We start from the raw sequence: 239584 nt of genomic DNA, 5'->3' as shown, positions 1-239584 counted from the left end.
GCTCAGAGGCAGCGCCAGGCGCCTGTCTGAGCTTTGTCATTGTCACAGTGACAGTGTCTGCCTCTGGGGAGCCCACACAAGTCTTCGGTGGAAACGATGGACGGGTCGGTGACATGGTGACAGAGCAAGGGGTCTTCAAAAAGTTCATGGAACACGTGTGTGTTGGGAAAAGCCATGCATGACATGTTTTCATTCTATTCCCCACCACCACCAACTTTCAAAGTCCCCACACGCAGTTACATTTCAGGGTACCCGTGAGGGTTCGGAGAGGAAGTGACAGCTCCAGCGCACAGAAACACAGGCAGCGTTCATGGTTGGGGACGGGAAGGGCGGGGGGTGCTGTAGGCTCTGGCAGCCAAGGTCAGGGGTGTGACAGTCACAGGGGAGGAGTTCGGAGAATGCAACAAGCAGAAGGCACGCCTGCCTGAAACCAGTCTGGTCAGATCCTGAACCACGGGATGCGGCTCCCTCCCCCATCCCCTCCCACCCCGGGATTCAACGGGCCCCCGGCCCTGCCCCTCACAGCCCCGCGATGAAATGTTGAAACTCAAGAGGGGCTGAACGAAGCCAGACATCCGGACTGAAACTCCGTGCCTGGGGTGACCCGAGGGGCTGTCCGAACGTGGGGAAAGGCAGGTTTCCCTGCTGTGAAAGACAGACAGACAGACTGGTCCCGGCGCCCTGTCTGCCCCACCTGCTCAGGGCGGGGGCCCACGGGTCCCTTGGCAGTGAACGCTGGCCACCTGAAAGGCCCTTTGTGGAGCCGTGCGCGGGCACAGTCAGGCCGAGGCACAAGCCTCTCCCCGCTCCTGCCTGCTCTTGCCTGGACAGACTCTTGCACAGACCAGGAGAGAGAACACGGCCAGTCACCTCTGAGGCCCAGCAGCCGCCGGGATGCATTGCTTTGTGTTCCCGTTTTAATCAGAGGACAACACCATTGCATCTTAACATTTAAGAGGGGCAAGCGTTGGGCCTAGTGGTGATGACACCTGCACCCCATGTTCAAGTGCTCGGGTTTGCGTCCCGGCTGCTGCTCCCAGTTCCGGCTTCCTGCTAATGGGCACCGTGGAGGCAGCACATGATGGTTCAAGTATCTGGGTCCCTGCCACCCGTGTGAGAGACCTGGATGGAGTTCCAGGCTCCTGGCTTCAGCGTGCTGCAGTCCTGGCTGTTGCAGCATCTGGGGAGTGAAGCAGCAGGTGAAAGACCTCTCTCTCTGCCTCTGCCTCTCCGTAACACTGCTTTTCAAATACATAAAACACGTTTTCAATAGATAAATAAGCTATATAAAAACCTTTATGTGACAATTGGAGAAATTTGAATACTAACTGGCTGTTTCATAATATTTAGGATTCAGTAGTTCTGATAATGATAATTGCATTACCTTTTTGAAAAGATTTCATTTGAAAGAGTTACAGAAAGAGAGGGGGAGAGAGAGGTTCTCCATCCAGTGGTTCACGCCCCAGATGGCCACAAGCACTTGGGCCACCTTCTGCTGCTTTTCCCAGACCATTAGCAGAGAGCTGGTTAGGAAGTGGAGCAGTCAGGACTTGAACCAGTGCCCATATGGGATGCTGTTATGCCACAACCCTGGCCCCTACTGCGTGGTTTTTTTAAAGGAGTCCTTATCCTTTAGAGATACATATTGTAATATTTATGGATGAAGTATATGACATCTGTGATTTGTTTCAAAATAATCTGGGGAGGAGAGAGTGGGTGGTGGTGGAAAAGAAATAAGAGTAGATGTTCGTTAAAGCTGGGAAATTTGAGATCCAATAATCTACCTTAGTGCATGGCTGGGAGTTAACACAGCAAGTGTTATATTTAAGCTACAATTGCAATAGTAATGAATGCATTCATTAAAGATCAAGACAGTGCCAAGAATGTGGTTCTGAAAACAATTGCAGGAGGTAGATTCAGCCACCTCAGTTTTTAAAAGGTGGGTTGGTGGGGAGGGAGACTCAGCCCACAAGTAGCGCAACTGGAATTCAACTCCGTATCTGAGTGAGTGCGAAGTGCAGACGCTTCGTGGCAGAAGGCTGCAGAGCAGGGGCAGGGTTGGCTGTCACGGAGAACCAGGCTGCAGTCTTCAGCTCGCTTTGGCCCGTGATGGCTTCTCCCCATGGCTGAGCTAAGTGTAGGGAGCTCAGGGGCCAGCGAACGCGCACCGGCCCTCGATGGCGCATGTATAAGAACTGCGTGGGTTTCCCAGTGCTTACGTACTTTATGTCTTTGACACCCCACATAGACATCCCCTAGCAGTCACGTGTTTTGAGCTTAATAAAGAATATTAAAGTGAGTCTAAAACACGACAGGTCTCTGAGCATTTACTCTGCCAACGAAGAGAATAATGATTTTCCTGAGCTTCTTGAAAATAGGGGTGGGCATTGTTGCATAGCGGGTGAAGCCGCCGCTTGGGGTACCCGAATCCCATATCTGAGTGCCTGGTGTGAGTCCCAGCTACTCTGCTTCTGATCCAGCTTGCTGCTAATGTGTCCTGGGAGGCAGTGGATGATTGCTCAAGTGCTTGGGTCCTTGCCACCCACCTGGGAGACCTGGATGGGGTTCTGGGCTCCTGGTTTCCACTTGGCCCAGCCCTAGCTGTTGCAGGCATTTGGGGAATGAATCAATTTATGGAAAATCTTTCTCTCTCTTGCTCTGCCTTTCAAGTAGACGAAAAAAATATAACGTTTTTAAGAAACAAATTTCAAGACAAATTTCTCTATGTCGAGAACTCCGAAAAGCTATGGGCGAGACATTAACGAAATATTGCAAGGGCAAAGGATTTCAAGGGAAAAAACTGGAGCGCGACGATGAAAAAGAATTGCGAGCGAAACGAGACGTGGAGGGACCATAAAGCAGCGTTACTCATAAAGAAGCGAGTTGCCCTCCTGCTGCACATTCAGAAACAGTTCCTTGTTCATGTCTTATTTTCAGTGCCCCTCAAGAATCTCAGGAACACAGGGCCGGTGTTGTGCTCAGTGGGTTAGTCACCACCAGCAACACTGGCATCTCATATCGGAACGCTGGTTTGTATCTCCGGCTGCTGTTTCTCATCCAGCTCCCTGCTAATGCTCCTGGGAAAAGCAGTGAAGATGGCCCAAGTATATGGGCCCCTGGACCCATGTGGGAGACGCAGCAGAAACTCTTGGCTCCTCCTGGCTTTGCCTGGCCCAGCCCTGGCCGTTGCGGCCATTTGAGAAATGAAGCGGCAAATGGGAGATTGAGCACTCTCTCTCTCTTTCCCTGTCAATCAGTCTCTTCCCCTCTCCCGGTAACTCTGCATTTCTAATCAAGTAAAATAGGCCTTAAAAAAATAAAGCATATTAGCTTAATTAGAAGGGAGACTGGAGAATGCTTCTGAAGGGAAATTATAACATAGTTGTTAGGGGAGTAACTCCAAAATGTCAGGGGTGGAAAGCGTGATTTAGTCTCCTCTTGTCCTTTTGGGAGTGAAAAATGCTGTGGAAATTCAATAAACATTGTACGAAGGAAACTGGTTAAATATGGTGCAATGGGACCAGCGCGGTGGTGTAGTGGCTAAAGCTGCCACCTGCAGTGCCAGCATCCCTTATGGGCACCAGTTCAAGTCGCGGCTGCTCCACTTCTGATCCAGCTCTGCTATTGGTTGGGAAAGCAGTAGAAGATGGCCCAAGTCCTTGGGCCCCTGTACTCATGTGGGAGACCTGGAGGAGGCTCCTGTCTCCTGGCTTAGAATCAGCCCAACTCCAGCCACTGTAGCCATTTGATGAGTGAACCAGCAGATGGAAGACCTCTCTCTCTCTCTCTGCCTCTCTGTAACTCTGCCTTTCAAATTAATAAATAAATCTTTAAAAAGAAAAAAAGTATGGTGCAAGACAACAGTGTGAGTACAATGTAGCCATCAAAACCCACAATTTAGAAGAATGTTTAAAAATTCAGAAATATGTTTATTAGCATATTAAGAGTCAAATGCATATTCTAGAACTCCATATCAAATATCCTTTTAATTTTATATTTATTTATATTTTATTTTAATTTATAACATATTTATATATATATCTATATTATATGTTATATTATGATATATTATATATAATAATTTATATATTTATATTATTATATTTAATTTATATATTTATATTTATTTTTATTTATATTTTAATTTTCCACTCAATGGCTTCTAAAATCTCCCAAATTGTCTACAACGAGTAAGTATCTTTATAAATAAAACAAAGCAAAACAAAAACTTAGATGCTGCTAAGAGACCAATGAACCTCAAAGCCCAGAGAATGAAATCAAAGCCATTTCTTTTTTTTTCTTCTAGATTTTATTTGTTAATTTGAGAGGTAGAGTTACAGAGAGTGAGAGCGAGAGACAGAGAGAAAGGTCTTCTTTCCATTGGTTCACTCTCCAGATGGCTACAATGACCTGAGCTACGTCGGTCTGAAGCCAGAGGCCAGGAGCTTCTTCCTGGTCTCCCTTATGGGTGCAGGGGCCCAAGCGCTTCATCTTCCACTGCTTTCCCAGGCCATAGCAGAGAGCTGGATCAGAAAAGGAGCAACTGGGACTTCAACCAGCGCTGCCCATATGGGATGCCGGCGCTGCAGGAGGATTAACCTACTGTGCCACAGCGCCGGCACCAAAATCAAAGCCATTTCATTGGACACTCCAGTTAGAAGGTAAGGGCCACCGCGTGGAGCTCGGTGTGGGAAAGGAAGGGTATTGGTTTGTTTTTTGTAATGCCAATATTGCGAAAAGAGGCTGGAGAAGGTGTGCTTAGAAACCTATATAACAAAATATGAATTTAAAATTAATTTATTATTTGACTGGCAAAAAGCCTTACATTTGAAGAACCAACACTCAAATGGATATGGCAACACAATATGTATATTCTTATATACCAGCTGTTCAGGTATGTACGCACACAGTCACGCATTGCATAGCAATGTCCTCATCAATGATGGTGGTCCTGAGAGATCGTAGAGGAGTGAGAAACTCCTGTTGCCCAGTGATGTGAGGGTTGTCCATAAGATGGTGGTGCAACATGGTATTCATGTCTGTGGGGGATGCAGGTGTAGAAAACCTACTATGTGCCAGCCATATAAAAGTACATCCTGGGCTAAACGACTGCCCGGAATGCCAGCATCCCACATGGGTCCTGGTTCGACTCCTGGTTGCTCCACTTTCGATCCAGCTCCTTGCTACCACACCTGGGAAAGCAGTGAAGGAATATAAACCAAGCACTTGGGCCCCTACCACCCATGTGGGAGACCCAGATGGAGTTCCTGGCTCCTGGCTTTGGTCTGGCCCAGCCCTGGCCACTGCATCCATTTGGGGAGTGAACCAGCAAACTGAAGATCTCTCTAACTCTACCTCTTAAATAAATGTTTTTTATTTTTTAAAAAAAGAAAATATATAAATACAGCACATACAATTATGCACAGCACTTGTTACAGTACTTGGTAATAAGGCCTATGACATTGGTTTAAGGTTTCTAGTCTTCTAGACTTTTTACTGTTATTCTAGAGTGTACTCTTTTTTTTTTTTTTTTTTTACTTTTTGTTTATTTGAAAGGCAGAGCTAAAGGGAGAGGGGGAGAGAGAGAGAGTAGGGAGGGAGAGAGAGAGGTATTTTCCATCTGTTAGTTCACTCCCCAAAGACCACGATGACTGGAGCTGCACCAGGTTGAAGCCGAGCAAGGAGCTTCCTCTGAGTCTCCCACATGGGTGCAGGGTCCAAGGCCCTTGGACCATCTTCTGCTGCTTTCCCAGGTGCATTAGCAGAGAGCTGGATCAGAAGTGGAGCAGCTGGAACTGGAACCAGTGCTCATAAGGAATACTGGCATTGCACGCAGCATCTTTTTTTTTTTTTTAAGATTTATTTTATTTATTTGAACATCAGAGTTATAGAGAGAGAGAGAGAGAGAGAGAGAGAGAGAGAGAGAGGTCATCCATCTGCTGGTTCACTCTCCAGTTGGCTGCAATGGCTGGAGCTGTGCTAATCCAAGGCCAGAAGACAGGAGTTCCTCCAGGTCTCCCATGTGGGTGCACTGCTTTCCCAGGCCATAGCAGAGAGCTGGATCAGAAGTAGAGCAGCTGGGACTCGAACTGGAGCCCAAATGGGATACCAGCACTGCAGGCAGTGGCTTTTTCACGCTACGCCACAGTTCCAGCCCCTTGTTTGTTTTTTATTTAATGAATGCAAATTTCATAGGTACCACTTTAGGAATACAGTGGGTCTTCCCCCCATACTCACCCTCTCACCTCCACTCCCATCCCACCTCCTACTCCCTCTCCCATCCCATTCTTAAGATTTACTTTTAATTAACTTTATATACAGAAGAACAACTCTATACTAAGTAAAGATTTCAATAGTTTGCACCCATACAGACACACAAAGAATAAATTACTGTTTGAGAACAAGTTTTACAGTTACTTCTCATAGCACAACTCATTAAGGACAGAGGTCCAACATGAGGAGCAAGTGCACAGTGACTTCTGTTGTTAATTTGACAATCGACACTCTTATTTATGACATCAGTGATCACCCGAGGCTCTTGTCATGAGCTGCCAAGGCTATGGAAGCCTTTTGTGAGCACAGACTGTCAGTATTTAGACAAGGCCATAAGCAAAGTGGAAGTTCTCCCCTCCCTTCAGAGAAAAGTGCATACAGGCAGCATCTTAACCCCTACACTGCAACACCTGCTCACAGAGAGCACTTCCATTTATTAAAACAAATTAAACAAATTGCTGCCAAACAATGTAGTGGGTGGGGCCGCTGCCTGTAATGCCAGCATCCACGCTGGCTTGAGTCCCGGCTGCTCCTCTTCCCATCCAGCTCTCTGCTGTGGCCTGGGAAAGCAGTGGAAGATGGCCCAAGTGCTTGGGGCCCTGCACCCGTGTGGGAGACCCGGAAGAAGCTCCTGCCTTCTGGCTTCAGCTCTGGCCGTTGTGGCCATCTGGGGAGTGAACCAGTGGGTGGAAGACCTCTCTCTCTCTCTCTGCGTCTCTGTACCTCTCCTTTAAAATAAATAAATATTTAAAAAAAACGAACAACAACAAACCAGTGTGCTGCGTTCCGGCAGCAGTCGCCCCCCCCCCACCTCGTGTTTACTGCATCTCTCGATTGCATCTTTTCCTCTTGTGCTCAATGTCATCTCGCTTTGCTCATGGTGGCCCCAGGAGCTGTAAGCCAGGAGACCCCTCACCTTGGCTACACCATTATACACCCTGCACAGTGATGAAATCGGCCAACAACGCCTTTCCCAGAATGCATCCCTGGAGTTAAGTGGGACGTGACTGCATGTTCTTGATGATGCATTTTAATACAACCCGTTTGGAAAGTAATTTAGCAATATGAAGAACTATAAAATGTGCACGTTCGAAGTGGCACAGCCACTGTGGCAAAGTGGCAGCTTCTTACAAAGCTTCACAGACAGCTGCCACACACCCCACCAACTGCACTCATGGGCAGTCATCCCAGAGAAATTAAAACCTGTCCCACGGCAGCCGGACATGCGTGTTCACAGCGGCTTTACTCTCCGTAACTCCAAACTGGAAACAGCCCAGATGTCTCTCCAAGGGCGAACGGTTAAACAAACTAAGGACACCCGGCAATAAAAAGGAATGAACTACAGATATACTCAGCCATTTGGACAATCTCCAAGAAACGATGCTGAGTGAAAAAAGCAATCCCACCAAGTCACACACTGTAGCATTCCGTTCACGAAACACTTTTGAAGTAACAGACTTACAGAAATGAGGAACAGATGAGGGGTGCGGGGAGGGGATGCGGAGGCGTGGATATAAAAGGGCAAGTAGCAGGGTCCTTGTGCTGAGGAAGATGCCTTACATGTTTTTTTTTTTTTTTTTTTTTTTTTTTTTGCATTTTTTTGACAGGCAGAGTGGACAGTGAGAGAGAGACAGAGAGAAAGGTCTTCCTTTGCCATTGGTTCATCCTCTGATGGCTGCTGCGGCCGGCGCACCGCACTGATCCGAAGCCAGGAGCCAGGTGCTTCCCTGGTCTTCCATGTGGGTGCAGGGCCCAAGCACTTGGGCCATCCTCCACTGCACTCCCGGGCCACAGCAGAGAGCTGGCCTGGAAGAGGAGCAACTGGGACAGAATCCGGTGCCTGACCGGGACTAGAACCCCGGTGTGCCGGTGCCGCAGGCGGAGGATTAGCCTAGTGAGCCGCGGCGCTGGCGGATGCCTTACATGTTAACTGCGCCAGACACAGCATTCTGGCTGTAACATTATAGTAGAGTTTTGCAAGATGTTATTAGTCTAGAAGGTGCACACAACTTAGGATCTTCCTGCATTGTTTCTTAGGACTGCACTTGTATCTACAATGATCTCAAGATAAAGTTTACTTTTAAGAAATGTACATCTTCCGGGCCGGCGCTGTGGCGTAGTGGGTAAAACCGCCACCTGCTGTGCCGGCATCCCATATGCACACCAGTTCAAGTCCTGGCTGCTCCACTTCCGATCCAACTCTCTGCTATGGCCTGGGAAAGCAGTAGAAGATGGCCCAAGTCCTTGAGCCCCTGCACCCATGTGGGAGACCTGGAACAAAATCCTGGCTCCTGGCTTCGGATCAGCTCAGCCCTGGCCATGGCGGCCAACTGTGGGGGTGAACCAATGGATGGAAGACATCTCTCTCTCTCCTTCTCTCTCTGTATTAACTCTTTCAAATAAATAAATGTCTTAAAAAAAAAAAAGAAAGAAAGAAATGTACATCTTCTTTCTGCTTGTTATCCGAAGTGGAAATCTCTCCCAGGGGAATAATTCAAAAGAAGAAAAAAGTTTAACACACCATATGTTCACTATGTATGTTGCTTAAAAAAAAAAAAAATCCAAATGTCCAAACAGGGAAACAGGTAAATCAAGATCCAGTCCCTGGGCTGGCATTCTGGCCCAGTGGGTAAAGGCGCTGCCTGCAGTGGGCGCCAGTTCAAGTCCCAGCTGCTCCACTTGTGATCCAGCTCCCTGCTAATGTGCCTGGGAAAGTGGTAGAAGATGGCCCAAATCCTTGGGCCCCTGCACCCACGTGGGAGATCCCAGCTTTGTGGCCAATTGGCAAGTGAACCAGCGGATGGAAGACTTCTCTAACTCTGCCTTACAAAAAAAAAAAAAAAAAAATTCCAGGCTGCTGCCTGTGATACCAGCATCCCACGAGGCCCAGGCTCCTTGCTTCTGCCTGGCCCAGCCCAGGGTGTTACAGTCATTTGGGATGGGAACCGAAGCCAGGAGCCGTAGGCAGGGCTCCCACGTGGGCGCAGGACCCCAGAACTCCGGCCATCCCCGAAGGACACTTTTCCCGTCAAATCACAAGGGCCAGAGTCACGACAGAAGCTGATCGGATCCGTCCCTCCCGCGGCAGAGCAGACTCGGTTTCCGTCTTCTCTCCAGGACCCGGGCGACCCTGAGCCCAGAACGGGGGACGGGGCAGCCGCTCCGGAGACGCCCCTGAGCCCACCCCGGACGCCCCGCCGCTGCCCCGCGGCAGTGACCGCCCCAAGGTCACCACACAGCGCCCGCAGCCGGGGCTGCCCGGGGCTGCAGCCGGGCCCCGCACTCCACCCCGACGCGCGACCCCACTGCTCCGAGCGGCTAAGTCGCGGCGAATTCCGCCCCCGTCCCCACTGCCCCGTGGGGTGGGGGTCGCCAAGGCGCTGCCTGGAGCTCGGCGCCCCCACCCCTGGCCCGAGGCCACGACCCACAAACGCCGCCCCGTAACGTAGCCCGGACCGGCCCCCCTCACCCCAGCTTTTTCGCCCTCTCAACCCAGCTTTTCCCGACTCCGGGAAGAACCGGGAAGAGAAGGCGGAGGGCAGCGAGACGCCGCCTCATAAATACTGTGGCCTAGCCCCGCCCCCAATCGTCACTTCCGCCCCGCGGCAAGATGGCGGCGCCCAGGCGCTGCCACGCAGACTTCCGCCCGGCGCGGAGACTAGGGGTCGGCGGCGAGTGGCGTCGGCTGTGAAGTGGGGACGCGCGGTTGCGGAGCCCCAGCGGCGTGTGCGTTCCTGCCTCGGGCCTGGCGGGGGGCTGGGAGGGCAGGTTAGAGCTAAGGGCTCCGGCCGGGGTGGTCCGGGGCGCCTCGCCACGTGGGAGGGGGAGGAGCCGAGACGCAGCCCGAGGGACGCGTCGGGGGCGGGTTGCAGGGGGAGCGGCCCGCCACGTGAGTGCGGTTCCGCCCCGGGTTCGCGGGTCCGTCTCCGCCGGTGACCGGGCGCCCGTTCTCTCTCTCAGGCAGCATGTCGGAAGGAAGCGCCGCGGGCGAGCCCGGCGCTCCGGGCACCCCCCGGCCCCTGCTCTCAGGGGCCCGGGGGCTCATCGGGCGGCGGCCTGCGCCCCCTCCCACGCCGGGCCGCCTTCCCTCCATCCGCTCCAGGGACCTCACTCTCGGGGGAGTCAAGAAGGTACCCGCCCGGCGCGTTTCTCAGGACACTCAGCTGTTTGGCACTCCAGGCTCCCAGATTCAGCAGATGCCCCTGTGTGGCTTGCTGTGTGCTGGGCGTGGTGTTGGGGCTCAGTCAAGTCTGGGTGCTGGCCACGAGCTGTTGAGGTGGTTTTCAGAGGATCGCGCCTGGTTCCAGACGTTCCAAAGAGCAGGGTTTACTTTCATTGTGCGTGCGTGTGTGTTGTAGAAAATGCTCTGTGTATTTGAAAGAGTGCTGGCATGCACCTGCTGGCTCACTCCCCAAATGGCCCCGATGGTCCGGACTGTTCCAGGCTGAAGTCAGGAGCCAGGAACTGCGTCTGGCCATCTTCTGGCTTCCCAGGTGCGTCAGAGGGAGCTGGATGGGAAGTGGAGCAGCCAGGACCCGAGCTGGCGCCCCAGTGTGATGCTGGCATTCCAGGCAGAGGCTTAACCCACTGCACCACAACACTGACCCGCTGACCCCTTAGTGTTTGTTTGGAGCCCCCTTTAAGAACCCTAAGATAGCCAGACAAGCACAAACGCCGCTGTCAGTTTTGAGAGGGTCCCAGAATCCTCTGGTAGATTCTGGGCATGGCATTGGGGCCCGGTGCCCTTTTCCACGTGACTGTGGCTGTGAGGAGCTCTCAGAGGGTTGGGGGTGACAGGGAATGAGACAGAGCAGACAGCAGCCAGTTTTGAAAGATTTACCTGTGTCTCGGGCCAGTCTGGTGCCAGTCTAACCATGTCCTCTGTGAGTGCTGGCAGATCTGTGTTCCCTGCCTGGGCCTTGAGCGAGAGCTGTGTGCCTGTGGTACTGATTGGCCCCCGTAGCAGACTGGAGATGAGAGACATCAGACAGGTTTCTTTGCATTTGGAGGTGCTGGTGGGGCTCTCAGAGGGCAGAAGCTGCTAGTTAGGATGGTGTCGGGTTCCCTGCTGCCCGTGTGACTGTGCTGCCGCCGTGGCAGGATGGCTCTCCTCGCCAGGCAGCTGTGTGTCTGTGTGAAGGTGTGATGACAGCGCAGTGTGTGCAGAGGGCCTCAGGGTGGGCTTGGTCCCCAGGAGATGCCCTTTGGGGGGTCAGAACGGATCAAGTCAGTGACTCTTGCATTTTGCTTTCAGAAAACTTTCACCCCAAATATCATCAGCCGGAAGATCAAGGAAGAGTAAGTAGCCAGGCCTGAATACTTGCCCCTTGTTTCTTTGCACAGGCTGGGGCTGTGGGGGAAGTAACTAGCTTATGGCTCAGAAGTGTAAAAATTTGTGTGTCCATTCTTTGCACTGGTGATTTTTTTTTTTTTAAGATTCATTTATTTTACTTGAAAGAGTTACACAGAGAGAGGAGAGGCAGAGAGAGAGAGAGAGGTCTTCCATCCGATGGTTCACTCCCCAGTTTGGCTGCAACGGCCGGAACTGCGCTGATCCGTGCCAGGAGCCAGGAGCTTCTTCCAGGTCTCCCACACAGGTGCAAGCACCCAAGGACTTGGGCCATCCTCCACTGCCATTCCAGGCCATAGCAGAGAGCTGGATGGGAAGTGGAGCAGCTGGGGCTAGAACTGGTGCCCATAAGGGATGCTGGCACTTCAGGCCAGGTGTTAACCCGCTGTGCCACAGCACCGGCCTTGCACTGGTGATTGTTAACCCTGGCTTGCAAATGATTTTTTTTTTTAAAGATTGATTTATTTGAAAGGCAGAGTTACAGAGAGGGGGGTGGGGGTGGGTCTTCCATCCGCTAGTTCATTTCCCTCTAAATGGCCTCAGTGGCCAGTGTTGGGTCGGGCGGAAGCCAAGAGCTTCTTCCGGGTCTCCCATGTGGGTACAGGGACGCAAGTACCTGGGCCATCTTCTACTGCTTTCCCAACAATAGCAGGGAGCTGGATTGGAAGAGGAGCAGCTGGGACTCAAACTGGCGCCCATGTAGGATGCCAGGTGATTCTTAAAGTGCAGGCCTTCAAAAAATACAGATCCCCAATGCTGCATCTCTAGAAATTGTGATTGGACTAGTTTGCAGTGAAACAGAGTGATGCTATCTTGCAGCCAGAGTTGAAAGGCAACAGTTTAAATTTGGGGTGAGGAGTGTCCGGCTTGCAGGACATCTGTGGCCCACGAAATCTGGTGTGACCCTGCCAAGGCAGCCGTGGGCAGAACTCCCAATTCAGTTAACTCTCCGGGCAGCTAATGTAAGTTGATGACTGTGTATGGCCTGAGAATGATGTTGTAACTATCAGAATAGCCCGTGGCAGGAAGGAGGTCAGACAGATGTGACCACGCTTGCCTTGACGTTCGTTTGTATTACAGCCTTGCTGCTTTCAGTCAGTGCCAAAAAAAAAAAAAAAAAAAAAAGTTTTTGGGCGAGCAGGTAGAGCCCAGCAAAGTGAAAGGCCTCATCCGGGCAGCGAGACGGGTGCTGGCCTCCGAGTGGGGCTCCACAAACTCTGCTCGGTTGGCGGAGTGGCGTGGCAAAGGCAGGCCAAGTGGTCCCCAGCATCCCCCGTCTCTTGCAGGCCCAAGGAGGAGGTCACAGTGAAGAAGGAGAAGCGGGAGAGGGACCGAGAGCGGCAGCGGGAGTGGCATGGGCGGGGCCGGGGCCGCCCGGAAGTCATCCAGTCCCACTCCATCTTTGAGCAAGGCCCCGCTGAGATGATGAAGAAGAAAGGTACAAGGAAGGGGTCAGGAATGGAGGCGGGGCCAGAGCCACGGAGGCAGGCCGGAGCCACGGAGCGCCCGCTGCCGGCTAGCTGCTGAACAGGGTGGTTTCCCGCAGGGAGCTGGGATAAGACCGTGGATGTGTCGGATATGGGTCCCTCTCACATCATCAACATCAAGAAGGAGAAGAGGGAGACGGACGAGGAGACCAAGCAGATCCTGCGCATGCTGGAGAAAGACGACGTGGGTGCCGGGGCGGGGAGGGGGTTCGCTATTGCGGGGGCTGCCGGGGTGGGAGGAGCGAGGGGCAGCGGCCCGTGACCCCGCAGCTCTGCCTTGGCAGTTCATCGATGACCCTGGGCTGCGGAACGACACCCGGAACATGCCTGTGCAGCTGCCGCTGGCGCACTCGGGCTGGCTGTTTAAGGAGGAGAGCGAGGATCAGGATGTGAAGCCTTGGCTGGCCGGCCCCAAGGAGGAGGACATGGAGGTGGACGTGCCCTCTGTGAAAGGTATTCCGGTATCCCTCAGGCCAGGCCTGAGCTGCTCCTGGGTAGGCCCTGCCCCGTTCCACCTGTCGTATGTGTGAGCTGGACACCCGTACTATAAATATATTACTGTATACAAACCCTCTCGGAGGATTCCCGCGTTGACCTGCCCGGGGGCCACGCCTCCGACAACCCTGCCTAGCTCTTAGAGCTGCGCGTGCTCTCTCTCGCCCCTCACCGTTGTCAGTCTCCCCGTGGCTCCTCGCTGAGCGGTAGTGGGGTGGACAGGGCAATAGGTGGCATGGAGGCGCCCACTTCGTATCTCCTCTGTGTTTGTTACCCTGGGCAGTAAAAGAGGAGCCACGAGACGACGAGGAGGAGGCTAAGATGAAGGCTCCTCCCAGAGCGGCTAGGAGGACGCCAGGCCTCCCGAAAGACGTGTCTGTGGCAGAGCTGCTGAGGGAGCTGAGCCTCACCAAGGAGGAAGAACTGCTGTTCCTCCAGCTGCCGGACACGCTCCCCGGCCAGCCGCCCACCCAGGACGTCAAGCCCATCAAGACAGAGGTGCAGGGCGAGGACGGGCAGATGGTGGTCATCAAACAGGAGAAGGACCGGGTAGGCGTCCCGGGGAGCCCTGGGGGAGCCCGAGGTGGTGGGGTGAAGGCGTGCAGGTGCAGGCATGCACTCTCAGCACCTGCCAGAGCCTGGGCTTTGCACTGCCAGCCCCAAATCCGTGTACGTGCGCCTGCTTCCTAGAATGAACAGTTTCAAACATGCAGGCGTACTTGGAAAAATCCGTGGAAAGTGCACATTATGAAAAGCTGCACGGCTTTCAGGCTGTTTTGCACCACAGGAAGCCTCATTTTCCAGAGGGTTTTTTTTTTTTTTTTAATTTATTTTATTTAGCTGAATGGCAGAGTTTTAGAGAGAGAGAGAGAGAGAGCGAGATCGAGATCTTCCATCTGCTGGTTCACTCCTCCAATGGCTGTGATGGTCAGGGCTGGGCCAGGCTGGAGTCATAAACTTCCTGCGGGTCTCCCACATGGGTGCAGGGGCCCAAGGGCTTGGGCCATCTTCTGCTGCTTTCCCAGGCCACAGCAGAGAGCTGGATCAGAAGTGGAGTAGCCGGGACTAGAACCAGCGCCCATGTGGGATGCCGTGGTTTCACCCACTGCACCGGAGCGCCAGCCTCTGCAGTCATTTTTACATCTTTTACAAGGGCAGAGACTCCTGTGTCCCATCCCTTAGCTGCAGCTGTTGTTGGTTTGTTTTAAAGATTTATTTATCTGAGAGAGTTGCAGAGAGAGAGAGAGAGAGAGAGAGAGAGATCTTTAGTCTGCTGGTTCATTCCCTAGGTGGCCACAGTGGCCACGGTTTGGCCTTGCTGAAGCCAGGAACTCCATCCAGGTCCCCATGTGGATGGCAGGGACCCAAGCACTTGGGCCACCTTCTACTGCTTTCCCGGGCCATTGGCAGGGAGCTGGATTGGAAGTGGAGCAGCCGGGACTTAAACTGGCGCCCCATGGGATGCCAGCATTGCAGGCAGCGGCTTTATGTACTATGCTACAGTGCCAGCCCCAGCTGTTGATGTTTTATACATTTGTTTTCTCTGTGTTTTGGCCATTTTTTTTTTTTATTTTTAAAGGTTTACTTATTTATTTGAAAAAATTAGAAGGAGACAGACAGAGATCGATCTTCTGTCTGTTGGTTCACTCCCCAGATGGCTGCAATGGCCTGGCCTGCGTTGGGCCAGGCCAAAGCCAGGAGCCAGGAAATTCATCTGGGTCTCCCATGTGAGTGCAGGGGCATAAGCACTTGGTCCGTCTTCCACTGCTTTCCCAGGGAGCTGGATTGGCAGTGGAGCAGCCAGGACTCAAACCGGCGCCCATATGGGATGCCAGCACCACATGCTGTGGCTTTACCCACTACGCCACAGTGCCGACCCCAGGTTTTGTCTTTTAACCGATGGCAGATTGCCCTTGGAAAAGGCCCTCTCTGGGGGCCTTACCCTGGTCTGGGCTGCCAGTGCCTTCCCCTGGGAGATTGGGGTTTGTTCCTGAAGGGTGGAGGAGAGAGCTCCTTGCCCAGTCTGCACCCCCTTCCTCTCTCCACAGGAAGCCAGGCAGGCAGAGAACACGTGTGCCCTGGCTGACCTCACGGAGGGGCAGGTTGGCAAATTGCTCATCCGCAGATCAGGGAAGGTGCAGCTCCTCCTGGGCAAGGTGACTCTGGACGTGACCATGGGGACCGCCTGCTCTTTCCTGCAGGTGAGCACCCTGTGCCGCAGGGAGAGGCGGGCAGGGCTCGAGCCCCGAGGAACGGGAGCCGCTGGCCAGGGACAGCTGGGGGTTCTCACCCCGTCTGTCGCTTGGCAGGAGCTGGTGTCCGTGGGCCTTGGAGACAGCAGGACGGGGGATCTGACGGTCCTGGGCCACGTGAAGCACAAGCTCGTCTGCTCCCCTGACTTCGAGTCCCTCTTGGATCACAAGCACCGCTGAGCAGCAGATGGAGGAAGCTGCGCCTGCCCACGGCTGCTGCCTGCCGCAGGCGTTTTGTTCTGGAGTCTGTGGCCCAGAGGGGGCTGTGTGGCCTGCCCACTCGGGCCTCTGGCAGCTGGCGCCCCACTTGCACCCCGGGGCCCCCGGGCTCCCTCCCGCAGTGTGGATGTGGCATATCCTTGCTGCTGGGGCCTAGTCCTTGCTATTTATTTTTGTATTTATATCTTAGCATCTGCAGCCAGCTGCGTCCCCGGTGAGGGTGTGGGGGAAGTACAGGCCCCTCCTCTCGATGCCTGCAGGGCCGGGGGAGGAGGGTGTGGAAAGGCCTGGCCTTTGCCCGTGCGCCCTCCCCCACGAGGCCGTGTGGGCGAGAGCAGAGGTGGAGTGTGGATGAGAGGACTCGTCCATTCCTAACCTTTCTGAACCTCACGTTCCTCATCGGACGGAAGTGGGGCTAGCACCTGCCTCGCGGGGTTGGCGTGAGGATCGAATGGAGCTCTCTAGGTGGCAGCTCCTTGCACACAGCCAGACGTGTACCTGGTGGGCGCTCAATAAATGTTTGTTTCCTCTTCCTTGCCTGAGTCTGTGTTTGTGCAACGTAGAGCTTGCCTGTCCCTCCAGTGACTAGAACCGCACACTCCCCACTTTTGTGCCTTCACTGTTTCTTTTAAAAATTTTTGCTTGTTTATGAGACAGACAGAGCTCCATCCGCTGTGTCACTCCCCAAATGCCCACAGCAGCTGGAGCTGAGCCGTGACCGCAGTCTGGGTCTCCCGCGCGTGTGGCAGGAACCTAATCACTTGAGCCATCCTGCCGCCTCTACCTCTCAGGGTGTGCGTTAGCAGGACGCGGAGTCAGGAGCCAGAGCCGGGGCCTGGACCTGGGCCCTGCGGTGCGGGATGCGAGGGTCTGGGCTGCTAGGCCGAACGCCTGCCCCTCTCTTCATCTTCCTCACCCTGGGTCCTGGCCCTTTTCCTGGTTACTCTTAGCCAAGTGCTTCCTGTGTGTTACCGGGCGAAGATGGCGTTGGAAGAATGGGAAGAAGTCCGGTTTCTCCCCACACCCTACACCTTGGGTGGGCCTAGGATTCATTCCCTGCAGGACCTAAGTAGCCATTTTCCTACAGCTTCTGTTGAAATATTCCTGGGCCCGCTCAGAGAGAGTGATTACCGCACTGTGTCAAATCCTGCTGATAAAAAGCGAACCTTTGGTAAGACAGAAGTTAGGGGGTTGCTGACACGTGACCTTCCACTCCAGCAGCCTGGAGTTTGGCAGGCATGTCCAGTTCCTGGCCAGCCTCACCGGGGGCGTCCCCTCAGGCCTGTCTCCAGTTGCCACACCAGCCGCTGAGTCGGTGGGACTGGGAGCTTGTTCAGCAGGTGTTGGGCCCTGCAGTCCCGGGTGGAGCAGCTTCTGTGCCTCTCCCTCATCAGCAGGACCAAGGGTTTCTCTGGTTTAGCTGGGCGGGCACAGCTGCCCTTAGCACGCTGCCTCTGGGCCAGGGAGGGACCACAGCTGCCGCCTCCTGCCTCCCTCCGGGCTTTTTCTGCTGCTACAACCTGTTATTTACTCGGGTTTTTCCTGCCGAGGCCCCAGCTCTGCACAGCTAGCAGTCCTGAGAGGGGATTGAATGCTTAGCGGCCTGGTTGCCCCTACTCAGGCCTCGGTTGCAGCGCGCTGTTCTGCTTCCTCTTCATGGTGAAGAGCGGGAGCAGGAAGTGTTCCTTGGAAACAGCTTGTGGGAGGCCCGTGTGCTCTGAGACTGAGCCCTTCAAGAAGTCGTCATCTGCAAGGCAGTGAGTGAGCGCCCATCTGCTCGCTGGTTCATTTCCCAGATGCCTGCAACGGCTGGGGCTGGGCTGGGCCAACTCCTGGAGCGGGAACTGCGCGCAGGTCTCCCGTGGTGGCAGGAATCCAGGCAGTGGAACTAGCACTGCCGCCCCCCTCCCCCTAGGGCGCACACTGGCAGGAAGCTGTACTCCGCAGCCAGAGCTGGGAATCGAACTCAGGTCCTCGATAGGGGATGTGGCCATCCTAACCACTACGAAACACCTGCTCCTGCTCCCCAAGACAGCTGTGGTTAGCCCCGGGTCCCAGCACACGTTGACTCCCCTTTAGTCCCTTCTGCTGTTTCTTTGGTTCAGAAATACCCTTTTGCCTTCCATGTTAACCCGGTGCCCCCTGTTGTTACGTGTCTGCTATTTCACAAGTCCTTCATCCTTTGACTCTTCCAAGAACGTCCGAGGAAGCGTGTTGACCCCTTACATGTTCGCTTCCCCATATCAAATATCTCTGGAATTGAAGCTCACGACCAAGTCCTTTCTCTAGATCCCTGATGCACAAATGAGACGTCATCAATAAAAGGGGGCGGGGGCGCATTCTTGGCTGTCTGAAGCATACATTTCCACCGTAAATGTGTGCACATAACAGGAGAAAAGCCCGAAGCAAAATTCTTATCTTGAGTGCAAATGGATGCAAATTTCTCACTACCTGCATCTGTGTGTACACTTTGTCAGGTGGGGAGAAGGGTGGGCTTGTTCATCTTTTAGCTCTGTGAGTAACTGACAGTCTCATCTTCAGAGTCAGAGTTTGAATCTAGCCTCAATGAGGTCACTTAGCCTCCCTAAGCTCATTGTATTTCTTGTATTTTGTTTAAGGGTGAAATAATAATAGCTTTAAAAAAATAGGGTTGCTTTTAAATTAGAGTGAACATGAAGCATTTATTTGGTGCCAGACAGATAAGTGCCTATAACAGGAAGTCACTGGCACTAATAACAGAAATTGACTGACAGTGGCTCACACAGTCAGGATCTTTATCTCGCGCAGCAAGAAGTCTGGAGAGAGAGATGGTTCCCGATTGGACGGTAGCCAAAGTGTTAATCAAGATTTTTTTTTTTTTAATCTGTTAGACATCTTCATTGGTTCAAATCAGAGCTACTACAGCTCTGAGCATCATTTTACCAAATAGCAGTGTCCAAAGCAGGAAGCAGAGTGGACAGTGATAAATATCTCTCCTTCTGTTCTGGTCAGGGAGGAATCTCCTTCACATACCCCAGCAGACCGGCAGCTGTAGCTGGGCCACTCTCCTGGGACCAGGCACTAGCAAGGGGGGTGGGTAGACTGGCGTACCCCTGCACCGGGCCTGGAAGAAGGTTTTTTTTTTTTTTTTTACCATTTTGAATTTTTTTTTTTTTTTTTTTTTTTTCAGTTTGAAAGGCAGACAGACAGAGAAAGATCCGTTTGCTGGATTTACTCCCAAATGCCTAGACCAGGCCAGATCCAGGAACTTCATCCTGGTCTCCCACTTGGTGGCAAGGACCCAAGTACTTAAAACCTGCCGCCTCCCAGGGCGCACATTAGCAGGAAGCTGGAGTCAGAAGTGGAGCAGGGGGCTCAAACCCAGGACCCTGATATGGGACGCAGGCATCCCAGGCACATCTCTCCCACTGCACCAAGCGCTCGCTGTCCTGTGTCCACTCGTGAGGGTATAGAGTTATTCCTTGGGGTCCTAGGGGGAACGGGTTCCAGGACACACCCCCCAACATAGGCAGATACCAACAGTTGAGTACGCTGAAGTCTTGTATCAAACGATGCAGTATCGCCTGGAAGCGACACATTCTGCGTGCTGCAGGTCATGTCTGGATCACTTGCAGTACCTAACACAATGAGAGTGCTGTGTGAATAGTTGTCGGGCTCCACTGTTTAGGGCATAAGGGCGAGGGGATAAAGCCTGCACGTGTCCAGTACTGCAGTGTGAGGGTGGTTGCGTCCAGGAATGCAGAGTCCACAGCCGGGAGCCCAGCTGTGCAGTTCTGCCGTGTGAACCTGCATCTCGTCTGTCAGATCCTTCCGCGCCAGCTGAGTCCTGTGACTCTCGGGATGGCCCACCCGGTCTCGTTGACTTGGGCTCTCAGAAGTAGAGAGAGCTTTCTGCAGGGCAAGTGGCTTATTCCTGAGGTCTGGTGCCCAGGGAGGAGAGGCCGCCAGTCTGCTCAGCCTGGGCTGCTGGGCCTCACTCGCCCCTTGCTCAGGGTGTGTCCACAGCCAGGCCTCCGCTCCTCGTGACACAGGAGGCGTTCGCAGCTCCTGTTAGCTTGCGGCTCAGCCGCACAGGTCCCTGCCTCTGGAGTTGGGAGCCTGAGTAGGGATGGCTCTCACAGGTGTCGCCTGAGGTGAGGGAGATGCATGCCCCAGGACAGCCAGCTTCTCCCCGAGCTCCTCGGAGGCCTGCCTCTGTCCCCTTGCACTGGCACGGTCGCTGGTTCATCTTCCGAAAAGCTGATGAGCAGGTGCACTTTTGCTTTGGCCCATTTATGCTTAAGACCCAGTCAGGAAAAAAAAAAAAACTACATAGGTGTGTCTTGACTTGCATGGGGTTATGTTTGCTAAACCCACCATGAGTGGAAGTGCATTGAATTCACCCCCACTGGGGGCTGCAGCCACTGCTGCTACCCGGTGTCACCAGTGAGGATCATGCTGTGTGCTTCTAGTCCAGGAGAAGCCTCAGGCTCAAAGCACAGCCCACCCACTGCTTCCACACCTGGGAAAGCCGGAAATTCCTGAGCTGGATCTGCGTAGGTTAATGGCCATCTGTATTGTATGGATCACCATTGGCCTGCGGACTTTATCTCGTGTGTTTTCCAGGGTTCTGTGGGAAAAGAGAAGCCATTCTGGGTACTCTGAGCAGACAGGTTTAATCCAGGAGCGAGTACAGACTCATCGGAAGGCCGGAGGAGTGAGCCGCGGAACGCGCCTCCAGGAGGCATGGCACCATGCACCAATGGCCTGGCGCTCTAGGGGAGCTGCCACTCCTCCACTCAGGAGCCCTCCGCATTCGGGGACGGAGGGCCCTGACTGCAGACCAGACAGCGGGGAAATCACACAGCTTCAGCTGTAAAGAGTGGGGCTTGCACACCTGCTGTGTGCTGGCTACAGTTGTAGGAGTTCAGGAGACAGTGGCCAGCTCCTGGTGGGGCATGCACGCCATTGAGGGGAAACAGGAAGCCCGAGTGAGAAAGTCACATAGGATATTAGAAGCTGACAAGTGTTGGGGAGTCTAAAAGGGGGAGCGGGTGGTGGAGGCGTGTTGTGGTCGGTAGGGCAGGCCTCATTAGGGGGTGTCCTTTGAGGGAGTGCATCAGGATGAGGAGGTGGGGAGAGTGTTCTGGGCAGAGGGTCCAGTGGGAAGGAGGTTGGGTTGGAGGGGAAAGAAAGGGGTGCATGTAAGGCACTGTAAGGACTTCAGCTTTATTCCAGTGCAAGGGAGCTGTGGCAGGTGCTACTGAGGTTTAGAGGGGACCCCTTGTTGGTGTGGAAAGGCACAGGTAGAAGCAGAGCCACCCACTCAGAGGCTGCCACACCACCCAGGCGAAGCTGAGAGTGTCTTGGATCTGAGTGGGATGCATGGAGGCAGTGGGAAGCAGCTGGATTGCAGACACTTGTTTTGAAGATAGCCAGCTTACTGTGCCGATAGGTTGGGTGCCGGATCCGAGAGATGGGACAGTCAAGCTCACACCATGGCCTTGGGTGCAGGAACCAACCAGTGGTAGAAAGATGGCCTGTACTTTGACCTTTCATGGCCGGCGACGCGGCTCACTAGGCTAATCCTCCACCTTGCGGCGCCGGCACACCGGGTTCTAGTCCTGGTCGGGGCACCGGATTCTGTCCCAGTTGCCCCTCTTCCAGGCCAGCTCTCTGCTGTGGCCAGGGAGTGCAGTGGAGGATGGCCCAGGTGCTTGGGCCCTGCACCCCATGGGAGACCAGGAAAAGCACCTGGCTCCTGGCTCCTGCCATCGGATCAGCGCGGTGCGCCGGCCGCAGCGCGCCGGCCGCGGCAGCCATTGGAGGGTGAACCAATGGCAAAAGGAAGACCTTTCTCTCTGTCTCTCTCTCTCACTGTCCACTCTGCCTGTCAAAAAAATAAAAATAAAAAAAAAATAAATTAAAAAAAAAAAGAAAAGAAAGATGGCCTGCACTTTGACCTTTCAAATCTCAGTTGATGAAATCCAATCCACACCCAGGACCTTGCACAAAAGATTTGGGGAAATGCCATTTGCTCCCCGACACAAAGAAATGATAAATGAGGTGGTGGGTGGGCCAGTGACCTTAATCTGATCATTATACGTTGCATACATGTATTGAAATGTCACTTGCCAGTGCCGCAGCTCAATAGGCTAATCCTCCGCCTTGCGGCGCCGGCACACTGGGTTCTAGTCCCAGTCGGGGCTCCGGATTCTGTCCCGGTTGCCCCTCTTCCAGGCCAGCTCTCTGCTGTGGCCCGGGAGTGCAGTGGAGGATGGCCCAAGTGCTTGGGCCCTGCACCCCATGGGAGACCAGGGGAAGCACCTGGCTCTTGCCATCAGATCAGCGCGGTGCGCCGGCCGCGGCGGCCATTGGAGGGTGAACCAACGGCAAAGGAAGACCTTTCTGTCTCTCTCTCTCACTGTCCACTCTGCCTGTTAAAAAAAAAAAAAAAGAAATGTCACACTGTACCCCATACATATGCCCAGTTACTATGTGTCAGTTAATATATGTGTATATATTTAAAAATGGCTGGTGTTGTGGCAATAGGAGCTCTGATGCCGGCAATCCTAGATGGGCGTTGGTTCGAGTCCCAGCTGCTCCACATCCAATCCAGCTCTCTGCTGATGCACCTAGGAAGGCAGTGGAAGATGGCTCAAGTGCTTGGGCTCCTGCTACCCAAGTGAGAGACCCAGAGGGAGCTCCTGGCTCCTGGTTTTGGCCTTGCTGGGCCAGGCCATTGTGGTCATTTGGGGAGTGGACCAGTGGGTGGCTGGGCCTCACTTCGATCCCAACTCAGAATCACAAAAATCTCACTCAGAGACTTGGCCGACCTTTCACATGCCTGCTGGCCACCTAGGGCCGGGTCCCTGGGACAACTCAGCCCCTTGGGAGTTCCCGTTTGGAAAACCTCAGGGCTGACCACTCGTTCCAGCTGGTACCTGACACGAGCCCTGTGAGTGTTTCTTAGGGTTGCAATTCCTTCCTGCGTGCTGAGAGGGGTCTGTGTCTCCTACAGTTCAGCAGTGTCTTCTACAGGGGCCTGAAACCCATGCCTTGGGAAAGACATTTTGAAGGACAGCGCCTGTGTCTCATCTCTGGCGGAGGATGGAATCCCAGTATAATAATGCATAATAATATCCTAGGACCCACAATTGCTGGTCTGATTGCCTCTGCACTGACCTGCCCTTCGTATTTTCCACTGGAGCCGCTCTCTGGTCATCTTCCCTGCTCCCTTGGTCTCCTTGAAGAAACCCATCACCCCTTCGCAGATCAGGATGGAGTTCAGCCCTCCCTCCCACTCTCAGTAGTTAACTACATGAAATGTTTTCACCGCTTTCGCTGATGTCCAACTATGTTTGTCTTCATCGATTCTAACAAACAAACAAACAAAAAAAAGTGAGACAGTCAGGGACATTTGTATGTTGACTACATATTTGATAACGTTGAATGATTATTCATTTTCTTTTGGTTGTGATAATAGTGTGGTGATTATACTTTCAAGATAATTTTTAAGGGGCCAGTGTGGTGGTGCAGCAGGTTAAGCCACCACCACCTGTGATGCCATATGGGCCCAGTTCGAGTTCTGGCTGCTCCATTTCCAGTCCAGCTCCCTGCTAATGTGCCTGGGAAAGCAGCAGAAGATGGCCCGAGTCCTTGGGCCTCTCTCTACACATGTGGGAGACCTGGAAGACGTTCTTGACTCCTAGCTTTTGCCTGGCCCAGCCCTGGTCATTGCTGCCATCTGGGGAGTGAACCAATGGATGGAAAATCTGTCTTTCTTCCTCTCTAATTCTGCCTTTCACGTAAATCAATCTTTAATAGTAATAATTTTTAAAAGTCCACCCAGGGGTTGGTATAGTGACAAAGCAGGTTAAGCCACCACTGCCTCTGATGCCAGCATCCCATATGGCCTCTATTTGAGTCCCAGCTGCTCCACTTATGATCCAGCTCCCTGCTGATGGCCTGGGAAAGCAGCAGAGGGTGGCCCAAGTGCTTGGGACCCTGCCACCCATGGGGAGACCCAAACGAAGCTCTGGCTTCAGGCTTGCCCAATCCTGACCATTGTGGCCATCTGGGGAGTGAACCAGTAGATGGAAGATCTGTTTCTGTCTCTTCTCTCTCTGAAACTGACTTTCAAATGAATAAATAAATCTTAAAAAAAAAAAAGTCCACTCAGTATATTAACACTTTTCCCCACTTCCAGAATTGTCACTCACTTGGACCACTCATATCCTGTCTTGTCAGATTTTTACATTTGTCTCTTAAGTGATCCGTCTGCATTTATACCACCACCCCACCTTACCTGCCCGGTCTGTTCTCAACAGAGCTGTTAGAGAAATCCCGGGAGCCACTCCCCATCTCATTCAGAGTGCAAGCCAGAGGCTGTCCCGTCTGGAAGATTGCATGGGACCCTCCCGTCCCCTGTGTGACTGCCTGTGCCTCTCTCTCCGGGCATCTAAAACCAGCCACCCGGGTCTTGCCACTGCATTCTGCAGCTGGCAGGCTCCAGCTTCGGGACTTTGCGTTCTGCCTCCTCTTGTCTAGGACCCGCTTTGCCCAGATTTCTGCACCCCTGTCCCCCAGGCCACTCCCTGGCCACCCTCCACGAATGGTGAGCTCCCACTCCTGCCACTCCTCATGCTCGCTTCTCAGCTCTCTCTCTTCATAGCATGGATTGCTGTCTGACAGACTCCGTTTGCTTTTTTGTCTGCTCGTCTCCTTGGATCACAAGCTGTAGAGTTGAGATGGTTTTGTTCCTGACCGTATCCCCAGGACTGAAAATAGTTACTTGCACATAGTAGACACCAGGTAAGTGCTGGTTGGGAGAACAAAGGCACGACAGGCCTCGCGTGGAGCTTGTATGTGTTCAGGAAGCAGAACCACACCTCTGAGCAAATGCCAGCAAGAAAATGGATCTGGGTAGAAAGTCTCCCCCGGGGGAAGAGTGCCTGGCCCTTTTCCCAGGAAAAGAAAGGTTTGGGCTGACCTTGTGGGTAGGGCTGTGAGCCAGTTCAAAGTCCTAGCCTTGCGGCTCCCTGTACAGCATAGAGTTGTCACTGGCGTTTGACACGAAGGTACTACAGATGCTTGTAGACACCGAAAGCGATTATACCAATCGGGAGTTGCTGTATGTAGAGGGGTGCGGCTGCCTTTGGGATCCCACAACTCTCACCACTCTTTTGAGCTGAAAGTCTCTCTGATGGGTCACTTTGCTGATTGGGGTGTGTGTCTAAGAGAGGTGACCCTACCCAGAGGTCCCCACCCCCGTGATGTGGCTAACAAGTGCACCCGTTTGGAGAAGCAGCTCCTGCCTTGGGTTCCCATCAAAACGGAACGCCTGGCACTCGGGCTGCACACACCCCATTGCAGAGCCCCAGGGTTTGAGACGTGCTCTGCTTCCCAAAGCAGCTTCCCTGATGAGCACCCCGAGGCTCAAGCCCTGGATCCCTGCCACCCATGTGGGAGATCTGGATGGAGTTCCAGGCTCCTGGCTTCAGCCTGGCCCAGTCCCAGCTGTTGCAAGCATTTGGGCAAGAAACCAATAGATGGGAGATTTCTCTCTCTCTCTTTTCTCTCTTCTGCCACCGAGCACTTGACAGATCAGAACACACGCCCCTCAAGGCCTCCTGACTGATTCTCCCGTTTTGAGGGGGGGTTTAACCTGGACTCGGTGACTAACAGAGGGTGAGAAGGCTTGGATGGAAATGGAGGTGCTGTCAACCTGTGTCCCTAGACTGATACGGGGTCCTGTTTGTGGAACCCAGCGATAGTAAACACCACTTTGCCCGCCGGGAGCACCACTGAGGCAGAATGCAAACAGGGCTCGGAGAATCAAACCCCTCACGAGCTAACACGGGTCCATGTCCAGCTGCAGGCCGCTCCACCCGGCTCCAAACCAATCAGGACCAAGCATCGTCCACACACGCCCTGCTGCGTGTGCGCATGCCCAGAGTACCCCAGTGCAGTTCACCTGACTTCCCTTGGGTGGCGGAAGTGATCCGGCCTGCCATTTTGTGTGTGTTGTAAATGAGAAGAAACAGCAGTGCCTGTGTAGCACACCAGGCCCGGCGTGGATCGAGATGTCCTGTGCCAAGAGGGTGAGCCGGAATACTGGGCCGGTGCGGACTGGAGTGCCGCGTGCCAACAGTGTGCCGCCACGCCTCCCTGCCCAAGCCCAGTTCCCAGTGTGGGGAACCTGTGGCTGCTGCAGCGTCAGCCCCCAGTAAACCTTCCCTGGGTTGCACATCGGCCTCTTGTCAGCTTCCATGGCAAGGCCGTCAAAGAATCACACACCGTGAGCACCTTTGGGGTGTGTGGAAGCCAGGCTTGGATTTGCCTCTGTCCCCACATCATGGTGACTGGCACCTTAGGGTGGGTGACAAGGAAACACCACCAGTGGATCTCGTGACCCTCCGACAAGGGCCACCTTAAGTACCTGGAGATAACAGGTTGTTGTTTGCATGCACTCTGTGGGGACTTACCCTTATGATGAGAGTCATCAAAGATGGCGTGGAATTTGTTCTTGCGTTTGAGTAAAGTGATCCACACACCACTCTGCCTCTAGACCCCTTATGCCTACTAAATCATGAGCTTTGGGGGCCAGCACCGTGGCGTGGTGGCTGCAGCTGCCATCCTGTAGGGGCACCGGTTTGAATCCTGGCTGCTCCATTTCCGGTCCAGCTCTGCTGGTGCACCTAGAGAAGCAGTGGAGGATGGCCCAAGTGTTGGGTTCCTGGGCCCATGTGGGAGACCATGAGGGAGCTCTTGGCTCCTGGCTTCAGGCTGGCCCAGCTCCGGCTGTTTTGGCCATTTGGGGAGTGAACCAATGGATGGAAGAGCTCTCTCTGTCTCTGACTCTCTCTTTGCCTGTAACTGTGCCTTTCAATAAATAAATAAATAAGCTTTGTATAAATATTTGTTAAATGAACACCAAGAACAGGAGAAAAACAATGAAGTAATTATCTGTTATTCAAATCTTGTTACATTACTGAATATTGCTTGCTCAATCAATGAATATGAGATTGTCATCTCCCATGTTGTTGGTCGATTTTTCTGCTTCCTCTTTGTGTTTGTCAGTTTCTGCTTTATATGTTTGATGCTGTGTTATTGAATGTGTGCAAATTTGCAATTTTTATAACTCTGAAACCCCTATCATTATTAACTGATCCTTTTGCTCTTTAATAAATCTTTTTGCTTTAAAGTTATTTTGCTTGATATGTATTCAGCAATGTGAGATTTCTTTCTTTTGGGAGTGCTAGTGCTTTCCTGTTTTTTATTTTTATCATCTGAATTTCAATCATTTTCTATCATAAACAAACACCGTATAGCTAAGTCTTAAAGAATCAAATCTGACAAAATTGGAAAGTTCTAATTACTAACACATTTCAATTTATCTCTGCTACTTTGGGCTTTCTTTTTGTCCAGATTTTCTGTGCCTTTTTGTTTTCAACCCTTTGTCTGGCTTGATTGGGTTTTTCTCATTTTATTGTTTTCCTCTACCGATGGGAGGTGCACACATTTGATTTCTTCGGCATGTGGATATGTGTAACATCATTTGCTGGCCAAGCCAAATGATCAACTTAAAAATGAGCCTGCATTCAATTTAGTGAATTTCGAGTCCTACCTGCTGTCGCCTTGGCAGGGCCAGACCGGATGATTTCACAGGCCTTATACAGCCTGCTGACCAGCCGGTCCCCACCCCTGCTAGGGACAGCATCAACAGGATCTGGACATAGAAATAGGAAAGGAAGCGAAAGGAAACGAGCATTGGCTCGTTTGACAGTGGCACCTGAGAAGTCCCATGAGGTCACCTGCAGGCCAGGGACCCTGTGCTGCCGCTGGTGTGGCCCACCAGGTCCCAAAGCCTCATAGCCAGGGCAGCCGATGGCGGGGCGCTCAGGGTGAGCCCAAGAGCCTGAGCACTGTGCCGACGCTACGGCAACCCCTTCTTTCTGGTTACCCACCTGGTCCATGGAGACACAAGCTGAGGGTACCCCAGGCTCGCCCTCTGCGTCTCCTGCCTCCTCCCCTGAGGCTTCTCCATTGGGCCAAGGCGTGGGCAGCCCGAGGACCTGCTGGTACACCCAGGAGCTGTGGGGGACGGTCACTCCTTGGGATGAAACTCTGATCAAAGGAGAGGGGCAGTCGACGGCTGCTCCTGCGGGACAGGAGGCTCCACCCGTGCTGCAGATGGTCCTGAGGGAGGCAGCAGCCAGCTTATGAAATCATCCCTGAGTGAGCACCCTCGTCCCTGCGCCACTCAGCCCCTGCCCGTCACTCCTGGTCCCTGGGGTGGTGCTGCTTAGTAGGATCCGATCCGTGTGCTGAAGTTTCGTCCCAGTCGCTGCCTTCAGAGGAACCCAGAGGAGTCACCCACCAGTGAGACATTATTACTGTCACTTTAGTCAGTCACCCGGGTCACTTGTGACTTTTACCTCTCCCCAGACTGTCCACCTGGGGCCATTTTTCTTCATCTTGATGTTCATCTTGGTGTTAATAAATGCCTTTAGAAAGGGTTTGTGGGAAGTAGACCTGTCAGTTTGTGTTTACCTGAAATGCTTTATTTTCCCCTTGATCTGGGAAGAAAACTTCACTGTATATGTGAGTATAATTTATAGGTTGACATTCTTCTTCCCTTAGGCTGTCAGGCCTGTGGATAACGTAGACCAATCCCTTCCAGGGTTTTTTATAGTTACTGAGTCTCCTTCTCATCCACTGTGCGTTTTCACTTTGTGCTCTCCTTTGTAGATGTTTTCTTTGACTTTCTTATCGGACAGTACAACTGTGATGTGCTGAATGCAGATTTCTTTTTTGTTTCTCTCTGAGATTTACTGGACTTCCTGAATCTAAAGATTTGACTCGTCAGATATGAAAAGTTTCTTGGTCATTAATGCTCTGAAGGTCGTCTTTGCTCTGTGTCACCTGGCTCTCACACTCTGGGACCTTCTGCCTCTGTGTTTTGTGTCCTCTCTCAGCCTCTCATATTTCCCTTCTCATGGTCTTTGTGTCTGTGCTCCGTTCTGGGTAAATACATCTGACTCACCTTCTAATTCACGAGGTCTCCCCTCAGCTATTTCTATTGTCTGATTTTCCTCTGAGTATGTAATTTCAGTTCTATTATTCATTCTTAGGAGTTCTATTTTTTCAAATATACCTTTTTTAATTTGGGGAGCAGATTATATATATATATATAGAGAGAGAGAGAGAGAGAGAGGGAAAGAAAGAAAGAAAGAAAGAGAGAACACACACTCCAGTTTGCTGATTCGCTCCCCAAATTCCAAATGCCTGAAACAGCTGTGACTTGGGCCCACGCCAATGCCAGGAGCCAGAAACCTTTTTTTTTTTTTGACAGGCAGAGTGGACAGTGAGAGAGAGAGACAGAGAGAAAGGTCTTCCTTTGCCGTTGGTTCACCCTCCAATGGCCGCCGTGGCCGGCGCGCTGCGGACAGCGCACCGCGCTGATCCGATGGCAGGAGCCAGGAGCCAGGTGCTTTTCCTGGTCTCCCATGGGGTGCAGGGCCCAAGCACCTGGGCCATCCTCCACTGCACTCCCTGGCCACAGCAGAGGGCTGGCCTGGAAGAGGGGCAACCGGGACAGAATCCGGCGCCCCGACCGGGACTAGAACCCGGTGTGCCGGCGCCGCTAGGCGGAGGATTAGCCTAGTGAGCCGCGGCGCCGGCCTTGGAGCCAGAAACTTGATCCATATCTCCCACATAAGTGACTGGAACCCAGTCACTTGAACCATCACCTGCTGCCTCCTAGCATCTGCATTAGCAGGAAGCTGGAATTGGGAGCAGCCCCAGCACCCGAAGCCAGGTGCCGCCAGGTCAGCTTTGAGAACCTTTGCTTTTTTTTTTTTTTTTTTTTTTAATTTTTCGACAGGCAGAGTGGACAGTGAGAGAGAGAGAGACAGAGAGAAAGGTCTTCCTTTGCCATTGGTTCACCCTCCAATGGCCGCCACGGCTAGTGCGCTGCAGCCGGCACACTGTGCTGATCCGAAGGCAGGAGCCAGGTGCTTTTCCTGGTCTCCCATGGGGTGCAGGGCCCAAGCACCTGGGCCATCCTCCACTGCACTCCCTGGCCACAGCAGAGAGCTGGCCTGGAAGAGGGGCAACCGGGACAGAATCCGGCGCCCCGACCGGGACTAGAACCCGGTGTGCCGGCGCCGCAAGACGGAGGATTAGCCTAGTGAGCCGCAGCGCCGGCAAGAACCTTTGCTCTTAATTGTTGTTTCGGTTGCCACATTTCTTTCTCGAGGTTCTTTATTTGTATTCTGTGTCAGGTGGTTCTATTTTTGGAAGTTTTTCTGGGTCTGGTTCTACGCTCATTGTAGCTTCTGCTTGTCTGCTAATGTGTTTGTAAAACACCTTTATTGAAGTATATTTTGTATGTTATAAAATGTATCTTATTTAATACTTTTTAAAAAAAGATGTATTTATTTTACTTGAAAGAGTTACAGAAAGGCAGAGGGAGAGGGAGAGAGAGAGGTCTTCCATCCGCTGTTTCACTCCCCAAATGGCCGCAACAGCTGGAGCTGCGCCAATCCAAAGCTAGGAGCCATGAGCTTCTTTCAGGTCTCCCACCTGGATGCAAGGGCCCAAGGCCTTGGGCTATCTGCTGCTGCTTTCCCAGGCCATAGCAGAGAGCTGGACTGGAAGAGGAGCAGCCAGGACACTTAACCGGCGCCCATATGGGATGCCGGCACTGCAGGCGGAGGCTTAGCCCACTGCACCACAGTGCCGGCCCCCTTATTTAATACTTTTTGATAAATTTAAGCAATGGTACAAACATTACCATACTTCTTTTTTTAAGTATATGTTCATCATCCTAATAAGTTCTCCTCTCCATGTCCAGTTCCAGTTCTTCTATTCCCAGCCCCAGGCAAGCACTGATCACCATTCTGTCTCTATAAACTTCCCCCTTGCAGACATTCCCCATAACGAGGTCATACGGTACGTGGCCTTTGTGTGTGGCTTGTTCACTTTAATATAATATTTTCATCCAAGCCATACATAGTGTGGTGCCATCATGTCCCATTCATTCAGTGACAGAGTGCATATACCACTGTGGGCTCAGATGATTACAATGGAGCTGAAAAATCCCTATTTCTTTGGGACATTGTAACCATGGTAACATCATAGCACAACCCATTACTGGTGATATTGGTGCAGACCGACCTCACTTGCAGTCATGTACAAGTCTAGCACATACATATATCACATGACATAATAATTGTTAAAAATGGTAACAAATGACCATGCTATTGTTTCATGTATTATGTTACTATATTTCTCTCTCTCTCTCTCTCTTGCTCTCTCTCTCTCTTTTTCATTGTATTTGAAAGGTTGAGACAGAGACAAATGGAGATCTTCGATCTACTTGTTTACTCCCCAAATGCCTGCAACAGCCAGGGTTGCACCAAGCCAAAGTTTGGAGCCCAGAGCTCAATCTGGATATCCCACCTGGGTGGCAGGGACCCAAGTATTTCAACCATCACCCACTGCCTCCAGGGGGCGCATTATCAGGAACGTAGATTCGAAGTGGAGCCAGAACTGGAACCAGGTACTCTGGGGGCATCTTAACTGCTGCCCAAATGCCCACCCCTACTCTATTTCTTATCCTTATTTTAGCACATACTACTCCTTGTCAGCAAAAAGCAAACAGGTACCATAAAATGATGCACCAGCCTCATCCACCTGTGTTTCCCAGGCCCCTTAAGCGCATCAAGAGGCCTTGTTGAGTGACTGACCTACCCCAGGCCCTCGCTGCCTTGTGCAGGTGCACTCTGTGATGCCTGTACAATGGGGAGGCCATCTGCACATGCATTTCTCAGAACAGGTCTCTGTCGTCAAGCACTGCATGACCCAGCTCTGTTCCAAGTGCTGTCGAATCCACCCGTCCTATGACTCTACCACATCTGGTTTAACCGTGGACATACAGGTTGTTTTCAGCTTTTGGCTGTTGTCAATTTGCACACACGCTTTATATGGACATGTGTTTTCATTTCTTGAAGCTAGTTCTCAATATGTAGAATTTTTGGTTATTATGGTAATTTTTCTCAAATGTGGAAAAATGTTGATTGTTTCTTACTCCCCAGGAACTGGGAATGCAATCCAGGTCTCCCACATGAGTGGGTCTGCATTACTGGGAAGATTCTCGGGAGTGAGAGATGGAATCAAATGCAGGCATTGCAATACAGGATGCAGACATTCTTTCTTTCTTTTTTTTTTTTTTTTTTAACAGGCAGAGTGGACAGTGAGAGAGAGAGACAGAGAGAAAGGTCTTCCTTTGCCGTTGGTTCACCCTCCAATGGCTGCCGCGGCCGGCGCATCGCGCCGATCCGAAGGCAGGAGCCAGGTGCTTCTCCTGGTCTCCCATGGGGTGCAGGGCCCAAGCACTTGGGCCATCCTCCACTGCACTCCCGGGCCACAACAGAGAGCTGGCCTGGAAGAGGAGCAACTGGGACAGACTTCGGAGCCCCAACTGGGACTAGAACCCGGTGTGCTGGTGCCGCAAGGTGGAGGATTAGCCTAGTGAGCCGTGGCGCCGGCCATGGATGCAGACATTCTAACCCACTGTTTTAACCATGAGGCTAAAACACTTGCCCTTAGGGTGTTTTTAAATAATTTTAAAAAATCTTTAAAAGTTTCAATAATTGGTCTTTGTGGTTCCTAGAGTAAGTGCGAATTACATTCTTACACACCCAGAAGACACAGAGTAGCAGGTGCATAATATAAACTACATAGCATGCATTATATTCTCAGGCAGGATTTCATTAAGTCCCAGTGGTTCTTAAACAGTGTTACTAAATCCCTATAAAAATCCCCAGTGCAGGCCAGTGCCGCGGCTCACTAGGCTAATCTTCCACCTGCGGTGCCAGTACCCCGGGTTCTAGTCCTGGTTGGGGCACCAGATTCTGTCCCGGTTGCTCCTCTTCCAGGCCAGCTCTCTGCTGTGGCCTGGGAAGGCAGTGGAGGATGGCCCAGGTGTTTGGGCCCTACACCTGCATGGGAGACCAGGAGGAAGCACCTGGCTCCTGGCTTCAGATCAGGGCAGTGCGCCAGCCGTAGTGGTCATTTGGGGGGTGAACCAATGGAAGGAAGACCTTTCTCTCTGTCTTTCTCTCTCACTGTCTAACTCCACCTGTAAAAAAAAAAAAAAAAACAAACCAGTGCAGCAAAGGTGAGCCATGCGCCCAGTGCACTTGCCCCGTACCCCCAGCTGGAGCTGCTCCTCTGCGTGTTTTCCCACTCCCATGAGAGATGGCAGAGTTTCCTCTCGTAACTTCAGAAAAAAATGGCTTTTATTTCTTCCCATAGTTCGCAGTTCTCAGGAGAGATCTGTTTTTGGAAATCCTCTAGCCCAGGGATGTCTTGAATACCAAGTTCTCTTTAGTAAACACAAATCTCTCAGTGCAAATGCAATCAATATACGTCTACGTCCTCGGCTATAGGCCTGGCCAGAATATTCTGGAACCAATGTAAGACGTTTTTGCTGTCCTCACAGTTCACTTACTGTTGTTATAAAAAGGCTAATCAGCGGCGCCGGCACACCGGGTTCTAGTCCCGGTCGGGGCGCCAGATTCTGTCCCGGTTGCCCCTCTTCCAGGCCAGCTCTCTGCTGTGGCCAGGGAGTGCAGTGGAGGATGGCCCAAGTGCTTGGGTCCTGCACCCCATGGGAGACCAGGATAAGTACCTGGCTCCTGCCATCGGATCAGTGCGGTGTGCCGGCTGCAGCACACCGGCTGTGGCGGCCATTGGAGGGTGAACCAACGGCAAAGGAAGACCTTTCTCTCTGTCTCTCTCTCTCACTGTCCACTCTGCCTGTAAAAAATAAATAAAAAAATTAAAAAATAAAAAGGTGGTGCTCGGAACGATCATCAAAAACAGAAATCGCAAGTGATGGACATACCCAGGTTGTAAGACTGCCTGAAGCCAGCTGAAACCGTATTACAGGTAACCAGGTAGGGAACGGAGTGAGGCAGAGGCTGGCCTTCCTCTGAGCTGGGGGGCACCAGCTTCTAAACAAGCTGCTTCTTCACGCATGTGCAGGGCTTTAAAACATTAGTGGGAAATGCAAATGAAAGACCAGTTCGTGGGGCCAGCGCTGTAGGGTAGTAGGTTAAGCTTCTGCTTGTGGCACTGGCATCCCATATGGGTGCCCGTTCATGTCCCGGCTGCTCCTCTTCCGATCCAGCTCTTTGCTTATGGCCTGGGAAAGCAGTGGAAGATGGCCCAAGTGCTTAAAATATAATAAAACAAAAGGTTTATTTTGGTGTAAAAGAATTTTGAAATCTTGCTGGTGCCTCGGCTCACTAGGCTAATCCTCCACCTGCGGCACCGGCACACCGGGTTCTAGTCCCGGTTGGGGCGCCGGATTCTGTCCCGGTTGTCCCTCTTCCAGGCCAGCTCTCTGCTGTGGCCCGGGAGTGCAGTGGAGGATGGCCCAAGTGCTTGGGCCCTGCACCCCATGGGAGACCAGGAGGAAGCACCTGGCTCCTGGCTTCGGATCGGCACAGCGTGCTGGCCGTAGCAGCCACTTGGGGGGTGAACCAACGGAAAAAGGAAGACCTTTCTCTCTGTCTCTCTCTCTCACTGTCCACTCTGCCTGTCCAAAAAAAAAATTTGAAATCTACACATAACAGGTTTTCCAAAAGTTCGAGGAAAATGCATATTATGAAAAACTATGCATGAATTTAAAAAATTTTTTGCAGCAAAATAAGCTTATCTTTTAATTCTATTAGTCCATGAACACTTAAAAAATTATTTGAGAGGCAGAGAGAAACAGAGGGAGAGAGCGAGACAAATAGAGATCTTCCACCACATCAAGGGAGGGCAGCCTACTTACTATCCCAGAAACACTCCTCCAGAGCAATGCTTGACCAAATATCCGGGCATCCTGTGGCCCAGTCAGGTTGACACATGAAACCGACCATCAGGGTTTTTATCTGGTTTATTACAGCCGTTCTAGTAGTTGTGAAATGATATACACTGGCTTCAGTTTGCATTTCTCCAACAGTTAGAGAATGCTGTCGAGTATCCTTTCTGTTGTTAGCCGTTTGTGTATCTTCTCTGGTGAAAGATATCCATATCTTCTGCCGTTGTTGTGAGTGAGTTGTCTTCTTATTAATCAGCCTGATCCTATTTTTGATTTAGATTTATTGACATTTTTAATGCGGGAGCCTTGGAATCCCAGTTAGAGGTGCATTTTCCCTGGGAGAACTTACATTTACTTCTGCCAGGAACGCAGAGGCACTATGAACATGAACTCACTTTATTTTTATTTTTTGACACGCAGAGTTAGACAGTGAGAGAGAGAGACAGAGAGAAAGGTCTTCCTTCCGTTGGTTCACCCCTAAATGGCCGCTATAGCTGGTGCTGCGCTGATCCGAAGCCGGGAGCCAGGTGCTTCCTCCTGGTCTCCCATGCAGGAGCCCAGGCACTTGGGCCATCCTCCACTGCACTCCCGGGCCACAGCAGAGAGCTGGACTGGTGCCCCAACCAGGACTAGAACCCGGGGTGCCGGCACCGCAGGTGGAGGATTAGCCTAGTGAGCCATGGTGCCGGCCATGGACTCACTTTAGATGAAATGCTCCCTGGAATGTCTAGGCCAAATTGGCAATGTAATTTCCTGTCTTTAGCTTTTTCTGGTTCTGGTGATCTTGTTTTTCTGAGCTCCACCACCACCAAATCAGAATACAGGGTCAGAACGGACGCACTTTTATGGAGACAAAGTGACGAGTACTCAAGGTCAGAGCTGCCTGCAAAGATCCAGGTTGTATACACTTGTGGGTTTTTTAAAATTAATTAATTAATTTATTTGAAAGTCAGAGGTGACACACAGAGAGAGAAGCGACAGAGAGAGACAGAGGTCTTTCATCTGCTAGTTCACTGGCTGCAACGGCTGGAGCTGCGCCAATCTGAAGCCAGGAGCCAGGAGCATCTTCTGGTCTCCCACGCGGGTGCAGGGGCCCAAGCACTTGGGCCATCTTCTACTGCTATCCCAGGCCACAGCAGAGAGTGGAGCAGTCGGATCTCGAATCGGCACCCAATATGGGATGCCGGCACTGCAAGTGGCAGCCTTATCTGCTACACCACAGCGCCGGCCCCCACATAGGGGTTCTTATGGTAGGGCCAGTTTGGACACAGTTTGGTGTTATGCCTTGAGTTAAAACAAACAGGGGCCAGCACTATGGCATAATGGGCTGAGGTTCCACCTGCAGTGCCAGCATCCCATATAGGCACTGGTTCTGGTCTCTGCTGCTCCACTTCTGATCCAGCTCTCTGCTGTGGCCTGGGAAAGCAGTGGAAAATGGCTCAAGTGCTTGGGCCCCTGCACTCATGTGGGAGACCTGGAAGAAGCTCCTGGCTTCCCAGTTCCTGCTGTTGTGGCCGTTTGAGGAGTGGACCAACGGATGGAAGACCTTCCTCTGTGTTTGTAACTCTCCCCCTCAAATAAATAAATAAAATCTTTAAAATATACAAAGAAACAAACAGGGGCTGACATTGTGGTGTAGCAAATAAAGCTGTCACCTGTGACCCCAGCATCCCGTATGGGCGCCAGTTCGAGATCTGGCTGTTCCACTTCTGATCCAGCTACCTGCTAATGTACCTGGGAAAGCAGTGGAGGATGGGCCAAGTACTTGGGCCCCTGCACCCAAGTGGGAGACCCCAAAAAAGTTCCTGACTCCTAACTTTGGCCTGGCACAACCCTGGCCTTTGTGGCCATCTGGGGAGTGAACAAGCAAGTGGAAGATCTCTCCCTGTCTGTTCTTCTCTTTGTGTAACTTTGACTTTCAAATAAATAAATAAATCCTAAAAAAATTCCATCTGTAATTTAACTCAAAAAGGTTTGTTATGTGTGTGTGTTATTTTTCCTTTTAATTGACAAATAACAATTTCTTATATTTGTAGGGTATAATGTTATGTTTTGGTATATACTTATATTGTGGAATGATTAAAGCGATCTAACAGATCCATCACCTCACATAACTTCTCTTTTTTGTATATGGCGAGAATGTGTGTGATATTTGTCATGAACACCCTAGGAATGGTTAATGAACAATTGAAGTACCTTGATGGAGTATATAATAGGACAAGTTGATTATTTTCGGAAAGCTTTAAACAGATGCCCGTGTTTCGTAGAGCTTCAACTATCTTTATCTCTAATCAATTCCAAAACTATATGGATTGCCCCTTTGGCAAAATAAGAAGTATCCCATGATAGATGGATCGGCTAGAACTGTTGTACCGAGGTCCTCTGATCTCTCACGAATAATATACAGAAATCCAGAGAACCCAGCCTGCACCATGGTGCTTCCAAAAGAGACGTGTGCAGAAAACTGAGAGTTGCCATTGCCCTATTTCAACCAGAAGGTTTGCCGAATCCCGCCCTTAAAATACCATTGTTTCATGTGTATGGAGTGACTTTTCCCGCAAGGTGTGGCGAGAGTTCCTAAAAGGACAGGAGCTGGTACTCCTGCATCAGGGTTGCAGGGGAGTGCGTGTCACTGGGAGTGCAGTTGTGCAGGAACTGGCTGTAACGTAAGGTGAACAGGGTGTGGGATTCAGGCAGGAGTGGGAGGCACAGGAACAGAGCGGAGAAACTGAAGCAGTTTGCAAAGTTGAGCTTGGCTTTCAGAGGATGTTCTGGGAATGCAACTCTGCAACACTGACTTTATTTGAAGAGGGCCAGACCACCAGGCACCCAGTTGGAGGCAAAGGGCCCTCTCGCTCCTCCTTTTCTACATCCTGAACATCCTTTGACCCTTGCTATAAAAGCCTGGCAAACTGCTTCTCAGGCAGTTTTTTTTCTTTTTAAAGATTTATTTTATTTATTTGAAAGGCGAGTTACAGAGAGAGAGGGAAGGACAGAGAGATCTTCCACCCACTGGTTCACTCCTCAAATGGCCACAATGGCCAGGTTGAAGCAAGGAGCCAGGAGCTCCATCCCACGTGGGTGCAGGGGCCCAAGCACTGGGGCCATCTTCTGCTGCTTTCCCAGGCGCATTGACAGGAAGCTGGATCAGAAGTGGAGCAGCTGGGGCTCGAACCAGCTCCCATGTGGGATGCTGGTGTCCCAGGTGGTGGCTTTACCTGCTGCGTGTGCCACAACACCAGCCCCAGCGAAGCAGTTTGCAAAGTGAATTTTACCTTTCTGCTGTCTCCTTTGCTTGTCACCAGTAAACAAAACTTTGAACAACTTTCACCTGAGGCTGATTATTCAGTGACACCCCCCCCCCCCAAACAAGCGCACGGACCCCTTTGTGTACATTAACAGTAGCATTGTCATGTAAGCTAGGGAGGCTGTGAGGTACAAACACTTGCATCTTTCCTTAATACTGTTGTGGGAGTGGAGAGTAGAAAGGCAAGGGCCAGGCACAGGTTCTTCTGAGCCTCAGCAGTGAGCTCATGAAGCTTGTAGAGATAATAACAGCAGAGGGTTTCTTATAGGAAAGGAAAGTACACTTTTTAAGAAAGAAAGAGGCCAAGAATCAAAGCTGCGGTTGAGGCAGGGACTTGAGGCCCTGAAGATAATTGGGGGCTGTGATTTTATAGTATTTTTTTAAAAAAAAGATTTATGTATTTGAAATGCAGAATTAGGGAGAGAAAGAGAGAGGTCTTCCATCTTTTGGTTCACTCCCCAAATGGTTGCAAAGGCTAGGGCTAGGCCCGGAAAAACCAGGAGCCTGGAACTCCATTCGAATCTCCCACGCAGGTGGCAGGGGCCCAAGCACTTGGGCCATCTTCCATTGCCTTCCAAGGTGCATTAGCAGGGAGCTGGATTGGAAATGGAGCAGCCAGGACTCAAACTGGCATTAGTTGGCCGGCGCCGCGGCTCACTAGGCTAATCCTCCGCCTTGCGGTGCTGGCACACTGGGTTCTAGTCCCGGTCGGGGCGCCGGATTCTGGCCCGGTTGCCCCTCTTCCAGGCCAGCTCTCTGCTGTGGCCAGGGAGTGCAGTGGAGGATGGCCCAAGTGCTTGGGCCCTGCACCCCATGGGAGACCAGGAGAAGTACCTGGCTCCTGCCATTGGATCAGCGCAGTGTGCCGGCCGCAGCGCGCCGGCCGAGGCGGCCATTGGAGGGTGAACCAACGGCAAAGGAAGACCTTTCTGTCTCTCTCTCTCACTATCCACTCTGCCTGTCAAAAACAAAACAAAACAAAACAAAAAACCAAAACTGGCATTAGTATGGGATGCCAGTGTCACAGGCGGAGGCTGAGCCTGCTGTGCCACTATGCCAGCCATAGATGTTGGCTTGGGTATGGGGGTCCCTTAGTGTGGTTTTGAGGTCGCAGGTGTGTATCTCATGGAGCTATTATAAGATCTATATATAGCTTCTATGTGAAAGTTTTTTAAGTTTACAATTTCTTATTCTCAGCTTCTCCAGTTAACCCTTTCTTTGTCTCCAGTCTCCAGGTTGTGGCTAAGAGGCAGAGACACAGAATATGGAGAAAGTTTTGGAACTCGCCTTTCTCTGCTTTCCCAGTGAATCCTCAGCTGTCTCCTGCCTCACTTGGTTAAACATGATGTCTACAAAGAGTGAAGGGGCATTTTTTTCCCTTAAATTTATTTGAAAGAGGGACAGCCAGAGCAAGAATCATTGAGAGGGAGAGAAAGAAAAAAAGAGATTTCCCATCTACCAGTTCACTCCCCAAAGCAGCCCAACAGTCAGGTCTGAGCCAGGCCAAAGCCAGGAGCCAGGAACTCCATTTGAGGTATCCCGTGTGGGTTGCAGGGGCCCAATTACACACCACTTTCCCAGGTGTGTTAGCAGGGAGGGAATCAGAAGCGCCGGAGCCAGGATTTGAACTGGCATTCGGATTCGGGCCGCTGGCATGGCAAGGGGTGTCACAGTGCCGGCCCCCATGCAGAGCATTTGAACGGCGGCACATCAGCAGCTCAAGCCTCAAGCTTGACGCTAATCATCTTGTTAAACCTGGGCGTGCTTACTGCCGAAACAGTTGGGACCGGAGGAGAACTGGCTACTTCCGTCCAGTTAGGGGAACACTCTTGTTTGATCAAATTCGGGTGAGGCTGACTGTGGGCCTTTGCACGCCTTGTCTCATCAGTGGGTGCACATGTCCACACAGGCCGATGAACGGGCGCTCTTAACCCTGTTTTGCACGCACGGGAAGTGGAGTGCACCGGTCAACGCCAGTAGGTGTTCGGACGTGCACTCAAGTTAACCGTGTCCCGCTTAGCACCTACGTCTCCACATCCTCTAACTGGGCGAGCTGGGGCACGTCCTGTTTACAGGGGTGACCCTGGAACACACGGCCAGGACATCCAACACTTGACACCACCAGCTCACACCTCCCAGCTCCCTTTGAGATGGACTCGGCCCGCATGACTCAAAAGGACGAGTCCCTTTTGCAAAGCAGCCAATGAGATGGTAGGATCTTGTGTGTGGCACTTTCTTCAGCCTATGGGCTCAGGCCCTGCCCACACCACGTGACCGGAACTTAGTATTTGGGGCCTGTGGCTCTTTCCGCGTGGCAGGTAGTTGAGCTTCCCGGTTCTCGTGAGGCTCCGTGGGGCCAGCTGAAGCGACAGGACTCAGCTCAGGTGCGGAAGCCCTGGAGGGCCGAGGTCGCGCGTGGGCAGCCTCACTGAGCGCATGGCGAGGCGCCTTCCCGCCCCAGGAGGCTGGAAGGGCCGCCATTCCTCGGCGGGGTGGGGGCGGGAAGTCGTTAACTCGAGGCTGCGGGTGCGTGGGCGGCCCGCGAGGCGCGGGGACCGGGCGGGGCTGTGGCCTGAGGATCTAGGGCGTCACCCCAGCACGGTTGTTGGTTTGGGGGAAAACGGGAAGAAAGGAGTTTGCCTCCCGGCGCTGGGCTTGGGGTCCGCGTGGCCCACAGGAAGGCTGAGAAGGTAGGCCCCGCGTGGCCCCTAAGGAAGCAGAGGAGGAAGTCCACGTTAAAGGAGGGCCTGGGAAGGGGGTGCTTGTGAAAGGCCGCACGCGGTGGTGGGGCTCGGGGACGCGTGGGGTAGGAGACTAAGCCGTGGCAGCGAGGGCGCCACCCACACAGGTTGTAGAACGAAGATTCCAGGCCAACCGAACAGGGGTGTTAGCGGCTAGAGGGGCGGCTTCTGTAGTAACCCCGGGAGGGAGGCGTGTCCTGCCTCCCAGTTGCAAGTAGAGCATTAAAGAAGGGAGTGTAGTTAATTTTTTTTGCAAGTTCCTGAATTACCTCCACCTGCCCTGTTGACTCAGGATTCGTGTGTCAGTCTTTGTATGCACGGGCCGATTTCTCCACAGCTAAGACTTAAGACAGGGTTTCCAGAGTCGGGAGAGGCTTGCTTTCCGCTTGAAGATTTCTTCAGCAATGAGGTCCAGGACAGGATTATGAGAGGTTCCCCCCGACGAGAGAGTCCCAGCATCTGTAGGCCACGAAGTGATTCGGGGGGAGGGGGCTGGGGGCCTCAGCTCTAGGGGGAGGGCCAGGGGAAGGCTCCAAGCCTAGTTACTTGGAGGAGAGAAAGGGTCGCTGTAAGCTATGTGAGAGTCGGCTCCGTATCCTGGGGACCTCAGTTCTGGTGGGGTTTGAAAGAAGAGTTTCATAGAAATGAATTGGAGAATAATTGAGAGAAGGAGCTAGGATCAAGGAGATGAGTTCAATGTGAATACAGGCTGGAGAGAAGCTGGGACCCCGGCGTAGGAAAGAGGCCGAAAACAAGGCGGAACCCATAAAGGTTGGTTGGTGGTGCTTAGGAACTATTAACTGATCAGCCCAAATCATTCCCATGCATACAAGCTGCTTTCCTGTGCAATGGGTAGTTGACTTAGAGCACTGAGTTTTCTGAGGACTGCTCAAGTTCATCGAGGGCTTGGGCCTAGAAGGGGTTTCAAATACTGTGCGCTCACAGAAAAGCTTAGTGCCCGCCTTGGAAGTCTAACTTGAAAATGCGTTGTTTCTCAAAGAGGAAAGAAACCAGCTGGGAATCTCTAACCTTTTCCGAATGCTGACAGGTAATTAACCAGAGAAGGCTCAACACAGCGTCCTCCTCCGCAGCGTTTGAATGGATCCCGTCCGGCCACCATTCAGGGGCCCTGCCCCGGTCCACCTGTCTCAGTGTGTCCGGATGCCAGGCTGTTGGCCACAAGCTCCAAAACCCCTGGAGCCCGCCCTGGGCAGGGCAGGACCTGTGGGCCGAGGCCACATGTTTGCAAAGCCGGAGGAAGCGGGCACACAGAGTGGACCGGCGCCGAGGGTAAGACCGCTCGAACGTGCAGTCGTAGTGTTTGTCTTTCCTGTGTGATGAGAGGAAGCAGTGGCTTTCAGGGCGCCTAGAGAGCCGCGAAGACTTACTCAAGGACAAGGGAGTTTGTTTTTCTTCACGAAGTTTTTGCACCTTCTAGGCATCGAGGTCAACGCTTAGAATTGCAAGTCTAGAGAAAGTGGCTGAGTGAATGCCGGGTGGGCTTGGGTAAGTGCCTTAGTCCTCCAGCCTCCGCCCTCCCCCACCTTCCTTCACGGCGGTTTTCAGGATAGAGCCTCTTGTTCTCCCCTTAGTTTTCATCCTGAGTCTGACTCCTGCCTCAGAGAGCATTACAGGAGGAATATTCCGTATTTGCATCTTGGATTGCAGTTTGATTTTTGTTTTTGATTTTGGAATACTTTCATGTACACAGTGTATCTTTTGGATATGGGACCCATGTCTAAGCACTAAATTCATTTATGTGTCATTTATACCTTATAGCCTGAGGGTCACTTTACATACTATTTTTAATATACCTGTTTTTTTAAAAAAATATTTAATTATTTATTTGAAAGGGAGAGTTATAGAGAGCGACAGAGATATATTCCATCTGCTTGTTCACTCCTCAGGTGGCCGCAACAGCCAGTGCCGGGCCAGGGCAAAGCCAGGAAGTGCATCTGGGTCTCTCACGTTAGTGGCAGCAGCCCAAACATTTGGGCCGCCTTCTGCTTTTCCTAGGCCATTAGCAGGGAGCTGGATCGGAAGTGGCGCAGCCAGGGTGTGAACTGGTGTCCATATGGCATGCCAGCATCGCAGGCAGTGGCTTCACCTGCTGTACCACAATGCTGGCCCCTACACCTGTGTTTTGACTGTAGCCTGTCACATGAATTCAGGTGTGAAATTTTCCAGTTGTGGCATGAAAAAGTTGAGCATTTTGTATTTTAGATTTTCAGATTAGGGATGCTCAACCTGTGAGTGTTAGATTTGTTTCTTTTGAAAGAGTATCCAGATCTTAGATCTTCAGCTGTTCCTACTGCCTTGTGAACATGTACATGTGTGTGCATTCTGATTTCCTAACTAGATGGTAGTTTTAGGAAAAGAAGAGTTAGAAGGAAGGAATTGGTTCTAGTGTCATGTTGTACAGTAAGGTAGTCAACAACAATTTATGATATATTTTAAAATAGCTAGAAGAGTAACAGTTCCCAACACAAAAAGATGAGAAATACTTGAGGAAATGAAAACGCTAATTATCCTGATTTGATCTTTATACATTGTGTACGTGTATGGAATTAACTATTGTATGTATCCCATAAATACATAGCAGTAGAGGGTAAATAGAAAATTTTAAAATGGACAGTATTTGTCTATAATTAATTTATGTCAAAGAAAAAGTTAGCAAATATAGGAAGAACTTGATGAAGCAGTTAGGTTAATTTTAAGTGGAATTTACAGTGTCAAATGTAATACTTCCTAAGAAGAAAAAATTAGGACAGTAATTATGGATGTTAAAAAAAACCCAAACCCCTCATACCCTTAAATCATGTAGATTTTTTTTTTTTTTTGACAGGCATAGTTAGAGAGAGACAGAGAGAAAGGTCTTCCTTTTTCCGTTGGTTCACCCCCCAAGTAGCTGCTACGGCCAGTGCGCTGCGCCCGAGCCAGGTGCTTCTCCTGGTCTCCCATGCAGGTGCAGGGCCCAAGGACCTGGGCCATCCTCCACTGCACTCCTGGGCCACAGCAGAGAGCTGGCCTGGAAGAGGGGCAACGGGACAGAATCCGGCGCCCCGACCGGGACTAGAACCCGGGGTGCTGGTGCCGCAGGTGGAGGATTAGCCTAGTGAGCCGTGGCACCGGCCTCATCTAGATGTTTTGGGCATTTATTAACCAGTATGCATGTTCTCTTTACTTGGGTATACAGGAAATAAACCAGAAGAATAGACAAGTTCGTTTTGTTCTGTTGTATTTTGTTTCATTATAGCTCAAGTCATGGACTTTAAAAAAAATATGTATTTGAAAGGCAGAGTGACAAAGAGAGGGAGAGACATACAGAGATCTGCTCTCCAAATGGCCAAACCCAGGAGCTTAGGACTCCATGTGGGTCTCCTGTGTGAGTAGCAGGGGGCTGAGTCTGGGCCAGCGTGACCTGCGCTCCCAGAGGCTTTATCAGGGAGCTGGTTGGAGGTGAGCAGAGCAGCCAGGACTTGAACAGGTGCTCTCAGTGGGCTTGATCCACTGTGCCACATCCCGGCCCTGAATCATGGACTTGAAAATGTAACTGGTCATGGTTGAAAACCTAGGATATGATTATAAGTGTTCAAGAAAAAAATAGTATTTTTTTCTTTTTATAACATTTATCAAATGTAAAGATTATGACTTACCAAAACCGTCTTAAAGGTATTATTTCTGTTTTTGAGGCTTGTTTGTTTTAATGAGGGTGGGGGAGAGAGAGAGAGATCTGCATCTGTTGGTTTACTTGCCCAAGTGACCAGGGCTGAGCTGGGCTGGGTGGGGTGGCAGCTGGGAGCCAGAATTCAGTCCAGTTCTCCCTTTGAGTCGTGAGGACCCAGTCACTTGAGCCATCACCGCTACCTATCAGGGTGTGCATGGGCAGGAAGCTGGAGTCGGGAGCTGGAGCCAAGTATTGAGCCTAGGTACTCCGATGTGGGCATTGTGACTGCCAGGCTGCATTTGTGCCTCATGGGATTTTAAACAACATCCTGGAAGAACTTCACTTTTTGGCTTTCCACAGGAGTCTGTGGGTTTAGTCTCCATGTTCCGTGGCCTGGGCCTTGACACCGCGTCCCGGACGTCTCCGAGACGGGAGCTGCCTCCTTCAGGTATGCGGGAGCTGGCTTGAGAAACTCTGCTGGTGTGTGTGTTGACTTTGTTCCTAAACCCATGCAGTGCATCTTCAGAAAAATTGCTGTGCTGTAAAGTGTGTTCAAGTCGCAGTTACACCTGGGGTTTGGTTCTTGCAGGAAGAGGCATTTTAGGTAGAGGCTTGTCTGCTAACTTGTTACGCAAGGAGAAAGAGGAACCCCGTCTGACCTTTCCGGATCCTTCAGTGTTGGCAGCTGGGGATAGCAAGATGGCAGAAGCTTCTGTTGGTTGGAATAGGTAGGTAAGGTTACCTTCGCATGCAATCATCACGTTCAGGTGGCATATCTAAGTCCAAAGAGAAAGCCCCAGGATTGTACTATCTCACGAGAGGTGATGTGTGGCTGTATATTAAAAAGTGACTGTTTTCCAAGAGCAGCCAGCAGTTGCGGATGCAGTCATTGGAGAGAGGGTCAAAGCAGCTCCCTAGGGGGCGTTTGCCCTCGTGACAAGTGAAGCTGATCACTGTGGTTCTTCCGTCTCACTGTGTCGCACTTCCCCTCGTGCTGTGGAAGGTGGCTCTGACGGTCGGTGTTCAGAGCAGCTGGTGACAGAGCCATGTTGGCGGGTTAGATTTCGAGGGGCTCCCAAGGCTGTGCTTGGCCCCTTTTGCTGTCTGCTGCAGATGAGAAGGTAGTGTGGAGAGTAACCCAGGTGGGGCATGGATGCATGATGGAGAAAGCCCTCGCCTGCCCCTCTGCTGCCTTTCAGAATGCTTGGAAGAGGGAGTTCGGACACGTCTTCATTACCCCTGGGAAGAGCGGCTGGTGGAATGGGCAGAGCAGTGGAAAAGCCTCCCCGTGTGTTCGGCCCAGCCTCCCGGAATCCCCCAAGGCTGTCCCCACCTTCACCCCTGCCCCAGTCTTCACTGCACTTTCCGGAACGCCCCCTGGGCCTGACTGCAGAACCCAAGGAAAAGTAAGTCCTGGGCACCCCTTTCCTGCCAGGAGCCTGAGGAGGGGGCCGCCTGTGGAATCCCCGCGTGGGGCTGCTGTGTGCTGTCTGTTGTGGGGGACGTCCTGGGGCGATGGGTGCTGCCAGTGGGGAGAGGGGCGGGTGGGGTGGCGGCTGCTGGAGCGAGGCGGGCTTCCTTGTGAGTATGCAGACTGTACCAGCGAGCGGACTGTGAAACCTGGTGGGCCTGTCCTGCCCAGGTCAGATCTTTGCCAAGTCAAAGATAAAGCAGTCAGTTATGAAAAACACTTGAATCCCTCACCTTCCTCTGTGCAGCTAATTCCTGGGTTCCTAGCTGGCCTAGCTACTGCAGTGCTGTTACTAGGCAGACAAAGTAGACACTGCTTGGAGCTTATCATCTGGCCTTCAGAGCGTGCTGTTATGTCTTGGTTCTTCATTTGTGTGTCTAAATAAAGTATGAGAAAACCTGTGGTGGTGGTGTGGGTTGGTGGATGTTTCATTTTTTGGCTTGGGTATAGGTGGTTACTTTTAAAAACTTTTTTATTTTTCAGAGAGATTTTTGTGAAGCAGGGATCAAAGGGAACTCCTCAGTCTTTGGGATTGAACCTCATCAAAATACAGTGTCATAACGAAGCAGTCTATCAGTATCATGTGACTTTCAGGTATGTATGGCAGTTTTCTTCGTATTATTTGTTTCTTGGATGGCAGTAATGGAAAAACTGGATATGGTTCTGTGTGATTCCCGATGAGCTTCCCCACGCAGTAGTGCATGCACTCAGATCCTGGCAGGAGGTTGAAGGTTGACGTTCTTGTGTATATATGTTGCCAATTCAATTTAACTTTTAAGGTTATTAATTTTTTATTTGTCTGGAAAGCAGAGAGAGAGAGAGAGAGACAAATGTGATCTCCCACATGTTTGGCAGGGACCCAAGTACTTGGGTATCCGCCTGCTGCCTCCCAGCTGCACACTGGTAGGAGTCTGCAGTTGAAAGCGGAGCCAGGACTCGATCCCAGGCGTCTGATATCTGATGCGGACGTCGCAAGCAACATCTCAACTGCTGCACCGAATGTTTTAATTTGACAGGTGCAGGTTTATGAGGCTAGCAGTGGATTTATTTATTTATTTATTTGACAGGCAGAGTTAGACAGTGAGAGAGAGACAGAGGGAAAGGTCTTCCTTCCGTTGGTTCACTCCCCTAATGGCTGCCACGGCCAGTGCTGCTCCAATCCGAAGCCAGGAGCCAGGTGCTTCTGGTCTCCCATGGGGTGCAGGGCCCAAGGACTTGAGCCATCCTCCACTGCCTTCCCAGGCCACAGCAGAGAGCTGGACTGGAAGAGGAGCAACCAGAACTAGAACCGGCGCCGATATAGGATGCTGGCGCTGCAGATGGAGGATTAACCAAGTGAGCCACGGCGCCGGCCCCAGCAGTGGATTTAATATGAAATTAGTTAAGGCTAAGTTTAGGGCCTTTCACTTGCAGGACATTTTTGAGACAGAGAGCTCTCAACCACTATTCATTACCAAAATGTTTCCAAAGGCTGGGTCCAGTTGGTCTGGTCTGGGCCCAAGCCAGATGCCAGGATTGCTAAAAAGTCTCTTGTGTTGGGGTGTCAGGAGCTCATCACTTGAGCTGTCACCGGCTGCCCCCCAGGGTCTGCATTAGCAGGATGCTGGAGCCAGGAGCCAGAGCTGGGTATCAAACCAAGGCACTCCAACATGGGACATGGGCATCATATGGCTAGGCTTACATGCCCGCCCCTGACTTGTTTTGTATGGGATTTGGTGTTCCTTTCATAAGGGGCTCCCCAGGTGGTCTAAGGTCCACATTCCATGGGGCTGGTGCTGTGGTACTGCAGATTAAGCAGCTACCTGCAATGCTGGTTGAGTCCCGGCTGCTCCACTTCTGATCCAGCTCCCTGCTAATGCTCCTGGGAAAGCAGCAGAAGATGGCTGTTTTTGCTTTCCAAATAAATAAATCTTTAAGAACATTTATTGAGAAAAGAAGAAAAGTCTGGATTTTTTGAAAAATGTATATATTTATGGGGTACAATGTGATGTCTTGAATATGTATATGTTGCAGTAAGATTAAGCTAAGCTAATTAGTGTATTTGTCACCTTACCTGCTTAGATTTTTTGGTGAGAATATTTAAAGTCTGTCTTAGTAAATTTTATTTTGATCTTATTTCAAAGATTGATTTATTTACTTAAAAAAGAGGGAAAGACAGAGACAGTGAGGTCTCCCTCTGCTGGTTCACTCACCAAGTGGCTATAATGGCCAGGGCGGAGCCAAGCCGAAGCCAGGAGCTTCATCGGGGTCTCTCACGCGGGTGCAGGGCCCAAGGACTTGGGCCATCTTCTACTGCTTTCCCAGGCCACAGCAGAGAGCTGGATTGGAAGAGGAGCAGCTGGGACCTGAACCGGCGCCCACATGTGATGCTGGCACTGCAGGCAGAGCCCTGACCTGCTAGGCCATAGTGCTGGTCCCCTAAACTTACCTTTTTGTATTTGTTTTTTAAAAGATTTATTCATTTTATTTGAAAGAGTTACAGAGAGGCTGAGACAGAGCAAGAGAGAGCGCGAGAGAGAGGTAGAGACAGAGAGAGGTCTTCCATCCACTGGTTTACTCCCCAGATGGTCAAAACAGCTGGAGCTGCACTGATCAGGAGACAGGAGCTTCTTCCACGGGTACAGGGGCCCAAGGACTTGGACCATCTTCTGCTGCTATTCCAGGCCAAAGCAGAGAGCTGGATCTGAAGTGGAACAGCTGGCACTTGAGCCAGTGCCCATATGGGATGCCAGCACTGCAGGCAGTGGCTTTACCCACTACGTCACAGTATCGGGCCCTAATCTTAGCTTTTAATTCCATTTTTCCACAGATATTTGAAGTCCCTTTCTATCGCCAGTGGTAGGATTACTAGGTAATGTGGTAGTTGTTGGAGTAGAGAGAAAGAAAAAGATCTTCCCTTCTGCTGATTTACTCCCCAAATGACTGCAACAGCCAGTTCTGGGCAGGGCTGAAACCAGTAACTCCATCTGGGTCTTCCATGTGGGTGGCAGGGTTTCAGGTAGCTGGGCCATTGTCCGCTGCCTTCTCAGGTGCATAGCAGGAGGCTGGATTGGAAGTGCAGCTTTGGTGTTCAGCTGGCACCGCAGGCTTCAGAAGTGACAGTTTAACCTGCTGCACCACCTTAAGTTTGTTCAGAATTTTCCATACTGTTTTTCAAAACATCTGTGCTAGAAAGTTTGAATTTTTAAAGTGTAGTTATTTGGGGTGGCTGGCGTTGTGGTGCAGTGGGTTAAAGCCCTGGCCGGAAGCGTGGGCGTCCCATATGGGTGCTGGTTCTAGTCCTGGCTGCTCCTCTTCCAATCCAGCTCTCTGCTATGGCCTTGGAAAGCAGAAGAAGATGGCCCACATCCTTGGGCCCCTGCACCCATGTGGGGGACCTATGGGAAACTCCAGGCTCCAGCCTTTGCAGCCATCGGAGGAGTGAACCAGCAGATGCAAGACTTCTGTCTCTCCGCCTGTGGTTCTCTGTCACTTTGCCTTTCAAATAAATAAACAAACCTTAAAAAAAAAGTTTGTAAAGAGACTATGGTACAGTGGGTTAAGGCACCGTCTGCAGCACTGGCATCCCATATGGGCACTGGTTCAAGTCCTAGCTGCTTCACTTCTGATCCAGCTCCCTGCTGATGTGCCTAGGAAAGCAGTGAAAGGTGGCTCAAGTGCTTGGGCCCTGCACCCATGTGGGAGACCCAAAAGAAGCTCCTGGCTCTGGACCAGCCTAGCTCTGGCCATTGTGGCTATTTGGAGAATGAACCACTAGATGTAAGATCTCTCTCTCTCTCTAATTCTGACTTCCAAGTAAAGCAATAAAGAAATAAAGAAAAGCTTTAGACAAATCAGAGTTTACTTGCTATACAAAAAAAAAGGGGGGGGAAGGGGAGCTGGTGCTGTGGCTTAGTGGGGAGTTAAGCCAGAGCCTGTGACACCAGTATCCCATTGCATGTAGGTTCGTGTCCCAGCTGCTCCACTTCTGATCCAGCTCCCTGCTAATGAGCCTGGGAAAGCAACAGTAGATGGCCTAAGTACTTGGGTCCCCAGATGAGGCTCCTGGCTCCTGGTTCTGGCCTGGCCCAGCCCTGGCTGTTATGGCCATTTGGGAAGTGAAACAGCGGATGGAGGATTTTCTCTGTCTTGCCCTCTCTCTAACTCTGCCTGTCAAATAAATAAATAAATCTTTAAAAGCTTGTAAAGAGGAATGAAATACCAGGATGATAATTAAAGAGGTTAGCAAGATTGCTTTACTGGGGAAGAAAGAGAGCTGAACATGTATGGTAGGTGAAGGGAAGGGGCTAAAAAGGAGGGCAGAATTGAGCCCTAGTAAAGCACAGGCCGTTGTGGAATGTCAAGGGAAGAGGTGAGCTTAATTACAGAGCGGGGAGAATCCTTTCTGCAAGGGTATTGGCAGATGTTTATGACGCAGGAAGCAGTAAGAACCTCACGAATCTATGCACTGAATGGCGTGCAGAAGACGTGGATTTCTAAGTATTCGGACTGCGGACCTGGACCTTTGAAACCATAAAGTGGAGGTGGTCCTGGTCGTTGAATTCGGTGAACTGGTCATCCTGAAGTATGTGAAGGCAGAGTAGGGAGACACGCTGAAGTGTTAGGTTGGGAGCACAGCTCTGTGTGCGTGTGACTTTTTCTTTCTTTAAGGAATGTATTCTTCGGGGCTGGTATTGTGGCCTAGTGGGTAAAGCTGCCGTCTGTGCTGCCAGCGACTCTTCAGGGCAGCAGTTGGTGTCCTGGCCACTCCGTTTCTGATCCAGCTCCCTGCTAATGGCCTGGGAAAGCAGCAGAAGATGGAAGAGGGTGCCACATGGGACACCTGGAAGGAGCTCCTGCCTCTGGCCTGGCCCAGCCCTGGTCCCTGTGCCACTTGGAGAGTGAACCAGTGGACGGAAGAGCTCTGTGTCTCTGCTCAACTTTCAAATAAATAAATAAATCTTGAAGAAAGAAATGTGTTGTTAGTATGCAGTGCTTAGTTTTGGGGATAACTATTAGATTGTCACTTGATTTTCTTTTCTTCATGTACTTTAACATGTTTGACCCTTTGTAGCCTAGAATTTGTTTAAACTTTCCTATGACCTGTTGGAACAATCATTGTATAAAGGAGCTGCTGGAATTTTTCAAAGCTGTAAGATTTATGACAGTGAGTGGATAAAAAGCTGAAATTGCCAGTAGTCAAAAATAGTCACATACTTCAGGATGACCAGTTCACCGAATTCAGCGACCAGGACCACCTCCACTTTATGGTTTCAAAGGTCCAGGTCCACAGTCCGAATACTTAGAAATCCATGTCTTCTGCACGCCATTCAACACATGCAAAAACACTCTTTCTAAAACCTGTGTGCCTCTGAAGACTCTAGAGCAAGGATTAGCAAACTGTGATTGGTTCAAAGGTCAGACCCGGCCCACTGACTGTGTAGTAGTAAAGTTTTATTGGCACATAGCCACACACATATTGTCTATGGCTGCTGTCGTGCAGTGACAGCAGAGCTGAACGTCCTGTGTAGCTTAAGGTATTTACTGTCTGGCCCTCTGTGTAAAACACTTTCAGATCCCTGGTCTAGAGTCTGGAAAAACACACCTCGACAGTCTAAGGCAGTTTTTCAGGAATGGAATTGTGAGTTTTTTCTATTCTAATGTTTCTGCCAAGGCTTTTAGTCAGAAATACAATTTTTAAATATGACCACTAGATGGGGCAGCAGTTACAAATGACTGCTTCCCTAACGTACCTGTTGGGTAGCTGTGGTAAGGATTGTTGCTTGAGTCAAATTGAGGTAAGCATCATCTTTATTTTTCCCTAGCCCCAATGTGGAGTGCAAAAGCATGAGGTTTGGCATGCTAAAGGACCACCAGGCTGTCACCGGGAACGTCACTGCTTTTGATGGATCCATTCTCTATTTGCCCGTTAAGCTTCAGCAGGTGAGACCACACAGGAAGTACACTGGGGATGGCACCGGAGACACTGCTGTCTGGAGTGCTGGGGATGATAGACTCGAGCTTCCCTAGCTACAGAGGGCAGGCAGAGGTCAGCAGAGCGTCACAGGACTGTTTGAATTCTTTAAGAAGTTCCTTCTCACTTAAGAGCAGTGGCTGGAAGCCTTTGACCTCAGCGATAAAGAATTCAAATTCAAACTATATTGGGTTCTCTTACCAAATCAGTTTTATTTATGTATTTTAAACATTTTTATTTAAGGTATATACATTTTATGTATACAGATTTAGGAACATAGTGATACTTATCCTACCCTCCCTCCTGCCCAAGCTCCCACACTTCCTTCTCTTTCCTTTGCTAATTTTGCTCATAATTTTTACAATAGTCTACTTTTCAGTTTATTTTATACTCATAAGATTAACCCTACACTAAATAAAAGAGTTCAACAAATAGAAGAAGAAGAAAAATACTGTTCAGGGCTGTAAACAGTCAACCTCAAAATGTCAATTCCACTCCTATCCATTACATTTTTGGTACTCTGTTAGTTACCACAGATCAGGGAAAACATACAGTATTTGTCTTTTTGGGACTGGCTTATTTCACAAAGTATGATGGTTTCCAGTTTCATCTATTTTGTTGCAGAAGACAGGATTTCATTCTTTTTTACGCCTGCGTAATGTACCATAGTGTATAGACCATAATTTCTTCACCCAGTCATCAGCTGGTGGACACCTGGGTTGATTCTGTTTCTTAGGTATTGTGACTCGAGCTGCAGTAAACATGGGGATACAGATAACTCTTTCATATGCTGATTTCATTTAGTTTGCATAAATTCTCAGGAGTGGGTTTGCTGGGTAATATTACAAATCTCTTTTCAGATTTCCAAGGTGTCTCCATACTGTCTTCCAATATGTAAACTGGATGAACCAATTTACATTCCCATCAACAGTGGATTAGGGGACCTTTTTCCCCACATCCTTGCCAGCATTTATTGTTGATTGATTGATTTTTGTATGAGGGCCATTCTGACTGGGCTGAGGTGAAACCTGTGTGGTTTCTATTTCTGGTTCCCTGATGGCTAATGATCCTGAGCATTTTTTCATGTGTCTGTTGGCCATTTGAATTTCCTATTTAGGAAAATGCCTGTCCAAGTCCTTTGCCTATTTCTTAACTGGATTGTTTGTTTCGTTGTTGAGATTCTTGAGCTCTTTATAGATTCTGGATATCAGTCCTTTATCAGTTGCATAGTCTACAGATAATTTCTCCATTCCAGTGGTTGCCTCTTCACTTTGCTGAGTGTGTCTTTTGCAGTGCAGAAGCTTCTCAGCTTGATGTAATCCCATTTGTCAATTTTGGCTTTGATTGCCTGTGCCTCTGGGGTCTTTCCCAAGAAGTCTTTGCCTGTGCCAATGTCTTGCAGAGTATTCCCAATGTTCTCCTCTAGTAATTTGATGGCTTCAGGTTGTAGATTTTGATCCTTGATCTATTTTGAGTTGATTTTTGTATAAAATAGGAGTCTTGTTTCACACTTCTGCACGCAGAGATCCAGTTCCAAGCACTATTTGTTGAGGAGATGTTCCTTTCTCCAGGGATTGATTTTAGCTCCTTATTCAAAGATTGGTTGTAGATGTGTGGATAAATTTCTGGAGTTTCTGTTCAGTTGGCTTGGTCTACATGTCTGTTTTTGGACCAGTACCATGCTGTTTTGATTATAACTGCCCTGCAGTATGTCTTGAAATCTGGTATTGTGATGCCTCTGACTTTGTTTTTGTTGTTTAAGATTGCTTTAGTTATTCAGGGTGTCTTGTGTTTCCATATGAATTTTTTTTTATTTAACAGGTAAAGTTGTAGACAGAGAGAGAGAGAGAGAGAGAGAAAGGTCTTCCTTCCGTTGGTTCACTCCCCAAACGGCCGCCATGGCTGGCGCTGCGCCAATCCAAAGCCAGAAGCCAGGTGCTTCTTCTTGGTCTCCCATGTGGGTTCAGGGGCCCAAGTTTTTCCAACTCTGCGAAGAATATTGTTGGTAATTTGATATCACATTTAATCTGTAAATTGCTTTTGATAGTATGGACATTTTGATATTCTTCTAATCCATGAATATGGGAGATTTTTCCATTTTTTTGCATCTTATATTTCTTTCTTTAGTATTTTGTAAGTTTCATAGTAAAAATCTTTCACCCCCTTAGTTAAATGTATTCCAGGGTATTTATTTTTTTCTGTAGTATTATGGATGGGGTTGATCTTAGAAGTTCTCTCTCAGGATGGCCCAAGTCCTTGGCCCTGCACCTGCATGGGAGACTAGGAGAAGCACTTGGCTCCTGGCTTCGGATCAGCGCAGTGCGCCGGCTGTAGTGTGCCGGCTGCAGTGGCCATTGGGGGGTGAACCTTCGGAAAAAGGAAGACCTTTCTCTCTGTCTCTCTCTCACTGTCCACTCTGCCTGTCAAAAAAAAAAAAAAAAAAAAAACTATTTCTCAGCCATGGCAATCTAAATGTATACAAAGGCTACTGATTTTTTAAAAAGTTTACATTGAAGTTTATTTTTTTTAAAGATTTTTACTTATTTATTTGAGAGGTAGAGTTACAGAGAGAAGAAGAGACAGAGAGAAAGGTCTTATCTAAAGCCACGATTTAGGAGCTTGTTTTGGGTTTCCTGTGTGGTTGCAGGGGCCCAAGCACTTGGGCGATCTTCTGCTTTCCCAGGCTGTAGCAGACAGCTGGATTGGGAGAGGAGCAGCCTGGACACGAACCTGCACCCGTATGGGATGCCAGTACCACAGGTGGAAGCTTAACCCACACACCACGGTACCAGCCCCACATCTTAGAATCTTTTCTTTATGGTTTTTTTTATTTATTTATTTATTTATTTATTTATTTTATTTTTTATTTTTTGACAGGCAGAGTGGACAGTGAGAGAGAGAGACAGAGAGAAAGGTCTTCCTTTGCCGTTGGTTCGCCCTCCAATGGCCGCTGCGGCCGGTGCGCTGCGGCCGGCGCACCACGCTGATCCGATGGCAGGAGCCAGGAGCCAGGTGCTTTTCCTGGTCTCCCATGGGGTGCAGGGCCCAAGCACTTGGGCCATCCTCCACTGCACTCCCTGGCCACAGCAGAGAGCTGGCCTGGAAGAGGGGCAACCGGGACGGAATCCGGCGCCCCGACCAGGACTAGAACCCCATGTGCCGGCGCTGCAAGGCGGAGGATTAGCCTAGTGAGCCGCAGCGCTGGCCTTTTCTTTATGTTTTACTGTTGAAAGTTTGACTACAGTGTGTTGTGGTGAAGGTCTTTTCTGGTCATGTCTGTTAGGAGTTCTGAGTGCCTTGGACGTCCCTTTCTTTCTTCATGTTAGGGAAACTTTGTGTAATTAATTCACTGATTAGGTCTTCTAATCTATGCTTTCTTTCCACTTTTCAGGAACTCTAAGACCCATATGTTGGGTTGTTTGATAGAATCCCATGAATCTCCAGTGCTGTTTTTAGTTCTTCTAATTTCTTTTTCTTCTTATTTTTTTTTTTTTTTTGGTCTGAGAAATTTCCAAAGAATTGTCTTCTAACTTGGATGTTCTTTGTTCCGCACCACCAAGTTTGTTGTTAAGGCCTTCCACTGTATTTTTTATTTGACATATTGAATTCTTCATCTCTAAAATTTTGGTTTGATTTCTCTTCAAAATCTCAATCTAATTGGAGAATTTTTCTATTGTCCTGTGTGGATGAATTTGCTTCTCATTGCTTCTGGGTAATTCTATGATCATTCTTTTGAATTCTTTTTCAGGCATTTCATCAATCTCTTCATCTTCACATTCTTTTTTTGAAAGGCAAGTGCTTTATTTGAAAGGCAGCAGTACAGGGAGGCAGAGAGAGAGAGAGATCGAGATCCATCTTCCATCTGCTGATTCACTCCCCAAATGGCCGCAACAGCAGGAGTCATGCCAGTGTGAAGCCAGGAGCTTCTTCCTGGTCTCCCATGCAGGTGCAGGGGCCCAAGCACTTGAGCCATCTTTACTGCTTTCCCAGGCCACAGCAGAGAGCTGGAGTGGAGGTGGAGCAGCCAGGACTCGAACCGGTGCCCATAAGGGATGCCAGCACTGCAGGTGGCAGCCTTACCCGCTATGCCACAGTGCCAGCCTCCATCTTCACAATAATCTAATATTGAAGTTTTGTTGTGTTCCTTTGGGGGTGCCATGTTGTCTTCCTTATTGTTATTTTTGCAGTTGTTTTTAGGCATTTGTGAGAATACTTGTTGGTTTTCTCTTACGGATTTTATCCTTGAACTGTTCTCTGTGGCTTAGTGGAGTACCTGTTCTTTCAGTGAATACCCAGAGGTGTGTGCTGGGCGTGACCGTGGAGCTCTGTTCAGTGCTCCAGGGCGGGGTGAGAATCCAAAGTGACACCCAGGTTTGGAGTGGTAGATCTTCTCTGTTGTCAGTAGGGAAGGGGCTATGCTCACCTCTGTTGTCATAACCACACGCTCACCTCCTCTCTTCCAGTTAGCCCACAGTGGGCACAGCACTCACCAGCACTGCCACATGAACCTCACAAAGGATCTGTGCAGCTCTCCTGTGAGCACAGATCCTGCTGTCGTGGCCAACCCCGGCAGTCAGCGAGCTCTGAGCCTTTGGTGCCACACACAGTGACTGCCCAGCTACTCTTTGCCCTTTCATGCAGTCAGAGTTCCTACCATCTCAGCACACAGGGCTCCCACAGTCATGGGGTTCAGAGATCCACCCTGTCCCGATAGCCTGCCCTGTCCATGGAGAGGCAGAGACGTTCCCAGAGCCAGCTGCTGGTGGGTGCCACACCTTGGTGATTTGAGCCCAGAGCCTGTGATATGTTGCAAGGTGGATGCATCTCACATTCCTACATGGGTGCCCATGCCCTGTCAATCCTCCCCGCCAGACTCAGTCGGTGGGGAACGTGGATTTTTCCCCATGGTAAAATCCCTGGTCACATGTGTGTACAAGAGTCCCTGCAGCCACTGCTGATTCCTAAATGGCACCTTCTCCCCACCTTGTGCCGGGTGCTCACCTGAGCTGCCCCAGCTGCTGCTCTTGTCAAGATGGCGTGCACACAAGAGCTGGCGCAGCTGCTGCTGCTGTCAGAATAGTGCTCTCTCCCAGCCAGCTGCCAGGCACTGGTGTAGGCTGGGGGGAGGAAGGGTCCCTTTTTTTCACTGGGTTAGGCCTGTACCCCCTCCCCCTTAGGGCTCCAGGCCAGACTCAAAGTGTATTCCCCCAGGCTCTGCCTCTGGCCGGCCGTCAGCAGTGGCAGAGGAGGTGCTGCAGTGTGGTCCACCTCGCTCTGGAGCTGGCGCTCCCTCCAGCTCTTGGCTGCAGTGGTCGTGGGCTGTGTCCACACCCTGTGCTGTGCATCTGCCCCTTTCAGGTCGCTCCGCGGCTCCCCTGTTCTGTAGCATTTCCACTGCAGCTATCTCTGCTGCTCTCCCCTGGGGTGCACTTGGGCCACGTTTTGCTGCTGTCTTCCCTTCGCCCCGAGCAGGGAGCCCTTGCCCTGTGCTGCCGTCTTGGAATATCCAGCAGATACATTTGACTCCATGTTGTTAGGCTGTGATTTTGCCGTTGTGGTCAGTAAAGTGAGGCGAAAGTAGAGAAAACTTTTGTTTAATTTGTTTATTTGAAAGGTGGGAGTAGGAGGAGAAAGGTATCTCCCACATACTGGCTCACACTACAGAAGCTGCAACAGCTAGGACTAGGCCAGGCCAAAGCCAGAGCTGGGAAGTCAGTCTTGAGCTGCTGTCCTCCAGGAAACACATTAGCAGGAAGTTGGAATTGGGAACGGAACTGGCCCTGGAGCCTTGGTACTCTGAAATTGGAAGTGGGTGTCCTGTGTGGCATCTTAACTGCGCCCGATACCCGCCCTGAAGGAATCTTTAAGATACTCCAGTGTTCTCTGGAACACCGTTGGGTTAAATTATCACTTGATGGTTTTATCTTTTGTCTTGTGTGTATTTATTTGTTAGGTTCTTGAATTAAAAAGCCAAAGGAAAACCGATGACGCCGAGATCAGCATTAAGATTCAGTTGACAAAGATCCTGGAGCCCTGCTCAGATCTGTGCATTCCTTTCTACAATGTTGTTTTCCGCCGGTGAGAAAATAGCTCGGTCTTACTCTCCTTTCATTTCACTCTTGGATTTGCAGTGACCTTCACGAAGCTTGCATGCAGTCCGGTGTGTAATTAGATGGGTTTGGAAACTTCTAATAAACAAGTGGGTGTCATTGGTGCTAACTTAGCTCAAAAATTATCTTACAAGTGATAGGCAGAGTCAGGTATGTGAAATCAGATGTGGAGATGGCTGATTAAGAGAATGGGGTTCCCTTGGATTCGTCCAGGAACTTTGAAAGCAATGTTTGTAGTGCATTTCTGATGGTGCAGTTAGCAAGGGGCTGCTTGGAGGTGGTGTGCAGAAGTATTTCCTGGAAGAGTTTTTCCAGTCCCGTCCATTTTTTGAATACAGATGGCTCATAATTCTTTAACTTATTTGAGAGTCTGGAATTTTCCTGTACCTGTCATTCCCTAACTGCCTCTTATTTAATGAACTAGAATCAGATCTCTCTGTAGTAAACAGAACTTCAGGAACAAACAGCTCGCTTTGTCATACTGCCGTTCACAGACTTAGAAGTGGCTCTCCTGTTCTTCTTGGTTAATGGTGGAGCGTGACGGAAGGAAGCCGGGAAACGAGCTCGTTGTTTGGTTGGCTGCTGCGCAGTTGCATGTACTCCAGGGCTAACACTGTGGGCAGTTTGCTTTCTCTCCCAGAGTGTTCTCAGCACAAACGCTGCACTGCCTAGAGAGCACAAGCACTTCTGACCCTTAGGCTTCCAGAGGAAAGTGCAGCAAGGGTATTAGCGCGTGGTTTGTTCTTCTGCTAGACAACCCATTCTTGCTCTTGGTTTCAGGGTCATGAAGCTTCTGGACATGAAGCTTGTAGGGAGGAACTTCTACGACCCCACGAGTGCCATGGTGCTGCAGCAGCACAGGTGGGTGGCGTTTTCTCCCGTTCTCACCTTGGCATGCTGTTGGTGGTAAGGCATCTCTGCAGTGTCTGTGGTAGTGAACAGAGTTACCAGGTAAACCTCATCTTCAGTTTGGCTTTTTTAAGCAAATGTACAGTGGCCTTTCCTAGGCCTCTGTCCCTGTTTTTAGGGAAGGGCAGTGTGGGGTCTGCCCTCTGCTTAGATCCTTGGGGTATAAAGACTGCCTGTCTCTGTTTAGGTTGCAGATCTGGCCAGGCTATGCAGCTAGCATCCGGAGGACGGATGGAGGCCTTTTCCTGCTGGCTGATGTCTCCCACAAGGTTATTCGGAATGACTCCGTGCTGGATGTCATGTGAGTGTCGATGGGATCTACCCTGAGCATGCTGGTAGTTCTCTGAAGGGTCTAGTAGTCGCCGGGGGTGATTCAGATCAGACATTGTTCTGTGTGGTCTTCTAACTGTAGAACGGCTTGAGAGAACGCAATGTCCCTAGGACCTGCTGAGATGGGCATCTGAGTATGTGTCTGCTATGTTCTGAAGAATTTTACTTAAATCTGTGCTTAAGAAGGCTTGGTTTGGGGTGGGTGTTGTGGTACAGCAGGGTAAGAGGCTACTTGGAATGCTCGTATTCCCGTATCAGAGTGCTGGTTAGAGTTGTGGCTCTTCCACTTCTGATCCTGCTTCCTGCCGATGCATTCGGGGAGGCAGCAGCTAATGGCTCAGGTACTTGGGTCCCTGCCACCGCCACCCATGTGGGAGACCCCAATGGAGTTTGGGCTCCTGGTGTCAGCCTGGCCCAGTCCTGGCTGTGGCGGGCATCAGCATTTGGGAAGTGACCTGGCAGGTGGAAGCCCTCTCTCTGTCTCTGTCTCTCTTAGTTTCTCTGCCTTTTAAGTGGATCAAGATAAGTAATGATTTTTTAAAAAAAGACTTGGTGTGATATTCACACACACTCTGAGTTTTTGTTTAATAATGTACAATGTATGTATGTATAACTATAGTAAATATAGATGTGTATAATTTTTTAAAAGATTTATTTATTTACTTGAAAGTCAGAGTTACACACACAGAGAGAAGGAGAGGCAGAGAGAGAGAAAGAGAAATCTTCCATCTGCTGGTTCACTCCCCAGATGGCTGCAACAGCCAGAGTTACGCCGATCCAAAGCCAGGAGCCAGGAGCTTCTTCTGGGTCTCCCATACAGGTGCAGGGGCCCAAGCACTTGGGCCATCCTCCACTGCTTTCCCAGGCCATAGCAGAGAGCTGGATCAGAAGTGGAGCAGTTGGGACTCAAACTGGCACCCATATGGGATGCCGGCTTTGCAGGTGCAGCCTTACCCACTATACCACAGCGCCAGCTCCGATGTGTATAATTTTTAATGCTTGTGTGAAATCTTAAGTGCATGTTCGCTTTTATTGGTTTTAACGACAGTATATTTGGTGAAAAAACTGAACATCTTAGAGGCTTTTAAATACACAGGGAGACTTCAGAAAGTTTGTGGAGGGTGGTGTATGGCACAGCAAAGATTTCCCTTGGGATGCCGGTATCCATTTTGGAGTGCAGTGCAGTTCAAGTCTCAGCGCACGTTCAGCTTTCTGCTGACGCCACCCCTGGTAAGCAGCAAGTGATGACCTAGGTAGTGGGTCCTTCCCATACACGTAGGAGGTCTCAGATTGGCTTCTTGACTTGGCTTTGACCTGGTCCAGCCCAGGCCATGGCTTCCATTTGGGGAATGAATGGGAAGATGGAAGATCTCTCCTTGTCTCTCTCTTCCAAATAAAAATAAATATTGGGAGCTGGTGCTGTGGTGTGGCGGGTAAAGCTACCATCTGCAGGGCCAGCATCCCATATGGGTGCTGATTCAAGTCCTGGCTACTTCACTTCCAATCCAGCTCTCTGCTGTGGGCTGGGAAAGCAGTGGAAGATGGCCCAAGTCCTTGGCTCCTGCAGCCACGTGGGAGACCTGGAAGAAGCTCCTGGCTTCAGATGGCCCAGCTTTGGCCGTTGTGGCCATTTGGAGAGTGAACCAGCAGATAGAAGACCTCTCTTTTTCTCCCTCTGTTACTCTGCCTTTCAAATAAAAAAAAATTAAAAATTTTTAAAACTTTTTGGGAAATGGAATTAAAAAATAAGTTTATTTTGGTGCAAATATTTAAAATCCATGCATATGAGAGGTCTTTAAAAAGTCCATGAGAAATAACTTACTATAAAAAAATAATGGATTTAAAAAATTGTTATGTTATAATAAATTTACCTTTTAATTTCCTTTGCAGTGAACTATCTGGAGGAGTTGCATGTTTATATGATAGTTAAATGTATTATGACAAATTACCCTGTATACGATTTATTCAGTTGATTTTCCCACCAGCTGTATTCAACCAGGCTTTGCTTCCCTGATAAATCCAGAGCAGTTATTTTCTTGAAGTTAAGAAAAGCTTTGTTTCGGGGTTGGCACTGTGGCACAGTGGGCTGAAGCCCCAGCCTGCTGCGCCAGCATCCCATCTGGGCACTGGTTCGAGTCCTGGCTGCTCCACTTCCCATCCAGCTCCTTGCTGTGGTCTGGGAAAGCCGCAGAGGATGCCCCAAGTCCTTGGGCCCCTGCACCCATGTGAGAGATCTGGAGGAAGCTCCTGGCTCTTGGCTTCAGATAGATTCAGTTCTGGCTGTTGTGGCCATTTGGAGAGGGAACCAGCAGATGGAAGACCTCTCTCTCTCTCTGCTTCTGCCTCTCTGTAACTCTGTCCCTCAAATAAATAAATAAATAAATAAATAAGTAGATAAATAAAGCTTTAAAAATGACTGATAGTATGTCCTACAGAGGGAATCTATTGTTGATAAATTTTTTCAGTTTATTTATTTATTTATTTTTAAAGATTTATTTATTACTTGAGAGGTAGTGTTACAGATGGAGAGATGGAGAAAGGTCTTCCATCTGCTGGTTCACTCCCCAAATGGCCAAAACAGCCGGAGCTGGGCTGATCTGAAGCAAGGAGCCAGAAGTTTCTTCCAGGCCTCCCATGTGGTTGCAGGGGCCCAGGTACTTGGACCATCTTCTCCTGCTTTCCTTGGCCATCATCAGGGAGCTGGATTGGAAGTGAAGCAGCCAGGACTCAATATGGGATGCCAGTACCACAGGTTGATGTTTAACCTACTAGGCCACAGCGTCAGCCCCTTCCTTTGGTTTTTATCTAAAACCATCTTTTTATCTTGTGTTTAATATAGCATTTGGGATTTGGCAGTTACTTTCTTTAAGCACTTTGAAAACTTTGTTATCTTCTGGTTTGTATTGTTTCCATTGACAAATCAGCTACCAGTGTTAATTGTTTTCTCTAATTTTCTTAAAAAGTTTATTTTTGGTTTTCAGAAATTTTGCTATTATAATGTATCTAGGTAGAGTTTCTGTTAAAGAATGGTCATGGCACATACTAAAGAAAAGTAAGGCAGACTTTCTTCAGGCACATTACTGTAGATGTCAGAACCATGGTAGGGGGGATGTGTAGTTGGGGAGAGGGATTAGACTTAGCTCCAAATACAGCCCCAAGGAGGAAGTGGTGCTGAGAGCCCAGAGGCAGAGTGGAGCTCAGCGGGTGGAGAGTTATCAGTGGGAAACTTGAGCAGGCAGGGGATTTCTGCTGAACTGACCTGACTGAATTCCTTGTACCTGCAGGCCAGGGTAATCACGTATCCCTGGGAGGGTGGTGGGGAATGAGGACTTGGACCAGATATGGAGAGCCATTCTTGCTAGATCAGTCAGTCGAGAGTTGTTCACAGAAGCCTGGTTGGCAAGGGGATTCAGAAGAGCCTGACTAGACCTGGGTCAAGGAGGGCGTCCTTGTTTCCCAGTACCTAACGTGGCCGCCTCTGTGTGATCCTCTTCCCTAGTGTGGAGGTTGGGACTTCAGTATGGTGTGCCCCTGCCGTGCTGTGTACTTGAGTACTCACCCTGGGGGAAGCCAGGTGCCAAAAACAAAACAAAACAAAAGAAACAAAACTGTGCACCAAGGTTCAAAACAGCATAAAATATTCAAAATAGCCAATATGTGGAGACAACCTGAAATTCTATCAGTTGATGAGTGGGTAAGCAAAAGGTGACAAATCCGTACAGCAGACTGCTGCTCAGTGCACTGAAGCGAGTCTAGAAACATCCTCGGTTGCTCCTGGAGATGCCTGCAGCTGTGTGAGACCAAACCAGGGGCACCCAGCTAAGCCTCCCATGTTCTGTCAGTCTCTTTTTAAAAGACTTATTAATTTATTTTATTTTTTTAAAGATTTATTTTAATTATTTGAAAGTCAGAGTTACACAGAGAGAGGAGAGGCAGAGAGAAAGAGGTCTTCCACCCTACGGTTCACTCCCCAGTTGGCTGCACTGGCCGAAGCTGCACTGATCAGGAGCCAGGAGCTTCTGGGTCTCCCACATGGGTGCAGGGATCCAAGGACTTGGACCATCTTCTACTGCTTTCCCAGGCCATAGCAGAGAGCTGGATCGGAAATGGAGCAGCTGGGACTCGAACTGGCGCCCATATGGGATGCTGGTGCTTCAGGACAGGGTGTTAACCCGCTGCGCCACAGCGCTAGCCCCAAATTTATTTTGAAAGTCAGAGTTAGAGAGGGAGAAGACAGAGAAAGAGAGAGATCTCCCACCTGGTGATGGCTGAACTGGCCAGTGCTGGGCCAGGCCAAAGCCAGGAGCGTCATCCAGGTCTTCCACATGTGTGCCGGGGGCCCAGACACTTGGGCCATCTCTGCTGCTTGTCCCAGGCATTAGCAGGGTGATGGATCAGAAGTGGAGCAGCCAGGATACTAACTGTTGCTTATATGAGATGCTGGCATCACAGGCAGTGGCTTAACCCACTACACCACAGCGCTGGCCCCTCTCCCTCAAGTCCTCAACCCATAGAAACTAAGGTGATGGATCTATTAATATAAATATATATGTAAGGTAATGTGAATATGCCTCATCTTTTTAATAGCTTTATTGAGATATACTTCACATACTGTACAGTCTGCCCATTTAAAGCTCAGTGGTTTTCAGATTCACAGAGTTGTACATCCATCACCATAGTCAATTTTAGAACATTTTTGTTATCTCAAAAAGAAACTTTGCAATTCTTAGCCATCACTTTCCAATTTCTTATCCTGCCCCCTTAGACCTCAGGAACCACTAATTTCATATTCCAAACATTTCAGATAAACCTGACATCATGTTTTCAAAATCCATTTGTGTAGTAATAGGTAAGAATATTTTATTCCTTTTTATCATGGAATACTAGTCTGCTGAATGGATATTACCATATTTTTAAAAAAGATTTATTTGTTTGAAAGAGTTGGAGGGGCTGGTGCTGTGGCACAGTGGGTTAATGCCCTGGCCTAAAGCGCTGGCATCCCATATGGGCACTGGTTCTAGTCCCGGCTGCTCCTCTTCTGATCCAGCTCCTTGCTATGGCCTGGGAAAGCAGAAGAAGATGGCCCAAGTCCTTGCCCCTGCACCCACGTGGGAGACCTGGAAGAAGCTCCGGATCGGCGCAGCTCTGGCCATTGCGGCCAACTGGGGAGTGAACCATCGGATGGAAGACCTATCTATCTGCTTCTCCTCTCTCTGTGTAACTCTTTCAAATAAATAAGTAAATCTTTAAAAAAAAGAGGGAGAGACAGAGACATTTTCCACCTACTCATTCATTCTGCAGACAGCCAGGAGCCAGGAGCTTCATCCAGGTCTCCTGCATAAGTGGCAGGGGCCAAACACTTAGCCCATCTTCCACTGCTTTTCCCAGACCATAGTAGGGAGTTGGATTGGAAGTGGAGCAGCCGGGACATGAACCATTGCCCATATGGGATGCCGAGCTGGCAGGCAGCGCCTTCACCTGCTTGCCACAGTGCCGACCCCAGGTATACTGACTTCTGTTTACCCATTCCATCAGTTGATGGAAATTTGGGTTGTTTTCACTTTTTTTTTTTTTTTTTTAAGATTTATTCATCTGTTTGAAAGGCAGTTACAGAGAGGCAGAGGCAGAGAGAGAGAGAGAAAGAGAGAGAGGTCTTCCATCCGCTGCTCCACTTCCCAGATGGCTGCAGTGGCCAGACTGTGCTGATCTGAAGCCGGGAGACAGGAGCTTCGTCTGGGCCTCCCATGAAGGTACAGGAGCCCAAGAACTTGGATCATCTTCTTCTTCCCCAGACCACAGCAGAGAGCCAGAATGGAAGTGGAGCAGCCGAGATTTGAACCAGCACCCATATGGATGCCAACACTGCAGGCGGTGGCCCCACCTGCTATACCACAGCTGGCCCTGTTTTCACCTTTTGACTATGATGATTAATGCTGTTATGAACCTTGGTGTGTGGTATTTTTGGGCTATATGTTTTTAGTTTTCTTGCATAGCTATCTAGGAACAGAAATGCTAGGAACAGATGATAGGGTGTATGTTTAACTTTTTAAGGAGTGGCCAGACCGTTGACCAGTTATTATACCAGGCTACATTCCCACTCAACAGTATATGAGGATTGTAGTTTGTCTGCCTTCTTGTCAACACTTGTTAATTATGCTAGTCATTGTGAGGTGCTTCCTTCTTGTGATTTGGGTTTGGATTTCCCTGGTGACCCTTGATACCATGTATTTTTCATATCCCTGTTGACAATCTGTGTATCTTCTTTGGAGAAATGTCTACTTAGATCCTCTGCCTATTTTTTAATCGGCTTGTGTGTTTATGATTGAGTTGTCAGAGTTCTTTATGCAGTGGAGGATGGCCCAAGTGCGTGGGCCCTGCAGCCGCATGGGAGACCAGGAAGAAGCACCTGGCTCCTGGCTTTGGATCGGCGCAGCGCACTGGCCATAGCAGCCATTTAGGGGGTGAACCAACGGAAGGAAGACCTTTCTTTCTGTCTCTCTCTCTAAATCTGCCTGTCAAAAAAAAAGAAATTTCCACACGGTTTTCCACAGTGTCTAAACTCATTTACATCCCATCAACAATGTATAAGGCAAACACCCAGTTCTATCACAGTGCTAAGTGATTTTTGTAAATCTCATGGAAAATATGTATTAGGAAAAACTCTGCATGGATTTGAAGAAGTCTGTACCAGGATAAACGTCAGTTTTTACTCCATTTTCCCACTGACTTTCCCGACTGCAACTGCGAGATTACCCCTTCCTACCTTCCTCTGCCTGGGCTGTTGCTCACTCCCCAGCCCCAGCCGGTCTGCTGGGCAGGTTCCTCCTCCAGCCATCAGCTGCCTCTGACACTCCTTGGCTCCCTGCGTGTCTTTCCGTGTGGTTTCTGTGAGTTCCTCCGTTGCCTGTTCATGGCACTCTCCGCAAGGTGTCTGTGTGGGCTATCTCGTTCTTCATCTTTAGCATCTTACCAAGTATGTTCTGATAGGTACAGGTTTGGTGCTTTCCTCCAGCAAATACAGTTAAAAAGAATACTGTCACTGTGCCTCCTGTAGCTGTATCCTAGTAATGATGAAAACCAGTGCTTGTTTTAATAAAAGTACCTTAAAGAAGACAGAGAATATTTTAATATGTGGTTGCTGCTCTTAATGATTTATTTCACTATTTTTGTTGACAGTTTTATGTTTAAAAAATAAAAGCATCAAGAAATCAAGAAGTCTATCAGAAAACACAGTTGGAGCTTTGTGGTGCCACAGGCTCACTGTGATTAGACCCCTAAATTATTATTTTTTAAGTTTCCATCCCGGTATTATTTCTTTGTGTAAACAAACATAACCCACAGGGCTTTCTTCCTTTTCAAAGGCATGCCATGTATCAGCAGAACAAGGAAAACTTCCAGGATGAGTGTAGTAAGCTGCTGGTGGGCAATATTGTTATCACCCGATACAACAATCGTACCTATCGCATTGATGATGTGGATTGGAATAAGACTCCCAAAGACAGCTTCACGATGTCTGACGGCAAGGAGATCACGTTCTTGGAGTACTACAGGTAGGAGAAGGGCGGGGGAGTCGGGCCCCATCCTTCAGCAGGGTGTTTGAGCTCTGTGACAGCACTCAGCCTGACACTTCCACAGCACTTGAATTAGTGATGTTGGATGTGTTCATTGGTGGGAATTGACCTGAATATATTACCCTTACAATTTTCTTTTAGTGCCTTTGAAAGTTACTGCATATAAATTGGTCTCAGGGTTTTGAATTGTCTTGTGCTGACTCTGTTAGGTGTCCGTTTGGAGAGACAAAATTCAAGTTATGTGTCTCATTTTACTTCTCCATTCCCTACACCCTGTAATTTAGCCTTATTGCTCTTCTGCTTAATTGGTGGTGTAATATGAGTCTGCTTTTCCCACTTACAAATATATTATGACCTTTCCCATGGATCCTGGACAGGGCTGTTATGTGGATGTGTACCTCAGTCCTGTTAAGAGACTTGGACTGTGTTGCTATGGTATGTCGCTTTTGAAATGTTTTCTTGCCTCCACCTTGCTTTAGCAAAAACTACGGGATCACGGTGAAGGAAGAGGACCAGCCACTGCTGATTCACAGGCCCAGTGAGAGACAGAATAACCATGGCATGGTGAGTGGGGTCAGCTTGCACTTCCCACCCCGGTCTTCATCTGTCCATCAGCTCTGTGAGAGCTGGAGAGCAGTGACTGCAGCACAGTTGGGGAAGGCTGTTCGTGGCTGTGCCATTCATTTGTCTCTCAGGTCCCTACAGGAGGAGCTCACTAGCCACCTGAGAGTTTGGATAGAAGGAACGGATAGCTTCCTGTGATTCAGGATTAAAGCTTTGGGTTCATTCGGGCGGGAGTATAGACATTTCTTTTGACAGGTACAGGCTGGGGGAAGTCTCTTGTCTCCTGTCTCCCCTGTGCTGAGCTACTAAGACTAAAGGAAGAGCGGAGTAAGATGAGGTAGAGACACACAACCTCATCAGCTGTATTCCTACCATTGTCTGGAGGTCTAAGAGAGACAATTTTTTTTCTAGTTTTCATTTCCTTTGGACAATTTCAATATATGCCCCTTTCCACAATTTGGCAGGCTATATGTATTCTCACTGAGCACAGGAAAATGCTTCTCGAATCCCCTGCCCTCATTTCCAGGGTTTTAGATTCCTCAGTGTACAAGTCGGGTCACTGAGGGCCAGCCCTGGGCTGTGGCACATCTCATATGGGTCAAGGAACCACGCATCCTCTCTCTACTCCTTTACTTTGCCCTCTCTTCTTTCCCCAAAGCTGCTGAAAGGTGAAATCCTGCTGCTGCCTGAGCTTTCCTTCATGACTGGAATCCCAGAGAAGATGAAGAAGGACTTCAGAGCCATGAAGGTTGGAGTCTGCTGTTCTCGGCAGGGAGCCCCTGCTCTGAGCAGCGGCGTTTTGGATGGCAGTTTGAGTTAGAGCCAGGCCAGTTCCGGCTGTGACACTGGCTTGAACTGTTACCTGGACACATCTGTTCTTCAGCTCCTACCCTTCCTCTCTGTGAAACGTCTTACCTGTCTCTTTCTACGCCAGTGTGTAAAGGCACATCGCAGCTCCCTTTGAGGGACTGAATTGTAAGGCAAGAGGAAACCAACAACTCTGTCTTCATCCTCACTGAGTAGATGGCTGATTGTAGACTGGTCATGGGACCATAGATGAGGTTCTTTGAGAGAGGGGCATTACTCTAACATTTCTCTAAACCTTCGGTTTATTTGAAGGTGTGGAAGAGATAATGGGGCACACCACCAACGAGTCAGGGGCCATGGATGGGGTGCTGAGGCTCTGGGGACGCTGCGTCAGCTCCCGTAGGACAGAGCCGAGAGCAGAGATGGGGAGGGGTGGTGGGCAGCGTGCAGCAGGTGGTGTGGGTGCTGGACCTCCACAAATGCTGTCTTCCTGTTCTGGAAGAGCCGCGCTCTGCTGCCTCGCTTTCCAGCCCTTGTCCGTCCTGGACCCTTATGCCACATAGATAGGATTTTTAACATCATAATGAGCCTGAAGTATGGCTCAAAGTTCGTGGAGGAGATTTCAGTCATGTTTGCTTTGCAGTCCTTCTGCTTTGACTGTGTGGGTCAAGTCCCCTTCCTTATGACTCCCAGTTGCCTAATAATTTTATGGTCACAGTGCTCTGTTTGTAACCTCGTGGACTTACTGAACCGTGGCCATACAGTTCATGGGTCCTAAAACAACAAAGAACTCACCATGTGATTCCAACTCTTCATGTACCTGTTAGATACTTCTCAGTTACACATGGAGCAGGCACCTGCTATACATCAAACACTGGCAAATCATGGTGGCACCGAATGGCTAGCATAGCATGACATAAAGCCTAAGAGTGAAGATAGTTGGGGCCAGTGCTATGGTTTAGTGGGTAAAGCTGCCGCCTGCAACACCGGCATCCCATATGGACTACTCCCATAGTCCTGGATACTCCTCTTCTGATCCAGCTCCCTACTGATGTGCCTGAGAATGCAGCAGAGGATAGCCCCAGTCCTAGTACCCCTGCACCCATATGGGAGACTGGAAGAAGCTCCTGGCTCCTCCCTTTGACCTGGCCAATGGAGAAGTAAACCAGTGGGTAGAAGCTTACTTTCACTCTCTTTCTTTGCCTCTACCTCTCCTTCTCTGTAACTTTTTTTTAAAAGATTTATTTACTTATTTGAAAGTCAGTGTTACACAGAGAGAAAGAGAGGCAGAGAGAGAGGTCTTACATCCACTGGTTCACTCTCCAATTGGCCTCAGTGGCCAAAGCTGCACTAATCTGAAGCCAGGAGCCAGGAGCTTCTCGGGGTCTCCCAAGTGGGTGCAGGGGCCCAAGGGCTTGGGCCATCTTCTACTACATTCCCAGGCCATAGCAGAGAGCTGGATCAAAAGTGGAACAGCTGGGACTCGAACCGGCACCCATATGGGATGCTGGCCCTGCAGGCAGCAGTTTTACCCTAGCTACACCACAGCACCAGCCTCTGTAACTCTTTCAGATAAATAAATAAATCTTTTTTAAAAAAGTGAAGATACTTTTCTGTTATGTAAAGCTGGATGACTGGCCTGTGATATTTCTCCTCGCAAATTTTAAACAGGTCTCTTTAATTTTAAATCAAGTCTCTTTTGCTCCTGTCTCATGGAATATCTTGGAATTTCAAATTCACTTTGAGAAAGATAGAAAGTTCAGATGTCACAAGGAAGCATCAATAATATTTAAAATTCTTTTATTAGTAAATTTTAACTTTTTACCTCATTTGTATTCCTGAGATATTTTCCTTGGCGATATTTAAAAGTTTCTGATGGTTTCAGTGGGAAGGAGATTCTTCTGGAAACAATTTTTTTTTTTTTATTGGAGAGACAAAGCTTCTGTCATGTGGTTTAATCCACAAATGCTCACCACAGCCCGGGCTGGACCAGGACTGGAGCCAGGAGCCAGGATCCCAATCTAGGTCTCCCACTTGGGTGACAGGAATCCAGTTCCTGGAGCCATCACTGCTGTCTCCCAGTGTGGGAAGCTGGGTCAGGAGCCAGTCCTGGGAATGGAAACCTGGCATTGAGATGTAGGACAGAACAGTCTAGACTGCAAGCCTGAGTGCTGCTTCCTGATAGCATCATAGTGACATTGGGGTTTGTTACCCTCAACTGGAGAAGTGAATACTTAAAACTTACTCTCCCCATTTGGATTCTGTTTAGGATTTGACCCAGCAGATCAACCTGAGCCCAAAGCAGCACCACAATGCATTAGAATGCTTGCTACAGAGAATTTCGAAGAATGAGACAGCCAACAGTGAGCTGACACGCTGGGGCCTCTGTCTTCAAAAGGATGTGCATAAGGTAAACCAGGCGATGGGTGGGGTAGCAGACAGTGTACCCAAAGGTTCAGAGCTTCGTGACACTGGATAATGACTTCCTGATGTACTCTGACTTTCGAAGCTTTGCTTTGTTCTTACATTCTAGTTTTGTTTTTTTGTTTCTCGATTCCAGTCATGGTTCTTAAATTGTCTTGACTTAATTTGCTAGTATCATTTCCCAAGAGAAGGAGGTACTCATTTCTGGCTAAATAGCAAAAGGAATTTTGACTAACATTTGCTTATTTTCAGGGTCCCAACCCTAATTATATCTTTTTTAAAAAAGATTTTTTTATTTATTTAAGAGATAGAGAGGAAGAGAGAGAAAGAGGCCTTCCATCTGCTGGTTCACTCCCCAACTGGCCTCAATGGCCGGAGCTGAACCCATCTGAAGCCAGGAGCCAGGAGCTTCTTCTGGGTCCCCAACCCGGGTGCAGGGGTCCAAGAACTTGGGCCATCTTCCCCTGCTTTCCCAACCCGTAGAAGAGAGTTGGATCAAAAGAGGAGCATCTGGGACACGAACTGGTGCCCATTTGGGATGCTGGTACTGCAGGTGGAGGCTTAGCCTACTAAGCCACAGGCACTGGTCCCTATACCTATTTTTTTTTTTTTTAGAGAGAGATTTCTTTGGAAGGCAGCATTAGAGAGAGGTAATATCTTCCATCACTGATTGATTCCCCCAAATGGCCTCAATGGCCAGGGTTGGTCCAGGCCAAATCCAGGAGCCTGGCATTCCATACAGGTCTCTTATGTGGGTGGTAGGGACCCAGGCACTTGGGCCACCCTCTGCTGCTTTCCCAAGTGCATTAGCAGGGAGCTGGCTTGGAAGTGGAGCAACCAGGACTTAAACCAGCTCTCATGTGGAATGTCGGTGCCGCAGGTGGAGGCTTATCCTGAAGGGCTACAATGCTGCTGGGCTCCCCAATTATTCTTTTATTTTATTTTTATTTTTATTTTTTTGACAGGCAGAGTTGAAAGTGAGAGACAGAAAGAAAGGTCTTCCTTTTGCCGTTGGTTCACCCTCCAATGGCTGCTGTGGCCTGCGCGCTGCGGCCGGCACACCGCACTGATCCAATGGCAGGAGCCAGGTGCTTATCCTGGTCTCCCATGGGGTGCAGGGCCCAAGCACTTGGGCCATCCTCCACTGCCTTCCCTGGCCACAGCAGAGGGCTGGCCTGGAAGAGGGGCAACCAGGACAGAATCCGGCGCCCCGACCGGGACTAGAACCTGGTGTGCCGGCGCCGCTAGGTGGAGGATTAGCCTATTGAGCCGCGGCGCCGGCCCCCAATTATTCTTAAGGTGCTATATGTCTTTCCTTTTTCTTTTCAAGTTTCCCCCCCAAATAATTACCCTGTGTTTCCTTGACTAAACTACTGTTGTTCTTTCCATAAGAATTTTGCATTTGTAAGATGTGATCATCTAGGGGCACTTTCTTCCTGAGGCTTGCCTGAGTGGGCTGTTGACTTGTGCTGATGTATTCCATAGGGCAGACAGCGGGGTTGGTGGAGAGGTATTGGGACTTCAAATTTTAATTCTACCATTTGCCACTTTGATTATAAGGATGTTTCATAAGGTTTATGGGAAAATGGAATTAAAAGATGAGTTTACTTGGGTGCAACAGTGTTTTGAAATCCACGTATAGGTTTTCTTAATGTGTATTTTCAGTGATTCCCATATGTTTAGACTTCAAAATAAACAAATAAGCTTATCTTTTTGAAGAGGATTAATGTATTTAGAGTGGGTAGTAGAGAGTGTTCCTGCCTGCTGGTTCACTCTCCAGAATCTTGGCTTGGCTGCTGGCCCCAAGCCAGGAACTGGGAATGCAACCCGAGTCTCCCAGGCGGGCAGTGGGAACCCGATTACTTGAGCCATCCCCACTGCCTCCAGGGTCTGCATTGGTAGGAAGCCAGAGTCAGGAGCCTGAGCGTAGAATTGAACCCAGAGAACTGCACTGTGGGATGTGGGTGTCTCAACTCCAGGCTGAACGCCTGTCCTTGAACTCACCTTTAATTTCACTTTCTATGAACTTTTCAGAGAACCCTCACTCTGAGCAAGTTATGTAGCACCTCTGCATTTCCATGTCTGTAAAGTAAGGGGGGGTTCCAAGATGGCGGAAAGGGAGGGAGCTTACTGCTCTAGTCTACGAGAAGGTGGTGCAGAGTGTAATCTTGGGGAAGGGTTAGCAGGAAAACTGCAGTGGAAACTCCATGGAAGTTAGAGAGATGCTGTGGGTCTGCGTGGAGGGTGCAGACGCGTAGCACGAGCACAGACACCACTGGCCCCAGCAGCCGAGAGCCCCAGCACCAGCTTCGGAGATGAGGTGAGTGCTGGCCTGCAGCAGCGGCCCAAGCCACTGGTGATAAAGCTGCGGGAAGAGCCTGGCATGAGTCCAGCCTGGACCCTGTGGGGGACAGTGTACCTGCCAACCTAGAGGGAGAAAAGGGGCACGTCTATCTCACCGCCCCCTTGGCAGCAGCGACCTGCAACTAGCAGAGATAGGGTGGGCGCCATCTTGGACACATGTAACAGCTGTGCAAGCTTCAGTCCGTGCGCCCAGCAACCAGCTGAGAGGAGACACCTGAGTCTGGCTGGGAGGATTGACAAGTCTGAGTGCTCACAGAGGACTGTGAGGTGCCCCCAGGCTCCCAGCACGTCACAGGCTCTGGTACTTAGGCTACCTGGACCGAGTACCCACAAGCGGCTGCATCTGGAAGAGTCTCTGCCTCTGTTTAACAGGCGGGGCTCCCTGATTGCCCGGAGTGGGTCAGTGCAATGGGATCTATGCTCATACTGAGGACTGCACAGATCCTTTGGGTGGTCCTTGTTGGAGTGCGTATGAATATCACACCCACTGAGGCTAGCATCCGGGCATTGGTCACCTTGGAGGCGGGGAGGTGATGATTAGACTGTACCAGTACAGCTGATCAAAACCTCCCCTCTGATGAAAACAGAGCTCTGCAGCACCCAACTTGAGTTTCACCTTGGACACTCCCCTCACCCTGGAGCACTAACCAGAGCTCCCTGGCCACACCCAGCACATGCCTTTGGGTATGCACAGAGAGAGCAGACACTCCACTAAGCCACAGAGGAATAGACCAAAGGTAAAAGTCATCAGAGTAACAAACAAACAGAAAAACCAAGTATCTCCACAAATCCCTAAAAATAAACCCAGAAATTCAAGAAACAAGAATAAGGACGACAACATGATGCACCCCTAAAGGAACACCACAACACTATAGTAGTGGAATGTGAAGATGAAGAGATTGATGAAATGCGAGAAACAGAATTCAAAAAATTAATCACAGGATTACTTGGAAGTAATGAGAAGCAAGTTCATGAATTTAAGAAATCCTTACATAACATGAATAAAAATTTTCCCATGAAATTGAGATTTTTAAAGAGAAATCAGATTGAAATATTAGAAATGAAGAATTCAGTAGATCAAATAAAAAATGTGGTGGAAAACCCTAACACCAGACTCAGTGAGGCAGAAGAAAGAATATCTGAGTTAGAAGGTGAATCTCTGGAAACTTTACAGTCAGACCAAAAAAAAAAAAATTAAAAACAGTTTTTGAGACTTATGGAATACTATCAAATGGCCCAATATCTGAATCTTAGAAATTCCGGAATGCATGGAAAGAGAATGGATTAGACGGCCTATTTTAGTGAAATAATTACATAAAACGTCTCCAATTTGGAGAAAGAAGGGGATATCCAAGTACAGGAAGCACATAGAACTCCAGATAGACATGACCAGAAAGGATCTTCCCCCTGACACTTTACAGTCAAGTTCTCCACAGGAAAAACCTAAAGGAAAGATTCTAAAATGTGCATGAGAAAAGCACCAAATTACTTCAGAGGACCTCCAGTCAGACCCACAGCCAGCTTCTCATCAGAAACCCTACAGGCTAGGAGAGAATGATGAGATATATTCTAAGTCTTGAGAGAAAAGGACTATCAGCCCAGAATACTGCACCCTGCAGAGTTCTCATTTATGAATGAAGGTGAAATAGACCTTCCATGATAAACGGAAATTGAAAGAAATTGTCCCACCCGCCAAGCCTTACAAAAGATGCTAAGGATGTGCTACACACAAAAATATGGCCATCACTATGAAAGAATGTGAAGGTAGAAAAATCTCCCGGTAAAAGTACAAAGGAAATTCAAAGTAAATAAAAGGAGTAACTATGCAAAAATGTTAGGACCAGTAGTAACTTTGAATGAAAATGGCCTCAACTTTCCATTTAAAAGATACAGACTGGCAGAATGGTTTGAAAAACAAGATCTATTTTTTCTGCCTACAGGAAACACTTCTTAACAACAAAGATATCCACAGACTGAGAGTGAAAGGATGGAAAAAGGGGCTGGCACTGTGGCGTAGCAGGTAAAGTCGTCGCTTGCACATGGACACAGGTTCTAGTCCAGGCAGCTGCACTTCCGATCCAGCTCTCTGCTATGGCCTGGGAAAGCAGTAGAAGATGGCCCAAGTCCTCGGGCCTCTGCACCCACTTGGGAGACCCAGAAGAAGCTCCTGACTCCTGGCTTCAGATCAGCCCAGCTCCAGCCATTGCAGCCATATGGGGAGTGAATCAGCAGATGGAAGATTTCTCTGTGCCTGTCTATGTGCCTCTCTCTGCCTCTATAACTCTACCTTCTGCATAAATACATAAATAAATCTTTGGGTTTTTTTTAAAAAAGGTGGAAAAAGATATTCCATGCTAATGGAAACCAAAAAAAAGGGAACTGATATAACCATCCTAATATCAGACAAAATAGGCTTTAACACAAAAAACTGTTAAAAGAGACAAAGAAGGGCACTATGTAGTGACAGGAAAATGTGATCATAATAAGCAGATATGCACCCAGTTATAGGGCACCTGGCTATTTAAAAGAAATGTTAATGTCTAAAGAGAGACATAGACTCCACACACACAGTAGTAATGGGGAACTTCAGTACCCAATTTGCAGCAATGGACAGATCAAACAGAAAAAAATCAGCAAAGAAACAACAGAATTAATCAACACTACAGACCAAATGGACCTAATGGATATATACAGAACTTTTCATTGTACAGTTGCGGAATACACATTCTTTCACCATCGCATGGAACTTTCTCTAGGATAGACCACATGCTAGGCCATAAAGCAAGTCAGCAAATTCAGAAAATTCAAAGTCATACCATGCATCTTCTCTGACTACAGTGCAATCTGGAAATGAACAACTCAAGTCTCTAGGACATATCAAACACATGGAGAATAAACAGCATGCTCTTGAATGAGTAGTGAGTTATAGAAGAAATCAGATGTCAACATATTTCTGGAAACAAATGAAGATAAGAATATGACATCAAAACTTACGGGATACAGCAAAAGCAATTTTAAGAGGGAAGTTTATAGCAGTTCGTGCCTACATCAGAAAATTGGAAAGGCACCAAATAAGCTATCAATGTATCTCAAGGGTCTAGAAAAACAGCAAACGAAACCCCACATTAGTAGGAGAAAGGAATAATTAAAATTAGAAGAGTCAGTGCTGTGGCATAGTGGGCTAAGCCTCGGCATGCAGCGCCAGTATCCCATGGAAGCCCTGGTTCATGTCCCGGCTGCTTCTCCTCTGATCAGTGTCTGTGCTGTGGCCTGGGAAGGCAGTAGAGGATGGTCCAAATGCCTGGGGCTCTGCACCCATGTGGGAGCCCCAGAGGAGGCTCCTGGCTTCAGATCGACTCAGCTCCGACTGTTGAAGCCATGTGGGGAGTGAGCCAGTATGTGGAAGACCTCTCTCTCTGTCTGTCTCTCTCTGTAACTCTGCTTCTCAAATTTTTTTAAAAATTAAGAAGTAAATAAAATTGTAACCTAAAACACAATCCAAAAAACCAGAGAAATGAAGAGCTGGTTTTTTGAAAAAATGAAATTGATACACAATTGGCCCAACTAACCAAAGAAAAGAAAAGTAGAAGACACAAATTAATAAAATCAGAGATGAGAAAGGAAATGTAATAACAGATACCAGAGAAATAAAAAGAATTATCAGGAATTACTACAGAGAGCTGTATGCCAACAAATTGGGAAACCTAGAAGAAATGAATAGATTCCTGGACACATACAATCTACCAAAATTGAGCCATGAAGACACAGAAAACCTAAACAGACCAATAACCAAGACAGAGATTGAATCAGTAATAAAGACCCTCCCAACAAAGAAAAACCCAGTCCTGGAGGCTTCACTACTGAATTCTTTTTTTTTTTTTAATGTAATTATTCATTTGAAAGAGTTACACAGAGAGAGGTCTTCCATCTGCTGGTCCACTCCCCAGTTGGTCTCAACAGCTGGAGCTGCGCCGATCCAAAGCCAGGAGCTTGGAGCTTCCTCCAGGTCTCCCATGTAAGTGCAGGGGCCCAAGGACTTGGGCCATCTTCTGCTGCTTTTCAAACCATAGCAGAGAGCTGGATTGGAAGTGGACCAGCTGGGACTCAAACCAGGTGCCCATAGGGGATGCCAGCACTGCAGGCGGCGGCTTTACCTGCCACGCCACAACACCAGCCCCTTCACTGCTGAATTCTACCAGACATTTAAAGAACTCCAATTCTTCTCAAGCTATACAAAACAATTGAAAGGGAGGGAATCTTCCACCTCCTACTGTGAAGCCAGCATCACCTTAATTCCTAAACCAGAAAAAATACAATTTTTTTTGGTTGGTTGGGCCAAGCAGATCTAGAAAAAATGATGCTGAAATTCATATGGAAACACAGGAGACCCTGAGTAGTTAAAGCAATCTTATACAACAAAAACAAAGCCAGAGGTATCATATTAGCAGATGTCAAGACATACTGCAGTGCTGTTATAATCGAAACAGCCTGGTGCTGGGGGAAAAAAAAAAGGTGGTTTGACCAATGGAATAGAGTAGAAACAACTAAAATCAGTCCAGTTATGTATAACCAGCTTATCTTCAACAGAGGAGCTAAAACCACTCCTTGGAGCAAGGACAGTCTCTTCAAGAGGTGGTGCTGGATCTCTGCCTGCAGAAGTATGCGTCAAGACCTCTACCTTGCACCTTACACAAAAACCCACTCGACATGGACGAAAGACCTAACTCTACTACCCAGAGAACACTGGGGAAACCCTGTAAGACATGGGCATAGGCAGATACCTCTTGGAAAAGACCCCAGAAGTGTGGGCAATCTAAGCCAAAATTGACAAATAGGATTACATCAACTTGAGAGGCTTCTGCACTGCAAAAGAAACACTTAACAAAGTGAAGAGGCAACCAACAGAATGGGAGAAAATATTTGCAAACTATGCAGCTGATAAAGGGTTAATATCCAGAATCTGTAAGGAGCTCAAGAAACTCAACAACGAAAAAATCCAGTTAAAAAATGGGGAGAGACTTGAACTGACATTTTTCAAAAGAGGAAATCTAAATGGCCAACAGACACATGAAAAAATGCTCAAGATCATTAGCTATCAGGGAAATGCAAATCAAACCACAATGAGGTTTCAGTTAGAATGTCTTTCTACAGAATTCAACAAAGAACAAATGCTGGCAAGGAGGTGGGGAAAAAGGTACCCTAATCTGCTGTTGGTGGGAATGTAGCCTGGTACAGCCACTGTGGAAGACAGTATGGAGATAAACCTCAGACATCTGAGCAGACCTACCACATGACCAGCCACCCCACTCCTGGGAATTTACCCAAGGGAAATGAAATCAGCCTGTTAAAGAGTTGTTTGCACCTCCATGTTGATTGCAGCACAATTCACAATAGCTAGGAGATGGGGTTAACCCAAATGTCCATCAGGTGAAGACTGGGTAAAGAAATTATGGTGTATGTACACCACGGAAAACTACACAGTGGCAAAAAAAATCCTGTCATTTCCAACAAAATGGATGCAACTAGAAAACATTTAGAAGTGAAATGAGCCAGTCCTAAAAGGACAAGCACCATGTGTTCTCCCTGACAACAAATACAGTGCCTAAAAGGTAATCTCTAGGAGTAAAATTGATACTTTGAGATGCAGTGACTTTGCACAGTCCTTGTCTTGACTGTTGAACAGTTTCGTTGTTGTTTCATACTATTTTTTGGATTCTTAGTGTAGAGTTAATCTTATATGTATAAAGTTAATTGAAAATAGATCTCAGTAGGAAGTAAGAATGGTGGGAGGGAGGGTGGGTTGGAAGAATCACTGTATTCCTAAATTTGTATATATGAAATGCATGAAGTTTGTATACTTTATACAAGGTTTCTAGGTTAAAAAAATTAAAGTTAATAATAAAGTAAGGGTAGTAGTTGAATTAAAATAATTAAATGGTAATATTTCAGTGTATTATCTGACATACAGCAAGTGTGTTTGATAAATTTTTGCTATTTCCCCTTTTCTTTTGAGGTTATACCAAAATAATTACTTCTTTCCTTACTGTGTAGTCCTCTTGCACTCTGTACTGACTCCTTGTTTCTTTTTTTTTTTTTTCTTCATTCAAAAAATAACACATAGTATGGTAGACACTGTGTTGCAACAGGTTGGGCTGCTGCCTGGGATGCCTGCAGGCCATATCCAAGTGCCTGAGATTAGATCCCACCTCCACTTCCTAATGCACACCCTGGGAGGCAGTTGGTGATGGCTCAAGTGCTTGGGTCCCTGCCACCCACAGGGGAGGCCTGGGTGGAGCTCCCAGCTCCTGGCTTCATCCTGACCCTGCTCTGACTGTTGCAGGCATTTGGGAATGTGAATCAGTGGGTGGGAGATCTCTCTCTTGCTCCTTCTCTTTCTTTTCTCTCAACCTTTCAAATAAATAATCTTTAAAGAGTAAATGTTAAAAAATAGTTCTAAAATTGCAGTCAATAAGGAAAATGTGGAGACATTGGAAAATGTACAGAAGAAAATACAGTATTGATGTATTAAATAATAAATAAAAATGATAAAACCCAATGATGCTATTGTTTGTTGAACTCAGTATAGAGTAAATCTGATGTGTATAAAGTTAATTGAAAATAGATCTTAGTAAAAAGTATGGATGGGAAGAGGAGAGGGAGGAAGAAGGTTAAGAGAGTGGGTAGGAGGGTGGGTACGGTGGGAGGAATCACTGTTCCTAAAGTTGTATTTATTAAGTGCATCAAAGTTTGCATACCTTAAATAAGTTTTCTGGGAAAAAATTTTTAAAAAATTAATATGAACACAGAAAAACCCAATGGTGCTATCTCAGAAAAATTTATTTTAGGCACATACAAAAAATATTTTCATTGTATTTACTTCCTCTAAAATTATTTTCTCTGAGAATAACTTTTTTGTAAAATTATGATTGTACTGCTTGTTTGCATCTTGTTTTTGAAGATTTATTTATATATTTGAGAAACAGAATGACAGTGGGAGGTCTTCCATCTGCTCAGTCACTCCTCAGATGGCCGCAACAGCAGGACTAGGCTCGGCTCCATTCTGGTCTAGGCTCCATTCAGCAACTCCATTCTGGTCTCCCGTGTAGGTGGCAGGGGCCCGACTACCTGTGGGCCATCGCCTGTTGCCTCCCAGGTGCAGTAGTAGGGAGCTGCATCAGAAATACAGAATAGCCAGGACTCTGTGTGACAGTGCCCTTCCTTGTGTCTTCTTTAATTTAGTATAACACCTTGGTTAAGTTTTCATATTGTTTAATATTATTCCAACATGCAAAAAAATAAGCCAAAGAAAAAAGTCTACCTGTGTTGCTTCTACATCAGGATTGCCACTGTTAACATTTCGGAAAATACCCGTCAGTCTCTCATGTGTGAGCATGCACATGGTATGTAGTCAAAGGTTTTCTTATTGATACACTCTGAATGGTTTTCCATGTTAACATTCTTCTAAAGATTGTTAATGACTGCCTTATGGATTTAAGCAACAATTCCCTATCCTTTTACATGCAAAGTGAGTTTAGTGTTTTCCTATTATAAATAGTGGGGCAGTGAACATATTTGTAACTAAATCTTTGCATATGTTATTACTTATTTTCTGAGGTCACTTTTATGAGACTAAAATAATTAAGGGACTTGTACTTTAGTGCTTTTATTTTCTACTGCCAGTTGCCCCCTAGAAGTTACTTTTAAGAATGTGAGTATGGTTCTTACACCCTTGTTAATATATTTTTCTATTTGTAGACAAATTAAGAAATAATTAAATTTTTTTATTGTAGATAAAGTGTTACATTAAGTGAGAAAAGCACACAGGGACTGATGTGGCTCAGGTGGACTAAGCTCTGGCAATGCTGGCATTCCGTATTGGAGTGCTGATTGAATCCTGGCTGCTCTGCTTCCCACACACCGCCACTGTGTTGCTTTCCCTGCACTTGGGAAAGCGGTGGATGATGACCCAAGTACTTGGGCTCCTGCTACCACATTGGAGAGCAGATGGAGTTCCTGGCTCCTGGCTTCAGTCTGCCACAGACCTGGCTATTGGCAGCCATTTTAGGGGTGAACCAGCAGATAGAAGATCTCTCTGTGTCTCTTTGTGCCTTTCCATATCTCCCTCTCTCTCTGTCTCTCTGCCTTTCAAGTAAATAAATAAATCATAAAAAAAAAGCAGACAGTAGAGGTCAGAACAAGTCAAAGTTCTCCGTAATTACACTTCCTGTAGAGATAATTACTGGTAAGCTTGGGCTCATTCGGTTTTTATGATCTATGCATTACTGTTTATTTTTGTAAGAACAGGATTGTATTATGTGCAGTTAAAAAGTGGATTTAGTGATCACAGAGTAAACCGTATATTCATGTATCAGCTTATTTCCTGTTTTTGGACATTTAGATCTAACTGATATATTTTCCCTGTTTTAATTTGTTCTTTCGTTATATATGTTTTTCTTTCTCTTTTTTTTTCCTGTGTAAAGTAAAATATTAGTCTGTGGTTAGCCTTATTAAAAAATCCTGCCTTGAATTTTCTGCTTTCAGTTTTTCCCTTAAATAGATGTTTTTCCCCTAAAATACTTTTCAGGGGCAGGGAGGGGTTTGTCCTAGCAATCAGGATGCTGACTGGGACACCCACTTGTCATATTAGGGTGCCTGGTTGTAGCCAGGGCTTCACTCTCCACTCCAGCTTCCTGGTAACGCACACCCTGGGAGGCAGCAGGTGATAGCTCAAGTATTTGAGTTCCTGCCACCCATGGAGGAGCTCCGGGACTGAATTCCTGGCTCCTGACTTTGACCTGACCCAGTACCAGCTGTTGCAGGCATTTGAGAATGAGCCAGTGAATGAGACTTCACTCTTTTCTCTGTCTCACGTGTCTGTCTTTCTGTTTCTCAAATAATTTTTTTAATGTATTGAAAAAAAAAAAACTTTGGAGGGATTGGTGCTGTGGCATAGTGGGTTAAGAAATTTGGCATCTGAAACCCACAATTTTAAAGAAGCAGAACTTTGGGGGCCAGTGTTGTGGCATAGTAGGTAAAGTGCCACCTGCTACACCATCATCCCGTTCTGGTGCTGGTTCCAGTCCCAGCTGTTCCACTTCTGATCCAGCTTCCTGCTATTGCTCCTGGGAAAGCAGTGGAGAATGGCCCAAGAATTTGGGTCCCTGCATGCATGTTGGAGACCCAGGAGAGGCTCCTGGCTCCTGGCTTTGGTCTGACCCAGCTCTGGTCATTGCAACCATTTGGGGAATGAACCAGTGGATGGATGGATGGATATCTCTCTCTCTCTCTCTCTCTCTCTGCAATTCTGCCTTTCAAATAAAGATGATAAAAAAAATCTTAGTCTTTTTGGAGCCAACATTTGATAAAGCAGTTAAGGTGCCACTTGTGTAAATAAAATCTTACAAAAATAATGAGGCTAGCCTTGTGGTGTAGTGGGCTAAGCCTCTGCCTGCAGTGCCGGCATCCTATATGGGTGCCGCTTAAGTGTCCTGGCTGCTCCTCTTCCAGTCCAGCTCTCTGCTATGGCCTGGAAAAGCAGCAGCAGATGGCCCAAGTGCTGGGGCCCCTGCACCTGTGTGGGAGACCCTGAAGAAGCTGCTGGCTCTAGCCTCAGATCGGTGTGCTCCAGCCGTTGTGGCCAGTCAGGGAGTGAACCAGAGATGGAAGATCTCTTTCCCTCCCCCCCCCCCCATACTACCACTACCTTTCAAATAAATAAAATCTTAAAGACGCCACTTGTGATGCACACCTCCTCTATCAGAATGCCGAGTTCTGCTTCTGATCCAGCTTCCTGCTAGTGCTCACCATGGGAGGAAGCAGGTGCTGGTTCAAGTAGTTGGATCCCTGCCACCCATATAGGAGACCTGGGGTGAGTTCTGGGCTTCTGGCTTTGGCCTGCCCCAGCCCTGGCAGTTGTGGGCATTTGGGGAATGACCCAGCAGATGGAATATATCTGTCTGGCTCTCAAACACAGTAGGAATAAGTAAGTGAAGATTTGAAAAGTTGTCAAAGGTTATTTCTCTGCATCCATGGTTCTAAGGAGACAATGTTTTTGAGTTCTTTCTTGTACATGCTGGAAGCTTCAATAGAGAAAGCAGTGCCTCTAAGATCTTGTCTGTATATGTGCAGGTTTTTACTGGAGTGGACTCCACTGCTAGGGGCTTCTTGCTGCTACTCTGAAAAGTTTTAATAGGGACGGGGTCTGTGGTGGAGATGACCAGACCCCAAGAGAACAGAAGCAGTGTTTTTCAAAATAGTAATTGTTTCATATCTTCTGTTTAGATTGAAGGGCGTGTTCTACCCATGGAAAGAATTAATTTAAGAAATACTTCATTTATCACATCCCAGGATCTAAACTGGATTAAGGAAGTAACCAGAGACCTTTCCATCTTGACCGTAAGTGACTTGGGTAGAGAGACCCAGTGTTCCTATAGATGTGGAAATTAGGGTGTCCTTGTTGAAAGTGCCCAGTAAAACCCCAGTGTGAATTACCACTGAGCAGTGCGGTTGGTAAGTGGTTAGCGCTAAGCCCTTTGCCTAACTTCAGACAGGAACAGGAAGTAGGTTGCTATGGTAACTCCTAAAATGCCAGCCTGTTACCCATTCTCCCTTTCTTCTTTCTCCCAAGAGTTCCTGGAGGGTGTTTTTATCCAGGAAAGAAGTCAAATTTGATTACAACAGTGCCCCACCAGGGCAACTAATATATTAGCTATTTGCATTAATATATGTGTATATAATAATAATATAATAATAAAGTGTAATTATTACTGAATGTTTTTCATGAACCTGGTATCTTTTTTCTTTTAATTTATACTGAAATACAATAAAAGATAGACTGACCAGTGTATAACTTGATGGATTTTCACAAACGTGTATAATAACAAGGTTAAGAAACAGCCTTCCCAGTCCCAGAGGCTTCCCCCTCCATGCTGCCAGTTGCTTCTTGCCACTCACCACACACACACACACACACACACACACAGAATAACCTCTCTCTGACTTCTAATTGCATAGATTGTTTTCAGCTATTTTTGTACTCCACATATGACATGGAGTCGAAGCGTATACTTTTGTGTCTGGCTTCTCCTTGTGCAGCCTTGTGTTGGGGATTTTTATCCAGACTGTGGACATGATTGTCAAGCTTTCATTCTCAGCGTCTGTGTGCTGGTTCATATTATGCCACAGTTTGCTCATCACCTGTGTCCCTGTTAATATACGAGTTAGATACGGCAGAACTCAAGCAGAGGGAGCGAAGAATGATTTATTCTTTAGAGTGAAATCTCCTGAGTGTAAGTTTAGAATGTCTTAAGTTGTGAGAAGTATTACAAATTAGCTTGTGGTTGTTCCTAGATCCCCATGCATTTCTGGGCACTTTTTTACCCAAAGAGAGCGACGGATCAGGCCCGAGAACTGGTTAACATGTTAGAGAAGATAGCCGGCCCCATTGGCATGCGCATGAGCCCTCCGGCTTGGGTTGAACTGAAGGATGACCGAATCGAGACCTATATCAGAACCATCCAGTCCATGCTGGGAGTCGAGGTAACTAATGGATCTGAGGATCCCTGCTGTCAAGTGCTTGGATAGTTGATTATAATTACTCAGTTATTTGTCTGTTATTGATGTCTAGGAACCTCTGTCTCACTCATGTACACATGAAATACTGGACTGAAAAAGTATTCTTTGTGCCTGTTGGTTACTTTTGCTTCTTTCATTCTATGTTGGCACTCTCTCCCACTCTAGCACTATTTTTCTCACAGAATTGGCTGTGAGAAAGGCTGACGTAACTTTAGTTCATTATCTGTAGAACATGTTGTACTCAGAAAGCAACTCCTTGGGCCAGGTGCCATCTTGCACGATTCAGTACTGAGCTGTCACAGTGAGGTCTGGCTCAAGAGTCCAGTTGCTTTGGTGATAAACTTGGCAGGTGGCCCATCAGTTGGGCCCTACTAACTGACGAGGGTGCTGGGGCTGAGCGGGTCATAGCACTCACAGCTCAGTAGCTGAGGTCTTTCTGTTCTTATCTGTTAGTAAATAAAAGTAAGACGATTATGGAGAGAACAAAGGCAGATGGAAAGTTCTGGGGAGTCACTCGCCCTTGAGTTACAGACTGGTGGAGAGAATTGTTCAGGAGAGCAGTGCTAGAATCTGATTGTGTTCTCTCTCTGCTCCGTTACTCTGGGTCTTTCATTCATAGCAGCGCTATTGTGTGCTTGCTTTCTCGGGTTCTGTTCTGTTTCCAGTTTCCTCCTTACCTCGCAGCCACACTGTGTCATAGCTTCCCTGGGGCCTGCTGGTTGATACTTTCTGGTCCGCTCTCAGAGGAATAACTCAGCTTGGTACATCAGCTCATTCCATTCATAACTTCTCATGTTTCCTTTATGAGAGCTACAGTCAGCAATTTTCATGTTGGTGGACATGGGTTTCATTCATAATGTCTACCAAACTTCTTGTATTGGTCTTGCTGTCTCTCTGCCACCTTCAGGGCATTCTGGTTTTAATATATATTCTGAGAGATCACAAATGCCGATGTCTACATCAGATAGAAGAGTAACATCAGTGGATGAAGCGGGCCTGTACGGGGCTACTGCAGTGAACCGGAGATGGAACCCAGCATCGTCAAGTCTGGATTTGCATATGTGTACAGCAGTGTGTGCTTACAGGTTGATTTAAACAAACAAATGTATTATCTTCGTAGGGCCTGAAACAAACACGCCTGTTTGCTGGGTCCCCCATCAGCTCCCAGTGCACAGCGGGCCACATGACTGTGATGTAATTCTGGGACATGTGTCCTCTGAGAAGTCTGACCTAACTCCAGTCTGGAGTTGGAGCCGTCGTTCCTGACTTCTCATTCACGCGTTTTGCAGCACCGAGGGCTGGCAGCTTGCCGAGCGCTGCGTCTCTTAGACTCCGGAAGGCCCTGTGTTTGGTCTTGAGCAGTGAGGGATGAGGAGGCTGGGTGACGGAGGCTGCTAGCAGTGGTAAACTCTCCTGACTAGAGTGAGGACTGCACACTGAGGGACTTGGCAGCAGCTTCCCTCCTGCACTGGGCGCGGAGCCCGTCCTGAGTGTTGCATCCCATTTTTTCTCAGTTGTGTGGAATGAATCTAACAAGTTGCCTAGTTAGAGTGCTAACAACTCTGGCGAGAACTGAAAGCAGTAAGTAATGTAAGCCTTGCATGCTTTGAAGCCTCCTCCTTTTCCAGACATCTCAGATCTACTAGTGAGTAAATCTTCAGTAATCACAGCCAGCTCTGGGTAGTCAATGGCAACACATTAGCTATCAGCACAGAGCAGCCCTGAGCCACACAAGTGCTACTTCAGACTGCAGGACCTTCTCCTGGGTCCGTGTCCCCCGTCTCCTAGACAGCCCCTGACTGGATTCCTGTGGAGTCCCCGAGAGCCCCCGAGCTTGACTCAGCTTGTGCTGTGCTTCATGCAGGGGAAGATCCAGATGGTCGTGTGCATCATCATGGGCACCCGCGATGACCTCTACGGGGCCATCAAGAAGCTGTGCTGTGTGCAGGCCCCCGTGCCCTCACAGGTGAGTGCCACTGGGGCGGGAGGAGCTGAAGTAGCTGGCAGAAGCCAGGCTGTGGAGAGCCTTCTGGCGAGAGGTTCAGCTGCTTAGAGGAGCCTGGAAAACTGCAGATCTCTCCTGATGAGTGTTGCCCTCACGCTCCCCAGGACCGACTTGCTTGTTGAGAGGCTGAGTCACCGGGTGGTTTCACGGGCTGGGTTCTGCGAGCAGTTTGTTCTGAAAGGGGAAAGCTGTTTCCCTAAGGGACTTACAGTTCCGCTATGCACATACCCTTTTGAAAGTTTTTATTTGTCAGCTGGCTGCTTGTTTGGGTTTGTGTTTTGTATGTGTGTGTGCACAGGCTGGAAGCCCTAGAATTAGACTTACTGACTTAAAAGCTATCGTCTGCTAACTTGCCTTTCTAAGAAAGTGTGGTATTTGCTTTAGACTTGTCTGCCTTCTCTGTGAGGTTACTCATGCCCTGCTTTTCCTCATGCCTTTTGGTCCCTTCATTGTAGGTCATCAATGTCCGGACCATCGGCCAGCCCACCAGACTCCGGAGTGTGGCCCAGAAAATTCTACTTCAGATTAACTGTAAATTGGGTGGTGAGCTGTGGGGAGTGGATATTCCTCTGGTGAGTGATGTTGGGATACGTCTTTTTTTTTTTTTAATAAAGATTTAATCATTTATTTGAAAGTCGGAGTTATACAGAGAGAGGAGAGGCAGAGAGAGAGAGAGAGAGAGAGGTCTTCCATCTGATGGTTCACTCCCCAATTGGCCGCCAACAGCCAGAGCTGCACCAATCTGAAGCCAGGAGCCAGGAGCTTCTTCCAGGTCTCCTACGTGGGTGCAGGGGCCCAAGGACTTGGGCCATCTTCCACTGCTTTCCCAGGCCGTAGCAGAGAGCTGGATTGGAAGTGGAGCAGCCGGGACTAGAACCGGCGCTCATATGGGATGCCGGCGCCTCAGGCCGGGGCATTAACCCGCTGTGCCACAGCGCCGGCCCCTGGGATGCGTCCTGATTCACCTCAGTTCCCCAGAGAGTTCTGCCAGCTCTTTCCTGGTCTTCCTCATCTGGTCACCCTTCCTTCCGTTCATCAGCGCTTACCCAGAAGTCTGGGTGGCTCCCTGCCTGTGTGTGATCCATGCCCAGGAACTAAAGTATTTCTACATTTTTAAATGCTGAAAAAAAAATTAAAATAAGACTAATGGCTCATGACATGTAAAAATTATGTGAAGCAAAGTTTTTAGTGTATTTCAGTGTCCTTAAACAGAGTTTCTTTGGAACACAGCTACCCTCATTTCTGTGCTGTCTGTGCTGCCGGGTGGAAGAGTGCCTGGAGACCTCAAGGCCCACAAGGCCCACAGGCACTGTGCGTCCTCTCTGCAGGAGACGTTAGCTGATCCCCGGGCAGAACTGTGACGTTTTATTGTGTTGAACAATTGTCAGATTGGGGCTGCCAGGTTAAGCTGCCACCTGTGACTCAGGCATCCCGTATGGGCTCCAGTTCAACTCCCAGCTGCTCTGTCTGTCCTTCTCTCTCTGTAATTCTGCCTTTCAAGTAAAAAAAATAAGCCTTAAAAAACTGTCAGATTGCTTGCAGTCTGTCTTTTCCTTTTCAGAACTTACGTTATGTGTGAACAGTAGGGAGAGTTTGCTTTGGGCTGTGGATAGTAATTAAGCATGGGGTGATGGAGTTGGGTTTGGAGGTTGCCTTTGTCTTGTCTCACCCCCAGAAACAGCTGATGGTGATTGGCATGGACGTCTACCACGACCCCAGCAGGGGCATGCGCTCCGTGGTGGGCTTCGTTGCGAGCATCAATCTGTAAGTGCTGCTGCCGTTCTGTTTCAGGTGTCTGTAGTGTGGTGTGAGGGGCTCTGGGTCCCTCGTGCCTCTCTTGTTGTGACTGCTGGTTACCAGACTGGCACGGGTGTAGGTTTGTTCCCAGCTGCAGTGCTGCCTCTTCCAAGGAGGGGGCTGTCCCTTAGAGTTGGCTCCCCCCCCCAGAAATGATTTTCTTTTGTTTTCTCTGATTATAAAAATAAAATATGCTCATTCCAAGTACCTGTGGAGATTGGAAAGTGAAACTTCTTTAGGATCCACCTTTTGTTAACCATCACCAAAGGGTCAATGCATGTATGCTTCAGATTCTCTGTGCGTACGTTAGCACGTTTGCTTGTATGTGTTATATATGCACCATACAGATGCATGTGTGTGTTTCCTGTCTACACAAATGGAATATTACTGTACATACTGTTCCCCAGCTTGTTTTATTCAGTTAAGTGATGATATGTTGGACGTTCTCTTGTCGATACAAATATATCTCAATCAGTTCTTTCTTAACTGCTGCATAGAATTTATTTTAGGCTATGTCACTAACTCCTCCTGTGTTGGTGGCTATCTAAGGTAGGTAGTTAAATTTAAAGTTTCTCTATGGGATGCAGTTTTGTAGCTAATATTTGCAGTCATATGTGCATTGTTGCATTCTAGAACATGGCTTAAATACACATAACCCCCATCACTGCATGTTTCTCGTGTAACATGAATGTGTTTATTGGATGTCTGTTGGTGGACTGACTCACAGAGAAACCTGTGTGTGCTGACACTCAGACACAGGCCTCCCCTGTGACTGCTTGTTCATCTTTGTCTCTCTCCACTCGCCTGCCCCAGCACCCTTACAAAGTGGTACTCGCGAGTGGTATTCCAGATGCCGCATCAGGAGATTGTCGACAGCCTGAAGCTGTGCCTGGTGGGCTCCTTAAAAAAGTTCTATGAGGTGAGAACGGAAGTCGTGTAGTTGCTGGGTCTTACAGAAAGGCCTGCCTGGGTGAACACTTCAGCAGGAAGTTGGATGCAGTGAGCGGGATCGGGAGTCAGAGGTCAGTGTCTTCAGTGTCGTTGCTGACCCACAGCGCAAAGGTGCGGCCTTCAGCCGTCCACTTGTCCAGAACAGCTCAAAGAACTACATGCTTTGCCTTGGTTTGGTAAGTAATTCTTATTTCCCAAGTTGTCAGCGGGATGCCTGCAGCCACAATCTTCATACCCTTATCAGGGAAGTTGGGGTAGGTTTCAGCAATTAAAGAAGCTATGCGTGTACTCAGCTTTTTATGGCCGTCATTAGGCGCTGGCTCTTTTCATTTTAGTTCAAGACAAATGCCTCCCTGTCAGTCACCCCCTAGAACTCCAAGGAATGTGAACCTTGGAGAATTGCTGTCATTAATCTGATACTGGGTCGAACAGTGAGCTTGCAAAGCATGGGTTTTTGTCTTGGCCAGTACATCAAAGGAAGCTCTGATAAGTGGGTTTCGTTCTCAGGGTCAGGTCAGGGTCAGCCCCTTGCATGGAGATCGAACAGCAAGAAATCTATGGTTTGGTATCATTGAGTCAGTCTCTAGAATCCACCTCGTCTTTTTATGCTTTATTCCTCACAGTGTTCTGCAAACAGTTTGATGCTGTGTAGGTGTTACAGAGTTTGTAAAAAGAAAAAAAAATTCACACTTGTCTGCAAGAGGGTCCATGTGATATGCTGCCTTGTCTCCGAGTTCTGCCGGGTCTTCCCGTTTCTTCTTGTTTTCCTTTGGGTCCTGTTTGTGGTCTGGGACCCAGCTTTGAGATGACCTCCATGAAACCCCATTTTCCATCCCTAGCTAGAATTGTTGCTTTATACTCCTCTCCCCGGCCCAGGGGTGTGTTCTGTGAGTAGTTACTGTTTCCTGCCAGGGTTGTTATTTGTGTTCTTATTTGTTTCTCCTCCTGAGTTGTGAATTAGTTGAGCACTGGTTGGTTATTGATGACTCTGTACCACCTCAACCTAAAACTTAGTGGTGTACACTGAGCTGGGGTGATGTTCATGGTCAGGAATTTGGGCAGTGCACAGTGGACTCCAGCTCTTTCCTCACGGACTGTTTGGGCTTCCTTACACTATGGTGGCTGGGTTCAAACAGGAGGAATCGGTGAGATGGAGAGAGCCAAGTGGAAGTCATGTTGCTTTTTATGCCATTGCCATGAAAGTGCTGCAGTGTTATTCTTGCATTCTGCTTGTTGAGCTATACCTCGGTTGAAGGAGAGGGATAGATCCCACTTGCAAGTTGAGGGTGGCAAGGATCTAGAAGAACATGAGCTCTTGGAGATGTCATGGCTGCTTTCCGAGGGCGCGCTCTGCCGCAGCACAGGCATTGGCTCGGTTACTTTTCCGTTCTCTACAGTGCCGCGCACACAGCTGCCTCTTGGGGACGTTCCTCTTGATGTGTTACATAGAATTTCTAGTGCCACATATCTGTCCTAAGTGTAATAACAGTTTGTTTTGCCTTTTTTTTAGCTTAGCTATGAACTTAAATAATATTTATTAAGCTCCATTGAACCAAGTCAAAGAGAAAATATATTTATTCTAAGTCTAGAATAACACTAGTCACCCAAGTGTTTTCTGGATCAACAAGTTTCATTTGATTCAAACCCTTACTGTTACCCTCATCTTGTACCTGCTTTTGCTACTTTACCAACTGTTCTGCCCTTAGCAGAACAAATCTTCATATTTAAATTGTTTTCATCATGTTTCTTCCAGAACTTCTCTCATTCCATCGTGGTCCAAAAGCATATTATATGCCCTTGTGTACGGTTCTGACTCCTCTGGGTTGCCTGTTTTATCTGATGTTCCCATACCTCTAAATAGTTCTCGTTTTACACGTTTTCATTTCTTTCTTTCCTTCCTTCCTTCTTTTCTTTTCTTTCCTTTCCTTTCCTTTCCTTTTCCTTTTCCTTTTCCTTTTCCTTTTCCTTTCTTTTCTCTTTTCTTTCTTTTCTTTCTTTCTTTCGTCAGAGGAGACAGAGAGAGACAGAGAGAAAGGTCTTCCTTCCATTGGTTCACTCCCCAAATGGCCGCAATGGCTGGAGCTATGCCGCTCTGAAGCCAGGAGCCAGGAGCTTCTTCCTGATCTCCCACGCGGGTGGAGGGACCCAAGCACTTGGGCCATCCTCCACTGCTTTCCCAGGCCATAGCAGAGAGCTGGATTGGAAGAGGAGCAACTGGGACTAGAACCCGGTGCCCAAATGGGATGCTGGCGCCACAGGTGGAGGATTACCAAGCGAGCCACAGCGCCGGCCCCTTTGTCTCCATTTACATCATTGATTGCTAGTCTGGGTGCATCTTCTCCACTCTGCGTCTTTGATTTGTCCACTCGATTCATGTTTAATAATAAAATGCACCTAAATATCTTGTTTTAAATATTTTTTATATGTAGGAGTTACACACACACACTCACACACACAGGTCTTCCATCCAGTGGTTCACTCCCCAACTGGCTACAATGGGCAGGGATGGGCCAGGCCAAAGCCAGGAATCAGGAGTCAGGAATTCTTCCAGGTCTCCCATGTGGGTTGCAGGGGTCCAAACACTGTAGTCCCCTTCTGTTGCTTTCTGAGGCACATGAGCAGGGAGCTGGATGGAAGTGGAGCAGCCGGGGCTCAAACCGTCAATGGGATGCCAGCATTGCAGGCAGTGGCTCTGTTACACCACAACGCCGGGCCCACACCTCTATCCTTTCCTTAAATAGTTGATTTTTCTAATTTCCCTTTGCTGTGTTGGGATTTTCCTTGGTGGATACACTTCCCTTAAAAGCATGCCATGGAGAAGGGGGTGCATTTAGCCTAGTAGTTAAGATACCTACAGACCCAGCCGTAGCTCCTGACTCCAGCTTCCTGCAATTGTGGATCCTGGGAGGCAGTGGTGGTGCTGAAGTAGCTGGGTTCTTACCACGTATGAGTGAGAACTGCACTGAGTTCCTGGCCCATTGTGGTGGGCAGGAGGTGTGACGAGAGCAGTGGGAGCTCTTGTCTCTCTCAAACGAATACGCATCTTTTATACATATATAAAACGTGTGTAAGTTATATATATAGGACAGGTGTTTATCTGGCAGCTAAGATGCAGGTTAGGATGCCACGCCCCCCAGAAGACAGTCCCTGGGGTTCGTATCTAGCTCTGGCTCCTGACTCCAGGTTCCTGCTGGTGCAGACCCTGGGAGGCCGCAGTGCAGACTACCGCGTGAAACCTGAATTGAGTTCCTGATGCTGGCTCCAGCCTGAGCCAGCCCCAGCTGTTGTGGGCCTCTGGGAAATGAACCAGCACAGGGGGGAGTCTGTTCTTGCTCTTGTGTGTACTCTCTCTTGCTGTCTCTAAAGTTACAACAAAGCTTCAAGTTGTGATGGCTGTCCTGTCTGAAGCCAGGCACTTGAATTTTCAGAAGTTGCTTTACCAGTAACATTTTCCTTTTTGGCACACGGTCCATATTCATTCATTACGTAACTGTTTAGTAAATGATTATTGGGCCCTGGACACTGTTCTAGACACTGGAGAAACAATGATGGACAGAAAAGGTGAGGCCACGCTTTCCCACGGCTTCTGTTCTACTGGGGGTGATTTTTTTTTGTTTATGTAGTTGTCTGTATGTTATATAATGATGTGCGTTATGTACATTTAAAAATAATTATGGGCCGGCGCTGAGGCTCACTAGGCTAATCCTCCACCTGTGGCGTCAGCACCCCGGGTTCTAGTCCCGGTCGGGGCGCCGGATTCTGTCCCGGTTGCCCCTCTTCCAGGCCAGCTCTCTGCTGTGGCCTGGGAAGGCAGTGGAGGATGGCCAAGGTGCTTGGGCCCTGCACCCCATGGGAGACCAGGAGAAGCACCTGGCTCCTGGCTTTGGATCAGCGCAGCGCGACAGCTGTAGCGGCTATTTGGGGGGTGAACAACAGAAAAGGAAGACCGTCTTCTCTGTTTCTCTCTCTCACTGTCTAACTCTGCTTGTCAATAAATAATAATAATAATAATAATGTATAATTTTTTAATATTTGTTTTCATCTTATTTGAAAGGCTGAGTGGCAGAGAAGAAGAGACAGAGATCCCTACATTCCCAACACAGTCAGGACTTGGACACATTGAAGCCCGGAGCCTGAGCTCGAGCGGGGTCTCCCACATGGGTGGCAGGGACCCAAGTACTTGGGCCATCTGCTGCCGGCCAGGCTGTGCTGTAGCAGAAAGCTCTATCAGAAGTAGATCAGCTGGTTCTTACACTAGCACTTCCATATGGGATCCAGGCATCTTAAGCAGCGACTTAATTGCTGTGCCAAATGCCTGCCCCTAGGTGTAGATTTTGAATTGTTGTTTGGTACACTTCAAAAGGGATATAGTGGAGCTGGTGCTGTGGCACAGTGGGTTAAAGCCCTGGCCTGCAGCGCTGGTTCTAGTCTGGTTCGTGTCCCAGCTGCTCCTCTTCCAATCCAGCTCTCTGCTATGGCCTGGGAAAGCAGTAGAGGATGGTCCAAGTGCTTGGGCCCCTGTACCCACATGGGAGACTCAGAAGAAGCTCCTGGCTCCTGGCTTTGGATCTGTGCAGCTCCGGCCGTTGCGGCCACCTGGGGAGTGAACCAGCGGAAGGAAGACCTGTCTCTACCTCTCTCTGTAACTCTGTCTTTCAAATAAATAAAAATAAATCTTTTAAAAAAAAGTGATATGGTAAAAGAAGTGGCTAGGTAGTTGCTCTAGGTTGGGTTGTCATGGAGGGCCTGTTTTCTGATATCTGAGTAACAAGGAAGAGCCAGCCATGTGCAGGGAGGCACACAGGCAAAAGGAATGGCTGGCACTTCAATGGCTTTAAGGTGGGAATAAGCTTGGTGGTGTGGTGTGTTCAGGGACTGAACAAGTTCAAGGCACTGGTAGGGCAAGAAGTGGTCAGATTATGTTTTTGTCTCTTAGTTGGGATTTTACTGTTTTTGAGTTTAGGCAAAAACAGGTAGCTTGGGTTGGGAGTGATGGAAAGAAAAATACTGCCTGAAGGGCTGTTCTTGGGGTGGAAGTGCCAGTATTTGTTGACCTTGCAAATGTCAGTGGGAGAAGAGTGCACGAGGCATGAGGAGTAATTTCTAAATGTTTGGCTTGAACTTGGTTACTAGTGCCATTCTCTTAGAAAATGTAAAATTGAGAAAAAGTCAAGAGTTTATGTTTTTATTTTGTTAGGTTTGCTGGGTTTGGCCTCTCTGTGGAGCTGTGAGGTAGGGTAGTGTGGGGTTCTGGGAAGAGCCATCTGCATTTAGATATAGCTACCTCACCCAGAGAGAAAATTAGATGAAGAAAAGGCAGCCCAAGACCTGGGCACTTAAATACTCCTATTTAGTAGCTGAAGACTAAGGAAAAACAAAACAAAACAAAACAAAACAAAAAACAAGGAGAGGGCGTCACAGAAGCCAGTAAAAGAAAGCATTGTAAAAGGGGAAGGTGACAACTCTTACAGGTACTTCTGGTGAGTGGATAAGATCAGAACAGAAAAGTAACTGTTGGATTTGTCAACATGGTGGGAGGCGGTGAGGGTGGGACCCTGATTGCAATGGGTGGCGAGAAATTACAAGAGGAGAATTAGAGATGGCAACACAGGCTTTTTTATTCTGTGGAAAACACTTTTCTCTTTTCATCAGAATTGTGTGTGTGTGTGTGTGTGTGTATGTGAGAGAGAGGGAGGGAGGGAGAGAGAGTGAGAGAGAGAGAGATGATACAGAGGGAAAAAAACAAACCCAGTTTCTTGTATACTCCTAAAACGGATCACCCTGATACCAGATGTGTATGGCTTTTCAGCACATACCACACATGCAGTTAATTCTGCAGAGGAGTTCTGTCCTCTAATTCAATTCAGTTTTAACACTGCCTACCAGAGATAGCATCAGATCCCACGGTTCAAGCACTCGGTTCCCAAGTCTACACCCCTTTCAGATACCACGTTTTATCTGTGCTTTTGATAAACCTGCTGTGAATAGGGTTTCCACAGTCCCCTCCTTGGGGTTGATTGACTTGCTTGAATGACCCACAGAACGCGGGGAAACGACGTTTGCTGGTTTATTACAAAGGACGTCACAAAGGCTACAGATGCATAGGGCGATTTATGGGGGGTGGGTCATGTAGCTTCCTGTCTTCTCTAGGCACTTCCACCTGTTCACTTACTGAGACGCTCTGGACCCTTTCCTCTTGGATTCCTATGGAGGCTTCATCACGTAGTCATGATTGATGGAATCATCAGCTGTTGGCGATCAGAGCGACCTACAGCCCCTCCCTGGTGGTTTGGGGATGGAGCTGAAAGTCCGAGCTGTGATGCTGTCACCTTTCTGTTGACTGGCCACCATCCTGAGCCTGCCTGGAAGCTGCTGGTCAACTCATTAGCATATAAAAAGACACTCATCACAGTGGAGAGCATAAGGATTTTAGGAGTTGTGTGCCAGGAAAAAGGATGAGAATTGGATGTATGTGTTTCACAGTATCACAGTACGTGTTCACATATATGTAGTCTAAGTGTCAAATCGTTTGTTTTAGTGTCCTAGAGTTGCTGTAACAAATATCACAAACTGGGTAGCCAAGAGAAATGCAGTCTCCCAGCTCTGAGGCTACAAGTCCAAAATGCAGGAGTCAGCAGGGCCGTGGTCCCTCTGAATGCTCCTTACTTCCCCTGGCTTCGGGTTGTGGCTAGCCACTCTTGGCATTCTTTGGTAATGTTCCAGACTCAGCCTTCACGGTTACATAGCAGTGTTTCTCTGTGTCTCTGCATTGTCCTTGTAGCTTTCCTTAGAATGACTCTAGTCATTGGATCTAAGACCAACCTAATCTGGTGTTACCTCATCTTACTTTGGTTATATCTACAAAGACTTGTTTCCAGATAAGGACACATTCACAGGTACTGAGGATTAGAACTTGAACGTAGTTTTTGGAGGATTAGTTCAACCTGTAACAATGTCAAAAAAGCATATAAAGAAAAGCAGATTCCCAGTCTGTTCCTTCCCACCTCCTTGTTCAGCTTCCAGAGGCAACACTTTCAGCTTTGTTGTAGCTTTCTTCTGGCATGCGTCTCCATACCCTTAAATCACACATTCTTTGCTCTTTTGATTTGAGGCATTGATCCTCCTGCTGTGGAAATGAGGATGTGGCTCCCACGGCACTGGCAGTCACACCCTCACTCCTTCCCTGGAGTGACCAGAAGATTGTGCTGTAAAATCTAGTTAGATCGCTTGTTAGTGTTCATGGTATTATTACCCTTAAATCACATACTATGGTTGCAAATGGTGTACGGTTTTTGGCTTTTTTCCCTGGAGTTAGTAATTGCCTCACTTTTTCTCTGCCTAGTTTTCTGTCTATTTACCGAGAACTTCAGAACTTTCCTTACAGTGCAGCCACACCTAGTAATCCATAAATTCCTTATTATTTTGGAGATCTCCTTACTAGAACTCTTCATTATCCTAGAGCAGTCTGACCTAACTGCTTACTTTCCATGCTTATATATTGGCTTGGGATTTTCCTTTACCATCTGAGAGCTTTCTTTTGATTGTTTTCTGTGTGGAAATATCTTTACATTTCTTGGTTTATTTTATTGTTTTTGAATGATTCTTCCAGTAGCTTCTTGAAAAAATAGAGGTTTTTAAATGTCTAAAGCTACCTTTATTTTACCCATCCCACATGCTAGGTTGATAGTTTGTTATATAGGATTTGGGGTTGTCAGTCATTTCTGCTCAGAATTTTGAAGGCATGGCTTCCCTGTCTTCTGTATTCTAGTATTGTTAACAGTCTTCAGCTTACTTCTGATGCCTTGTGTGTGACTTTTTTTTTTTTTGTCTCTTTCTGTTTATCTGTTTATTCTCAGCATTCTGGAATGGCACAATGTGCCTTTGGGTAGGTGTTTATCATTTATTATACTGGGCATTTACTGGGCCCTTTTAATCTGGAAATATTCCTGTGGTTCTACCGAATTTTCTTCTTCTGCGAGTTCTTTGATGCTTTCTTCTCATGATTCCTGGTTGCTCTTTCTGGTCTTGTATATTTAAGTCTCTAATTTTTAAAAATTATTTATTTATTTGTTTGAAAGTCAGAGTTACAGAGAGAGGAGAGGCAGAGAGACAGAGAGGTCTTCCATCCCCTGGTTCACTCCCAGGTTGGCCGCAATGGCTGAAGCTGCACTCATCCAAAGCCAGGAGCCAGGAGCTTCTTCTGGGTCTCCCAAGCGGGTACAGGGGCCCAAGCACTTGGGCCATCTTATTCTCCTTTCCCAGGCCATAGCAGAGACCTAGATTGGAAGTGGAGCAGCTGGGTCTCGAACCGGTGCCCATATGGGATGCCAGCACTGCTGGTGGCGACTTCACCTACTACACCACAGCGCCGGCCCCTAAGTCTCTAATGTCTCTCATGTTTTTCATATCTTTCTCTAATTCTAGTTTCTTTGTAATTTCCTTTATTTTCCTTTCTGTAAATACTAATTTTAGAGATCTGGTTGTTAATGTGGGAGTTTAGGAACCAACAATGAAGTTAAAGGGAACAGTCCTAGAGACTGCTTTTTAAAATTTTGTTCACGGTTATTTATTTAAAAGAGTGAGAGAAGAAGGGTGGGAATGAGAGAGATCATCTTCCATCTGCTGGTTCACTCCCCAAATGCCTTCAACAGCCAGGCTGGGCCAGGCCAAAGCCAGGAGCCCTGAACTCCATCCGAATCTTCCACATCCGTTGCAAGGGCCCAGCTACTTGGGCCATCATCTGCTACCCACTAGGTTGTGAGTAGAGAGCAGGATTGGACACAATATGGGGTGTAGGTGTCACAGTGACCCTCTGCACTGTATCTGATACCAGTTGCAAGGTGGGGCAGGACATTTCCCAAAATCATGCTCGCTTTTTTTAAGATTTTATTTATTTAGAAAGAGTTGCAGAGAAAGAGGGAGAGACAGAGAGGTCTTCCATCCTCTGTTTTGTGCCCCAGATGACCACAACAGCCAGCGCTGGGCCAGGAGCTTCATCCAGATCTCCCATGCATATGACAGGGTTCCAGACACTTGGGCCATCTGCTGCTGCTTTTCCGAGGCCACTAACTGGAAGCTGGATCAGCAGTGGAGCAGCCGGGACATGAACTGATGCCTATTTGGGATGCTGGCATGGGAGTGGAGCAGCTGGGGTGTGAATTGGTGCCCATTTGGGATACTGGCATCGCAGGTAGCCTCTTCACCCAGAACAGCACAGCATCAGCCTCCATGCTTGGGTTATTTAGAGGCAGGGAAAGACCCCACTGGTTCACCACCACCACCACCACCATCACCAACCCCCCACCCCCGACATTCACAATAGCCCCCAGCTGGGGCCAAAGGCAGGAGCTAAATTCAATCCAAGTTTCCCACAGCGGGGACAGGGACTCCGCTAACTCAAGCCGTCAGCTAACGGCTCCCCAGGTGCTCATCACTGGGAAGCTGGAATCAGGAGAGGAGCAGGAATGGAGCCCAGGCATGTGGACATTCCAATCCCCAGGCCAAATGCCCACCCCCGTGCTCGCTTTGATGACTTACTGAAGGCAGTCCACAGAACTCCCTGAGAGCTGTCCTTGTGGTTGTGTTCATACTAGGAAGAGGGTGTGGATTATAGTTAGCCCAGGGAAGAAGTGTGTACCTGAGTCCAGGAGGAGTCCTGTGCGTGGCACATGGATAGTCCTCCCCCTCAGCCTGGGTGCACAGAGGCTCCCTGGGGCTCAGTACACAGGTGTGATCCTTCTCAACCCTCTGTGTGTTACCCAAGGCACCACTGAAGTGTTGTTTCTAGACCTTAGAGGCAGCTTCCAGAAGCCATGGACAAAGGGCAGACTTCTCTATATGTGAGGTAAATTCTTCCCTGTAGTCACCCCCTGACTTGGACTAGAGTTCTCGTACAGCACAGCCATACTTGTCTGGCAGTCTACATTTAGTGTAGCATTTATGTGATACACCCAGTCATAGTATCATCACAAACATGCCTGACGTGTGGAGGAGCCAGTATGAAGGAGGGAAAGATTGAAACAACAGCAGCCAGCAGCCAATCTTTGCTAAGAAGCCATTGCACACATTTTCAATTTTTAACAATTTTTATTCCATGAATACACTTTTTAAAAAAAAGATGTATTTATTTATTTGAAAGGCAGAGTTAGAAAAAGATCTTCCATCCTCTGACTCATTCCCCAAATGGCTGCAATGGTTGGCTCTGGGCTGATTCAAAGCCAGGAGCCAGGAACTTCTTCCAGGTCTTCCATGTGAGTACAGGGGCTCAAGTACATGGGCCATTCCTCTGCTGCTTTCTTGGGCATAATAGCAGGGAGCTGGATCAGAAGTGGAGCAGTCAGGATTCGAACCAGTACCTGATGCTGGTGCCGCAGTCGGTGGCTTTACCTGCTAGGCTATGGCACCAGCCCCTCCGTGAATATACTCTTGTTTGTTTGTTTTTTATTTATTTTTTTTATTTTTTGATAGGCAGAGTGGACAGTGAGAGACAGAGAGAAAGGTCTTCCTTTACCGTTGGTTCATCCTCCAATGGCCGCTGCGGCCAGTGCATAGCGGCTGACGCACCGCGCTGATCCGAAGCCAGGAGCCAGGTACTTATCCTGGTCTCCCATGGGGTGCAGGGCCCAAGCACCTGGGCCATCCTCCACTGCACTCCCTGGCCACAGCAGAGAGCTGGGCTGGAAGAGGGGCAACCGGGACAGAATCTGGTGCCCCGACCGGGACTAGAACCCGGTGTGCCAGCGCCGCAAGGTGGAGGATTAGTCTAGTGAGCCACGGTGCTGGCCTGTTTGTTTTTAAATATTTTATTTATTTATTTGAGAGAATTAGAGAGATGGAGAGACAGAGATCTTTCATCTGCTGGTTCACTCCCCGAATGGCCTCAATAGCCTAAGCCGGGCCGATCTGAAGCCAGGACTCGAATCAGTGCCCATATGGAGTGCTGGCGCCGTGGGCAGAGGCTTACCCCACGACACCACAGCACTGGCCCACATGAATGCACACTTAAAATTATATTCATTTGAGAGACAGGGAGAAAGAAAAACCAGAGAAGGCTCCCATCCGCTAGTTCACTTCCCAAAATGCTTGTAGTAGCTAATGCTAGTCCAGGTCAAAGCTGGAAGCCAGAACTCAATGTAGGGCTCACGTGTGGGTAGCAGGGGCCGACTGCTGCCTCAGGGTATGCATTAGCAGGAAGCTGGAGGTGGAGCAGGGGCTGGAACCTAGGCATTCTGATTTGGGATATATGCTTTCCAACTGGCAGCTGAACTGGCACCAAACACCTGCCCCCTTCTTAAATTTTTGTACTAATGTGATGACTTCACCCTGACTAACCAGCATGGGAACTTCAGTAAACCTGTGCATAGAGGTTAGCTACGTGCAGTCTGCTCGGGCCAGGTTTGCTTCCTGTAGTGCAACCGCCTGAGGGAGCTTTGCCCCCGTTTCCCAGTACAGTCAATGATCAGTATCACCCTAAGACTTGCTGACCCGGTCGCTCCTCTTCCAGGCCAGCTCTCTGCTGTGGCCTGGGAGTGCAGTGGAGGATGGCCCAAGTGCTTGGGCCCTGCACCCCATGGGAGACCAGGAGAAGAACCTGGCTCCTGCCTTCAGATAGGCGCGGTGCGCCAGCCGCAGCGCACCGGCCGCGGCGGCTATTGGAGGGTGAACCAACGGTAAAGGAAGACCTTTCTCTCTCTCTCTCTCACTGTCCACTCTGCCTGTCAAAAAAAAAAAAAAAAAAAAAAAAGACCTGCTGACATGAGTTAGTTGACTCTGACTAACATGATTAGCATCATGCGGTTAGTGATACAGTATGAATAATTAGTCCAGTTCATCATTACATTGCACAGCCAAAACATCTCCCAGAGCTGTGCCACCTGGGTTTGCAGGCTCCGCTTGGCATTGGCAGGTTCCCGGATAGTAGTCCTCTCGGCAACGTGGCTTTAGTTCTTTAGGCGTCTGATTTTCTTGGCTTACCAGACAGTGTCATCTCCTGATCCACCAGTGTAACACTGTATTTCTCTCACTGCATGGCTGTCTGTTCCTGTGTGTACGCCCAGCAACCTTCCTTTTCTCCACTGACATCCGGGCCTTTGCACCTTTGGACGGGCATTAGCTTTGGCCGTTGTGCTGCTCTAGATTGCCGGCAGTACTTGCTGCTAGTGCAGCCGAGTCTCTCTCCCTCGGGTCGCTCCCATCCATACAACAGCAGGGTAATGTAAGTAGAGACCAGTGGGCTGTGTGACCAAGGCGGTATCGCTGAAATCCCTGCGCACCTCACCTGGCCAGATGGAGTGAAGGCCCTTAGCCACTCTAACACAGTGTCAGGTGGAGGTGGAGTTGCTTGCTTAGGGATTATTGTGGGTTTAATTGTATCCCCAAGAAAATGAAATCCTATCTGCAGTACCTGTGAATGTGACCTTATTGAGAAATAGGGTCTGTGGTGGAAAAAAGCACGCCTGTGACACAGTGGGCTGAGCTGCCACTTCGGATGCCCACATCCCATATAAGAAAGCTGGCTCAAGTCCTGGCTACACTGCTTCTAACCCAGCTTTCTGCTGGTACGTCCTGGGAGGCAGCAGACAGCAGCCTGCGTGCTCGGGCCCTGCACCTGCGTGGGAGACCCGGATGGAGTGCCATGCTCCTGGCTTCTGCCTGGCCAAGCCCTGGTGGTTTCAGGCATTTGGGGAGTGAAGCAGCAGATGAAAGATTTCTCTCTCTCTCTCTCTGTCTCTCTCTGTCTCTCTCTGTCTCTGTCTCTCCCTCCTTCCTTCCCTCTGCCCGCCCCCATCTCTCATTCTGCCTTTCAAGTAAATGAAAATAAATGAATATTTCTTTAAAAGAAGAAATAAGATCCTTACAGATGGTCAAGTGAGGGGGAGGTCATTGGAGTGAACCTTAATCCGGTGTAACTGTGTCCTTAGGAAAAGTTTGGACACAGAGGAAGGATGACGGAAGACACAGAACATACACCGCCTGTGAGACCACGGGAACCAGGAGGGGGAGAAGCAGGGCCTCTCAGGGCCCTCAGAAGAAGCGGCTCTGTCGGCACTTGACCTTGACCTTCCGCCCTACAAAACTGAGACAAAAGATTTCCTTTGTTGTTTAAACCAGCAAGTTTGCTATGTTGCTATGGCAACCCTAGTCACTCAGAGTGATCTTCCCAGCTTCTGGCTCCTGCAGTTACAGCCCTGGTCCCAGGACCACAGTATCAGGCAGGGAAAAAGTGCCGAGGTCACGCAGAGGGGACTAAAGAACGGAAGAGCCGGCTCTAGTTGTGCCAGTGTCAGGGCCCTGTGAAAAGGAGTACGTAGACATACCACCGGCCTTCCAACCCCTTTGCCCTAGATCCAGCAGGAGAGGGGACAGTCGTGTAGCCCCACTCATGCTGTGTGTGAGCACGCAGTCATGGGAGCATGTCCGCCAGTTCTTCACGTTCTAGACCTTCAACAAGTGTTGCAGTTCCCGTACTAGGTCTCTGTCAGGCGGTCTCTGTGAGGATGCACGTGTGTTCCTTGGTCTGAAGAAAGGTTGGTGCAGTGGCTTCTGTGCTAGTCCTTTTATAAACTAGTTTGTGCACGTGCATCCACCAGCAGGTATGCAAGGGCCAGGCCAGAATCAGTGTCCCTGGCAGGAGCTCTTGTGGCCCCTGGAGTTAGCATGGTCAGTTCAGCTTGCCATGTACTCGGGGGGCCTTCCCTGGGAATCTGCCCATGGCCATCTGCGCTTGCATGTGGTCAGCACTTGTGCTTGAGCGGGTGTGAGAGGAGGTCTGGGTTCAGCCCATTGCCCTGTTGCCATAGCTGCCCACAAACACTCATTTCATGGGGACAGGCGCCACCTCCAGTCACCTTCCCACCCGAGAAGGAGGTATTCCACGTGAGCATTGGACGTGCCCTGATTTCTTATTTTTTCTGAATTGCAGTGAAATAAAATAACATGTAACTAACATGTAATTTAGGACATACAATGGAGAAAAAACAAAAAGGATACAAAATACATGTCAGTTACATTTAGTGTATTTACAGTGTTGTACAGTGACCAACCCTAACTTCAAAACTCTCATCACCCCCCCAAAAAAAACGCCCTGTACCTGTTAACTAATCATTCCCAATTCACCTCTCCCCTACTGCTGGTAGTATCTAATCTTCTTTCTGTGGCTTTGCCTAATTGAGCATATGTTACACCAGTAATTATAAAATATGTGACCTTACACCAAGCATGATGTTTTTAAGGTTCATCCACATTGGAGCATTTATCAATCCTTTATTCTGTTTCGTGGTTGAGTAATATTCCATTATAAGTTTATTCCGCAGTTTATTTATTTATTCACGTGTTGGACATTCAGAAAGAGGAAGTCATCGACAGGGATTGCTCACTCACTGGTTCACTCCCCAAATGCCCACAACAGCTGGGACTGGGTCAGGAGCCAGAAATGCAGCCTGAGCCTCCCATGTGGATGGCAGGGACCCGCCTACTTCTGCCATCACTTGCCCCCTCCTGGGTGCACAGCATCACGAAGCTGGGTCCAGGAGTGGAGTTGAGAGTCCAGCCCAGGCGCTGGGATCGGGGCTGTGGGCGTACCAAGTGGCATCTACGTTGTCGCACCAGCGTCTGCCCTGTTCCCTCCTTTTTGCTATCGTAGAGAATGCCGCTGTGAGTTTGCCTGCACGTGCATTTGTTGGGTACTTGTTTTCATCCTCTTGTGTACATGTATCTAGGTATGAAATTGCTGGAGCACTTGGTAATTCTTTTTTTTTTTTTTTAATTATTTATTTATTTAAAAGGCAGATTCCCAGAGAGGCAGAGAGAGAGGGAGAGAAAGTCTTCCATCCTCTGGTTCACTCCTCAGATGGCAGCAATGGCTAGAGCTACACCGATCCAAAGCCAGGAGCCAGGAGCTTCTTCCAGGTCTCCCACATGGGTGCAGGGGCCTGAGGACTTGGGCCATCTTCTACTGCTTTCCCAGGCCATAGCAGAGCTGGATCGGAAGTGGAGCAGCTGGGACTCAAACCAGCACCTATATGGGATGCCGGCACTGCAGGCGGCAGCTTTACCCCATATACCACAGCACCGACCCCTAGTGATTATTTTTTTTAAGGTTTATTTTATTTATTTGAAGGAGTTACAGAGGTAGAGACAGAGAAAGAAAGGTTTTCCATCCACTGCTTGAGTCCCCAAATGATTGCAATGGCCAGAGCTGAGCTGATCCAAATCTTGGAGCCAGGAGCTTCTTCCAGGTCTCCCACGTTGATGCAGAGGCCTAAGTACTTGGGTTGTCTTCTGCTGCTTTCCCAGGCCATAACAGAGAGCTGGATTGGAAGAGGAGTAGCTGAGACTTGAACTGGCACCCATATGGATTGCTGGCGCTCAGGCCAGGGTTTTAACTCTCTGTGCCACAGCACCGGCCCCTAATCTTTAACTTTTGAGGAACCACCAAGCCATTTTCCACAGTGGCCTGTACCTTCGTCCATTCCTACCAACAATGTTCAGTCTCTTTACATCGTTTCCAGTATTAGCTGTTTTCTGGTGGTTTTCAAAAGTAATATTTTTCATGTTTATTTTTTCATCTACTTGAAAGGTGGAGCAAGAGTACATGAGAGAGATCTCCCACCCACCAGTTCACTCCTCAAATGCCTGGGCCGGGCCAGGCCAGGAGTCTGACACTCCATCTGGGTCTCCCCCATGGCTGATAGCAGCCCTCACCTGCTGCCTTCCTGGATGCATTGGCAAGAAACTGCATTGGAAGCAGAGTGACTGCTTTAAACTGGTGTGGCATGGCAGCATCCCCAGCAGAGGCCCACTGATTTTTTTAAATAGCCACTATGAAATTAAATTTTGAGTTTCATTTAAAAATTTATTTATGTGTCGGGGGTAGGGTGCTCCAGTCCACTGGTTCATGCCCTAAATGCTTGCGTCGACCAAGGGGCTGAAACTCAAGCAAGGGGTACAGTCCAGGTCTCCTACATGGGTGGCAGGAATGCAGCCACTGGAGCCTTCACTGCTGCCTCAGGTCCACACTAGCAGGAAGGGGATTCAGGAGCCAGAAGTGGGAGTCGTGATGCGAGGTAGAGGTGCACTGATCAGCATCTCAACCACGGGGCCAGATCTACCTGTGTCTCACTGACATGCCTTTCTTAATGACCAGTGCTGCTGATGGCTTCCGTGTGCCTGTTTGGCCATTTGTATCATTATTTGATGAAATCTCTTCAAGGGGCCAGCATTGTGGCGTAGTAGGTAAAGCTGACACCTGTGCATCCGCATCCCATACGGGCACGAGTTTGAGACCTGGCTGTTCCACTTCCCATCTGGCTCCTTGCTGATGTGCCTAGGAAAGCAGTGGAAGGTGGCCCAAGGGATTGGGTCTCTGCTGCCTAACGGGAGATGCGGAAGAAGTTCCAGTCTCTTGGCTTCAGCCTGACATTTAGGGAGTTGCGGCCATTTGGGGAGTAACCATTTTATGGAAGATTCTCTCTCTCTCTGTCTCTCCCTCTCTTTCTGTAGCTCTGCCTTTCGAATAAAGAAATATCTACTCAGTTCCATTGCCCATTTTTTGATTGATTAATGTATCTTTACTTGATAGGGGGTGGTGGGGAAGATGGATGGAGATCTTCCACCTACTGGTTCACTCGCAAATGCCAGATGCCTGCCCCATCCCTGTGTTGTGTTCTAACTTTTATGATTTTACCTTCTATGTTTAGTCATTGGTCCGCCCTGAGGGCAGCATAGGGTGCAAGTCTGCTCTTCTGCACATGGGTGTCTGCTTGTCACAGCACCGTTTGTTGCAGAGACTTCTCTTCTTGCATTGTGTGACCTTGGCATCCTTGTCAAGCATCTCTGGTGTTTGGGCTTCTTTTTGGACTCTTCCGTCTGTCTCATTGTATATGTGTCTTCTTAGGCCAGCACCACACTGCTGTAGTTGCTGTTGCTTTGTAGTATTTTTATTAATATTTATTTATTTGAAAGTCAGAGTTACACAGAGGAGAGGAGAGGCAGAGGCAGAGAGAGAGGTCCTCCATCTGCTGGTTCACTCCCCAGATGGCCGCAACCACCAGAGCTGCGCCGATCTGAAGCCAGGAGCTTCTTCTGGGTCTCCCATGTGGGTGCAGGGGCCCAAGGACTTGGGCCATCTTCTTCTGCTTTCCCAGGCCATAGCAGGGATGGGAAGTGGAGCAGCCGGGTCTCAAACCGGCGCCCATATGGGATGCGGGCACCTCAGGCCAAGGCGTTAACCCGCTGTGCCACAGCGCTGGCCCCTGTAGAATGTTTTGAAGTTGGAAAATGAAACCTTTCCTACTTTGTATTTTATTTTCAGCATTGTTTAGTTCTTCAGGATCCTTTTGAGTTCCTTATGAATTTGAGAATAGGCATTACCATTGGAATTCTGATAGCACTTTTCTTGAGTTTGTAGATCACTTGCAGAGTACAGTAATAATATATTTAGTACAATAACAGCGAATCTTCTGTACAAGGACACAGAACACCATTCCATTTACTCAGGTTTTCTGTTTCAGCAGTGTTTTAGCTTCCATGTCTGTCTTTCATCTCCCTGGTTAGAATTATTCTTACATATTTTTAGTGTATTTTTTTGGATACCACTGTATTTTTGGCTTATTCTTTGCTGGTCTGTCAGAGCACAGCGGGTTTTGTGTGTGGGGTTTGTACTCTGTAGCTTTATTGAATTTGTGTATGAGCTCTAGAGTAGTTTTGAGAGTTCTTTGCAGCTTTCTATGACAGCGTTGTGTCGTCTGCAGAGAGTGTTCTCTGCAGTTTGGACGCTGTTTCTTTCCTTCCCCTGCTTGCCCACATGCTTAGTTTGTTCCGTACTTGCTTTGGCTGAGACTTCTACTACAGTGTGTGACGGCAGCGGTGAGAACGGGCACCTTTGTCTTTCCTGGTCTGAAAGGCAACGCTTTCACCATTGTGTATCATTTTAACTGTGGATTTCCCATAAATTCCTTTTATTATGTTAAGTAAATTTCCTTCTATTCCTAATTTCCTGAGTGTTTTATAATCAAAAAAAGTTAAATTTTATCTGATGCTTTTCCTGACATGTTAATTTGTAGCAATTTTGTTCAGATTAATACCACATTTTAATAGTATATAAAAACCTTTGGGTTTTTTTTCCTTTTATTTATTTATTTTTTGATAGGCAGAGAGAGTTAGAGAGAAACGTCTGCCTTCCACTGGTTCACCCCCAAAATGGCTGCTACGGCCGGCGCTGCACCGATCTGAAGCCAGGAGCCAGGTGCCTTCTCCTGGTCACTCATGTGGGTGCAGGGCCCAAGCACTTGGGCCATCCTCCACTGCCTTCCTGGGCCACAGCAGAGAGCTGGCCTGGAAGAGGAGCAACCGGGACAGAATCCGGCGCCCCAACCAGGACTAGAACCCGGGGTACCAGCGCTGCAGGTGGAGGACTGGCGTAGTGAGCCATGGTGCCGGCCATAAACCTTTGGTTTTCTATAGCTCTGTTGTCTCTTGCTTTCTGTGATAAGTGTGCGGTAGAGTTCCCCCAAGAACTGAAGCCAGTGGGTGGAGGGTGTGAGGTTTCTTGCAGTTGAGCAGGCCGGGAAGTCCGGTCTCTGCAGAATGGTCTAGCAGGCTGCAGGCCACGGAGGAGCTTTGGTTTATCCCACTTTGTGTTCCTCATCTTCGTGGACGTGTGGGTTGATGTTTTCCTCGACACTGGGAAGTTCTTGTCTGTTTCTTCAGCTGTTCTTTCCCGCCTGCTGCCCCCTCAGACTCCGGGTATTTGTATGTAGCTGTGCTTGCTGGGCCTGGAAGGCCTCAAGGGCAGTGTCCTCCTCCTCCCTCCTAGCTCTTCCTCATAGCAGATAAAATCTCCATTGACAGATCTTCCAGTTCACTGGCTATTTTATCTGCCTACTCAGATCTGCTGTCAGGTCCCTCTAGTGAATTTTTCTTCTCAATTATTACTCTCTGCTGTCCAAGAATTCCATTTGGTTCTTTCTTGTAATTTTTATCTATTTTTAGTCTTCATTTGGTAAAATATGTTCTCATACATTCTGTAAGATCTTAAGATATGATTTCCTTTTGTTCTTTGAACAATATTTTAAAAATATTTTCTTAAGATTTATTTATTTGAAAGGCAGAATTAGAGAGACAGATCTTCATCCACTGGTTCACTTTCCAGATGGCCACAACAGCAGGGCTGAGTCAGGCTGAGCCAGGAGCTGCTTCCAGGTCTCCTGTAAGAGTGCAGGGGTCCAAGCTCTTGGGCCATCTTCCACTGCTTTGCAAGGCCATTATCAGGGAGCAGGATTAGAAGTGGAGCAACTGGGATATGAATTGGCACCATATGGATGCCAGTATCACAGATGGCTGCTTAACCCGTTAGGCCACAACACCATCCCTAAAATCTTTTTAATTTTATTGATATAATGAGAACAGATTTCATGTATTTCTTTTTTTTTTCCTAAAGATTTATTTTATTTATATGAAAGACAGAGTTACAGAGAGAGGTAGAGACAGAGAGAGAGGTCTTCCATCTGCTGGTTCACTCCCAAGATGGCTGCAATAGCCGGAGCTACGCCAATCTGAAGCCAGGAGCCAAGAGCCTCTTCCAGGTCTCCCATGCAGTGCAGGGGCCTAAGGACTTGGGCCATCCTCTACTGCTATCCCAGGCCATAACAGAGAGCGGATTGGAAGAAGAGCAGCCGGGACTTGAACCAGCGCCCATATGGGATGCCGACGCTTCAGGCCAGGGCCTTAATCTGCTGCGCCACAGTGCTGGCTGCTCATTTATTTCATAAATACAAATCAAAGAATATAGTGATACTTCTCTCCCTCCCTCATCCTCCTTTTTTTCTTTTTAATTTTGCAATAACATACTTCAATGTAAAACTTTTAGTAATAGCATCTTGGTTTTTTGTAGGACATTTTCTGTCTATTGCCTGCCTTTTTTTTTTTTTTTTTTTTGAAAGTATGGATGGGGGCTGGTGCTGTGGCACGACAGGTATGCCCTGGCCTGAAGCGCCGACATCCCATATGGGCGCTGGTTCTAGTCCTGGCCGCTCCACTCCCGATCCAGCTCTCTGCTATGGTCTGGGAAAGCAGTAGAAGATGGCCCAAGTCCTTGGGCCCCTGCACCCATGTGGAGACCCAGAAGAAGCTCCTGGCTTCGGATTGGCACAGCTCCCGCCATTGTGGCCAATTGGGGAGTGAACCATCGGATGGAAGACCTCTCCCTCTCTCTGCCTCTCCTCTCTCTGTGTAACTCTGACTTTCAAATAAATAAATAAATCTTTTAAAAAAATTTAAAAAGTATGGATTATACTGTCCTACTTCTTGGCATGCTCTACAATTCTTTGTTGAAAACTGGACTTTTCTTAAAAAATATTTACTTAGAGGCTGGAGTTGTGTTGTAGCTGGTTAAGCTGCTGCCTGCGATGTTGGCATCCTATATGGGCGCCAGTTCAGGTTCCAGCTGTTCTACTTCTGATCCAGCTCCATGCTAATGCACCTGGAAGAGCAGAGGAGGATGAACCAAGTGCTTGAACCCCTGCCATCCACATGGGAGAACTGGAAGAAGCTCCTGGCTTCTGGCATTGATCTGGCCCAGCCCCAGCTGTTGCAACCATTTGGGGAGTAAATCAGCACATAGAAGATCTCTGTGTCTCTCTAACTCTGCCTTACAAGTAAATAAAATAAATCCTTAAAAATATATTTACTTAGTTATTTGAAAGGCAGAATGAGAGAGAGTAGAGCCAGAGAGAGAGGGAGAAGGAGAGAGTTCTTTCATTCTCTGGTTTACTCCCCACTTGCCTGACCAGCGAGGGCTAGGTCATGTTAAAGCCATGAGCTGAGAACTCCATCTAGATCTCCCACACGGATGGCAGGAATCCACGAATGTGGGCAACAGGAGGCTTCCACTGAAGGAAAATACAAAAAGTCGTTGCTTAGATAGAAGGTAAATTGTCCAAGATAGAAATTGAGAAATGGCTCAAGGAATAAATAGCAATGAAAGGGAAAAATATGAGGGCAAATTTAAATGAATACATACCACCTAAATAATGTTGTGTGCAAATATATGTATTGTGTATGATTGTGAACAACTTAAATTTCTTAACATACTGTATTTAATAGGAAGTAATGGTATCCCAATGTTCTTGGGCCTTTGAATTTTTTCCCCCAGAAACCTTTTATTTAAGGAATATAAGCTTCATACATTTCAGAAGTTCAACTTTAGGAACATAGTGATTCTTTCCACCATACACACACTCCCACCCTACTTCTTCCTCCCTCTCCTATTCCCATTCTTATTTTTTACCAAGGCCTATTTTCAATTAACTTTATACACATATGATTAACTCTGTTCTAAGTAAAGAGTTCAAAAAATTATGGAAAAAAAATCTCAACAGTTGAGACAAGGACTGTTCAAAGTCATTGCATCTCCAAGTGTCAACTTCACTTCTGTAGATTGCCTTTTAGATGCTCTGTTAATGATCATGGTTCAGGGAGAACATATGGTCCTTTGGACTGGCTTATTTCACTGGTGATGTTTTCCAGTTGCTTAGTGGGAAGTCTTTAGGTAGTTGGGGGCATTGCCCTTGGAAGATTGTTCTCATGAGCAGGTTGGTTGTGTGATTCTGAGTTTGGCCTAGCCACCATACTCTCTCTGCTTCCTGGCTTACCATGTGATTCTTCCTCTGCATGGCTGTCAGCATCCACCTTCCTCATCACAGGCCAGACCCGTGGTACTGCCTGATCTTGGATTGTAAACCTCCAAAACCATAGGCCAAAATAAACTCCTTTCATAATTAGCCTGTGGTAGGTATTAACAGAAGCTGGTAATTAAAGAGAGGAAGATATAACAGTTGTAAGCATATGTATATCTAAGCAGAGACCACAAAATCTACAGAACAAAAGTTAACACAATTGAAAGGATAAGTAGACAGTGCAAACAACAATAACTAGAAACCTTGGAACTCTACTTTGACTGTTGGGTAGAGTGATTAGATAAAATACCAACAAGGAAGTGGACAGCCTGAGCAGCACTGTGCTCCTGCTGTACCCACAGACATCTGTAGGGCCTTCAACTCAACAGCAGAGTACATTCCTTCTGAAAGTATGTGGTACATTTTCATGGTGCACTACCTATTAGGTCATAAAACAAGACCCAGAGTACTTGAAAGATTAAAATCATACAAAATACATTCTTAATGTAGAATGTGATTATAATAGGGGGAATTTGAGAGATTCACTAACATCTTGGAATTGAACAGAACCTCTGGATAACCGGTGAGTCAAAGAGGTGAAAGGGAGATTATGATATAACTTGGAGGGTGGGAGGTATGGCACATTTGGGATGCCAGTTCAGCTTCCTGCAAACGCACGTGTGTCTGAATTCCCTCTTTGGTTACCAGTCATTGGATTAGGGCCCACTCTAATCCAGTCTCACCCGTCCTAACTTGATTATGCCTGCAAAGACCCTGCTTCCCACTCAGGTCCCATGCACAGGTTCCAGGTGGGCATGAATTTGGAGGGGCATTATTCAGCTTGGCACAGGCCTAGTGTGTGATTCTGTTTATACTATTAAAGTCGCGTTAGCAATCTGTGCTCTTGAGAAATATTGGCTCGTAACTTTCTTGTGATGTTTTTATCTGGTTTTAACATGAAGAACTTCATTGTGGTTTTTATTTCCATTTCCTTAATGACTAATGGTATTTAGCTTCTTTTCAAGTGTGTGTCGTCTGTGTGCATAATAAGCTTGGGAGAAATGTCTGTTCAAATGTTTGTCCAAGTTTAAGTTGTCTCTTCTGGTGGATTTCTAAGTTCTTTATGTATTCTGGACGCTAGACCCCCGTCAGGGGCACCCCAGGAAGTTCGTGGAGGACTGGGAGTTTGGTGCAGTGTTAAGACATCTTGGGATGCCTGCCTTCCATAGCCCAGTGCTTGCATTCAGGTCCCAGTGCTGCTCCCAATTCAGACTTCCTGTTAAGGTTCCCTCAGGGAGCCATCAGATACACTTAACGGCTCAAGTACTGGGACCACTGCCGCCCATGTGGGAGACCCAGATGGAATTCCAGGCTCCTGGCTTTGGCCTGGACCAGCTCTGGCTACTGGGGCCATTTGGGGAGTGAATCAGTAGATGAAAGGTTTGCCTGTTTGTCTCTCTCCATTTCAAATCAAACAAGTCTTTTAAAAAACAACAAAAATTCTACAGCTGGCCAACCTCACATGTACTTAATTGTGATAAACTACATGCATTCCCCCTAAGATGGAGAACTAGACAAAGAATATCCCCTCTTACCACTCTTGTCTGACTTCACACTGGAAGTCCCAACTAACACAATAAGAAGGGCTGGTGCCGTGGCTCACTTGGTTAATCCTCCGCCTGTGTTGCCAGCATTCCATGTGGGCACTGGGTTCTAGTCCCGGTTGCTCCTCTTCCAGTCCAGCTCTCTCCTGTGGCCCAGGAAGGCAGGAGAGGATGGCCCAAGTGCTTGGGCCCTATACCCGCATGGGAGACCAGGAAGAAGCACCTGGCTCCTGGCTTCGGATAGGCGCAGCCCCAGCCATAGTGGCCATTTGGGGAGTGAACCAGTGGAAGGAAGACCTTTCTCTCTGTCTCTCTCACTTTCTATAACTCTACCTGTCAAATGAACAACAACAAAAAAAAGTCAAATACAATAAGAAAAGGAAATTAAAGGTATACAGATTGGGAGGGTGTAAAGAAAGCTTTGTTTATAGATAGTGTGATTATATAGAAAATCCTAAGAAATCAAAACAAAAAATCCTGCTACATTAGTGAGAAATGCAATCTTCAGAACTCTGGGTACAAAGTTAACATACAGGGGTGGATACCTAACAGAGCAGCTAAGCTAATTCTTGGGGCACCCACATCCTGTGTTGGAGTGTGAGGTTCAAGTTCCAGCTCCAGTCTCCATTTCTGCTTCCTGCTAATGGGAGGCAGCAGATAGTGGCTCAAGTAACTGGCTCCCTGCCACCCATGTGGGAGACCTGGATTGAGTTCCCCCTTTTGACTTCAGTGGGTATTTGGGGATGAACCAGTGGAAGGGAGACTCCCTTCCTCCCTCCCTTGTTTTCTCCTTCCCTTACTCCTTCCTCCCTTCTTTCTGTCTCTCTGCCTTTCAAATAAATAAGCTAAGAAGAATTAAACCACAAAGTTAATATAGAGAATCAGTTTTCCTATGTTCTAGCAATGAACAGTTGGAGTGGAACGAAAATGCCATAAAATAAATATCAATTATATCAGCACAAAAATTAGGATAATTAGGTATAAAGTCTAACAAATTACAAGCCAGATTGACTAATGTAAATAAAGCTAGAGCACTCACATTTAAAAAGAGAATACATAAATGGAGAGCTAGGCTGGTGCCGTGGTTCACTAGGCCTGTGGCGCCAGCACCCCAGGTTCTAGTCCCGGTTGCCCCTCTTCCAGGCCAGCTCTCTGCTGTGGCCCAGGAGTGTAGTGGAGGATGGCCCAGGTGCTTGGGCCCTGCACCCCATGGGAGACCAGGAGAAGCACCTGGCTCCTGGCTTCAGATCGGCACAGCGCCGCGCTGGCTGTGGCAGCCATTAGGGGAGTGAACCAACGGAAGGAAGACCTTTCTTTCTGTCTCGGCCTCACTGTCTATAATTCTGTCTCTCTCTCTCACACTGTTTTAATTCTGCCTGGCAAAATAAAAAAATTAAAAAATGGAGAGCTACGCCACGTTCATTGACAGGAAAACTCAGTAGCATGAAGTTGAGAACTCGTTTTCCAACTTAGATGGATAGATTCAGTGTTCCCTGACACAGTCCCAGTCAAGGTCCCAGCCGTTGGGTTTTTAGATGTCGACAAACTGATTCTAAGGTTGATATGAAGAGGCAAAAGACAAAGGGTAACAGCACAATCAGGAAGAACAAAGTATGCAGGGTGGCAGGTGTAATTTGAAAGAACAATGTTGGAGGGCTGATAACACCAAGTGAAGTACTTACCTGTTGCAGTTGATTTCTCAACAATGTTGCGGTGGATTCCTTTCTGAGAGGAGCAGCGTGGTGGGGGCAAGAGGTCACCACACAGACCCTGGGAGTCAGGTGAAAGCAGGCCTGAGGCGAGCAGCCCGCAGACTCGTTTATTTGAGTTAGTACAACAGCTTATATAGCCAAGACCAGCCAATCCAGTCGAGGGGCAGTCTATGCCCCAACCAATCACAGCCTGTTGCCAGGTAGTTTCCAAAGCCATCCAATCACAGCCTGTTGCCAGTCAGGCTCTTGTCGCCAGGCAGTTTCTGAAACCATTCAGTCACGGCCTGCTGTCAGTCAGGCTCTGTTATCATGTGGTTTCCTCTGTTGTCATGTGGTTTTCGAAGCCATCCAATCATGGCCTGTTGTCAGGCAGTTTCTTTTGTCAGTGGCCATCTTGGCATGACCTTTTCACCTCATTCCACCACACTTACCTACGAAGCACAGTAATCAGGATTGCAGGGTGTCAGCGAACAGACAAGTGGGTCAGTGGGAGAGAGCAGAATGTCCAGAAGTTGACCCACACAGAGTTGAGTGAGCTTTTGACAAAGCCGAACAAGCGTTGAATGGAAAAACCAGGGTCTTTTCAGCAGATGGTTCTGTAAAAACTGGCCGTCCGTGTGGAGAAGATTGTATTCACCAACCTCTGACCTTTCACAAAAATTAAAATTAATTTAAATTGGCCACATACACGTATTGAAAATGCAAAACTAGCATTTCCAGAAGGTAACTGGAGAAGATCTAGGTGACCCTGGGTTTGGTGATTTATTTTTAGATATGAGACTAGAGACAGCACACGATAGGTGGATTTCATTAAAATTAAAACTGCGGGAAAGACACTGGTAAGGCCGGTGCTGCGGCTCACTAGGCTAATCCTCCGCCTTGTGGCACCGGCACACCGGGTTCTAGTCCCGGTCGCCCCTCTTCCAGGCCAGCTCTCTGCTTTGGCCAGGGAGTGCAGTGGAGGATGGCCCAAGTGCTTGGGCCCTGCACCCCATGGGAGACCAGGATAAGCACCTGGCTCCTGCCATCGGATCAGCGCGGTGTGCCGGCTGCGGTAGCCATTGGAGGGTGAACCAACGGCAAAGGAAGACCTTTCTCTCTGTCTCTCTCTCTCACTGTCCACTCTGCCTGTCAAAAAAAAAAAAAAAGACACTGGTACAATATGAAAAGACAAGCCGTGCACCGGAGAAAGTGTGGTGACGCGTGTTCTTGATAAGGGACGATTACCAAAGTAGGTATAGTGCTCCTAAAACTCAGCATTGAAAAATGAACAACCTGACTGGAAAATGGCCAAAAGACTGGGACAGACTTCTCGAAGAATATTGACACATGGCAAGCAAGCGTTTGAATGGATGCCCAGCATTCTATGTTCTTAGGGAACTGGAAGTCAGAACTACAGGGAAATAAAATGACATGTCCGTGAAAGTGGTCAGAATTCCATTGCTGACAGTGCCGAATACTGGTGAGCACGCAGAGCCGTGGGGTCTCACTCACACGGTGTCTGGTACAGTTACTTGGGCAGCTGACTATGAAAGTGAGACGCGTGTAATGTGTGTGTAAGGGGGGGTTGGCGGCCACGAGCATGGCCGGAGCACTGCCTGCGGAGCCCACGTCCCTTGTTGGAATGTCTGTATTTGTCCTCCCAGTCCTGCTGCAGCAGCTTCCTGCTGGTGTACACCCTAGGGGAGGTACTAGATGATACCAAAGTGGCTGGGTCCCTACCACCCATGTGGGAAAGCCAGGTTGAGGTCTGACTCCTGCCTCTGCCTGGCCCAGTCCTTGCTGTGCAAACATTTGAGGGGTAAACCAGCAAATAGGAGCTGTGTGTGTGTGTGTGTGTGTGTGTCTTCTTCCCAAACTAAAACAAACACTCCTACAGACAGACATTTGGCAAAGCAGTCAAGATGCCACTTGGGATGCCCACATCCCAAATCAGACTGCCTGGGTTCGAGTCCTGCCTCTTTCTGATTCCAGCTTCCTGCCAGTGTCCACGGTGGGAGGCAGCAGCTGATGGCTCAGTTACTTGGGCCCCTGCCACCCTGTGGGAGACTTGGATTGAGTTTTGGGCTTCTGGCTTCAGCCTGGCCAAGCCCTGGCTGTTGCTGGTATTTGGAGAGTAAACCTGCAGATGGAAGAACTATCTCTTTCCCTCCCTTTTAAGTAAAATGAAACTAAAATTTAAAAGAGAAAAAAGCAAAAAACCACAACCCTGGGGCTGGCATTGGGCATAGTGAGTGAAGCCACTGCCTGCAACATCGGCATCCAGTATGGACGCCAGTTGGTGTCCTGGCTGCTCCACCTCTGATTCAGCTCCCTGTACATGGGTGCCTGCCATCCACAAGGAAGACCCAGGTGAAGGTCCTGGCTTCTGCCTTGCCTAGCCCTGGCCATGGCAGTCATTTGGGGAGTGAACCATAGTAGAGATCTCTCTTTCTCTGTCCCTCCCTCTCTTTCTGTAACTCTGACTTTCAAATAAATCAATCTTTCAAAAAAAAGACCTAAACATAATCTTAACAAGCGACCCAGTGGTCGTGCTCCTTGTTTCTTCCCCACATGAATGGAGGACAGTATCAGCACAGGAGCCCTCACGTGAATGATCTGGCAGCTTGACTCAGAGTTGTCAAAATTGGGAAGCAGCCAGGGTATCCTTGGATACCGTGAGTGAATAACCTGGCACATCTGTGCAGTTATTCTGACTTAGTGCTAAAAGGAAATGGGTATCCAACCTGTAAAAGCCATGGAAGAACCTTAAATGCTTATTGCTAAGGTGAAAAAAAGCTAATCTGGAAAGGTAACGTATGTGATGCCAACAGTGACTTTCCTGACAGGCGCATTGTTTGGAGACAGTAATGAGAGCAGTAGTTGTCAGGGGTTCGAGATGAGAGAGAGAGTGACAGGGGATGCACAGGTGTTTTGTTTTAGAGCTGTAGAAATATTCTGTATGACACAGTAATGATGAATACATGACATTCTGTTTGTCAAAAACTATACAGCTGGACTATGCAAAGAGTGAATCTTGACATAAGCTGTGTGCTTGAATTAATACTAATGTACTAATATTTGTTCATCAGTTGTTAACAAATATACCATCCTAAGGCAGCATGGAGATAGTAAGGAAAGCAGTTTGACGAGTGGAGTGTTTATAGGAGCTCTATACTGTTGCCCCAGTTTTTCGGTAACCTTGAAAAGTTCTCTTGGAAAACAGTCTGTTAATCTGAAAACATACAGTGACCCCTCTTCCCAAACATTAAGGTGGCCAAAATAAGGAAGATAGATAGTAAGTTTACTGCCAATGTGGAGAAATTAGAACCTTCGTGTGGTGTTGGTATTGAGAAACGGTGCAGCTGCTTTGGAAAGCAGCTTGGCAGTTCCTGAGAGAGTTAAACACAGTCCCGTGCTTGCAGACAAAGCCTCTGGGCTCGCCTTGGCATCAGGTGCGATGTGCGTCACCACTGGCCTCGTGGTTGCCTGGCGTGCAGCCTCAAGACTGTGAAGTCTAGGTGTAGCCCAGGGTAGTGCTAGCCTGGGTACGGAAGAGGCAGCCTTTATCATCCCACCTCCAAACTTGGGCAGACAGCAAGAAGCCACCCAGCTGTGTCTTGGGACTCACTGCCTGGTGTTGGCAGGTATAGTCATTCCTGTCCCCAGGCCAATGCCTGTAGAGCCCCTGGCCCCACCCTGGTGCATAGAAGAGTGCCATGGGTGCAGTTGATTGGACTTAGATCCCAGCTAGCATCACCCGTGACTAACTGCAGGGGCCCTGGGGCTGTGAGTCCACCTCAGCAGCAGACAGCCCATAGTAGTGTGGACTTTGTTCCTGTCCCTAGTCCTCGAGGGCCGTGGGCTCCAGGGATGACCTGGCATTGTGTTGGTAACCACAGCACTAGGTGTCTGGGTCTACCCTTGTCTATGGAGAAGGCTTTCAGGGACTGACTGTTCCTTCTTAGTAGCATGGCCTAGTTCATTCTGTCCATCACATCAGTTGTAAATCTGGGTCAGATCTGGGTTGGTCACCTTACCGGTCTGAAACAGTGACAACACACCAGTAGCAGACTTGTGGCACACCACGGCTCAGGATGCCACCTATTGCTGATCCGGCAGAGCCGTCCATAGGCTTACAGCAAGTGAGCAGGTTGCTTGGGTTCTGGAAGGACAGTCCCAAAGCCAGATTGGAAAGACTGGAAAAGACACCTAACCCTGCACAGTACATGACACTGTATGCCAGCAGGCATCAAGGCCTTCCCGAGAACCGTGACCCCACCTGGCAAAACAAGGTGCTAGAAGCCAGCAGCTAGCAACGGACGTTTGCCAAGTCTAGGATGGAAATCCAAAGCAGCTTTCTTAAAGGAAACTCAACAAGCTTAAAGAGAACACAGAGAAACAATTTAATACTGTAATAGACTTAAAAGAGAGATGGAAGAAAACATTTTTAAAAGATTTATTTATTTTGTTAGATCGAGATCCTGCATCTGCTGATTCGCTCCCCAAATGGCCCGGATTGGGCCAGGCCAAAGCCAGGAGCCCAGAACTCCATCCGGGGCTCCCACATAGGTGGTAGGGGCCCAAGTACTTGGGCCACCTTCCGCTGCTTCCCCAGGGCACAGTAGCAGGGAGCCTGGACTCAGACTGGTGCTCTGATAGGGGACGCCAGCGCCGCAAGCAGTGGGTCAGCCTGCTGTGCTATGCCAGCCCAATGAAGAGATTAAGTCAGGGTGGACATGGGCACAGCGGTGAGGCTGCCGTGTGCCACGCCCACATCCCATTCACCTCGATTCCACCTTCCTGCTACTGTGCACTCTGGAGGCATTAGCCTCCCGTGTAGGTGACTTGGATTGAGTTCCTGACTCTTGTCTTCATCCTGGCCTATCCCCAGCTGTAGCAGGCATTTGGGGAGTGAACCAGTAGATGGGAAATTTCTGTCTCACTTTCAAATTAATAAAAAATTTTAAGTGTATTTATAAAATCCTTGGAACTTAAAAATATATTGAGTGCAATTGAAAGTGACTCAGAAGGCATCAATAGCAGAATAGATCAAACAGAATAAAGAATCAATTGAATTTAAACAGCAGACTATTCGAAAACACACAGGTGTAGGAGAAAAAGAGCCAAGGAGAACAAAGAAAGCGCATGGGAATTTTGGAACAACATTAAAAGAGCACATATCTGAGTTAATCAGATACAAGAGGGAGTTAAGGATGCCAGAGGGGTAGAAAGCGAATTCAGAGAGGCATTAGAGAACTTTCCATGCCTCGGGGAAGGGCGGAGGTCACCAGGCAGATTGAACTCCACCAGCCCTACCTCAGAGCTTACTGTCCTCAAGCTCTCCAAAGTTGAAGGATTCACAGTGCCACAGGAGAAAAGCTGCACACATGAGGGTATTCAGTTTGTCTGCAGACTTGTTGGCAGCAACCTCATAGGCCGGGAGGGAATGGGATGAGCACTGAAGGGAAAAAACCATCAGCCCAGAATGCTGGGCCTATGAAAGCTGTCCTTTGGACACAACAGAGCGAGGGGACAGTCCAGACAGGGCCAGCGTTGTGCTGCGACACCGGCATTCCACATGAATGAACCAGTGGGTGGAAAATACCTCTTGCTTTCTCTCTCCTCTCTCCCTCTGTCTCTTTCTCTGTCTTTCTCTGTAACTCTGCCTTTCAGATGAATAAGTAAATCTTAAAAAGATGAAAAACGCATTCCAAAACAAAAGCTGAATTTATCACTACCAGACCTGCCTTGGGAAAAAAACTGCTAAGAGAAATTCTTCAAACTGAAGGATGCAAATGAATAAGAATAAAATATCAGAAGGTTGAAAACTCACTGGTAAGAGTAACTACACAAAAATTGAGTGCTGTGCAGTTAGAAACATGGTGTGTGAACCATTCATCTCTTTAGTGTGAAGACTGAAAAAACAATTAAAAATAGCTAGCGTCATTAAACAGACCTTCTATGGGGCAGGTGTTTGGCTTAGTGGTTAAGATGTCAGTTGGCACGCCTGTGTCCCGTATTGGAGAACTGACTGTGCAGTCCTGGCTCCAGCTCCGGAGTCAAACCTCCTGCTAATGCAGATCCTGGAAGCCAGCAGGTGAAGGCTCGAGTGTTTAGGTCACTGTTGACAGTGTGGGACACTGGGTTGAGTCCCCTACTTGGGTTCCTGGCTTTGGCCTGGCCCACCCCAGCCTTTGTGGGCGTTTACACAGTGAATCAGTGATGGGCGTTCTCTTGTTTCTCTCTCTCTTTCTCTCCCTCCCTCCCTCCCTCGCCAAAAAAGAGAGGCATTATATAATTTTACAATCACAACAAGAATTCCCAAAGTGGGGAGAAAGGAAGTGCAAGAGTAGAATTTTTGTTAAAGATTTCTTTGTAATCCATCTTAGGTTGCTGTCATTTCAAAATAACTTGTTAACCAAAAGATGTTTTTTATGAGGTTCATGGCAACCATAAAACAAAAATCTTTAATAGACTTGCCTAAAATAATAAGAAGTCAAAACTGCTAGAGAGGAGGCCAGTGCTGTAGTGAAGTAGGCTGAGCCTCTGCCTGCAGTGCTGGTATCTCACATGGGTGCCGATTCAAGTCCCAGCTGCTCCTCTTCCAACCCAGCTCCCTGCGAATGCGCCTTGGGAAGCAGCATAAGGTGGCCCAGGTGCTTGGGGCCCCTGCATCCACATGGGAGACCCAGAAGAGGCTCCTGGCTCCTGGCTTCAGCCTGGCCCAGCCTCAGCTGTTACAGCCATTTGGTGGAGTGAACCAGCAGATGGAAGACCTCCCTCTCCCCTCTCCATACACACACACACACACACACACACACACACATACATATGTATATACATACATCCATACTCCAACAGGGGACTTTAACATACCACTTTCAGCACTGGACAGGTCATCCAGACAGAAAATCAAGAAAGCTGCAGCTGAGGTAAACTGCTCCCTAGGACAGTTGGACTTCACAGACATCATAGAACATTCCAGCCAACAGCTGCAGAGATGTCTTCTCAGTAACCCCCGGGGCTCCCAAAACAAATCTCAGTAAATGTTAAGAAATAGAAGTAACCTTGAGAGTGTTTTTTATTTTGCCCACAATGCAGTAAAACTAGGAAATAATAAAAACTTGATGGAGGGATAAACAGATTAACCCTATGAGCTTGCAATGCTAGTGCTAGATATATACCCAAGAGAACTGAAAACAGATGTCCACACAGACACTTGTATACAGATGTTCCAAGCACCGTTGTCTCCAAAAATGGAGACAGTCCAAATGCCCATGAACTGCTGAATACACAAAATGTGATTATGTCTGTGCCGTGGAGTGAGCAACTGAGACATAGTTCGACGTAGATGAGTTGTGAACACATCATGCTAAGTGAACGTAGGTCCAAGAGATCGTGTATTACACGGTTTTATTGTCCAGTAGAGGCTACTCCACAGACAGAAGCTACATTAGTGCTTCCAGGAGTGTGTGGAGGAGGCAGTGGGGACTGACTGCTAGGTGTGTTCTGAAGTTAGATACTGGGAGCGGGCATCCCATGCAGGAGTCCTTGTTCATGGCCCAGCTGCTCCACTTCCAGTCCAGTTTCCTGCTATGTTTCCTGGGAGCAGCAGAGGATGGCCCAAGTGGCATTTTACCCACAGCACCAATACCCGCCCCTGAACGTCCACTTCAACAGGCTGAGTTTTACAGCGTGTCAGGTGACATCTCAGTAATGCTGTGCGCCCTCGGCGCTCAGCTGCCGCTGTGGACTCGGCAAACACCGCCAGGGGAAATGGCTTCACAGGCTCGGCTGATTCCCCGGCCCCCAGCTGTCTGCTCTGAGGGGAGGGTCCTTTTATAGGCTGCCCGGCTTTTCCGCTTGTCGCGAGTCCCTCAGAAGTCCTCAGGAGTCTTGGTCTGATATCCGAATCATCCTTAAGCTCACATAGGAATTTTCTTTAATATCTGTATTTAGAGTTACATCTAGAAGTCCAGCAATTCTCAGAATTTTGGGTCCAAGGACCCCTTTAGCATCTCGTGTATTTTTGAGGACTGTGTGAGCCTATGTCAATAATTAATCACATTAGAAGTTAAAATTTTCACTGTTTATTAATTTCCTTAAAAATAATAGTTTCTCTTCCCTTCCCTTCCCTCTCCCCTTCCTCTCCCGTCTCTCTCCCCTCTCCCTCTCTCTATCCCTTTCAAATAAATAGATCTTAAATGGTGGTGGTAGTAGAGTGGCCAGTCTTGTGGCATAGCTGGTTAAGCCACCACTTGTGGTGCCATGTAAGACTGTTGGATTTAGGTGCTGGCTGCTCAGCTTCCAATCCAGCTCCCTGCTAATGCAGCTGGGAAAGAAACAGAAGATGTCCCAAGTGCTTGGATCCCCACCACCCCAGATGGGAGTCATGGGTGGAGTTACTGGCTCCTGACTTCAGCCTGGCCCAGACCTACCTGTTGTAGCCATTTGGGGAGTGATCCAGCCAAAGGAACATACCTCTCTTTCTTTCTGATTCTCGCTCTGTCATTCTGCCTTCAGGTGTGTAAAAAAATCTTTAAACAAAAAGCAGTGAACTTAGTACATGTTAATACAGAGACCATTTTTAATAAGTTTTGATGAGAACGGTGCTGTTGTTTGACATTTTGCAAAAAATTTAGCCAAATGCCTTTAGTGACCAGTTAATAAAATGTGGATAAATATTCTTCCACATTTAACCTGCCGTGATGCCGTGCACCATTTACTGTCTGGAAAATCCTGTCGTGTGTGTGTGAAAGAATGAAAGGGAAAAGGCCAGGGAGATGCTGCCAGAATGACGGAAGGAATTTGGCTCTTGTGGAGTTTGTGACAATGTCTTAGGACCCCTCTGGAGCAGGGGCTGGGATGGGTCTCCCCGGAGTATGCAGTGGGAATCACTGCTCCAGCTCACGACATGCACGGAGCTCCTGGACCATGTGTCCGGCTGCCCACGGAGCTCCTGGACCATGTGTCCAGCTGCCCACTTGGCTGCCTTGCATCTGGGGGACGCTCATACCCAGCTTGTAACTCTGAACGTCAGTGCTTCCTCCCATTTGGGTGTGAAAATCAAAACAGTACGTCCTTGACGGCTGCGTCTGCCTTGTCTTCCATGGAGCATTAGTGACCACGTGTGATTTGATCCATCGGCCTGGGATTTAAGAATATTGACCTCTGGGGGCCGGCGCTATGGCGTAGTAGGCTAAGCCTCCGCCTCCAACATCCTATGTGGATGATGGTCCAAGTCCAGGCTAGCTCCCGGCTAATGGCCTGGGAAAGCAGTGGAAGATGCCCCAAGTACTTGGCCCCCACCCACCCACTTGGGAGATCTGAAGGAAGCTTCGGATCGGCCCGGTTCTGGCAGGTGGGGCCATTTGGGGAGTGAACCAGCAGACGGAGACCTTTCTTGCTGTCTCCCTCTCTGTAGACCACCTCTCAAATAAATAAAAATCTTAAAGAAAGAATGTTGACTTCAGCTCTGGTTATTTCGGTCTCTGCTGCTGTTTCCTAGGAGTTAGACGAGACTGGCGTCTGGCCCTGGAGCAGGGAGGAAGTGGGCCAAGGTTTTGCTTTTGACATTGGATTATCCAGGCAGCCGGGAGTATGTGAGACTGTGTTGATTCTTGCTCAGTTTCAGCCTCACTTCTTGGCAGAAATGGGAGGAGGTTTGGGTGGAGGGTTACCTTAAGCTAATGATTATTGTTTTGGGTGATCTTCCAGACTCCAGTCTGCCTTTCCGGCCCCCACCGTTGCTAGTAGTTTGGCCTCTTTCTGACCTGGTACCGTTTCTCCGTGCTCGGGCCTCTCCTGCCTACATTCTCCTCTGCCGTTGGCCCTGGGAGCTTCAGAGGTTCACTGCTGCCCTGGGAAAGCTCCTCTCTCCAGAGATTGTTATATCAAGCCTGTCTTGCATTGGCGTGTCTGCAGTAGTCCCACAGATATGTGTGATTTTTGTTTTATTTCTATGATGTTACCCTGAAAATGAAGACTGTCTGTCTTAACATCTTAAACTGGAGGTGATCTCTTACTATCGATTCTTACACTTCAGTTTGTTTCGTAGTTTGTTGCTAGAGTAATGTTTCTGAAGTAGGACCGATGGATGACACAGGTTGAGCGCCATTGATTTCCTAACCCGTCTAAGCATCATTTAGACCTCTGCCCCTCCTACTCCTTCATCCTTGTTTGCCACCCAACTTGTTGCCTCGTTCTTCCATGGCACCGTTTCTTCACCAGGGAGTTAATCCCTTCCACTCTTCCATTCCCACAGCAGTTTAACTAACTCCTTTATGGTGGTGTTTTAACTTCTTTTTAAAGAATGGAAGAATTATTTGGAGAATGAGGAGATCTTCTACCTGCTGGTTTACTCCCCAAATGGCCACAGTGGCTGGGGTGAACCAGGCCAAAGCCTGGAGCCTGGAACTCCCATCTGGGTCTCCCATGTGGGTGCAGTGACCCAAGGACTTGAATTGTCTCCTGCTGGCTTTCCCAGACACTTTAGCAGGGAGTTGGATTGGACGTGGAGCAGCTGAGACTTGAACCCGTGCCCATGTGGGATGCCGACTTGCAGCCGGCAGCTTAACCTGCTGCCCCACAAACACCTACCCCCGTGTGTTGTCTAGGAAGGGTGTTTACTGATCTGTCTCCCTAGTTCTAACTTGAGTTCCCTGAGGATTTGTATAGTATCGAAATCATGCTTTAAGTTTCTGAGACAGGTGCGCGGCTCTTACCAGGTCAGCATCAAGTGTGTGTTCTGTGAACGAATGGAGCCACACAGGGAGACCTCAACACTGGCTGCTCTCCAGGAGTTCGCCACCTTACTGTTGTATCTGCAGAGCGCTGAAGTGGTTTTATTACACAAACTTAGCACTTACGTCTGGGTCTTGTGGTTCGTCTTGCTTAAGCCTTTTTGTGGAGTGAAGTAGACTGGATGACCCAGCAAATCAAACCCTTGATTATTTTTAGTTTTCCTACTCCTTGGTACCTGAAGCCATGTCTTTGGTGTTCTGCTGGAAGCTTTCATAAGGCCTAATGTAGTGCTTCACACTCAGTATCTAGTTAGCACATGTCAGAGAAGGGGGTGATGTCAGTGACTATTCTGACAGATTTAATTTCTGTTTTTCATTCCATTGATTTCATTATAGCTCTGCTCTGTACTTCAGAATATCTGTAGTTCCCTGATCAAGCCCTGTTTCTACTTCGTATACAGTTTTTTAGTTATATGAAAATATATGGGTGGTATATATAATTTTACTTTATCCCCCTTAGCCGTGATACAAAGGTGAAGAGATAATTTTTTTCCATTTTTTCAGCTGGGGAAATGGGGTCTCCAAGGTCAGAGTTAGGAGCATAGGTCTCCAAGGTCATAGTTAGGAGTCTCCAAGGTCATAGTTAAGGAGCCATGGAGTCAGACTCGGTTCTAGGTCTTCTGACTGGATCCACTGTACTGTCTCCTCCTCTGTAAAATGGCTGTGCCTTCCAGACCTGAGTACGTGGTACCACCCTCTTAGCAGAGCTGTCGGCTGGGGGTCTACGAGAAAGTGTGTGAGTGTGCAGGAGGGAAACTGAGGGATCTGGGGAACTCAATGCTGGTGGGAGGCGGAGCCCGTGGGAAAGGGCCCGAGTGGGGCTGGCTCCCGAGGAAGCGCTGCCACTCAAAGAGCGAGCCCAGCGCTGCTCCTGGAGACTGAGAGCATGGAGGGTCACGTGGCTGCGTCGTCTATGTGTGGTGGCTTCCTCTGGTGCTTCTCACCTGAGGGCAGCCTTGTCCTTCCAGTGGGAAAGGTCTAGAGACATTTCTGGCCGGAGCTGCGAGACTGCCATTGGCGTTCAGTGTAGAGGACCATGGGCGCTGCTTTCCGTGGGTGTCACGAGCACAGGACAGCTCCCAGCCCAGGAGTTACCTGCCCGGTAGTGCCCCAACACTGCAGGAGTTACCTACCCAGGTGCCTTAGTGCTGAGGGCGCGCAGCCCTTCGCTAGGGCAGGACGCCTGAACCAGCAGTCGCAGCAGACTGTGTCGTAGTGCAGGCAGAGGAGCCTCAAGTGCTGTGATCCCCGAAATGTGCAGCAGGTGCTAGACATGAAGAAACGTGGAAAGTAGGGCAGTGAGTTGAGTCTCAAGGCTGTGGAGATGAATTAGGTGTTTGGAAATGTAGGCCTTGAAGACTCAGGAGAAAAGGGGGCCTTTGTGAGATATTTGGAACGGTGAATGTCAAGTTCAAGAAGATTCCAGCTATTTATTCCTAAAAAGGTTCTTTGAAATAAAATTTTCCTATCAGTAACATAAGAATACTATGTACATATTTAATTCATACTGAAACTTAATGCATACTGTAAGTTTTTGAGGGAAGTTGTGAACAAAAACCTAGAATGAACCACATTCACGTAGAATCAAAAGAGTATTTTTTCTTTTCATTTTTATTTGCGAGGTAGAGGGAGAAAGACAGGCGGGGAGAGGTCTTTTATCTGCTGGTTCACTCCCCAGTTGCCTGCGACAGCCAGGCCAAAGCCAGGAGCCCGGAATTCAATCTCGGCTTCCCACGTGGGTGCCGGGGACCCGACTGCTTGAGCCCTCGTCTGTTGCACAGTAGCAGGAAAGTAGATCAGAAACAGAATATCCGGGACTTAGACCAGGCACTCTGACACAGGATGTGGGCATCCAGGCCACGGCTTAACCTACACACCACGGCGCCCACCCCTACACTGTATCTTAACCACTGTGCCCAACACCCACCCCCAAAACTAAAGAACCCAAAGAACTGTTAAGGGAACTTCCCATGTCAAAAGCAACTGAACTTACTCTAGTACCGTGGTGAGATGTTAGCATTTCCCTAACACCTATCTTGTTCTTTGCCGAAGCAGTTGTTAGCGTTCAGTCCAGGCAGAAGGAAGATGGTTCAGCCTGTCATTTGACCACCACCCCTAACTTTGTCCACTCTGTCTGAGGGGAGCTGTGGAGCTGTGACTCATCCTTGCCTGCTTTGTTTTGCAACACCCTTGCTGCACCAGGCCTGTTTTAGACCAGGCTAGGAATGCCCAGAGGCTCCCCCCGCTCTGCAGACACTGAAGCGTTGGGCAGGCTGCTGCGTCCCCAGGTCGTGCGAGCGATCGGAGTGAGCCTGTCTCTGCGGAGCTCAGCCCCGGGCCCCGGGAGGCTGTTCACGGACAGTGTCGTTTCAGGTGAACCACTGCCTGCCGGAGAAGATCGTGGTGTACCGCGATGGGGTGTCTGACGGGCAGCTGAAGACCGTGGCCAACTATGAGATTCCTCAGCTGCAGAAGTGCTTTGAGGCCTTTGAGAATTACCAGCCCAAGATGGTGGTGTTCGTGGTGCAGAAGAAAATCAGCACCAACCTGTACCTGGCTGCGGCCGAGCACTTCGTCACGCCCGCCCCTGGCACTGTGGTCGACCACACCATCACCAGCTGCGAGTGGTGAGTGGGCGGAAGAGCAGGCGTCTGGGGAAGGCCGAGTGTGGGTGCCCATCTGCTTCCTGGGTGCTGGAATGGGGAGGGAGGTTGCCTGGAGAGGTGTGGAGTGAAATCCCAGAGGTCCTACTGGTGAGAAAGCAAGTCTAACAACAGCAGCCATAACCGCTTCACGTCTTAGGGACCAAATATGGAACCCAGCGCAGGCTCACCCTTCTACACGCGGGGGAGGTGGTTTCTGCCGCTGCTTTATAAAGGTGTCAGAACTCATTTTTATTTCTTTGAAAGACAGAGACAGAGAGAACGTCCATCTTGTGGTTCACTCCCCAGATGCCAGCAACAGCCAGCGCTGGGCAAGGCCAAAGCTGGGCTTGGGAATTCAGTCCAGTCTCCCAAGTCAGTGGCAGGGAACCAGTGATCCAAGCTGTCACCTGCTGCTCCTGGGGTGTACATTCGCAGAGAACTAGAACAAGAAGTGGAGCCGGGACTTGAAACCAGCGCTCTGATACAGGATGTAGGCCTCCCAAGTACCGTGTGCACCACTATGCAAAGGCCCTGCCGCCATTCTTTCTCTTTTCCTTTTTAAAATTTATTCATTTATGTTGAAAATCAGCGTTACATAGAGGGGGAGAGAAAGAGAGATCTTCCATCTGCTGGCCATCCCAAATGGCCACGATGGCTGGGGCTGGGCTAGGCCTAAGCCAGGAGCCAGGAGCTTCACCTGGGTCTCCCACGTGGGTGCAGGGCCCAAGTACTTGGGCCGTCTTTTGCTGCCTTCTCAGGTGTATTAGCAGGGACCTGGATCAGAAGTGCAGCAGCTGGGACTTAAACTGACACCAGTATGGGTTTCCAGCATCTTAGGCGACAGCCCCCCAACCACCATTCTTAAATAGTCTGTTGAATGAAGTGACCTGATTTTTTTTTTTTTTTTTTGGACAGGCAGAGTTAGAGAAAGACAGAAAGGTCTTCCTTCCATTGGTTGACCCCTCAAATGGCCGCTACGACTGGCACGCTGCCTCAGTCCGAAGCCAGGAGCCAGGTGCTTCTCCTGGTCTCCCATGCAGGTGCAGGGCCCAAGCACTTGGGCCATCCTCCACTGCCTTCCCGGGCCACAGCAGAGAGCTGGACTGGAAGAGGAGCAACCGAGACAGAATCCATAGCCCCAATCAGGACTAGAACCCGGTGTGCCAGCGCCGCAGGTGGAGGATTAGCCTAGTGAGCCATGGCGCTGGCCAAAAGTGACCTGATTTTTGATCTTGGTTTGGTCTTTCGGTTTGACATGTCCTTGGTCTACTCACTTGACCTCTCTGAGCGTCAGCAGAGGAACTAGAATGACCTCTGAGACTTGTGTAGCTCTGTCTGTGCGCGTTGGCCATATCGCTAATTTGCGCTTTTCCCTGGCTAGGGTGGACTTCTACCTTCTGGCGCACCATGTGCGGCAGGGCTGTGGCATTCCTACACATTATGTCTGCGTGCTCAACACGGCGAACCTGAGCCCTGACCACATGCAGAGGTGAGTTGATGAGTAACTCACTCTTTCTCACTTGGACGTAATTCTGGCAGCTGGCTGAGGTGAGGCACTGCCTGCCCCGGTGACGACACTGGCTCATCCCTCTCCCAAGAGTTAGCCTAGTCTTGCAGTGAGATCACTTAAGAAATTTCAAAGACTCTGACGCGCCGGTCACTGGTGTTGTAGGAGGCTGCTCCGGGTGATGAGAGCATACAGCTGCCCCAGAGCCGCACAGCCCCTGACGTCACTCTGCCGGGGGCTCACCCTTCTGCAGCCATTGTTGTAGACAAAATAGACTTTTTGTGTTATTTTCCTCGTTGCGACATAAAAATAGGGAAACGCCCCAAGGGGGTTCTCTCACGTCCTCTGCCTCACGAACAGCGCAGTAGGAGCTGTTGCACTTAGCAGTAGCGTGGATTCCTCGATGCCCGTCCGGGTGAGTCGGCTGCAGCGGCAGCATCCCCGAAGGCAGTAAGCATTGCCCAGATTGACGGCGGAGGGTGATAAGGATCGTGTCTTCTTCTTGGCCTACAGGTTGACGTTCAAACTGTGCCACATGTACTGGAATTGGCCCGGCACCATCCGAGTCCCAGCTCCTTGCAAATATGCCCACAAGCTAGCCTTCCTGTCTGGACAGATCCTGCACCATGAGCCGGCCATCCAGCTGTGTGAGAACCTGTTCTTCCTGTGACTGCACACTGGGTCTCGGCTGGTCGGAAGAGATCCGGCTTCTGAACTCAGCTTGACTCTTGCAGAACCCACAGAGGCTCGAGTGGAGTTTGGTGTTGGCGTTTTCCCTCTCTCCAGCCCTGGAGAATAAGCTTTCTTTTGTTCTTTTAAACCTGGTGTCACCAGGAGGCAAGTTTCTTTCTAAGTCTCAGCTAGAAATTTCCTTGTGGCCTTTGTCGGGCAAAGGGCAGTAGTCCTGCCTGGCAGATGGAGTGAGCAAATACAGGGGAACCATTGAGAACCCCCCAGGCCGGCGTGAGCTGTGAAGCCTGCAGAAGCGCTGTGGCACCCGTAAGCTGTGCTTACTAAGCCATTCCCATTTCTGGCACCAGAGGTGAGAATAGATGAAGTCATTGCAAGCTTCTTAGCGCACGAGGTGCTGGATCCAGGCAGCTTGGAGCAGCGATGGAGAGGCCTGCGGAGCACATTCCCGGCCCCGCTGTGAGCGGTGGCTGTTGGGAAAGGCATGGAGCGAAACCAGCTTGTGGCGCGGCCAGGCCTCGGTGACTTTGGCCTGCGACTCGAGCTGGGGTTGAAGGTGGCTCTCAGCTGTTCCTTGGCCTCTTGAGAGGATCCAGATGAAGGTTCTTTGGTTTTGGGTTTTGGGCTTTTTTTTAACCTTTCGGTCACTTTACGGGAGCCCGTGTTGATTTCTTGCTCTGCTCCCGCTATGCAGACGCCAAAGTTTCCTCCTCGTGGCGGATCTTCGTGAGTCTCAGTTGATTAAGTTGCAGCCAGGACGCAGGGAGAAACGCAGAGCGGCAGAGTTGGGGCGAGCGGGAGGTGCTCTGGACCGTCCCCCGTGTGCGGCCTTGGTTTCTGTTGATGAACCTTTGCAAGTGGAATTGCCCATCTGTCTTGCACAACAGCCTCTAACTGGTGGCTGGTTCATTTTGCTAGGAGTTTTTGGGAATCCAGGTTGAGATTTCCAGAAGTTGGCTTTGGAAAAACACGGCATTGCTACCGAAGTCCAAACATCACAATTTAGAAATTGTGGTTGTCACCATGCCTGCCGGTCTCAGTGTTTTGGGGAAGCACTGTTTTTCTGGGTTGGTCCCCTACCCCCCATCTCCCTGTTTTAAAATCTTCTTTCAAACCCGTCAGGTGTAACTCTGACACATCTTGCCTTATTGAGTTTTAAAAGCCAGTTTTATGTAAGCTTCTCAGATTTGTTTTTATTTTTGGATGAGGTGGCAGGGAGGAGAACAGAGTGGAAATCCCCATTTTATGTGACAGTGTGTGAGAAGAGACACTTCAGCTTAAAACAAGAAAACCAAGAAGAAGGTCTTTAGTTTGCTGCAGTGCCTGGCGGAGTCCTGGGAGGAGTGAGTCTGGCCGGTTCTCCGGGTCGGTTTGGAGTCTGGGACAGGGGTGAGGCTAAGCCCTGGACTTCAGACCCTGTGGCCTCACACTCATTGAGCTCCTGGTCTCGGGGTGAGCAGAGCTGATTTCTGATTTTCTTTGGAAGCATTTTGAATTTCACATTTGAAGTTGGGTTTCCTACTATTCTTTTTCTCTTAGCTAATCAGCCCAGACAAATGCTTGACTATAATAGAAAAATGTCTTCACTTTTTATTCCTGGTTTTCTTGCCTTGTTTTTCAGTTTTAATGCCAAATGATTGTATCATGAGGTGGGAAATAAAAAAGACTGTAGAAACGTGGCCCCGTGTTTGAAGTAGTGCCATCCGTTTACCGCGCTGAGAGCCCTTTACTTCCCAGAACCCCCCATGTGGTACTCTCAGCGGAAGGCACAGCCCCGGGCACAGCCAGGTGATTCCCTGGTGACCTGGGGCAGTGAACTTACTGGAAAGACCGCAGCAGGCTCTCTCTGGGATGTGGCATTTCACGTCTGTGTTCTTTAGACTTCTTCTCTCACACAGGTATTTTTGTTGTTTATTAGCCTGAGGAGTGGAGATCCAGCTTCCTAAAGATCCACTTTTCTCACTGCTTGTTAAATTTATTTTTTATTTTTAAGATGATTTATTTGAAGGGCACAGAGAAAAGGGCAGAAAGGAATCTCCCATCCATTGGTTTCACTCTGCAAGTGGCCACAACAGCCAGTTCTGGGCCATGCCAAAGCCAGGAGCCAGGGGCTCCATCCAGGTCTCTGATGTGGGTGCAGGACGTGGGCGTCCTCTGCTGCTTTCCCAGGTGCGTTAGCAGGGAGCTGGATCACAAGCAGAGCAGCTGGACCGGAGCCAGTGCTCCAGAGCGGGAGGCCCACGTTGCAGGTGCTGGCCTGACCCACCACGCCACGACAGCGGCCCCCTCTGGTTTGGTAAAAATTTTTTAAAACTTTATTTGACAGGCAGAGTTAGACAGTGAGAGAGAGAGACAGAGAGAAAGGTCTTCCTTCCATTGGTTCACTCCCCAAATGGCTGCTATGGCTGGCGCTGCGCCTATCTGAAGCCAGGAGCCAGGTGTTTCTCCTGGTCTCCCATGGGGTGCAGGGCCCAAGCACTAGGGCCATCCTCCACTGCACTCCCTGGTCACAGCAGAGAGCTGGACAGGAAGAGGAGCAACCGGGACTAGAACCCGGTGCCCACATGGAATGCCAGCAACGCAGGCAGAGGATTAACCAAGTGAGCCGGGGTGCCGGCCCCCCTCTGGTTTTTTAATGGCTCCTCCTCTTTACATATACTCTGTGTGACGTACGCACTGTGACATACACACTGTGTGACGTACACTCTGTCACGTACACTCCGTGTGACATGCACTCTGTCACGTACACTCAGTGTGATGTACACTCGGTGTGACATACACTCTGTGTGACATGCATTCTGTGTAACGTACACTCGGTGTGACATACGCTCTCTGTGACGTACACTCGGTGTGACGTACACGCTGTGTGACGTACGCTCTGTCACGTACGCTCTGTGTGACGTGCACTCCCTGTGACGTACACGCTGTGTCACGTACACGCTGTGTCACGTACATGCTGTGTCACGTACACGCTGTGTGATGTACGCTCTGTGTGACGTGCACTCCCTGTGACGTGCACTCCCTGTGATGTACACGCTATGTCACGTACACTCTGTGTGACATACACTCGGTGTGACGTACACGCTGTGTGACGTGCACCCCGTGGCGCCTGTAACCCTGTGGTTGCCTTCCCCAAACACCCTGGCTGCTCAGCACCACGACTGCTTAAAGCGCGACAGCTTTTCCGCGGGTTAGAGGTCCCGCGCAGACACGGCGCAGCCTTTCTTGAACTCGCAGGAAGGAACGTGACGTCCACACAGTGCTGTGAGGCCCTTTTCACTTGGATGGTTTGTGAATGGTGTCAGAAAGAAGGAATTTCAGAAACGACTAGCTTTTTGTATTGAAACGCCTCAAAATTTGGACCTGCAGTGAACGACTCAGACACTTGGATTCTGGAGGAGACTCTGTCTCTATCTGGCTCTGTGCCTAGACGTCTGTGAATTTCTTAGTAACTTTGCCTGTCTAGGCTGCTTTTCCTTCTTTCTTTCTTTAAAAAAAAAAATAAATGAAAATTAAGAGAATGAGAAGATACGCCACAGACCGGGAGAAAACATGCTGCAAACCACCGCTGAGCGAGTGCCGTCATTCAGGCTACAGAGACCTCTTTCCGACGCAGCAGTAAGAGTAATAAGCAAATGTACAATGAGCAGCACAGCTGGATGGTCTGCCAGAGAAGACACACGGGGGGCAGACGAGCCAGGGAACACCTGGGCGCCATACGGCTCTCGGGACACCGCAGACGGGGGCGGCGAGACGCTGCTGCATGCCTGTTAGAGTGGCTGCAGTCCCGCGCCGACGGCCGACAGCGGGAGATGCTGGCGAGGATGTGGAGCCACAGGAACGGTGCAGTTGGCGTAGGAGCCAGCAGTTACAGTTCTCAGTGTTTACCCAAAGGAAGCGGAAGTCGGCGTCCACACAAGGCCCTGCACACGCGTTACGCGTCTACACAGCTTTGTTCGTAACTGCCCAGTCTTGGAAGTGCCCAAGACATCCTGCAGTGACTGGAGAAGCTGCCGGGCGTCCAGACAGCATTGCTCAGTGCTAGCAAGTTGGGGAGAGAAGCCCGCCTGGGAAAGCCACATACTGTGTGATTCCAGCGGCCGTGGACCACGTATGGGTGAAGCACAGAGGGTTGGGGGGGCAGTGAAGCCATGAGTGTCAGCACATGACATCGGGAATTTGTCCAAACCCACAGAACCTACGGCTCCACGAGTGAACCCCGCCGTGAACCGTGGGCTTTGGTGAGGCTGCTTCAGCTGTAACCGGTGTTACCACGCTCGGTGCGGTGTTGACGGTGGAGCTCTGTATGTGAGGGCCAAGGGCAGCTGGGAAATCTCTGTCCCTTCTCAGTTTTGTCATGGACCTAAGACTGCTCTAGACGGAGCTAAGGAGACTTCTGACAATGTGGCAAACTATGCTGGCCAGCCCGACAAGGAAACTGTGGCCAGGACAGAACAAACACGTTTTCAAGTGTACCCGAGCTTGGTGGGCGGGTGGAAGAAGGGAGAGGAGGGGGAGGAAGAAAATTCAGGGACAAGAAAAGAGCCGGAGTGGTAGCAGTCGATGCCAACACTGCCCCCGGGGGCCCTGAGGCCTTGCAGGCGAGGATGTGAGAGTGGCCGTGACCCTGCCAGGTGCAGAACGGCTGCACGAGTCCTGTCTCCTGGGGGAAGAGAGCCGGACCTGGAAGGAGATGAGGAGACTCCTGCCACCCACCCCGGGACAGCCAGGAAACCGGCTGTGTGGCCAGGGATGTGGATGGGGCCAAAAGGCGCCCACAAGAGTCCCTAACCTGAGCCACGCAAACCCGTGTATTCTGGGCTTTTATGACCAGCGCATGGAAGGACAAACAAACATCAGGATTGGCACAGGGGGCTGGCCTTGTGGCTCTGCTGCTGATCCAGCTCCCTGCTAACACGCCTGGGAGGGCAACAGAGAAGGCCCCTGCCAGCCGTGTGAGAGACCGGGTGGAGCTCCTGGCGCCTGGCTTCAGCCTGGCCCAGCCCCCGCCACTGCAGCCATTTTGGGAATGAACCAGTGGATGAAGATTTTCCTTCCCTTTCGCTCTCTCTGCCTTACAAATAAATAAATGTTTTTTTTGTTTGTTTTTGTTTTTTTTTTTAAAATGGCCCAGACTGCAGAAGCTCCTGAGGCTGGTGTCACAGAGCAGTAGGAAGGAGAACCAGGGAAGAGGAGGTCCAGCACTGGGGCTGCCACTGTGGCGTAGTCGGTAAAGCTTCCGCCTCCAGTGCCGGCATCCCATATGGGCAATGGTTCTAGTCCTGGCTGCTCCACTTCCAATCCAGCTCTCTGCTGTGGCCTGGGAAAGCAGTAGAAGGTGGTCCAAGTCCTTGGGCCCCTGCACCCACATGGGAGACCCGGAAGAATCTCCTGGCTCCTGGCCTCAGATCGGCGCAGCTCCGGCCATTGTAGCCAACTGGGGAGTGAACCAGCGGATGGAAGACCTCTCACTGTGTAACTCTGACTTGCAAATAAATAAATAAATAAATAAATAAATCTTTAAAAAAAGACCAAAGGGGTAATGAAAATGTCCCCCACCCGCCAGCTTGCTTCTGTTGGCCGGCTACACACTCACAGGCAAGGACAAAAAGCATGTTTTCAAAAAATACAATCCGAGCAGGAAGTAATAGAGAACAGACCAGCAGAAGAAAAATGAACGAAACCGCAAGTTGGTTCTTCAAAAAGTGTAGCGAAGTGAGCAAACCTTTAGCTAGAGTGGCCAAGAAAAAAGTTAGCTGAAGCCAGAAATGACTGGAGACATCACTACCAGCGTCACAGAACGCAGGGACCGCAGGGCACATTCTGAGCAAGTGGACACCCACAAACTAGGGGACATGCACAAACTGCTGTAGGTTACGTGCCGTAGAGCCCAGTTTTATTTTCCAGTATTTTGAGGGGGCGGGAAGGGAGTGGCTGAAGCTATCAGGTAACAGGGTTAACAGTGGGGGCTTCTGAAGGTGTTGCAGTCCAACTGCTGGCTGACAGGAGGTGGGGTAGTAGGACGCGAGTCCTTGGACTTGAGTTACATAGACCCTTCTGTATTACTTCAGACCCCCCCCACACACTTGGAAAGCCAGGACATAGAAAATCAGCCCGCCCCCAGCAGGTACCCGAGAAATCTGCTCGGTAGGCTGCAGGAAAGGCTGTGGCCCTGCTCAGGAAAGCTGCCGTGAAGGCCATGGTTCCTCCCGAGGGTAATCAATGCTTATCGGAGTTGTGGGGTGACAATTGCTGGCTTTTGTTTCGGGCTCGTTGTGCGATCTGCCTGAGCTCGTCTGGAAGGATTCAGAACGTGCCACCCCAAGGAGCCTCCGTAGCATGGGGAGTCTTTGGAGCTAAATACTGGGAAATGTCTCTGCCTGCCTAAACCAAGGTGTGGATTGCCCTCTGAGGAGCTGTTCTTGCAGAGTGGGGGCCAACGCCAATAAATGTGGATGTAGGCAAACCTTGGAAACGTCCCTTCTCTCCCACCACTGTAATGTGGAGAACAGGCAGGGAGTTAGCCACTGCCTGGGACACCTCGTGTTGAAGCGGCCGTTCAAGTCTCCGATGCTCCACTTCCGATTCAGCTCCCTGCTAATGCATCTGAGAAAGAGCAGGTGGTGTGGCCCGGATGTTCAGGCCCCTGTCACCCACGGGAGATCCAGATGGAGGGCCTGGCCCAGCCCTGGTTACTGCACAGCTGTCGGGGAATGATGGGAGGTCTGTGTCTGTCTCTCCCTCTGGCTTTCGGGTCAATCCACAAATCTCTTAATAATGAGCTCCTAGAAAGCCTGGGTTCCTGGGACGCAGCCCACACTCCAGCCTGCGCGTCTGCCCAGTTACGGCACCACCTCCGTGCCATAGTGGGGTGTGGGCTTGGGAGCGCCCCTCGTGCCTTCTGCGCCCTCTCCCTGCAGGCATCTCTCCTCCCACACTCAGCCCGAATGTATTCTCGCTTTACATAATCCTGCTCTCACACACCAGCCTCAGGCCTCTGCTTTGAATTCTCGCCTCACATGGGGGCAAGGATTTGGAGTGAATGGTGGGAAGCACACTCCTACCGCCTCACCATAGATGTCCATGCTCATCGGTGACTTGAAGTCGGCTAGCATTACCAAAAAGAAAAAACAAGTCGGGTTCATGGTCGAATGGGCTTTTTTTTTTTTTTTTTTTTTTTTTTTTTTGACAGGCAGAGTGGACAGTGAGAGAGAGAGAGAGAGAGGTCTTCCTTTGCCGTTGGTTCACCCTCCAATGGCCGCCACGGCCAGTGCGCTGTGGCCAGCGCACCGCGCTGATCCGATGGCAGGAGCCAGGTGCTTCTCCTGGTCTCCCATGGGGTGTAGGGCGCAAGCACCTGGGCCATCCTCCACTGCACTCCCGGGCCACAGCAGAGAGCTGGACTGGAAGAGGGGCAACCGGGACAGAATCCGGCGCCCCGACTGGGACTAGAACCTGGTGTGCCGGCGCCACAAGGCAGAGGATTAGCCTAGTGAGCCGCGGCGCCGGCCTCGAATGGGCTCTTTCTGGAATCATTCCCAAGGTGATCCTACAGGAGGTTTCTTTACGCTGGCTCAGGTCGATGTGGCCCATTTGGAGAGGCTGCTATGAGTCTCTGTTTCTAGGAAAACTGGCCCGTTTTACAAGTTGCTTGATTCCATTGTGTTGAGCTCCAGTAACTCCGCTGTGGCTGTGGCTCTGGCTCGGTCACTCCACACAACAGCCCCTCATAAAACCTCATTTTCTTATTTCCTTTGTAGGGACCTGTCTTCTGCAAACCCCGGTGTGTGTACATTTTAATACAAAGCGACGTGCTTTTCTTCCTTGTTAAGGAAAGCTGTAACCTGTCTGCAGCCGAACCCAGCTCACCCAGCTCAGCCTTGAGCTGGCCCAAGAGCTGGGGAGGGGAAGAGTCCCTGTCCCCACCCCACCCAGCGATCCACTTGTCCACCTTGGCAGAATAAACCAGCGAGGAGGCTCCACCCTCGCCAGCTGCCAGTCAGGGCTGGGGTCTCCTGCTCTGGCCTCTTGCTCAAAGCCGTTCCCTTCCTCATCTATGGGAAGTCTGTCTCCATCTCTTGGCAGGCAGCTGGGGGATCTTATCGGAAGGACACCGGGAACAGCAAAAGTGCCCGATTTCTGTGCTCCGTTCCCTTAAATATTGCCCAACGTGAAACCTCCACTGAGCTGGCCTGTTCTTCCACCCAGCAAATATTTATTGAGACTCTGTTATGTGCAAGGTGTTGCGTTAGGGCGTCGGGTCTGTGCAGGAGCCTCCTGTAATCAAGGTGACTTAACCTGCTGGGTCTCAAACTTCCGATTCTGCAACTGCACCAAAGAAATTGACACGAGCGCACGCAATAGGTTGGAAGCCACCACTGAGAGCTTGCACAGCCTCTAGCATGCAGAACGAAGAGACAGGTTTGTCCTACACCTACAGATAGGTCGCTGAGTGCACAAACCCTCTCATTCATTGCATAACAGACAAAGTGGCTTTTGTGTCATGTTGACTATTTTTGATGGAAAGCAGCAAAATACCTGGGAAGGTTCCGGTACATTCTTCACAGTGTGTTCTCGGCTTGGCATGGCCTGGCTTGTTGGCCTCGCCACAGTTCTCGCTGCCTGACAAAACGGCTTCCCTTGTCAAGTCATGTGTGAGCTCGGACGCAGCAGGTCCGGGAGCACGAGGCTTGCTTCCCCCTGAGGTTTCTCACTGCGTCGTCTTGGGCGTGCTGAGCAGGTGTCTCTTCACACGCAGCACACGTACACACTTAGGGGATCTTTCTTGCCGTAGTTCAGATTGGTGAGTAAGCCATACGTGGTACACATGGCGATCACTCGCATGGGCGTTTCTCGGCTCTAGTAACGAGTGTGGGAATTGTACGCGAAAGCTCGAAACACAGGTCTCGACGGTCACTGCGCATTGTCCGGGGTCCTGTCATAGCACGGCTGCTTGCCAACACTGACCGTTTGAAACACAGTGCCGACTTTGAGATACAGTGACAAACTGGTTCTAGAAAGCACTTTCATGCATGCACTTCTTATGTGACACAGCACTTGTGCACCTAATCTTTGCTCAACTGAATATTAAGGAAAAGTAACTTTTGCTGTAGGTTCATGAAATTTTCACAGTAGATTTAAAAATATCAGAAATGCTCTAGTCATTCACCTGTTACCGTTCTCAAAAGAATAGAACTTTAAAAACATTTCAGAATGTCCATAAAGGGTACATTTATTGCTCAGGGTATAGTACAACCGGGACATAATAGCTAAAGTAATTTTAAGGAAAAAGAATAAGTAAACTATATAGTTTTTTTAAAAGATTTATTTTATTTATTTGAAAGAGTTGGGGACCGGTGCTGTGACGCAGTGGGATGACGCCCTGGCCTAAGTGCCAGCATCCCATATGGGCACTGGTTTGAGATCCGGCTGCTCCGCTTCCCATCCAGCTCTCTGCTGGGGCCTGGGAAAGCAGCAGAAGATGGCCCAAGTGCTTGGGTCCCTGCACCCACCTGGGAGACCCAGAGGAAGCTCCTGGCCCCTGGCTTCAGATCGGCCTAGCTCTTGCCATTGCAGCCATCTGGGAAGTGAACCAGTAGATGGAAGACCTTTCTCTCTGCCTCTACCTCTCTCTGTAACTCTGTCTTTCAAATAAATAAATCTTTAAAAAAAAAAGTTACACAGAGAGGTAGAAGCAGAGAGAGAGGTCTTCCATCCGCTGGTTCACTCCCCAAATGACTGCAACGGCCAGAGCTGAGCTGATCTGAAGCCAGGAGTCAGGAACTTCACTGGGTCTCCCATGTGGGTGCAGGGACCCAAGCACCTGGGTCCATCTTCTGCTGCTTTCCCAGGCCTCAGCAGAGAGCTGGATTGGACGTGGAACAGCCGGGACTTGAACCAGCGCCCATATGGGATGCCGGCACTGCAAGCCAGGGCTTTAACCCACTGCACTACAGCGCCGGCCCTCAAACTATATAGTTTTAGCTTTATGGCTACAACCCAACAATGATCGTGAATCATTGGAGTGGGTTTAACACCATTTTTAAAACAAATCAATTTATTTTGAAAGAGTTACAGAAAGAGAGAGAAGGATCTTTCCTGTGTTTCACTCCCCTGATGGCTGCAATGACCAGGGCTGGGTCAGGCTGAAGCCTGGAGCCAGGAGCCAGGAGCCAGGAGCCAGGAGCTTCCTCTTGTTCTCCCACATGGGTGCAGGGACCCAAGGCCTTGGGCCATCCTCTGCTGCTTTCCCAGGCCATAGCAGAGAGCTGGATGGGAAGCGGAGCAGCCGGATCTCAAACCAGTGCCCATATGGGATGCCGGTGCTGCAGACGGTGGCTTTACCTGCTATGCCACAGTGCTGGCCCCACCACTTTTGTAAAAAATTGAACTACAATGTAAGATACTAATGCAGTGCACATTTAAGGGGCATTGTGAAATGTTTGTCCACTGTGGTGTTATTTATACTGGAGTTGCAGTGTAAAATTTTTTTTAAAGATTATTTATTTGAGAGGTAGAATAGCAGAGAAAAAGATCTTCCATCCACAGGTTTACTCCCCAAATGGGTGCAAACAGCCGGTGCCAGGAGCTTCTTTCAGGTCTCCTATGTGGTGCAGGGGCCCAGGCACTTGGGCCGTCTTCCACTGCTATGTCAGGCCATTAGCAGGGAGCTGGATCGGAAGAGCAGCAGCCGGGACAGGAACTGGCATGCATGTAGGATGCCGGTGCTGCAGGCGGAGGCTTAACCCACTGTGCCACAGCCCCGGCCCCAGTGTTAAATAATTTAGAATGTGGGTTAGAGGAAAGAAAAACGTGTAAGAGTGGATCGAATATCCTTGGGAAGATTCAGGAAGTGCTGGGGAGTTAGAAGTGCGTGGAGAGTGAGAATTCCGAGGAAGGGGAGGGAGTGGCTAGAGCACAGGCAGCGCTTTAAGTGGAGAGAAGAGCGACTGGGGCCCCAAAGCTGGCAGCAGGCACCAAACACCCAGTAGTAGAACGTGGCAACCGGGTAGGATTTTCAGAGGACATAAAGGATTTCGCGGGGGTGGAGGGGCAGAGTTGAAGACCTTTTAATTTGGAGCTGCCATGTTAATAATTAATTGTCGTCCCCTAATGGGTTACTGATAGCTTATCGGCTTCGGGGTTGCGTATGTGGACTTTAGCAGCGGTACCTCTAGCCTGGTGGCAAACAAGTGCGGATGCTGTGAGAGGCCCTGGGAGGGGCGTGTGGACACCCCGCCTGCGAAGGCCGGGGGAGGCCCCGAGCTCCGTGGGTTGGGGGCCTGGGGGGGGTTACTGTATCTCGGTAGTGGGCACTGGATCACTGAGGGCCCACGCAACGTTAAAGGCTGAAAGGGTTACTGGGAGATGAGGGGCTCCGAGGGAAACGCTGCGAGAGGTATCATTACTCTGCAACGAGCCGGGTTTCATCACTGCGGCCGTGCCCACTGCAGCACCGTAATTACAGGGCGAGGATAATTGAGTTTTGAAACTCAGCACCCAGCTAGTGCCTCTGCCCGGAGACAAAGAACCTGGTCTGCCCTCTCTCCTGGCTCCAGGGCTGGCTCTCCCCCCTCTCCCCCCAGCCCCAGGGCCTTCCTGCCACTGGCGGGGCGGGAGGTGGGGGAGCGGGGACCCTCCCCACCGCCATCGTGGGGGGCCGTCCCCGGACCCTCCCTGCCTGCAGCCGCAGCCAGCTGGGCGCCTCTGGGCTGCCCGCAGCCAGGCCGGATCGCCCCCCACTCCCCCGCGGGCCTCCCAGGCCAGGCGCCGGCGGGCTTGGCCGCTCAGGGAACCGGACCAGGGCAAGTTCAAGGGGCGGCTCGTTTTCCCAGCAAGTTTGCTTCTCCCAGGCCCGCCACCCGTCTCAGCAGGCCCGCTCCGCGCCATCCCCCCGGGCATCCCGCACCCAGAGACCCACGTGCCCAGGCTTCGGGCTAGTAGATCCGGCTGCCCGCAAGGGCTGGCTAGTCTGAAAAGTGAGCCCGGAACTTGAACTCTCGGCCGGCTGCAAGAGGCAAAAGAGCCAGCACCCCGGGGCGCCGCCGCCTGCCGGGAGCGCATCCCGGCGCCGGCAGCGCGCGCGAGGCTCGTTAAGAAGACGTGTCCAGACGCATGCACGGCGCAGGTGGGGCGCCGCCGCGGGCCAAGGTCTCCGGGGCCGGACTCCGCGGGAGGCGGGGCCTGCGGGCCGGGCCGGGCGGCAGCACCGGGCCGAGCGGCCTCCGAGCGCCGCCCCACGTGGCAGCCCCGGCGAGGGCGGGGCGCGCCGTGACGCGCGGGGTATATAGCCGGGCATGCGCGGCGGGGCCGGCCGCACGCAGGGAGGGGGCCTGGCGCGGGCAGGGCTCGGGGACGCACGGCCGGACCGCGCCGCGGCTGCTGGTGCTGCTGCTGCTGCTGCTGCTGTCGCCGGCCGCCGGGGCCTGGCGGGCGAGTGCGCGGGGCCGCCGGAGCTGCAGGTGAGCGGGAGCGCGCGCGCGCGGCCGGCTGGGGGCGGGGAGTGGGGGCTCCGCGGTGCCTGGGACCCGGAGCCTGGCTGCGCGCGTGGACGCGTCCCCGTGTGCTGCGATGGAGGGCGGCGAGGTCACAGGCGCGCGGCCGGTTCTGCTGCGGGGCGCGAGATGCGTGAGCCGGAGACGGGCACCCGGAACGTGGGTACCGGCGCTGGAAGGCGGGGACCCGGCGTGCGGGGGGCACGCGGGGCGGATGGGCAGCCCCGGGGGCCGCTGCCGTGGACGGTGGGGGGGCCGGCGCCTCCTGGACTTTGCTTTCCAGGACCGGTATCCCCTCCCCCCAGCTCCCTCCCAGGCCACGTTCCGGCTGCAGGTGATCGGCGGATGGGCAGCTGGAGCCGGAGAGCGGCGGAGGCGACCCGCGCTCCCCCACCCCGCCCCCACCCCGCCCGACCCGGGAGGGAGGCTCTGGGCTATTTCTGGTCAGTGCCGAGCGCGTTAGGCGGTCCGGCTCAGGCTGCCCCCTCTTGGACCCATCCCGGAGGTCGCCCTGGGACCCCGAGTTCCGCTCAAGCCACACTGTGCTCAGCTCCGGCTTGCAGGTTCTTTGAGGATCTGGGGTCCTACCTGGGTGGCCTGGACGTGCGAGAGGGCGCCCGGCCTGAGCCGGTGAGGGCCAAGTGCCCCCGGGGTGGGCGTGGGGGTCTGACGGATCGGTGCCGGCCAGAGCTGCCTCCAGCCCGACCCTTGTTGGAGCAGCGCCGGGGTGGGCTCGGCGGCTTGTCCTGGCTTGCCCTGTGACCCTGGGGAGGGTTACTGCGGTGGGGTCGCACTGTGCCTCTGGGCCCCTTACTTCTTGAAACCCCAGCCCTGGAGGCTGAGGATGGTGGGTCCCTGCGGGAGCTGCCCGGGGGCGGATTGGCCGACAGTTGAACCCCAGGCCCTGTTTCTGCTTGCAGGGACAGAGGCGGCCTCCTGTTTGTGACCCGCCGGCCTTCCACCTTGGGGAGGGCAGGGCTAAGGGGAGATAAGCCCAGGTGTTGGCTGCGCACCCTGGCAGCGGGTGAGGAGTGGAGGGAGAGGAGCCCGCTGGCCCCGGTTTGGACGCGAAGACTTGAGAATCGCCGGCTTCCCAGGGGAGCCAGAGTGCCCGGGACTCTCAGAGCACGAATCCCACCCCAGGGCTGCTCCGGGAGGAAGGGTCCCATCGGCCGCTAGGGGGCTGCTCTGTGGTCCCCCAGGCCTCTCCCCTCCTGGTGCTGGGGAGGAGGAACCCCCACTAGGGGCAGAACCCCCCTAGGCGCTCTGTCCCGTGAAGTTCAGAGAGGAGGGCGCTCTGCCTGAGCCGGTGTCTGGACACGGAGTTCCAGGCGCCCGCCGGGTAGGTCTGTGTCCACGTCCCAGCGCCGAGGGCTTTCCTCACGGCCTCATGGGCCGGGGCCCCTGTGCCCGGCACCTGGCAGAGAGCATCCCAGAAGCTGATGGGTGGGGTGGGCCGTGGGAGCAGGAGGAGCCGGGACGCAGAGGTGACTCCGTGGCCTGGTGCTCTGGTTTGGGTTAGATGTCTACGTGTGTGTTACACTGTGGGCCCAACTCTGGGTTCTGTAGAGAAGTACTCCCCCTGGGCCGTGTGTGCCCGGCTGTCCCCGGGCTGGTTCTGTTCCCAGACCTGTGCCCCCTCACCCCTCGCCCGCCCACTAGGACCCTCCACCGCCGTGGTCTTGGGTTCTAAGCAGCAGCGCTGTGAGCAGGCCGTGCCTGTTGGCATTGGACCCTGGAGCAGGGACCCGCCTGGCCATTTTTCGGAGGACAGGGTGTGGACTTGGAGGCGCCTGGGCCTAGGCCGGGCCCTGTGTTTTACGGTGAAGGGAGCTGCATCCAGAGAGCAGGCGGGGGCTGCCAGGCCTTGCTGGTTGCCAGTGGCCCAGACTTGATGGAGGGCCCCAGGGGATGGCGCTGCCTTTACTCCTACGTGCGGAGCCGTGGCTGATAGCCCCTGTCTTTCTCTCCCAGCCTTGGGAAGGGAGGGCCGGAGGGCTGTGCAGGGAGCCCCACTGCCCGGTCTCCCAGCCCCAGCCGTCTCCCCTGCTGGGGCCCCTTTGACATGGGGAAGGCAGAGCCCTCTGCTGGGCCCCCTCTCTGCACAGAGGCCAGGCCTGCCCTGGGGGAGTTCTGGCAACTCCACAGCCAGCTGTGCTCAGGCCCCCTGCCCCCTCCTCCTGCTGGACTCGGAAGCAGAGCCAGGGCCCAGAGCCAGGGCCGAGAGAGCCCAGGGCTGTGGTGGAAGGAGCAGGTGACTGTCCTCGCATTATCACGATGGAGTCCCCGCTGGCCCCTGGAGAGTGCACTCGTCTCAGTACTGAAGGGAAAAGGAAAATTTAGTCAGGGCGGACGCTGGGCACAGGGGTTGAGACTCGCTTGGAGCACCCCCGTCCTGGATTGGAGGGCCTGGGTTCAAGTCCTGGCTCCGCTTCTGGCCCAGCTTCCTGCTAAGTGCCCCTGGGGGGCAGCAGGTGATGGTCAAGTACTGGCATCACTGCCCCCCACCTGGAGACCCGGACCGAGTCCTGGGCTCCTGGCTCCTGGCTGTTGTGGGCGTCTGGGGAGTGAGCCAGCGGGTAGACGATTCGTTCTCTCTCTCTTCTCTTCTCTCTGCCTTTCTGATAAATACAAATCAATAAATGCTTTTTTTTTAAGGTTGGGAATTAAAAAACCAAAAATGTGTGTTAAATTATTTTTTCTTAAAGCATGTATATATTTTAATCACCCGAACTTGAAACTTTTATTTGAAAGGCAGGCAGGAACTTCCATCCACTGGTTGACTCCCCAAATGCCTGTAACAGCAGGGGCTGGGCCAGCCAAAGCCGAAAGGAGCTCCGTCGGGGTGTCCCACGTGGGAGGTGGGCCCGTCAGCACCTGCTGCCTTCCCAGCGTGCCATGAGCAGGAAGCTGGAGCTGGAAGCAAAGCCAGGGCCCAAACCCGGGCACTCTGACATGTCTGGGGTGTGGATGCTGGCATCCCACCCGGGATCTCACCCGCTGTGCCAAACGCCGACCCCTAGTTGTAGTCACCAGAGCTTTGCTTTAGGGCCGGAGCCTTTCCGTTGAGTCTCTAGGTCTCTTACTTAGGCTTGCGAATTGCATATAAAAATCACACCGAAGGGTGTCATCTGTGAGTTCTCATTTCCTCTATTCCACTTTTTTCAACTATGTTATACTTTCATAGTTCAGATATCAAAGCAGGAAAAGACACAGTCCAAGGTCCTTTCCCCCTCTTACGTATTTGAAAGGCAGAGTGACAGAGAGAGGGAGAGAGAGACAGATCTTCCATCTGCTGGTTCACTCTCCGAATGGCAGCAGTGGCCAGGGCTGGGCCAGGCTGAAGCCAGGAGCGCGGAGCTCCACCCGTCTCCCCCGTGGGTGGCAGGGGGCAGGGTTGCCCTGGGCCGGCTCTGGATGGGAAACCGAACAGCTGGGACTCAGGCCAGCCCTCCCATCTGAGATGCGGGTGTTGCGGCCCTGGCTTAACCCTCCGAGCCGTGACGCCGGCCCGTCCCCTCCTGCCAGTGCTAGGCGGCGGCACCGCAGTCTTTGCTCGGCGCCCGGTTTCTCTCCCGCACCCGTCTCGGACTTTTCCCTGTCAGCACGCACCCGGCTCCCAGTGTGTTCGGATGACAGCTGCGTGGGGAGCCGTCTGTGGGAGATCTGTCTTCTTTAGCCGGCATATACCTTCTCCCCCCACTCCCCGCCCAGCCGTGGGTTGTTTTCTGCATTTGCCATTATATGCACTTCTGCCATGAGTAATTTTGTACAAAAGACATTTCCTACGTGTGTAAGACTACAGAGTGAATTCGGCAGAGTGGGACTGCCGTTGCTTTCGGAGAAAACAGAACTAAGACGCTTGCAAACCCGCTCCCGGTCAGAATCCTGCTGTTATGTGCATCCGTAACTTAATTGCGGTTCTTATAACAAGTCTTTTTTTTTTTTTTTGTAAGATTTATTTTATTTATATGAAAGAGTTAGAAAGGTGGAGACAGGGAGACAGAGAGGTCTTCCCCCGCTGGTTCACTCCCCAGGTGGCCGCAACAGCCGGAGCTGAGCTGATCCGAAGCCAGGAGCTTCTTCTGGGTCTCCCACGCAGGTACAGTGGCCCAAGGACTTGGGCCGTCTTCTGCTGCTTTCCCAGACCATAGCAGAGAGCTGGATGGGAAGTGGAGCAGCCAGGACTAGAACCGGCGCCCATATGGGATGCCGGCACTGTAGTCAGCGGCTTTACCCACTGCACCAACAGCGCCAGCCCCGCCCCTTACTTTTATCACTTGTTTGTGTGGCTGTGCCTACTGATATTGACTATATTAAAAATTAAAACAGAAATTTGAAAAAGTATTCATTTAAAATAAATTTTTTTGTGTTAACACGAAAACATATTTTATTGGGGCCTACACTGTGGCGCAGTGGGTAAAGCCACCACAAGTCCTGGCTGATTGTAAAACTCTGTTCACAGTCTGTGTGGTCTGTGGGGAGGCTTTGCGGTCCTAACATTATAGTAATAAAAAGGGTGCTTTCCTCAGGGACCCTCGCAACTGCTGTTTGATTTTCATCCAAATCGGAGCATTTTCTCTTCTGCCTTCCGGCTCCCTCCTGCCCGGGCAGCGTCAGAACAGTGCTGGCCCCAGGAGGTTTGGCGAGGGCCCGGTCCTGGAGTTCCTGGCCCGGGGCAGGGAGCCTGACTCCCTCCCACACCGGGGGCAGCCGGGCCTGCAGAGTCTGGCTCGGGCGAAATGCTTGTGCAAGACGCTTGTTAATTGTGTTTGGAGTAGCGCTTTGCAGTGGGGGAAGCACCCGGTGGCAGCGTGTGCTCCACTCCAGTGAGTGACAGACAAGGAAGGAGGCCAGGGACCACAGTGCCCCGGGGGACACTTCTGACAGGTGCAGTAGAGCCAAGAGGTTGTTTTGGGTTTTGTTCTTTTTTTTTTTTTAAGAGAGGGAAGTGGAGAGAGTGAGCGCTCCCATCTGCTGGTCCCCCCCCCCCCCACAGTACCCACGGCGGCCAGCTGGGAGCTCAGGGACTCCGTTACTTGAGGCTTTACCTGCTGATTCCTGGGTCCACACTGGCTGGCAGGAAGCCAAAGTCAGAAGCCGGGACTTGAACCCAGGCATGTGGGCGACGTGGGCCGCAGGCATCTTAGTCAGGAGGCAAATGCCAGCCTTGAGCCAAGTTCGGGAAGTTGGGGAGAAGGGAGAGGAGGTGGGATCTGGGCAGGGGTGCTGTGTGGGTAGGGCAGGGCGGTCAGCAGAGCCGTGGAGGGAAGAGCGGGAGGCCGGGCTTTCTGGAAGGCAGTGGGGTCTGCGGTCCAGGGCTCTTTGAGAGCGTGGAGCTGTGTGTCCACTGGCCTCTGGCCCAGGGTCAGGTCTGCACCAGCTGTGCTGGTACAGTGCCTCCCCCCCCCATCCTTAATCCTCAGAATCCCAAACACCTCCCTCCCGGCCCTTCCTGAAAAGCCCCTTCCAGAAACTGATGCGCTACACGTGGGCATTTGAAAAATAGGATTTTGTTTTGTTTTGTTTTTGTATTTCATGAATGGCAGAGTTAGAGATCTTCCATCTGCTGGTTCACTCCCCAGATGGCTGCAATGGCTGGAGCTGGGTCAGGCTGAGCCAGGAGCCCAAAACGCCATCTGGGTCTCCCACGGGGGTGGCAGCAGCCCAAGTACCTGCTGCATCCCCCACTGCTTTCCCAGGCGCATTGGCAGGGAGCTGGATCAGAAGTGGAGCAGCCGGGACTGGCGCTCGTATGGGATGCCGTTGTTGTAGGCACTGACTTAACCCACCGTGCTACCATGTACAATGCTGGCCCCCAAAATAAGTTTCTTTAGATTTTTAAAAATTGCATCGAAGGAGCCAGCATTGTGGCATTTTGCTTTAGGTTCTGGCTGCTCCACTTCCGATCCAGCTCTCTGCTAATGCACCTGGGAAAGCAGTAGAGGATGGCCCAGGTGCTTGGGCCCCTGCACCCACATGTACCCAGTTGAGGCTCCTGTCCTGGCTCCTGGCTTTGGCCTGGCCCAGCGTTGGTCACTGGGGCCATCTGGGGAATGAACCAGCGGATGGAAGAGCTCTCCTTGTCTCTGTCCTTCCCTCTTTTTCTGTAACTCTTTCAAATAAATAAATCTTAAAAAAAAAAATTTGCACCAACATTTTCAATTGATTTTTCCATGGATATTTTTGAATATGCTCATATCCTACAGAATTCCCCAAATAATCATTAGGTATTTTTGTACCTTTTATTTGATGTGGTTATTGGGAAGTAATGCATGATTATTATAAAGAAAAGTGTAGCGGGGCCAGTGTGGTTGCCCCCATTTGAGGAGTAAATCGGGGTAGAAGATCCCCCCTCTGTCACTCGGCCTTTAGAATAAGCAAATCTTTTTTTTTTTTTTTTAAGATTATTTATTTGAAAGTCAGTTACACAGAGAAAATGAGAGGCAGAGAGAGAGAGAGAGAGAGGTCTTCCATCTGCTGGTTCACTCCCTAGATGGCTGCAATGGCCGGAGCTGCGCTGATCAGGAGCCGGGAGCTTCCTCCTGGTCTTCCCGTGTGGGTGCAGGGGCCCAAACACTTGGGCCATCTTCCACTGCTTTCCCAGGCCATAGCAGAGAGCTGGATCGGAAGTGGAGCAGCCGGGATTAGAACCAGCACCCATATGGGATGCCGGCACTGCAGCTGGCGGCTTTACCCGCTACCCCACAGCGCAGGCCCCATAGAATAAGTAAATCTGAAGAAAAAAGAGGAGGAGGGCGTCAGCGTTCGCCCCGTGTCCGTGTCGCTGAGGGAGCCGGGAGCCTTGGTACGCATTACCAGCGTCTTCGTCAGGTCCCATGTCCCGGTGTCTGACCGGCGGCCCCGCTGTGCCTGTTTCTCCGTAGTCCCTCCATCTCTCCTTGTTGCTGGGGGGTCATGCGGCTGGAGCAGAACCCCGCAAATGGCTTTGCTCCCTCTGGGTGGCCTGTGTCGGCGGCATAGCCCCCTGGTTGGGGGGTTCCCTCCGTCTCCCGTGGACGTGGTGTTTCCGCGCTGGGAAGCCTGCCGCGTTGCCTCCGTGGTCTCAGGAGGCACTTAGTGTTTCCCTGTGGCCCTGCACCCCCTTGCTTCAGCATCCGCCTGCAGCCTGGAGTTTCCATGGCGTTAGCCTGGCGATGTAAAGGAGAGCCGGCCCCTCTGCCCTGCGTGTTTTCCATGGTTGGCTCTGCTGGCTTGCATTCTGCGGGTTCGATCTACGCCGTCCCCATTCGTTGGTGGCTCAGCCTGTTCCAGCTGTGGCCGCTGAGGCGAGGACTCCTTCAGGCTGTCTCCCCGGTTCTTTCTGGAAGTCTTGTCTTCCCTTCGGAGTAGTTTCTTAATTTCTGCTTCCCCAAGGCTCCTCTTGTCACTTCCCTGCCCCTGCCCCGGAGCCAGCCACTGCCCTCAAGGAGCCCTGGTCCCTTGTGTCGGGGAATGGTGCTTAGAAACCAAGCGCCGGTGGGGGGTGGGGTGGGGTGGGAGGGCTGGGTGTGCTCCTTGCTGCCGGGCCCTCTTAGAAGACAAGGCCAGGGGCCGGCGCAGTGGGTTAACACCCTGCCCTGAAGCGCCGGCATCCCATATGGGCACTGGTTCGAGACCCCGCTGCTCCACTTCCGATCCAGCTCTCTGCTATGGCCTGGGAAAGCAGCAGAGGATGTCCCAAGTCCTTGGACCCCTGCACCCATGGGGGAGACCCAGATGAAGCTCCTGGCTCCTGGCTTTGGCCTGGCCCAGCACTGGCTGTTGCAGCCATCGGGGGAACCAGCAGGTGGATGATTCTCTGTCTCTCAGTCTCTCTCTCTAATACGTACGTCTTCAGAAACACGTGGCCAGGCAGTTGCTTTGCTGTTGTGGCCCGGCCCCTGCATGTTTCCACACGTGGGCTGTCAGTCTCTGTGCTGCGAGACCTCCCCTGTGGATGAGCCGCCTGGAGGCGGTGGTGAGTGTCCCTGGCCGATGCGTGGTTCTGCATGGAGAGCAGCACAGGGATGCGTGAACGCCCCATCAGCAGCGCGCCGGCCAGGGGCCTCTGTCCTGCCCCAGACTCGCGGCCGGCTCCCGGCTTCTGAATTCTCTGTGAGGGGAGGACACGGCGTATTCTCGTGTTAGACGCTCTGGGGACCGTCCTGGCCAAGGGCAGCACCGCTGCCCCGCGTTTGGGCCGCGCTCCCTGCTCCCGCAGGCGTGTCGGTAGCAGGTGCGCCCGGCAAGTCCGTTGGAGTGGGACGGAGCGCCGCCTGTGACCAGAGCTTGCTTATTCGCTGCTCCAGAGAACGGACGTCTGTCGGTTCTGTAGGTCAGGACCCCAGGCATTGTGTCGCTCCCTGCCTCCCCGAGGGTCCCGCAAGGCTAGCACCCAGGGTGTCAGCTGGTGTTCCCGTCTAGAGTTTGGGGGCCTCTGCCCGACTCACCCAGCTGTGGCAGGATCTGGTTCTTTGGGGCCAGTAGGACTGAAGTTTCCAGTTCCCTGGGTTGGCTGCCAGCGGGGGGCGGCCCCCAGTGCCTGGAGGCCCCCACACACCCTCGCCTCCTCCCCACCCCTCCTCCATCGTGGCTGGCCATACAGCCTCCCTCCCTCACTGAGTCGTCCCGGGCTCCAGATCTCGGGGCCAGGGGAGCCCGTCCCCTTCAGGGGCTCACCCGAGGAGCTCCGGCAGCTCACTGGGTCAGCGGATGCCCGCATGATCCCCTCGGCCAGATGAGGCCATGCTGTGTCTTATTTGCGGGTCCTGCCCACACACAGGGGCCAGGGTCACGGGGTCACGTCGGAACCCTGCCAATGGCAGCGAAAAGCCCTAGGTCTTCATTGCCACGCCGAGGTCTTCTCCCCGGCACCTTAGCCTCTCGGTGGCTTTGCTCGCGGGTCCTGGGGCCAGAGGCTCAGGTCCAGGCCCTGGCCGGACCGTGGTGCCCCTTCTAGCAGCCTCCCCTGGGAGCATGCTGGCCTGCCCGTCTGGCTCTTGGTGGCCGCAGGGGTTTGCTGGCTTGGGGCAGTGTCATCACTCCAGGCTCCGCCCTGGCCTCACAAGGCCTCCCTCCACATGGCCCTGTGTCCAGGCCTCCTGTGCCTTCTCTTAGAACGGCTCCGTGGGTCTCGGGCTGAACGATCCTTAACCGATGGTAACCGCAGAGGCCCCGCTTCCGGGTCACGGCTCCTCTGAGATCTCAGGGGCACGTGAGTTTGGGAGTCCTGTCCAGCCCATTGGCCGCCTGGTCGCCGGGGAACATGTCCTTGGTGGACTCTGGGTCCCGGAGCTGCAGGGGAGCGGGGGGATGGCCTCAGGCTGCCCGCCGTGCGCGTGTTAACTCAGGTGTGAGCTGTGTGGGTCTCGGGCTGGCCCCAGAGGCTGCGCGTTGTGGCACAGGCATGAGTGGCCAGGGTGGGAACAGCTCCACCGAGCGTGACTGTGTGCCCCAGGGTGGGCAGGCCAGCAGTCGGGGTACCCGCGAGGTGCCCAGGGAAAAGTGAGCTCCCGGAGTTTCCAGCCACACCAGGGGGCCGCAGGGCCTGGTCCAGTGGTCCTGTCCCTTTGGGCTGGCGTGCCAGCCTCGAGTGAGGCTTATCTGTCAGCCCAGGTGTGCAGACACCTGGGTTCTAGGCAGGAAGCTGTGGTCTGGGAGCACCGGGCACACGGGTGTGGTCCAGCAGGGGCAGGTTAGGACCAGGGTCTGCTGCCTAGTGAAGAGCTTCCGGAAAGAGGAGAGGAAGGCTCCCCTGTGGCTCTGCAGGGCCCCTCCTGTCTCTGGTGGTGTCTGAAACTCACCGTAAAGCAACATACGGTCACTGCAGAAAATACCAGTGAACAGAATGGAGGCTACCCTTAAACCCGCTGAGTTTTGTTACGTTTATTTTTAGTACTTTCTCCCCCCAATATTTATTTATTGGAAAGCAGAATAACAGAAAGAGAGAGAGATATTGAGATCCCATGTGCTGGTTCATTCCCAGATGGCCACAATAGCCAGGGCTGGGCCAGGCCGAAGCCAGGAGCCTCTTCCGGGTCTCCCACATAAGTGCAGGGGCCCAAGCCCTTGGACCACCTTCTGCTGCTTTCCCAGGCACATTAGCAGGGAGCTAGATCAGAAGCGGAGCAGCCGGGATCCAAACTGGCGCTCACATGGAGTGGCGGCTCAACCCGCTCTGCCAGAATGCTGGCCTCTGTATCTTTCGTCTTTTTCTGTAAACATAGACGTTTTAGGGAGAGCCGGTCTGTTGTATGTGTGGTTTTGTAGGTTCTTTCTCTCTGTAACATAGAACCACGTTTCCGTGTCATTCTTGTTGCAGATAACTAGCATTTCCCGTGCAGTCCCTGTCTAGCAGATACTGTGTTTATACTCCATGTCTCGTTTAATTTTCTCAGCTTCTCTGAGGGCGAGACACTTTTCCCTACAAGTATGACTCAGTGGGTAGGGCCTTGACCCCGGTATTCGGGGCGCAAGGTGAAGTCCGAGACTCAGCGCTCCTAACCTCTGTGTCTGTGGTGTTAATGGACCGCCCTGCTTTATTATAGCAGCAGCGTGGTGCTTTCTGCTACTCAGATTGCTTGCAGTGTTTCACTGGGTCAGCTCCGTGCAGGTAGGGAGGAGGGGCTGCCTTCTGTCCACTGCGGTGTTCCCCGTGGACGGAGCAGCCGCCCTTGGTGTTTGTCGTCAAATGCACACTTATAAAAACTCCCAGGGGCCAGCGTTGTGGATTAAGCCGGTGACTACCATCGTCCCATGTGAATGCTGGGAGTCCCGGCTGCCCCACTTGCAGTCCAGCTCCCTGCCAGTGCTGGGAAGGCAGGGCCCACGTGCTCGGGTCCCCTGGGACACCCCTATGGAACTCCTGGCTCCTGGCTTCACCTTGGCCCAGCCCCAGCTGTTGCAGTCATTTGGGGAGTGAACTAGCAGTCGGAAGATCTCTCTCTCTCTCTCTCTCTCTCTCTCTCTCCCCCTCTCCCCCTCTCCCCCTGCCCCGTCACTTTGTCTTTCAAATAAATAAATCTTTTTAAAAAGTAAGAGTTCCCTAGAGCTAAATATTTACTGCCTCCCAGGACCGTTTCCATGGGATGGGTTTCCAGAATGTTTATCTGAAAGAATAAAAGTGCACGGATAGTGAAACAATTTTTTATTAACAGGGAGAGTTGTGAAGTTGGGACTTGGACAAACATAAGAAAGAAATAAAAGTGTGACATTGATATAGGATAGATAAATAGAGTGGAGTACAAATATCTAAAAACAGGCCTGAATACGTGTAGGAATTTAGCAAGCGATATTTCCTAATAATTGTAGTATCTTTTGAACGCATTCTTGTATTCGTAGCCTCAGTATCCCCCGTGCACGCTGAGGGTGAGCCCCGCTTCCTCCCCTGGAAGTCTCCTGTGTCTGGGGGGGGGGGGGGCAGAGGCTCACTGCTGGGTCCCGCTGGGCGGGGTTTCGCTTCCTACTCTGAGACGCCGTCATTGCCAAGGCTTGGGGCCAGGCAGGTGCTGGGGAATCTCTTTCTCTAAGATTTATTTGAAAGGTAGAGCCCGCGAGAGACAGAGAGAAAATCTTCCACCTGTTGGTTCACAATCCAAATGGCCGAGACTGGGTCAGACCAAAGCCACCAAGGTCTGAGCACCCGGGCCCTCTTCCGCTGCTTTCCTGGGTGCATTAGCAGGGAGCTGCATTGGAAGGGGAGCAGCCAGGACTCGAACTAGGGCTCCAGTGTGGGATGCCGGTGTTGCAGGCAGCAGCTTAACCCGCTGCACCACACCACTGGCCCCGGGGACTGTGTCTTAATGAGATTGTTGAGAACATCGTACGAAGTAACACAGAGATACCACTTGGAAAGCAAGCGCAGACACAGCCGTGAATCCCAGCAACTCGTGTGGAGAGCAACCGAAAATTCAGGAGGTAAAGACGGTGTCCAAGTGGCGCTCCTGCCCCGAGGCGCCTGGAGGAACCCAGTTGTCTGAAAATTCCATTTTCATTTTATTTGAAAGACAGAGATCTTCCGTACAGTGGTCCACTCCTTAAAGCCCGCCACAGTCAGGGCTGGGCTGAGCAGAGGCCAGGAGCCAGGAACCCCATCAGGGTCTCCCCTGTGGGCGGCAGAGCCCCGAGCCCTGGAACCATCGCCTGCTGCCGCCCAGGGTGCGTGCACGTGAGCTGGGAGCTGGATGGGGTGAGCAGCGAGCCGGTGGTGGAAGGCCCCTCTCCCTCTGACTCCCTGTCTCGGTGTCTCTCTCAGAGTTTAACACTTGTGTCAACAATACCCATTGACTTAAGCTAAAGGGCAAATTACTAATTAGCGGCAGTATTAGGACACGCGCCCAAAGGTCACGCAGGGAACTGTTAAGAAACAGATCGAATGTGGCTCTGCAAGATTAGGCCGAGCATAGAAGAAGAAACGGGAACGCTGATTAAAGGAACAGCAGGTTAGCGGAGACAGAGCGGGAGTGGTGTATGTTCACGTTCCCCACGGGGGAGGATCTCGGGACACAGGTGCTCACAGAGAGCAGGCGCGGGGAGTGAGACTGCGGAAGAAGGGGGCAGCAGCCCCCGCCCCACCCCCGCCCCAGGGGTTGCTGGGCTGTCCTCTGGCCGGGGCAGGCGAGAGGTGGAGCTGAGTGCCCTCCCTGAAACTCAGGAGGAGGAAGGGGCGGCCCTGCACTGTGCGAAGAGGGGAGCTGGCTGGCGGGGCTGTGGGGCCCTCCGTCACCCTGTCCTGGAAGCCGGTCCCCAGGGACTGTGTTTTCTCGGAGCACAGAGCGTGAGGGCGTGGGGGACCAGTGGAGCCACACTGGCCCGCAGGGGAGGCTGGCCCTGCCCCCGCTGCGGGGAGACGAGGCCCCGGCTGGGGCCCCAGCGTCCCTCCCTCCCACTGCCCCCAGGCCCATGTGACATCCCCGTGTGCCTACCTCTGTCTCGCTGTTGACCGTTTCCCCCATGTTGGACATTGTCCACGTGACAGGCTGGGCGGGTGTCCAGGGTGCCGGGTCCCGGGGTTGTTTCCAGGGGCAGCAAGCCACGGCTGTTCCAGCCATCTGCTTTCCCAGAAAGGTGCAGAAAGTACAAAGTCATCCACTCCCCCAGGCTGGGCCGCTGACCAAAGCTTGCCCGTGGGCCCGTCGGGGCAGCCAGCTGCCTGCCCCCCGCCTCGGCCGCCCCTCGCACAGCCACAGATGCTGCGCACAGGGGTCTCCCACGGCAGAGGCCTTGGCTGCCAGCGAAGCCCAGGTGTGCGGCCCAGTCACTGGGCTGGCGGCCGTGACTTGGTTCCTCTCCCGTCCCTCCCTCTTCTCGGCAGCCTCGCTCCAGCCCCCTCCCCGAGCGCTGCAGGGTGTGTGCCGTTGGCTGGGTGCTAGGACGGCGAGACTCAGAGTTTCCATGAGCAGAGCAGAAATTCTAGAAAGGGCCCGTATGCCTGCATTTCCCTCTTTCTTCCCCTCTGGCTAAAAGGGAAAATGTTCTTTTGGCAGGATCATCGGGTGGGTTCCGCCCTCAAGGCCTTTGTCCTGGGGCTGTGGGAAGCGAGACTGCCTGCCCGCCTCCCCCCACTACTTTCCTCTTGGACCCCCCCCCCCCCAACACACACACCGCCAGCACCACCACTGCCACTTTGTGTCCTGTTTTGATTTCCGGCTCCCTGCCAGCTGTGTGGCCCTCTGGGGTCTCCGGGTCTCGCCGTGGAAGACAGGTCCCCACGCCCGTGTCACTCAGAGCTCGCCTGGGCGCGGACACCACGGTGCCCTTCTCAGCCCAACTGTGTGTGAATGGGACACGTGTTCTCAGTGGCTCGCTTTGGGGACTGATGATGGACCAGGGCTATTGAATTTATTTTATTTATTTGAAAGAGTTACAGAGAGAGGTAGAGACAGAGAGAGAGAGGTCTTCCATCCGCTGGTTCACTCCCCAGATGGCTGCAACAGCCAGATCTGATCCAAAAGCCAGGAGCCAGGAGCCTCTTCTGGGTCTCCCACGCGGGTGCAGGGGCCCAAGCACTTGGGCCATCCTCTACTGCTTTCCCAGGCCATAGCAGGGGGCTGGATCGGAAGAGGAGCAGCCGGGACTTGAACCAGCACCCATATGGGATGCCAGCACTTCAGGCCAGGGCTTTAACCCACGGCACTAGAGCGCCGGCCTGGAAGAGGGCTGTTCTACACCAAGGTGCATGCTCAGAGGCCGGCATATTAGGATTCTGAGCCAGCTGGGCAAGGGCGTCTTTGTGTGGGAGCTGTCGTCTGAACTGAGCCCTGTTGTGAAGATCCAGGGCGAGAGGGCGCAGCACGTGCAAAGGCCGTGGGGTCAGGACAAGCCTGATGCAGTGAAGCAAGGGCAGGGAGCCTTTTGCTTTCTGCCTGAGGCCATTTTGCATATTTATGACGTCATTGCAAAATTATCAGCTGGGAGATCAGCCTGCCCAGTGATTCCACGGCCCCAGCCCTACAGTAAAGGGATCAGATCAGACCCTGGGCGTGCACAGGGGTCAGCAGGAGCGGGGTGGGGGGTGGGAAGAGGGAGGGTGGCCGTGGGCCAGGCCAGGTGATTCGATTCCACGTTGGCCCGGAAGCCACTGGAAGTGCTGAGGTCAGAAGTGCACACATCAGACCCCGGGCCCGGCGTGTGTGATGCCACGAGCTGGCAGGAGCTGCGGGGCAAAGCCGGGCGGCCACGGGGACTTGACTTCACCGAGTGACGCGACGCCTCCTCCCCCGGCGTGCCCTGGGCGGCCCGCGGTTCTCCAGGACGGCCGCTTCACCATGTAGTGTCCTGGGACATCTTCCCGGAGGGGAGGTTTGGAAGGATGAGCAGCGGCCGGAGGCGCTGTCACCGGCGGCTGGGGACGTGCTTCCGGCTGGTGGCCCCGGCGCCCGTGTTCCGCCCGCGGGCCTTGGGCTGCCTGCTCTAGGTGTCCTGATTGTGGATGGTGCTGCAGTAAGAATTCTGCCGTCTTTTCTTTCTGCTCTCGTTTGGGGTTGGAAGCCACGCAGGGCGGGTCCCAGCCGTGAGTGGAAATTAATCCAGCACCCGCTCTGTACAGCAATCCGCTGCCCACTGCGGGGTCGCGGCGCCTGCAAGGGTCTAAGCCTTTAAGTCCGGTGAGAATGTTGATCCCTTTCTAACAGGGGCCAGCGGGCAAGTGGGAATGCCAGCGGGGAAGGTGCCGGCTGCCGCACCAGGGCCACCAGAGGCTGCTTCCCCTGAGCATGGGTGGGGGGGGCTTGGCTGCAGGGTCCTGTGCCGCCTGTGCTGCAGCTGAGCGCTGGGAGCTGACCCAGACACAGGCAGAGGTTCTTGGTCTGCGCACTCCCCTTTGCGCCTCCTGGACAGAGGGCGCTGTGCCCGCGGCCCTCCCTGGTGCCTCCCTGGCCGGGTCCGGCGCAGGCATTGGGTACTGCAGCGAGGGGAGGGTGATGCTGCCTGAGGGTGCTTCCCAAGGCCCTGCCAGGCTCACAGGGCTGGAAGGAAACAGCCAACGACATTAACTGAAGCAGACAGCAGAAAGCTCGTGGGATATGGAAGTCATTGTGGTGCAGAGAATGTTCTTGGAAAGCCATGCGTTTTTTTGAAAAAGATTTATTTATGTATGTATTTGAAAGTCCGAGTAAGAGAGTGAAGTCTTCCATCCGTTGGTTCACTCCCCAAGTGGCTGCAATGGCCGGAGCTGGGCCGGTCCAAAGCCAGGAGCTTCTTCCTGGTCTTCCATGCAGGTACAGAGGCCCCAAGCTCTTGGGCCATCCTCCACTGCTTTCCCAGGCAGGGAGCTGGATTGGAAGCGGAGCAGCATGACAGGGAGAGCCCCGGAGGGTGGGAACGCCTCCCAGGGGTGGGGGTGCTGGTGAGCTCTGCTGGCCTCCCCTGCGCAGGCCCCTCACCTCCCGGGAGGACTCCATCCGGCTTCCGAGTCCTAGCTGGGTGGAACGTTCTGGAAGGTGCCAAGGGCCCACACAAGAGAACAGTGGCCAGGGAGGATGGGGGTGGTGCAGGGGCCTCAGGGGACCACTGACCGCCGGCCAGAGGCGCACAGGTGTGTTATGGGGAGGGGGCAGGGTCCCTGTGATGTGATGACAGCCAGGGGACGGGCGGGCTGCAGCTGGTTGTCCACGGGAGCCTGGGATTGGAGGAAGCAGGATGGTGTGGTTTAAGGTGAGCCCGCCTCGAGGCCGCAGTGGGGGCGGGAGGGTGGGCTTGGCCTCAGTGACCTTGGCCAGAGAGCATGTGTGGGAGGGAGAGCGGGGACCTGTGATTCATGAGTGTGGTTGCACCGCCCACCCCTACTGCCACCTCTCTCGGCCGAGAGGAAAATTCGGGCTTTTCCTCTCTTTCATTTTTTCCCAACGAGGATGGGGCTCCGTATTAGCCAGCTGGTACCTGTTTGTGGTTACCACTGCCTTGTCCTGGCTGCTCCACTTCCCATCCTGCTCCCTGCTGATATCCTGGGAAAGCAGTGGAAGATGGCCCAAGTCCTTGGGCCCCTGCACCCTTGTGGGAGACCCAGATGAAGCTCCTGGCTTCGGCCTGGCCCAGCCCTGGCCATTGTGGCCATCTCAGGAGTGAACCAGAGGAAGGGAGGTCCCTTTTTCTATTTCTCTGTCTCCCTCTGCAATCTGACTTCCAAATAAATAAATAACTCTTTAGAAAGAGAGCAGTCGGGAGCCCCGGCAGCAGCCCCCGCCCAGGAGCTGACCTGGGTGAGTGGGGGGCGGGTGGTTCCTTTTTTTACTCCAGGCTCCTGTCATGCGTAAAGACAAACATGCTGACATAAATACGGCGCGCGCACACACACACACACACACACACACACACACACACACACACGAGCAGGGGTGGGGGAGGGGAGGCAGGACACCTGGCAGCCCCTGGAGCCCCATCCCCCGCTTGGGTCCTGGTGATGCAGGTGCATGCCAGAGAGGCGAGTGTTCTGATTGACAGGTGGGCGGATTGGATTACACCTGGGGGCCCCTGGCTTCCAGCTTAGCCAGCCTAAACCAGCTTCCTGCCCCTGGACCCCAGGGCAGAAGGAAGCCGGCTCTGCCCTCCCCCCAGCCCAGGGGCTTCAGGGTCCTTCCGACCCCCCCCCCCCCCCCGCGGTGTTCAAGGCAGAACAGCAGCAGCCCCCGCCCCAGAGAGTGGGGTTGTGGGAGGGGCTGGGAAGCGGGCTTCAGCAAGTGCCCCGGGGCAAGAGGCCCTGGTGGGGGGCCCACAGAGAGCTAGGAGGTGGTGGGCGGTGGCAGGGCCCTGTTTTTGTTTGTTTGTTTTAAATGTGTCTGAAAAGCAGACCCAGACAGACACCCGCTGTCTGCTGCTCCACCTCAGATGCCCACGCCAGGCCCGGGCCGAGCCCCGAGCGCCATCCTGGCCTCCCATGTGGCTGACCAGGAGCCGTCGCCCACTGCCTCCTGGGCTGGGCACGCGCAGGAAGCAGAGCCGGGACGTGAACCTGAGCCCTCCGCTGTGGGATGTCGGTGTCCAGGTGTCATCTTTTTTTTTTTTGACAGGCAGAGTGGACAGTGAGAGAGACAGAGAGAAAGGTCTTCCTTTTCTGTTGGTTCACCCTCCAATGGCCGCTGCGGCCGGCGCACCGCGCTGATCCGAAGCCAGGAGCCAGGTGCCTCTCCTAGTCTCCCATGGGGCACAGGGCCCAAGTACTTGGGCCATCCTCCACTGCACTCCTGGGCCACAGCAGAGAGCTGGCCTGGAAGAGGGGCAACTGGGACAGAATCCGGCACTCTGACCGGGACTAGAACCCGGTGTGCCGGTGCCACAAGGCAGAGGATTAGCCTAGTGAGCCGCGGCGCCGGCCCAGGTGTCATCTTCGCGGCCACACCGAATGCTCCAGGGACAGGCCGTCGGCCTCCGCCTGTGGGAAGCTCCTGGGCGCCCTTTTCCTCGGGGGGGCTGGGGGACCCCCACTCTGCTGGTGGGAGCGGGGCTGATGGAGCACCATCTCCTGGGTATGCCCGGGCTCCCGGATGCTCCCCCCGCCCACCCAGCTCTGCGACGTGAGTTTTGGAAGCAGCCCGCGGGGCGCTTAGCCAACAGTTTCTCATCGGTTCCTCTGACGCGTCTCTGAGCCACTTCCTGCCCCGTACAGAATCCCCTTCTAACACGGCAGGCTGATCCCTGGCCTGTCCGTCACCGTGGGGTCGCGGCGCTGGCCGGGTGCGCGTGGAGCTGCTTGCATTTCCTGCCGCAGCCGGTGCGTTGCAGCCCTGCTGCCGAGGGTGATCCCGGAAGGCTGTGAATGTTTGTTGAATGAATGAAGTCTTGGACGAGCTTTAGAAGTCTGGTGGGTGTAAGCCAGCGTTCCCTTCCTGTAGTGGAGATGGAATCCCAGATAAGGGAGGCATTTAGAGGAGAGGGAGTAACGAGTGGTCGTGACTTTAGCAGAAATTCTCAGCTCCTGGCCCCTTGTGTGCCCAGCGCTATGCCAGTCCCATGCTGGGGGTAGGGGTCGGGAACCCTAGTTGGGGAAGCCCCTGGGGGAGAAGCCCCTGGGAATCCAAGGCAGTGGGACAGAAGTGCTGAAAGAGTAGTCCAAGAGGACTTCCTGGAAGTGGAGGTAACTGAGCAGATGAGCAGATTCAGGGATTGTCCGAAGACAGGGAGCCAGGAAGGAGCTGAGCTGAAGGGGTGCACTGTGCACCTTCCTAGCCCTGACTCACTGGCCAGAGCACCCCAGTGAGGCCGCCTGCCTCGCGGTCTGGTGCGGGAAGCCGGCCCATTGGCAGGTTAGCAGCAGGCTCTACCTGAACCCGGGTCTACCTGAGTCGTGGCAGGTTAGCGGTAGGCCCTAGCTGGAACCCAGGTCTGCCTGAGTCGTCCTACCATCTGCTGGTTCGGCCGCTAGGTCGTGTTTCTCGTTTATTTATTTGACCCTGGGTGACAAGGCAGGGAGTGTGGTGTCAGGTAGGCGACCACCGTGGTGGACGTGAGCACTGGCCTGACAAGCGAGTGACGGCAGGACAACAGGTCAGACTTTTGCAACCGGGCATCTGGGACATGATGTGTGAATAATGTGCATGCCGCTGACCCTGGCCTTGGCTTCTGCTGGGGTGGGGACCTGGCTGCTGGCCTCCCTGGCCGCCCCCTGCCGGTCCCATGGGTGGTCCAGGCAGGGCTGTCCGTGGGGAACGTGCTGCTGCAGTGCGCCCCCTGGTGGCGGCCCCTGGGCCTGGCAGGCGGTCGGGGCTCAGCGTGGGGCTAAGGAAGCCATCCCAGGCCCTGGCCACAGTCTCTCTGGGGCACTGACCCACGGCGGGAGCTCAGTAAACAGTGGCCGAGGAGCTGCAGGCACCGGTTCTAATTTTGTTCCCTGCTTCTGGGTCAGCTGGGATTTTCTTGTTTTGATTGAAGTCGCCCCGTCCTCGCAGCAACAGAGGGAGGTGTCACGGGGGGGGGGGGGATGGAGGGACAGGGAGTGTTAAGTAGGCTGCCACCACCCCCGTCAGCACCACCTCTGGAAATTGCACACCCTGGGTGGCCTCTGGCGGTGCCAGAGCCCCAGGTTGAGGTCGTGGGGGTGGGAGCTGGGAGGCGAGAACCAGAACGTGTCCTTTTAGGGTATGGCGGTTAGGTGGGAGGGCAGGAGGGGGCAGGGCGAGTGCCAGGGTGCCCGCAGGCTGAGGGGTGCACTTTGCTTGGGTGCAGGTCCCACCCTCAGGGGCGTTCCCGGGCGGTGGGACAGCCCAGGCCGCAGGAGCTCCGTGGCGCCCTCCAGGGGCCCCTAATTATAGGGGAGGGCAGTGGGGAGGGTGGTGTCTGACCGGGAGTGTGTAGAGCAGAGGAGGCGCCTGGAGGGCTTCAGTGCTGAGATGCCTTCGCGATCGCTCCTGCGAGCGCTGGGTTTTGTGCCGTATTTAGAAAGCTTCTTCCTAGGCCGGCGCTGCGGCTCACTAGGCTAATCCTCCGCCTGCGGCGCTGGCTGGCACCCCGGGTTCTAGTCCCGGTTGGGGTGCTGGATTCTGTCCCGGTTGCTCCTCTTCCAGTCCAGCTCTCTACTGTGGCCCGGGAAGGCAGTGGAGGATGGCCCAAGTCCTTGGGCCCTGCACCCACATGGGAGACCAGGAGGAAGCACCTGGCTCCTGCCTTCGGATCGGTGCAATGCACCAGCCGTAGCAGCCATTGGGGGGTGAACCAACGGTAAAGCAAGACCTTCCTCTCTGTCTCTCTCTCTCTCACTGTCTCTGCCTGTCTTGATTATAAAAATAATCCCCCGGCTTGTTGTGTGCCCATGGTGAGTGCCACAGCTGGGCCGGGTGAGGGCCTGAAAGGGAGTGGACAAAGAGCCCCGGACACCAGGAGCCACCCTGGCCCGGTTTTCTCCTGGCTGACGTGGGCACAGGTACTGACCGTGGAGAAACAGGTGCAAATACTCCTACATGTAAGGCAGGACTCCGTCTCTCTGGACATTAGAAAAGAAGAAAGTAAAGGTAAAGAAATTAATCACTAAGTTTTTAAGGAAATGTGTTTCCTACCAAAGAGAATTTCCCAAGACTCCAGTAAATAGCTTGTGAATCAGATCTATAATTAACTTATTTCCGTCTTAGAATCTGTTGACTCGGGAAAAATGAGAACATAGGAATTCTAAGTTTTTTTTAAGATTTATTTATTTATTTGAAAGTCAGAGTTACACAGAGAGAGGAGAGGCAGAGAGAGAGACAGAGAGAGGTCTTCCATCCACTGGTTCACTCCCCAATTGGCCGCAACGGCCAGAGCTGCACCAATCCAAAGCCAGGAGCCAGGAGCTTCTTTGGTGTCTCCCACGTGGGTGCAGGGGCCCAAGGACTTGGGTCATCTTCTACTGCTTTCCCAGGCCATAGCAGAGAGCTGGATCGGAAGTGGAGCAGCCGGGTCTCCAACCGGCACCCACATGGGATGCTGGCACTGCAGGTGGCGGCTTTACCCACTACACCACAGTGCCAGCCCCAGAATTCTCGCTTGTTCCCCCAAGTCCGATGGTGTTCATTGTATCATCACATGGCTCATTTTTAAACAGTAGGATCGTGTCCTGTGATGTATCCCTGAACGCTCTCTGTTTATTTGCGATTTGTTACTTGGCATTGTGACAAGGCGGCAAGTGACGCGTGCACCCTGGATCCCAGTGCCTGGTTCAAGGCTTGGCAGTCCTGCTTCTGACATGGCTTCCGGCTGACGCGCACCCTGGGAAGGCAGGGACTGTGGCCAAGTGCCTGGCCCTGCCACTCCACTGGGGGACCAGGATGGAGCTCCTGACCCCTGGCTTTGGCCTGGCCCGGGCCTGGCTGCTGCCACCACCTGGGAAGTGAACCAGTGGATAGAGCCTCTCTCAATGTCTGTCTGTCTGTCTGTCTGCCCTTTCTCTCTGCCTTTCAGGTAAATCCTTAGGCGTTGATGCTTATCCGAGCCCTCTTACTGTGACATGTCACTGTGCTGTGTCCCCCTCACACTCAGGAATTGCTGCCTGTTGTCCTTGCCAAATGGCCCGCTGTCCTGGCCCCTGTAGTCTTTCTCTCGGAGCTGTGTAGACGCGCCTGGGTTCTCCTGTACCGCGTGTTCCCCGGGAGCGGGGGCAGGAGGTCGCCTGAATCTTCCTCCACTTTCAAGTGGGCGTGCTTCACAGCCTTCCTGTGAGATCTTCAGGGGCAAAAGGGTTTCTTCTGGTTGCCTAAAATCCTGTGTTTTCAAGCTCTGTTTAAAAGGCAGAGCAACACACCGAGAGAGAGAGAGAGAAAGAGGGGGGGGGGGACGGGGGAGAGGAGAGAGGTCTCCCATGGGCTGCTTCCCTCCCCAAGTTGCCACAGTGAAGCCGGGACCCTGGAACCCCATCTGGGTCTCCCGTCTGGGTGTAGGGGCCCAAGTAGCCGGGCCGTCCTCTGCCGCCTTCCCGTGTGCATAGCTGGAAGCTGGGTCGGAACCGGAGCAGTGTTACACCGTGTCGCACGTGACACCAGCCGCCAAGGTCCTGCCGTGTACCTGCAGCTGAACTCAAGGCAGTGGCGCAGAAGTGACATTGGGGCCGGCGCCGCGGCTCACTAGGCTAATCCTCTGCCTTGCAGCGCCGGCACACCGGGTTCTAGTCCCGGTTGGGGCACCGGATTCTTTCCTAGTTGCCCCTCTTCCAGGCCAGCTCTCTGCTGTGGCCAGGGAGTGCAGTGGAGGATGGCCCAAGTGCTTGGGCCCTGCACCCCATGGGAGACCAGGAGAAGCACCTGGCTCCTGCCATCGGATCAGCGCGGTGCGCCGGCCGCAGCGGCCATTGGAGGGTGAACCAACGGCAAAGGAAGACCTTTCTCTCTCTCTCTCTCTCTCTCACTGTCCACTCTGCCTGTCAAAAAAAAAAAAAAAAAAAAAGTGACATCGGGGTTAGAGCCTGTGTTTCACTCGCCATGGGACAGCTTGGCCAGTTACCCCGGGACTCAGCTCCCGTTCCCGTCTGGAACCCCTGCTGTCCTGTGGGCATCCTCCTTTTTTTTTTTTTTTTTTTCTTTTTGATTGATTTATTTGAAAGGCAGAGCTTACAGAGAGGAGACACACGCACACACACACACAGACACACGCGCGCACACAGATGGCCCTTGTATCTGCTGGTTCTCTCCCCAAATGGCTGCAACAGCCGCAGTTGGGCCAGACCACAGCCAGGAGCCAGGAACTCCATCCAGGTCTCCACATGGGTGCAGGGGTCCTAGCACTTGGGCCACCTTCCTCTGCTGTCCCAGGCACATTAGCAGGGAGCTGGATAGGAAGAGGAGCAGCCGGGACTGGAACTGGAGCCCATATGGGATGCTGGCATTGCAGGCAGCAGCTTTACCCCCACTCTGCCGAACGCCAGCCCCTCTGCTTGCTCTTGGAGTTAGGGCTTTTCCGTGTGCGCTCCCTGCAGCTCCTCTCAACGTCTCCTTTGCCAGGATTTGCATTCTGAGTTAGCGCAGAGTTTGCCCCATTCGCATAGCGATGAGTTCTACTCCTGCGATTCCTGGTGTTGCGATCTCCTGGTCCAGTTAAAGTCCGATAACTCACCCTGCCGTAGGGGGGTGGCTGCCGGTCCACCTGCTGTTGGCTGTGCTGTAGCTGGCGCCTGAGCCCCTGTGCGTGCATGCGCCATGGGCTCCTGCCCACCTACGGGAGTGAGTGCCCCAGGCCGGCGTGCACGGTGCAGGGCAGGGGTGGGACTGCAGTAGCGCCCCCGGATTTGGGAGGTATGTCCATCTCTGCCCTGGAGCCCCGTTTCCCTCCCGGGGTGTCAGCCCAGCGCTCCTCAGTGGGATATTATAAAGAGCGGGTGGCAGCCTGCCTCTTGCCAGCTCTGCTGACCTCTGCGGATTCGGTGAGCTCTGCTCCGCTCCTTGGGCTTGTGGGGGCGGGTGGGGGCGGGGCAGAGCGGCTCCTCCTTTTCTTGGCCTCAGTGCATCTGATGCCGCCTGTTTCTGCTTGGCTGCTGCTACTGTGTTTGGGGCTGGCTTTTTTACTATCTTTTGTTTGTTTGTTTAAAAATTTATTTGAGGTGCCGGCACTATGGCTCAGCAGGTTAATGCCCTGGCCTGGGGTGCCGGCATCCCATATGGGTGCCGTTTCGAGACCCAGCTGCTCTGCTTCCGATCCGGCTCTCTGCTGTGGCCTGGGAAAGCAGTAGAAGACAGCCCAAGTGCTTGGGCCCCTGCACCCGTGTGGGAGACCCGGAGGAAGATCCTGGCTCCTGGCTTCGGATCAGCGCAGCTCCGGCCATTGCTGCCATCTAGAGAGTGAACCATCAGATGGAAGACCTCTCTCTCTCTGTTTCTCCTCTCTCTGTGTGACTGACTTTCAAATAAATAAATCTTTATTTATTTATTAAAGACTTATTTATTTGAGAGTCAAAGCTACAGAGAAAGAGAGAGACACACAGAGAGCTCTTTCGTCTGCCGGATCACTCCCCAGGTGGCCACAATGGCCAGAGCTGGGCCAGGCTGAAGCCAGAATCCTGGAACCCTATCCTGCTCTCCCACGTGGGTGCAGGGGCCCAAGCCCTTGGGCCATTTTCTGCTGCTTTTCCAGGCCCATTAGCAGGGAGCTGGATCAGAAGTGGAGCAGCCAGGACTCGAACCGATGCCCATACGGGATGCCGGCACTGCAGGCAATGGCTTTACCTGCTACGCTACAGCGCCAGCCCCAACTATCATTTTGTTGTTGTTTGCTATCAGGGGAAGAAAAATTGTGCTGCCATTTCAATTCTCTGTCTTAACTCAGGAATCTTTATTTCTGTACAGCGTTTCAACACAGTTTCTCTTTTATAATATTAATTAAAAAAAAAAAAAAAAACCTTTGTGGGTTTCTCTTTTTTCAAACTAAAGAAACCCCCTGGAGCCAGCACTGTGGCACAGCGGTTTAAGCTGCCAGCTGGGATGCCGGCATCCCACATGGGCACTGGTTCCAGTCCCAGCTGCTCCATTTCCGATCCAGCTCCCTGCTAGCACGCCTGGGAGGGCAGCCTAAGATGGTGCGAGTGCTGGGCCCCTGCATCCCCGTGGAGAGCAGGGTAGAGTTCCTGGCTCCTGGCTTCTGCCTGCCCAGCCCTGGCTGTTGGGGCCACTTGGGGGGTGAACCAGCAGATGGAAGACCTCTCTCTCTCTCTCTCTGTCTCTCTAACTCTAACTCTAACTCTAACTCTAACTCTAACTCTAACTCTAACTCTAACTCTAACTCTAACTCTAACTCTGCCTTTGAAATAAATAAATCAGAGAGAAAGAAGGAAAGAACCTGACTCGGTGGAGTCACACCCCGAGGCCTACCAGCGCCAGCGTCCACACTTGCTGGGGGCCAGCAGCCCGCGACCTCCCAGCACCTCCGCCTTGCACCCTGGAGCCCGGCTCGTCTGCTCTCTGCGGGTGTGCGGGCTTGTCCTGCTCTCATGCACACTCTGAAATGCCCTGAGCTCGCCCACGGCCGCCGGTTGCTGCTGTTTGGCCTGTGTTGACCTCGAATGGGGGTGTCCCCTGCGGGAGATGCGTTTCCTCTCAGGAAGACGTGAGGGCTGCCAGCCGGGAGGCAGCCCCGAGAGGGTGGTGGGCTCTGCCTTGCTGTGGTTGCCTGGGTGGGTGCCTGTGGTTGTCAGGGCTCTGGACGCTGTGCTGAAGCCCCAGGCGCCTGAGTTCCCACCTGCTGGGTCACTCTCCAAATGCCTGCAGCAGCCGGGGCCACACCCGGGGAGGAGTGGGGGACGCGATTGGGGACTCCCAGGGAGGGGTGGGGGACGCGATCGGGGACTCCCAGGGAGGGGTGGGGGACGCGATTGGGGTCTCCCAGGGAGGGGTGGGGGACGCGATCGGGGACTCCCAGGAAGGGGTGGGGGACGCGATCGGGATCTCCCAGGGGGAGGGGTGGGGGACGCGATTGGGGACTCCCAGGGAGGGGTGGGGGACGCGATGGGGTCTCCCAGGGAGGGGTGGGGGACGTGATGGGGTCTCCCAGGGAGGGGTGGGGGACGCGATGGGGTCTCCCAGGGGAAGGGGTAGGGGATGCGATCGGAGTCTCCTGGGGAAGGAGTGGGGGACACGATCGGGGTCTCCCGGGGAGGGGTGGGGGATGCTATCAGGGTCTCCCAGGGAGGGGTGGGGGACACGATCGGGGACTCCAAGGGTAAGGGGTGGGGGACGCGATCGGGGACTCCCACGTCGGTGGCAGGAACTGTCACTTGAGCCATCACCCTGGCCTCCCGGGGTCTGCGTTAGCAGGAAGCTGGAGTTGGGCCGGAAGCGGGACTCAAACCCGGGCTCGGAGTGGGCGTCTCAGCTGCTAAGCCTCCGCCCCGTGGGCCCCCTTGATGCATAGGTTTCAGGCTTTACTTGCTCCAAAACAAATGTGTCTTTTAACTGGTTGTGCCCAAGAACTTGAGAAAGCTCCCTCGTGGAAGACGATAAAGCGTGCCCACGGAGCGGCAGCGCTGCGTCTCAGAGATGTTGCTGGACCAGGGAAGGAGGGGCAGGGGAGGCAGCAGAGCCGTGCGCCAGCCTTCGGGATGGCACGAAGCTTCTGGGCCGCCACGGAGGGTTCCAGAACGGCCGCTTCCGGCTCACGTCTCCTGCGTCTCGCGTCCTGGCCAAGGCGCCTGGCCGACCGACCCCAGGCACTGAAATCATTGACCGTGTGGTTGCCAGGCAAGTGAACGGGGGCTGAGAGGCTGTGGCTTGTCTCGGGCAGGCAGAGCCTGTCCCTGAGAGCGGGCAACACACCGACCCCTTGTCCTCCTGCTCCCCTGGGGGACGGACGGACGGACGGACAGACACCCCTGTAGCTGGGCTTCCTCCCGCAGCACGGCCCCGCCCTCCCAGCTAAGGACGCTTTCTGCTTCCCTCCTCCAGAGAATCCTCTGTAAACTTTTCCCATCTAAGAATAACTTGTAGTTACACACACACACACACACACACACACACACACACACAAGCTCCCTGGTGCAGAGAGCTCCCATTCTTGCCTGCCAAGAGGCAGGCCCAGCTGGCCCCGAGCCGTGCTCAGCGGCGGCCTGACCTCTCTGCACCAGGCCTCCTTGGGCCTCTGGCTGTGGACAGACTGTGTCTCGCCTTGGCGCCTGGCGGCGTGGGTTCACATCTCCAGTGCTTGGCCCGGGTGTCCGACGTCGCCCGGTGCGCTGACTCGCACGCCTTCCCGCCCCGAGCGGCTCCTTTTCTGGCTTTGCTGCTTGCTGGCTGTGGGTTCCGTGTCGCGGTCTCCACGTCGGTCGGCTGGGGACGGGGTCCCCGCCTGCCCCGAAGGAACCAAGGGGCGCGTGGGCGCCGCGAGGGCTGCACTGGGCACGTGGCAGCTGCCGTCCACCGTCTCCTGGCCTCTCCTCTCCTGAGCCCACACCCGCCTTCTTCCCCTTGTCGGGGGGCTCGCAGCCGGGCCAGGTGGTCATCTTCACCCAATATCCAGCCTGCCCTCCCCCCCCCCCCCCGCTGGAACTTCTGCATTTTGCTGGGATTTGAGCTCCGCGAGTCCCAAGAACTTCTACACACCCTGCAGCTGGCAGGTGCCCGGTCCAGCTGCTGTGTGACCTGGGCTGCCCCATCACAGCACCGTTTGATCTCTGTGAGGTCCATGCGTGTCCCCTGCGCGTGTCCCTAAAGCCCCAGATGTCCCCATATGGACACGTTGCAGGAGCGGCTTTCTGTGACGGGTGCGCCTCTCACTCATGGCTTGGTGTCTGGGCCGAGAGAGTCGAAGTTGAGGGCACCCATCTAAGTGTAGGTCTTACAATGATTATAGCCGGACCTTGTTGGATGCTTTCTATGGCTCATCGCTTATGCCATTAACTCCTCACAGTTAATGCCATGGCTGCCCATTTTGTAGATGAGAAGACTGAGGTAGAGAGTGGCTCAGGAACCTGCTAAAGGGCATGGAGAGCTGCCTGGCTGCTCTGGCTGTTTCTAGAATGTGGACTTTGGGGAAATAACTTAGAAAACAACAGAGACAGGATTCGGGCAAGCCTGCTGTTAGAGCTTTCCTGGTTTGCTTTGTTTTAATATTTATTTATTTATTTGAAAGAGAGAGAGAGAAAGAGAGACCGATCTTCCTTCTTCTGGTTCACACCCCGGGCGGCCTCTGTGGCCACAGCCAGCGCTGGGCCAGCCCAAAGCCAGGAGCTAGGAGCTTCATCCAGGTCTCCTAGGCTGGTGCAGGGGCCCAAGCACTTGGGTCACCGGTCACCCGCCACTGCTTCCCCAGGCCCAGTAGCAGCCTGCCAGAGCAGAAGTGGAGCAGCCGGGACTTGAACTAGCACCCGTATAGGATGCCTGTGCCACTGGTAGGAGCTTAATCTGTACCCCCGCACCTGCTCCTGAATGTTGATGTTTGAAAACATTTTATTTGAGAGACAGAGGAAGGGAAAGAGTTAAAGGGATATCCCGTCTCCTGGCTTGCTCCCCACATGTCTGTGATGGGCAGAGCTCAGCCCAGACCACGGGAGGGTGATAAGAATCCAACTACTTGAGTGTCACCTGCTGCCTTCTGGAGTCTGGTTATCAGGAACCTGGAATGGGGAGCCCCACCAGGAGCGAGCCTGGCACTGCAGAGTGTGGTGTGGCTGTGTTTTCCACTTCCATAGTATTTCTGTTAGCACACAACTTCCCAGAAGTTGTCCGTTCAGTGGCAATGGCTTGTTCTCATGCTAAGTCTTAGTAAGGTAAGGTGCGACATCTAAAAATGTATTCTGCTGGAAACAGCAAAGTGGTGTTCGCCACGTGTGAAAAACGTATGTTCTCAATGCCATAGCGAGGCTGAGGAGTTTCTTCATGCTTGTTCACGAATGCACACGGGATGAAGTGAACCTTGGTCACGTGTGCCGGGTACCCTGGTGCCAGCCTGGACTTTGGTTTGGAGAACATCAGACATGCAGAGAGCAGCCCCAGGACCGTATGAGGCCCTGTCCGCTCGTCCCTGGGTCTCAGCAGCGGCCCTGCGTGCACCCCTCCCCCTTTATTACGTGTCAGCAGATCCCGTGCCTGATCCCGTGCCTGATTCCGTATCTTTATGAGGCTGACTCACGGCTCCTGTGCTTCCCTCCCTAATGATCCCAGTATCTCTACAAGATAAAGGCGTGACAAGATGATAACCACGTCTGTTTAATTTTAAATGTGGTCAAACCAGCCGAGTTTGCCTTTGGATTACTTTTCACTTTTTAAACGTTTATTTATGTGAAAGACAGAGATCTTCTATCTGCTGGTTCACTCCTCAAATGGCCACAACAGGTGGGGCTGGGCCAGGCCAAAGCCAGAAGCCAGGAACATTCCATCCTAGTCTCCCATGAGGATGGCAGTGGCCCAAGTCCTTGGGCCATCTTCTGCTGCCTCCCCAGGTACATTTGCAGGAAGCTGGATCAGAAGTGGGGCAGCCGGGTTGAGCTCATGCTTGTATGGGATGCTGGCCTCACAGGCAGGGGCTTAACCCACTGCACTGCAACACTAGTCCCTAATTTTAATCTTTGTAAAGATTTGTTCGTTACTGACTTGAAAGAGTGGTGGGAGAGAGGGAGCAGACAGGGAAAGAGATCTCTTTTTTTTTTTTTTTTAATTTTTTTTGACAGGCAAAGTGGACAGTGAGAGAGAGAGACAGAGAGAAAGGTCTTCTTTTGCCGTTGGTTCACCCTCCAATGGCCGCTGCGGCCGGCGCACCGTGCTGATCCGACGGCAGGAGCCAGGTACTTCTCCTGGTCTCCCATGGGGTGCAGGGCCCAAGCACCTGGGCCATCCTCCACTGCACTCCCTGGGCACAGCAGAGAGCTGGACTGGAAGAGGGGCAACCGGGACAGAATCCGGTGCCCCGACCGGGACTAGAACCCGGTGTGCCGGCGCCGCAAGGTGGAGGATTAGCCTACTGAGCCGCGGCGCCGGCCCAGGAAAGAGATCTCTTCACTAATTCATTCTCCAGATGGCCACAATGGCCAGGGCTGGGTCAGGCTGCATGAAGCCAGGAGCCAGGAACTCCTTCCGGGGCTCAAGCACTTGGGCCGTCTTCTACTGAGTTTTCCAGGCACGTTGGCTGGAGCTGGATCAGAAACAGAGTGGCTGGGATTCGAACAGGCGCCCACGTGGGATGCTGGCACCAGAAATGAGGCAGGCACCTACTTTGCTTTTCTCCTTTGCAGAGAAAGGTTTCTCTCAAAGGCCAGGCAGGGGAAATAGAGAAGTGGCCTCCGTCTAAGAGAGAGAGAGAGAAGAGCGCCCTTGTGCTTGGAGCGGGGCTCACGGGCCAGGCACGGCTGGCAGGAGACGGGGACGGGAGGGGCCTCACCTTCTCCGGCTTTGTGCCCTTGCAGGTGCATATGGCCACCATGAAGCTGCTGCGCCCAGTCCTCCCTGGCTACTTCCTGCTGACCCTGCTGGGCCTGTGGAGAGCCGCCCCCGAGGCCCACGCCGCGGCCACCGCCACGCCGGCCATCAGTGCTGCCTCTTTCCTGCAAGATCTCATGGACCGCTATGGCAAGGGGGACAGCCTCACCCTGCTGCAGCTGACGACCCTGATGAACAACCTGCATGTGGGAGTGGACCGGGAGAACGCGACCCAGCCCCGGCAGGGGCGCGGGAACCTCTCCACGGTAAGGCGCGCTCTGGGGCTGCAGCTGGGCTGGGTCCGGGATGGCTGAGCGGCATGGCGTGGGTTGAGAGGGGGCAGGTGGGTCTTGGGCCAAGTGCGAGTCCCGAAGGCTGGCCGTGAAGCCGGGGGCTCAGCTGTGCTGGGAGTACTTGGAGCTCCGGGACACCCTCTGTGCTCCGTCCCGGGTGCACCTTGCAGTCTGTCCAGGGGCAGGTGTGTATTAGCTACCTCCTTCCGTGACCTAAACTACCTGAGAGGGGCGCCCCATGAGGGGAGGAGGTCTCACTGCAGCTCACCCTTCGGGAGGTCCACAGATGAGGGTGGTGCATGGTGGGCAGCCTCCTCCCAGGTCATGGGGCTCCACCCAGCAACCCAATGCAGTCCCCTTGCTTCCCGAAGGCCCCGCCTTCAGATACTTCAAAGTGGGTGGAGCCTCCGGCATTAATCCATTGGCCCTTGACCTAAGACTTCGGCACTTTTGGACTGCTGGGGTGGGGGAAGCCAAATCCTATTCAAACCCTAAGTGGCACGGGGCGGGCACTGAGTCCCACGGTGAGCTCCCGGAGGGACTGGCAGAGAACGGAGGGAAGCCGGTCTTTGGCTCCTGGCTCTGGGCTGGTTCTCCCGGATCACCGAGCTCACGGCTCCGCAGAGTCCAGGCCGCCTGTGGCAGCCACACGCACGCCAGGCAGCAGAGTCTGTGCCTCAGCCCTGCTCCCTGTGCCCTGTGCACGGTGTTGTGAGGGGGAGGGGAGGGCTGAGGACCCAAGGAGTTCACTGTCAGGGCAGCATGAGCAGCAGAGAGCAAGGCCAGCCGGGCTTGGACCGAAGCCTGGCGTTGTGGGTTGTGCAGTACCCATGGGATGCAGACAGGAGAGCAGGGGATGCGTGCGTGTTGGAGCCGTTGGAGACTGTTCAGGGAGGGGGTCTCCAGGGCTGTACCTTGAGGCTGTTGGCAAGAGGATGGACCATGCGAGGCTCAGGGTGCGTGTGTGTGTGCACGTGTGTGTGCACACGTGCATGTGTGTGCGTGTGTGTGTGTGGTGGGTCAGAGACCATGTGAAGCTCAGGGGTGTGTATGTGTGTGTGTATGTGTGTGTGTGTGTGGCGGGTCAGAGCCTGGCCTAGAGTCTCAGGGCCTGCCTTGGTGGCGGCTGCAGCCTGAGGCCCCCGAGGTCCAGCCCTCGGCTCTCTGGGCACGCGCATGTGTGCGGCTGCGCCTACAGGGCCAACCCTCGGCAGCAGCTCAGGCAGAACCAGCTCCGGAGAGGGCTGCTGAATATGTGGATCAAGTCTGATCAGAATAGAGCTGCAGTTTCCCAGGAGTGCCACGTGGGGGCACGCCCACCACGCCTCCCAGGGGGTGGAGAATCCGGCATCTGCATCATGCAGCCAGGCGAGGCTGCGGCCAAGTCGGTATCGTCACCTAGGCAGATAGCACGGTGTTTTCCCGAAACCATACCCAGATCGCGGTGGCCAGGATGGAGTTGTTCTCACTGCCCCCCGGGCAGCCGATGACCGCTGGGTGTGCTTGGCCCGGGCGAGCGGCCCCCGCGGGTTCTGAGAGGCCTCCGGCCGCCCCTTCTCGTGCAGTGCTTCAGCTCCTGGGACCTGTTTGCTGCCCACAACCTCAGCGAGCAGTCCCGCATCGGGAGGCGCGAGCTCCAGGAGTTCTGCCCCACGGTGCTGCAGCAGCTGGATTCCCGCGCCTGCACCTCCGAGAACCAGGGGAACAAGGAGGACGAGCAGACGGCAGAGGGCGGGCCGAGCGCCGTGGAAGGTGAGCCAGGCGGGCGGCGCCGCACGCTGGACCCCTGCTGCGGAGGGGCACGGCGGCCCTGCGGGGTCTCGTGTTGGCAGAACTGGTCTAGTGCTGTGCGAGGGTCCTGGGTGGGTGTCGAGAACGTTCACCGCAAGACTTGCCCCCCAGCCTGAGGATGCCTTTTTTTTTTTTTTTTGGTCTATTTTTCTTTTTTGCTTTTTTTTTTTTTTTTTTTTTTTTGACAGGCAGAGTGGACAGTGAGAGAGAGAGACAGAGAGAAAGGTCTTCCTTTGCCGTTGGTTCACCCTCCAATGGCTGCCGCGGTTGGCGCGCTGCGGCCAGCGCACCGCGCTGATCCGATGGCAAGAGCCAGGAGCCAGGTGCTTTTCCTGGTCTCCCATGGGGTGCAGGGCCCAAGCACCTGGGCCATCCTCCACTGCACTCCCTGGCCACAGCAGAGAGCTGGCCTGGAAGAGGGGCAACCGGGACAGAATCCGGCGCCCCAACCGGGACTAGAACCCGGTGTGCCGGCGCCGCTAGGCGGAGGATTAGCCTAGTGAGCCGCGGCGCCGGCCTCTTTTTTGCTTTTTTTGTTAAGCCACAAAGGGGCTAACGCGGGGCCGGTGCTGTGGTACAGTGGGAACAGTCGCCGCCTGTGGCACCAGCATCCGGTGTGAACACCGGTTCAAGTCCCGGCTGCTCCACTTCCCATCCAGCTCCCTGCTAATGCTCCTGGGGAAGCAGCAGAGGATGACCCGGGTGCCTGGGCCCCTGCACCCACGTGGGAGACCCAGATGAAGCTCCTGGCTCCTGGTTTCAGCCTGGCCCAGCCCCAGCCACTGTGGCCATTTGAGGAGTGAAGCAGGTGGATGAAAGATCTCTCGCTCACCCCCCACCCCACTTCTGCCTTTCCAATGAATAAATTAATAAATCTTTAAGGAAAAAAAAGAAGGAGGGAGTGGGACTCACACCTCGGTCTCAAAAGAAAAACTTGGAGCTCGCATCCCTGGGTTCACTCCCCAGATGCCCAGAGAGGCCGGGCGTGGGCAGTGGCCCGGTTACTTGAGCCATCACCCTTGCCTACCAGAGACTGTGTTCACAGGGAGCTGGATATGGAGTGGAGCTGGGATTCGAACCCAGGCACTCTGGTCACCGGGTGCCGGTCTCATCCCAACTGCCAGGCCAAATGCCCGCCCAGTGGCTTCTCAGTGCAGCCCCTGAGCCGTCGTGGTGTGTGCTGGGGCTGCGTCATCCCCAGCCCCAGCGTCCCCTGCACCCTCCCGCAGGCCCCGGGCCACGGCGGCCGCCCTCGGTAACGGAGGCCCCGTGTGTTCTTGTTCCTCCGCAGTGTGGGGCTTCGGGTTCCTCAGTGTCTCAGTGATTAACCTGGCCTCTCTCCTGGGAGTCCTCGTCCTGCCGTGCACGGAGCGGGTGTTTTTCAGCCGCGTGCTCACTTACTTCATCGCGCTGTCCATTGGAACGCTGCTCTCTAACGCGCTCTTCCAGCTCATCCCAGAGGTGCAGTAGATCAGCCCCCCCGCGCCCGGCGCCGCCCCCCACCCCGGACCTCCGGGGCCTTCTCTCACTGCTCCGGGCACTGGGGTCAGATGCAAGGCTCTGAGCTGGGTGCAAGTCCCGCCCCTCCCATGCCGGGCAGCTCCCGGTCTCCCCGCACTGCACCGTGGGTGTGGGTCTCAGGGCAGCCCCGAGGCGTTCTCCGCCTGCAGTGAGGTGGGAGGAGGTGCCGTGAGCTGTGGGCACACACAGAATTGGCCTGGACAAGGGCTGTCCTTTGTGACTCCCCCTCCCCCCCAGCCACACTGGCGGGGCTTTTTGGCCAGGCCTGGACAAAGAAGCTCACAGATGCCCAGAGGCGAGAGGGGCGGGCCCCGAGGCCCCCAGGTCTTGCATCCTGAGTTTCCTGCTGCGGCTGACTTCCTGGTGCCCTTCCTGGACTGTTTTTGAAAAGTTTCTTAATTTGGGGTCTTAATTGTCATCACTGAGGAGCTCTAAAAAATACCACCCGAGTTGACATCTGCCCGCCCGCCTGCCCGCCTGCCTTTTCAGCTCAGGCCAGGACGCTGCTGGAGACGGGGCGGGGGGTGCCGGCACCTGGCGGACCCCTTCGCAAGGGTCCATAAAGAGCCCGTGACTATGGCTCTCCAGCCCTTCCCGGTCAAGATCGGCCCAGAAAGAGTGCCGGGTGGGACCACGTGCCTTGCCTGTTCTGTCCTAATTACAGGGGAAGTGGCTTCAGGCTGAGCAACCATCCTAGAATTCCACTTGGATCTCGCAGGCGCTTGGCGAGGCAAAGGGACCACGGATGCTCACCTCGGGGGTATTTTTTCCAGCTCCTGAAATCGATTGTATTAATTTAAAAAAAAAAAAAAAAGACTTGCAATGAAACGCCTTGTCGCCGGTTGGAACGGAAAAGCGCCACCATCGTCCAGGCCCTGCGCTGTCCCGGCTCCCCTGTGTCCCGCCTTTTCTGGGCCTGGACTTGGGGCCCAGAGCGGGGCCTGCTGGGGAGCACTGAGAGGAAATACTCTGTGACGGGGGCACCCTGGAGCTCTGAGGCTGCCTGGCTCCTCCTCTGAGCAGCTGGAAACACAGACCACCAAGAGTCTTAGCAGCGGGGTTTAGGGGCCTTGGGCTTGATGGGCATGGGTCGTGATGGGCATCAGGTCTTGGACCATGCCCGAGCGAAGCCACGCCCCGGGGGTGCGGCGAGCAGGGACCTCCCGCTTGGTCCTGTTTCCTGGCAGCGAGAGCCTCTGCCACCCCTGCCCTGCCCTCACCCCTCCCTGCTGGCCGCAGGGGCTCTAAGCAGGCACCAGGCTCCAGGGTCCCCTCGGGCTCCTCCTTGTTTCCGCTGAACTGATTGAAGGGGATGTCATCGGAGCTGAATCACTAACAAATGTTCTGTTTCTCTCTCCCTCCCTTCTTGTCTCTCTCTCTCTCTCTCTCTCTCTCCCTCTCTCTGATTCTCCGTGTCAATGCCCACCTCCACCTCCCCTGGCGCCTCCCCATCCCTACCCCGCCCTGCCCCACCCGGTGGCGGCCCTCCTCCTGTCCCGGGCTGGGGCTGGGGCTGGCCCTCCCGCCGGCAGTGTGGGGATACGGTCTCCTGTGTGTGACCGTCATCTCCCTCTGCTCCCTCATGGGGGCCAGCGTGGTGCCCTTCATGAAGAAGACTTTTTACAAGCGGCTGCTGCTCTACTTCATAGCTCTGGCGATTGGAACCCTGTACTCCAACGCCCTCTTCCAGCTCATCCCCGAGGTATGGCCGGCCAGGGCCGTCTCACCCGTCCCCCGCCCCGTGCACACGGAAGGCAGAGTGTGTGTGGGGGGACCCCGGGGTCCTTTCCTTCTGGACAGCGAGGCCAGCCAAGGCAGCTTGGCGAGCTGGTTCCGGACCCCAGTGGCTTCTGCAGCCTTGGGCCAAGCCCCTTACCCCGACCCCCTCACCCCCAGAGCATAACGAGAAGACCCATCTCAGGAGGAAGCTGTGAGTGTTGGAAGGGGTGCAGAGAGGGCTCAGACACCTCGGCAGAAGCCGGGGGGCTCAGTCTGAAGCCCCAGTTCTCAGGAGGGAGCTTGGGGCAGCGCTGTCCACATCCCGCACAGGCAGGGCTCACGTGCGCTGGCTGTGCCGCCGGCAGTGGGAAAAGCCAGTGAGAGAGCAGGCAGCCGGGGGTCTGTAGGGCTGCCAGCTGGCAGCCTTGGGGTTGCACCTGTGCCCCTGCGGTTTCTGGGGGAGACACTGTGAATGCAGCCCGGGTAAAGCCGCAGTTGGAACAGAACGAGGACTCCCCGCGTTTCCTGCAGGCCTTCCCAAAGGCCGCGCCGTGTTCTCCTAGCCGGTCAGCCCTGGCGGCTCTCGGGCCGGGGCTTTCCCAAAACACTGGAATCTCACCTGCCCAGGAACCCCGCCATGTCCCCGAGCCTGCCTGTACGGCCCCGCAGGTCCCAAAGCCAGGCCTGCGTGTTCCTCCAGCCCTCGTGGCTCCAGCTGTGGGAGGAGAAGCACCTGTTGCCTGTTTTTACCCCTGGGACCTTGCCCTGGAGGATGGCCACCAAACCTGGCCCCTTGAAGCCAGAATCCGGGAGAATCTTGACCTCTCTCCGAGCAGCTCAGCGCTCCCCCTGGTGGCCATCCGCTTTTATCTCTGACCTGTCCCTGGCGGCCTGGGGTTCACTGGAGGCCTGTTCCCTGTGGGAAAGCAGCACAAGCAGGTTGTCAGCCGCTTTGCACGGTGGATCAGGAGCATACCGTGGAATTCTCCTGATCTCCACTCTTCCCGGTGGGTTCGCTGGCCCCCCCTTCTGAACAAGCAGGGCTTTCAGGAAGAGCTCCGAGCAGGCCCCTCCCCCCACCCCATTGGATGCCTGCAGCACCGTCGCTGGCCTCCTTGGCTTTGCGGTCGAAGAGTGGGCCCTGTGGTCAGACGCATCTTGTAATTCCTGCTTCCTGTTTTAGAAAGCGTAATTACCCCATAGCTCTGGGTTTATGGGCAGAGCGGCCCGCGATGCTAGGTAACACACACCCACACACCCACACACACACACACAAATGCATGCGCCACAGTCCCCGGCGGCAGAGGCAAGGCACGGCCCTCCCGGAGTGGTAGGCACCCACAGGACGCTGGATGTGTCCTTTGCGTCCGAGAGGGGGGCGGAGAGCGCCTCCAGCTGGGGCGGGGCCGCGCCAGGGCCCGATGTTGCGGACCGACGGATAGGGAGCAGGGTCGGCAGGTGGCAGCTACCCCAGGACTGGTCTCTCCTCTGTCCTGGACTCCAGGCAGTAGCTGAGAGATGAGCGGCGACCAGCGCCGGGCTTCTGGTTCCCGTCAACTCACTGTGTTTTCCTGGCTCCACAGGCCTTTGGGTTCAATCCTCTGGAAGATTATTATGTCTCCAAGTCCGCAGTGGTGTTTGGGGGCTTTTATCTTTTCTTTTTCACAGAGAAGATCTTGAAGATGCTTTTGAAGCAGAAGAACGAGGTGAGGCCCGATTGTTGGGACGGGAGGCTCTCCCAGGGACAGGACCGCCGGGAGAGCTCCTTCAGGTGGCTTAGGGCGGCTCCTGCCGTGGGTTAGGCCAGAGGGTCCCCTTGTCACTTTGTGGGGCTGCTAGCAGGGCATGAGGCGCCCCCGGGAGCCAGGCAGCCAGACCAGGCCAGCGGGCAGTGATCTGTCCCCTCGGAATTGTCCCAGACATTTCCTTAATACGGGAGAGGGCTTGATAACAGGCACCCTCAGCTGTGCCTGTGACCATGGAGACAGCAGCACTGGGACCATGGTAGCTTCCAAGAAGGACGTCTTCGGTGCCTGGCGTGTAGATTTCGATCGCCTAGGTGGTTGCTGACCTGAACGTGGAGTCAGCGAGCAGCGGTCCCTCCCTGCCCTAAATGCAGTTAAATTTTTTTTTAAAGATTTATTTATTTTATTCAAAAGGCAGAGTTAGAGAAAGAGATCTTCCATCCGCTGGCTCACTCCCCAAATGGCCGCAACGGCCAGGGTTGGGCCCAAGCACTTGGGCCATCTGCTGCTGCTTTCCCAGGCCCATTAGCAGGGAGCTGCATCAGAAGTGGAGCAGCCGGGACTCAAGCCGACTGCCCACGTAGGATGCCGGTGTCGCCGGCGGTGGCTTAACCTGCCACGCCACAATGCCACCCCCGGTTGCATATTTATTTGTTTGAGAGGAGAGAGGCAGAGAGAGAGGGAGATCTCATATACACTGGCTCACTTCCCGAATGGCCACAACAGCCAGGCCTGGGCCGGGCCAAAGCCAGGAGCCCAGGACTCCATCCAGGTCTCCCACATGTGGGCAGCAGGGACCCAAGTACTTGAATGAGCCATCTCCTGCTGCCTCCTGGGGTGTGTATGAGCAGGAAGCTGGAGTCGGGATGGAGCTGATATGGGACACAGGCACCCCAGCTGGCACCTTAACCCACCCTGCTGGGAGCCGAGTGTCTGAGCGGCGAGGCCTCACTCCCCGCCCCGGGCACGGCTGCTTCCCCTGCCTTTGCTGGTGTGGCCTCCTTGGGTCTGGCCTGATGGCGGGAGTGAGTTCTTGCCCGTGCCTGGGCTCGGTAGGTGCTCACGAGCTGGGCGGTTTTGGTGCACGTCCTGACCGCAGCATTTCACACCTCCAGCATCATCATGGGCACAGCCATTACGCCTCTGACACGCTGCCTTCCAAGAAGGACCAGGAGGAGGGCGTGACGGAGAAGCTGCAGAATGGGGAGTTGGACCACATGATCCCCCAGCACTGTGACAGCGAGCAGGACGGCAAGGCCGCCACGGGGGACGAGAAGGTCATCGTGGGCTCGCTGTCCGTGCAGGTCGGTGGCGCCCCGGCAGCGGCCCGGCGGGAGCCTTCCAGGGTGATGGCCTCGGTGGCGACGGGGGCTGCCATGGGCTGCAGCGCTGTGCCTTCCTCCAGGACCTGCAGGCTTCCCAGAGTGCCTGCTACTGGCTGAAAGGCGTCCGCTACTCTGACATCGGCACCCTGGCCTGGATGATCACCCTGAGCGACGGCCTCCACAATTTCATCGACGGCCTGGCCATCGGCGCCTCCTTCACCGTGTCCGTGTTCCAAGGCATCAGCACGTCCGTGGCCATCCTCTGCGAAGAGTTCCCGCACGAGCTAGGTGAGCGCCCGCGTCCCGCGGCGCACCTGCGCCAGTGCGGGCACACTTCCTGTGGCCGATCCCATGCCACTCCCTGCCCCCCACCGCACAATGCTCACTAGACCGTGTGAAATCCGCCCAGGAGAGACACTAGCTTAGCACATCTCCAGCGGTGTGTGTTTGCCCTTAGCCCCATCGGGCTTAATAACAGTACCTCCTTATGGTGTTATTGTGAGGACTAGGGGAAATGCGCTATTCTAAGTGCGCGGTCAATGCTGTCTTACCCCGAGAATGTTCGTGAGAAGTCTGGTAGGGGAGGAGGGGCCTGGAGCCAGCGGTGGGAGGCACCGGGTTGCGTCCCCTTGTGAGGCTCAGTGTTGACTCAAGGTCAAGTCTTGGCCTCGACCTTTAGCAGCTTGTGCCTGTGGGCGAAGGACTTCCGCCTGTCCCTGCCCCAGTCCCAGTTCCGTTTCCTACCAGTACCGTTCACCGCGGTCGCCAGGGAGGAAGTGCCTCCTGTTCCCCAGCTGTCAGGAGCAAGGACACTGCTGGTCGCGCGGGCCTCTAGGCTGCAGGGGCGTGGCCAGCTGGGCAGCCGGGCGCGGGAGGGTGAAGGCCCCTTGGGCACGTGCCTTCAGTGTCGGGTCTGGGCGTTGACGCCTTCTGCCGCCCCCTGGTGCCGTCTCCTCCCGGGACCGCACTCCCAGCCGCCTCCCCCTGCCTGCTGTCCACGCACAGGGGACTTCGTGATCCTGCTCAACGCCGGCATGAGCATCCAGCAGGCGCTCTTCTTCAACTTCCTCTCCGCCTGCTGCTGCTACGTGGGCCTGGCCTTCGGCATCCTGGCCGGCAGCCACTTCTCCGCCAACTGGATCTTTGCGCTGGCCGGCGGCATGTTCTTGTACATTGCTCTGGCTGATATGGTGAGTGTCGGCGGGGGGCGGGGGGGGGCGAGTTGGTTCTTTTTTTTTTTTTTTTTTTTGACAGGCAGAGTGGACAGTGAGAGAGAGAGAGACAGAGAGAAAGGTCTTCCTTTTGCCGTTGGTTCACCCTCCAATGGCTACTGCGGCCGGCGCACCGCGCTGATCCGATGGCAGGAGCCAGGTGCTTCTCCTGGTCTCCCATGGGGTGCAGGGCCCAAGCACTTGGGCCATCCTCCACTGCACTCCCTGGCCACAGCAGAGAGCTGGCCTGGAAGAGGGGCAACCAGGACAGAATCCGGCGCCCCGACCGGGACTAGAACCCGGTGTGCCGGCGCCGCAAGGTGGAGGATTAGCCTAGTGAGCCGCGGCGCTGGCTTTCTTGAGGCACCTCACACACACCTGCGCGGTCGCCTGGTTAGGGAATATAACGCGGTGGTGTGAAGGACACGGGAGATAGTGAAGCATGGAGCTGATGTTTCCGTTAGCGTAGGTCATTGCAGACAGTGGTTCTGCTCCATCCAGGGCCCTTGTGTAAATGTATAGACGAGCTGCTTAGCAGATACGTGGAGGGAGGAAGAGCATCCCGTAGTCGCTCCAAAGCAAGAAACAAAAGCCCTGGGGTTTGTTCCTTTTTTCTCTTCATGTGTTGTATTTGTTTTCTTTTTTAAAAAAAATTTATTTATTTGAAAGGAACAGTTAGAGGGAGAGAGAACCTCCATCCACTGATTCACTCCCCAAATGGCCACAACAGCCATTTGCATACTTGAGCCATCCTCCACTGCTTTCCCAGGCCGCAGCAGAGAGCTGGATTGGAAGTGGAGCAGTCAGGACTCGAACCAGTGCCCGTGTGGGATGCTGGCACTGCAGGCCCTGCCTTAACCTTCTATGCCACAGCACTGGCCCCAGGACATAAATTTTTGAAAACAGTCCGTTATGTCACCCCCACCACGTGGAGGAACCAGGCCTCCAGCACAGGAAGCCCTGGGTGTAAGCCACACCCACACGATGGCAGGTGCTGGTGTTTGGTGAGCAAACAAGCTATAATTTCAGAACTAGATTTGCAGGCTGAAAGAGGACACACGATTTCAGGCCTTTAAAATTCTCTTTATTTATTTATGAGACAGGGAGCTTCCATCCAGTGGTTCAATCCCCAGCTACCCACAACAGCTGGGACGGGGCCAGGCCAAAGCCGGGAGCCAGGAACTCCATCCGTGTCTCCCAGGTGGGAGAGACTCGACTATTTAAGCCATCGTCTGCCACCTCGCAGGGTGCACATTAGCCAAAGCTGGAGTCAGAGCCAGGGCTGGGGCTTGACCCCAGGAACTGTGAGACGGGTGCGGGCATCCCAAGCAGTGGCTTAGTCACCAGGCCCAACACCCGCCCCAGGCATTTAAAATACATATCACCAAATTGTTTGCCAAAGAGTGTCTGAAAGTATACATTGCTCTGTATCTGCTAACATTCGGTGTAACCAATTTTTTTAAGGTTTATTTACTTATTTAAAAAGCAGAGTTAAGAGAGAGGTCTTTCATCTGCTGGTTCACTTCCCAAATGGCCACAACGGCCAGGGTTGGGCCAGGCGGAAGCCAGGAGCCAAGAGCTGGGTCTCCCACGTGGGTGTAGGAGCTGAAGCACTTGGGCCATCCTCCACTGCGTTCCCAGGTGCATTAGCAGGGAGCTGAATCAGAGATGGAGCAGCTGGGGCTCCAACCAGTGCCCACGTGGGACGCTGGTGCCGCAGGTAGCGGCTTTACCCACTACACCACAGCGCAGGCCCCTGGTGTAACCATTTACGTTGTTTGAATTCACTATTGCAATGATGCATCTGTTGCATTTTTTAAAAAGATTTATTTATTTATTTGAGAGGCAGAGCTACAGACAGAATGAGGGAGAGACAGAGAAGTTTTCCATCTGCTGGTTCACTCCCCAGTTGCCCGCAACAGTGGAGCTGCACCGATCTGAAGCCAGGAGCCAAAAGCCTCCTCTGGGTCTCCCACGTGGGTTCAGGGGCCCAAGGACTTGGGCCATCCTCCACTGCCCTCCTGGGCCACAGCAGAGAGCTGGATCAGAAGTAGAGCAGCCGGCACTTGAACCAGTGCCCATATGGGATGCTGACACTGCAGGCAGTGGCTTTATCTGCTACACCACAGCGCCGGCCCTGCAGGAGCTTCTTCTAAAAGGGTCTCCCACATGGGTGCAGGGGCCCAAGCACTTGGGCCATCCTCTGCTGCCTTCCCAGGTGCATTAGCAGGGAGCTGGATTGCAAGTGGAGCACCCGGGACTTGAACCGGTGCCCCTATGGGATGCCTGTGCCGCAGGTAGATGCACCGGCTCCTGTTGTGTGTTTGTGTGGCACTGATGAGGTCAGTTTGTTTCCTTGCCTTGTTTGTCGGCATGGCACGGGCTTAGGCCTGTTGGCATGAATTATTTTTCCATATCCTTTGCATAAAGTACGTTTGAGACCAAGAGAGTGCTGGCCGCCCCAGTGCACATCAGGTCGTGGGAGTGCTTTGGATTCTGCCCTCTCTGGTGGGAGTCTCTCAGGGGGCACTGCTTGACGGTTCATAGCAGCCAGTGGGGCCTTGAACCCCAGCAGTGCTGTCCCTCCATTCTCTGTCCCCTTCAGGGCGGGGATCCTATTGTTCCACCAACGGCCACATGGATTTGCATGGTATCAGTGGCGGGCTGCGCAGATTGCCGGCTTCCAAACGAGCCCCATGCAGACGTAGTGAATTTCAAGTCGCGCCTGCGGTCGCCTCGGCAGGGCCAGCCCCGGCCCCAGTGACTGCAATGGTCCTCACGGATCCACGGGCTGGACACACCCCACCCCCGCTCCAGTTCCCAAAGAGAGGACGGGGCACTTGTCCAGCAGAGAGATTCTCCAAGTGTGTTTGTGAGCCCACAACGAGACACGTGGCTGGTCGGTACTTTGTTTCCCTAGATCCTCATGAAGCTGCGGCAGGCACCGGGCTCCAGCGGCTCCCGCTGTTTTCTCCGGCGGCCAGCGCGGTAGCCGGTGCCGCTCTGACTCCGCCATGGCGTCTCCGCCCCCGCACGGCCTCAGCCACCTGTGGGTCCCAAGGATTTTTTTTTTTTTCCCAAAGGATGCCTGTTACTGAGCATGTACAGATTGGTGTTCTTGTCATTCCCTAGATAACACAGCCTGATAACCGTGCGCGCTGCGTTTACATTAGATGCAGTGTTACAAGTCGTCTGGAGTAATTTAAAGTGGACCTGAGCCACCGAGCACGTGGCTCGGGGAGTTGAACCGCCGCTTGGGACGACGTCCATGCCCCGTGCAGAGCACAGGTTCAAGGGCTGGCCACAGGTTCAAGGGCTGGCCGCTTTATGTCCATTCCAGCTTCTTGCTGATGCACCTGGCAGGGCAGTGGAGGGTGGCCCCAGTGCTTGGGTCCCTGCCACCCACATGGAAAATGTGGGTGGACCAGTGCCTGGCTCCTGGCTTTCCCCTAGGCCCAGTCCCAGCTGTTGCCATTTGGGGAGTGACCCAACAGCGGATGGAAGACCTCTCTCTCTGTGTCTCTCCCTCCTTTCCCTATCACTCTGCCTTTCAAATAAATAAATAAATGATCTTTAGCATACGGGGAGGGTGTATGCAAATTCCATGCACACACTGTGTTGTTTATGAAGGGACTCAGGCAGCTGCGGAGTGTGGAATTTGCAGGGAACAGGGTGTCCCAGAAGCCGGGCCCTGTGGGTTAGCGTCCCGAGGGCGGGAGAGGGCCTGCAGCGCTGGTTTCTCTCTGCGTCCTCAGTTCCCCGAGATGAATGAGGTCTCCCGAGAGGACGAGAGGAAGGGCAGCGTCTTGATCCCCTTCGTGATCCAGAACCTGGGTCTCCTGACCGGATTCTCCATCATGCTGCTGCTCACCATGTACTCGGGACAGATCCAGATCGGCTAGCGCCCCCGGACCGCCCGGTCCCCGGCCCGGCGTCCGCCGAGTACCACGGAGGCGGCCACGGGTTGAAGCCTGCGACCCGGACTGCGCGTCCCTGTGTTCGGATGTCGGCTGTTGTCACACCGCTCTGCCCTGGGAGTAAGCCGGGCTGGGAGCCAGCCTCTAGGTAGCTCGGTAGCGCCTCGCACCCTGGCCTTGCCCTCTCTCCTCCCACAGCAACTGTAGAATCTCCATGCACCTTCCAGGCCGAGCCTCACCTGCTTCCCTGGTCTCCCTGGCCTCCTTCTCTCGGAATCATCACTCAAGAGATTGCAGATCTCTGTACCCTACAGTGCAAAATCGAGCCGGTGGCCAGCACCTGGCTAGAAGCAGCAGGTGCGTCCGGAGTTGGGGCCCGTGAATCTCCGTGCGGGTTCACAGGGGAACCGCAGGCGGCCCGTTCTGAAACCGGTTCTCGCTTGTTCTTAACAGAGAAGGGGCAGGCGGCAGGAACCCCTCCCTCGCAGCTTTCCGAAGCCCTGGCAGTTGCCTGCCTCTTCTCTCAGCAGGCAGCCATCAGGGGAGGCGGGCATCACCGCAGGTCGTTGGAGGGGCAGGAGGCCCGGTGACTTGCGTGTGCTCGCTGGCTCCCGCTGCAGGTGCACGGCTCCCCGGGGAGTCCGCCGGGATGTGCAGGCGCGGGCGGGGACCCTCCTCTTCCTGGCTGTGACCCCCACCTCCCCTCCCCGGCTCCCAGCTTCCCTTAGAGTAGAAGCACATGCTGAGCACACGTCTGCGTCCCGCCAGCACGCTCAGACTCGGAGGCAGGGTGCGCTCCGCGGAGGCAGGGTGATCCAGAGTGGCATCAGGCAGGCAGAATTCAGGACTGGCCCGTCCTGTCCGTGGAAGGACGAGTTCACCGCCGTCTCTGGAACTCGGGCTGCGGCCCCGCGGATGTCGCTGCTGCCGGCGGGTCTGCCCAGGTCGCCGCCTCCTTCCTCAGCCGGGACCCACTGCCGGGTCCTGGGTTGACAATGAAATGCTCTCGTTCTCTCGGGACCGCGGACAGGCCGGCTACTCTGTGGAGCTGGGGGGCCAGCCTCGGGCACTGGAGCCCCCTCCTCCGATCTCCAGGTTCACTAGGTGAATGGATTTCCCATTATCATATTGATAATGCGAGACCCCTCGGCCCCTTTCTTAGAGGCGCCCACACTTGCAACCCAGGGGCTCGCGTGGGTGACTGGCCGGAGGCCCCAGTCTGTTCTGGCTCCCTCAGTCCTGAAAAGCAGCATCTCCTTTGTTTTCTCTCACTGGACAACAAGCCCCGGGACCCCAACTACTCTTGGGCGCGAGTGGGGAAGCCGCGGGGGCGACTTCCTCGGAGTGGCTCGGTTCTGATCCACCAGCTGTGATGGACGTGGGTGACCGCTCACAACTCTGCTAGATTTGAGAACACGCTGAAGAAAAACCTTTGGTGACCAAGATTCTTGGGTCAAAATCAAAACCAACTTCTCCTAGGGTTTTGGTCCACTTTTTTTAACCAAAGAACCAACTCCTCGCGTGTCGGCATCTTTAACGTTTTTGTGTTGTGATCATTATTATTGTTTTAATGCAGTTTCATCTGTGCTTCTTAAACTGCTCTTGGGAGCCGGCAGAAGGTAACACTTGAAACCTAAGACTCTGGGAGATCTTGCTTTACTTAATTCACGTTGATGTGTCAAGTGTGTAGCCTTAGCATTCCCTGTAAGCCCTGTCATTCATTCCACAAAACCATCCCGAGGTAAAGGTAGTGGTTTGTCGTTTAGGAGCTAAAGAGTCTCATCGTTAGCAAAGAGAGAAGCAAGCTTTGGACTAGAACAGTGCTTTCCCTGTGTATGTGCACCTGCAGCGACCCAAGAACCTGCCCTCACAGGCAAAGGCTCCTTGTTGGCACCGTAATTGGTGTAGAGGCCAGACCCAAAGTCAAGTTCAAGCTTAGGACCGGCTGGGACGCCAGGTCGTCTGCTTGTTGAGTTGCCATTGGCAGTGGATTGGCCCTGTGAGAGATGTGGCAGTTCGGCTTTCGTGCGTTGAACTTGGCCGTGTTGGGCATTTGTACACAGGAGACTTCCACGGGGTAATGGGTAGTTTGGAGGACTGTCCATACCCCTGACGTTAGCATCTTCAGCCTTTTTTTTTTCCTAGACAGACCAGCTCCTAAGTCCTCTTCCGAGGAGGTGATAATATGCCAGAAATCTGCTTTACAGGAAATGAAGTCTGAGTTTTGCAGAGAGAGGTTAGGTTTTTATTGTTATATTCCCTTCACAGTCCTGCAGTTCCACCACAGTATTTTTTTAAATAACTCAGGTGTTATGAGAAGAAATTAGAAGAGAAAATAACTTATATGGACTGTAAATGTTTTATTTGTAAGGTTCTATAAATAAAGCTATATTCTGTAATTGTTGACAATCCCATGTGTGGTCTTTTGTGGTAACCCTGTGGGTGTAATGAAGGTTACTGAACACAGGGGGGCGATGGTGCCTCACTGGTTTGCAAACTTTTTTTTTTTTTTTTTTTTTTTTTTTAAACCAGATCTAGCCTCCTTTTTGATTATGGGCTTTTGGGAGGGAACTTACAGGTGAAATATGCTCACTTCAGAAAAGTTTAGTTTCTGTCTAATGGAACATGTGACTTCATCGATATTGTATGATAAAATAATCATGCATTCTGGATTTCTTTTTTTTGAAAGATTCATTTCTTTCAAAGACGGAGGAGTTAGAAAGATCTTCCATCGGCTGGTTCACTCCCCCAAACGGCCACAATGGCTGAGGCTGGAGTGTCATCTTTGTCTCCCACGTGAGTGTGGGGGCCAAGCACTTGTGACGTCTTCCACTGCTTTCCCAGGCTCATTAGCAGGGAGCTGGGTGGGAAGTGGAGCAGCCGGGACAGGAACCAGCGCCCATATGGGATGCCAGCACTGCAGGTCACAATGTAACCACTTTGTCCCAGCACTGGCCCCATGCTGGGTATTTAATTAATGGGTGTGGTTGTCCATGTGGTAGTTGTTTTTTTTTTTTTTTTTTTTTTGGAGGGGGGGTTGTTTTATTGAGAGGCAGAGAAAGTCTTCCTTCTGCCGGTTCACCCGGCAGGTTCGCGAGCACTTGAGCCATCGGCTGCTGCCTCCCTGGGTGTACATCAGGAGTGGAGGCAGACCTGGAACCCGTGCACTCCAGTGCGGGATGCGGGCGTGCCCAGCAGACTAACCCGTGGCCGATTCCTGCCACAAAAGAGAGAGCTTTCTGTCACCCATTTTCTCTTGTATAAGTCCATGTTTTGAAACTTGCAGTGTTGGTTTAGATTCTTTAAACGACATCTGTATGTCTTACAGGGGGGTCCTTGTCACCTCTCAAAAGACTTCAAATTCTACACTTTAGTTCCATGTTCTGGTCTCTGTTGTTTATATTCAATAATAGAAATAAGCAGTAAGGGGTTGCAGTGCTGGGACACAGTGGGTTCAGCCCCTGTCTGCCTGGACGGCATCCCATATGGGCACCGGTTCAAGTCCCGGCTGCTCCACTTCCGATCCAGCTTCCTGTTAATGTGCCTAGGAAAAGCAGGGGAAGATGGCCCAAGTCCCTGGGGCCCTACACTCGCGTAGGAGACGTGGATGGAGTTCCAGGCTCCTGGCTTCTGCCTGGCCCAGCCCTGGTCATTGTGGCCATTTAGGGGGGTGAACCAGTGGATGGAAGATCTTCTCCCTCCCCCACATCTGCCTTTCAAATAAATTAATCTTTAAAAAGAAAAAGTAAACGAAAAATAATTGGTTCAGAGATTCCACAGTGCCTCCCTGTATTTTTGTTGTTGTTTTAAGATTTTATTTATTTGAGAGAATTACAGACAGTGAGAGGGAGAGACAGAAAGGTCTTCCACCCACTGGTTCACTCCCCAGTGGCCACAATGGCCAGAGCTGAGCCAGGAGCATCTTCCAGGTCTCCCATGCGGGTGCAGGGGCCCAAGCGCATGGGCCATCTTCTGCTTTCCTAGGCCATAGCTGAGAGCTGGATCAGGAGAGGAGCAGCCGGGACTCGAACCAGTGCCCATAAGGAATGTTGGCACTGCAGGTGGGGGATTAACCCACTATGCCACAGCGCCGGCCCCGCCTCCCTGTATCCAGGGCTCGTGCGGGTGTCTTGATTGGCATCACCTTGCAGTAGGCTATTCCCTCTTCGCTTCTGGCCGCTCCTTTCCTGCCACCTCCCCGCCGCCTTCCCAGGCTGATGCAGTGGCTGCGGACTCCGGCTTATAGGACTTGCATTGCAATTTTGCTATTGGCTTTTACACCACATTCCTTCTGGCTGGAGACACTACCTGGCTTCCTGCTGGGGATCTCAGTACCCACTGGCCGCGGCGTGGATGAACCGGAGGACCAGATGCGGTGTTGCGAATGACCCCTCCCTGTTGGCTGCAGTGCCCACAGTGTCTTCCTGTCATTGATGGTGGTTTTCCTTATGCCTGTTCCCCGGTCCACCTTTATTTAGAAACCTGAGTTTGAGAGGTGAATTTATGACCCACAGAGAACAGAGCTAAGCAAAGTAAACAGGCCATTAAGAAGCTTAAAACCTTGACCTCAGCCATCTCCTTGGAAGACTAAAGCGGCTAAGCCACGTCGGGCATTTTTGGCGTGGAAGGTGGAACACGCTGACATCCAAACGGCGCCGTGCCGATGGGTCAGTGCTGTCCCCCCTGTTGCTTCTGCCCGTTCCTGGTGACCGTCAGATCTGAGTGGAGGGAAACCCAGTTCCCGATGTGATGAGACACGGTCGACAGACAGAGTTTTCTCGCAGTTTCTGCACGCTTCCTGGGTGTGAAGCACCTGCCTCTTCAGACGGAGGGCAGACCCACATCCCCTTCTTTCTCCCGGAATAGACTGAATTCACTCCTTTTTTAAATCATAGGAAAAAAAGCCAGTGTTTGGCAGAGAGCCAAAGGTTCTTAGGCGCCAGCCAAGAGGTGCTAGCCAAGGGCCAGTTTTCTTTCTGAAAACACAACCCCTTCTTGCTGTGTCCTTGCTGTGTCCCCGTAATGTTTGACCCTGGCTTTGGGTGGGGTTCCCAGGTCGTAGCATCTGTTATAGTTAAGGAGTAACCCGGAAGCACGCCAGCCTTGGCAATCATAAGCCAAGAAGCGGTTCTTTCGCCACCGGGCGCTGGGTGTTTTTCCTGTGCTTGTGTTTTGCTGGTAGGCCTGTGGACTGTTGAGGTTGCCAAGAATAAATTTAGACGCCAATCTACCCAGCCATCAGCAAATTCCCGGGGGAGGATCCCTAACCAGAAACCTCTGGGGGAAGCCATTCTAAACGACATTCCCTCAACCTTGTGGGTTTTAAGACAAAAAACAACCAATTCAATAACGGCAATACTTTTGTTTTTGTTTTGCTTTGCTTAAAATAAAAGATAAGGTCTTTAATTATAGATGCTGGTGAGGAAGATAAAAAGTCTCTTTGATCTTGAGAATCCTCCCAGAGTAGACTTTGTTAGCTGTCTGTTCCTGGTAACTTCTAAAGGTTCAGGGAAACAGGCTGTTTTGAAGCCGTTGCCTGCTTGTATCCCAGAGACGTGACCTTGAGAAGAAATATGTGTTGAAGGCACACAGTTTAAGCATGGTAGTAATTCTCCAATTAATGCCAGGCTTTTTGTTTTGTTTTGTTTCTCCCTCTTGAAACTGGGTGAACAGGAGACAGAGCTGCTGGGATTTAGATTCTTTTGTTCTCTTTTCTGGGAAAGCTGATTTTTGGAAAACATTAGACTGCACTGATTCCTTTCTGTAGAGGGTTTGATTACAATTCTAAAAAGGGTAAATGAGATCCAAACAGGAGAGACCTCCGCGCATCTTCATTTGGCTCTAAGGGGTATTTTATTCCTGCACATCTGTCCTCCTAATTATGTTCTACATGAACTTGTTTAAAATCTAAAGCTGTTGGAGCTGGCACTGTGGCATAGTAAGCTAAGCCTCTGCCTACATCCCAGTGGGCACCCAGTTCAAGTCCCAGCTGCTCCACTTCTGATCCAGGTTCCTGCAATGGCCTGGGAAAACAGCGGAAGGAAGATGGCCAAAGTGCTTGGGCCCCTGCACCCAAGTGGGAGACCCAGAGGAGGCTCCTGGCTTCAAACTGGCCCCGCTCCAGCTGTTGCAGCCCTTTGGGGAGTGAATCAACAAATGGAAGATCTCTCTCTGTCTCTCCCTCTCTCTCTAACTCTGGCTCTCAAATAAATGAATAAATCTTTAAAAAAAAAAAGAGGTATTTATTTCTGCACATCTGTTTTCCTAATTACACTTTACATTAACTTTGTTTGAGGCTGTGGGGCCAGCACTGTGGCGTAGCAGGTTAAGCCTCTGCCTGCAGTGCCGGCGTTCCATATGGGCACCAGCTCAAGTCTCGGCTGTTCCACTTCTGATCCAGGTCCCTGAAAATGCGCCTGGGAAAGCAGCGGAAAGTGATCCAAGTCCTTGGGTCCCTGCACCCTGGTGGGAGACCCAGAAGAAGCTCCTGGCTCCTGGCTTCAGCCTGGCTCAGCTGTTGTGGCCATTTGGGGAGCAAACAAGTGGATGGAGGATTTCTCTTTCCCTCTCTGTCTCTCTCCTTCTCTCTCCATATTTCTGCCTTTCAAATAAGTAACTTTTTAAAAATAAATAAAACCTCAGGCTGTGTGGAAAGACCGCCTTAATCTAGCTGCTACTAGTGTTTTTTTTCACTGGAAACCTTACACAGCCTTGGTAGCTAGCTTCCGTGAGGAGGCCCTTGGAAAGCACCTAGGTTTGATGACTTGGGAAGCGGTGATGAGCAAGGACCAGTACAGACCCGCTTCCCCAGAGCTGGCCCCTCTGTCTTCAGCAGAAAGAGCACAGGAATTTTTCTTTCTTTCTTTCTTTCTTTTTTTCCAAAGCCAGGAGCCAGAAACTTCATCCAGGTTTCCCACGTGGGTGCAGGGGCCCAAGCATCCGAGCCATTTTCTGCTGCTTTCCCAAGCCCCTTAGGAGGGAGCTGGATTGGAAGTGGAGCAGCTGGGACTCGAACCGGCGCCCATATGGGATGCTGGCATAGCAGGCGGCGGCCTTACCCCACTACACCATAGCGCTGGCCCCAGTGATGTAACAAGACACAGAGCTTAGGTGTTTCAGGAATGACAGGACATGACGGTGCACAAGACAGACACAGAAGTGCTACCGGGACATTAGCAGGGTAGCGAGGCAGAGGAGGGCGGAGGGTGTGCTTTGAGCTACAGTGGGCAGGAAGTGACGGGCTGAGGAGCCACAGCTTTGCAGCCAGCTAGGAGCCTGCCCCCAATCAGAACCAGCGAATGCAAGCGTCCTGGGAGAGAAGAGCGTGGGCTGTTTGAGGTCACACAGAGCCAATCCGTGTGGGGAAGAGTTCTGAGGTGAGCCTTTGAGAGCCTCTAAGCAGGGGGATGACCAATCAGTTTTATGCTTTCAACTTCAGAAAGATCGGCTATGTGGAGACAGTGGCCTCTAGGGGGCGCAAGTTGACAAGGATACTGCGTGCAGGCCAAGGGTTCCGGAATGTGTATGGGTCCAGGCAGCGGGATGCATGCTGGGACGCCTTCCCTGTGTGGCCTCACCTGTGGAATGCAGGAGCCCAGATGTGAACAGCTATCAAATTCTATTCCAGACGATAGTATATAATGTTGTCACTGCCACCCTTCTCCTGCTTTGTAATGATGCAAACAGCAGCAACAGTGATGCCAGCCAGTGTTGGCTCCCAGCACCTATCACAGTTCTCAGTATTCAGTTCTCCTAGGAAGACCACAGGATAACGCTGATAAGGAGTTTGTACGCAGCCCCCCAAATGGTCTGAATATCTACCTTTGAATATATATTTCCCAGACAACAGTATTTATTACTTACAACTACATAGAGATTATTATATCAGGCTATCACTGGTAGGATGTTGCTTTGGGCTGTTTTTCCAATTAGGAAAAGTCTAGGGCCCAGCGCTGTGGTGTAGTAGGTTAAGCCTCCACCTGCGGCGCTGGCATCCCATATGGGCACCGGTTCGAGTCCCAGCTGCTCCACCTCTGATCCAGCTCCCTGCTGATGGCCTGGGAAAGCAGTAGATGATGGCCTAAATGCTCGGGCCCCTGCACCTGTGTGGGAGACCCAGAAGAAGTTCCTGGCTCCTGGCTTTGGATAGGCACAGCTCTGGCTGTTGCAGCTATTCTGGGATTGAACCAGCGGATGGGAGAACTAACTCTCTCTCTCTCTGTCAAATCAGTCAACCTTATTTTCTGTACCAAGGTTGTTTAATAACAATTACACACACTTGTAAGAAGATAACAATATAGTACAAGGAGTCTTCAAAAAGTTCACAAAAATGTTTTTATGAAAAAGCTATGCATGGGCTTCAAAAATGTTTGCATCAAAATAAACGTTATCTTTTAATTCCATTTTTCCATGAAGCTTTTGAAGTGCCCTCATGAGATGTCCTTACAATATGTGTTACTTTTACATTCACACGTGTATGTCATATAAGCTTGGAAATTATATATGATAACTTTTCTATGTGGCTATTTTTATGTCATAAATATTTATTTATTTGGAAGGCAGAGTTACACAGGGAGAGAGGAGAGGCAGAGAGAGAGAGAGGTCTTCCATCCGCTCATTCACTCCCCAATTGACCGCAACAGCTGGAGCTGTGCCAATCCGAAGCCAGGAGCAAGGAGCCAGGAGCTTCTTCTGAGTCTCCCACGCAGGTGCAGGGGCCCAAGGACTTGGGCCATCTTCTGCTTTCCCAGGCCATAGCAGAGAGAGCTGGATCAGAAGTAGAGCAGCCAGGACATGAACCAGCACCATATAGGATGCCGGCACTGCAGGCCAGGGCGTTAACCCACTGCTCCACAGCGCCGGCCCCTCTGGTTTTTAACATCTTCTGCACCTCTCTTACCTGCATTTAACTCAGAGGTTTAATAATTAATGGCTTCATATAATTAGAAACTGGAGCCAGGTCACTTTTATGTAACAGCGGGATGAAGGATTTCCCTTGCTTCTGTTAAATTAAAAGCAGCTGTAATTATTTCTCAGAGGAGCTGGTCACTAATTAAGATTACCTCGTGCTTAGGGAGTTTGGGAAGGCAGTGCACCAAGTCTCACAAGCCCTGCAAGGTGGAAGCCAAGATTGGGAGGAACCAGGAGAAATTCCAGTTAGACATGAATCTGGGTCATTTCAGATGTTTGTGTCCGTTCTGACCAGTGGCACGACACAAAAGGTGTTCGGTCTAACAATTAAAATGCTGGTGAAGGCGCCCGGCTCCCGCGAGAGTGCCTGGGTTTGAATCCCACCTCCTGCTCCTGACTCCAGCTTCCTCGCAATGCAGACTGGGAGGTGGTCATGACGGCCCCATGGAAGACCTGGATCTAACCCCGGCCTGATTCCAGCCACTGGGTTTGACACATGGGTACAGGGACCCCAGCACTTGGGCCATCCTCTGCTGCTTTCCCAGGTGCATTAGCAGGGAGTTAGATTGGAAAGAGGAGCCGCGGGGACTGGAATTGGCACCTACATGAGATGCCGGCGCCATAGGCTGGGGCTTTAACCCACTGTGCCACAGCGCCAGTCCCTCAGAGTACTGTGTTTCAGGTTCACCCCTGTTGCTGAATGTCCTAGTCATCATCTCTTCCATTGGCTGGGCGGTACTCCACTGGGTGGATGTTACTGCTGTTGGGTAGAATTGCTGGGTCACGTGGAAGGTCACATTTGACTTTATAAGAGGCTTCTGCACTGTTCTCCAGAGTTGACATCTCACCCTCCCACTGGTAATGTGTGAGTACTGGGGCTGTTCTCAGCCTTGTCAACACATGGCACTGACAGTCTCCAACTACAGCTACTCTAGTAGGTCAGTGATGTCACAGCTACTCTAGTGAGCCAGTGACATCATAGCTACCCTGGTGGGCTAGTGATGTCATAGCTTCCCTGGTGGGCTAGTGACATCATAGCTACCCTAGTAGGCGAGTGACATCATAGCTACTCTAGTAGGCTAGAGACACCATAGCTACTCTAGTGGGCTAGTGACGTCACAACTGCCCTAATAGTCTAGTGACATCATAGCTGCCCTGGTGGGCTAGTGATGTCATAGTTACCCTGATGGGCTAGTGACATCATAGCTGCCCTAGTAGGTGAGTGACATCATAGCTATTCTAGTAGGCTAGAGACACCATAACTACTATAGTATAACTACTATAGTAGTTAGCTACCCTAGTAGGCTAGTGATGTCACAGCTGCCCTGGTGGGCTAGTGATGTCATAGCTGCCCTGGTTGGCTAGTGACATCATAGTTGCTCTAAAAGGCTAGTGACACCATGGCTACCCTGGTGGGCTAGTGATGTCATAGCTGCCCTAGTAGGTGAGTGACATCATAGCAACCCTGGTGGGCCAGTGATGTCATAGCTACCCTAGTAGGCTAGTGATGTCACAACTGCCCTAGTAGTCTAGTGGCATCATAGCTGCCCTGGTAGGCTAGTGTCATAGCTACTCTGTAGGGCTGGTGATGTCATAGCTGCCCTGGCAGGCTTGTGAAGTCACAGCTGCCCTGGTGGGCTAGTGCAGCTACCCTAGTGGGCTAGTGATGATATAGCTGCCCTAGCAGGCGAGTGACGTCACAGCTGCCCTGGGCTAGTGCAGCTGCCCTAGTAGGCGAGTGACGTCACAGCTGCCCTGGGCTAGTGACATCAGAGCTCAGTGTGGCTTCCTTCGCACTTCCCTGATGACTAACGATGCTCAGAACCTTCAGTGGCCATACACGCACCCTGTTTTGTTGATAGGGTCCAATCCCTTTCCAGGAGAGTTATCACAGTTTACAGTTCTGCCAATAGTGCCACCATTTAAACATGTTTTCCATAAGACGCTGCTTGGGATGCCCACACCCCCCAGTAGAGAGCCTGGTTCGAGTCCTGGTTTTACGTCCCATGCAGCTCCCTGCTAATGATGCACTCCCCGGTGGGCAGCAGATGATGGCTCGACAACCTGGACTTCTATCACCTGCGTGGGGGACTCAGATTGAGTTCCCAGCTTCTGCTTTGGCCTGGCTCACTCGGCCGTTGCACACATTTGGAGAGTGATTCAGCAAATGGACGCTCTCACTGTGTCTATTTGTGCCTTTCAAATAAAATAAACAAAATTAAAAATATTTTCCAGGGGTGGCATTTGGCATAGCGGTTAAGCCTGGGCCACCACGACTCATGTCAGTCACAGTGCCTGGGTTTGGGTCTCAGCTCCAGTCTGGACCCCAGCTTCTTACTAATGGGCACCCTGGAGGCAGCAGATGATGGGTCATGTGGTCAGGCCCCTGCTGCCCACATGAGACCTTGATTGAATTATTGGCTTCTGGCTTTGGCCCAGCTGAACCCCAGCCATTACAGGTATTTAGGGAGTGAACCAGAGGATAGGAGCTCTTTCTGTATGTCTGTCTTCTTTGACAAAGGAAGGAAGAGAAGGAGGGAGAGAGGGGAGGGAAAGTAAGGGAAGGAAGAAGAACCAGTTTTTCCAATTTGCTACGTGAAGAATCATAGCTTGTTCTCATCTGCATTATTTTTAATTAGGTTGAACATTTAAAAATTCTAGGGGCTGGCATGTGGCATAGCCATATGGGAACCGGTTCAAGTCCCGGGTGCTCCACTTCAATCCAGCTCTCTGTTAATGTGCCTGGGAAAGCAAACCTGGACGAAGCTCCTGGCTCCTGGCTTCAGCCTGGCCCAGTCCTGGCCATTGTGGCCATTTGGGGAGTGAACCAGCGAATGGAAGCATTCTCTCTCTCTCTCTCTCTCTCTCTCTCTCTGTATGTGTGTGTGTGTCTCCTTCTCTCTCTCTGTCACTCTGCCATTCAAATACATAAGTTAAAAAAATGAGTTTGAAAACTGAAAGAGGAGCGGCCAGCATAGCAGGTAAAGCTCCAGCCTGTGATGCCAGCATCTCATATGGGTGCCGGTTTGAGTCCCGGCTGCTCCACTTCTGATCCAGCTCCCTGCTAACGCGCCTGGGATGTGTCTCTAATTAATTAATTCAATGTAAAAACAAGGGTTTAGCTTCTGTGTGCCTTTCCCTAGACTCCAGAACCCCTACGTCTCCCACATTGCTGAGTGATCTCAAGGAAAGGCCTTTGGCTTCCTGAAGTCAGTGTGACACCCTCAGCAGCTCCGACACACAGCGTCCAGCTGCGGGCGTGGGTAAAGTCCTTTCCCTCCCAAGGCCTTAGTTTCCGCTTTTGTACAATGAGGATGTGGTTGGTGCTGGGGTGCTCCACCCGGGTCCCCTTCACCAAGCATGGGTGCTGGGCCCTGCTGACAACTCACTGCTGACCCCATGTAGAAGATCACCTTAGGGCCGGCACCGCGGCTCACTAGGCTAATCCTCCGCCTTGCGGCGCCGGCACACCGGGTTCTAGTCCCGGTCGGGGCGCCGGATCCTGTCCCGGTTGCCCCTCTTCCAGGCCAGCTCTCTGCTGTGGCCAGGGAGTGCAGTGGAGGATGGCCCAAGTGCTTGGGCCCTGCACCCCATGGGAGACCAGGAAAAGCACCTGGCTCCTGCCATCGGATCAGCGTGGTGCACCAGCCGCAGCGCGCCGGCCGCGGCGGCCATTGGAGGGTGAACCAACGGCAAAGGAAGACCTTTCTCTCTGTCTCTCTGTCTCTCTCTCTCACTGTCCACTCTGCCTGTCAAAAAAAAAAAAAAAAAAAAAAAAAAAAAAAAAAAAAAAAAAGATCACCTTAGGCTGGACAAGATGCTAGGGGCAAGGGCTGACTACAGGACCTCCGGGCAGAGTAGGGCCAACTTTGTGGTGCGATTGCACGCCACAGCTTGCCAAGGGACCAGGCTGAGCCACAGAAACTCTGCAAACCGGGTTAGCTTTATTTTGACATCAGGTTGTGGCTCCAACTTAGATCCAAAGAGTTCTTTTCCCTCTACTACTATTGAATAAGCTAGCCCTTCACACTGGTTTGGATGTTTTCTTACATTTTCTGTTTGTTTACTCTTAGCTCTCCTATTTAATGTTCTGCCAGATGAATTTTCGCGTCTGACCTTTAGAGATAGGATTTAGTGTCGAGTTCTGATCGCTTCTCCAAGAACTTCCTCAGGATATCTGAGCAATTCTCCCGGGTCGAAGCCTGAAGTCCAGACCCACGAAAGCAAAACTAAATTCCATCTTCCCCCTAAAGGGCTCCTGCTTGTGTCCTGGGGTTACTCCAAAAGGTCTTTGGTCAAAAATCTAAGAGATAAGGCAGGGTCTGATGCCAGTGGACACCCACCAGACTGCCTTGCAATACACAAATCTGTATAATCAGAGATTCAGGCTTAATCCCTGTAATATTTTAGCTAGGAGCTGCCCCATACACTTTTTTCTAGTGTGCAATGAGGTAGCTCCGAGCACGTGCAGTGTGGCTAGTTCAGAAGAGGAACCGAATTATTTAAATGCACGCAGCCCCGTGTGACTACGTATGGGCCACTACAGTAACTGTTAAGACCGGCTTTTCACTATGAACACAGAAGGCTGATTACTAGAGGCTGGGAGGAATGGGGGTGGGGTATATAGGGAATTTGGATTAAAAAAAAAAAAAAAGAACAACCTAGGGAAAGCTGGGCAAGGTTTGTGACTAGGTCAGGGGTACATGGAAACTTCACACAGGTCTGTTCTGTTTGTTTTGTAAACTTAAAGGGTTAAAATGACATGGTTTGCCCATAACCAGCACAGATAGGGGTACTTCAAAAAGTTCGTGGAACAATGGGATGAAATGGCACAGGTTTTTTTTTTTTTTGAAATCCACGCACTCTTTCTTCCTTGGGCATCGCTTTTCATGTTCACTGGCATGGCTGAAGTCAGGTACTGTATCTACACTCAGTGAGGGGGGACAGTCTGTATCCATTCCAGGCCTACATTTAAGGAGGGATGGGTCAGCTTCCAGCCGGAGGTGACCACTGCCTCCTGAGTCCCTGCAGGGACAAGCCCCCACCCCCACCCTTCAAGTCGGGGCAGGTGCGGTGCCGCCGCGTCGGGGCGCAGCGGGGACCCCGCAGGCCACACTCAGGGCCCTGGAGAGGGCCTGGCCCGCGGGTCCCAGGAGCCGACACCTCGCCCTTCTCTTGGGAGACTGGAAGTAGGATGGACGCCAACGTTCCCCTCACTCTTCCCAGAGACACGCACCAAATCGGGAAAATTAAATGGGGCGCTTAACCGTTTGTGGCCCGGGCCGGGGTGGCGGGGCGGATAACTCGCAGGGCCCCGCGGGTGCGAGGCCTGGCGTGGGGCCCGCGTGGGCCCGCCGTGCGCACGGGCGGCGAGGAACGGCCGGCCGGGCCTCAAGATGGCCGCGCCTCCCGCGCACGGCCGAGCGGCGGCGTGCGGGCCTGCAGGCCCGGGCGTGGCAGGTGGCAGCCGGGAGGGAAGCCGCCGGCCGCGGGGAGACGAGGCTGAGGAACCGAGAGGGGGCCCGGCGCCGGCGGGGAGCCACGCGGCGCGCGTGCGCGGGGCGAGTCGCGCGCTCCCCGGCCTCCCGGGAAACCCAAATCCGGCTCCGCGGCTGCCAGGGGCGAGGCCGGTGGCCGCGGGGCCGCGCGCAGGGCCGCGCGCAGCCGCGGTGGCCGTCGCTCGCGACCCGGGGCTGCCCGCCGCAGCCGCTGGCGCCTGGGCAGGGAGCGGCCGCTGGGCCCCGCGTCCTGTGGGTGCAGTCGGAAGCCGGGCGCCCGGGCGTGTGGGCCGCGCCGAGGAGCCGGGGCCGGGCCGGGCAGCGCTGGCCGGCGCTCGGGGCAGCGGACGCTGACGAAGGCGGCGGCCGAGGCGGAGGCGCACGTCCCGCCGTGGCCCGGAGCCGGCAGGAGGCCGAGGGGACCATGTCCGGGAGGCGCTTCCAACTCTCCACCACCGAGCGCGTCATCAAAGGTGCGGGGACGGGGCGGAGGGGCGCCGGGGCGTTCGCCGAGGTGGGGGGCTTCTCCCCCATCACCCCGAGTCTTCATACTCAAGAGACGGTTCCCTCCTCGTGGGCTGCTGTCCGGGGGAGCCGCCGGGATGCGGGGCCAGGGCGTTAGCCGAGTCCTCCCAGGTGGAGCTTTCTGGAGCCCCCAACCCTTTGTAGGACACACAGCCGTGTACCATCGCCGCCAAGTCTCCGCCAATTTGAAGAGGAACTTAAGGCGCGCCCCGGCGACCGGCAGGTCCGTTTCGTGATGCTCGGACGGGGCGTGCAGGGCGCTTCTTCCTTGCTCTGGGTCTTGGGTTTCCCCCGTGGCTGCAGAGACTCGGGCGGGCACGTCCACCTGTGCTCCATTTTTGTTGTTTTTGGAGCCGGAGCCGAGTGCTGCTCTCTCGGGCGTGCGGGGTTTTGTGTCTGCCCTTAGACAAACGCGACCGGTTCGACACAGCCACCGATTTCCAGTGTGCTGCCCTGAGACCCAAGCACGCTCTGCCGTGTGCAGAGTTTGCACAGTCGCTTCGGAAGTACTTGTTTTTTAACGAGGGCTATATTTAGCCTAAGTAGCCTGTGGGAGAGGTTAGTGCTATGATGGAGAAAACTCTGCAAATATTCTTTTCATTTTGGCAATCGCGGGAGAATGGAAGTGAAGGTTGGTAACAATAATACATTTGGTTTTTGAAAGGAGAAAGTTTGGGGAGGGGCAAGAATTTTAGTGTAATTTAGACCCCCCCACCTCTAAAAACATCAGAAAATTTGATTATCTGCGCTCTGAGATAATGACTTTAATGTTATTTTAAAGACTTAACCCACTCAGCATTTAGGGACTTAAGTGAATTTTTCATGGAACTGTCATCTGTTTAACAGCTAAATTATTTTGACCGTCTTAAAATGTCTTCATGGTATGTTACCAGGAAGACGCATCTGACTAACCATAGATTCAGAATAGACTAACCACAACCTTTTTGATGTGTCAAGGTCATCGCCGTGTACATTCGTTTCTTTGTACGGTGCGGGTAATATGGCTGGAGCAGCACACGGTGTAGGGTGTTGGCAGTTCCCGCCTATCCCAAGATGACTCCTCAAGGCCGTCTGGTTTTAGTTCATATCTCCAGTATTGTCCTCTGTCAACATATGCCCTTCCTGCCCTCTGATCTGCCACTTCTAAGCTGAGTAGCAGGGAAACCTGTGTGTGGAGTCAGGATCAACAGGATCTGAGTGAGGCGTGGCGGAGCCCTCCCGCCGTGGGGAGTCTGCAAGTCTGATCAGCGCCTGCCCTGTCACTTTCACCACAAGGTGCCCGAGGATCTAAAGGAAGTTTTAGATGATGCTTTCAGACCCTTAAAGTAAAATAAAACAACGGTGAAAACACAAGAACTGGTTTATTGCTAGCATCCTCAGAGTTACGTGGACACTGCCTCTATTCTGCATGGTGCGTCTCTGTTCTTTAGCACAATCATAAACTATTGCACGCTGAACTTTGAAGACCACTCTTAAATAAAGGAAACAATGACTGGGTTTATCTCGTCTGTAAGAACGTTAGCATGAGAACTTGACCATAGCACGTAGCATAAGCATATCTTTAGTGTAAGCAAGTGAGCGTATAGCATGTGCGGTTAATCGGTATCTTAATGCTGTTTCCTTCCCCCCTGGGTTTTCCAGAGTTTGAAGTAGTTGAAGTTAGTTTCTTTTAAGAAAAGAAGGTCTCATTGTAATTTTTTTTTAAGATTTACTTATTTATTTGAAAGGCAGAGTTAGAGAGAGGCAGAGGCAGAGAGAGAAAAAGGTCTTCCATCCACTGGTTCACTCCCCAGATGGCCGCAATGGCCGGAGCTGCCCTGATCCGAAGCCAGGAACTTCTTCTGGGTCTCCCACGCGGGTGCAGGGGCCCAAGGACTTGGGCCATCCTCCACTGCTTTCCCAGGCCATAGCAGAGAGCTGGATTGGAAGAGGAGCAGCCATGACTTGAACCGGCGCCCATTTGGGATGCTGGCACTGAAGGGCGGCGGCTTTACCGGCTACGCCAGCCCCGTCATTGTATTTTGTAGCGAGGGTCCATTGTGCTGGGGACTGAACCCCGGTCTCCTGCTGTCTGGTGCTGACCAGAATTGTCCATGCGTGTGTTTGCAGTTTGTAAGGCTTCTTCAGATGTGATGCCACACCCCAGTTATTTTTGTTTTTTCGTTTCCTGTTAACTTTAAAGTCTGCTTAATTGTTTTGTTTGCGCTAATCTTGGAGCAGAGTGGACAGATGGGAGGGATTTGTACTTTAAGTGTGGGCTGGTTGCAGGTCTCCTAAACAGAAGGAGGATTGGACTGGGAGACAACCTAGGTGTTCCCTCTGATTGTGGGTCTTCTTTGCTACCAGGCCTGTGTATGTGTGTGTGTGTGTGTGTGTGTGTGTATGTTTTAAGATTTATTTATTTATTTGAAAGAGTTACACAGAGAGAGGAGAGGCAGAGAGAGAGAGAGAGAGAGAGGTCTTCCATCGTTGGTTCACTCTCCAGTTGGCCACAACAGCTGGAGCTGCACCAATCCAAAGCCAGAAGCCAGGAGCTTCCTTTGGGTCTCCCAGGCGGATGCAGGGGCCCAAGGACTTAGGCCATCTTCTGCTGCTTTCCCAGGCCACAGCAGAGAGCTGGATCAGAAGAGGAGCAGCAGGGACTCGAACTGGCGCTCATATGGGGTGCCGGCACTGCAGGCAGCGGCTTTACCTGCAATGCCACAGCACCAGCCCTGATTTCGCTCATTTTCAAATGTGTTGGAAGTCACCTGCAGTGTACTTTCACTTGTGCTCATTCGTTTCCCCTTTGCTTTGAAAGTGACATCTCTGGGGCTGGCACTGTGACGTAGAAGGTTAAGCCTCTGCCTGCAGCGCTGGCATCTATGTGGGCGCCAGTTCAAGTCCTGGCTGCTCCACTTCCAGTCCAGCTCCCGCTAATGCATCTGCGAAAAGCAGTGGAAGATGGCCAAGTGCTTGGATCCCTACACCGACGTAGGAGACCCAGATGAAGCTCGTGGCTCCTGGCTTTGGCCTGGCCTAGCCCCGGCCTTTGTGGCCGTTTGGGGAGTGAATGACGGAAGCTCACTCTCTCTCTCCTTCTCTCTCTGTATCTCTGCATTTCAAATAAATAAATTAAATCTTTAAAGAAAAAGAAAACCAAAACGCCATTTCTGGGAGGCTCTAGAGCCTGGTGTGTGTGGGGGGGTGGGGTGGGGTCACTGCTGCTACCTGGACCTGAGGAATAGAAACTCAAGTATGCACTGTGAAATCCTTTCAGCTTGATCCCACCCCAGGTCCCAAGCTTCTTTTCCTGTTTGAAGGATTTTCTCTTTGACAGTGATGTTTATAAAATCGAATTATCGTCTGGACTGAATCTTTCCAGAAACGAGAAGGCAGTTTTGATAGGAGTGACATGGCGGTTCAGTGGTGTTTAGCAGAAGTCACCCTTCTTTTCAACAAGATGCTGACACATTTTGCCCATGCTCCTGGAATTGACATACATTGTGGTAACCTGTGTCGTGGTGCAGCCACGCCAGCATCCCATGTCGAAGCACCAGTTTGAGTCCCGACTGCTCCACTTCCCATCCAGCTCCCTGCTGACACACCTGGGAAAGCAGCAGAAGATGGCCTAAGTCCTTGGGCCCAGCCACCCGTGTGGGAGACCCGGCTGGAGTTCCTGTCTCCTGGCTTCAGCCTGGTCCTGCTGTTGGGTTCATTTGGGGGGTGAAAAGGCAGATGGGAGAGCTCCCTTTCTCTCTGCCTTTTGAATAAATAAACAAAGCTTTTAAAAGTGTATTGTATATTCATAGAACTACCATGCCATTCGTAGCACAGATGGGAGACTACTGGTCCATTCATATCCTGGTGCAAGGGGTGGGCGTTGTGGTGTAATGGGTTAATCGTTGCTTGGGACGCCTGCCTGGTGTACGTCAGAGCGTTGGCTCAAGTCTTGGCTGCTCCCTGTTGGATTCAGCTTCCCGCTAATGTGCCTGAGAGGCAGCAGATGGTGGCTTGGGCCCTTGCCACCCATGTGGGAGGCCTGGATAGAGGTTGACCTGGCTTAGCTTAGTCTGGCTGTTACAGGCAATTGGGGAGTGAACCAATGTATGGAAGATCTCTCTGTCTCTCGCTCGCTCTCTCTCGCTCTCTCTCTCTCTCTGTCACTCTGCTTTTCAAGTAAATGAAAAAAAAAAGCATTTAGAGAAAGATTTTAACATCAGTGTGGACAAAAATCGCTCTTTCCTCAAGTATGCTCTGAGTCTCATTTCAGCCTTTGGTAGCTGAACAAGGTTTCCCAGGGTGCACATCAGCAGGAGGCTGGAACTAGGAGGGAGTGGAGGCTCGAACCCAGGCCCTCCAGTGGGGAGTGTGCAGGTCTCATGTATACCCACCCCTCTTGCCACCCCCTCTCTTTTTTGTATCATGGGAATGGATTTACTGAGGGTTTGTAAAAGATTTTTTCTTTCAAATATACCTTCACTCTGCCAGTTACAACATTTGAAAGGCAGAAGAAAACAAAGGCTTTGTATTCCTTCCCTCTGAAAACAACTGCTTTTAATACTTTTTAAAAAATATTTATTTATTTATTTGAAAGGCAGAGAGAGAGGGAGGGAGGAAGGGGGGAGAGAGAGAGAGAGAGAGAGAGAGAGAGAGAGAGTTGAGAGTAAGTTTTCCCTCTGCTGGTTCACTCCCCAAATTGCTGCAACAGCCGGAGCTGGGCCAGGCAGAAGCCAGGAGCCAGGATCTTCATCCACATCACCCTTGTGGGTGCCGGGGCCCGAGCACTTGGGCCATCTTCCACTGCTTTCCTAGGCGCATTAACAGGCACTGGGTCAGAAGTGAAGCTGTTGGGACTCCAGCCAGTGCCCATGTGGGGTGCTGATGGAGTAGGCAGTGCCTTAACCCGCTGTGCCACAACCCTGGCCGCTTAAATACTTTTGTGTATGTCCATCTGATGGCATATTTTGAATTCAAAGAAAAGTGGCTTTTTCACACATGTTAAAGCTTTTATTATGCAAACATTTCATTCTGTTTTAACATGAATATTGTAATTTAATCTGAATTCTTCCATGAAGGTTTCCGTCAGTACAAAAATGGTTTAAGTGCTTATGTCCGTATTATTTTGTTCTTCGCATTTTCAGTGGGGCACGGGCCCAGCAGCTGATACAGTAGCAGTCCGGAAGGAACGGCACTTCACTGTGGCTGTCTCACAGTGTGTCTGTGGGACTCAGCCACGTGTCGGTGTGACGTGTGCTGGGTTCACTGTGGTCATTAGCGAGTGCCGTGCCCCTGACATGCCGGAAGGCGGTGCCTTTCGCCATCCGTTCCTCTGAGCGGGGGTCTCAGACCGCTGAAGGACGTCTTAATTTGAACAGCTATTTTTTGAACAGAGGTAGGGTGTTCTTTTTCACCTGTGTGTTCCTGGTTGTGATCAAAGCTGTATTTTTATCAGACATTTGATAATAAGGCTTTTGTCTGTAAAGTAGATGCTGTCACATTTTACGCACTGTAAAAAGTTAAACAAAACTTGGGGAGTGGGCATTTAGCCAGCAGCTAAGACCCTTGCATCAGGGTGCGCAGGTCCTGGGAAGCAGTGGTGGCGCAAATGACTGGGTCGGTGCTACCCAGGAGGGACCCTGGATTGTCCAGGCTGGCATCTGGGGGCCTTCGGGAAGTGAACTGGCTGGTGGAGCTCCTGTATCTGTCTCTCACATTAAAAAAAAAAAAGTTATTGATCATTTGAGAGGAAAAATGCCAAAGTTTCATTACTGAAAGAACTAAAGGCCTTTTCCTAAGCTGTATTTGATAATAGGATTAGACTCTCCTTCCATGAAGGTGACATGTTTTTGAAAAAGCTGATTTTTAGACATATATTTGTACCTATGAGAGACAAAATTATTCAGCTAATACTGGTATTTGTAGTTATCCTGGAGCTTTGCTGATACTGAATTACCAAATGACTGGTGGACCTAAGGGTATCTTACAGTCTTCTGGTGGAATCCTTCATAGAATCTAGTATTCTCTTTTAAAGTCTTAATGTTGAAATGTAGCTGCACTTTATTTTAAATTTTTAAAACTTTCTTTTTTTAGATCCACTTATTATTTTCTAAAAAGAGTTATTTGTTTATTTGAAAAGCAGAGTTACAGAGAGAGAGGAGAGGTCTTCCATCCTCTGGTTCACTCCCCAAATGGCCACAACAGCCAGGGCTGGGCCAAGCCGAAGCCAGGAGCCAGGAGCTTTGTCCAGGTCTCCCATGTGGGTACAGGGGCCCAAGCTAGATTATTCTGATGGCAGTATGTTTAAAAAGAACCCAAAATTGGGCTGGTGCTGTGACATAGTAGGTTAGGCGTCCACCTGTGGTGCTGGTATCCCATATGGGTGCCGGTTCATGTCCCGGGTGCTCCTCTTCCGATCCAGTTCTCTGCTATGACTTAGGAAATCAGTGGAGGATGGCCCAAGTACTTGGGCCACTTCCCCCACATAGGAGACTGGAAGAAGGTCCTGACTCCTGGCTTTGGATCTGTGCAGCTCCAGCCATTGCAGCCATCTGGGGAGTGAACCAGTGGATGGAAGACCTCTCTCTCTCTCTGTCTCTCCCTCTTTCTGTGACTCTGCCTCTCAAATAAATAAATAACAATAATAAAAAAGAACCCAAAATGAATAGGCCTAGAAACCTCCAAAATTATAGAAAACCCAAGCATCACTCGTATCAGTGGTGTAGAAAGTAAGGTGGCCAGGAGAGACCGAAGGAAGAAAAAGGTACTAGGTGTATTAAAAGCACTGAGGTTAGCGTGAAGAAAGCATTTTCCAATTGGGTTTCCCACTCGTGTTAATTGCACCGCTCAGCCATTTAGTCACTGGCTCAGATGATGGGCCTGGGAGTCAGGCCAGACTCGGGCTTCTCCCTTTGGTTGCACATCCAGTCCTACCGAGGTGAACACTGTGGACCTTGGCTTCTCCGTTAGCTTCTTCCCATGCCCCTCTCTCGCCTCTGGCTTGTACTAGGGCAGTGGGGCTCTTGCTGGGTGGCTAAGCTACTCTCAGGGCCGCCAACATGACCTGCTGAAGTGCTCTTGCTGTATTTAATAGTTTTACTCTGTGTTGATCGACAATAATTGCGCGTATTTCTGGGGTACATCGTGGTGTTTTGTGTAGTGAAGACATCATGGTGTTTAGCGTACTCCTCACCTCGGACATTTATCATCCCTTGTGGGGAGGAATTCGGAGTGGCTCCTCCAGTTCTGGAATGCACAGTGCGGCACGGTCAGCTGGACTCGCCTCGCGTGCAGCAGACGCACTGTTCTTACTGCTCCACTGTCTCCCCCGCTCACTCCCCATCCACTCTCTAGTTCTGGGAACCACTGTTCTAATCTCTGCTTCTGCTTTTCTTTTTAAATTTATGAATCGTGTATTTCTGAAATTTCCTAGTTAGTAAACAGCAGTCGGCCGTGAGTGATGTACTTCAGCTTTTAAAAGATTGCACACATGGGTGCGATCATATTGTAGTTGTCTTTCTGTGCCTGGCTTATTATGCTTAACGAATGTCCCCTCAACTTATCCGTGTGGTTGCAGGTAGCAGGATTTCATTCTTCCTTGTGCTGAATAGTATTCCATTATGTGTATCTACCACATTGGCTTTAGTCATGACACTTGCTGGCTTCCACATCTTGGCTGCTGTGAAAACACTGCTTTGGTAAGCACGGACCTGTACATATCTCTCTGACGTGGTCATTTCACTTCTTTTAGGTAGATACTCAGTAACGGGATTGCTTGATCGTGTGATGGTTCTATTTTTAGTCTGAGGAGCCTGCATACTATTTTCCATAACTGATGTACTAATTTACCACCACTGCATGTGTGGGTGCCCATTTCTTGACATCCATGCTAGCATTTATTTTTTTTATAATAGCCATTCTAATTGGGGTGAGGTTATAGCTCGTTACATTTTTAAAATTCTTTGAAATAGTTATTTATTTTTATTTGGAATAGTGAGAAGAAAGGAGAGAGACAGACACAGAGATCTTCCATCTGCTAGTTCACTCCCCAAATGCTCACAACAGCCAGGATTAGGCCAGGCCAAAGCCAGGAGGCTGGAACTCCGTCTAAGTCTTTTATGGGGGTGGCAGAGAGCCAAGTACTTGAGGTATGACTGCTGCTTCCCAGGGTGCACATTAGCAGGAAGCTGGCACTAGAAGCAGAGCTGGGACTTGAACCCAGGCCCTCCAGTGGGGAGTGTGGAGGTCTCGGGCAGTGTCTTCGTTACAGTACTGCGTGCCTATACCACATTTCATAATCAGATCTTGTGCCCATTTTAAAATCTGATTTTTTTTGCTATTGAACTGTGTGGTCCTTTTGTATTCTGCATAGTAGCGCCCTTTTGGATGCGTTGTTGGCAAATACTGCCTCACATTCTGCAGGTTGTCTCTGTCGACTGTTTCCATTTTGTGCAGAATGAAAACCCTTCAGGAACACTTCGTGCCTGTGGGACTGAACTCTGATGTTGCTGATGAACGGTACCTGCATACGGAGCCTTTCTACCTGCATACGGAGCCTTTCTAACCTCACGTTCCACTTCCCCAGCCTGCCTTGCTGCCACCTTAGTCCCCAGGATGCTTTGTATCCTCGAACGGGCTCTTTGCATTACTTCCCTGTAGACTCCTGCCCCTCCACATCATTTTTTTTTTTTTCAAAAAGGCAGTTATTGAGACAGAGAGAGATATTCCATCCTCTGGTTCACTCCCTAAATGGCCCCAAGAGCCATGCTGAAGCCAGGAGCCTAGAACTCCATCCAGATCTCCCGTGTGAGTGCAGGGGCCCAAGCACCTGGACCACAGCAGAAGACTGCTGCTTTCCCAGTGGCACTGGCAGGGAGCTGGATCAGAAGTGGAGCAGCTGGGACTCAAACCCGAGATTGCATGATGGGATGTCAGCATTGTAGGCAGTGGCTTTAACTGTTGTGCCGCAGTGCCAAGCCCCATGATGTTTATTTGAAAGTCATAGAGTTACAGAAAGTTAAGGGTTACAGAAAGGGAGACACACACACACACACACACACACACACACACACACAGAGAGAGAGAGAGCTTTTATCCGCTGGTTCCCTCCTCAGATGGCCACAATGGCCAAGCTGAAGCTAGGAGAAACATTCACATCTCCCACGTGGATGGCAGGGGCCCAAACACCTGGGCCATCTGCTGCTTTTCCCTGTGCATTAGCAGGGAGCTGGGTCACAAGAGGAACGGCTGGGACACCAACAGGCACCCACATGGGATGCTGGCACTGCAGGCAGTAGCTTTACCCACTCCACTACAACTCCGGCCCCTGTCTCTCCCCATCTTTACTAGCCCTTACGGATTTTCTAAGCTGCGGCCGAGAGCCAGGTGTTTGGCTAGTGGCTAAGGTGCGGGTCAGGACACCTGCATCCTGTGTTGGAGTACTGGGCTTGATTCCTGCTTCTGGCTCCTGATTCTAGCTTCTGATAATGCAGACTTTGGGAGGCAGCAGTGATGGCTTAAGGACTTGGGTCCCTGTCACCCACGTGGGAGCTCTGGGTTGAGTTCCTGGGTCTCAACTTTGGCCTGGCTCGGCTCTGGCTGTTGCAGGCAATTGGAGAGTGAACCAGCAGATAGGAACTCTCACTCTGTCTGTAGATGATGGATAGATAAATGAATTTTTAAAAAATGATATAGCCAACAGGACATGGAGAGGCTGCTTCTCCTTTGCTAAGAGGCTTTAGACAACAGTGTTTCTCGGATGTAAGCTTCACAGACATACCTGGATTCAGATTCTTTTTTTTTTTTTTTTTTTGACAGGCAGAGTTAGAGAGAAAAACAGAGAGAAAGGTCTTCCTTCTGTTGGTTCACCCCCAAAATGGCCGCTAGAGCTGGTGTGCTGCACTGATCTGAAGCCAGGAACCAGGTGCTTCCTCTTGGTCTCCCATGGGGTGCAGGGCCCAAGCACTTGGGCCATCCTCCACTGCCTTCCCGGGCCACAGCAGAGAGCTGGACTGGAAGAGGAGCAATCAGGACAGAATCCGGCGCCCCAACTGGGACTAGAACCTGGGATGCCGGTGCCGCAGATGGAGGATTAGCCTAGTGAGCCACGGTGCCGGCAGGATTCAGATTTCTTTTACGTCTTTTTAAAAAGCTTTACTTCTTTGAGGGGCAGAGGGACGGAGACAAATAGAAAGCTCCCACTTAGGCCAGCCCATCCCACAAACGCCAAAGCCAAGGGCTGGGAACTCAGTCGAGGTCTGCCACTCATGTGGCAGAGGCGTCATCTTCAACCTCCCAGGCTGCACATTAGCAGGAGGCTGGAGCCAGGACCTGAACCCAGGCACTCCCTGGGTGATGCAAGGGGACATCTTCACTAAGGCCTTACTCTTTAGCCCTGATTCAGTCTGCTGGCTGCGTGACCTCAGGTGGCTCACCTGCCTTTGTTCTACCTCAGTTTCCCTGTCTGTAGAAGAGGGAGAATGAAACCTCACACTAAACAGCGCCGTCAAGGGCACGAACTCTGTGTAGCCAGTGCTAACTCCCATGCCTCCATGGTTAGGTGCTCAGTAACTGTGCTGGTGAGTGTAAGTGCACAAAGCGTATTTTATAGAAGACATTGTAGGAAAGAACACAGCCTCTGCCTTGCTAGCTTGTAACCTTTGTGATTTTCCTCGCCACTGATTTAAAATGGAGAACTAGAAGGTCTCATTGCGTGGAAAGGTGCCTAGCACAGTGGGTGTAGTGTATGGTTAATAAAGGTTACTATTTACTTTATAAGTGAATCTTAACTCTTGGCAAAATTGGACAATGGATCTGTTTTACTTTAAGTGGCATGTGTGAAATGAAGATTTGAGAGTATAGTGTTTTATATTGTCTAAGCTTAATCTCCTTAGCTGTTGAAAGGATTTAAACCCAAACTGCTTAAGAAGACAAATGGTGAAAATTTCTTTTTTTATAGTATAGATAGAATTTTGGAAATGTATTCATTAGCAAATATTTGAGTTCCTATTACATACAACATGTTACTGGTTGTGCTTAGCAGCTTAAATACTGCTTACTCACACAGGGTAGCATGAATCACCTCCCAAAAATGTGACAGAAAATTAGAACTTTTAAGCTGCAAGTGACTAATGCGAGTCTCCCTGGGAAAAGAGCAAATGACTAAACTTAGACCATACTGATCTGCAGTGTTTGCTCCGTCATTCCATCAATTGAGAAACATTTTTTCAAAAATATTTGCTTATTTATTTGAAAGGCAGAGTTACAGAGGCATAGAGAGAATGAGAGAGAGAGAGAGAGTCTTCCATCTGCTGGTTCATTCCCCAAATGGCTGCAATGGCCAGAGCTGGGCTGATCCAAAGACTGGAGCCTGGAGCTTTTTCCAGGTCTCCCACACAGGTGCAGGGGCCAAAGGACCTGGGCCATCTGCTGCTGCTTTCCCAGGCCATAGCAGAGAGCTGGACTGGAAGTGGAGCAGCCAGGACTTGAACTGATGCCAGCACTGCCGAAGGTGGCTTTACCTGCTGCATTACAGCGCTGGCCCCTGTTTTATATTTTTGATTGACAGATCATAATTGTATACATTTATGAAATGAAATATGGTGTCTGACACATGTAGACAATTTAGAATGATTAAGTCAAGCCAATAACACATCCACTGTTTTGCTTACCTATCACTTTGTATGTTAAAACATTTGACATTTACTCTATTATTTTGAAATATACATTTATATCTGTCTGTCTGTCTATCTAAAGCAGGTATTTAGCCTGTCAGTCAGGATGCCCGTGCCTGTATTGGGATGCCTGACTTTGAGTACCAGCTCTGGCTCCTGACTCCAGCTTCCCAGCAGTGTGCGGTCCCTGGGAGGTGGCGGTGATGCCTCAAGCATTGGGGTTTCTGCCACCCACATGAGAGATGTGGATTGTGTTCCCAGCTCCTGACTCGGGCCTGGCCCAACTCCTGCTGGTGTGGGCATTTTGGAAGTGAACCAGTGGATGGGAGCTCTGTCTCTTTGTCTGTCTGCCTTTGTCTTTCTGCCTCTTAAAAAAAAATGGGGGGGGGTGTGTGGCAGCATAGTGGCTTAAGCCACTGCTTAAGCTGCCTGCGGTGCCTTTCCGAGTGTCTGGTTCGTATCTGTTCTGCACTTCTGATCCAGCTTCCTGCTAATGCACCTGGAAGGTAGTGAAGGTGGCCCAAGTACTTGGGTTCCTGCCACCCACGTGGGAGACCCTGATGGAGTTCCTGGCTTCTGACCTTGGCCCAGACCAGCCCTGATTGTTGCAGGCATTTGGGGAGAGAACCAGCAGATGGAAGATTCTCAATCTCCCTCTTACTGTGTCTTTCCCTCTCTCTCTCTGTCACTCTGCCTTTCAAATAAATATATAAAATGTTTACAATAAGTAAATAAAAATTTGAAACAAAGATTCCTAATCTGAAAAAATATACCAGTCTAGTTCCACATGAGATTCAAAATGTAACTTCATTTCTAACCTGCCAAATAGCCTAATTTAAGAGATAATAACATTGCACAAATAAAGTATCTGTTCTTTCTAAAAAGAAGTTATTGTTTCTGTTGACTACCACTGGTGATGGTTATTCCTTCGTTGGTTCTAGGCAGGCCGGATCCTAGGTAATACTTGGAAAGCAGGCTTTGTGACTATCAAAGAGGAGAGGGAATAGTCTCAAAGAACACCAGCGAAAGGCTGGCGCTGTGGCCTGGCAGTGTAACCGCTGCCTGTGATGCCGGCATCCCATGTGGGTACCTGTGGGTCCCAGCTGCTTCGCTTCTGACTTAGCTCTCTGCTGTGGCCTGGGAAGGCGGCAGAATGCCCAAGTGCCTGGGTCCCTGTCGCCCATGTGGGAGGCCCTGATGGAGTTCCGGGCTGCTGGCCCCAGCTCTTGTGACCATCTGGGGAATGAACCAGTGGATAAAATCTCTGTCTCTCCCTCTCTGTAACTCTGCCTTTCAAACAAATAAATACAATCTTTTTTTAAAAAAAAAAAAGAATCAAATAATTGAAATAAAATCACTTGTTGAGTAAGTTATGAAAGAATCTGAAAGGTACGTGACATTAATAATAATATTTATTACTACCCATTCACCCGTGTTCCACCTCTCAGTGGTTGGAAGGGCAGGTGAGTAGATTAGGGAATGGATCTGCAGAAGTAGGGCAGGCCTGCTGGCTTAAAATAGGAATGAAAGCAGGGTTATTTGTAGTGAGCAGAGTTAGCTATTTATGTAAATCCTGGTGTCTTAGGAGGGTAAGAACACACAATAATCTAAAAATAATTTATAGGCCAATACTTTTAAGATTTATCTTTCACACTAACTGCTGGACTAAAGTGATCATCATCAATGTGGCCTTTTCTCATTTTTGCAGCTCTGCATCAGATTTTTACTTATGTTTATCTGAAAATATGTGTTTATATAGTAGATACATATTGTAGCAAAATACTGAATTAAATCTGACCAAGAAAAACCTGCAACATTTCTTCAGTACAGTTTATAAACTTAGATTGGAAAATATATTACCTTTTGAAAAATATATTTATTTGAAAGACAGTGACAGAGTAGGAGAGACAGAGAGAGAGCGAGAGCGAGCGAGAGAGCTTCTGTCTACTGGTTGACTCCCCAAATGGCTGCAACAGCTGGGGCTGGGCCAGGCCAAATCCAGTAGCCTGGAACTCTACCTGGGTCTCCCAGATGGGTGGCAGAGACCCACAGATGTGGGCCAGCACCTGCTGCTTCCTAGGCATATTAGCAGGAGGCTGAATTGGAAGCATGGAGTAGCTGGGACTTGAACCAGGCACTCTGATACGGGATGTGGGCATCCCAAGTGGTGGCTTAACCTGCTGGACTTCGAAGCCCGCCCCTAAGGTTTATTTTGATAATTATAGCTCTATGGGATCTTGCAAAGAAACTAGCAGCTAGGTCCTATCTATTGCCCCACAGACCTCTCCTTACCACAGTGTTAATGCCCCACACCACCACGGTGCCGTGCTGTCTTAGTTTTTTGTCACTACAGCAAATACAGGCTACTCAGGAGGAAGGAGGTTTAATTTGGCTTGCAAGTTGGGAGGTTCACAGTCCAATATTGGGGGCTCCATCGATCTGGTGCCTGACGAGGGCAGTGGATGGCAGGATGTGTGTGGAAGAAGGATCACATGGCAAGCCAGGAAGGGGAGGGGGGCGCACGTGCATGCTAGGCCAAACCCGGCTTCCAGAACCACCTCTTTCTCTGGAACTACCTTCTGAGGGCTTGCCCCCACTGACCTAAACATCTCCACTGGATCCTCCTCCTAGACTCCATAATTGGATCAAAACTCTACCCTCAATCCATTAATGCATATTAATTAACCATTAACATAAGACTTTCGGGACCAGATCTTCAAGACATGGGCCTTCTTGGTGGACATCCAAACTAATGTCCAAAACATAGCACAAAACAAAACCAAGAAGTTAACTTTGGCACAGTCCCTAGAGCTTGTCCAGATGTCACCAGGTTGTCCTGTGCATGTGGGTGTGCCGTTTTATGTAATACACACCTTGGACTTCAGAGGTAGCCTGCTGTAACTACCAGCATCAGACTTTCCCTTTATAGCCACAGCAGGCCCCTTCCTCCACCAGAAACTCAATTTTATTGTTTGATTACTGTTTTAAATCATGTACAAGCATGGTTTAATTAGAGTTTTGCCTTGTAAGTGAAAAACATTTTAGTTTTTGTTTTTTAAAAATTTATTTATTGAGAGGCAGAGTTACAGAGCGAGTGAGAAGTCTTCCATCCTCTGGTTCACTCAACAAATGACTACAATGGCCGGAGCTGGGCCAATCCAAAACCCGGAGCCAGGAGCTTCTTCTAGGTCTCCCAAGTGGATGCAGGGGCCCGAGCACTTGGGCCATCTTCCACTGCTTTCCCAGGCCATTAGTAGAGAGCTGGATTAGAAGTACAGTCGGCAGGACTCAAACCGGCACCCATATGGGATGCCAGGGCTTCAGGTGGAAGCTTAACTTCTTACGCTACAGCACTGGCTCCGCACTGTAGCTTTTATTGAAATATAGGGTCAGCTGATACATGATAAAGAGCTAGACTTGGGAGCACTCACAGCCTTGGGCAAATGTGCTTGTGATGACTAGCAAGCAAGTCACCAGTGGACTTCAGCTAACCATGAAGAAGGGCTGGTGTTCGGTGCAGGAGCTAAGCTGCCGCTTGGGACACCTGTATCACGTTTTGGGGTGCTCTGATAGTCCCTGCTCTGTTCTCCATTCCAGCTTCCTGCTAATACGCACCTGTGGGCAGGTGATGGCCCAGGTGGCGGGTCCCTGCCGCTCATGTAGGAGACCCAGACTGGATTCTGGGCTCATGGCTTTGGCCTGGCTTAGTCCTGGCTATTGTGGGGATTTAGGGGTGAATCAATGGATGGGAGATGTGTCTTTGCCTCTTATATAAATACAATTTAAAAACAAAATAACCATGGAGACAAAAATTAGTTGCACTATTCCAGATAAATCTTGAAAGCAATGTTGAATATAAAAATGCAAGTTGCAGATGAAAACACAGTATTTTTATATTAAAAAATTCAAAATATACTCTCTTGCATAGATCCATTTCTAGCAAAATTGCCTCTGAGTACACATGGGAAGAATACTAGCTGTCTTTCCCAAGGAAGGAGGAGGAGTAGAGGATTTCTTCAGTCCTATCTGTAGCACTTTTGTTCGTAAAACATATATGAAACAGAGATGGAAAACTTAATATCTTAAACTACAGGGGATGTAGGTGAATACTTGTATAATGTCCTGTGCCATTTCGTGTAAACTCATGTAATGTTTTTGAAATATTACATTTGAAACACCCATACCTATGGTATACTACATATGTATCTGAAATGCCCGCTTTCTCCCTTTTAGTATACTTTATATTTCTTGTATTTCCCGCCTGGAGTGGAGTGCTGCTGTAACAAACCCCTAAAGCAGTGGTGGGGACCTTTGGAAAGACAGCGTGTGTCTCCCGCTTCTCTCTCTCCTTGATCTCTGTGGCCCTCACTGATTCCTCTTCTGTCTTCCCATCTGAAATCTGTACAGTGCGACGTGTTCCTTAGCCGTCCTGTGTTATATTTTGTTCTCTGTGGTTTATCTTGCCTACTTAATGGAGCACAACATTCTTCAAGGAGCTGGCGTTGTGGTGGACCAGGTAAAGCCTGCAGTGCTGGAACCCTGTCCTGGCTGCTCCACTTCTGATCCAGCTCTCTGCTAACAAACCTGGGAAGGCAGTGCAGGACTGCCCACGTGCTTGGGCCCCTCTACCCACTTTGGAGACCTGGAAGAAGCTTCTGGCTTTGTATTGGCCCAGGTCTGACCGTTGCAGCCATTTGTGGAGTGAACTAGTGGATGGAAGATCTCTTTGTCTCCCTCTCTCTCTCTCTCTAACTTTACCTCTCAAATAAATAAATAAGGGAGGCATTGATGATGTAGTGGTGAGCAGAAATGCCTTCCAAATAAACAAATAAATAAATTTTAAAGGAAGATTATTCAAGATAAAGTCTACCTGTTAAAATTGTATATTCTACATATTGCCCACACAGTGTGAACAGCAGTACAACCAGAAAAATAATTATTCCATTAAAATATAATTACTTTCCTAGTAATACTATCACAGCAGTGAAAAAAATGAAATCCGGTCATTTGCAACAAAATGGATGAATCTGGAAAACATCATACCTAGTGAAATAAGCCAGTCACAAAGGGACAAGTACCCTATGTTCTCCCTGATCTGTGAGAACTAATAGAGCACCTAAAACGAAATCTGTAGGAAGTGAAATTGACACTTCGAGAAGAGGATGATTTGAGCTGCCCTTGTCTTGACTGTTGAAGAACAGTTTCTTCTTTTTATTTTTCGTTTTTTTTCTTCATACTATTTGTTGAACTCTTAACATAGTTAATCATACGTGTATAAAGTCAATTGAGGATGGATCTCAGTAAAAAAATAGAGTGGGAATAAGAGAGGGAGGAGGAAGTTTGTAACTGTAAAGCTGTATATTTCTGCATACATTCCTACAGACTTCTAAGGGTACAATTTAAAAATTTGTCATTGTACCCCAAATCCCATTAAGCTGGGTAGTAAAAATGCCATTTTAAGTGTTAAAGTGATCATATTAAGTGTTAAAATGAACAGATAGGATTAAGTGTTAAAGCAATCATATTAAGTGTTAAAATGACCATATAGATAGGATTAAGTGTTAAAGTTATCATATAAATAGGATCATGTGTCTGGTAGTAATAATAGAATTAAAAAGGAGAGAGTGTTTCAGCATGGGAAGCAGTTCACACAGCAGACTCATAGAATGACAGTTGCTTTAAGTAACACTCTGACCTCAGAATCAGCCCTATGGCTTCCTGGTCTGGCTGAAAAGCCTGTGAGAGCATTTCAGGCATGGAAAGCCAAGACACCTTGGCAAAAAATGATTTACATGAAGGATCTCTGTGAGTGAGACCCCAGCGGAAAGAAGTGGCCATCAAAGAAGGATGTACTTCTCTCTGGAGGAGAGAACTTCCGCTTTGTTTATGGCCTTGTCTAAATACTGATGGAGTTTGTGGATTCAAAAGGCTTCCATAGCCTAGGCAGCTCATGTCAAGAGCCTCGGGTGATCATGAGGTGATTCATAAGAGTGTTAATTGTTAAATTAATAACAAGAGTCACTGTGCACTAATTCCCCATGCAGGACTTCTGTCCTCAGTGAGTTGTATTATGAGAGTTAACTGTAAAACTAGTTTCAAACAATTTTTTTTGTTTGTGTGCATGTGTATGCGAATTGTTGAAATCTTTACTTATTATAGAATTTGTATTCTGTGTACACAGTTAATTGGAAATGAATCTTAATGGAATATGGGACTAGGAAGGGGAGAGTAAGGAGGAGGAAGGGTGGGAGTGTGGATAGGAGGGCGGGTATTGTGGGAAGAAGAACTATATTCCTTAAGTTGTACCTATGATATTTGTATTCCTTTAAAAATTAATTAATTAACAACAGCAACAACAAAGATTTGTTTTTTTTTTTTTTTTTTTATTTGACAGATAGAATTAGACAGTGAGAGAGAGAGAGACAAAGAGAAAGGTCATCCCTCCGTTGGTTCACCCCCCAAATGGCCACTACGGCTGGAGCTACGCTGTTCCGAAGCCAGGAGCCAGGCGCCTCCTCCTGGTCTCCCATGTGGGTGCAGGGCCCAAGCACTTGGGCCATCCTCCACTGCCTTCCCGGGCCACAGCAGAGAGCTGGATCAGAAGAGGAGCAACCGGGACTAGAACCCAGCACCCATATGGGATGCTGGTGCCGCAGGCGGAGGATTAACCAAGTGAGCCACAGCGCCGGCCCCGATTTATTTATTTGAAAGGCAAAGTTACAAACAGGGAGAGGCAGAGGCTGAGAGAGGTCTTCCATTCACTGGTTCACTCCTCAAATGGCCTCAATGGCCAGGGCTGGGCCAGACTGAAGCCGGGAGCCAGGAGCTTCTTCCAGGTCTCCCACGTGGGTGCAGGGGCCCAAGGATGTGGGCCATCCTCCACTGCTTTCCCAGATGCATTAGTGGGGAGCTGGATTAGAAGTAGAGCATCTGGGTCTCAAACTGGTGCCCATATGGGATGTTGGCACTGCAGATGGCAGCTTAACCTGAGACACCACATCCCCAGTATTTAAATTAATTAAAAATCCCTAAGGAGTCAGGAAAGCTAATTGTAGAAATGCAGGTCTCTTCAGTAATTGAACGCTTTGTCGTTAGTAATGCACCCTCCTTCAGCCATTGAAAGGATGACACTGGGTGACAGGACTTGAGTTGTGAGATGAAGCCGAAGTGGCCAGGCTTCCGAAGGATCGGGAGGCGCTGCTGATTCTGCTCAGCCTTTCCTAGTTCCTTCTCCTTCGGGAAGGAGGAAGGTGGTGGTGATTGTGGTCTCTGAATTTCTTCTCAGTGTGCTGCTTTTTAAGTTAAGTTGAGGTCAGGAACTTTAGTCCCGAAGTAGACTGATACAAGAATAAATTGTTTTATTGTTCTGAAAAAGAGTGCAGTTTTAGCCTGTGCTATCAATAGGTTTCACATGCTGAAGTTGACACCAGAAAGGTAAATTTAGTGATCTATTGTTATTTTTTACCTCTGTTCTCTTTAAAAATAGAGCTGCAAGTTTCTTACCAGGCCTTAGTGCAATCCAGGTATGAAGTGTTGTAAATAATTTGTTCTGAACAATGTTTGATTCCTGAAGCTTTCGAATGATTTTGTGTCTATACAAGAATTATAGGTTACCGTCAATAACCACTTCACTGCCACTCACTTCGTACACTGGTTTTTAAACAGAGTTACAGGTAGTTCATCTAGAATTGTGTTAGATCTTGTTTCCATGACAACGTCTGACTCATGAGTGTTGTGTGTTGTGTGTTCTGCCCACACAGCTGTTTAGATTTAAGTTTCAGTGGTTCCTCTGCCTCTGGGCGAGATTATTTTCACTACCGTCCTCCATGTCATATTACTTTGACTTAAGAAAATGTGTTGGAGTTTATCTGACGGTGCGGCCTCGGTATTCGGTCTCCCTCGGACTCATGCGCTGGAATCCTGCCCTCCAAGTGATGGAAGAGGTGAGGCCTTGGAGAGGTGCAGCTTCTTTGAACTTCTGGAAGAAAATATAAGAGGAATATTTGTACTCTCAAGATAGGCAAAGTTTCCTTAAACGTGTCAAAAAACCTGAACTGTAAATACTGATGAATGGACTTCATCAAAAATCAGTGTTGTTGGTTTTTCTAAAGATACTTCATGAAGAAAATGAAAAGGCAAGCCAGAGACTTGGAGAAAGGAAGATGTCCAAATGGCCATGTGGCCCACAAGGAGACGTTCAGCAGTACTAGCCTGTACGCTGGAGAACAGTGCCTCTTCCCTGCCACTGCCTGTTTGGGTGGAGGTGGAGTGTTCAGGAGTTGTGTGTTCAGAGTGTTCAGGAGTTGTGTGTTCAGAGTGTTCAGGCGTTGTGTGTTCAGGCGTTGTGTGTTCAGGAGTTGGCTGCACTGGTAACCCCGTGCTGCAGCGCGGAACACATTGCTGCTGGAGGTGTAAGGGGCATGACCCCCCCCCCCCCATCCACGGTGGCCTAGCACGTCTAGTTACTAAAGCTGCCAAAGCCTTAGACAAGCTCCAAACCTGTTTTGGTATGCTTGCCGATTGGGATGAGCCCATGTGTGTCAGTTTGGTGGAAGCCTTTGTACTGGGCATCCAATCAACCTAAATTAAGGTTGATGGTAATAAGAAATCAGGAGAATGTATAGGCCTGGGTAAAAATGACCAAGACGGGGGCTGGCATTGTGGTGTAGCTGGTAAAGCCACTGACTGCAGTGCCGGCATCCCATATGGGCGCTGGTTCAAGTCCTGGCTGCTCCTCTTCTGATCCAGCTCTCCGCTGTGGCCTGGGAAAGCAGTGGAAGATGTCCCAAGTCCCTGGGCCCCTGCACCCATGTGGGAGACCCAGTAGAAGCTCCTGGCTTCAGATCAGCCCCATCTCTGGCCATTGTGGCCATTTGGGGAGTGAACCAGTGGATGGAAGACCTCTCTTTTTCTCCACCTCTACCTCTCTGTGACTCTGCTTTTCAAATAACTAAATAAATCTTTATAAAAAAAAAGACCAACGAAAAACTCAGTAATTGGTTGCAGTTATGTGTTGGTTAAGAGCTATGAAAAAGGATCTCAGGCCCAGGATGTCATCAGAGAGTACTTGCATATGCATGGAATGGACAAATAAAAAAATACCGGCTCGTGAAAAACAGAGAAAAAGCCACAATGGGATACCATTACATGCTGTCAGAGTGACTGAAAAATTAGAAAGGCAGTTTTTAAGTTTTGGCAAGGATGGGAAGTAGACTTCCCTATTGCTAGTGGTAATGTGAAACTGTAGAGCTTCTATTTGGCAGTTTCATAACATGTTCATTGTTCACCTCCTGCACAGCCTTGACATTCCACTTCCAGAGGCAATTACTCAAGAGAAATGAAGACACAAGACTGAGTGGTTAGTGATAGCTTTAATCACAATAGCCCCAAACGGTAAATACCCGGCAGATAAGTGGGGAGCTGTGACATGGCACATCCTCCCAGTGGAGCACTACCCAGCAGTGAACAGGTACAGGGCACTGATACAGGCAGCAGCATGGGTGAGTTACACCATCATGCTGCGTGGAAGCAAGCCAGTGGATAGTTCTGTTAGGTACAGCTCCAGAAAGCACAGGAAGCAGATCAGTGCTGGCCAGTTGCTGGGGGCCCAGGGAGGGGTATTTTTGGAGGCAATAGAAATATGTTGTATCTTGACTGTGGGACTTGTCTTTATGGTGCTTATTGTTTTTCGTTTGTGTTCTTTAGTTTTTAAAGGGTTCTTTTGCATTGAGTATATACTATCTTTGATTTAGAGAGATGTTAAAGAATTGTTTGGAAGATTATTAGAATGTTTTTCACAGATACTGCACGGGTAGTAGTATGCTGTTTTCATAAATTCTGTTTGAAAATTTCAAAGACAGTTTTTAGAGGTGTTGAGAACCTTCACTTTGCTCATAGCAATATAGTATGGGTCATCTGTATGAAGCATACTCCACGTGAGGTCTGCATCTCATGACAAAGCGTCTTTTTTTTTTTGACAGGCAGAGTGGACAGTGAGAGAGAGAGATACAGAGAGAAAGGTCTTCCTTTGCCGTTGGTTCACCCTCCAATGGCCGCCGCGGCCGGCGCACCGTGCTGATCCAAAGGCAGGAGCCAGGTACTTCTCCTGGTCTCCCGTGGGGTGCAGGGCCCAAGCACTTGAGCCATCCTCCACTGCACTCCCTGGCCACAGCAGAGAGCTGGCCTGGAAGAGGGGCAACCAGGACAGAATCCGGCGCCCCGACCGGGACTAGAACCCGGTGTGCCGGCGCCGCAAGGCGGAGGATTAGCCTGTTGAGCCGTGGCGCCGGCCTCGACAAAGCGTCTTTAAACTTGATTTTAGTAAAACACAGTGTAGTAACAATTTATTCACGTTAGGTATAAAGTGAATTATCACCGCTAACTGCTAGCTGATATTCCAGCCTTGTAGAAAGTGGCAGTGAATTTTCTTCTCCACTGATATTAAGCAATATTCTCATTCCTGAGTAAGTTCCAGCCAGATTGGATATTGTGGTATTACTGTTGAATGATTCATTCATGGTAAACTTACATGCATTTCCACAGAGTCTGATTTTATTTAATTTTGAATAAATAATGCACTAACATGATACACAATTTAAGAAGTTATATAGCAAAGAGTCTTGTCTCTAACTCTTAGCCACAAATTCCTTGGAATTGGTGACACCACCACCAAAGACCACCAAGAACACACGTGTGGTCAAAACACGGCACATTGATTAGCTTGCTGAGGGCAGGATGACAGCGGTGGGGAGAGCTGTCTCAAAAGGAGGGAGTTAGAAAAGAGGACAGAGGGCTTTGGGAGCTGAGATTAGCCTTAGAGTGATGTTAGGGTGGAAACTAGTAGTCTGGGCAGGGATTGGCTGCAATCTGTGGTTTGGGTGAGGTGCTGGGACAGTCGGTGGTTTTGCCTTTCGCACATGAGTCCTCGAGGAGTTACTGTTAGATTAGTTTATCTGTGGTACTGGAACACAGGGATCCGGGCAAGCAGATATTAGGAAAAGGTTTGCGTTTAGCTGGTCTGCCGTGTGTGTCATGACTTGGCTTTGTTCAGTCTGTTTTGCGAGTCTTGGTATTTTTCTGAGCATCTGTGAGTAATTTGTGGTTCCCGGTCCTTCTCAGCTACACTGGAGGATTTACCATTTAGGAGAGGTCCAGATCTGCACTGCTGTTGGGCAGGCTGGAACTGCTCATCATGCTTTTGGGGTAGACATTATTGACCTCTGCAAGCGTGAGGTCACTTGGTACTTTTCCTTAGATGGTCATTTGTTGGATCATCTGGCCTGGCACTGGCTGCACAGCAGGGCTTAGGACTCTGGAAACCCCACACTTGGCACCCGCAACAGACAAACTGAAGCAAGAATCATAACTAAAGTTAGAAATGATGCCCTACGTATCTAATGATCCATGTGAATCTTCCTTTGGACACCAAATAATTTTTGTCTTTTAGTTTGCGTATGGATTGCTCCCCTCTGTGAGTGTCTGTGTTTGGTGATTGTCAAGAATAAAGGTCTTGATAACACTGGCAGTAAATGAAGGCGTGTCTCCTGTAAGTCTAGCATCTTGAGCCAGTGGAGAGGGGAGAAAACAGCCAACAGAGTAACAGAGCTGTCCGTGGAATCAGTGGCTCTTGGCTATGGGAGCTTGCGCGTGCTGCTGATTTTGGACATAAGCTCCCTGTTCACGTTGTCGTCTGCTTCAGACCCAAAACAGTTCTGACTTCTCGATGCAGCCGCAGGGTTGTCCATATCAGACACGCCAGCAATGCGCATGGCTGCGAGTACCTAACACACACATTTACAGAAGCTGCTCTGCTGGGCCTCCCCCGAGGCTCAACTCCTCATGCTGTAGCGTGCAGCTGGGGACTTCCACTGAATGTAAGGGAGCTTTGTTAACTATTATATAAGCAGCATTATCAGGATTGGAAGAGAGTAGAACTTTCTGTTACAATAAAATATATAATCAGTTTCTTTATTTTAGAAAGCTTTTATTTAATAAATATAAATTTCATAGGTACAGCTTTTGGATTATAGTGGTTCTTCCACCGTACCCACCCTCCCACCCCCTCTCCCATCATAATCAGTTTCATGAGGACTTAGTCATAATTATTTTGGACATGGGAATATGCTACAAACAGGGAGGGCGTTGGCAAATCTCCAGGACTTTTAATGTATCCTGTAAGGTATATTATAAATTTTGTCAGTTTATCTTATTTAAGCCTAGAGCTGAAATCTTTTTGTGCATGAGTGTATGTTTTCTGTAACCTGAAAGATACCCAAATGTGGAAGCATATTTATTTTTAACACGTGTGCTTATACATGATTAACTTAGAAAGGCTTAACTTCTCTTTTAATTTGTCAGATTATTTTTATTTCTTCATTTAACTCAGGTTTAATAAAGCAAAGAGCTCTTGGAATAGTTTTGAGTTAATTAAAAATGAGAGAATACCAAAGCTCATAATTTCTGTAATCTTTTAAACATTTTTAAAATAAGGTAAAAGACCAAAGGTTTGTTTTATTGAAAGGCCATTTAGTGTAAACTCAAAGCTATTGGAGTTATGAAAGACATTTTCATGATTCTGAATTTGGGAAAGACAAAAATCAAAGAGAATTTTCATGTGACAAAATACTAGTCACAAGGATGCAAAGGTGGCTAAGAATCCGTCAGGAAGCCGAGTTGGGGGCAGGCGTGTAGCTTAGTGTCCCGCGTTGGGTTACCTGGGTTTGCTGCTTTGTCTTCGGCTCGACTCCAGCTTCCCGACTCCAGCTTCCCGACTCCAGCTTCCGGATTCCAGCTTCCTGACTCCAGCTTCCCGACTCCAGCTTCCCGACTGCAGCTCCCGCTGTGCAGACCCTGCGTGGCAGCAGTGATGCTCAGCTAGTCGGGAGTGCTGTTAACTAGGTAGAAGCCAAATGGAACTCAAGAGCAGTCGGAGGGACACAAATACCACCTTGACACTGAAATGCTCAAGACTTTGTTAGAGCTCAGATACTTCCTTGTGGCAGGCAGGGCAGTCTTTATTTATTTTTTCATTTTATTTGAAAGGCAGAGAGGTCTTCCAGCCACTGGTTCACTTCCAAAATGCCCACGACAGCCAGGCCTGGGCCAGGCCAGGGCCAGTGTCCCTGAGCTCCATCCAGGTCTCCTTAGTGGGTGGCAGGGATCCAAGTACTTGAGCCATCACCTGCTGCCTCCCAGTGTTTGCATTAGCCAGAAGCTCGGTTGGAACTGGGGAAGCCGAGGCTAGAGCCAGGCTCCCCATAAGGGCCGCAGGCATCCCAGGCTGCTATGTAACTGCTACTCCAAATACCCCCTGAGCAGGCTGGGCTTGAGGTGGAAACTAAGCCGGATACAGGAGTACACACTTTCATGGGGCTCAGCAGAAACAAGGGGCTTGGCTGAATCTTAGTGGAGGCTCCATTTGTTGAAGCCCCTAAGCAAAAACCACAGTGGATTTATTTGTAGTTTTTATTTTTTAAAGTTAGGTTTATTTTTAAAGTGCTGTGATAAGCAGAGAACCAGAGGAACTAGTAGTCTCTCAACAGGGGAGGAAGGGCTGTTCATCACGTCCTGTTAGCTTGGTGATAGTTGTTAGATTTTCAGGTGGGCGTTTGTAATGAGGGCAAGAGTTAGAATCTGTAAAACCAGGTGAAGTGCCGGAACTCAGGACGTTCTCGTGTTAGGTCAGACCCGGTGTCTGTGCAGCGTCACAGTTAGGCCTTATGGGGAGCGTTCGGATCTGCAGGACCTGGCTCGACTTTGCATGGTCTGCGATGCACCCTGTGGTGTGGTTTGGTTCTGTTTATCGGCTTTGTGAGTCATAGGAGAGTTCTAAGTTGCGGCTTCCCTTTCAGTTCTAAGAGGCAGCCAGCGTCGCTCGTGTATCCTGAAAGTGTGTCTGTGGTTGTTGAACGGTCTTGCACCTGAGGGTCTGTGTTAGTTTTCTCTTGCTGGGAGATGTAGCAGCCTGACCCAGCAGTCCTGTCGTAGCACACAGGTGTGTCGGTCAGAAGTCCAGCCCCTGTCAGGGACTTCACTGCTCAGGGCCTCCGAGGTGGAACTGAAGCGTCTCCCAAGCTGAGATCCCTGCACGCTGAAGAAGAGCCTGCTCCTAGGTTCCTTCAGGCTGTTGGTGGAATTCGGCTCCCTGTTTGTGTGGTCTGTTGATTGAGGGCTTTTTTTTTTTTTTTTTAATCTTGTAGGCTGCCTGCATTCCTTGTTTTGTGGTCTCTTCTCTCTTCAAGCCAGCAATGGAGAACTTGTCACACTGAGTTGTCTCCTACTTCAAGTCTCTAAGTCCCTGCGTCCCTAACATCTAGGTCTAGATCCAAAGGCCTTGTGAGATTAGGTCAGCCTACCTGAAATATCTGATTTAGGACCTTAAGTGCATCAGCAGTCTTCCTACAGGCTCTGCCTGCAGCAGCGTTTGATGGAGTGGCTGGGCAAAGTGTGTGCTCAGCAGTGGCCAGGAGTCTCGGCCCACCTGCCCCTGCCCACTGCGGCATGCTTCCAATGTGCAGCGTTTCCTCTGTGTCATACTAGTAACTATTGTGTGTAGATGGCGTTTAAATTTGAGGTTGAATTTTTGAATATTATTGGTTATTTTTTGGGACAGCTCTTCTGATCTGTAAAAAGTCTTATTTATATGTGAAGCTGACTAACAAAGGAGAAATAATTTCCAATGGGATTGCCCTTTTTCACTTTTGGTGTCTATTACTTTTCCTTTTAATAAAATTTCTAAAGACTTGGAAAAAATTGGAATGTAAGGCAAAGCAGATAGAAAAAGCCATCTGTAATCTAAATCCCTTCTTAATATTTCCATCATTTTCTTCTAGTTCTTATTGTTCACTTAGAATATCATTATGATCGTGTATGTATATACAATTATATATTCTGACTTCTTAAAAATATATTTGGGCCAGCACTATGGCATAGTGGGCTTGAGCCTCTGCCTGCAGTGCTGGAATCCCATATGGATGCCAGTTTGTGCCCTGGCTGCTCCTCTTCTGATCCAGCTCTCTGCTATGGCCTGGGAGAGCAGTGGAGGATGGCCCAAGTCCTTGGGCCCCTGCACCCTTGTGGGAGACCTGGAAGAAGCTCCTGGCTCCTGGCTTCAGATCAGTTGAGCTCTGGCCACTGAAGCCATCTGGAGAGTGAACCAGCAGATGGAAGACCTTTTTCTCTGTCTCTCCCTCTCTCTGTCTGTAACTCTACCTCTCAAATAAATGATAAAATAAAATATTAAAAATACATTTTTCTGATTATAAAAATAGCACAGTCAATGGAAAAAAGTTGAAAAATAGGAATATTACAGTAATTAGAGTCTTGTTACCTAGCACCAATATTTGCATATATGTCCTAACTCTCTTTTGTAAAACATTTTTTAAAAAGATGTATTTATTTGAAAGAATGGTAGGGAGAGAGTGTGAGAGTGTCCGTCCACTTACTCACTCCTGAAGTGGCTGCCCTGGCTAGGGCTCGCTCAGCCAGACTGGAGCCAGGAACCTAGAGCTTCGTCTGTGTCTCCCATATGGGTGGCAGGTGCCCAAGCACTTGGCCCTTCTCTGGCACATTACCAGAGCTGGGTTGGAGGTGGAGTGGCTAGGACTTGAACCAGCGCTCTGATGTGGGACGCTTGTGCCACAGATGGCAGCATAGCGCAGAGCTCTGCAAAGCCAGCCCCTTGTCATGCATGGTTTAGATCATAATGTGTGGGTTTAAGTACAGTTAACACCAGAACACTTGTAGGTTTTGGATATAAGGCATTTGACATACTGTTGTCATCTAGGAGTTCCTCATATCCTAATCTTTGAAAATGATTTCATTGATTATATATGAAATTTTTTAGAGCCTTAAATGTTCCTTTTGCTTTTTAAAATTTTATAAATACAAACAAACTTCAAAAAGTTCATGGAAAATTCACTTTTTTTTTTCTTTTTAAAAAAGTGTTTGAAAAGCAGTGTGAGGGGGTGGGGGTGGGATGGATCTTCCATCCATTGGTCCATTCCCCTGTGGCAGCAGCAGTGTCCGGGGCTGTTCCAGACTGAAGCCAGGAGCCCAGAACTCCATCTGGGTCTCCCATGTGGGTGGTGGGGGCCCAGGCACTTGGGCCATCTTCTGCTGCTTTCTCGTGTGCATTAGCAGGGAGCTGGATTGGAAGTGAAGTGGCCAGGACCTGAATCAGTGCTCCAACATGGGATACTGATGTTGCAAGTGGAGGCTTAACCTGCTGCTCCACAGCGCCGCCCCCAATCCCATTTTCCCATTAACTTTTTGAAGCCCTCTCATAGGTATGTTTCTATATGTTGATTGATAATTAATATTGAACAAAAACGGTTTTTAAAAAGCCTTACTGTCCGTAAACATTAACTTATTCCCAAGGGTCCCGGACAGGTGCGTCTTACTGTACCGCATGCATTCTTGATGGGCTGAGGGCATCCGTGCTCCTATGGCTCTTCCCTCCTGCTCCAGAGACACTCGGGGCTCTGGATCCTGCCTGGGGCTGGCAGCTCAGAAGAAAATGTCTTACAGGAATTAGAGGCTGAAACGGGGCACAGGGTCATCCTGTCTCCTCTGGCTGCAGTGCCAGCGTATCTCACTGCAGATACAGGCTGGGCAGGGGTCTCGGGCCAGTGGTTTCCTGCTGACGTTCTCCTGACAGATCTCTCCTGCTCTGGGAAGTTTTTGAAATACAGAAACTCATTATTTGACCTATTTGGTAGTGAAAGTGGTTCATTTTGTTGCTTAATATACTTCTGCTTTTGAGGAGAGAGTAGAGGAAAAGGCAGATGTTCTGTCTGGAAATTTTCCTTGTGAAGTGTCCAGACCGTGACTTGGATGTGGTTGGCAGCCGTGTCAGGGAGATTCTGCTTGAACAGTGGGGCGAAAGCGATCATCCCAGAAACACGTTTCCTGAGACCACAGGGACTGAAGAGGCAGACAGCGCGGGAGTGGAGGCTCGCCCTGCGACTCACGGTCGACCTGTGCGTCCCAGTGAGGGTACAGAGTGGCCAAGAGTAGAGCTGGATCTGCCAGGCTCTGGTGCCATGACTTCTGCAGTTTGTTCTTAATTTTAATTCAACTCTGAGGTTGGCTGGACTGAAACATTTTTTAAAAAATTATTGAAGTACGATACACAGAAGCACACGTATCGTTATTATGCAGCGTGACAGCTTCCACAGCGGCAGCGTCCAAATGAGGACACAGAACGTGGCCTGAGTTCACGTGCTGCAGTAGCTCGCCTCCAGGAGGGCTAGCAGGCGACGAGTTCTCCTGTGCCCGCTGAGCCTGTGAAGACCCATACTCCACACAGAGTGTGAGTGGTTGGGCCGTGTGTGAAATGTGTTGGTCACACTGCTTCTCCTCAGAGTCGGTGCTCATTATTCTGGTGATGGTAGACACTTAATGTTTTGGGAAGAAGAGAGCAACAAAAACGGTAGATCACTGTGAAATAAGCTTATTCTCTAGCCTTGGAAATCAGAACTTTTGCAAGAATATGCCTTGTGATAACGAGAGAGAGAGAGAGTCTTCCATTGCTGGTTCACTCCCGAAGTGGCCACAGGAACCAGGGCTAGGCCAGGCCGCGGCCGGAAGCCAGGATCCAGGACTTCTGGATCTCCCACATGGGTGCAGAGACCCAGCACTTGGGCCATCCTCCGCTGCCCTCCCAGGCACGTTAGCAGGGAGCTGGATCGGAAGTGGAGCAGCCGGGACTCAAACCAGTGCCCGTATGGGATGCCTGCACTGCAGGCAGCGGCTTCACCTGCTACACGGTGCCACAGCGCTGGCCCCTGCTTTGCATTCTAAGAGAGCTTCCCTAGTCTGTCTTCTGTATTACGTACTTTATTGTTAGCAGGTTCATTTCTGCTCTATATTCTCTCCAGTAGGATTCTAAATTATGCTAATGCGGTTTTAGTTTTTCTAGCAATTCTTCTGTAACTGTCTTACCACCTGATCTTTTCTCACAGAGGCCATTTTTTCTCTGTTTTGTTTCATAGAAAATATCTTTTGGGGGAATTAGTACAGCCATTACAGAGAACAGTGTGGAGATTCCTCAGACAACAAAGAATACACCTGCCCTGTGAGCCAGTTATCCCACTTCGGGGAATTTATCAGAAGGAGATGAAACCAGCACTTGGGGGAGATTCCTGTACTTCCATGTTCATTGCAGCACTGCTCTGATTAGCCGAGACATGAAAATCAACCTAGGTGTCTGTTGATGGCTGAATAGATAAAAAATGGGTACAAGGGCTGGCATTGTGGTGTTGTGGGTTAAGCCGCCACCTATAATGCCTGCATCCCATGTGGGCACTGGGTCAAGTCATTTCTGCTCCACTTCCGATCCAGCTCCCTGCTAGTGTACCTGGGAAAGCAGTGGAGGATGGCCAAAGTCGCTGGGCCCTTGCACCCACGTGGGAAACCCCGATGGAGCTCCTGGCTTCTGGCTTCGGCCTGGCCCAGCCATGGTCATTGCTGCCATTTGGGAAGCGAACCAGTTGATGAAAGATTCTCTCTCTTTCTTTCTCTCTCTCTTCCCCTCTCCCTCCCCCCACCGCTGCTCCCCTCCTTCTCTGTAATGCTGCCCTTCAAATAAATAAGAATAAATCTCTTAAAAAAAAGAAATTATGGTACATATACAATGGAATATTATTAAGCAATAAAAGGGTGAAATCCTGACGTTTACAACAAAATGGATGGAATTGGAGCTCATTATTTTAAACAAAGTAAACCAAATAGAGAAAGACAAATACCACATGCTCTCTCTCATATGTGGAAGTTAAAAATAAAAAAAGGTTAACCTGACCTTGGAGTAGTGGTTCCTAGAAGTTGGGAAGGGTAGGAGGAGCTAGGGTAGAGGGGCTGTACTGGACGCTGTTTTCTTTGCCCGGTCCTTCCCGGATTTGCTGCCTCTCCCCCGCCCCCGCGGAGGAGCAGCACCGGCGAGCTCTCCCACCGACTCTCTCAGGGGGGCGCGGCCGCACATGCTGTCTCTCTCCCCCTTTTAAGGGGTTGGGCCAGGAATCAGCTAATTGACGAGGCAGCTGTGTGAGATTTGTTTACTCTCTCAGCACCATATGATGGGAGATCAGATGCATAGAGTTAGTCTTAATAGTCTCAGTGGTCTAGTCTAGTCTCGGTAGTCTCAGTGCTTATTTCGCCATGTTGCGGGAGACAGGCCCTGCTCCCCACAGGCTGGATAATGGGTACCATACCTCAGTCAGATAGAAGCAGTGAGTGCTGGTGTTTTGCAGCACAGCGGAGTTGACTATAGTTCACAATAATGTATCATATATACTTACAAAGAATAAAGAGAGGAACTCCTTGGCCCCAAACACAGAAAAAAGATAAGGTTGCTTGATTTGGCTGGCTTATGCTTTCTATATATGTTAAAATATTACATTGTACCCCATAAAAATGTACAAGTATTACATATTGATCAAAAACTTTAAAAATAAGAAAGGGGCAGCCATTTAGCCTCGGAGTTAGGTTGTCGGTTAGAACCCCTGCATCCCTTAACAGAATACGTGGATTCGCTATCTGATTCTGCCTCTGGACTCAGCTGCCTGCACCCTGGGAGGCAGTGGTGATGGCTCAAGCAGTTGAGGTCCTGTTACCCATGTGGGGGGGCCTGGATTGACTTCCCAGTTGTTCTGGCCAGGCCCAGCTCCAGGGCCATGGAGGAAGAGAGCCAGCAGGTGGGAGAGCATGTTCTCTCTCTCTCTGTCTCCCTCTCACATAGAATTACTAGAAATGCATGTAGTCCGCCTGAACTACGGAGCCTCCTAGCTCAGTGAGGTGGTCTCCCGTGCTGAGCTCGTGGCTGCTGGGGAGCCGCGCTCAGTGCCTCTGCCGAGCGTCCCTGGGAGGGCTCATAGGTGCAGGAAAAATCAAAAGTCACAATTTGAAGTATGATTTCTGTGGAATACGTGTTGCTTTTACACTGTCAGAAAGTTAAGAACAGAAAGGTTAGTTTTTTGTAAATCGGGAGGTTCCTTAGCCTGGGTAACTTCTAAACAATGAACTTTATTTCCATTCTGCTCAAGTCTGCAGTGTGAAGTGGACGTGCCTGGGGGAACCTGCTCCTCATACGGTGCCTTCTCTGTGTCCTCAGACGGCAGAAAGGGCAGGGTCCTTACGGCCTCATCGACCCCGTCTCAGTGCCACCACGCTGGGGACTGGGTTGCAGCGTGTGAATTCTGGGGGACGCAGCCTTCAGACCCTAGTAGGTGTTAGGAGACACTGAGTCAGGAGAAGTCAGAGGTTTCGAACTGGAAGTTTGTCATTGTATTTTGAGTCAACCATTCTAAAGATTTATGCTTTACCCCAATTATTATATTTTACATTTTACCCCTTTTTATACTTATTTAGAAAGAAAGATGCCGAGTGGGTTTTGTGTGTGTGTGTGTGTGTGTGTGTGTGTGTGTGTATATATTGTTTTGTAGCTGGCAAATCAGAAGATGTGTGTCCAACTTCTAATGTAGCATCCCAAATTACTTTGAAACATTTGGGAATATGTCTTCACTAATATTTTGCCTGTAATAATTGAGTAGATGTTCTCATTTGGGAATGGCTTGGAAAATATAAGGTGACCCATTTAAAGTGAGCTCTGACTTAGTCATTGTTGGGGGTGTTGGTGACTTGGCTTTTTTCATCCCCTTTTAAGAAGAGAAATTATGACAAATTCTGTTTTCAACAAATGGCCTGGAAGTATTTCTGCTGTCACGTACTTTCACAGAACCTCGCCACTCCCACAGGCGGGCGGAATCGGTTTGCGTGTGGGGGAATGATGTGAGCTCTGAGGCTCCGCTTCCTCCTGGTTCCCTGAAGCCACACGCTGGCAACGCCAGTGTCCACAGCCTTGGCTTTCGTATGCTCTCTGCCTTTCTGTTCTAAAGAGTCCCAGCACGTCCCTGAGGAGGAAGCGCGGTGACCTGGGAAGCGAGCAGCTCCACACTGGCAGGAATGCGCTCACGCCGTCGTTTCCCATGTGTGCTCCTCAGTGTGTTCCCCCTGCCCCGGGTTTCGCAGCAGCTCCCAAATAGCACGTCATCTGCCCTAGAGTGTCCAGTGAGGAGTCTGCTTCCTGAGATGGCTCTGAAGCACACTGCAGTAGAAACTTCAGCTTGTTCCGCACTACCTGTACCTCAGCTTGGAAATTCCCCACAGGAATCTAAAGATTCCTAAAGACTAAGCATCCATCACATATTTTTGTTTTCTTTTGAAGCAAATTATCCCATGAAAGTAGCATGTTTATATTCTATCCAAATAACACAAATAAGGGTAATTTGTCCCGGGGCTGGCACTGTGGTGTATCGGGTAAAGCCACTGCCTGCAGTGCCGGCATCCCGTATGGGCACCAGTTCAAGTCCCGGCTGCTCCACTTTGGATCCAGCCCTCTGTTATGGTCTGGGAAAGCAGCAGAAGATGGCCCAAGTGCTTGGGCCCCTGTACCCATGTGGGAGACCCAGAAGAAGTTCCTGGCTCTTGGCTTCAGATAGGCACTGCTCCATCCATTGTGGCCAACAGGGGAGTGAACCAGTGGTTGGAAGACCTCTCTCTCTGCCTCTCCTTCTCTCTGTGTGTAACTCTTTCAAAGAAATAATCTTTAAAAAAAAAAAAAGTGGGGAGCATCAGGGACTTGAACCAGCACCCATGTGAGATACCATCTTTACAGTCAGTGGCTTAACCTGGTACGCCACAACATTTTTTTAAGAAAAGATTTATTTATTTCAAAGGTGGAGAAAGAGAGAAAAATCTTCCATCTACTGGTTCACTCCCTAGATGGCCTCAGTGGCTAGGACTGGACCAAGTGGATGTCAGGAGCTTGCAACTCCATCCTGGTCTCCCATATGGGTGGCAAGAGCTCCAATCCCTGGGCCATCATCTACTGCCTTCCCAGGTGCAGTAGCAGGGAGCTGAAGGAAGTGGAGCAGCTGGGATGTGAACTGGGCTCTCTATGGGATGCCAGCCTTGCAGGCAGTGACTTAACCTCCTGGGCCACAGTGCTGACCCCTCAACTTGGTTTTCAGTATCACTTTCACAGAGCTGGAAGTGGAACTGCCAGGCATGTATCGCATCAAAACTGAACATCTTGTTTAAGTTTACCATGTATAAACAGATGGCTGTTAGATCTGCGTGGATCTAAAGCAGACCACAGGTCCTTGGGACTGGCTTGCTGGTGTGGCAGCCATCACCATGTTGTCCGTCACTGCCCAACCAGGCTTGATTGTGCCATTCCTGTCCAACCATGTCCCAGCGTGGCAGGCGCCCTGGAGCCACCTGTGCTGGGTGTGAGTCGCTGAGTGGCCAGGCCGTGGGCCTGCCTTAGGTCATCTCGGTGGACCTCAGTGTCCTTGCGTCTGTTAGCTATTTCCATATGGACGTCCGCGTGCCTGACTTTTCTGTCGGCGCAGTGAGGGTCAGGTAGGGCAGAGTCTTCAGAGGCCAGCAGTGAAGCCAGGAGAGTTTGTCCTGTTTGGTAACTGCAGGAGCTCCCGAGGACGTCGCGTGCTGCCGAGAACGCTGCCCCCCAGTGTGTTCCCAGCGTGAGTGCTGCTCCTGATGCGTTGGCCGCGTCAGAAATTGAGACCAAGCTATCTGGTGTTCCAGAAGGCAGGAGCATGGCTTCCAAATGCACAGGCAAACCCCAGTCTGCGTGCCACAGGACCCAGAGGAAACTGACTAGGTAGCTGCTGCTGAAGTGCCCCTGTCGGGGGCCCCCAGCGTGACCGTCTGGGAGTGGGCTATGCTGGGGGGTCTGCACTCGTCTCGGTCGTGCACCCATTGCAGATGCAGAAGGTTTTGGTGGTTGCTGCGCCTTGCGGTGAGCTGCACGGGGAGGCATCTGGCAGGACCAGGAAGCGGCCTGCACCCTTCAGCCTTGAAGTCCCCAGCATGAGCTCACCAGCGAGGGTTTAGTGGTTAGCGGTTAGAGACTTGGACTCCACTCACAGGCTGCTTCCAGTCTTCATGTCACTTCAGAAGAGTTATTTGAGAGCAAGGCTCTGTGCCTCAAATTGGTTGATTTGAAATACTTAAGAATTGCCAATGATGTATTTGCAAACATCAATGTGAAGCAAATTGAGTTTAACACTGAATTCTTTCAAGCATAAGCCACTGGTAAACATTGTTAAGCTCAGTCATAGACTTGAAAGGTGCAATGTCTTTGAGAGGTAATTCTAATTAAAAATTACAGACTGGTGCACCAAAAAAACAAAACAAAACACCACCAAAACCAAACCAAACCAACATAGACTACTACATTATTATAAAGCAGGCAAAAGAGAGAATAGCTCATTTTAAAAAGGTTTATTTATGAGCGAGAGAGAGAATGTCTTCCGCTGATGGCTTCCTTCGTAAATGACCACAGGAACCAGGGCTGGATCAGGCTGAGGCTGTCGCCTGTGTGGGTGGCAGGAACTCACGTACTTGGGCCATCATCTGCTGCTTGCTGGGTGCAGAAGCAGGGACTGGGTCGGGGCAGAGCAGGCAGGACTCCAGCCGACGTTCTGATATGAGATACGGCCATCCTGAGCAGCAGTCTAACGCCCTCTGCCACAGTACCTGTCCCAATAACCAGCTTTTAAACATCAAGTTTTTTCTGGGACAGGTATTTGGCCTGGCACTTAGGCTCTGGTTAGGATGCCCGTGTCCAGTACTGGGGCACTTGGGTTCAATAACCAGTGCTGGCTGTTGGCTCCAGCAGACCACAGAGGCAGTGGTGATGGCTCACGCGACTGGGCACTCGCCACCCGTGTGGGAGACCTGGATTGCCTTCCCAGCTCCTGGCTTCAGCCCCACTGGGGGTCGTTGCGGGCACTTGGGGGGTCAGTGGGAAGGAGCTCACTCTATTTTATCTGTCCCAAATAAATAATTTTGTGTGTGTGTTTAAGTTCATCCAAAACTTCAGCATGATAACATAGATATAAACTTAGTACCCAGTATAAACTGAAGCTGGTTAGATTTCCAGATGAGAAAACAGAACAAGACTTCCCATACCTGTTCTCAAGTTTAGGCTGTGTTCCCACAGCAGATCCGCAGACATGGCTCTATCCTGTTAGTGTTCTTGTTGTCAGCAATAAAATACAGTAAGTAACTACCTTTCAAGGACAAGCATCCACCATCAGGAACTGAAGTTCTAAAACATATGGCTTCATTAGATTAGTTCTGTGGAAGAAATGCTATTTTAGTATTGTTACTACTTTTTTTCTATTTTTTTAGCCACAGTTTCATTTTAAACACCGTTTGCATGGACAGATAGAGATACCCATAGCTTCTAGTCCCTTATCTCAGTTTTAGTTTGTTCCCTGAATCAGCTTCTAGTTTTTCATGTTAATATAGGAGACGTTATAATTCTCATGCACACACACACCTTTTAAATGACTTTGACCATGAGCTTTTTGAAAATTAGAATTTCTCATTTTTTTAAGGGAAAAGGTTTGTTGGGGGATACCTGACAGACAGGAGGGAAGGGTCGAAGAAGGAAAAGAGGGAGAAAGTTTAAGAGATGGAGAGAGAGAAAGAGAGAGCAAGCAAGAGAGCAGAATTTCTCATTCATGATTTTATGGTGTCTTGGACTTTCCCCACGTAGTTCTGGTGCTGTGCCTGTGAAATCTTGGAGCTTTGTGGGGCTGAATTTGGGACATCAAAGAGGCATGCTCATGGCTATCCTCGGGTGTTTATTTTGGATCATGATTTTTGTTCTCTTTGCAGCTGTCCCCTTTCCTCCAACCCAGCGGCTTACTTTGAAGGAAGTATTTGAGAATGGGAAACCTAAAGTGGAGGTTTTGAAAAACCATCTGGTAAAGGAAGGCCGGCTGGAAGAGGAAGTAGCCTTAAAGATCATCAAAGATGGGGCTGCCATCCTGAGGCAGGAGAAGACCATGATCGAAGTGGAGGCTCCGATCACAGGTGCGGAGAGTGCGCAATGCCACTGAGCTGGGGCTGCTCCCGAGAAATGAGTCCATGTAGCCAACTAAAGCACGTGGCGTAATTTTTCTGGGAATTGTGAGACAGTCCTATTCTTCAGATTGGTTAGGATGTTTGTTGTTCATTGAAAAAATACAGTGTTCAATGTTTAGTATTTCCAGTTGGTCTTTTTAGTATCAGTAGATAGATTGCGATTACACAGCAGTCCAGTCAAAAGCTACAGTGATTGGGGCTGGCTTTCTGGCGTTAGTTTGTGTTCTAGCTGCTGCAGCCCCAGCTACTGTGGCCATCTGGGGAGTGAACCAGTAGATAAAAGATTCTGTCTTTCTCTCTCTGTAACTCTGCCTTTCGCCTTTCAAATAAATAAATCTTTTTTTTTTTTAAAGCTGCAATGATTTAAATTAAAAGTTATACTGGAATACATGTTGGTATATTGCCTTTTTTCTTCTAAGATGTTATTTTGGGGGGCAAGCATCCCATGTGGGTGCCGGTTCAATTCCCAGCTGCTCCATTTCTGACCCAACTCCCTGCTAATGTGCCTGGGAGAGCAGTGGAGGATGGCCCAAATGTTTGGGCCCTGCCACCCATGTGGGAGACCCAGAGGAAGCTCCTGGCTCCTGACTTCAGATTGGCCCAGCTCCAGCCATCGTGGCCCTTTGGAGAGTGAACCAACAGATAAAAGATTCTCTCTCTCTGTCTCTGTGGGGAGCAACTGAGACTAGACTAAGTTACTGGAATTAAGACTTATTCTATGCATCTGCTCTCCCACAATATGGCGCTGGGGAGGAGTAAACTTCTACGCAGCTGCCTCTTGTCAACTTGACTGATGAGCTGCAGGAGCTGATCCTGCTCCTGGTTGGAGGAGAGCAGCGTGCTCGGCGTGTGGGTAGCAGAGTTGGGATTGGTGGAAGAGGACTATAAAGGAGGAGAGAGACAACATGCACCGGGAACATCTGAAGGAACACCTGAGCAGCCCCCGAGAGAGCCGGCCGGCGGTGTGTCGCTCCTCCACGGAAGCAGGGAAAGTGGCAGGGGGTACCGCCCTTCCACGGAGGTCGGCAGCCAACCCAGGAAGGACCAGCAGCAAACCCGGGAAGGGCCGAGCAGACGAAAGAACAGTGCAGGGTCTGGTGTCGTTCCTCTGCGAGTGGGGGAGCGACATGTCTCTCTCTCTCCCGCCACCCCTCTCTAACTCTGCCTTTCAAATAAATGACTGAATGTTTTTTTTAAAAAAAGATAAAATTTTTCACCTCAACTTATTCCTGTTGCTTCCTTAGTGTGTGGCGACATTCATGGACAATTCTTTGATCTAATGAAGCTGTTTGAAGTTGGAGGATCACCTAGTAACACACGCTACCTCTTTCTGGGAGACTATGTGGACAGAGGCTATTTCAGTATAGAGGTAAGAATTAAACTGGATGTGCTGGAACTGTAATATTGTCTTTAAAACAGTGTTCATTCCATTCTTAAATAGAAGAAATTAAAAGTGAATACTGGCAGAATTTATAAGCCTTATTACTTTCACGTGCATGTTTGAACTGATACTAGAAGGATTCCTTTTTTCAAACCAGTAGGAAAAATGATGTGTAGAAGAAGAAAGCGATATTTAGCAAGCTTTGCAAATAAGTTAAATGTTTACTAACCTTTTCTCTTTGAAGTGTACAGGCTACAGGCTATATAGAAATGACCTAAGTTGCTCGGCCCCTAAACAGCGTTTGGATTAGCTGACGTTAATTCTAAGACCGTAAGCTGCTCTTAGGTGAACTGCCCATGATAAGTAAGCAGGCACGTAGCTTCCTGGGGGAGTGGTTTCTGGTACTGCTGCGCAGAGTACGCAGTTAATAAATGTGCACCGAGAAAAGTGAATCGCAGTTAACTGAGAGAAATCCGCTTGCTTTCATGTATCTTGAAAAGTTCTAGGGGCCGGCGCCATGGCTCACTAGGCTAATCCTCCACCTGCGGTGCCAGCACCCCGGGTTCTAGTCCCGGTTGCTCCTCTTCCAGTCCAGCTCTCTGCTGTGGCCCGGGAGTGCAGTGGAGGATGGCCCAAGTGCTTGGGCCCTGCACCCGCATGGGAGACCAGGAGGAAGCACCTGGCTCCTGGCTTCGGATTGGCGCAGCGCTGGCCATAGCGGCCATTTTGGGGGGTGAACCAATGGAAGGAAGACCTTTCTCTGTCTCTCTCTCTCTCAC

General features: G+C 50.9%; 4 protein-coding genes across 33 annotated transcripts in view; all 4 read left to right on the top strand.

The window, feature by feature from the left end:
- The first annotated feature begins 9863 nt into the window (after positions 1-9863).
- POLR3D (RNA polymerase III subunit D) lies at positions 9864-16609 on the top strand. Of its 2 annotated transcripts, none has more exons than XM_017338327.4 (9): positions 9864-9999; positions 10234-10403; positions 11528-11571; positions 12910-13061; positions 13170-13294; positions 13395-13563; positions 13889-14154; positions 15654-15806; positions 15915-16609. In XM_017338327.4, the coding sequence occupies exons 2-9, from the start codon at positions 10239-10241 to the stop codon at positions 16035-16037; spliced, it is 1197 nt and encodes a 398-aa protein (XP_017193816.2). In that variant the 5' UTR covers positions 9864-9999; positions 10234-10238; the 3' UTR covers positions 16038-16609. The 2 variants fall into 2 exon arrangements, with proteins under 2 accessions (XP_017193816.2, XP_017193817.2); XM_017338328.4 differs by having other exon boundaries at positions 9903-10041.
- Positions 16610-40466: 23857 nt separating this feature from the next.
- PIWIL2 (piwi like RNA-mediated gene silencing 2) lies at positions 40467-131778 on the top strand. 4 transcript variants are annotated; one of them, XM_008249876.4, is made up of 23 exons: positions 40468-40629; positions 42035-42276; positions 45014-45101; positions 45243-45381; positions 45853-46059; positions 46608-46718; positions 51929-52046; positions 58031-58155; positions 58968-59048; positions 59284-59397; positions 66788-66976; positions 67477-67561; positions 68220-68309; positions 70638-70778; positions 83438-83551; positions 84506-84694; positions 86595-86696; positions 87191-87307; positions 88411-88499; positions 89346-89451; positions 127631-127884; positions 129284-129391; positions 129923-131778. In XM_008249876.4, the coding sequence occupies exons 2-23, from the start codon at positions 42085-42087 to the stop codon at positions 130077-130079; spliced, it is 2916 nt and encodes a 971-aa protein (XP_008248098.1). In that variant the 5' UTR covers positions 40468-40629; positions 42035-42084; the 3' UTR covers positions 130080-131778. The 4 variants fall into 4 exon arrangements, with proteins under 4 accessions (XP_089158348.1, XP_008248098.1, XP_089158349.1 ...); XM_089302222.1 differs by lacking the exons at positions 127631-127884; positions 129284-129391; positions 129923-131778 and adding an exon at positions 107632-107880 and having other exon boundaries at positions 40467-40629; XM_089302223.1 differs by lacking the exons at positions 127631-127884; positions 129284-129391; positions 129923-131778 and adding an exon at positions 102404-103566 and having other exon boundaries at positions 40469-40629.
- Positions 131779-142391: 10613 nt separating this feature from the next.
- On the top strand, positions 142392-188292 carry SLC39A14 (solute carrier family 39 member 14). Of its 5 annotated transcripts, none has more exons than XM_051836781.3 (9): positions 142397-142560; positions 172349-172627; positions 174220-174406; positions 177499-177668; positions 179269-179391; positions 180546-180734; positions 180836-181043; positions 181761-181945; positions 185722-188292. In XM_051836781.3, the coding sequence occupies exons 2-9, from the start codon at positions 172355-172357 to the stop codon at positions 185866-185868; spliced, it is 1482 nt and encodes a 493-aa protein (XP_051692741.2). In that variant the 5' UTR covers positions 142397-142560; positions 172349-172354; the 3' UTR covers positions 185869-188292. The 5 variants fall into 5 exon arrangements, with proteins under 5 accessions (XP_089158375.1, XP_051692741.2, XP_051692740.2 ...); XM_051836780.3 differs by lacking the exon at positions 177499-177668 and adding an exon at positions 175737-175906; XM_089302247.1 differs by lacking the exon at positions 142397-142560 and adding an exon at positions 171614-171730.
- Positions 188293-200031: 11739 nt separating this feature from the next.
- PPP3CC (protein phosphatase 3 catalytic subunit gamma) overlaps positions 200032-239584 on the top strand; it is a 112348-nt gene continuing 72795 nt past the window's right edge. For 4 of the 22 annotated variants that reach the window (XM_089302237.1, XM_089302235.1, XM_089302236.1 and 1 more), the window contains exons 1-3: positions 200985-201447; positions 237176-237373; positions 238669-238793. In XM_089302237.1, coding sequence (XP_089158363.1) covers positions 201384-201447; positions 237176-237373; positions 238669-238793 — 387 coding nt within the window. In that variant the 5' untranslated portion in view covers positions 200985-201383. Of the gene's footprint in view, positions 200765-200809; positions 201448-237175; positions 237374-238299; positions 238517-238668; positions 238794-239584 lie in introns of those variants that run through there. The other 18 variants (XR_016211791.1, XR_016211790.1, XM_070047321.2 and 15 more) reach the window with 15 other exon arrangements.

The sequence above is a fragment of the Oryctolagus cuniculus genome, chromosome 8 (assembly GCF_051225735.1).
Source record: "Oryctolagus cuniculus isolate XC-2025 breed Fujian yellow rabbit chromosome 8, ASM5122573v1, whole genome shotgun sequence".
Lineage (NCBI taxonomy): Eukaryota > Metazoa > Chordata > Mammalia > Lagomorpha > Leporidae > Oryctolagus > Oryctolagus cuniculus.
The sequence above is the reverse complement of the archived record's forward strand: the minus strand, read 5'-3'. Positions and strand labels throughout refer to the sequence as shown.

Coding starts and splice junctions, on each gene's coding strand:
- POLR3D (XM_017338327.4), top strand. CDS start 10,239: ATGTCGGAAGGAAGCGCCGCGGGCGAGCCCGGCGCTCCGGGCACCCCC. Junction 11,572..12,909: donor AGCCGGAAGATCAAGGAAGA/GTAAGTAGCCAG, acceptor CGTCTCTTGCAG/GCCCAAGGAGGAGGTCACAG. Junction 13,062..13,169: donor TGAGATGATGAAGAAGAAAG/GTACAAGGAAGG, acceptor GGTTTCCCGCAG/GGAGCTGGGATAAGACCGTG.
- PIWIL2 (XM_008249876.4), top strand. CDS start 42,085: ATGGATCCCGTCCGGCCACCATTCAGGGGCCCTGCCCCGGTCCACCTG. Junction 46,060..46,607: donor ACTGCAGAACCCAAGGAAAA/GTAAGTCCTGGG, acceptor TTTATTTTTCAG/AGAGATTTTTGTGAAGCAGG. Junction 127,885..129,283: donor ACCATCACCAGCTGCGAGTG/GTGAGTGGGCGG, acceptor TTCCCTGGCTAG/GGTGGACTTCTACCTTCTGG.
- SLC39A14 (XM_051836781.3), top strand. CDS start 172,355: ATGGCCACCATGAAGCTGCTGCGCCCAGTCCTCCCTGGCTACTTCCTG. Junction 172,628..174,219: donor GGCGCGGGAACCTCTCCACG/GTAAGGCGCGCT, acceptor CTTCTCGTGCAG/TGCTTCAGCTCCTGGGACCT. Junction 179,392..180,545: donor TTTTGAAGCAGAAGAACGAG/GTGAGGCCCGAT, acceptor TCACACCTCCAG/CATCATCATGGGCACAGCCA.